The following is a 205,043-nucleotide window of genomic DNA, read 5'->3' on the forward strand; positions in this document are numbered from 1 at the left end:
CCATATTCCCGCACCATAACTTATTTAACCATTTCTCAATGGATGGGCATGCCCTCAAGTTACCAATTCTTTGCCATCACTAAAAAAAGCTGCTATAAATATTTCATGAATATGACTTTTAAAAGAGCTCAGGGGAACTTTTGACTGAAGTATCACATCCAATCCCCTCCTTTTGCAGATGGGGAAACTGAGGAAGTAACTGATCCAAGGTCACACAGCTAGAAAGTGACAGTGCATGGCCCAGAAACACTAGTAAAAAGGTAAGACTTAGTTGGAGGGACTGATCATGGCAGAGCAGAATAGTTTAGAGGAACTGATCCATTGCAGTCAACACTTGTACTTCCTCTCTTTCCCCACCCCTCCCCTCCTCTCCACCCCCACCTCCCTTCTTCCCCTTGCCTCTCAGCAGGGTTACTAAAAGATGAGGACACTTCCTGACATGCTTACAACACAGAGAAGTCAGCTTGGAGAAGACTAGATCTTCTTCTGAGACCCACTTGAAAGGAAAAAATAAGACACTTGGTCCTACCCAGTCAAGAATAAGGGAGCCGAAGAGAGACCGTAGGGAACAGGCCCTGGTGGGAAAGACTTCCTCTCCATTGAGTGCTTTCTCTTCTGCCCCTGTTCTGCCTAATCCAAGTTGCTCTTTGGGCACAGTCTGGGTCTTTGCCTCCCAATTCTCATCTGGCCATGTCCTTAGCTGAGGTGATACGCCTTTGGAATGAAGGGGTGCTGGCAGCAGACAAGAAGGACTGGCATGGAGCCTTAAAGGCCTTCACTGGAGTTCAGGACCCCCATTCCCGGATTTCCTTCAACATAGGCTGTATCTATATGATTCTGGAAAACCTGCAGGAGGCAGAAAAGGTAAGTGAAAGACTCTTACTTCTGCTTTGTGCTTTCGTGGTATCTTCATGCACAATCATGTCTCCTGATGTGGGATGGTCTCTTCTCTTGCCCACCTCCAAATTGGATCCATCCATTGAAATCTGTCCTCTCTAGGAAGCCTTCTTTGACTATTCCCCCTTCTCTGAACTCTTCTTGTGCCACTTGGAGCAGACAACTTAGCATATGTTTTTAAACTATCTCATGTTAATCTCTAATTCATTTGACAATTAAATGGCTATCATATACCAAACACTCTACCAGGATGAGAGACCCACACAGTTTAATCTTTCATGCCAATCAGTACCATCTTCCCAACTAGATAATAAGTTGCCTGAGAAGATGGATGTGAATCAAATTGTGAAAGATTTTAATGTTATATGTAAATTATACTACCTCCTCCACAAAGTCTTTCCTTGTAGTTATCTATGTATGTGTCATATTCCTCTACTAGAGTAAACTGAATACAGGCAGGTCTATGTTATCATGGAGTGGATGAAAGAGTTTAGTCATGAAAGATCTGGTATTTACAGATAGTAAATGGACATATTGGTATGGATGAATATATTTGACTTCTCTCAGTTGTTGGCCCAAAACCTTAACTAGGATAGGGCCCCTTAGGCATTTGCCCCAGTGTGCCATCTTCCAGGAAAATATACTTTTGGGGGACAGGGGTGCGCACATATTTTCTCCATACTGCAACCTGGAGACAAGCATCCCTATGTCTAATGGAGACCTGTGTTCTGAAACTTTGAAGTCTTTGTTGGCTTCAGGATAAGGTGGAACCCGACTCCCTCACCCAGTACCACCTTCAGGAACATGAGGCCGGTGATCTTCTTGAGTCTCATAGCAACTCATAGAATTCATATGAGCTCCACAACGGAGGGAGAGGAAAATTGATTACCAGCTTGGGGTGAGGGGATAGAGAGTTAGGATCAGCAACGGTTTCAGGGAGGAGCTATCTCAGTGATGTCAAGCATTAAATTTATGCACAGATAAGTAGGTCAGGTAGTCAAACAAGTGACCCCAGAGGCAATCCACAAATAGATTCTAGTTCTGATATCTATATGTGCTGGTTGGAGATAAGAATATAAACAGATATGCTTCAAGGATAAAGAGTGGATTTCTTAGTAAACGGCAGTTGGTCCAAAGGACAGATAGGATGCACAAGAGATAGTGAGCCCTCCTGGAAAAAAAGTGTGTAGACAAGGAAAAAGTAGAAAGTTAGGGAGAGAATACAAGGACATCTATACTTACTGGTGATAGTTTTAGAGTTTACCCCTATGAGGTGCTTTTTGTCAAAAGCTTAGCAACAATGGAGAAGGTTGGAATGGAACGTTTGTGTGTGTGTGTATACATATATGTGTGTATACACATGCATATATACATATACACATGTGTATATATGCATGTGTGTACATATATGTGGATACACATGCATACATATATGTTTGTATGTGTATATATCCCTATTTTCCTTCTACTCCTAGTTTTAAAAAATCTTGAACTTTATTTCTCCTCTTCCTCCTCTTCTTCCTCCACCTATTGTCCTTCTAACTCCTTGTCTTTCTTGATATTCCCTTCTGACTTTGTGCCTTTGTCATCCCCAGAGGTAGCCATAAAATCTGGCTCCCTTTGCCCAGCCTCCAGATAGCTCTCTTCCAGACACCAGCCATCCTCAGCTCTCAGCCTAAGGTGACTGCCTTAACTCTTATCACCAGCTTTTTACTCTTACAAACCTATACACAAAAACACTTTCTCTTTCTTACAGGCTTTTACTGGGAGCATAAACCGAGACAAACATTTAGCAGTGGCTTATTTCCAACGAGGGATGGTCTTTTATAGGATGGAGAAGTAAGTCTTTGATATCACACAATGTTGGGAATGACATGAGGGTACCAGGAGGGATGTGGGTTTTGCTCTGTGTTCACTAAAAGTTTTTCCTAGTTTTATATCAAGAAGTTTGACTCTAGACTGAATGAAATATGAGTAATTAAGCAGAGTTCACATGTCTATAGTTTTGCAAAGTCCTTTCTTCATAGTAACCCTCCGGGAGGATAGGTGGTTCAAGAGTTATTATTTCTATTTTACAAAAGAAGAAACTGAGACTCAGAGAAGTTAGATGACTTTCCAAGATCATATAGGCAGTAAGCATCAGAGCTGGGGCTCAACATTGGGGCCTGCTAAATTCAGATTTAGTATCCTTCCCACTACAGCCTGCTGCCTCTCTTGTCATTATGCAGTAAACTCAGACACGGTCAAACCTCGACAGAGCATATTGTGATAGATACTGCTGCTTCAGACACGGGAAGACCGGACTCCAAGTCTCTCCACAGATATATGCTGTCTGAATGACCCCGAGGCAGCTCACCTACCCTCTCAGTAGTAACCTAATTCAGTTCTCTAACATTGTAAATTAGAGGAAGTTGCTTATCTGGATTATTAGAGGGAGCTTTCTTACTGGGAGTTTCCTATGCCAAGGAAATTATAGGACCAATAAAATAAACAAATAACTATTGAAAATATTTCTATAGGGCTAATATCAATGCTATGGTAATAGGTATTATTACCACTTCCGATTGGTAAGGTTGGGCAGTGAATCGAGTGCTGGATACGGAGTCAGGAAGACCTGATCTCAAATATTTATGTAATCCTGGACAATTCACTTCACCTCTGTTTGCCTCAGTTTTCTCATCTATTAAATGATGATAATACTGGAATCTTCTCCCCTCCACCCAGGGTTGTTGTGAGGATCAAATGAGATATTATTTGGAAAGTGCTTTGAAAACCCTAAAGTATTATATTATGCATATACATACACACACACATATAAATATATATCTGTTATTATTGTTTGTGGGAATGTTTTGGGGAATGTTATAACCACATCTGTAGTAGACCTATGTTTTAATGAGGTCTGGCATAAAAACTCTTGAAAACTATGTCTCACTTCAGTCAACATCTGCTTTTAAGAATCCCACTTAAAGTTCAAAAAAAACGGTTTTTAATTGTTTGCTTCAGAGGGTTTGCTTCAGAAGCAGTCTGTAAAAGGCAGCTGTTGCTAGGGGCAACATCATCTACAAATTTCTACAAAGAGGCAAAGATCTTGAAGGGTCTTTTTTTTTATGAGAAAAGGAGACAGAGAAGACAGTTCATGTGGAAAGAAACATTTGAGTGGAAATACAGGTGCTAGGCATGAGGGCTTCTGCCCTTTCAGAATGATACTCCACATGCTTGGTGTTCTCTCTGTTCTTTGATTACTCCAGAGGGAATCCATAGAGAGAGCCAAAGGGAGCACAGGACACGTCTTCCAGCTGACTCCAACTAGGAAGATAAAGTAAAGCCATTCCTCTCATCAGCTCTAGTCATTTTATCAGGGGGAACAGACCGTTTGTGAAAGTGATGGAGTGAAACCACAGGCCCTTCAGAGGGACTTCTGACAGTGAATCATCCTGAAGACCCCAAGCATCAGAGAAATTGGGTTCAGTCAGGACAAGTTGGAACAGAATATTCTCATCAAAGTCTGGGGAAAAGAGAGGGGGAAGGAAATCAATATTTGTTAAGTGCCTACTATGTGCCAGATGTGTTACAAAACTTATCTCATTTGATCTTCATAACAACCCTGTAAGGTGAGTGCTATTATCATTCCTATTTTACAGTTGAGGAAACTGAGGTAGACAGAGGTTAAGTGACTTACCCAGAATCACACAGCTAGTAAAAATCTGAGGTCAAATTTGAATTCAGATCTTCCAGACTCAGGGCCAGTGCCCTATCTTCTACACCATCTGGCTACCAGGTCTCAATTAAGATGTGATGAATAACAATGAAACAGCAGTTAGTGGATAGAGCACTGGGGACAAGAGGACCTGAATTCAAATCCAATCACTTACTATCTGTGTGACCCTGGGCAAGTCAATTAACCCTAACTGCCTTCACACACAGACACACACACACACACACACACACACACACACACACACACACACACACATTTAGTTTCCAGTTTGGGGTTACCATGAAAAGAGGTAATATCTACTGTATGGTGGTACCATTTTTACTTCTTGCCTCAGCCTGGACTAGCTTGGGTTGAACCTATATAGGCTATTCAGCAATTCATTGTTCACCCATGTGACTTGGATTCTAAATTTCACCTTTGAAATGGGTTCCATTAAATAAAAGGTGGTTTCAGATAGGGCCCTTTTGAAGTCAATCACCCCCTGGATTAGCACTGTAACATCTCATCTTAATCTCCTTGTCCTGTCAATGGGACCTCAAGCTCCCCATATCCCTCTATCCCATGACTGTCCTCTTCTGACTGGTGAAAGCTTACTACAGCTAGACTATCTCTGCCCTCTGATCAAGCTTCACCACCTTTTGCTGCCCTGTACCTTGCCCATACTATTCTATTTCTTGCTCTGCATAGTAATTAAGTAATAAGTAATTAAGTCACCTACCCCCGATCCTGAAAGGGGCATATTATTCAATTATTCTGTGACTTCATTTACCATCCCTGGGACTTTCTAGACCAAAACACCCTTTCCCAATCACCCCTTCCCTCTATGTGTCAATTCCCTTGACTAGAATGTAAACTCCTTGACTGCACCTCTTCTGTATTTGTATCCCCAGGACCTAATATCTAATAATAATAACACCAACAACAACAAGAAAAATATAGCATGTTAAGGTTTGTGAAGCACTTTATATGTGTTATTGCATTTGATCCTCACAGCAACCCTGGAAGGTAGATGTTATGATTATCTCTCTTTTATACTTGAGGAAACTGAGGCTAAGAGATTAAGTGACTAATCTAAGTCATAAGTATCTGCAGCAGGAATTGAACAAAAGTCTTCCTGACTCCCAGACTGGGGTCTCCATTCACTATATTACCTATGGCTGCTTCATTCACTCAGAGTTTAAGGACATTTTGCTTAGTTCAGGTTGAAATTTTCTTCATATATTTTATGAAGAAAGGGTTTGCTAAAGTAAGATTTATGGTGGGCTACTTTAGGACATTTTAGGAATTTTAGCACATCCATGATTTGAAGAGATATAGCATGGCAGAGTAGATAGAGAACCTCCTTTGTGTGCGAGGACTTACCCAGGATCACTTGACTAAGAAGTGTCTTAGGCAGGATTCAGACTCAAGTCTGTTTGAACTCCAAATCCAGCTATCTTTCCAGCACCTGACTTCGATGCCTCCCTCATTAAGATGGGGATACTGAGGCTGAGAGAGACTTGCCTGGGGTCACAAAGTTAGTAAGTGTCTGAGGCAGTACTTGGACTCAGGTCTTCCTGGTTCTAAATACAACCCTATCCACTATGACTTCTAGTGACCACCAACCACTTGAATTCAGATTACTTTTGTTCTAGATGCCCCTACTGAGGCCAGTGTTGGCAGTACCACAGGACCAGTTGATTGACTAAAGCAATCCTAACCCCACGCTCCATGGGTAAAGGATCTTTCAGCCACTGCCAAGGGGGCAATACTTGGTTTCATGGGGATGTAGGTATAAAAGAAAAAGAACTAGCTTGCTAATGTAGCAGGAGCCCAGCTTAGAGTTGTCAGCTACCCCAGTGGCTTTCCAAGGGGGCTGTGTTTTCCAAATGGCAACCAGGACAGCAAAGAATTATTGGGAAGGGGGTGGAGAGTTGGGGGGGGGAGAGGAATGGAGTGGAACATTCTTCTTGTCTCCCTTTTTGATACATATATCCCTTTTTGAGATATATACGGTAGCAATACCACCCAGGCTGCTGGGACACATCTCGCCCACACACGTACCATTTGAGTTCTATTTAGGCACCACTTTTATCATGCTCCTTCTGATAGAGAACATCAGGAAACACAGATGTGTGTCAAGGCTGATTCTCCTGACTGAGGCCAAAGGGAGGAGAAAGAGCACAGGACTGGGGGAGAGAAGGGGGGATGTTGTTTTGGGATGAGATAGAGGATGAAGGGGTTGGAGAGGGGCAAGGGAAGAGGGCAGGAGTCCTTTGAAAAAAAAGGCTATTTTGCAACCTGATAAGGACATACATACAAGCAAGGAGTGACGGGGATGAATGGAATGGATGGGATGGATTGGGTTTGACCAGAGTGAATTCCAGGAAATTCCTGCACTGTCTACTGGGATAAGGAGTGGGTAATGCCAAGAAGGCAGGTGTAGTGATGGATCTCTGAGAACTTGGCAGAGACTTTGGGGTTGCTAGTACTTTCTGTCTGAGATTACCATGCAAGTGTTCTGTGTATATGTCTGTATTATATATATATATATATATATATGTATAGTGTATGTATATATTATATACAATACAGCATATGCACATATCTATATGTAGCATATATATGAAGTATGGTCAAGATACATATGTACAAATATCTTGTATGTACTATATACACAAATGTGTTCATAGATACATACATATGTATTATATATACATATTATGTATTGTCTTGTGCATATTTAATTGTTTATATTTTGTGTTCCTCCATTAGAATGTGAGCTCCCTGAGGCAGGGACTTTATTTTTTTCCTTTTTCCACATCCCCATCTCTCAGCATCCTCTCTGGCAAATAGTAAGGGTTTAATAACTGTTCACTGACTGAGTAGATACTTTGGGGCTGTCTCCATAAAGGTAAATTGAGCAAATACTTGGCAAGGTGAGCTGGAGTGTGGGTGGCATCTGAGTAAGGATCATAGGATTCTGTGTTTAAAGTTGGAAGGGACCTTGGAGATCATCTCATTCAAAGCCTTCATTTTATAGAAGGGCTTAGGAAGGGGAGGTAATGTGCCCTGAGGTCACACAGTAGGAAAGAGCAGAGTAAAAGTTTAAAGCCAAGTTAGACAGCATGGACTTCAGCACTGTTGTGATGTGCCGCGTTGCCCAGTTTTTGCTGCTGCTATGGGTGTTCCGTTGTTTGCAGTTGCATCTGGCTCTTCATGACCCTATTTGGAGTTTTTTTGGCAAAGATACCAAAATGGTTTGCCATTTCCTTCTCCAGCTCATTTTACAGATGAGGAAACTGAGGCAAACAGTTATGCAGCTAGTAAGTGCCTGAGGCCAGATTTGAACTCAGGAAGGGGAGCCTGGCAATCTATCCACTGTGCCACCTAGCTGCCCACTGCTGCATTTGCCTAAACATATATCTTGCATGCACTATACATCCATATATACATGTGTGTTTATATCTGTATATATAGCAATAAATAGCAAAGGATTTCAAGTTTTTTGGGTCATCCTGGTGGGGGAATAGAGAGATAGGGAGGACTAGATACCAGTACATCAAAGTGGATTGGAAAGCAGCTAAATGTCTGGATCCAAAGACTAATCACTATCAATTTAATACCAAGTGAAGTAGAAGGCTCTAGTAGATGGTGTCTCCTCCAGGGTCTGGGCTGGGACTGGTGCTGTAGGACATTTTTATCAATGACTTACTTGGATAAAAACATAGATGGCACACTCATCTGACTTGGGGATGACACAAAGCTTGGAGGACAACAAAACTCCAAAGGATGCTAGAGATAGGATGGATCAAGGGACAAGTCATCCCCTCAATTTAATATACACTTAGTAATTATGAGCTCCCTGAGGGCAGGGACTGTCTTCGACCACTTTTGTATTACCTATCCTTAGCATAGTGCCTGACACATAGTAGTTACTTAATAAATGTTTATTGATGGACTGATTCATTAAGCACCCACTATATACAATGAACGATTGGATGTAGCTCTGATAATATAAAGCACGAATGATATAAAGATGAAACAGCTGAGTTTCTACCATTGCAATGTAGTAGGAAGGATGAAGAAAATGTATGACCAACCATGATACAAGTTCATCATATAAGTGGAGTTCAAAGCAGAGATCTGAGATGGGAGAGAAAACTTTCCATGTATCAGAGATCTGGGATTGCAGAGAATGCTTTTCATGTATCAGACATCTGGGATGGGAGAGGAGCACTTTACATGGGACCAACAAAGGCTTCATGGAGGAGTGTCATGAGCTGAGAACTGAAAGAAGAGAAAGATTTCAACAGATAGAGGCAAATAACAGGAGGCAAATGTATGGGAAAGATAAAGGGGCTACAATGGGCAAGCCAAGGTCAAGGAATTGCTAAGTCTGGTTTGGCTGGAAAGTAGACTATATTCAGAGAGTAGTATTGATAAGGCTGGACAGATAGATTGTGGGGGGCCTAGAACTTCCTGGATCCTTGATTTGTTTTGCATTTGGTAGCTGGTAGGGGATTGCTGAAGGCTTTGGAGCAAAAGAATGATCGGGCAAAATCTTTGTATGAGATTAGGAAGAATGTACGGGAGAAGAGAGTGGAGTCTGGGAGGCCAGTCAGAAGGCTACTGTAATTATCCAGAGGAGGGGTGATGAGATCCTGACCTATGTAATCAGAACTCACTAGCCTCCTTTTGCTGATAGTGAGAGGAGAGAGGAAGGGATGCATAACCAGCAGCCTAGCAAGTGGATAGAACCCTGGACGTGTAGTCAGGAAGAGCCGGGTTCAGATCTTGCCTCAGATACATTTCCTACTTGCACAACCCAGTTACATCACTTAACTGATGTAAAACTCTGTTCCTTCATTTATAAAATGATGATGACAGTAGCACCTACTTCACAGGATTATTGTGGGGATCCTTAAATTCAAGTGGTGATGAGGATAGTTGGGAGAAATACTGGCAAAGGAGAACAGACAGTATATGATAACAGATTGCAATTGACTGTGAAGAGGGGATGTTGAATAGAGTTTTTGGTTTTTTTAGTTGTGTCCAATTCTCTGTGACTCCATTTGGGGTTTCCTTGGCAGAGATACTGGAGTGGTTTGCCATTTCTTTCTCCAGCTCATTTTACAGATGAGGAAACTGAGGCAAAGAGGGTAGAGTGGCTTGTCCAGGGTCACCCAGTTAGTAAGTGTCCGAGGCCAGATTTGAACCCAGGAAGATGAGTTTTCCTGACTCCAGGCCCAGCGCTCTGTGCTCTATGGCACCACCTAGTTGTCCATGAAATATATTAGAGAAGAACAAAACAAAGTGCTGTGAGAAATCTAAGGGGAAAGCTCTTTACTAAAGAGTGTAGTGGGTGGGGGAATTCAGAAAAGCTTGTTGCTTTGAAGAGGAAGCCTGATTAAAGAAGGAAGTCAAGAGCAGATGCAAATCTCTGGTCGAGCATTGGGCGTGGATTAGTGGGAAGGGCAAAGTTAAGGCCAGGCTGAGGTCTGAAGCAGAGGAGCTAACAGTAACTAGCAATTATTAGATAATATTTCATTTAATTTAATTTTAAAAACACTAAGCACAGTCTCTGACACATAGTAGGCACTGTATAAATTCTTATTCTTTTCCCTCTCCCTCTTTATATAATGTTTCAAAGTTTGCAAAAGGATTTACCAATAATATCTCATTGTATCCTCAAAGCAATCCTGTGAGATGGGTGCTATTATCATCCCATTTTACAGCTGAGGAAAATGAGGCAGACAGAACTTAAGTGGTTTGCCAGGGTCTCCTAGCTAGTAAAGGTCAGAGATGAATTTGAACTCAAGTCTTCCTGAGTCCTGTATTTGCTGTACCACCTAGTTGCCCAAACCAGGGATCACTCCCAAGAGGCTGATATGCTGCCTTTGAGTGAGTAGCTTAAGATTTTCCCCAGGTTTACCCTGAAAGGGGTGCATGTTTGTCCCAGTTTTCAAAGCTGAGACATGAACTGGCTCCCTAAGGGCACTCAGAAATGCTTCATGTTGGGTGCAGTAGACAGTGCTGCATCCTTAGAGCAGATGAGGCATTCCACTGAAGCCAGGCTGTGTGTGACCTTCTCCCCAAGGTCGTGAAGTTATCATCTCTCACACAATTTCCCAGGGTTGGGGACTGGGAGGAGAATAATGGGATTTGGCCCAGGGCCATGATGGGAGTATTTTTATCAAGAATTTTTTCCATTTTTAAAAAAAAATATGAAGCAGACTTCTTGCTTCAATCGTTCATTAATCCAGTCTTTCCTTCTCTCACTTGGCACAGATCTTGGGATGTCCTGATGTGCTGGGGAATTGGATATAAGGATAGCTTACTGGGCCAATTCAGTATTTCCATAAAGATAGGGACCCTGACACAGCAGGGTTTGACTTGCAACTGAAATTAATTTGTCCACTAGGGAGAGAAAAATCTTATTTGTAGGTTAATGAAGGGAGTTTTCCCTCAGAGGACCCTCAACTGTCTTATAAACAGTGAGTGAAAAATAATAGAGATTGCACAGGACAAAGAATCAGGACACTTGGCTTCGAATCCAGGTGGCTGTTGTCTGTTCCCCTCTTGCCCACCTCTCAGTGACTCTGCCCCACTGTCTTGGCTGGGTGATCCTGAACAGCCTACCCAACTTTTCTGAACTTGGAAAATGGTGACAATGACAACTCCCCTCTTCCTACCTCAAGGGATTATTACGAGAGTAAATTCTCTCACGTACTATGTACACACACAAAACAGCACCTGATTTCACTAGTATAAGGAAATGTCCCCTACCAATGCTCTATAATTAATAGTCTTAGAACAGAGGAGGGGAACCTATGCCCTCAAGGCCACATGTGGCTCTCCAGGTCCTCAAGTGAGGCTCTTTGATTGAATCCAAACTTCACAGAAGAGATCTCAATAGGATTTCAGTTGTGTTCAACTTTTTGTGACCCTATATGGGGCTTTCTTGACAAGAATACTGGAGTGAGAACAAATCCCAACAGGATTCAAAGTTTGGATTCAAAGAGCCACACTTGAAGATCTGGAAGGCCACATGTGGCCTCAAGACTGCAGGTTCCACACCCCTGGTCTTGGGGAGTTTCCTGGGCACTGAATAAGTCAAGTGATTTGCTCCCTGTTTTCCATAGCCAGTATGTGTCAGAGGTAAGACTTGATACCCAGGTCTGTACTGACTCTAAGCATTCTACCACACTGCTTTATGTTAAAGCCTAGGGACTAGACTTGTGATTTCATTGGTAGAAGGAATTCCCAGATGAAGAAGTTGTTCAATCAGTGCATTTAGCTCCTACGCAACCTTTAATCTTAGAAAGTTGACTGAAATCATACATGGTTAAATGATTTGTGCAAGGTCCCATGGCCACTGTGTGTCAGAAGTGGGACCTGAATCCAGATCTTCCTGGCTGCTAGCCCGGCTCTCTCTCCATTAAACTATGCCCACTCTCCTCTGTTTTGTAATAATAGCTAGCAATTACATAGCGCTTTAAAGTTTGCCAAGTGCCTTACAAATATGATCACATTTTATCTTCACTACAACCCTGGGAGGTAAGGTGCTTTTATTATCACCATCTTACAAATGAGTAAGCTGAGGCAGACACACTGTATACACATGTTCAGGGAAAGTACAAAGATATGTTAGGCACAATCTTATTCAAATTGCTTAATGAAAACAAGAGCAATCTTCATAACATTAGTCATAAGACAGGACCTATCTACATTTAGCATCACAAAATCTCAGAATTGGAAGGGAACAACTTTATTTGTTGGTCCAGCCATTGAACTGGTTTCAAATCCACCTAACCACATGATTATCTGGGCTATATCTCTCCATCTTGTGCATAAGAATAGCATGTTATTAAATGTTTTACGAAACTCTAGCTAATTCCCCTGATCTACCAATCTAGTCAGTCCATCAAAAAAGGGAAATAAAGTTAGGATTACATGGCCTGTTCTTGAGAAAGTCACACTGGCCCTTTGTTATCACCACTTCCTTTTCCAGCTTTCCACTAACTATCCTTTAATATATTCTAAAATTTTGCTAGGAATCAAAGTCACGCTCAATGTATGACAGTTAGCAGACTCCATTTTCTTCCCCTTTTTGAAAATTGAGGCCATGCTTGACTTTCTCTAGGCTGGCAGCATGTCTCCTGTTCTATATGATATTTCAAAGATGAGAAACAGTATGCTAGCAATGGCTTCTCAGTCCTTTCAGGACCCTGGACCTGACCCCCTGAAATCCCCAAGGGCACTTGTTGCCTTGCTTTTGCTGGGTATCCACTTCCCATTAGCCATTCTTGTCCTGCCCTTTCCAGGCCCAAGATCATTTTCCTTGGCAGAGAAAATAGAAGTAAGAGAAGAATGAGGCATCTCTGGCTTATTTTGTACAGTTTGTAGCTATCCTGTCCTTCCTGAGCAATGATTCTTTCCCTTCCTGGATCCTCTTTTTGCCAATAAAGCTAAAAACCCAACAGTCATCTTTTTGAAGATGTTTTTGAAATGTTGTTTGTTGCTGTTACTACTTCAAAGAATCTATGATTTTTACTAGTTTGGGAGCTCTTTCCACTGAATTAGATTAAAGCCCCACCATACCACAGTGGAATGTCCTCATAAGATGATATGATCAAAAATATTCATCACCCCATGGACAACCTAATCCTTCAATGATTTGCCTGTCAGAAGTTAGCTGGGTTGATTCTTGTGAATAAACACACTAACAGATCATTACAGGTCCCATACTAGAAGCATTTCCAATTTGGGAGAATCTTCCAGAGTTTGCATTCTCTCATTCTGGTCTTTGAAGATCAAAGGCCATTTTTGTGCCCTATAGAGGCATGGATAAGAAGTTTTTGGAGATCAAAATGTTCATGACAATTAATTACAATAATATTGATTTTAATAATATAGTCACAAAAAGCAGAAAGAAAATAATTCCATTTCCTACTTCTAAAAGTCAGATCCTTCCCACATTTAACTTTAGAACAAACTGACATGTATGCTACCTGATGAGTTACCTCTTATAAGCAAATCAAAATACTTCATGAACCACCAGGGAACTGCCTTCCTAATGGAGTGGTTAATCAGGTAGAAGTACACAGAAAATCAGCTTCCTTGAGACTGGGATCCTGGCTCCTACTTCTTTTATATCCTTGACAAGGAAGAAATTATTGTTGGTATTATTCAGTCATTTTAGTAGTGTCTGACCCTTTGTGAGCCCATGTGGGGTTTTCTTGGCAAAGACATTGGAGTGGTTTGCTATGTCCTTGTCCAGCTCATTTTACAGATGAGGAAACTGAGGCAAACAGGATGAAGTGAATTGCCTAGGACCACACAGCTTGTAAGTGTCTGAGGTTGAGGTCTTCCTGATACCAGGCCTAGCATTCTTTCCAAGTAGCCTTGTAAATGCAGCAGGCACTAGTTGGAAGAATTATAATAGCCAAAGTACAGAATATTAAAGCTGAAAAGGCATCTAAGAAATCCACTAGTTCAACATCCTCATTATACCCAGGAAGAAACTGAGGCCCAGAAGAATAAAGGGACTTTTCCAAGGTCACACGACTTGTTAGTTTCAGTAGGGAAAAGGGTACGAGAATAATCATTTACATAACTCCTACTATGAGCTAAGCACTTTTTACAATATTCTGTCCTTTGATCCTCACAACAACCCTTCAAGGTAGGTACAGGAGAAGACCAGACTACAACCTAGGTTCCATGTAGTTCAAGTATATATACATACATATCTATATCTACATTGTATGTATATATACACACACATACATAGTACATATATACATGTATACATATGTGTACATATGTATTATGCATTTGGGGAATGGGGAATCAGGGTTAAGTTACTTGTCCAGGGTCACACAGCTAGTAAGTATCTGAGCCTGGATTTGAACTCAGATACTCCTGACTCCAAGGTTGGTGCTTTATCCACTTTACCACCTAGAAGAGATTAAATTTAAAACAGTTAGAATGTTGTCCTTGGATGGTTGCCACAATGACTTCTCATACCATGTTTGACTACTTAAGATTCTACATTTACATGTTGTCATATTCCCACTGAAGATTGTACCTTGATGGGGGTAGAGTTGGGGTTAGAACTTAGAGTCTCCTGATTCCTGAGGCTCTTTTGACTGGAAGCCACACTCCTAAGCTAGTCAAGAAGTAGCTGCCAAGTCATTCTCAAAAAGACCTCTTGGCAGGGCACATTGGGCACAAAGACATAATTACCATGAGGCCAAAAACATGGGCAAGGCCACAGAGCAGTTCAGCCAGACGCCTACCATATTAGGCCATCAGGCAGAGCTTCAGGGAGAACTCTGGTAGCAAACAACACCTCTTGACAAAGAAAAGGACAGGTCACCTATATCCCACTGTCCCATGTTACAATCCACCCTGTGCCCTGTGCAGGGGCTAGAAAGGGCCATTCTTAAACCTCTTGGGCAAGAAACAGGGAAATTACAGAGTAGTCCTTGTGGCATCATAAGATCATAGAATTTTAGACTTGGAAGGGGATGTAAAGTTACGTCATCTAATCTAACCCACATGTTTTATAGATAGAAGAATGGAGTCCGGATTGTAAGGTTGTAGATTAAGAAGTAGAAGGGACCTAGTCCACCCATTATATAGGTGAGGAACTGAAGCCCAGAGAAATTAATTCACCTGCCCAAGTTCACACAGGATATAAGAATTAGAGACGGGATTACAAACTGGCTTCTCACTCCAGACCCAGCTTTCCATTCTATGTGCTATGCTGCCTCTTGGGAAAAGGTAGGGAAAGGAACTGCTTTGTCCATGGTCATCCACTAAGCAGAAGAGACAAGACCCAGCTGAGCTGACAAACCTCAGCTCTCTGCTGTGATTCCAAACACATTAGCCTAATAAATGGTGTTCAATTCAGGATGTCAAGGAACAAAGACAGAGCCATAACATCTACAAGTTTACCATAGGGGTTACTGAATAATACACATACCACAGAGACATGCTCACATCTAAGGGTGACAAGAAGACATAGGCGCATCCCCTTTTGCTGCCAACCCTTGGGCCCCCATTTTTGACAGTCGCATGGAAATGAAACTGCAGGCTCTCTGGAGGTTGGACCTACCTAGATACCTAGGGAATTGGATGTTTTAAAACAAGGATAAGCCATTCCTAACTGCCTTTGGATACTGCAGTGATGAGCAATAGGATGGTCAAATAAGGCTAGACCCAGGGGTTGGTGGGATTCCTTTGGAGTCAGGGGCTGCTGCTTTCTGCATCAGTCACCCTGGCTGTCTCTAGCTGCATGGCCCTCCTCCTCACTCCAGAGGAGACAACCTCATCTAGTCAGCCTGCATCCCTGACAATTAATCCAATAATTAATTCGATCAATAATAATGATAATAATAAGTCCCCCAGGTCATGGAGAGTCATGCCCTAACACAGAAGCAAAGATTCTTTCTCCTTATAGAGAATATATACAAAAGAAAAAGTGTAAAGCAATAGTCAAGTAGATGCAGAATCCTCATTAAAAGAGCAGCCATGGTTGGGTGGTTGGGTGGTTTTTGTAGAGGAAGCATAAGAAAGCCCAAAAAGCAGAGAAGTGAGTGGGATCCAGACGAGGCAAAAGGCCCTGGGCAGGAGGGGCTGTCTTTGCAGCTTGGGTGTGCTGTCAGAGGGAATGCGTGTGGGTGCCACAGCCTTGGAGCTAAATCAGGCGGTGACATTTCTTGCTTGGCAAGGAGGCTCGCTCTGACTCAGCTCTTTGACTCAGAGGACTATGAAGGAGGATGCAGACTGTGGGGTGGGGAGCATACCGGTCGCCCCTTGACTTAGGGTGAGAGGCGCCACCAGGCTGCTTCTGTGCACGGGAGCCAAAGTCAGGGCTGTTAGAAAGGCGGAAGTGTTTGTGCTGACGGGGAAAGAAAGACTGACCTTGGGGTAACTTGAGACAAAAGAGCAGTTTGAGGGGAAAGGAAGGAGAGAGCTGTGTGGGGGTGAGGGGTGTTATATAGCACTGCCACTCAGCTTTGGTGAATAGGCCAGCCCCAAGAAACGGGGTGGCTTCTGACAGCTGGAGATCAATGGGGATGACACTGAGGGGGACCTTTCCCTGGAGTCCGTGTTTGCTGGAACCTACTCAAACGTTCATTATTGGAGGGGTAGCTATGGCAAAGTGAAGATAAGGAAGGGTAAGGGAATGGGTACCTATTAAGTGCCCATCGTGTGCCAGGCAATGGACTGAATGTTTTTATAAATATTGATCTCATTTGATCCTCACAACAACCCTGGGAGGAAGGTGCTATTATTATCCCCATATTACAGATGAGGAAACTGAGGTAAATAGAGGTTTGCCTAGGTCAGACAGCTAGTAAGTGTCTGAGGTCACATTTGAGCTCAGGTCTTACTGAGTCAGGAAAACATGCGTTCCATTCCAGCCTTTGGTACATTATAGCTGAATAACCCTAGACAAGTGACTTAACCTGTGGGTGCCGCAGGTAACTCTCCAAGACCATAAATGTGAGGCTGGGGCCAATCTAGCTTGATAGAGGGGATTTTCACACAAGGAATTCACTTGCTGTTCGGTTGTTTCACTCTTTGTGACCTCATGTGGGGTTTTCCTGGCAAAGATGCTGGAGTGCTTTGCCATTTCCTTCTCTGACTCATTTTATAGATGAGGAAACTGAGGCAAACAGGGTAAAGTGACTTACCCAGGCTCACACAGCTAGTAAACGTCTAAGACAAGATTAGAACTCAGATCTTCCTCACACCAGACCCTGCATTCTATCCACTGCACCCACCTAGCTGCTTCTAGGGATTCATTACACCAATGAAATAATAGGTTTGATTTCTCACTCCCACCCCCAGTCCAAAATGAATAGATGCAAGGCAAGGGGAGACAAAGGTAAAAAGATTGAAAAAAAAAAAAGACAGTCTCTGACCTTGAATTTAGAATCTGCTGGGGATGGAGGGTGGAATTCCAGGTAACACAAATGAATGGATCTTCAGGTAGAATGTAATAGAGGTCAAGGAAACATCCAAAGTCGTTAAGGAAAATTAGAGGAGAAGGGGGGGTGTGTCTGTGTGTGTGTCAGTGTCTGTGTCTTTATGTGTCTGTATGTGTCAGTATGTGTCAGTGTCTGTGTGTCTGCATGTGTGTGCACCTGTGTTTGTGAAAAAGTGGGGACAGCATTCAGCAAAGTACAGTGCCTTGAATGTGCTGACTAACCATCTCTGCCCTGCAGATATGACTCAGCTCTTCAAGACTTGAAAGAGGCACTGACTCTGCTCCGAGGGAACCAGCTGATAGATTACAAGATCCTGGGGCTGCAGTTCAAGCTGTTTGCCTGTGAGGTAAGATGGAAACCGAGCCGCCAGCTACCATCTGGACCCAGCTGGGGCTCTCCCTGGTTCCCTCAGGCAACCCCTCCTGCAGTTTTACCATAAAGAATAAAACTGGTTATACACCACCGAGGTGCCCAAGCCCCTAGAAAAGAAAGACAAAAATAAAAACAAGAAACAAGGCAGGTAGGAGGCACAGTGAATAGAGCACTGAGTCCACAGTCAAGAAGACCTGAGTTCAAATCCAGCCCCAGACATGACATAGCTAATCATTGCTGGAATCAGAATTTGAACTTAGGTTGACATACTCTAAGGCAGATAGGTGGTGCAGTGGAGTAAGGCCTGGAGTCAGGAAGACCTGAGTTCAAAACTGACCTCAGAAATTTACTGGCTGTGTGACCCTGGGTAAGTCACTTAACCCTGTTGGCCTCAGTTTTCTCATCTATAAAATGAGCTGGAGAAGGAAATGGCAAAACACTCCAGCATCTTTGCCAAGAAAGCCCCCAACAGGGTCACAAAGAGTCAGAGATGATGGGAAAACGACTGAAAAAAAACAATAAACTCTATACATCAAATGCATGTATCAAACTCATGAGGCTGGGTGACTACTACCCATGTGACCCTGTGGCAAGTTACTGAACCTGTCTGCCTCGGTTTTCTCAACTGTAAAATAGGTTTAACAATAGCACCCACCTCCCAGGAGTTTTGTGAGAATCTAATATGTGTAAAGTGCTTAGAGCAATAACTGGCACATAGTAGGTATTACATAAATGCTAGCTGTTAAAAAGAAAAATTCTTTGGCTTGGAATTTAAAGGCATTCCCCATCTGGCTCCAGTCTGTTTTTCTGCTCATGGTTCCCCTTCACCCTACAATCCAGCCAGACTGGGAAAAGGGAAGAGGAAAAAGAACAAGCTTTTATTCGGTGCCTACCATGTGTTAAGGCACTGTGCTAAGAGCTTTGCAAATATTAAAAAATTCATATTTGCTTTTCCCTGATTTGGGTCCTTCATCTCCAGCCTCCATGCCCTTGCACAGGCTGTTTCTGTCCTCCCCCTCAAGCCCTTCCTCCCATGCTTTGAACACTCTTCCTTCTCACATCTGCCTCTTGGACATCCCCAGCATCCTTTAAGGTTCAGTTCAAGTGCTACCACCTTCAAGTCATTTCTCTTAATTCTCCTAGTGATTAGTGCCCTGCCCCTCTACCCCCAACAAAATCACTTTGCATTTATTTTCTAAATATTTTGTATTTTCCTGATCCCAAACATATACTATTTCTCCTTCCTCCCCTCACCTCCCCCACAAAAAGAATGTAAGGACCTTAAGGTCAAAGGTTGTCTTGTATTTGCATTCCCAACTCCTGGCACATAGTAGGTGTATGATAAATACTTTATCGATGAATCCAAAGTATCTCTCTCCTCAAACAGGAAAAGGAAGGATATATGTGTTATTGGTTGTAATTGGCTAGTTGATTCAGGGGATCCGAGCTCTGTTCTGAGAAGAACTCACATCTGTACAGATGTTTCTTCACAACAGCTCTGTAAGGAAGGTAATATGAATTGTATTGTTCACATTTTACAAATGAGGAAATTGAACCTCCAAGAGATCATGGTGACTTGTCCACCAGGGTGGCACAGGTAATAACTGTTGGAGTCATGATTTGAATTCAGGTTTCCATACTCTAAGTCTAGTTCTATTAAGATTCCTTCCCCATCTGGGTCAGGTGTTGTTCTAAAGTCATAGCCCATAACCTCAATCCTGGATTTTGCATGTGTATCTAAATATATTCCCTTGGTCAGAAGGATCCCTGTGAATCACTTGGCATGAACCCTTTGCCCACTGCTCAAAGGACTGGAAGCACATGCCTTAATGGTCCTCATTCATGATGAACATGTCATCATGATCATTGGGAGGAGCTAGATGGTTTTGCTTCCCTGTGATCATGTGCTTCCTTCAACCCACTCATCATGACACATCAATAGTTTTTATAAAGACAATAGGTCTCTGAGAGACAGTATAATGCAATGAAAAGAACCCTGGAGTCAGAGGATCTGTGTTCAAAGTCTGGCTCTACTACTTAGTACCTGAGTGATCTTGGGCAACTTAATTAACCTCTCTGGTCCTCAGTTTTCTTTTCTGTAAAATGAGAGGGGTCAGATCAACTCATCTCTTAAGTTCTTTCCAGTTCTTTCTTTATTTAGAAGAAAAGTTTTTTTCCTTTTTTTCTCAGGCATGAGAAACTGAGATTTCCCATGTCAGATTCTAACTAGGAGTAAAAATAGATCCTTCAGGATCCTCCAGGAACAGCCTGAGCCCCCAGGGATGTATGTTTTGGACTCAAGCTCTGCTGCTGAAGCTGGGAAGTTCCCTTCACCACTCCATGGCCAAGGAGACTCAACTTCTTAGCTGGAATCAGCAGTTTTGGGAAAGGTTAGGCTAAGATGGCAACAAAATGGAACTCCATGGAAACACTATTCCACTGGGTTGGAGAGGACAACCAAATGGTATCTATTTCTTAAACCCTAAGTTCTCTTTCTTCCATAGACATAGAGTAAAGGCTGGTCCCAGCAATTCCACTGGAGTATGTGTCGTCAGGAGAAGGAGGGCAGCTGTTCCCTGGAGATGGCAGAAATGAACCTTGAGAGAGAGCTCAGAACTCCAACATCATGGTTCTTCCTACCCCTACTCCTCCATCCCCAACTCAGAACTTTGCCCAGAGCTCTACCATAGCAACTATACTGTTCCATAGACATTTGCACAAGGCAGGCAGAACCACCCAGGAGTGGAAACTCACTAAGTCCTGAGATGTGCCATTGATAGACGACGCTGATCTTCTGGGAAGTCCTTTACTGACTTACTTTCTTGTGCTCTCTCACCAGTCCTGTGAAGTCAACAGGGGCAAATATCCTGACTCTTATTTATTCAGACAACTGAGAGGCTAAGAAAGTATTTGGGTCAGGATAAATACCATGTCTTTGGTTTCTAAAGTCAGTGCATTGACTTTCATGAAGGTGGGGTGGGAGTGAAGAGTGATGAAGGGCTGTCTTGTAAAAGAGGGATTCAACTCATTTCGATTCTTTGATTCCAAAGAATGGAAGAACCAGGAGCAATGGGTTAATGCTGACCTTCCAGGTCAGGAGTGGGGAACTTCAGTGATTCTGTGGATTCAGTCAAAGGGCTGCACTTTGAGGATCTAGAAGACCACATGTGGCCTTGAGGTCACAGGTTCCCCACCCCTGTTCTAGGCCAATTTAGACTTGATCTCAGGAAAAATGTCCTAACAATCCGAGATGTACCAAAGTGGAATGGGTTACCTAGATAAATGGGGGGGGGGGGGGGGGGGTTCTCTCTCCATGGAGATCTTCAAGCAGAGGCTGGACAGTCAGTTGTTGGTACATCAACTAAGAGGTTGGTGCAGGTAGATGGTACAGTGGATAGAATGTCAGGCCTGGAGTTAGGAAGACCTGAGTTCAAATCTGACCTCAAATACTTACTAACTGTGTGACCCTAAACAAGTCGCTTACTCTGTTTGCCTCAGTTTCCTCATCTGTAAAATGGGCTGGAGAAGGAAATGGTAAAATGGGGGATAATAACAACACCTACCTCCCAAGGTTGTTGTGAGGATAAAATGAGATAATAACACGGTGCTTGGCACATAGTAAGTGCCTTATAAATGTTATTTATTAGTATTGTTATATCACCACAGGAATTCATTTTGGTGGAAAAAGTACGGAAAAGTAGTCTGGAACTGGATTGTGAAAGGCTTTAAATGCTGAGTGGTATTGAATTCTAGGATTCCAGACATGGAAGGCAACACCAACTCCTTATCTTTTGCATGAAACCCCTCAAAAGCATCCCAAGCTATCCAACCTGCGCTTGATGAGGGAAGTAGAAATGAAAGGGAGTTGAGATCTGGTGTGGTGGGGGCAAGACAGCAAGGATGAGAGAATGGAAAGAGTGAAGTGGACTAAGGCATCTGGCCATGGGGATGATCTTAGGACCAGGTCAACACGTCTGAGGCAGCTGCTACTCCTTTCTGCTAGATTCATTTAGTTGGGCAGAACCAGAACTTTTGAAAATTCCTGGGCTGGGACTGGGTCTAGATTTGGACTTGGGCAGTTTCCTTTCACTTTTCACTTGCCATACCCATGAACAGCCCAACTCAGTAGTGATGACAATAGAAGTAGCGAAGACAGTGGGCCAAAAGACAATGCAGTCAAACATGTAATCAATAGAAAGAAAAGGCATGAGTGAGATCCCAAATCTTGTAATTTATCCCATCTATTGCACTGGTAGGTTTCCCAGACATTGTAAATGCAGACCTAGAGCCCACTGGATAGGAAAAGTCTGGAGCAAACTTGGTCACTAAAACAGTGTCTTTTAAATAAGATTTATCATTAAGATGATTCTTTTGCCTTCCTGCATATCAGATTTTCCTGTCCTGAATCTTTAGATTAACATATCCACTGATGATAGATAGTATCTCTACACTCTCCTGTCCTCCCTTTGTAATTATGACCCTGATCTTCGGGCTGATTCTGCTCATTTCTGGATAGTGACGTTGTCCCTCCCAAGATCTGGAACAGGTGACTTCCATGATCTTGAGTTCTGTACTGAGGGGGACAGGTGATGCAGTAACTCAGTCTTTCACCCAGTGGAGGTCAAAGTTCCATAGTGCAATGCATGGGATGTGCTCATCCTTTTTAACAACATGGTCTACTTTCTGTTTCTAGATCTAGGCAAAATGCCCACTTCTTCACTTCCTATGTCTAAAGTACTCTCAGTCCTAATGAAGACACTTAATGGTTTTCTAGGTGTTATATAACATTGCTTTCATTCATGCCAAGAAAGAGGAATGGAAGAAAGCTGAGGAGCACTTGGCCCTGGCCATGAGCATGAAGACAGAAGCTAGACACTCCAAAATTGACAAAGCTATGGAAGCTGTCTGGGTAAGGTTCTTTCTGGACAAGGGTGGTAATGGGGTTTTCAATGAACCTTCTTTGCTACTTTGGGGGAGGTGAGGGTCAAGAAACTTTAAAGGTGGCAACTTAAGCTCTTGGGTCTAGCAATTTGTCAAACCAGTTTGATTTTACAAAATGTATTCAGTTTTAAAATTAAAATAAATTCTCCATTTAAGAGGTAGGAACAGTCCTGTGATTTTACTGGCATAGGAAGCTTTCTAAAGAGGAAACTCTATCTACTGATGCAGATTGGTACATGTTCTACAACTTATGGACTTAGGGAATCACCTAGGGGCACTAAGACATTACATGATTTCCCTAGGTCACATAGCTAGTATATGTTAGAGATAAGACTTAAACCTTGGTCTTCTTGACTCTGAGACTAGCTATCTCACAAGTCATGAAAGGGGGAGTTGGGGGCGGGGGAAATCCATAGTGCTTCACTGTTCTCTTCAGATTTAGAAAGAAAATCTTGGGTTTTTGGAAAAGCAAATTCAATTTTGATCTTTGGGGCAAGGTCACTCTGAACTTCTCCACAACAGCTAAATAAAATTGTGGTTGAGCATGGGGAGATTTTCAGATCTTGGAGAGGGAAGGCTTTGGAACTTGAAGTAAGGTCATTTGGGTGTTGGGAGGGTGGTGGTGGTAGAAATCACCAAGATTTGACTTGATCAGGTATAAGGATAAAATAAAAATTTAAATTGCATTTATAAGGAATTACCCTTAAACAACTGTGCTTGGGGCATAATTAAGAATTATTAAGGAGTGAAAGCAATGTAAGTGCTGGGTGTAGATCTGAATGTCTCTAAGACTTGGGGATAGAGTTTAGTTTTGAATTATGTATGCCCAGGCTCTGCCTCTGCATGAATGTGAGGAGAATTTGTGGCCTTTCTTCATCACTGAGTCACGCCGCAAAGAGAAGTTCTGCCACCTGATCATGTAGGCATCCTATATGATTTCTGTACCCTAGAAACAGAAATTGTATGAGCCAGTGGTGATTCCTGTGGGGAAACTGTTCAGACCTAATGAGAAGCAAGTGGCTCAGCTGGACAAGAAGGATTACTTGGGGAAGGCTACGGTAAGTGGGAACAAAGACCCTCTCTGGGGTTTTCTGTAGCCTGAGTCACACAGACTCGGGAAGTAGGCACTTTCCCTGTGGTCATCCTTTTGGGGTGGGGACAAAGGGATGGGGTGGGGATAGGTGTGTTTACAGCCAAGGACCTTCATCTGCAAAAAGTGAGGGCTTATAGGATCATAGAATCAGAATTTCAGAGCTAGAATGGACTCCAGGACCTAATCCCCAGGTTCCTTTTAGTTCTACCTCCCAGTGTGAGCCTGGGAGAAAATCACACAAAGGACATTGATCAGCTGGAGGAGGTCCAGAGGAAGGGAACCAGAATGGGGACAGATTTAAGTCCATGCCACATGAGGACCAGCTGAAGGAACTGGGGCTCTTCAACCTGGAGAAGATTCAAGACTTGTCTATACCATGTGGAAGAAGGGGACAGACTTGCTCTATTCAATCCCAGAGGGCAAAAGTAAAAGTAGTGAGTACAGGCTGTAAAGAAGCATATTTAGAGGGAAGAAAATGAGGAAGGCTTTCAGCACATTGGGTGAACTCCCTGTGATGAACTTTTGGGAGAACACAGACAAGAGTTGCAAAGCATGGACAGGCATGGGTGGGTTGCTGGCTGTACCATTAAATGGAGCACCCAATTATTGAGATCATAGATTCATTTGAGTAACTGAGTCAGGAAAAATAAAAACTTCCTAGTAATAATTAGAATTATCCAAAAGTGGAATGGGTTACCTCATTAGGCAGTGAGCTCCCTGTCATTCTGCATGCCTTCAAGCACAAGCTGGATGATTACTTGTTGGGTATATTGTAGTGGGGATTATTTTGGTGTGTTGGTTGGACTAGAAGGGACTGGAACCCTCTAAGCCTGTGATTCTTTAAAATTTTATTAAAAACTAGCTACCTTCTGTTAGATCCCCTGGCTATTTAACCAGCTAAGAAGAGGAAGGACAGCCAGAGCTGTGGCTGAGTAATGGCTGTGAATGCTTTTCTGAAGCCCCTTTAACAAATATTCTGATGGTTTTGAGAGAATTCTCATTTCCCTACCCTTAGGGTTCCAATACTCACTTACTTGGTAGTTATCAAATCCGAACACTAGAGTCCTTCTAAAACCAGCCCTTTCAGCTTTTCAAATCCCTTAAAATTTAGCCAGAGTGAGCTTTTGGCCAGAAAATTTGCACTGAATAACTGAGCAGACCCAAGAATTTTTGACCTTGGCAGATTTGACTGAATATTGTTTGTTCTGATTTAGCTCTGAGCCCCCAATTCCTGCCTGTGCAACTTTTCTAGATACCACGAGAAAAAGTAATGCTAAGACTCAAAAGGAACTATTTCTTCATCTCCTGAAATATGTATCTATGAGGCTGGTGATCCAAATCCTTGCTGTGAGAACAAATACCCAGGGAAGCCATAAATGAGGATTAATTCAGGGCAAGGAGAAAGAAGGAAAATCAACAGGAAGGCAGAGATAGTGGAATCTTCATATACTCTCCTCCTTGTTTCAGGTTGTAGCATCTGTGGTGGATCAAGACAGTTTCTCAGGATTTGCCCCTCTGCAACCCCAGGTGAGGTAGCCTTTACCTCTTTTCATTTATTAACATGTGTGGATTGTTGTTCAAAATGGGGGAGATTTTTTGGTTCAAAATTCTCATAATATAACCTTCTGCTGTTTCTGGGCACTCTCTAACTTTCATTATCTTTAAATGTCACTTGACCTCCAAAGGAAGGCAGGATCTAAATTCTTTTTTTTGTTTTGTTTTCTGAATTTATTTATTTTTAGTTTTCAACATTCATTTCCACAAGATTTTGAGTTTCAAATTTTCTACCCATCTCTCCCCTCCCCCATCCCAAGACACTGTACATTCTTATTACCCCTTCCCCCATCTGCCCACCCTTCTATCACTCCCCTTACCCATCTCTTCTATTTTCTTGTAGGGCAAGATAGATTTCTATACCCCATTACCTGTATTTCTTATTCCCCAATTGCATGTAAAAACAATGTTTAACATTCCTTTTTAAAACTTTGAGTTTCAAGTTCTCTCCCTTCCTCCCTCCCCACCCACCTCCACTGAAAAGGCAAGCAATTCAATTTAGGTTATATATATGTAATAATGCAAAAGACTTCCATAAAAGTCATGTTGTGAAAAACTATCTTTCCCTCAATCCTATCCTGCTCCCCATTTATTTTATTCTCTCTTTTGACCTTGTCCCTCCCCAAAAATGTTCACTTCTAATTATTCCCTCCTCCCATTTGCCCTCCCTTCTGTCATGTCCCCATACCCTACTTATCCCTTTCTCCCCTACTTTCCTGTAGTGTAAGATAGATTTTCATACCAACTTGAGTGTGCATGTTATTCCCTCCTTAGGCCAAATGTGATGAGAGTAAGCTTCATTTTTTCCCTCTCACTTTCCCCCTTTTCCCCTCCACTGAAAAGGCTATTCTTGCCTGTTTTCCCCCCAAAAAATTATTTATTTATTTTTAGTTTTCAAGATTCACTTCCACAAGATTTTGAGTTCCAAAATTTCCCCCCATCTCTCCCCTCCTTCAATCTCAAGACACTGTGCATTCCAATTACCCCCTCCCCCATTCTGCCTTCCCTTCTATCGCACCCCTCCCTTCACTTATCCCCATCTCCTCTTTTTTTTGTAGGGCAAGATAGATTTCTATACCTCATTACCTGTACTTCTTATTTCCCAGTTGCATGTAAAAACAATTTTTAACATTTGTCTTTAAATTTCTTGCCTCTTTTATGAGATAATTTACCCCATTCCATTTCTCCCTTTCTCCTCCCTATATTCCTCTCTCATCCCCTAATTTTATTTTATTTAATTTTAATTTTATTTTATTATTTTTTAACGTTTAACAATCACTTTCATAAAATTAAGATTTTATCCCCCCCATACCTACCCCTCACTACCCCACTCCCTCCCCACTACCACATACAATTCTGTATAGCTTCTACATATACTTTCCTATTGAGTACATTTTCACTATAGTCATGCTATGTAGTTGAACTATACATTCTGCGAATGGCTTCCATATTTCTTTCTCTGACTGTGGAAGGCATTTTGCCTTAGAAAACCACCATTGGGATTTTTTTTTTTAATAAGTTCTTGTGTTATTACAAAATTCCAAGTCTACCAGAAAAAACTCTCCCACGCTGTGGTCGTTGCTGTGCACAAAGTTCTCCTGGTTCTGCTCCTTTCACTCAGCATCAGATCATATAAGTCCTTCCAGGCCTCTCTAAAGTCTTCTTGTTCTAATTTTATTTCTTTAGATAACATCCCTTCCTATTCAACTCACCCTGTGCCCTCTGTTTATATGTATATAATCCCTCCAACTACCCAAATATTGAGAAAAGTCTCAAGAGTTACAAATATTATCTTTCCATGTAGGAATGTAAACAGTTCAACTTTAGTAAGTCCCTTATGATTTCTCTTTCCTGTTTACCTTTTCATGCTTCTCTTGATTCTTGTGTTTGAAAGTCAAATTTTCTATTCAGCTCTGGTCTTTTCATTAAGGATTCTTGAAAGTCCTCTATTTCATTGACTGACCATTTTTTCCTCTGAAGTATTATACTCAGTTTTGCTGGGTAAGTGATTCTTGGTTTTAATCCTAGTTTGTTTGACTTCTGGAATGTCATATTCCAAGCCCTTCCATCCTTCATTGTAGAAGCTGCTAGATCTTGCATTATCCTGATTATATTTCCACAATACTTGAATTGTTTCTTTCTGGCCGCTTGCAATATTTTCTCCTTTATCTGGGAGTTCTGGAATTTGACTACAATATTCCTAGGAGTTTTCCTTTGGGGATCTCTTTCAGGAGGTAATCGGTGGATTCTTTCAATATTTATTTTACCCTTTGGCTCTAGAAATCAGGTCAATTTTCCTTGATAATTTCTTGAATGATGATATCTAGGCTCTTTTTTGATCATGGCTTTCAGGTAGTCCCATAATTTTTAAATTGTCTCTCCTGGATCTATTTTCCAGGTCAGTTGTTTTTCCAATGAGATGTTTCACATTGTCTGCTATTTTTTCATTTCTTTGGTTTTGTTTTGTAATTTCTTAATTTTTCATAGAGTCATTAGCTTTCCTCTGCTCCATTCTAATCTTTAAGGAATTGTTTTCTTCAGTGAGCTTTTGGATCTCCTTTTTCATCTGGCTAATTCTGCTTTTTAGGGCATTCTTCTCCTCATAGGCTTTTTGGACCTCTTTTGCCATTTGTGTTAGTCTATTTTTAAAGTGTTATTTTCTTCAGTATTTTTGGGGTCCCCTTTAACAAGCAGTTGACTCATTTTTCATGATTTTCTTGCATTACTCTCATTTCTCTTCCCAATTTTTGCTCTACTTCTCTTACTTGATTTTCAAAATTATTTTTGAGCTCTTCCATGGCCTAAGACCAATTCATAGTTTTCTTGATGGCTTTGGATGGAGGAGCTTTGATGTTGTTTTCTTCTGTTTGCATGTTTTGGTCTTCCTTGTCACCAAAGTAAGATTCTATGGTCTGATTCTTTTTCTGGTTTTTGCTCATTTCCCCAGCCATTTATCTGACTTCTGAGCTCTTTATGAAGGTCTGCTTCCAGTGAGGGTGGAGGGTGTACTGTCAGCTGTTTGATTCCCTCACAATCTGTGAGCTTAGAGCTCCAGAAACAGTGGCTGTAGTTGTCCCTGCTGCAGCTATGGCTGCAGTGAGTTCCTCTGGCCCCCTCCTGCTCTGTCACCCTGTGACTGGGGCAGACCACTCCACTCTCCTGTACTGCTCCCACAGGCTTTTCCCACTGACCTTCCAATTCATCCTCAGTGTTTTGGGGTCATGAAGTCTGGAAACCACCCCAGGTATGAAAGATTCAATCTCCCCCAAGGCCTGCTCAGGTCCTGTCTGTGCAGGCATGGCCCACACTGCACTGTACTCTGCTCCCAGCAGCATGATAGGCACCTGCCAGTGACCTTCCAGGCTGATTTTGGTTGGAGATTTGCTTCACTCCATCATTCTGTGGGTTCTGCAGCTCCAGAATTTGTTTAGAGTCATTTTTTTACAGGTATTTGGCTGGGTTGGCAGGAGTGCTCTAGGAAGTCTGTGCTGTTACTCCACCATCTTGGCTCTGCCCCCTCAGCATCTAAATTCTTAATCTAGAATCTTTCTGAAACTGGAATTTACCTGCCAAAAGAATCTTGGCTTTGCTTTTCTGTGTCATCTATTTCTTGCCTCCCCTAAAAGCCATTTAATATTATCTGTTCTCTCTAGAAAATTAGCTGTTGAACAAAAAAGACTTTTCCTTGGAGTCTCTTTTTCCCAATCCCTTCTTCCCTGTCAGGGAGTGATTAAGGGAATCTGCTGGACACTTGGGATGGAGAAAGTTCTGGGACTTCTTGGCCTCACTCACTTACAAAGCACAGAAGATATTGTGCAGTTCTTTTTTAATTAAATTTTTTTCTCTTAACCAAAATTTGCCTTCTTTCCCTCCTACTCTCCCACTCCCCCCACCACACCATAGAAAATGAAAGAAAAATAAAACCCTTGTAATAAAAGTAAGCAAGAAAAACAAATTCCTGCTTTGATCATATTTTTTAAAGTCTCAGTCTCTATCCCAAGTCTATCACCTCTCTGCCAGAAGGTAGATAATAGTATGCTCCATCCATGGGTTCTCTGGAGTCATGGCTGGTCATTGTATTGATCAGAGTAATGAAGTCTTTCAATATTTTTCTTTACAACGTTGTTTTTATTGTATAAATTGTTCTCCTGGTTCTTGTGTGGTTGATTCAACAAGAACACTCCCAGGAAGAATAATTTCTACTCCCACTCACAGGTAAAATAGAAGGGTTGATTGTGACCTAAATGGCCCAAGAGTTTGGAATGCACACCACTATTGTGTAGGAAAGAGACTTTAAATGGGAAACAAGAGTAATGAAGTGAATATTAGGAGTAGGAAGACCCTCAGCAGAGGGATAGTATCTTAATATATGATGACCTGGGGACATATAAACACATTCTGATCAAGCATGTCTGTTTCTAGGACTCACTCCACCATGGCAGCACTCCCACTCCACCAGAGGTCAGAGTATTACTAACCTGGGGTGGTTAAGAGAAGGGAACAGGGAGGCAATGAGAAGCTTTTTAATGCTTCTCTTTATAACCTGTAAACAAACTAGAAGATGGGAAATGCCCCAACTGGGAATCACGAAGACATTTCAAATCCTGAGACCTGATAATTGTATGACCTTGGGCACATCCCTCAATTTCTCTGGCTTCAGGTTCCTCCTATGTAAAACAAGGATAATAAGAGCTGTGATACCTACTTCTCTAGTTTGCTGTAAGGATCAAAGACAACTTTGCACAATAATGTTGCACAATTAACACTTGTGCTACATAAGGCAATATGCAAACTTTAGTTAGAACAAGTCAGCAAGTGTTTAAATAAACACCTACTACAGACTCTAAAGAGCTGCAACTCTTATTTTATAAGGCCAAATAAGAATAGTGGAGAAACTCTTAAGAGGAATGATCAGCCCCAGAGAAACAAAGCAGCTCAGACAAAGAGGCCATCATGCAGTAACAAAAATGTGCCTGGATCAGGATATCAGGTGATATATAATGGGAAGATTGATCCTGCTTGGATCAGTTCCGGAACTGAGCATATTTAACCTGGAGAAGAAAAAACATGGCGGTGAGGGTGGGGATGGAGAGTCCTGACAGCTCTCTTCAGATATTTGGAGGACTATCATGTTTAGGAGGAACTAGGCTTTTCCAGTTTGGTCCCAGAAGGTAGAACCTGCAAAGATGGGTTGAAATTGCAAAGGAGACAATTTAGGCTCCTTCCTGATCATGAGACCTACCCCAAAATAGAATGCGCCTAGAGGGGTGGTGAGCTCTCCCTTCTTACATGTACTCAAGCAGGGCCTGGATAATCACTTGCTGGGTATGTTCTAGTAGGGATTTGTTTCATGTATTAATGGACTAGATGGGAGCCAGGCCCCTTCCAATTCTCAAATTTTGTAATTCTGTGCCAGTTCTTTCCAAGAATTATCTTGAAGACTCAGAAATAGCATAAGCTGATGTCTTTAGAACAAAACTCCTGGGACTTGCCCGAAAAGGGGACAGAGGGTCACCAGCAAAATAACATTTCTAGGGAATTGTGCACGTCTCTGACAGTTGACTTATCTGGAAGTTGAATTTGGCTTTAACTTGGTTCTAACCTTGGTTAAGCCTTTACTAAGAAAAGTTCACAGGAGGTAATGCTTTCCAGTATATATTCAGAGTGCTATTCTCTCCCACAGGGAACTTCCTGATCAAGTCAGAAATGCATTCTGTGGATTCCTGTGACTGGAAAATTATTGCATTATCATTAGTAGTTCACTCTCTCTTTCTCTCTCCCTCTCTTCCTTCTATTTCTATCTAACTTGCAAAGTTGTTATGAGAGAAGCACTCTGTAAATTTGTATTAATGAATTTTTATAAATTTAAATCATTTTGTTCATTTATCATTATTTTTTGTTTCCTTTATTTATTATTATTCCTTTCTCTTCAACTCTCAACAGATGGCTGAACCTCCCCCAAGACCCAAAACACCAGAAATCTTCAAGTAAGTACTAGTGCTAATACTTAAACCAAGAGAATACACCAGTTCAAAGTCCAAAACCCAAAGTGGAACTTACACTGTCTTGTTGGAGGGTAAAGATGATAAAGCTGAGAGCAATAATAAAATCAAATGGAATTCTATTAGAGTTCAGATAGAGTTCATACCAGAAACTTTTATACCTTGAATGAAGAGAGGAGACCTCAATTGGGGTGCAGCTACTGACGCCAGGACAGGGAAGGAGGACCCTCTAAATTTCAGCACCCTAGAGGCAAAGCTCAGCTGCTCTGCCCTAGGTATGATTCTGATCTTAGATCCAACTTTTTTCAAAATAGTTGTGGGAAAATTGAATGCTGTTTTGGAGAAGGGAGATCTGTTGTCTTTGGTAGGATGTCTAGCACCAGCATCCAGTGGCTAGCACATTGGATGATGACATTGTCAAAATTCATAGCACAAAACATCTAGTGCTATCCACCACCAATCACCCTAGCAGCTGAAGCATTCTTCTCAGTACCTATGAGATGAGGTCAGCAAAGGGCCAAGCCTAGATCTGGAGAATGGGATGGAGAGTCTCTCCAACAACAGACAAAGAGTGGGAAGAAAGAATGCAACCCAACTTCTTCCCTTTCCTGTGTGGGTTTTAGATTTGGAATTGGTACGATCCTATCTGAAGAAAGAAATAACAGGAAGGACTTGAAAAAAGAAAGTCATTCTTTCACAGGATAAGGGACAAAGTATGGCATAACCCACCCCTTAAGAATTCCCACTCAAAATGAACAAACCACCCCAGCGCTAATGAGGCAAGAGGACACGGAAAGAGAGGGAGGATGGAGTTACTAGGATTTAAATAAGTAAAATACCTACAAGCAAAAAGGGCTGAGGAGAACTTAAAGCAGAGGAAAGAGTCCTGAGCGGAAAATTCTGGTGCTTTGGTTAGGAAAGACAAGGAAAAATGGAAATGCAGTGAGGAGATAGGAGTGGATCTGGAGGATTGACCAGCTTCTATGTCTAACCCAGGCCTTTATCAAAATATAAAGGGTGTTGACAGACTTGTTCTCTATCAGCAGGCAGAAGGAACTTAGCTTAGTACCCAGTTAGCAAGAATAATGAGCTAAAATAGGGAACTACCAGATGGTACTTCCCCTCCCCCCACACAAGGTGGATGTGCCCCAAGTTTATCCCATCTTCCTCTGTTTTGGCCCCTTCCATCCCTCCCCCACCCCAGGAGAAGTTTCTCCAGCAAGGACAGGATGTATGTCTGCCCACAACAGTCTAGTGTCCCCAATTCTCTCCCTTCCTACAGGGCCTTATATCCTGGAGTCCAAGGTCCCTCCCCTCCCTTCCCTCAATAGCTTGTCCCAGGGACCAGAGTTTCTAGTTCTGTTTCTGATCTAATCCTTTTCAGGGCCCTGGAAGGAGAGGCACATCGGGTGCTATTTGAGTTCACACCTGAGACATCGGAGGAACTCCAAGTCTTGCCAGGAAACATTGTCTTTGTCCTGAAGAAAGGAAATGACAACTGGGCCACAGTCATGTTCAATGGGAAGGTACACCGTGTGATGGGGGTGTTGTTTACGTGGAACCTCGTCTCCAATCCCAGAGCTTTCTGAAAAGTTCTATACGTTCCCCCACTCTCCATTCCTCCTTCATCCCAGACAAACCAAAGGGCAATTTTCCCCTGGATTTCCTTCTGTTTTGTGGTATGGATGTGTAAGCCCTACTCTCTTCTTTCTTTTATGTTTGTATTATTATGCTGCAGAAAGGAATTGTCCCCTGTAATTACCTGGAACCCGTTGAACTCCGGATCAATTCTCAATCTCAAAACCAGGTAAAACCACACTTGAGCCCAGAAGACTTCACTCTTGTCACTCTTCCTTCCAAAAAGAGCTACACGGCAAGGAGGGAGGAGATAAATGTACACATTACATCTAACAGACACTCAATAAATACAGAAAAGAAATTGAGGGCTTTGGTGGAATGGGCTACAAACCTTTGTCTCTATCATCTCATTGATTCACACATGTGCTATACAGAGAAATGGTGCTTTGGTGCCCACATGAATGCTCACCAGGATTTGGCTTTGGATTAATTGTCTCACAGATTTATAGCATGGTTATCCCTTCCCAGATTTCCCTGTGATTGTGATGGGCTTTTTTTGCCAGGACTTCAAGGATCTGTGATTTTCAGAGCAGACAGAATTAGTAGATGTTCTTTGTGAATTATTGGGCTAAAGAATTCATTATCTGATAGATGACTTGTAGATCTGCCTTCGAATCTGCCTCATCTGGTCATAGTCTTGCCACCAGATCCATACTGGAATCATTCTAGTTTGGTTGGACCTACCAGAGATTGCATTGTATTGGCATGATCCCAAGTCATCTACATACCATGAGGAATCATCAGAGTAGAATTTTGGTGAAGGGATTTTAGTGATTCTTGCTTGGAAAAAAATGAGCAGCCTACTTCCTTCCTCATCTGTTCCCTCTCCATTTAAGTCTTCCAAAGAGTTGCCAAATTGATATTCCTAAAGAACAGGTTTGACTACATTGCTTCCCTGCTAAGAAGCTCCAGCAGCTCCCTTAGGCCTCTAGGAATTAGGAACTTGTTTGGCATTTTAAACTCTTCACAGTCAGGTTTCTGCCTACCTTTCCATGGTTACTGTGCATGGATCACCTTCATACATTCCATGTTTCAGCCAAACTGACTCCCTGCCTTTGCACAGGTTGTCCTCCATTCCTGGGAAGTCCCCTTTCTTTACCTCCAACTCTGAGAACTTCCAGTTTCCTTCAAGGCTTAGTACAGATGCCAGCTCCTATATAAGCTCCTTTCTTATCCCCTGTCCCTTCAGTTACAAATGCACTATCCCCCTTTAAAAAAATAACTTTAATTACTTTAGTCCGCTTCAAAAAAGGACAGACAAAAACCAATTTTCTACAGATATCCATATCTGCATTGTTTCCTCTCAATAGAATGTAAGATCTTTGAGGGAAGGCTGTTTCTCCAGCACCAGGGACAGCACTTGTCACATACTACTAGGTGGTTAATACATGTTTGTTGCATGAAAGATACTAGAATAATACATTAAAGACACAAACAGACAGAGACAGAAGAGAGAGAGAGAGAGAGAGAGAGAGAGAGAGAGAGAGAGAGAGAGAGAGAGAGAGAGAGAGACTGTATCTCATGATATTGTATTGGGAGCCCCTGTGAAAAAGAGCACTATTTTCCCCATCCTCTGAGGTAGACCTGCTCTCCTGTTGTTCCCTGACTTCTTCTCTGGCTTGACTAGGTCTCTCAATGGTTCTGCAAATCAGTTGTACATAGGGTGGATTCAGATTTTTTTAGATTATACAACAAATCTGTCTTTAGTCAATTCAACTCAACAAGCGTTCATCAAGCATTTACAATAATTGAGGGCATTTGTCAGGTGCTGGGGAGAGAAAGACAAAACGGAAGCCTACTCGGACCCTCAAAGCACTGACATTGCTCTAGGAACCAGCTTGTCTCTGGAAACTAGATTGTGAAAATATTCTGACAAGTTGGGCACTCTCTGAGAATGTGTGGCAGTGTTTCCTTTTGCAGAGGGCTGCACCTCTGCTCCTGAGAATTGTGGGTATGACCCCCCCATGGTATAGGATAGGGGGATGTTGCACACCAGACATCTCTGGCTGCAGCTGAATTAGCCCCCTGCCCCTGACCAGGGAGCAATGGGGGTGGAGGGTGCATTTGGTGGAGCTTCTGGTCCTTGTCTCTGCCCCACTTGCAGTTTCCTGCAGTTGAAGTCTGCCCATCTCCCAAATTTTTGTCCTCTTGCCCATGCTCCCAAGTATTCCTTGAAATCATTTCTACTTGCTCTCATTAGCCAGGAGAATCTCCAATTTCTATCACTTAGAACTCTATCTACAAAACTGATTGTCACTCACTTTCATGTTCAGGAGGAAACATCTCCAACTACTGATCTGCCAGCACCACCCAATTCCAAACCTCCTGGAAAGCCCCACTTGCTCCCAGGTTAGTGACCTTCTTGGAAAAATTCTCTTCTTTCCAAGTACTGAAGGCACCAATGGCTAACAATTACACTAACTTCCTGCCTGACTTTAAACCAGCTCATTCAGTCAATGCCCCCTCTTACAAGGGTTGGGGAGACAATCCCAGGTAATGCTGACAATATTCCATGAATATACAGAACCAGCATCTTCTCTTCTGGACAAAGTAATCCACCATCCCACCCCCTACTCAAAATCTCTCTATGGCAGTTGTCCTTCCTAGCTCCCTGCCAGTCCTGACAAAGAATTCTAGGTTCCACAAGTTCAGTGGAACACAATGCCTGGCACATAGTAGGCATGTAAAAATACTTGTTTGCTTGATTTTCAGATGCTGAGTGTCAGGGAGGTACAACCTGGCAAAATAGAGAGAAAAATGGGTTTAGAGTTGGGGGAATCCTGGGATCAAAACTTGACTCTGTAATCTACTACCTGTGTGATCTTGGGCAAGTCACCTCTCTGAGCTTTTATAAAACAAGGGAGCTGGACTAGTCATTTCGTCAAGTCATTCTCAGATAGCAATCTATGATTCTATGAAATTCCATGAGTTCCAAAGCCATCCTGATGTTAAATATCTGTTACCTGTAAGTTCTTTGAGAGCAGAGGCTTGGCTTGCTTATATATTTACCATAAAATCCTGACATTTTAGAGATAAAAAGGGTCTTAATGCTTCCAGTAGGAAATTTGAGGAGCAAGCAGAATTTTTGAACTCTGAAGAGCTGGAACATTCCATTAATACTCATCAATATGACATTGTGTTCCTGGACAGGAGAATAAATTTATCTATCCTCATTGCACCACTTTGAGGAACTTTTCTCATAAAACAAGGCATGGAGGCAGAACCTTAAAAGTTATTTGAGGTAACAAGGATCCAGGATTTAAAGGGCATCCTTAGAAATAATGGAAGCCCATTTTACAGGTGAGGATATGGCCAAATAGGGAGTAAGGGGCAGAGCAAGTATTTGAACCCAGACCCTCTGATTTCAGATCCAAAACTCTTTACAATACACTGTAGTTGGCTAGCTAAATCCTCAAATTCTTTGGACCAAGTCAGGAGGATATTGGAGGGAGGGCAGCTGCCAGCTGACAAAGAAGAAAACATCTAATCCAACTCTCATTTCTATAAATGAGGAAACAGAGACCCTAAGGGAGGGTAAGTGACTTACTTAGAGTCACATGGGTAGTTAGTGGAAGAGCAAGAGTGCAGCCTACTTTCTTGAACTCTGTCCGGGATTTACACTGAAGCATGGTATCATGGTGGCTTACATTTCAAAAGCGATTGTCTTCTACATCTACCATGGAAGGTAAAATAAAATAAAATATTTATTGGAAATAAAGACTGCTTGTCTCCCTGAACAAATAGCTAGTGCTCACTGAAGTTCTCGCTATGTATGAGATAGATGCTAGCCAGGTACAGTTCATTCACCTGTGTTTTCTTACTTCTTTCCCTGCTCCATTTAGGCATGAAGCAACCAGAAGAGCAGACAGTAAGGTTTTTTCTTCTATGGTTCCATCTGAAAGGACAGGCCGGTTTGCTATGGGGACCAGTGCTGGTTTTCTAGGACAGCAGTTGAGTGGGAAGAATTAAAAAGCCAATCCTAGCCTCCTAGGATATTAGAATTGAAAGGGAACTTGGAAAGCATTTTAGTCTGCCACCATCAGTTGTCAGGCGAGGGAAGCAGAGCCAGGAGAGAAATGTCTTTCTCAAGGTCAAATAATGACTTTGTATCAAACATAGAATTAGAACTCAGGCTTTTTGGTTCCCACCCAGTATTCCTGGCATTTCACTAACCAAATCAAGTCTGTGGATTTCAGGTTTCCCTTTGCAAACACATTTCCCCAAGGAGTAGGCTTTCGCTTCTTGGATGATCAATCAATAAATATTTACTAAGTACGGACTACATACCTGGTTCTATCATAGAGGAAATTCCCATGAGATAGCAGATTGGAGAGAAGAGTTCTAAGATTCCAGAGCCACAATTCCAAGACATCTGTTATTTCAACCTGAACAACCCCCTAGAGAGGTCACCTCTAGTGCACAAGGGGCATTGTCCAGAGATTTACCTCTGGCATTCACGTGTTGTTTTGACCTCCTCATAGGACCTAAAGCTCAGCATCCCCACACCATACACCCTCAAAGTACACTATAAGTACACAGTGGCCATGGAGATTCGTCCTGGGCTTTCCTACGGTGAGATCTTGGACATGGTGTGCAAAAAACTGGAGCTGCCCCCTAAGCATACCAAACTGAGGTATGTCCCTGTGGATGGATGGGCATCTAGCTGAACTGGAGAGTAAGGAAGGGTAGGCAAGTAACGAAACTGAGGACCAATAGTGACCAGGGTAGAGATGTGATCATTTCTGGTGCCACTATGTCCTTTCACTTTATCTCTGACCCCTTAATAGCTATCGGCCTGGGGATGACCAGGGCCTCATCACCCTTTCAGAGAAAAACATGAAGAATGCATGGGACCACGTGAAGAACTATTGTCTAACTCTCTGGTGTGAATACACAGTGGTAAGTAGATCTAGCATTGTATTTCCATCATCTTTCGTACATTCATCATTTTTGGTCTTTATTTCTTTCCATTGGAAATAACCTACAAGAGCAAGCTGTCTACTAACTCTTTTTAGACAGCTAGGTGACTAGAATGCTGGGTCTGGATTCAGGAAGATCTGAGTACAAACTTGGGCTTCTACACTTACTAGCTATGTGACTTAACTTCTGTTTGCTTCAGTTTCCTCAAATGTAAAATGGAGATAGCAGGGTGAGATAATATTTGTAAAGCACCTAACCCAGTGCCTGGCCCACAGCACGTGCTATATAAATGCTTATTCCCTCCCCTTCCCCACTTTTGAGACTGGGTCTCCCTGTCTCACCCAGGCTTGAAATGCACTGGATACTCATAAGTGGATCCCTCTACTGATCTACATGGGAGTTTTCACTTGATTTATCTAGAATGGCTTTTGTTTCTCCTTAGGCAACATGGTGTGGGGCATCTGGTGATGCAGTGGATAGAGTGTTGGGACTAGAGGTAGAAAGACTCATCTTCCTGAGTTCAAATCTGGCCTCAGACACCTACTAGTTATGTGACCCTGGGGAAGTTACTTAACCCCATTTGCCTCAGTTTTCTCCTCTGTAAAATGAGTTGGAGGAGGAAATGGCAAACCACTCCAGCGTCTTTGCCAAGAAAACCCTAAATGGGGTCATGAAGAGTTGGAAAAATGACTGAAAGTCAACATGGTGGCCATCTATTCTAAGGATCTTACCACATTAATGGTGAACCGAACAAACTGATAGATCAGCTTAATCCTTTGCTACTCAGTGATCTCAAGCACTTGACCAGACCACTCCTCACTTCTATTGAAATCTTAAAGTCTACTGAAAACTCAGTCCCCTTATGTCAGTTGCCAATCTGACTTTTTATGTTTTACAATCACTACTATATTTCATGGCCACAAATAATAACTTGAAGATGAGTTTAATGACAATAACTTTTTACCCTTTTATATAGGATCCTAGGCTTTAAGATAAAAACTAAAGAGTCCAAATACAATCTATCTTACAGATGAGGAAACTGCAGCCCAGACAAATCTAGTGCTTTCCCCAAAGTCATACAAGTAGTAAGTAGTAGGACTGGGATTGGATCCCAGGTCTTGATTCCAAATTACACCGATGTTTCCTTTTTCCCACTGTGCCACCACCAGGTGGCCCAGGTGACTATGACTAGTCCCTGGCAAGTCCAGACATGAGGACAAAAATCTTTGAAGGAGGAAGAAAATATTGAACTCTTCACAAGACAAGGCTGCCACTGACCTCAGAGGACAGGGAAAGTTGGTCTATGACCTTTATGGTAAATTGACATCACAAAGTCAAGAAGCAGAGTCAAGGACCGAAGTTTGGAAGTTTCCATTTTTGTCTTTTGACCATGTGTCCAAGAAAGGGTTAATGAGTCTAAGTAGTAGGGAAATTGAGACAGAGAGATGAGCTCATTTGCCCAAAGTGAAATGGCCAATAAAAGGCCAATTCTTCCTTCCTTTCTTCCTTCCTCCTTCTTTCCTTCCTTTCTTCCTTCTTTCCTTTTCTCCTTCCTTCTTCTTTCCTTTCCTTCCTTCCTCCTTCCTTTCTTCTTTCCTTCTTCCCTTCCTTCCTCTCTTCCTTCCTCCCTTCCCTCCCTCTGTCCCTCATATTTTGAAGGATCTGTGCTTTCAATACAGGAAGCACTTACCTCAATGGGGCAGATCACAATTCTTTTATCCATATATTCTCCTTTTCTGTGATTCTTATCTGTATTCTCCCTTGAATCTCCAGGGGTTAGAAACTGGAATCCCTTACGGGGACTAACATTTTAACCCCACTGGTGTTTCCAATATTGATGTGAACCTGTGACATGTGTGTTTGGAAACCCTCTCTACCCTCATAATCTGATCCTAGCTTACATTCTTTGTGGAAGGTAACAAGAACCAAATCCCTGAAAGTACCTTTTATTTTTTTAAGACTATACAACCTTTAAGCCATTTTCTTTCCATTGAGGCTAACTTGCTATTTGACTAGGGGAACCAAGCACAGCCATTTTCAGGTTCTTCCATGGGCTGGTTTCCTTTTTCAGGATGTGCTTGTGATATCTAACAGAGCTAACATCTCCAGTTCATGTTTAGTTGTGAGAAAGCCACCCAGAACTGTAGCTCCTGATATGGAGTTTTATTGGCCCCCACACCCAACTCCTCCTCAGTCTAGGAGATTGAAGTTGCTGTTGAGAAACCTAAGCAAACTCTTCCCACTACCTTTTTTTTTTTGCTGCATTTCTAGCCTATGGAATTTACATTTATTCTTGCCTAGATAAACTGCAATGTGTGAACAAGTGCTCTGAAGAGCTATGACTTGAAAATATAGCTGGGACTAAAAAGAAATGTAGAAGACCAGGCAGGGGAGAATACTAATATATTCTACCAGCTCCACGCCAGCTGAAGAGTTGGAGACAGGTTTCAACAGTGTTGAAGGAAATATTTCCTTTCTCAGGTCCCTTCTCTCTTTTCCTTCCTCTGTCCCTCACCCTTTGCCCCAACAAGATTTCAGAAGAGCTGATTTGGAGACACTTAAAGGGTAGAATTCTTTCATAAAGGATATAGAGTGGGAGGAAATAGATTAAACGCTGGGATGATGGAGGAAGCTCCACGACAGTAAAGGGAACAAGTGATACTCCAATAATAGAATGAATCTGCGAAATTATGGATATTGACTGTTCTTTCCCATGATGCAAATAGTAACCTATCCATGGCTGCCAATTCCATGCGATTCTTGTGTGTGTCTTTCTATAAGTTTGCCATGGGGGTGGGAGGGCAGCACTCCATGTGGCCTCATACACTTTCTCTTGACATAGGAAAGATATCAGAGTAATACACAAGCCATTCATCGGCTCTCCATGAGCTTGGAAAGTTGACTTAATAAAATAAATATTATTCTTTGGATCCAGTTTCCTTCTACGGTTGAATGTAAATGGCACAAGCTGAGGCCGCAGGAGTAAGCAAATCCATCTCCTAAAAATGAGACTTTTACCCAAGCCTTTTCATTACCTGTCTTTTGATCACAACCTCTCAGAGTTATAATGGAAGGATAGAGTTTCTCTGATGCTCAGTTTCCTCATCTGTAAAATGAGGATAACAGTGGCACCACTTTACAGGGTTGCTGTGAGGATCAGATGAGACCGTGTGTGTAAAGTACTTTTGTCAACCTTAAAGTGTTTCTTAAGTGGGAATTAGTGTTATTTGTAGTTTCATTGGTCATTACTCCCTCCATAGGTACAGATTGCAACCTAACCACACCTTCTCATTCTGGGTGGCACATGCTCACATCTGCCTACAAATCCTTCAGAACTAGAAATTAGAATTTCTGAAAAAGTTCAACATTTTTAACCCTACTGGTGTTTCCAATATTGGTTTAAAACTATGTCTTAGGAAACTATCTGCTCTTTTAGCCACATACAACATACAGACTCCCCTACTTTATGGAATGGTAAAAGGAATGAAATACTTTCAATGACTTTTATGTTTTTTAAGCTTCCTGCCCTCATCATCACCAACCTGCCATTTTGACGTGGTGTTCCCAGTACTACCACTGAAGTTCTACAGTCAGTTTTCTTCCTAGTGAGGTGTATACAATGCAGACAAGTTCAAAAGCTGGGGTAAATGGAACCTTTGATATTGCAGGGTGACCAAGGTTTTCCAGAATCACCAGAGGAAAAAGAAACATTAAATGACGATGTCCATGTGACCGAACCTCAACATAAAGAAAGAAACCGAGTGTTGGCACTATTCAATTACGAAGCTTCACAACCAGAGGACCTGGAATTTCTAGCCGGAGATGTGATCCTGGTGTTATCAAAAGGCAAGTTGGCTTTGTGTCCCCAGTGCCTTGATTGAAAGTCCTTCCTCCATGATTATATAGTGAATACTCAGCTACTCATAGTTGACAAACGCCTAGACAGTACTGAACAAATAATATTCAAGCAAACTTCTAGTTACATGGACTCATAGAGCTGGGAGAGATGCTGGAAAGAATCGAATCCAGTCTTCTTATTTGATAGTGGAGGAATCTAAGGTCCAGAGCTCTGAAGGGACTTGATAAGAGGCAGGACTCAGACCAAGGTCCCTTGCTTCATGGTCTGGACCTCTTCATTAGCTCCAAATTCTTTCCCAGATGAAAATGTTCTCAACAACTCAGACACTCATTCATCTGTGATAAAGTTTTTATCATGAAGCAGAGAAATGGTGGGTTTGAACAGCCTTTTCTGGCTGTCCTCTGACTATGCAAAGAGCCAGTGAAAAGGCAGGAATCAATTGATGAAAAAAAGGATTAGGTAGCCTACTTGTAAGAACTACCTGACTAATGAGAAGTTGACTCTATCTTGTAGGCATAAGAGAGGGGAAAGGAGTCAGAAGTTCTTCCTCTGACAGCTAGATGAACATAGGCTTGGGGTCACAAATTTGGAGCTGGAAGGGACTTTGGAGGCCTACCTCCAAAGATCTGGTTGCAGACTGTGAAGCCAGAGGCCCAGATCAGTCCACAAAAGCTTAGGACGTTTTAGGATAAATAAGTTGAAAAAGCAGCAGGAGCAGTGATATAGAACAAACGGAGCCAAGGCTGAAGTTACTCAGTCTCAGTTTCCCCATCTGTAAAACGGAGACTATAATGCCTATAGTGCCTACCTCAGAGTTGTTGTAAGGCTGAAAGGTATGCATCACCACTTCAGAGGGTCTTTTTATCTAAAACTAAATACTCTTTTGAGAGAAGGCTGACAGACAAAAAGATCTGGCAGAATTTTTGTCCTTTGTAGCAGGTGATTGCCGTCCAAAGACCAAGTTAGTTAAATTAGAGGCTCATCACGAGGTTAGCTTCTGGTGACTCAAAAGGTCACGGTTCAAATTCTGACTGCCATTTACCGGCTACATGAATATGAGCAAAAAACAACATCTCTGTACTTTTTTTCTTTTCTGTAAAATAGGAATGCTACTCAGATTACCTGAATTGAAAGGCTATTACTACTCTTACTACTGCTGTTACTTCTACTGCTGGTGCTGCTGCTAGTACTAGTACCACTGCTGTTGCTACTGCTTCATTAGCCTTAAATTATCATATAAATGTAGTGGTGAGAAGTGGGTCTTCAAGAGTCCCTGGGGCAGCTAAAGATTCTTAACCTTCTGCGTGTCTTGTACCACTTTGGCAGTGCTGCTGAATCCTATGCACCCTTTCTCTGAATGTCTTTGAATGCATAAAATACAATATATGTGTTCGTCCTTCATTGCTGAAGAAGACCATGCCATCAGAGAAATGATGACACGACTTGTACTTGACTTTATTTTGAGTGAGGGAGGGCTGTGCAGGTCACCAGCCTCACTTCTCCTCCAGAGCCATCTGATATTCATCAGGATGACTGGAGATGACCCAGGATGAGGCAATTGGGGTTAAGTGACTTGCCCAAGGTCACACAGCTAGTGAGTGTCAAGTGTCTGAGGTGAGATTTGAACTCAGGTCCTCCAGACTCCTGCACTGGTGCTCTATCTACTGCACCACCTAGCTGCCCCCCCCCCCAATACAATAAACATATTTATAAAGGAAATCATTTATATTGTCTTCAAAAAATTAAAAGAAACAAGTTCCCGAATCTCATTTATGCCTCACCAACCTTTTCCTGTTAATCCAGTACTTTCACTGAGTAGTTACTCAAAATTAGTTTTCTATAGATAGTGTGGGTGATTTGAGATCCCAGACCACGTTACAAGTCTATTGTGATCCATTTCACAGAGCTAAACTTGTCATTAAATGTATCAGTCAGGAAATATATTCTCAGAAAAGGAAGTGTGCTTGATCCGTATCAAGGGCAGAGGATAAGAGGCAGACATCTCGAGTGCTATGCCAGCATGCTGAGAATATTAAGACCTCCAGCCCTTAGGGTGGTTTCTTTCTGAAGGATTCATGGAAGGGCATGGACAAGAACTAAACAAGAGAAGTGGGGGTGGACTTGGCACTCTGGGGAGTAATACGACACTGAAAGATTATAATTTGTAGAAATTGAAGTTGCTAAAATTCTTTTTATATACAATAAAAAGCCATGTAAAATTGTACTATTGTAATGTTAGTGTAATACTAGTAACAGTAGTGTAGTACTATCGTAATACTAATGTAACGTAAAAACTATTTCTTAGAGCAACTTGTACAATTTGTTGGGTTTGGGGATCTGCACCTGCATTTTACTTTCATTAGTTTAGGAAACAAGAGTAGGGAATCTCCCTCTACTAACATGCAGATTAGTGATTTATGGGAAGAGGGCGGAGCAGGACACTGAGAGGTTATTATTAATAGATGACATTTACATCATACTTTAAGACTTGCAAAGCACATGTATTATCTCATTTAATCTTCATACCAAACTTTTGCAATAGATGCTATTAGTTATTATCAAGTTACAGATGAGGAAACTGGGGCAGAAGGAATGTAGGTTAGTGAGCTGCCCAAGGTCACAGAGATAACGTCTGAGGCAGGATTTGAACTTGGGTCTTCATGACATCAAATCTTACACTCTGCCCCCACTATGCCAGCTTGCCGCTTGGGACTGAGGCTGGCTCTCTATCCAAAATACCACAATGTCTTTAGTTTGTACAGAGAAGGCTGTTGAATGTGCATAATAACTAAAACAGAGGGTCAACAATTTTGAATAAAACTTATCTTGAACATTGGTCCTGAGGAAAAGTGGATTTAAATGGGTACTTTTGTGGAGATGCTGAAAGAGCTAAAGGCTTCAATTTCTCAAATTTTTCTTTTTTCGGGGAGGGGGAATGTATATCGAGCATCACTATTGGTTTTTTATGATCTGCAACACATGATGCTCTTTATTGGAATGCTCATGGTGCATTAACACATATCCACAATGACTTTTCTTTTTTTGTCTTAACAAATGTAACCAAGAAGGAGAGATGGAAATGGACAGAGGTTTTCCTGAGGAAACTGAATATGTTTAACCTAGGGAAGACTTAGAAGACAGGTATTTGAATACCAAAGGATTTAGGTGTGTTCTGTTGAACTTGAGGGTAGAAATGGGAATGATAGGGAGAAGTTGCGAAGAGGTCAACTTAGGCTTCTCAGGAAAAAATCTCTAGAGCCAGAGCTGTCCAGAGCTGTCCAAAGATGGGATGGTTCGTGGAGTCCCCCTGGTCAGAGGTCTTCAAGTAGCAGTCATTTGTTGGGCATATTATAAATGGAGATTTCTTTGGTGTGTGGATTGGACTAGGTGGCTTCGGAAATCCCTTGTTACTTTAAAATACTGGACTTCTGGGATGTGACAAATGGATGAAGGTAGCACTCAACACAGCCCCAGAGAGACAAGGCGAGGAAGGCATCTGAGGGCGCTTCTTCAGTGCCATGTTAGTTTAATGATGTGGTTCAACCAGACCTAGACTGCTTAGGTGCTGCCTTGTCTATTTTCAGTTGCTGTGGCAGGAGGCAGAACTTAGAGCAACCATAGTAGGGGTAATAGAGAAATCAGAACAACCAGATGTTCAGGTATTTAGACAGAAATAGCAGGTGTTTCTAAGACAGGAAGTACCTGTATCTTATACTGGAACTTTAGTAGAACACATTGCTAAGGAGAATTCAACAGAAAGTGACAAGTCCATCAGTTTGGAACATGGCATATATTTTCAGACTTTTTCTATGTGTATTCATCAGTTTTACTGATACTATTTTTTAACTCTTCCTCCAAAAATATTTTTATATGGGATGGCTCCTGGAAGGAGAAATACTGGAGAAATTCTGATAATATAAAAAACAAAAGATTAAATTAAAAAAAAAAATTAACATGAGACAGATCTATCTAAGAGACTACATTGGTTTAATGAGAATCAAAAGAACACTTATTTGGGGATCCTACAACCTAGATCCCAAAGGTAATAAAGGGTAACTGTTAGTATTGACTAGAAAGGGGGCATCTCATCTGGCTAAACCAAAAGCATTCTTTTTGGCATGTGTCAGCAAAAAAATAACAGTTTTTCTGATATAAACACGACTAGTGATCTGAATTATTCTTCAGTGTTAGTTAAGAACCCATGATTTTATTTGACAAGCAATTTCTTACAGCCATAAATTTAAATCTTAGTAAAGCCAGAAAGAAAAATTTTACTAGTCAAACACCCAATCACATAGGTTTTTAACATTCAAAAAACAAAGACTTCTTACTCAGTTCATAGCCTCATAAATATGAACCTAGAAAAGGACTTCAGGGATTATCTAGTCTAACAGCTATATTTGTAATTGAGGAAACTGAGGCCAATGGAGTCAGGCAACTTGCCTACGGTTACCCACAAAGTAGTTGAACCCATTTCCCATCCTAGTTGCATTACTTTCTAGCATACTGTTCATTTCAGCCCACATTAATACTTTGTTGCCTCTTGAAGGCTGTGTATTGGCTATTTTCTGCATGTTTTCTCACATCTAGGACATCTCTAAATCAGACCATAATAGACTATAAGGTGAGACATTCCTCAGACCAAAATGCATGAAAAGAACTTGAATATGGCAATTCCCCCACCCCGTTTCTAGACAGTGACATGTATCTTTCTGCCTTTCCACCTTAGTGAATGATGAGTGGCTGGAAGGAGAATGCAATGGGAAAGTGGGCATTTTCCCAAAGGCTTTTGTTGAAGAATGTGCAGCTACAGGCCCAGGAGACCAGGCTGTGAAAGCCTAGGCAAAGAAGATGGAAAAGGAATAGAAATCCTGAGCATTTCCAAGATGCACGACAGTTGATGCCCCGAGAAACAACACCAGTTGGAGAATGTTAATGTTTTCCTTGTAGAGTTTTATCTGATGTTTTTCTCCTTCATTAAAAATCCTGTTACTTAAGTAGTTGGGACCTGGATGACAAGTGGTGTTTCCAGGGAACAAGGCATTTGATCAGATTAAGAAACATCGGAATCCTTGTTCTACAATGTCAATCACTAGTATCTATCTCTTCATTCCCTCATAGTCCATGAGGGTGTTAAGTATCAAAAACCCAGTTACTGAAGGTTCAAATACATGGATGGGCACTATTAGGCCACTAGTCATAGAAAGCTATTCTCAGGAAGCCAGACTACTCTAGGTTAAAATCTTTATATTAAAATTTTAAAAGCACCTTCATCAGAACCCCTTGGAGAGGTAGATTGTTCAACTATAAGATGGCTATGAGGAACTGAACCCTATTGTGATTTCAGCATGATGGGGTATCCTAGGATCCCTATACCAATGCAAGATGGCACCTCCTCTGCAACCGAGAATCTTAGGGATCGTAGGCCTTACCAGAGCATGGAGAGATTAAATAACTAGCAAGGTTATCTCACAAAATCAGGATGTTTTGTCTAATAATGCAAGACTTGGACGAATCCAGGTCTTCCAACTATCTAGCATGTCAATGGCCCATGAAAGTTTGCAATGCAAAATGATTTCCTTAAAACAAACAAAAAACCAGTTTAAGGGATGTTGTACAAGCTGGAGAACGTCCTGGGAGGACAACAAACTTGGCCCTGGTCTCACAGGTAGTAACAGTAGTGGGGGTGGGGGACAGATTTCAGCCCACGCCTCCTGACTCACATTTCACTCTTGCCACATGACCATGGTGCTTCTCTGTTATTCTCATTTTAGTGATGAGCAAAGGAAGTCTCCAGCGTCTAAGTGACTGGCTTGTCTTGCTCTTAGACACATCTTTTGATGGAATCCAGTGTTCCTTTCACTACCCAAACTCTTCCTGGCCCACCCTCCTTGCTCTTTTTCGTTTCCTTGATTTTGTTGTGAAACTCAACTATTTAAGTGTCATTTTTTTTCTTCCTGATGGGCTAATTCAGACCTGTTAAGTTCATCCCAAAGTTTTTCATGTTCCTATAACAATGAACTGAAGCTGTAAAACGTTTCCTACTGTAGTTTTCAAAATAAACCAATCAAAATGGCTATAAATTGGAGCAGAAGACTCACACCCATTTATCTCTTTTCACTTATTTCTTTTGGTTGAGATCTGAAGCATTCATCAATGAGTTTTCTGAGTTAGTAAGGTGTTTGTGCAAAGTGGCATCACAGAAGCAAATTCAAAATTAAATTAACAATGCCAAAAAGGGCGGCATTTTGCCTTTCGCTGGCATGTTATTGCAATTCAACCATTAAGTTAGGAAAAAAGGCAATTATGGTTCAAACTACAGGTAGAATCTGCTTGAAAAGTGAGATCCTAACAGACTGCTCCTGTAAACAGTACTGTAAAGCAATCCAAGGTTTCCACATTCATTGTGCTCTTAGATCTAATTCAGGAAAATATCTAGATATATTTCTCCAAAAAATAACCTTGCAAGATGACAGTATTTAAAACGGGGAAAGACTTTGGAGATAACCTAGGTCCAATCCCTTTTAAAAAACAATCACGTTAAAAAGTGAGGCCCATTCAGCCATTGAAATCTCCCATTTAAAAGCAAGGACATGGGTTAAACTAGTGGAATCCTGACTTTTGTCATCCCTTTCTTATTAAACAGAAGTAGTCTGACAACCAATCTCTTTTTATCCATCCACTATGATCTTTGGCTTCAGTTAAAGCTGACCCAACATTTGTGTACATATTCAGGCTGTGATTACCTTTATTTCCCCCTAGGACAACAACCTTATAATATTTAATTTTGCTCTTTTCAAGTCCATGTTTATGGTGTATGCGATTCTTAGAAATGTTGGCTTTAAATAAACCTAATTTCTATGGCAGGAAAAAATGCAATCTACACACAGGTCTGGTTGGAGAGAACATGGTTTAATTAAAGGCAAAGCTGATTTCAGCAGCTGCATGTCTTGCACAGACAGACAAAAACACAAAAGAAAGCTTACTACACAAACCAGTTTCTGCTGGGGGTCCCCCCCTCATTACTCCACAGTGAGTATGACAGGATGAGGAGCCCCACCCCAAGAACCAGAAAACATTCCGAACACCAGATTCTCATGCAGAAATGGGACTGTGGCTAGGACTTAGGGTACTGCAGGGAGTGAGATGGTGAACCTGGTTAGCTTGTCTAGGGTGCAAGAGTCAGTGACGTTTCAAACACTGGAATGTTGCAGCTGCCTGGATGCACAGCTCAAACACACAAACTGGGGTAAGGTTGGCAGGGAGGAGGGAAAAGGAGGAAGAGGCAGAAGAGAGGGAAGGGCTGGAGAGAAGCACGGAGGGTTTCATACTGCCATCGGGGTAGGGGCTTTACCCTTTTTGAGATCTTTCAAAAATGAAAACAAAACACCATGTCAAACTCAGAGAGTGCTAATGCTGCAAGTGCCAGAGGAATCCAACCACTCCCAGGCATGAGCGATGCGCACTCGCCCCTCTGCCCAGACTCCAGTGATGCCCAGGCTTCTGGCTGTGCTCTGGTCTGCCGTTATGCCCCAGCTCTGAGGTCCTGAACTACCTCACACCTACATGAGTGTGAGTGTGCAAGCACGTGTGCACGCTCACACACTGAAAAAGGAAAAAACAAAACCCAGAAAAAAATATCTTATCACCAGCACAGCAATTGGACATTGAGATTGTTTCCATAATTTTCCCATAAAATATTACTTTTCCAGGAAATGACTAACAGAAATGTTGTCCTTTTTTGTTTGCACAAGAAAATTTCCAGTCTTCTTTCCCCCTAATAAATATCCAATAAAAAGTTTATTTCACTTTCTTTGCACCTATTCCGAAATGGACTGCATTTTCTTCCGTGCACACGAGATGCACATGTCCATGGTGCCTTGAATTTCACTCTGGAGCTGGAGGGTAAGGGACTGGCGCTGTGCAGGGGCCTGGTCCCCCTAGCAGGCTGGGCATATGCTGCTGCTTCCTGCCTATCTGGACTGTCTTCTGGGGTGGGCCCCCAACTGCTGGACCCCATGCTGCTTCTTGGTGAGATGTTGCACATTAGGAATAAAATCTACTAGCATCCAGCATAGGGTAAAGGGAGGAATCTGGGGGATGGGAGGAAGGGTAGGTGAATAGGATGGGGGAACAAAAACAAAACGGGAAAAAAAACCACACTGAAAGCTTCTACTACCTATTAAAATGGGTCAGGCCATGAATGGACAGACTAGCCTGGCTTCTGTGAGATTGCTTGCTATGCTACTGTAAAATGTACAGGAATCAGAAACGTTAATTTGAAACGCTACAGCAGTCACCTGCTTGTCCAGCACAGCCCCAGAACGCACACTGTGTCCCTGATCAGAGTACCAACAGAGTGAAGGGCATTTCCTGCTGGATCCTCGAGGCCACGAAAGGGCCAGCCAGAGCATTCTGAGTGAAAGGTGAGGTCATGTACTCTCCTTCTGGAAACACTTCCCCCCATCCTGTCACCACCTACCTCAGACATGAGCAGTGAACGAGGCCTTCATTGCTACACACTGACTACGAGCACATTTGTGTATGGAAGAATTCAGTGTGATCTTTTTACTACTGAGAGTAATAATAAAGATGTTTAGGAATAATTTCAACTACATTCTCAGTCAGCAAAGCAATCATTAATGGATTCCTATTTTATTCCCCAAAGAGGAGAAAAGGATTGAGAAGTTCCCATTGGCTTCTCCCATCTGCCTTTCATTCTCAGCTTTCCCTTCCCATGTGGCTGGGGACATGCACGATGGAGAAGGTGAGAGGCGGTGATATCAGGTAACTGAGTGAGACAAACAGCAGTTCCTCTCTCCCTCCCGGCGGGCCCCAGGGGGACAGGAGAGTTCCTGATGTTTTTTGTTGTTGCACTGCGAACATTTCGTGCACACTCAGTGGGCTGGTGGAACGCTTACACCCTCTCAACAGCGAGAAACAGAAAAGAGGGCTGCCACCCGCAGGTTCCTGTGTGGGCCAGTCCTGCAAACCCAACATGCCATGGTTCATGGAGCCTTGGTTCACCAGGGTTGCCACCTTGGCCTCAGTGCGGTGGGTTCATGGTGCCTTGTCCACGCTGCTGCTTTTGCTTCTGCTGCATCAACAGCTGCTCCAGAGCTGAAGGTCCAGGATGCATCATGGAACTGGACCAGATAGACTGAAAAACACACATCTCATTAGGAGAGGCCAACTTCTTGAAGGACAGTGTTTCACATGTGGTTAAACATATGTGCACATAACCAGGAAGTACCAAGAAAACTGAACTTAGAAAAAAACTTTCATTAGGCCCATGATGATTTAGATCAACTAGTAAAAGTCAAAATACCATCTGATAGACTCTTGGTTGAAATTCAGTCTCGTTAAGGAGCACAGGGAGTGACTTATATGAGTTTCAGTCCAACACAGAAATTGCACTCATGACTTTGGGCACTGACCTTTGTTAGTGTCAGAATGATTTTAGACAAAATGTTTCCCCTTCAAGCCTGGGAAGAAATGAAGACCTTTACTGTTTCTCTCCTCACCCCACTTAGCCACTAGTGAGTTTTTCCAACGGGAAACTTTCCCATTCAAGAGACTTATGAAGCACATCCATGATTCCCCAAACATTTCCATGTGTACTTTATATCAACCACTCAAAGTATCTGCCTGTAAAAATTCAATGATTAATCTTGAAGAGGGAAGAAAATTGTGTTGCAAGAGTGAAATACTCTTATTTCTGTGTCCCTAGAGTTTACTCACCTTTAAGCTTTCCATAAGGACAGCAGAGGAATCCTCCATGGAAGGACCATGGCCTGTCCAGGTGCCACTTGGAGTGCTGGCCTGGTGCCAGCTGGTCTCAGAGGATGAGGATGTTGCTGGGAGATAATCAAAGCCAAATCCACCCATAGCTAACATAAGAAAGAAAGAATTCAGTTCAAGAGTTTTATTATTTGTCAAGTGAAAGTGAGGAAGATTACAACAGCGGTTCTTTAATTATGCCATTAGAAATGAAAATCATTTCTTACCTGGTTTATCTGTTTTCCAACGATCTGCAATCCTCCTATCCCTATTATCTGGAGTCCCAATGGGTCCAAAATTGGAGAATGGAACAGAATTATGGTTGTGTGTTGGAGGAGAACTTGGCAGACTACTTGGGTTAGAAGAGTGAGGAGACTGGCTGGCTGGTGTTGAATGATCTATTAAATAATGATAATTATTATTTAATAACGATGATGACAAAAGCAACTACAGAACTTAAGTATTTCACAAACATATCATGACCTAGTCTTCCATACAGCGGAGCACTTAAATCATAGTATAAATAAATAACCACAGGTCTTGAGGGTTAAGAGTAAGGAAGGGAGCAGGTAAAACTCTATTACTTCATTTCAAAGGAAAGGAGTTGATCAGATGTATTAGGTTCCTCTCTCAAACAGGTTGTAGAGCTTTTACACTCTGGCTTTTCCATTCTTTGAGTAAAACTACTTCAGCTTAAAAGCCTGCAGAACAAGTCCTACCTAAGAACTGGACTGAATCTGATCATTTGACCAGGATGGTGTAGGCTTGCCTTACCAGAATCTATTCATGGACTAAAACATTCTATTAAACAGAATATAAAAAAATATAAATACACACACACGTGAAATGTCAATATAACAGAAATATTAGACCAGAATAGATGTGATTCCTTTAGTTTGAAGGGCAATCCTTTATTTTGTTGTTCGTGCTGTGTTCTCAAAGAGGACCACGACATCAGGAAGATGATGCCATGACTTGCAAATGCATTGGATTAAAGTGAGAGAGGGCTGTGCAACGTCACCAGCTTCACATTCTCCTCCAGAGCCATCTGGGTCCAGTGACAAGCTACAGATCAGGACGACTGGAGATGGCCTCTGCCTTGCCAAAACGAAACTGCTAACGCGCCCTGCCCTGCCCCCAAGCTCCCTGGGCCGGCTCATTTTTACAGATGAAGAAACTAAAGCCAACAGGGTTAATGACTTGCCCAGAATCATACAGCTATTAAGTGCGTGAGGCCAGGTTGGAACTCAGATCTTCCTGACTGCAGGCCCAGCATTCTATCCATCCCCCAAGCTACTAGAGCCTCCCTCAAAAACCACCTTCTATTTATTTTGTAAATGCTTATAAGAGGAGATTCTGTCTCCTTCAATTAAATATTGGTTCTCTTGAGAGCAAGTATAGTATTTTGCCTCCCCTACATTCCTTTTGGCCTGAGTATCCCCAATACCTACTACAGTGTCTGGATCATAGCAGGTGCTTAAAAAAATGTATGCTGATCCTCACTAGCTTTTGAGAGAACTATCAGGTACCTTTCAGTCTCAGGAACCATTCTTTTAAAATGATCTCATCTCCCTTTAGTTTTGTAGCTATTTTGTACAGCAACTAAAAACAGTTTAATTGTGTAATAAATATAGTGCTTAATGAAATAGCTCAATGTGTACATGCAATGAATAACAAGAGCTCTGTAATAAAATCCTATTTCTTACCTGAACTGGCAGGAAGGGATGGAGACCATGGAGTCCCTTCAAAGAGTGAGTACAATGATGTTTCTTGGTGGGTCATTGAGGGATTAACCTCTGCTTTTACGCTGGTACTTAGGTTTTTGCCATATACTTCATTGAACATACTGTTATTTGGGTATCTTTCCTGAGTAATTAAAAACAGAGACTAAGCTATTAACACACAGTAAGAATTTTAAGATATAATATTCATTTCCTTGAGTAAAGCAAACTTTCTAAAGTAAACTTTCTCGAGTGAATGTATTTGTATGTACACACAAAAACTCTGACTTATTTGTTCCCACAAATTTAACTACTTTTCTAGACAATTCCATTTTTCCTTTCTTTTTCCATACCCCTTGCTTCTACCACGTATGAAGAATCATCCAGCCATGAAAGTTAAGTGATTTCTTTGATTATAGAACAAAGCCGTAATTATGAGTCTGGCATTAATGAGAACTGCCAAAGTGTTCTTGGAGGTTCAACAAGAACCTCTAACTTGGTCCAAACAGGGAAGGTATAGGGAAGATTGAGAAGCAAAAACAAATTGCTAAAAGATGCTCAAATAAGGAAGGAACGTGAAAATTGAAAGACAATATTCAGTAAACAAAGGTTAGGATTCTAAATTGTACTAAAATGGTTTGAGATCTATCCTCTTATGTTACAGGTTGTATCTATAGCATGCAAAACAGATTTTTAATTGTTAGCTTACCTGATTGAGAGAGAAGCCAGTGAGGGATAGGAAAGAAGAAGAATGAGACATGAGTTCTGAGGGTTTCTCCAACAGGGACTTCTTCAGAGACCCAAAAAGGAAAGATTTCATCAAGTTAGTTCTTGTATTTTTTCCCCTTGTTAGTCTTAAAATGTTATTGAGCATCATTACAACTCATCCCATCTATCTTACCACAGGCCTAATGTCCACAAAGAAAAATTGTGAACAACTAGAGGAATTTGCCATAAACTAAGAACTTTAAATCAATGATCTGACACCAACATATGGACTAATATCATAACTGAATACTGTAACACAAAGACAGCATGTAATTTCTCCCACCACTTGAAAACAAAATATAACTTTCACACATCAGAAAATTCAATCTAGCACCAAGTTCTTGGCAAATATCAAACTCATATTTCAAATGTGGGTACTTCATCAGGTACCTAAAAAGAGTACATTATAGAATATTTTCAAGAAAAATAACCACCCTATTTTAATTAATACCTTAGTTAACAATGAATTACTACTCCAGCATTTTTTGGTTCACTGAGTGCTTGGCAAATAGCATTATTATTAATGACTGAAAATAGGATCACTTTCATTCTATTTGCCAGCTTCCCTTTATAGGTCAACTAAATTAGCTAAAAATTAGGCCAGACCTAACAAACTATTTGTCAAAACTTTAGTAAAAATCGGAAATAAGCCACTCTTGCTGGATACATACCAAGCTGATATTCATCAAGCACCCACATACAAGGCACTTTCAGAGAGAAAGCATGATCAAATAACAAAGTGCAGAATAAAGTGGTGAACACTTATGGGATCGAAAGTATTTTTGTTTTAAATGCTATGGGAAGGCTGCATTAAAAGGTGACAATGTAGGGATTCAACAAATAAAATTAGACACACACTCATCTCCACCCTTGCTGGGTTACTTGGTTAAAAGGATGATAGCCACTAGGAAACAAGTGAACAGAAAGCTCTGGTATTTAGAGAAAGAACAGGAAAACAAAACAGAAGAAAAAGAACAGAGAGCCTTGTGGCAGGACATCTCCTACCCTTGCTCTCTAGACTCGAGTGGTAGCATACATGCTTGCTTCATGGCTAACTGCTTCTTATTACTAGCCTAAAAACTGCTGCTGTGAACTAATGAAACACAAAGAGGGGACTGAAACTGCTTTACGCACTGCTAGTCAGAAAAATTCTGGAGTGGTTTTCAGAGGGCTGGGGTGGGGGTGGGGAGCAGGACCACTGGTGTGATAGATATCAAGCATCACACCTTCCTGGGACTGAAATAATTTGTTTAAATGCCCCTAAGTTTTGTTGCTCCTGGCATACAGGAGAGGTAAACAGGTAGGGCTCAATCTTTTATTTAAAAGTCATCCACAATTTTTATATAGACTAATATATAAGCAGGAGATTCTTGCTTTACACTTCCAACTCTCCAAAATGAAAATAAACTTGTCAAAGAGTGCTTAGAGCCATACATCGTCCTTGAATATACATCAACTTGACAGGTAACTCTATAACTCCTTTTCCTAGAAACTGGAAAGTGTAGAGGTATCAGTAAATTTTTTGAAAATAAGATATTGTGAACTGATTTTAATCTACAGCTGCTTACAAACTTTGTACTTGCCATTTACTCTACTACACTTGATATTTACAAATAGGAATATTTTCCGTCCTGCCACCCCTCCCTCCCCAATTCTGTTTAGGAATCCACCTGACTTGAGATTTGGGCTATCTCCTTCTTTCCTCCCAAACTAATCAACTGGACAGAAAAGAATCCTCACATGTCCAATTACCTTCAACTTCTCTATTTCAAACATTTTAGTTCATAGCCTTTTAATCAAGAACAAATCACAAATTTCCTGTGATATACGAGTACACTTCAAGAATTTTGCTGTTCCTCAATAAGAGTGAAAATAAGCTTCAAGTTTCTGGGGATCCAAAATATAACTGCCACCTAAATAGTGAGAGCTTTGCGATGCCACTTCTTCATGTGAAGGACAATATTTCTTTTAGATATCATAACCACTTCAGAATCTATTTTTTTATTCAAGCTATAGTGAGTGAAATATTTAGGGGGGATTTTGAGTTAGAATTATGTTTCCATGCTCTCTCGCCTTCCTAGATCTAAGGATAATAAAGAAGTACTGTTTGGAAACCCAAGGAAGAAGAAATCTCAATCTTTATGGATTTCAAATAAAGTCTCAGAAAAGGAGTCAGCGTTAGAGCAAGCAGCAGCAGAATTATGTCAAATACATACAAAGAGGCTTCGTCCAGGAAGAGAGGCGAGAGGCCCCAGCAGAGCTGGGTAAAGATCAGGAGGGTTAGAAAAAATCAGCTCTTCCTCTTCCTCCAAGGCAGCCAGACTCTTTAACAGGTCCGGAGGAAGCAGAGGGGAGCTCTTGGGGTCCTAGTGACAGAAAGGAGCACAGTGAGATGCAGTAAGGGAGGAGGGGAGAATAGCAGAGAAGAGGAGCAGTGTGAGCAAGAATGCTGGTTGAAATGGAGACAGAAAATGTTAAGGGTAAAGAAGAAACTGAAAACAAATTAAGCAGAGGTGATTAAGCAAGGGAGAAGAAAGAGGGCTCTAGTGGGTGGGAAAACAGTGATACAGAGCTGATGAGCAGAGAACAAGACAATAGACCAAACAGGAAGAAAAGACAACGAGCACTGAGCAGAAACCCAGGCCATTGCCTTGATGGTAGGAGGAAGGGGCCTGCAGCTGTCAAGTTAAAAACATGCCATGGATCCAGGGGCCTGGCAGCAGGTGAAGTTAGGAGGGGCAGGAGCAGCTCCCCTTCAAACACGTAGAAAAACCTAATAACAGTCTGTGTAGGAGATGGGGCAAAGAAAAGCAGTCATAAATAACCAGCTAACTCTATCCCTATCAAGAAGTAATTTTTGGTTTAAAAAATGAAGTGACCCTGTAATCCTATTTTTACACAATAGTCAAGTCAGCCCTACTGAGCTAGTCCCATGTCACTTATTTACTTTTTCTAAAATGCCATAAGCTACAAACAGATTTTCTGCTAGACCATTTTCACTATGGCAATCAAATATAGGTGAGGAATCATCACAACACCCCAACATGTATCAGTTCTTTTGCATCAAACAAAAGATCTGAATCAAAGTTCATTTTTCTAGGTCAACGAGAAGGAAACATGTATTTCATTCTGCAGCTCTCCACACAGCAGTGCCCAAAGACCTCTCCACAAACAAGGGCCTCTGACTGTGGATATGAAAACATGCTCACCTCGAAGGGCATCCTGGGGACAGCATCCTGCTCAGAGGGAAAGACACCCGGCGGCCTTTTGCCCCTACGGTCCACACTCGTTTGCTGGGTCATCACTGCTCGATTATCAGCCATGCTGTAAGTCGGCTCCCAGTAGAATTCTGGGACCTTGACTTCTGAGGGATTCTGGTTATATGGCTCCATGGTGAAAGGCTTCATTTTTTTTTCCAGAGGCTGCTGCTGCATGCCAGGAGGCTGCAGGGACGGCTCAAACAGTTTCAGGGAGTCCTGGGTCTGAAGGTAGTAGGGCTGCTTTACAGGCATGACCTTCCCTAATGTGCCTTGGACCTGAGGTGGATTCCACAGCTGTTTGGAAGCATCCGCCTGATACTAAAAATGAAATGGATTTTACCCCAGATCAAAATACGATGTTAACATTGTTTCATGACAAATAGGAAACTATAGAGAATGCATGATATTTCAGACTACAGCAGATTTTTCTCTATTGATTATCTGTTTTTTCAGTATGCTGAGCTTCCTAGAAAAGGAGCGGGGAGGGAGAATACTAGAGCTAGAATAGATGAGAGATAGCATCTAGTCCAACAACAAATTATATAGATGAGCAAGCCGAAGACCACATGGCCTGGTCAAGGAGACACGCCCCACCAATGGCAGAGCCTAGACTTTCTGAGCCTTCTCTCTTACCATTATTTCACGCTTACATGTCTTTAGACTCCCAGGGGTGGGAAACCTGTGGCCTTTTAAATCCTTGGGTGTGACCTTTTAACTGAGTCCAAGTTTTACAGAACGAATTCAGGGCATTTGTTCTGCAAAGTTTGGATTCGGTCAGAGGGCTGCACGTGAGGACCTAGAGGGCACATGTTTTAGAGAATGAAGCTCATACACTGAAGATCTTCCTTATAACCTAACCATCTCGGAGGCCAAATAATTTTCTTGCCTCTAGTACAGATGGCAATGACAAAGTTTACAGCTGTCAACATCACTTGTTCAGTACCCTGAGATCAGGAAAGATAACGGTGCCATTTCTCAGGAACCGTGAAAACATGCAAATTTTAGAGAAAATTCCACAAAAGGCTTTAAAAGTTGTATTCATCATTTGTTTTTGAAGAGGACCATGACATCAGAGGAATGATGACATGACTTGCACTTGACTTTGTTTTGAGTGAGGGTGGGCTGTGCAGGTCTCCAGCCTCATAGGCTTTAAAAGTAAAAAGACAGGAGAAAAGAGATAGTAGCAGCAATAAAGAATGGTAGTCAAGGCTTAAGAATTGTTCCATCATAAAGACAAGCACAATTGGGCAGAAACTTTCTTAGATGAAATATTCTCCCTCTGCTGGCTCTCTCCAGTTTATCCTGAACACAGGCTTGTTTATACAAATGTGCTTGCTTGCTGTCTCTCCCATTAGCCCATGAGCTCCTCTGAAGCAAGGACTGTCTCCTGCCTTTCTCTGTATCTCCAGTGTTTAGACCAGGCCTGGTACATAAGTAGGTGCTTACTGAATATTTACTGACCAATGGTCGATGCCATTTCGATGACAGGAAACTAAAAATGACTATTTTAATTAACCTGTCAGAATAGAATCCCAGCAGCCATTTTTTCTCTTCCCAACAGGTGTTCTGATGGAACCACAGTGCTTCCCATTTCAGTTTTACCTGTTGGAATCCAGAGTGATGAGGAGGGCTTTTCCCCAAAGCCTGCACAGTTTTTGTAGGAGACTGCTGTTGCTGAGCCAGTGCCTGGACCTGCAATTGGCTTGTAGACTGTGCTGTTGGCTGAGCTGGTAAAGATGAAAGGGATTGTTGAGAAGGTGGCTGTGACTGTTGAGGTCCCTGGTTCATTGGCCCTGGTCCTGAGGGCCGTTGCTGGCTGTAAGGAATGTGGGACTGTTTCCCAGCTTGCACCTGGTTTCCTGCTGGAGAGTGAGCTGTAGGCTGAAGATAGGTTCCTGGGACAGAAACACCAGCTGGGAAGGTGTAACCTGAGCCCATAGAGAATGCCACAGGAGGGGGAATAACATATGCTGGGGGTGGGAACCCTTTAAAATAGAAAAAAGAAAGATAGCTTAGCTAAAGGGAATGAGCTCTTCATAACGCCATGTACAACAATGTAAGAAAGGGCATCTTGCCACTTTTCATCCCTAATATCCAACGGATGAAATGTCTTGTTGAGATAAAGGCACAACACTGTCAAGTCTTCATCTTATTCTCATTCACTACTTATGGTATTTTCAGGAAGCCTACTTTTCAAGAGTTTTGTTACTGTTCAATTTTGACAATGATAAACAGGAAATGCTCCAGTGTTTTCTAAGTACAATCCTGCTGTCTGTTGGTAGCAAAACTCAAATGATACATGCAGAGATATTAGTAGACAGAGAGGAATGTTACAAAACAAACTCCAAAGTATTTAGAGAATACTTTCCAACTCTGACATTCTGATATACAGAAGTGAACCTGAATTTGCCTTCAAGAATATACTTTCAAACAAGCAGAATTAGGTAAAAGATGAGTCACCGTTACATGACAAACATTTATTAAGTACCTAATATATCTAAGGGATGGTACTAAATAACCTGTGGATAAATTCAAGGATGAAAGAATAACACTCTTTGCCCTCAAAAAGAAAAGATTCCAGAGAATAAATGGTTTTACCTGGTCGACTGGGAAGGGGAGGGAAGGCTCCTGGGTGATGTATAGGGATGAACTGGGAATTGCTTGCCTGACTTGGGGTCTGAGTTACAGGTGTTTTTCTAGCTTCAGACACTGGAGTCTTCCTTAATTCAGTCTGAGATTTTACCTACAACAAAAAGAAGCAACAGGAAAAATTTTCTAAAACACTGTTAAAAACAAAACAAAACAAAGCACCAACTATCATTTTAACTATAAGGAACCAGAAAGCTAGGGTAAGAAAGAAGGACCTACTTTTGAAGAAAGGTATTTAAAACCCAGCCACTGTTCTAACATTTAAAATCATCAAACATTAAATGTTCACCCCAGGCAATGCATTATGTTGGAGAATACGTTTTTAAAAAATTTAATACACAGGCATTTAGAATAAGAAAACAGAAAATTAATGGTCAGAAAAAATACTATTACAGCCATTAGGACATAGCTTTATCCAACAAAAATCATCTACTTTCATTTAGAGGATGTAAAAATAACTATTTGATGCTGCTAGCCTCAGGTCAGGAAGCCTCAACCCTTCAGACTGATTTGGGAGAACACAAGTTTGGTGACAGAAGGCAATGCAGAAATAACCTAGTCTAACTTGCTCATTTTGCAGATGAGGAAACTGCTGCTCAGAGAGGTGGCCTGAGGGCTGGCAGCTCAGACCTACACCTGCTGGTTTTACATCCATCACTGCCTCTCATGGGGCTCAGGCAGATTTTGTGCTATCCAGTTCTGACTTCCACTCACTGTCCCTCCCCTTCCCACCCTGACAACCACTTACTCTGCACTCAAGCAGACCTGGAGGGTACTTCCTCAAGCCTTCCCTGCAACCCCCCCCCCACATCCAAAGTGGCCCTTTAGCTTCTTGGCAGATCAGTTTATCAGCGACAGGTGTGGTGAAGTTGGACAAACATTAGCCACAGGCTGCGCAGACAAGTTTGGGTGGGCTAGGAAATAAAAAGAAGATGCCTTCGAGCCTGGACCCACAGCCCGACAATCAGACTCATGTCTCCTAATTCTTGGCTCTCTATTCCTTTGCTTGGCTGGTTCTTCTCCTCATTCCCACCTTCCACTAAACTACATAAGATTCCTGTTCTTGCTTTGCTTTAATCTTGCCAAAAAATGAACAAACCAGCATCATTCGAAAGAGCTAATTCAATGAATGGGAAGACTTTAACATGATGCAAAGTGAAGCAAAAGCAGAAATGGAAAATAATATATACACAGTAGGTTCAACAACGACAATGGAAAGAATAATATAAAAATAACGGAATGATGTGTAATTGTAGTGATACAGGGCACAGGTTAGCCCTAAAGAAAAAATGCAAAAATGTACCTCCCCTCACAATTTTTTTTCTGGCAGAGGTGGGGGCCTATGGGTATGGAGCACGGCATATTCCATGTTTTGGGTGGGGGTTAAATGCTCCGCTATAAGGGATGGCTCTCTGGGAGGGAAAAGTGAGGAATATATATGTATATGTATATATATATGTGTGTATATATATGTGTATGTATATATGTATATGTGTGAACATGTATCACCTTCACATGTGCACATGTAAAAATGCAAGCAATTAAAAAATGGAAGATATTAATAAAAACTATAACAGAAACAAATTTAGCTCTAGGAGCTAGTAGTAGAGGGTGTTTCAAAAGTCTCAGTTCAGTTTTTAAGAGACTAAAGTTTAAAACTACATCTGTATAAGAAAAGTCAAGATTAACCTAGCAGTGATATTATACTCCCACACAAGACACTATGTCCTTCCAGGTGTATTAAATGAGGGTGGATGTGTCAAGAATTCTCATGTCCCTCAACAAAATCTTTAAACAGTTAAATGTAAAGACACCATCAGAACTTTAATTTTATTTTATAGGGATCTGGTGTGTCTATCTAGGATGGGGGGGGTGGGGGGGGATGCTTTCCATAACAGCATTTACAAATAGGATTCATACTTTCCAAGGAGACTACTCTATGGCAGCTGGCAGGGTGGAAGGTTGAGGCTATAGGAAGTTGAAATTGTTGGCTGACACATTCAATCCAAGGAATGGGGCCAGAATTCCGGGCCCCTGCTCCCCCTGTCAGTCTTACTCCCATTCGAAGCTTCCCACAGCTCTCCCCCTGGCTCCAAGGTACCTGAGCCCTGAGTGGAAGACTGCAGATCGTCCTTGGGCCGCCAGGCAGGCTGGAGGCAGAACTAAAGCTCTGCTTCCTGACAAGTCCTTCGTCTACATTTCACCCAGACGCGTCTTACCTGCACCGCCACACTCTGCTTTCCCGCCTCCTGCAACTTCTCTAAGGTGCATTTCTTGGTCTCATTTTTCCTCTTGTTGGTGTCCTTCTTTCCATCACTCTTAGTAACTGCTATGCCTTTGCTATAGTCCCTTCTCACCTCTTTGGGTGGGTAGCTTCTTCCTTGCTCTCTGTTCACCTCTCGAGGCTTAATGTTCTCCTTGAAGGTGACCATGGGCTTCTCCGTGGTATCGCAGTTGGTGCTCACACTTCTGCCTGTAGACAGCACAGATTTTAGCCCTGGGCTCCCTTCCACAGGCAGGGACTCCACAAGCGATGCTTCTTGAAGGACAAGGTTCTCTTTGGCTTCACTGGGGTCTTCTAGTAATAACTCTGGGATCTCTGTGATAAACAACAATTTCCCTACCTCATTTTCACACTGAATCAGCCTAAAAGAAAAGTAAAAATAAAACCATACATGAAAAACACAAATCTATTTAGTCATAACTGAACTGTGTATAGTGTAACCCAGCGGTATTCACTACTGCCAACAGCTAAATACAAGAGTGTCTGGAAGACTTAACAAATAAGCTACAGTCACCCTGTGGTTCCAAGCATTTCTCTTCATCCTTCAGAGCTTTATGCAACTGTCACCACATACATTTTGTTCCCTCCGCTCTACACATGCATCACTGTTTCACTGTAGCATGCACTATAGACAAATTTATGCCCAGAGCTATGTTGCAGAATGAATCTGTTATAACAATGACGTCTGGGAATAAGCACATGGACATACATAAATCACCATGTGGGGAATATAAACTGGTCCTTGGCTAAATTTGATATTACCATCAAATCAGTTTCAACTTCAGGCTTTTAATTACTACCTTAACAAGGCTAAAGACAACTTCACTAAATAAACAGGTAAAGGATACCAGAAACCCTGGGGATGGATACCTTGGCTGATTATCAGCAATCCATTTGCCTATAGAGATCAAACGCTGTTGGCGAATTCGCCACTGTTGTCCCTCTTTGTCTCCTGTAATCCCTTGGTGGCCTTTGGAGAAATCTAAGTTCCTAGAAATGATATAAGCCAACAGAAAATAAAATTAGCCTCAAACATCTCTTGTATGATGTGCACTTACTAACTTAAATGACTTCAGATTTTTTGATTATAGAGTAATTACTAGTAGGGGATTCTTTACTCTGCCACAAACCAGCTGTATAACATTGGATAATGTGCCTTATTCCTGTCATTAAACTCCTTTCCTGTAAAACGAGGAGGTAGAACTAGATGATATCTAAGGTCTCTATTATTTTTCAAACTCTATACTCTGCCCACAGAAATGAAATATCAGAACCAGGAAAGTACTGACATCAGAACCATGGAAGTATTGAAATGAATCAGCTACACAGTGTAAAAATGATTAATTAGTGCAGAAAGGATAGGGCTATGATAACTCCTCATATTAAAGTAGTAGTTTTACTTCTCTCTTGCCTTCTTGGGCTGCCAGATTTCATTTCCATACCTTTTGATTCTATGAATTAAGGCTTTCTCCTGCATGTTATATAGGACAGTAAACAGATTTTGTACAGCTCAGTAATTTGCCTAGATTATAATTGTTACTGTGGAACTTGGTTTTTCAAGATCTTGTTTTTAATGAATATTGCTGACACTTCCCAAGTATGAACACAGAAAAGTGTGCAGAAATAAATGGAGCACTTCATGGAAGATCATGCATTTTAAAAAAGAAAACTTTAATGGGAATGTATCACATAGCAAGATCTACGTTAAGTACACAGCCAAATATTTTTCTGGACTTTGTCAACTCTAATATTATGTTGTTTTTATTGTTCAGTCATGTCCAATTCTTCATGACCCCATTTGAGGTTTTCTTGGCAAAGATACTAGAGTGATTTGGCCATTTCCTTCTCAAGCTAATTTTAAAGATGAAGAAACCTGAGATATGCAGGGTTAAGTGACTTGCTCAGGGTCACAGAGATAGTAAGTGTCGTAAGCCAGTAAGTGGCCAGATTTGAGTTCAGGAAAATGAGTCTCCTTGACTCTAGGCCGAGCACTCTATTGACTGTCTCCTAGCTATTCAATTTTAACATATATAAGTCACCAAAAGCTAATAATCAGGAAGAAGAATATTACCTTTAACATATAACTTACAAAGGCAGTTTTTCCCTCTTAGATGTTTTTAGTGAATGAGAATCAGAAAGTTGGCCTAACTACTGCTAACTGAGAAGTATGGTCCACAAATTCAGACTTATTTAAAATAAAGTTATTTAAGTATGTGTAGTACTAACAATTGGAAGGGGGGGGAAGAAGAGGGAGGAGGGAGAGGAGAGTTAGTTCTCCCTTAGCCAAATTGCTTTCATGAATAGATGAATAAATGAATGAAAAAACATTTATTAAGAGCTAGTGATGTGCCCAACACTAAGCACTAGAAAGAGCTCAGAAAGAAATGCTAAAAATTGGGATAAAACAACAAATAAAAGATGAGAATGATTCTTAATTTGCACATCAACTGTTTGTATAGCATGCCCCACAGAATTTGAAAACTTACTCTTTCAATATTTCTCAACAACTTTTACTGACTTCCTGCAGGTTCCAGCTAAAATCTCATTTTCTACAAGAAGCTTTTCACTATTCCTCTTAGTTTTAGGGCCTTCCCTCCGATTATTTCCATTTTATCTCGTTTGTTTGCACGTCATCTCCCCTATTAGACTGTGAGCTCCTCAAAGAAAACAGAAGGTATTTTCTCTGTTTTTTTGAGGAGAGTGAGAAGAGGGAAGGAGGTATCCCTAGGGGTTAGGTTAGCCCACTATGGTGGGTGCTTAATAATTATTTATTATCTGACTAGTAGGATGTCTGGTAAACTCCTCTTATAGAACAGTAAATTAATGCTTAATCCCTGGCCTTATCACAAGTGCAACTTAGTGGAATCAGAATTAGTGAAGTTTTATTACAGGCAACATGGAACCCAATATCATGCATCCAAAAAAATAAAAAGGTGGGGGAAATGATGGAAAATATTAAGAACACCTCAAAACATCTAGAGGCTATCAAAATGTATAGTATGTTTGTTACATAAATGAAGTATATTTTCCCATCTAAACCTCTCTTTTAATGCAAATTTCTCACATTGCTAATGTCCTTGCACTTTGCATACTTTTTTTCTAGTCATGTTTGCTAAGTATCTTTAATACTTGACCTTCAACAGCTTCTTATCTGATAGTCAAGTTAATGCAGAGACAAAAGAAAAAACCTGCTCTCAGAGGGTTAAAGATAGGCTAAATAAAATCCACAATAATTTCATGCTGTGCTTGTAGTGTGCTTTATCATTATTACTGGAATTAGAAGATGAACAACAATAGCAAATACATAATGCCAAAAGTTTTTAATATTTACATTTTCTCTCAGTTCTTCTAAAAGCAGAAGAGTGAACTGCTTATGATAAAGCCAACTTCTCTTCCCTTTCACACCACACCATAACACTCAGCCTTCTCTACTCTGTTCTTGCTTCAGCAGCCATGAGCCCTCACAGCTCACGCTAGAAGGAAGACAGGGGCACATCCTCTCCCCCTCCACCAGAAATGCTTCTTTACCCTTCATCTGAATAGTCACCATTAATGTGACCATCAACAGTGCCACATACCTGAAAGAAGGTCTTAGAGCTAAGAATCCCTGTAACTCGAACTCTTCTGGAAGTGGAGTAGCTAACAAGTAAATAAATAAATGAAAACAAAAAGGGACACAGAAAATTTATGTTAATTCATATTGTTATTAAAGGAATACAAATATTTAGAACATAGTACAGCTCAAGAAATGAACAAACGATGAAGCTCTTCTAAGGTTATATGTGGCCCATAGTGCTTTGTTTTAAAAAAAAGTATTCTTACTACAAATAGAACAATCCTCAAACACTTCAAAATGATTATTTAAGAACATTAGATATGAAAAATTGTATCTCCTTTGTTTTTGTTATGCCTGATATACCTGGATCTGAGAACATGATGGATGGGAAGCTAGAATTCTGGCTAACTAAAATGAGTTTCCCAAACCAACCCTTTCTACACTACAGATGGTGATTAGGCGGAAAGAACAAAGGATGCATATGAATAATTAGGGAAGACACAGTGAATAACACTGTAGAGCAATTTCTACCTACTCAAATCAAAGGACATGTCTTTCCCCATCTAAAGCTATGTGAGGTGAAAAGAAAAGAAATATGCATCTGATAATTATTTATCAAGTCCTTGTAATTTACATGGTGTCTATGCAAGGCCTTATGCTCAAGGGCATGCAAAGATGAAAATGAAAAACCTATGCCTTCAAGGAGGTTACAATCAAGCATATGAACCATATACTTGAACAAATAAAAGACTATTAGAACGTGATTCCTACAGCTAAACTAGGGTAATCCCTAAACTCATTTAATCTGGCCATAAGACTATTATTATATATTGGGAAACAGAAAAAAGTAGGAAAATTCTCACCATTAGTGCTAGAAAGATCTTCCTCATGGGGCTGGAAGCTGTTTAGAAGAGAGATCAGCCAGGGCCAAATGCTGGAAATCAAAGATAACCATCCATTTTTATAACGATATACAAAATAAAATGGAACTATATCCTCACTGACCATAGCATTATTTCCTCAAGAGAGCTTATAATTCTTAAAGCATGTTTACAAGATCATCCTGAAACAAGATTAATTTGAATGGTACAATTTCCATGGTGGAAACCTAGGGGATCACTTCCAAGGCTCTTTACTGTAATCAAATGATGAAATAAATCTATCTAGCCCAAATATTGAAAGCTGGATTTCACATGAACAATTCTGCTTTATTTACAAAAGAATGACCACTGAGCACTAAGTGATGACATCTCACACTTATTTAAGACTCTGAAGGCACTTTCACACATTATATCTGATCAAGTCCCAATATGTCATCATGGTGACAGCCAACGTTGCAGGGCATAGGTTTACTGCTTGTGTAAATAAGGATGTAATTCTTTTTCAAAGAATAGTTTCATAAGAAAACCAGAGCTGGAAAGAACTCCAGATGCCACACAATCCACTCCTCTTGTTCTACAGATGAAGGAAAACTTCAGACCCAGGAAAGGCTATAACTTGCTAAAAGTCATAAAAGATACTAACTGTTAGAGAGTAGACTGAATCCCTGGCTCTTCATATAGTTTTCTCTTACACTATTAAAATTATTTACACTGTTTGAACACACACAAATTAATATTTGAGAGTAGTGGAGAAAGAAATGAAAATCTAACCTGAAGCACTTCCCCAGCAAAGTGACTCATTTACTGATTATAAGAAATGCCTATATTGAAAGGTGGGTATGAGACATAGATTTAAAGATTTGAAGAACATAAGCTTTGCTACTATGGTTAGTCTACAAAACATCTTTCCAATGTGCATTTCTACTAAAGATATTTGGGGTGCAACATACCATAATAACAACAAAGAGCTGCAAAAGAAATGATGATGGCTTTAAAAAGAATTTCTAGACTGCAATGAGGGGCATGATGTTTTTAAGCAAGAAAACTGAGTTCTCAGGAGAAAAAAATTGTAGAAGACAGCATGGTTAGTTTACTTGTGGATAAACTGCCTGGGAGAATTAATGCTAATTTGCTTCCCACAAAGAAAAAGAATTCCATATACATTAGTACTTCAGACTGAATTAATTCTCTAAAAAAGGTGAAAAAAAAAATCTATAAATTGAAAATGTAAGGCCCAGATATAAGAAGCTGAAGATACTTTGAGTACGCCCATGATTTTAGTTCTCAAAACACAATATTCCAGTCATTTTCTCATCATTCCAAATTGAAGTATTCAAAGGAACAGAGCTCTTCTATTTAGTCTACTACCCTTCTAAGAAAGGCACCAGCCACTTTAGAAGAACAAAATAAGTCATTTAGAAAAGATTCTGAATTCTAGCTCACAAATAGGGAACAATCTTTTGGCAAATCACAGAATTACAAACATTATTAGTACAGTTCTCAAGGTTTACTGAACCAAAGCAAAAAGAACAGGCTTCAAAGTAATTAAGCTGGGGGGAGAGGAGGAACTTTATAAATCAAGAGACAGTAGGTGAAAAGGAATATGGAGAAAAAACTCAGAAAATCTGAATGCTAATGAAGACAATATTATCAGATTCACAGTATTATACTGCTAAGTTCTACCTGTGAATTTGTCCAAAATGATCAAGACTAGAATTGCAGTATTACTTCTGAGATATAACAGATACAACACATACAGAGAGAAAGACAATAGGATCCTAATCTTGACTAGGTCAGTAAAGTGCTTTAAATTCTAGACTCCCAAACAAAAATTTTATTCCCTATACTTCCAAGAAGGAAAAATTCATTTTTTATAAAAGAAATTTTTTTGAAGGAGCCCCTTCACTTTGTAGGGATGGGAAAAATGATCTTGGACAATTCATCTTGTTTTGATTTATCACAATAAATTCAACAAAACTTAATCTAGAAATGATCTGTAACAAAAGATCAACTATTGTCTCCAGATTCAAATATCTTAAATTTTCCTCCAAAGTGGTTATAAATCTTAACATAATAGTAATAGCAACAGCTTATGTGAACAATAAAAAAAGGAAAAAACATATCTTCCCTACTTCTTATAACTTGCAAACAGACATGTTCAGGTGGGTTGTAAATGTCTAAGAAATAAATCTGAAAAATGGGAGCCTGTTTTCCTTCACGCTGGGAACAGGATGATTCATCCCTGATAAAGGGATAGTAAGTAAGTAAGATAGTAGGGATAGAGGGGGTAAGAGTAGGTCACATATCCTCAGGACTTGCTTTTTAAAGAAGGAATTCAAATAAACAAATACAATCACAAAGAAGTCTTTAGTCCTATTTTCCAATAATATCCAGAACAAACAACACCATGTACGTTTAAATGCCATGTTTCCATATCTATGAAAATCACATGAATCAGAGCATCCCTCACAGCACACACAGTCACACCAAGTTTTAAAACACTTACTACTGTCTCTCATCAACCACGGCCTCCTGAAAGACACTGGGTCTAAGTTTCAGCCAGTCCATTGAGACCTTGACAGCAGGAAGGGGATATGCACTGCATGATTCCTCCTGATACTCATTCTGAAGAGGGCACTTGCACAGGATGCCAAGAAAAGAGACTTGGGGGAGAAAAAGAAAGAGATAACACAGAACAGAAGGAGATGTGAAACCATATACCAATCCAAATAAAAGAAAGCAATTGTTAGTCTTCTGCTATATCCTGTTAAAACTTTCTTTCCCTCCCAAGAGTTTTCTCTGTCACAGAGAATACTCAGTGAGAGGTTTGTGGAACCAGTCAAATAAAAAGTAACATATGAATGTTGAACAAAAGAACTTAAAAAAAATATACTCACTGCCTCTTTATAATGAAAAAGACTGGCAACATTCCATTTCTAATGTGTGCAACCTAAGAGCTAGAACAGGGGCACAGACCAAATTTAGATATTTTAATACTCACTAAAGAGGGCCAGTAGCTGCGTCCAACACAGCTGCTCATCCTGGCTATAACTGTGCTGTTCAGTTTCATTGCTAAAGTCGCGAAGGTGATGAAGTTGAAACAGGTTAATGACAGTGACGTGAACTAGCTGCTGAGAGTTGAACGCTTTTTGGAATAGCAGTCTCTGAAAAACAGACAGGAATATTTTCCATATGTAGTCAAGTATGAGAGCTATCTTTAACACAGACAATTAAAATGGTCAAAATGCATTCATGGCCAAATAAGTATAGCTAGAGGTGAATAAGTGACTTCATTTTAAATCCTACTGCTGTAACTCTTAAAATTCGCTATCTTGATTTTTGACCAAAAGGGCTCATGTTGATTCTTTGCCTAGAAATAAATTGTTAAAGAAATTATTAAATTATATGTGACGAGTTGATAATTCAACTGTCCTATAATATTTGCATATGAATCTGAGAAGACATAAGTGACAAGAATGGTTTTTTTAGTCCACAGGATTTAAAAGAAAAATAATTACACATGAGACAATACAACAAGAAGCACTTCCCACTGCCCCCACCTCTACTCCCAGGGCCTCCCAGGAAATAGAATCAAATCCCACATCACCATCAATCTGTACAGGACTATGACACAGTTGTGTATTTAGCATGATATTTTGTTATATTTAAATTCATTATCTTTCATTTTAGCAAGCATAATATAGTAAGCTGGGTTCCTTAAAACCTGCAATCTTAAAAAACTGAAATAACTTTGAAAATGTTTTGAAAAATTCTCAACAATTCAACTTAAATGTTTTATAATTTTATTGTCTTATTAACTATTTGCATATGTTATTTTAGGAAAAGTGAGGGAGGATTTAAAAAATAAAAATAGGGGTGAGGAGAAAAGTATATAGCTTCTTCAGAAGTTTGGGAACCACTGTGCCAAACAATCATTTCATCATCTATAAATCAGATTTTGAAGGCAAGGTCTGACAAGGCAATATGCACAAATCCAAGCAAAAAAAAAAAAAACAAAAAACAAAACCATCTAAGCAACAGAAACATCTTATTGGTAAGACTATCTCTAAGTGAAATGCTTTTAATGTGTCAATAACTAACCCTTCTTCCCTGTACTCCTCCCAACCCTTACAGTTCAAGACAGTCCTGCCTTATGCAATGATTCACATGAAAAGTAATGTTTTTCATAGGTTCAAGGCTGGTTGGGACCTTAATCATCCATGACAAGTGAATTCATCAAAAATTTTTACAAAAGAATCCATATAACCTGTCATTGCAACCTAATTTAGTGATGGACAAAGGATAATTGAGACAACTGACTACATCCTGGTCTCAGTGGAGAATCATATGCATTCTTTTCATAATGATTCTTTTATATACAAGAAGACTTAACTAAGAAAGTGCTAAAGCATGATCACTACTCTCCAAGCTGAACACTTCAAGTTATTTAATCTTTTAACAATAATAATACTTTTCAGGTATCACACAATGTTAAAGTTTCTGTTTGGGCTTGGGTCAGCCCACTAAAAATGAGCAGAAAAAGCAGGGGATGCTAAAAGCTTCTGTGCTAATTTAACATCACTATCAGCTTAGTGTGGCACTGGGTACAATGTCTGTTGAAGGAACATCACATAAAGTTTGGGATGAACTGTCTTTGAGCCTAAGATACCTGACAGCCCTTCAGAGCCTGATTTCAAGACCTTTGGACTAAAAGATAATAATTAAATATTTTTGTAGATACAGCAAAAGAAATAATTATACAATATTTTTCCAGACTTATTAAAAACATTCAGAATAAACATACATATAATAAAGAGGAGAAACAGTAACATATGGAAAATGTGACTAATTACCAAGTTACTGTTTACCTACTGACATCGGGAAATAAGTCAAGCACACTAGGACAGCCAAAAGTAGTACTTCAGGATCCTGGATCAGGCAGGTCCATTCATGGGATGGAGAAAGTAAAAGCTGTCCTTTGCACATATCTGCTATTTGATAGTCTCCCAGCAAAAGCAATGCTGCTTTCTTCCATGTTTTTTCCAAGTGATCTTCTGCATTTCAGTATAAGTTTGAAGAATAAGGAGCAGGAGACTGTAATACTTTGAATGCATCCTTCATGGTCATGGGCAGCTATTGATAGTTGCCATATTAAAATCAGAAGACCTTTCAGCCTAACCCAACCTCATATTTTGGATTTAGAAATAATAAACAATTATGTTTCCTTGTGCTCTGACCTTAAACTGTTCCTCCAATTTCTCTCGAAGAGGGCTCAGCTTCTCTAAACTCTTGCTCAGGTACACGTGACCATGGAATTTAATAAAGGCTTTGATGAAGTCAGAAACACCCCATCTAGTTTTCACCTCATCCCGGCTGTAACATGAAAAAAAAACACAAAAACTTTTTTTCAGTCTTAAATAGAAAAAAATGACTAATCTCTTAAAGATTTTCAACACAAATTACACCTTTATAAGCAAATAAAACAGTAGGGTTCTTTGTGGAACTGAGTATACTTCCCACTAAAGCACAGTATAAAATATGGCTGAACTTACCAATATATACCCCAATAAAAGTAACTGATATTTTTCTAATATTTTTTCTCATCTATTTTACTGAACACATACACAAATTTCTAAGTCTATTACATTGACTCCATGCTTCAAAAAAAAAAAAAAAAAGGCATAACAGATGGAGCTGTCTTATTTGTAAGCCTGAAAGTGCCATCTGAATGAGAGATGCACAAATGTAGCAACTCTTATCTGACATACAAAGTCTATAGCTAGGCCTACCACAGGGGAACACAAGTGTCCCAAGAGAAGCTGGGCAAACCTTTCCAGTGCTTTAGAAAGTGCTTTTTGAAGATTAGTAGAGGCAGCTGGGAAAGGGAACTTCACAGCGATGCTTCTGCAGTAGTAGAAAATTGTGGTCAGATGGTCTCCTTTGGAAGAAGCTAAAATAGCCAACTGATTGTAAGGCTGACCTAGAGGAAAAAACACACCCTTATTTATGGAACTGTCAAGTATCTACCACGATGATACAAGAAAGCAATCTCAGAATTCACAACGAAAACCTAGACATTCCAGACCTATGCTTATTTTGCACGTAAATCAAGAATTTCCTGAGTTAACCATGACCTCAAATGATCTTGAAGGGGAAGGGGATGTCTTTGGAGAAGGTGTTGTCCAGGGAAAGGAAGCAGGATTTGAATGAATGTGGCAGTGTGGCTCTCAAATCAAGCTCTGCCACTTACTGTCTTACTGTGACCTTTAGCCCAGTCCTTCATTGCTGGAGCCCTCAATGATTTTTATCTGTAACAAGGTGATTATTAATGAAGATTAAAAAAAAAAACTGGACATGGCCTATGTGGAAATTAGTTTTGATTGACTATACATGTTTGTAATGGGTTTTACTTCTCTTGTGTTGTTAAATGCAGATTCCTGGATGATTAAAACGAAATTTTTTAACTAGGGAAAAAAAGAGGTTGAACTAGACAGTATCTAAGATTTCTTCTAGCCCTAAATTTAGGCTCCCAAAAAGCAGATCATACTTTATTACCTGATATGTACCCACACTTCAGTTTCTAAGCCATTTAACTGAAGCAGAGTGAATTATAAGGGCCCAAGTCTCAAAAGACATCTTTTTGGAGGACCTAATGTAGTTAGATACAGCTGAACAAGAATTGCTTAATTTCTGTTAATATTTCCTTAATTCAAAAATCCTTAATTAATAGAAAACTCATGATAAACAAAAGCAATTTTACAGGCTTATAGTAACAAAGTACTAATATTTCCAGGGAAAAGGAGGAAGTAAAGCTAAGAGAAATAGTTCTTTCAGGGAGACCAAGAAGTTACAAGTTTTTTCTAAACAGTCTGAAAACTCATTGGAGAATGTCTATTTTATAATCTACTTGATCAAAAACAAAATTCACCTTATGTCAATAGTATGTACGCTGGCACACATTTAGAAGGAAAAGCCTAAAATGAGACCATAGGTTTAGAGCTGAAAAAGACTTTAAGTATTAATTAGTCCAACTCACACAGTTTACAGATGAGGAAATCGAATCCCAGACAGATGTGGGAATTTGTCCAAGGTCACAAAGGAAAATGGAGGAGAAAGGATTTGAAACTAGGTCCAATGCCTCATGTGCAGTGTTTCTTTTCACTGTGCCACACAGATGTTGGGAATAGTGAACTGACATGACTTCAACTGAAGAGGAAACTCCCTCTACCAATACAGGCTGGCACCATCTCTGCAAATTGCAGTCCTAGAGAGTTGGAGGGCTCAGAGGTTCAATGATTTGCCTAGGTCTTCCTGGTTTCAAAGATGGCTCTCTATTCTCTAAGACAAGGTGCCTCTCACATGTCACTGCTATAAAACTGAAAATAAGCCTTTAAAAATATTGAGGAATAATTTCCTCATATTTTGAAAGAATGAAACAGGCACCCAACTGCTCTTTAATCTTTACAGGACTCACTCACCATTGGAGGGGACAAGCTGAGCAGCATGCCTATAGTAGGACTCTGCCTGGCTGGTCTGGTTCCTATAGCGAGCTGAAAGCCGGAGAAAAATAAAGTGAACAAATAAAACACTAAATCTTCCTTTCCTTTCCGAATTACCCCAATTTTCCTGCCTGTTTGTTTAAAAATCTACAAACTATGAATATAATACAATTTACTTACGACTCATTACAGAGAGAACATATAAATAGTTTAAAATAAATTAACTGTAGGATTATGTGTGCAGTGTCCGTCTTCTTCTATGATTTGGGACATTCAGCATGTAACCAATTGTAAAGCTTACCTAGCCCCCATTTTCAGGTCCTCCAGTGTCATGCATCACCAGCTCCCATTATGGACTATGCTGGTGACCTGGAGCCGGCCCACAAGAAGGGGTGATTTTATATGGCACTTAAAAACAAAACAAAACAAAAAACACTATACAATATGATCTGGCAAATAGTTTATTTCTTTAAAATCTCAATGTGATTTTTAAAATGCCTCCAAACCCCTTTTGGGATATAAAGGATGTGTGTGCAAAAAATACAATTAAAGCAAGAACAACTCAAACACACCGCTTCTTTAGCCTCTCCTACAGATAGCAGAATCTTGTGCTAATTTTGACATCACTCCACATGGAGCCAATGCCTATGGACATCAAAAGACCTAAAAAAAATGCTAACTTAAAATCAACCTTTCCCTCACCTGCTATTTTAGGACAGCTAATACATAATCCTATAGTTAATTTATTTTATAACCATTTTAGGTCACCTTTAAAGGAATAGACACGTTGCAGAAACAAACAAGAGGAGTACAAGGCACTCAGCTAAAATAAATGCACAAGAAACATGAATCCTTTTCTAGAGAATATTCTGAAAGGAAATAAAGTTGTTTAAAAATTGCTAACTCCTAGTGTGTATCAATAAAAAGAAATAAACTAGTCAATTAGCTTCTAAAAGGAATAACATAATGAAGAAAAAACATTATACCCTTACTTAGAATACCTTATAACACTTTAAAAAGCCTAACGTAAACTAAATTTTGGCTGTTTACCATATACTTATAGAGCAACACTGTCCCTTTGCTTAGTCTGTGTAAGATTTGTACTGATGTGGAAGTTGCTTTTTTCAAAGGCTTCCTGCTTAAGTTATTCCAAAGTACTTAGAGATTCTACATTCCTTATAGCACATTTCACATCACCCTCATAAAATCTCAATTCAGAATGCTTGGGTAAGTTGCTGGTCAGTTGAAAGTAAACAGGTTTTGTCCTATGACTATACTCCAAGGAAAAAAGGGGCATCTCAATGATCTTTTCACTTCAAAGGCTCACCAATGTCTCCAAGGTGGACGAGGCAGTGCTGGCAGATATATGAGCAGGAGCTAGACTGTGGCTTCACTATGGCGCTGGTATGCGTCTGTTTATTGCTGATAATCCCCAGCTGGGAAGACTTTACACGGCAAGGTAAATCTACATTAAACACTGTGCACAGCTCCTGTAACAACTAAAAGAGAGACAAATGACAGATTTAAAAGGTGACTTGGAGCATTTTTTCTGTGAGGGTTTCTACAAGTAAGTAGTTTGAATACCGCATATAGTAGAACACTGATTAAAAAACTACAGCTAAATTTTATAGCAAAATCAGTAATGTAAATAGAATCCTATAAGAAGAACTTGAATTTACTCATCAAAAACCAACTCTTCATTAATTTTTCAGAAATGCAGGAAAAGATCCAAAGGCAAAAGAGTTAGTGAAAAAAATTGTTTTCTGGAATTGTTAACATTCTAAACATCTATCTGCACATTGCAGTGAGTATGAGCCCTTTCATATACTTAAAACTATACAACCTCAGTAGACCACTTAGACATTTAAATAAATATGATATAATAAAAGTAAATAATCTAACTATAAGCCTTTCTGGAAAAAGCAAAAATTTTGGGCAAGTATTTAGGTATATATCTAGCTCACTGGAAACTACATTATTTATCATGTAATATAAGAGCTCTCAAGGTGTATTCAGGAGTTCATCTGTACCTACAAATACAGCACTTGCATTTAATATGCACTAAACACCCATAAACGAATTAAAAAAAACTACTGAGGAAGTAGTGAGTTACATTTAAAAAGTTCTAGTTTCAAATTCTTACTAACACCAACAGAAATCCAGAGATGTTGAGAAATTGCTAGAAAAGTCTTCACTTCAGGAAGGTGATTATGGTGCCATGAGAAACAGGTGATAAAGCTTAAAAAAAAAACCCATAGGATCAAAGATTTAGAGCTGGAAGAGACCTCAGTCATCTAGCCTGTCTCTCAGTTTTATACACAAGCCATCTGAAAGGTCTGAACAGGTCATGGGACTTGTCCAAAGCCATCACCCAGTTTCGTTTTGCACCTGCCTGACATACTTTGGACTTCTCTGGCTCCTCCTTCTGACATGCCCTAGGAACCTTGTAGTTCGAAAATCTCTTGATCCTGCCCTACATGATAGAATCAATCTTGGTACTCACACTTCAACACATTTTCCTATTTTCCTATGATTGGAGATCAGAGGCCCGAACTCCAAGACAAATAGCTCCCTTCCTCCCTGGCTGCACCAGGATGGCATATCTCTCCTATCTCCACCTTCCTCCTGTCTTTTCAGCTTCCTTTTGTGTATTGTCTTCACACATTAGATTGTAAGCTCACTGAGTGCAGGTACTGTTTCCCCCATGATTTGTACTCCCAGCACTTAGGGTATTCCTTGGCACATAGGCGCTTAATAAAATAAGGTTCTCTGACTGCAAATTCAGCATGCTTTCGCCATTTTATCTTCTTGAGATGTAAGGTTTAAAATCTCTCTTTGGCACCTAGCAATCATGCATGCCATTAAGTTTGTAGCTGTTTCTCTGAATTATTCTAGAAAAATCTACGTGGAGATATTTGGAATTTTGTCTAGAGGCTCAAGTCTTAATAATGGAGAATACTGATTTTTGCCAAGACACACACATCACTTTCATGACATTTCTAGATTCAATTATACTTATTAAATGAGCAAACTACACCAATAATAGAGAATGTCTACAGTTGTTTTCTGTGATAACATTTGGAATTGTAACTATTTATGGTAAAGAAATGCGGCATCCCCTTTAAGAAACCCACAATTTAGTTACATTCAATTCAATAAACATTGTGTCTACCTCCTGGGACTCACTTATTAGAAAACAATCAGGGAGGTTCTAAAAGGCCAGTCAATACATAAAACTAGATGGAAGCAAGCAAGAACGGCAGCAATCACGTAGATAAACCATAAGTAACAAACACAATACACACCATGCCAGGGAAACAGAACTCTCAGTTCTTCATGAAGCTTTAAGTGTAAAGCAGAGGGGCTAAAATTGGGAAATCTTTAACAAATAAAAATACAATACAACACACAATACTAATTTGTGGTTTTCTAAGTCACTTCTGCTGTAGGAAGAAGTTTTTTTGAGTTTATTTGAGTTTGACATCACTGGTCTAGAGTGAGAATGTGATCTGGGAGAAAGGTTCATTCCTGATTTAAGTAGGGCAGGATCAAAAACAAAGGAAAGGACAGCATGTGTTGTAGTATTCAGAAAACGCTGGATAGAAGATGTAGTATTTGACTTGGTTTGGGGGTTTGTTTGGCTTGACAATATTTATTACAAGGGTTTTTTATTTCCCCAGTAAGGTAGAAAAGAAAAAAAAACCCAATGCTTGTTAACTGCAAAAAAGTAAATTTAAAAGACAACTGAATTTTAAAAGTAAAGTGACATGATCAGATGTGTAAAGCCTAGTACTCTGGTAGCTATATACAGGAAGTGATAAGAGTGGAAAGGGAAGGAAATCTCCTAAAGACTTGTCAATAGTATATATATGTAAAAATAATAAGATGGGAGTAGAAAGAATAGAGAAGGACTGTATGCAAAAAAATGTGATGACAATGATTGAAATAGAAGAGGGAAGAATAAACGATAATCTTAAGGTTACAAACATGAGAGAAAAGGTGAATGGGACTACCACAAAAACAAAGAATGTTATCAAGAGAAGCAGGCTTTTAGGGGTAGGGGTGGAACAGGGAAAGCATTTATGGCTATGCTGAGCTTGAGATGACAGTAAAACATCCAGATAAATGAGGGCCAGGGTTCAAGATGAATTTCAGGCCAGGAAAAAGATTTCTAATATTTCTAAGTCATCTGAATATTGGTAGAAATAGTTACCTCTTCCACACTGTGACTTTCCCCATTGTAGTTCCAATATATCACAGGCTGGCATAAGGAATTAAATGGGAATTTGGGGGGAGTTTTGTGGATGCCACAGAGGACACGCAGAGGCCAGCAGATGACACAGAGCCTATGACCAAATACTTATCCCAAATTTTACAATAAGGTACTGTAAACACTTCATAAAGGAAAAATTCAAACTTCTCCTCTGGTGCAATAGGAGGGCCAAAAAATTTTACATAATTTAGATCGCAGGATGCCATGCCCCTATATGATGGAAGAGATCACTGTCCAAACTTTGAAAATGAAAGTAGTTGGTAAAGGAGAGAGGACAGAGAAAAGCAAAACCTAATAGGTGGCTGGGAAAAGTTAAGAGGGTTAGGCCAATGACAAGTCAAAGAAGGAATAGTTCTCAGATCGGAAAAATATGGTGGCTCTGAAACCAAAGGAAGAAAGTATCTAGTAGCTGAAGTCAACAGGGTCAAAAGCTGTAAGAGAGGACAAAGAGGACATGAGTGGAAAAAGCCATTGTCTATAACCACTAGCTGGCCGATAGTGAGCTCTGAACGGGCAGTTTCAGGAGAATGACACAGGCAGAAGATTATCAAAAACTAAAGACAGAGTGAGTAGTAAAGTGCAATTAGGTACAAACAACTTTATCTAGAAGTTACGGAGGAGAAACGAAAAGAACAGGGTAGCAGGATGTGCTAGAAAATAATAATGCACAGCTTTTTAGCACTGGAGTAACCCAAGGAAGTCTATAAAAATTTAATTATATTTAACTTGCACCTAATAAAAGCACTATACAATATATAGTGGAATATAGGAAGAAGCCATTAGAATAAAGGGAGTAACTGCTAAAGCAAAATCCTAGAAATAAGAGGAAGAAACAGGAGCAAAAAGGTAGAATCAGTAGAATTTTTAACAAGTATGATCAACTTGATTCCATGACTATTTACCAGCTCTACAGTAGGACTGGAAAAATCCAATGACACAGTTTACATCAAGGACCAGAGAGTCATAAGCTGGAAACAATGAAAAGTCAGGGGAAACAAGGAATCTTAGGACCATAGTTTGTGATTCAGTACTCGGTGAAGAGAACAAAAGACCTTCTTCCTCTTGTGTAAGACGAAAGTAACAGGTGATGATGGTGACACTTCAGGAAAGGAATAAGGGAGCCAAGTAACTCACCGTGGATGTTCTCAATTTTCTTTGTGAAGTGGAAAGTTATGTCGTCATCTACTGCCAAGTTTGAGTGATGGTGAGATGAGGATTTTTTAAAAAAGAAAAAGTGTTTTGGAACAATCATGCAAAGTATGAGACAGAGAATGAATATAGGTAGAAATGTTGAATTTTTAACAGGTTCCATGATCAACTTGATTCCATGGCTATTTACCAGCTCTACAGTAGGACTGGAAAAATCCAATGATACAGTTTATGAAAAGTCAGGGGAAACAAGGAATTTTAGGGCCACAGTTTGTGAAATACTAAAGGGGCAGGTCACAGGGATCAATACAAGATAAAGAGACAAGTAAAGCCAGAGTGGAATAATAGTAATCACTATCAGGGGTCTATAAATAGATTTAGTGTGCAGCAGTAGGAGAGTTGAAAGCATAAGAAGTTGTAGAAGAGTGGAATTTTAAACATTCCCAATCTTGGAGGTAATGCAATTTTGTGAGATGGTGACTTCTGAGGTGTAATTACATGTGTAAATGGTTCAAATGGATTATACGGAAGTTTCCAGAGTGAGAGAAGTTAAAAGAATTGTGTTCAGTTTTTTTAGAATACTGAAGTTTCTGAGAATGAGAGCAAGGGATAGGTAGAGGTTTGAATAGGCTGAGAAAGCTGGAAAAATGGTATGGGAATCGGTAACAGCAATAAAATATAATGCAATGGTGGGTAAATAGAATTTCAGAGTTAGAAGGAACTGTATAGGTCAGATAGTTCTGAGGCCCTCATTTTACAGTAAAAAGACCAGTGATTTGCCTCTGAAGCCACATGATTAATTATTAGCAAAAGTGAAACTGGAATCCAGATCTCTTTAATCCTTTTCAGTGCTATCCACTACAACACAATGCCATCTGTCTATGAAATAACACTCCCTATTTCTGAGAACACAGTTGAGAACCAAGAAAAGAAAAAAAGCTCTAAGTTAAGTAAAAGAGTTGTCATAAAGCTTTGCTCTGAATGATCAGACAGTCAGAATCTCTTTCATGAAACCTATTTTTCTCTCATTTTAAAAAGAATTCCAACAAACTTTGTTATCTGATCTCCCAGTCTAGAAAAGATTAAAAACCTTAAATTAGGAAAAGAGAAAGTAGGAAAGAGAGGGTTTTAAAAAGGAAGAAGAGACTCTACAGGCAGATATACTGACTAATTTAAGTAGAGTGATGGTTAACAGTAATCAGAGAAACACAAAAACCGTAACATAACAAGAACTTCATTCTCACTCACCTCCCAGCATTTTAGGGCCATTAAAAAATATAGGTTTAAAAGTTTCACACATCATATTCTCAGAAGACACTAACACCTAACAAAACTGTACATTAAATAATATTCTCAATGATAACCCCAAATCATCAAGAAATATTAAATTATGCATATTGTCTTCTGTTTAAGAAAGCACTAAACTGTCATAAGAAATGACAGGGAATACTATAATTATTATTTACCTAGCAAAGCATGTGACACTATTCCTGTGGAAATAATGAAGTGTGGACTAGAAACTGTATGTAGAAAAGAATACAATTAGATAATCTAGAACTGGCTGAATAGCTTCTGACTCAAAACATAGCATTTAAATGGCTTAATGTTCATTTGGCAAGTGGTCTCCAGTGGACTGGCTGTCTTCGGGGATCTGGGCTTCAACAAATATTGTTCAATATTCTGACCACTGATTAGGATCAAGATAGAAATGTCATGCTTATCAAATATGGAAATGACACAAAGCATAGAGGGAGAAAAAACACATTAGATGACAGTCAAGATGTTCATAGAGCACTTGACTATTATCTAATATGATGAAATTCAACAGATATAAATGTAAAATCTTATACATGGGTTCAAAAACTCCATTTCATAAGGTAAGGATGGGGAACTCATATTTAGATGCCTATTTGTCTGAGGGTTCTACTCAACTCTAAGTTCAATGAGTCTGCAGCACAATATAACATCCACAAAAGGGAGGACCCATCTTGGGTTGCACTGAAAAAAATGTAACCTCCAAGAATATGAAAATGATCATCCCTTGTATGCAGTTGTATAGTCAGGCCACCTCTGGATGACCATGTTCAGTTTTGGGCATCACCACGTAAAGACATCTATCAGCTGGAGATTGTCCAGAGGAGAGCTATCAGAATGGAAATGAACCTTGAGTCTGTTCATAAGGATCAGCTGAAACAACTGAGGCTGTTTAGCATGCAGTAATGAGAAGGGCAGTCACCTGGAATCCAGATGGAAGAACTAGAATATTAGGTAGAAGATGTAACGAAACTTTCCTAAACAATTTTTTTACAAATGAAATGGGCTGCCTCACCTACATCAATGGAAGTCTTCAAAGCAGGGGCTGAATAACCACTTGCCAGATATCTTATAGTAAGGATTAATTTCAGATATGAATTGGACTAGAGGGCCATTGGGGTCCTTTCTAATTCTCAAATTCTGTGCTTCTGAGAAGAATGCAGAGAAATATGAGAAATCTTTCATGAATGGATACAGGGTAAAAAGGAAGTAGAGCCAAAAAAAAAATTTGAATGGAAAATAATGAAGTACAACTGAACACTATATAAATACTAATGGTCAAGCTTGGTCAAGAAGAATTAGAAAAAACAAACTGCACTCTCGCTTTATTGCAGACCTGGAAACCATGGAAACAGAATATCCCATATATTATCAGACTTGATTTATGTGTTAGTTGATTTTGTTGAACTTTGTTACAATAAGAGAGAGGAAGGATATATTCATAAATGTGATAGAAAAAAACAAAAGACATCAATAAAACTAATCAAAAGGTAGAATTATACACAAAATATATTTTTTTTCAATTCCATCAAAACTGATTTCAATTTTGGTACCTAAGGTAAGTTCCAGCTACACGGAAAATTCACTTCAACAGAACATTTGGTTTCTGATAGAGGAAGTCTTAATTAAGTCAGTTTGGTAAACTACGTGGAAATAGCTGTCCCTGATGTAACTGTATCTACACCACCATACCGACAACATAACAATTACTGAAGAAATGAAGACTTCCAGAGAATATGTTTCCATAAGTAATCAAAAAATAAGTATTTATTGCATCCCTACTTACTAAGTGTAAGCACTGGGGCTACAAACAAAAAGAATGAAATGATCCCTAGTCACGAGGAGCTTACGTGTAAGGAAATAAGTACTTAGGTAAATATGTGCAACATAAATACAAAGAGAATATAAGTAGTTAAATACAAGGCAATTGGAGAGGGAAGGCAAGAGCAGCTGGAAAGATTAGGAAAGATTTTCTATGGAAAATGGTGCTTAAATTATATCTTTAAAAAAGACACTACGATACAGAGGATTAAGAAGAATATATATTCAGGTATGTGGAATGGAGAGAGAAAAGGCAAGGACATGAAATATGACGTATCCCCATGGGCAATTGTTAATGGGAGACTAAAGCTGAGGGGATAGTCGAGGGCTGGAAAAAGCAAGAGTGAGATCTGTAACTCATCGGCACAACAGTGTTTGGTAACATTTGGATGCTAACGTAATGTTAATATAAAAAGGTTTTATTAAATCTAAGGGGCACATAGTGCCTACACAGAAACTAACCATGTATTTGAGCATAAAAACCTCACAATTCAATGCAGAAAAGCAGAAATATTAAATGCATCCTTTTCAGATCAAGATTCAATAAAAATTACATTCAACAAAGGGCTACGGAAACAGATGAAAAATTAATGGGAAATTATATAATCTAATCCTAAAAAATGAGTGGGTCAAAGAAATCATAGAACCAATAATTTCACTAAAGAGAATGACTAAAATTAGAGAACATATCAAAATTTATAGGATGGAGTCAAAGCAGTACTTAGGGGAAAATGTGTACCTCCAAAAGTTTACATCAATGAAAGAGAGAAAGTACCAGATCAACGAATTGGGCATGTAACCGAAAGAACTACAAAAAGAAAAATTAAAAATCCCAAATGAAATGCCAAATTGGAAATTCCCCAAAATCAAAGACATTAATAAAACTGAATGAAAACCACTGAAATAATAAATAAAACTCGGAGTAGGTTTTATGAAAAAAAAACAAAATAGATAAACCACTGATTAATTTGACTTAAAAAAAGGAAGAGGAAAATCAAATTAACAGCATCAAAAATGAAAAGAATGAATTCACCAATAGAGGAGATTATTTTGCCTAATTATATGCCAACAAATCTAAACATCTAAATGAAATTAATATTTACAAAAACATAAATTGCTCAAGTTAATAGAAGAGGAAATATAATACTTAAATAACCTATCTTAGAAAAAGAAACTGAATAAGCCATCAACGAGAAAAAATCCCCAGGACCTGATAGATCCAAGTGAATTCTACCAAACATTTGAAAAGCAATTAATTTAATACTATGTAAACTATTTGGAAAATTAGGCAAAGGGGTCCTACCAAATTCCTCTTAAGACAAAATTATGGTGCTGATACCTAAAGGAAGAGTAAACACAGAGAAAGAAAACTTATAGGCCAATTTCCCTGATACTGATGCAAAAATCTTAAATAAAACACTAGCAATGAGATTAAAGCACTATATCACAAAGACTATAGACTATGATCAGGTGGGATTCATAACAGGAATACAGGGCTGGTTCAATATTAGGAAAATATCAAAATAACTGACCAAATCAATAACAAAAACAACAAAAATCATACGGCTATCTCAACAGATGCAGAAAAAGCATCTGATAAAATACAACACACATTCCTATTAAAACCAGTAGAAAACATAGGAATAAATGAAGCTTTCTTTAAAATGATAAGCAGCATCTATCTAAAACCATCAGCAAATATATTATCTGCAAGAGCTAGAAGCTTTCCCAGTAAGATCAGGGATGAAGCAAAGATGCCCATTATCATCAATATTATACCAGAAATGCTAGCTATGGCTATAAGACAAGAAAAAGAAATGGAAGGAATTAGAATAAGTAATGAGGAAACAAAACTATCACTTTGTGCAGATGATACGATGATGTACTTAAAGAATCAATTAAAAAACTAGTTGAAATAGTTAACAATTGAATTTTGTTCAGAGCGAAGAATAGCATGGAATAAGAAAGAGAAAGGGCTTCAAAGTTAGGAAGCCCTTCTGAGTTTAAGTTTTTTCTCTGACACACACTGGCCAAAGAACTCTGGGCAAGCTATTTAGCTTCTCACTTCTCTGGACAAGTCTCTATGACTTCAGTTGCAGAGAAGATGCTGACCTACATTCGTAGAGTGAATATCCTAACCCACACGTTCCTTTTGCCAATGACAAATTATAGGTCCAGGCCTCATATCCCTATATTCATAGAAGATACAAACATTTAATAAAACATAAGGGATTCTAACAGGTGATATGACACAAATGAATGCAAAGTATATGAGGTTTGAGGAAGAAAAGATCATTCCAGAAATAAAAAAGAAAGGGAAAAATCAGCCACAGTTTCATGAAGAAAGCCACAAAGGCACAGAGAACTGTGAGTGGCAAGTATCCCAGTTTGGACAGACTGTAGAACAGGCGGAATGCCACAGTATGAAATGAACCTAGGGATTTTCAAAAGCCTTGAACGGTGGGCTAGGTAGCTGTGATTTTATTCACTGGGTAGTGTTTTAAAGAGAAAAGTGACACCATCAGATCTATACACAGGAAGATTAATTTGTCAGCAACATTTAAGATGGACTAGACAGAAGAGGATTTGGAAGAAAAATAGGTTAGAAAGCAAGTGAACTACTTCAGGAAGGGCGTAATATGGTTTTATATGCTATAATGGTGGCGCTGGCAAAAGAAAGGAGAGTATGTGATAGAAGTGTTACTGGGGACAAAGAAGAAACAATAGGGCAACTAATTACTACTGATGAGGGAAGAAAAAGAGTCAAAGATAGTAACTCAGGTTTCAAACCTGGATGAGGGATGAATGGTGCTACCATTAAAACTAATACTGAAATCACAAAGGAACAGGTTGGGAAGGAAAAAGACATTCAATTTTGGACATGGTGAGTTTGAGGCACCAATGAAAGCAACTATATCATAGATCTATGTCCTGTTTGTACATGAATTTTAGTTTTACACTTTAGCAAAAATGTCAAACATTGTGGAAAGCAATTGGGAATTATGTTAAACTAGTCATTAATGTCCATATCCTTTGCTCCAGAGTTCTCATTGTTAAGCCTATAGCCCAAGAAGGTTAAAGTCAGAAATAAAGGCCCTATATATAACCAAAATATTCATGTTTGTGGTATGAATCTAAACAAAAGTATATTTTCTTCGGTTGCGGAACGGTTAAGACAAACTGTGATGCATGATGGAATAACGCTGTCCAAGAAGAAAACCAAGAAGGAAAGAGTTATGTGAACTGATGATGCAAAGTCAAGTAAGCAGAAGGAAGAAGATCAATATATACATTATTAATGTAAACAATGCAATAGGAAATAAAACAGTAACAATAAATTGGCTCCTGTGTAATTAAAATGAGCAAGCTTGGCCCCAAAGAAGAAATGAGAAAATGGATAAGACAGGTGACTATGAAGTACGGCACACACTGTCAGACCTGGCTAATATGCTGGTTGGTTTTGCCAAATTGCTTTTTCTGCTCCTTCTTTTTTATTGTTTACCACAAGAGATGGATGGCTCTGGGGAGGGCAGGGGTTAAAGATTTACCTTAGAAATGAGAACGATGGGGGAAAAAATCCAAAATATATCAATTCTTTATATGCCTGGGTAAATGTGAAGCTGTATAAAATTCACTGTAAAAAAATAATATTGGGTAGGACTTAAAATTGAAGAAAAAGTCCACAAGGTTTCAGAACTAGATAATGATATGTCAGTACCTCTCTTCAGAAGTATTAATATAGGCAAAGTTTGAAAATAAATGTTATGTTATAACTGATTATCCTATCTACCTGGTGTTAGCAACAATGCTAACAAAAACTGTCCATTTATTATTAAATGGAAAGATTTAATAAATTGATACCAAGCTAGTTTCCAGGATTTGATACTAATTCCCCTCCCTAACAATCTCCAATTTAAAACAACTCCCAGAATCAGAGGATACAGCAGTAAAATAGGAGCACAGAGAGGCATCACCAAAGAGCTCTTCCAGGGCAAGAACTGATTATCCTTTATTTTTGTTTGTGCTCAGAGTTACATGCTAATATATGCAAAAAAAAGGTATTAAATTATAGAAGAAATTATACATGAGACAAGTATTCTAAAGGATTCTGATAATCTTAAAATTCCATAGTCAAAAGTAAAAGGTAATTTTAAAGTACAAAGATAAAATTTGTTCTCCCAGAGATACTGGCTTACTAGAGGATTACTAAGACTAAGAAAAAGTTAAAGGGTAAAGACAGATTATATGCAACTTGTAATAATAAAATATATATAATTATGAATATAAATAAAATGCAGAATAGTAAAAACTCTTCCAAATTCAGGATAGAATGGAAGGAGAACTACAATGGACTCATTACGTGACTTTAGGCAAGTTAGTTGACCTTCCTGGGAGTCTCTTTCTGTATCAAATGAGAGGCAGGACAAGTCCTAATGTATCTTCCAGTTCTAGGAACCTATACAGCCTAAAACACTTCAAAGTTGTGAAACGAATTTCACTGAAGAAATTCTATACGAATTCATATCATACTCCCAAGTTTCACTATTTATCTTCTACCATCATGTTTCCACCCACTTTCAGAACACACAGAAATCATATCCAAAATTTCACATTTACCATAATATTGTCTAAAAAAAGGGAAAAAAACAGATAAAGCTAAATGATTTTCCTTAATCAATGCTCATGAGTTCTTTTCTAATGAAATAGCTATCTTACTATCCTTTCAGTATAGTATCACCTTTTAAAAAGAATGGATTTATGCAAATATCTGCAAACATGCACAAAGACACACATTAAAAGGTCTATGCTTATGTTTATGATCTATCCTTTGGCATTTCATGTGACAAACTCCAGGATATCTTCATATATTGGGTGCTCGATGTTCTGTTCAAAGGTTATCTTTCATAACTCCTGCTAACTACGCTGGGGAAGGGCACAGAAAGCATAGTAGTATGAAAAAGTTTAAAATATTTTTTCAGTAACTTCATAATCAAATCTGAAGGTTGCAAAGTAAAACTCACCTGAGTATAGAAGCCACTAGCTGCCTCTAAAAACAGAGAAAGGTTTGCTTGAACTTCACTCCGATTAGGGTTTGCTCGATTCTTTGCCTGGCCCTGTAGTGTTGTGATCTGATTCTTAAAGGCATGATTCCAGCTGAAAACAAAACGTAATTCTATTTGCTATAGCAGTGACTCACTGGGCAGACACTGGTCCCCCTGAGAACAAGAAAGAACTATTTGTTATAATTATAACATTCTGAACATTGAAATTATATTATAATTGCTCATTTGTTAAATGACTACCTATTCTTCTCTGATGTAGTACTGATATTACTTTGGAATCTGAACAAAACTAGTTAACACAAAATATTTGAACAGATTGTGGTATCAATTACCCATTTTTTTTTGAGTTTGAAAGACATCTTTATTTCTCTTATTTTGTCGTACTGATATTTTAGTAAATACAAAGTTCTCACATTGCATCTCTGTATTTTTTTTTAACAATTGTCAAGGAAGAAATTTTAGGGTTGGTGCTTTCTCTCTAAAAGTGGAGTTTCTGAGCTTAGTCAATTACCCATTTTCTATGGCCACTATAGCCAGTAACTATTAGGGCATCTGTTCAATGATATTCTTATAAAAGCTTGTTCCCAAGGCTATATGGTCTCATTAGTGTTTTCCCCACAACATTCAAATTTAAGTCAAAGACTTAAATTTCTGATCACTGAAATTAATGATATGAGCTATTTAAATCATGAAGTGATTCTCGTATTAATTCAGTTACACCAAGAGTCAGATTGTATCTCCAGTATGCACAGTAATGTACAATATATCACCTTCATTGTAACATGGAAAGTCTATTAAAAAATGTTTTAAAAAAATTAAAAAACATAGAAAAAACTGGAAAAAGAGAGTGGCTCAGATAAAGACCCAACAGAGTCACGTGGTTTAAGCCAAGATCTCTAAAACAAGCCATGTCCTCCCGTTCTAAGTTTTTCAAAGCAGAAGATTCACTACTCTGAAGAATCACTATGCTGAAGAATCACTATGCACTCCCTGACAATGTATAAAAGAGGTCTTTAACCTTGATCAATGATATCAATGATACTATGGAGTTTTACTTAAGAGAATTACACTTACTAAACATAGATTCTGCTAAATTGTTTGGAGAGCATCTTCCATTCACTCTCTTATCCCCCTCCATCTAATCAATCTTAATTTGTATGTCATGCTAAGCAAATACATAGTTATTTATAGCCTAATTACTCCACCTCCTCTTCTTAATGATAAAAGTATGTGTCTTAATAAAATTTGTTCTATATGCTCAACAGGACTGCCCTAAAGAGCCTGGTAATGAGGTTTTTGTGGTTCATTTCCTAAAACTCCTCATTCCATCCTTGAATTCTATTTTTACATTATTAAAATGGTCAAAGATTTTTATTTGAAGAATAAAACAATCAGCTTTCTAATGCAGGTTTATTTTGATAGCAGTTAAGAAAAAGGTTTTCTTAAAGTACTGAAAAGATCATTCTTCTATATAACTATACCCCAAATTTGAATACTTACAGATCCTGTTCCACTTTCTTGTCTAAAGCATACTCCAGATCAGTAACTAGCATTTTCTGGTACAGGTCTTGCAGAGCCTGCCTAGATGTCCAGACCTCAGCTGGACCCAGCTTGGAATCTGAGTAACAAAATAAATAAGTAAATAAATAAATCAATAAATCGAACTGTTTAACTTAGTGCACCATTTCAATCATTTCATTCTCTTTCCCTTGGCAAGGAAAACTACCATACAAAATACACTATCAAAATAGAAGCAAGAGTTTTAACCCTGAAATTTGTGAACTAGTTTTTTAAAAATTCTGATAAATGTTTACAATATAAATTTGGAGGTGGGGGGAGGGCAGTAATTCCATGTACTTTATGTGTTTAAAAACATTATTCTAAGGAGTCCAGAAGCTTTTCCAGAAAGCCCAAGGGATCCATGATACAAAAAAAAAAAAAAAAAAAGGTTAGGAATCTATGCAAAAAATGTTCTTGTACTACTAAATTTCTAAACTCTCCAGATGTAGCCTTTATCTAAACAATAAGGATAGGAAACGGCTAATGGATCAGGTTGACTTTAAAAGTTCTTTAGTTCTTTGATTTGTAGATACAAATACTGTAACTTAAACTCATGATCAAAAGAGTTTACAAAGAAAGGCAAGGGAAGTGATGTATACCAAAAGTGAAGCTGAGTGCTACTTTAACGTATGCTTCAATGCATGTTGGGGCTATTGTGACTAACAAGATGAAGAATTGGTCACTTTCTCTCATTATCACAAAGTCTCAAACCGATCCAAAACATCAATCAGCTGCCTTAATTTGCTATAGTTCTGGAACTGCTAGCAATAGCAATAAGACAAGAAAAAGAGGTAAAAGACAGTTAAGGATAGGTAAAGAGGAGATGAAACTATATCTATTTGTTAGGGGCATGATGGTTTACTTAGAAAATCTTTCCAAATCAGCAAGGATACTAATTAAGACTAATTGCTAATTAATTCAGCAAAACTACAAATTATAAATAAACCTTCAAAAATCAACAAATATTATGTATAATAACAAAGTTTAAGAGGAAGTTACAGAAGGGGAAATCTCAATCCAAAAGACTACAAAATGTGTAAAATATTTGGAGATCAATTTACCTAATTACACAAAACATTTGTACTGATTCAATTATAAAATGCTCCTTAAAAGACAAACAACAATAATAAAAAAGCCACTAAAAGAATAAATATTAGAGAGCTAGAGGAATATCTAGTGCTTGTGGTTAGGTCATGCCAATGTAACAAAAATGGTAGTTCTACCAAAATTAATTTACAGTTTAATGCTATACCAATCAAATCAGCAAAGGAATCCTTTATAGAACTTGATAAAATAGTAACATTTCAATTGGGAGAAACAAAAAATTTCTGATATAAAGGGGAATAATGAAATGGGGTAGGATCAAAGAGTGATAGAACTTCAGATTTCTCAAGTAGTCATTAAAACTATTTAGTGTTGGTATGGTTTAAAAAGGGAGGCAGGTCCATAAAAACCACCAGAAATTGCATACTACAACAAGATCAGAACAGCTTTGGTACTCATAACTCATCAGTAGCCCTTGGATCTCTCTAGCTGGAAGACACAGTGAGGCCTCCTCCCCAAATCTCCATTTAAAGGAGCCCAGACCAGGTCCAGAAACACTCTTTTGGAATTCTGTACAGGATAACTTCCTTTCCACCCCACCAGAAGCTTCTTTTTATGTGCTGAATTCCTCCTTTTCATTAAATGGTAGGCTCCCTCTTGGCACAGATGCATTTTTTGTATTTGTATGACCAGCACTTACAATAGTGTCAAGTATATGGTAGGTTTGTAATAAATGTTTCTTGGATGACAATGGAACTTAATAACCCAGTGCTGCATAAACTAGAAAATACGCTACTTAGGAAAAAATTCTCTATTGACAAAAATTAGTGGGAAAACAGGAAAGCAGTATGACAGAAATGAGGTTTAGAGAAACACTTTGTACTATATTCCACCATACATTTTAAATGGATGTAACCTAAATATTAAAGATCATAACACTATAAATAAGAATAGAAGCAGATATCATACCTCTCACAGCCACAGGTAAGACATGTTCTTAACCAATGAATAGGAGCAATTACGAATGAAAGAGGTAACTTTGATTCCATGACACTAAAAAACTTCTGTATAAATAGGATTAATTTACCTGGGACAAAGCCAAATAAGGTGAAAAATCTCTTTATCAAATTTCTCTGATAAGGCTGGTATCCAAGATGCATAAAATATTAACATATATGTGCAGAGATATGTGTTCTCTCTTTTCTCTCTTCCCCCACTAAAAATCATTCCCCACGAGATAAATGGTCAAAGGGTATGAACAATTCTCAAAAGAACTGCAAACTACTAACACCTATAAGAAAGAGTGCTGCAAATCACTAATGATAAGAAAAATACACATCAAAATAATCCTGAGGGTTTTACCTCACACCCTGGTAAGGATGATACAAGATGTGAATAGTAAATATTAAGAAGATTGTGGGAAGATGGGCACACTGGTACACTACTGATGGAGCTGTGAATCAATACAACTATTCTGAAAAGCAATTTGGAATTATACATATAAAGTGAGTAAATAATTATACCTCTGACCTAAGGTTCCACTCAAGGCTTATACTCAAGGGAGATCTTTCATAAAAAAAGTTCTCGTGCATACTAAAATATTTATAGCATTATTTTTTTATGATAGGAAAGAATTAGAAATAAAGTAGATACCCATCAACTGGAGAATGGTTAAAAAACCATGGAACCTGAATTTAATAAAATATTTACTATATTCTAAGAAATAACAAATACGACGATTCAGAGAAATATGGAAAGATACACATCAACTGATGGAAAGATAAGTGAGCAGAGTCAAGAAAACACACACTGAGTAAAATGGTGTAATTGGAAACAGCGTGCGCACACGTGCGCACGAAATGGATTTGTGAAATGGCTTCATATAAGAGATAAGGACACCCTCCATCTCACCCTGCACCTCTGCAGAAGTGGGAGGTCCATGAGTGCAGTACATACTGATCAGTTTTGCTCATCTTTTTTCCTTTTTCTTTTTTTCATTTAAATCTTATTACTACATGGGATGGCTTTCCAGGGAAGGGTGGGTGGGTGGGTGGGTAAGATACTGGGAGAAATTTTGGTGATGTAAAAAAATAAAAGCCATCAATAAAAACTAGATTTAGCACTGCAAAAGTGTTTCAAGTATATACGGAAATTGTAAAAGATTCTCTGAAAGACGTAACAGAGCCAAGTCCAATCAAGTGTGATATAGGGGAGACATTTGCTCGCCAAAGCGGATGCCACTGTATGGAGGATATCTTGCCACAGAGTTCAAATTGAAGAGGGATTTCCTATAGATAGTAAAGTCCTTTAGATGCCCTGCTTGTGACTGACTGCCAACAAGTCTCAGAACACTGCAAAGCTTGTTAAATGAAATCGATAAATACCCCAAACAGGTTAGCCTAATCGTCCAACAGAAAAAAGTAAGTGGCAGAAGAATGCTTTTTGTGCAGCTAGACTGACAGCTTAGGCAGCAGCAGTCCTTCAGCATCTGCATCTTGGAGAAACACTGCAGATGGACAAATAACTGGGCCCAGAATTAAAGAGGTACAGGCCAGGCTGGGTTGACTTGGGAGAAGTGCAGAGTTCTTTTAATGACCTCAAACTTGTGCCTGAAGGAAAGGTTTATCTTTTTTATCATCACTATTCTTCCAGCAAAGCTATACATATAACTCAATGTCACTTAGTATTAGTCTCTGAAGAACTGAAGTTGTGAGTCACTCAAAAGGCAATGCAAGGATATAAAGGATATTCTCAGAGGGATATCTAACCAAAAAAAGAAGATAAGCTGGCCACATGGCTAACAAATTGATACTCTGGAAACACAGCAAATGAATGGACTTCCTATTGCCTTAGGAACAAAACACGAAAAACAACAACAAAATTCCCAACTTGGCATCTGAGGGTCTATCTCTGCCCCCATCTAGCTTTTGCTCTCATTCTTGCTTTATTTTCCATCACTCCTCTTTGTTCAAGTCAAAATGGCCTGCTAGCTCTCCCATGTATACCACCTTCTAATTGGCATCTGTGTCTCTGCATGGTCACTGGTGTGTTTCTGTGCCTTTGCAAGCTGGCACTCCACAATCTGGAACACACTGGCTCCTTATCCCCACCTCTTGGAATTTCCAGTTTTCTTAAAGATACATCTGAAGTGTCACCTCTGAAAGAAGGCTTTTTAGGATGCGCTCTCTCTGTCTCTCTCTCTCCTATTTTTATATATTTTCTATTTATTTCTTTATATGAATAGTGTGCTCTCCTGGTTAAAGGTTGAGTTCCAAAAGACGTTTGGATTTTTGTACTTGCAGCACAAAGCCCTGCACAGAGTGAGCAATTAATAACTGCTTGTTGAACTGAATGTAGCTAGTGCGCAGCAGTACATGGACAGACTAGGTATCCTAGAAGAAAAGCCCCAGCGTGCTGGATGAATCTTGTTGGACGAAATGGAAAACACTGTAATGCCACAATTATCACAGCTAACTTTTAACTTTCTGCATGAAGGACGTTAAGCCCTTCAAAAATTGAGGACAAGACATCTTAGCAGCCTATTTTCCTTTATGATGGAAAATCTGCAATGACCTGCATGTGCAAATGAGAGGTTTTATGCTCTTCCACGGATGTGATGTTACATGGACTTCTACAAGTTGGTAGCAAGATTTATTTTCCTATTTTTTTCAGGTACTTTATATTTCACATAGCACTGCTGTCATGTTTTCCCTGATAGTAATGAAATGCAGGCCCCACAAGTCCAATAACTCTATTTCCTAGACTTATTATTATTTAAGGAAGTTTGAAAGAAATGATGGAGAGAAGGGCACTTCTTATTGCTCATTAAGATTTTCTTTCTTTAAGGTGGGTAACTAGCAAAATAACCACTTTCTGAGTAAGTGTTTAACAGAGTATGTTTTTTTAAATGCACAGAGAATCACCTTGACATGAATAGGCTTTACGTAAGTCTTAAGTTGACATTTCAATAAGGATCCAAATTAAAATGAAATTAAACATTTAAAGAACAGTAAGCTATATTTTTTACTTTAATAGAAGACAAACACTTCTTAATATCAATAATCAAAGAAAGGGAATACTAGAGTTAAATTATAACATAAAAACAAGCCAATTACCTGTCATGTCAGCCTTCAGGACTTCTGCCTGCCTGTAAGAGAAGAAAAAACATTAAGTTAAAAAGAAGCCAAAATTAACCAGCACAAATTAAAGAAAATTAAATTAAGCTAAATTACAGAAAGAAAAGTTTTCCAAGCTGTAGAATATAAAACCTTTTCAGGAAGAATATGAAACAATGATAAAATTACTGTCTAATTTTGAGTATAAATTCCTACAAAAGCATCTCCAAGTTTCCTCTTCACCCCTCCAATTTTGTTTTGAAAACAAAATTCAAATCAACAAAATAAAGATCATTAACAAGGCAAGGGAGCATGCAACCTGTGAAGACAGGGCTAGCTGACTGCCTCTGCCAGTGCTTCAGACCCTGCCTCCACAGGAGCCACAAATACTGAAGGACCCTGAAAACAAAGTTCTCACCACTGAAGTCCTTTGCACAAATAGTTTAACATCAGAAGCAAGGTTTTATCAATCAAAATATTGGTTAAATCTCTCATTAATTATATTAACCAAACTGAACTACTTGACACTTGGGTTCCAGGCTTCACCACTGGCTCTGGTGTAGCAGCTGAACCTATCTCTATGTGTTTGCCTCCTACATTAAATTTTGAGCTCCTTGAGAAAGGATGTACTAACTTTTCTATTTGTATTCCAAACATTTAGCAAAGTGCTTTGTACCCAGTAAGCTAAGTACCTAAGTACCTTTGTACCTAAGTAATGCTTTTCCATTCATTTACTTAAGGGGAATGTGCTAAATGACACAGTGTATAGTGGATAGGGGATTTGGAGTCAAGTCAGTAAGATTAAGTTCAAATCTAGGCTCAGACACTTCTTAGGCAAGTCATGTCACCTCTGCCTCAGTTTTCTCGACTGTAAAATGAGGACATCCTCCTAAGGTAAGTGCTATTATTGTTATGAGGATTAAATGAGATAATATTTGTAACATCCTTAGCATAGTATCTGTTATACAGAAGAAGGCAACATAAATGCTACTTATTATTTTCCATCTTACAGGAAATGCAGCACCATGATGATTTCCTATGATATATGCAAAGTCAAATGTGAGATAGTATGTGTCAAATTTCAACATGGGCAGAGCCTCCCTCTGTCACCATTGGTTTATCTAGGTTTACAAAATAGGGGAGTTATCTTGTTTTGCTTGATGGACTTCAAACGATGCTTCAGAGAGAGCAATTTTGATGGGCTGGCCATGTTGTTTGAATGCAAAACATATGCTTGCCAAAAAGACTATTTTATGGAGAACTCACACAGGGCAGGTGATCACATGGTGGTCAGAAGAAGTGATACAAGGACACTCTCAAGGACTCTGGAATTGATTGTGTGACATGGGAGACACTGCCACAGGACCACTCAGCATGGCGTGCCCATATCAGAGAAGGTACTGTGCTCTATGAGCAAAGCAGAATTGAAAACAACTCAAAGGAAACGCAGGATGCACAAATTTAGAGTATCCAACCCAAATTCTCACATGGACTATTTGTGCCCAATCTGTGGTAGAGCATTCCAAGCTCGTATTGGTATGATCAGCCAGTTGGACACAACTGAAACTTGACTTTATCACAATGGTGTCATTTCAGTCCTCTTTGAGAAAGGAAGGACAACCACCAACTAATTATTAATTCAAAGTGAAAAAACTTAGGTTCCTAACATGTTCCAGAATCTATGCTAGAAGTTGAGGATACAGGTACAAAGAATGAAACAGGGAAGAATGTTCAAAAGAACCTTATACTCAAATGGGGATTCCAACAATTACATACACACAGACTGAATACTACAAATACATGCAAAATCGTTAAATAAAAGTGAATTTGATCGAGCAACAGTGCACTAGCAGACTGCCTGGGGTGGGGGTGGGGTAGGGGGAATCACCAAAGTCTTCATGCAGAAAATAGTGCTTGAACTCCATCTTAAAGGAAGAGATGAGCTCTGTGAAGCAGAGGTAAGGAGATAGTAAGTACATTTCAGACTCAGAGAAAGACTTTACAAAGGGCCAGAGACAGAAGATGGAATATCATGAATCACCATAAATATTCATTGAGGCTGGCATGATACGTTGTGTGTAGGATTCTAAAAGCTAAGCAGAGTTTGTATTTCATACTTGAGGCAACAGGAAGCTCCTGGATTTGACTGACATGATCACATCTTTGTTTAAGAAAGATGCCTTAGAGAAGGAAGGGAAGGGAAACCAATAAGGAAGAGATTTTTGCAGTATCTAGGTTGGAGGTAATAAGAACCTGAACTTTAGTAGCAGTAGTAGTGGAGGTAGTAGAACTGTGGAAATAGAAGTAAGTGTCCAAATGTTTGTGAAGGTAGAAACAGCAAGATCTAGCAACTGAAACAATGAAAGGATCTGGGAAAAAAGGAGGGGTTTTCAGGAAAGATGAGCTCGGCCTCACACACTTACTAACTGTATGACCCTAGACAAGTAACTAACCTTGTTTGCCTGATTCCTCATCTATGAAACCACTCCAGTTATCTTTATCAAAAAAAGCCAAAACGAGGTCACAAAGAGGAGGACATGACTAAAACAACTGAACAGCAATAGCGATATCAATGACATCATATTCTTAGAACAAGCCCAGCATAACAATGACATTACTATAGTTACTAATTCTAAAAGTTACGAACGTAAAAATCAAAAAGGCTTTTATCAACAAGTATCAGTACATGCATTATTTTATTATTTAGATGATATAAAATTATAATTCCATTTGAAAAACAAAAAAATAAGAGAAAAAAAACATTATTTGCCTAGATGTTTCATCATGTTTCTTGGGGGAGGTGCTTGAAAAGGCTTTAAGTCACTAAGAGGAAAAGGACATATGTTGGAGCAACTGTGGGAAAATATATTCTTCGTGCAAGTTGGTGGAGCTATGAATTTGTCTAGCCATTCCTGAAAGCAATTCAGAACTATGCTCAAAAATGTTACTAAATCATGCAAACTCTGAACCAAATATCTGGCCTACAGCCTAAAGATATGGGGGCGGGGTGGTGGTAGAGAGAAATGTTCACAGAAGGTTTTCGGAAGACATCCAAAACTAGAAATTAAGGGTGAGATCATCAGTTGGGGAATGGCTAAACAAACTATGATATAATGAATGTAAAGGACTACAATTTGCCATAAGAAATGATGTAAGTCAGTTCCCGAACTCATTTCCCACCAGCCTCCCTCCTTGAACTTGACTGCCCCATCTTGTTCTCTGAAAACCTCATCACCAGGAAACGCATCGTCCTGTAGGTCTGCATCAGCAACTTTGGCAGCCCCACATACTTTTTAATGTCTTCAGTACCTTTTGCCCCGCTGACTGGAGCCAGGCTGGAGGGTGGAACAAAGCACTCTTGCCAAAGTTTCCATTTAAAGGGGCTCCCAGGCGAGCAACTCTTCCTTTCCCACAAGGCACCTTCTTCTCAGCTTCCCCTTCCTCTCCCAGCTTTTCAGTTTCCTTTTGTGTATTCATTTCCCCCACTACAGTGAGCTCCTGGAAGGAAGGGACCCTCTTGTTCTTATCTCTACCTCTGTCTCTTCCCATAGCACCTGGCCCAAAGGAAGTACTTAAATGTTTATGGACTGAGAGTTTTGTCTTTCTTTTTTTTTAATTGTTCATTTGGGTTAAGGAATGGGGAGAAGTAATAAAAGCTTGTAAAAAAATTCTTTTAAATTGGGGGATGGGTCACTATATCAAGTTTGGAAAGCTCCTGACAAAAGAATACAGTAGCATCAAGCAATTATGCCTTTACTCCATGAAATACTGGCCTAAGTTTAGGAATTAAGGCAGAAACCCATACAATTAAAGCTAAAGTCAAGGTATTTCATGACAAGACAGTTTCTAGAGGTAAAAACTGATCAAGGAGAACACAGAATACATTACTTTGTTTTTGATCATTTTTTAAAATGAAGTCTTCCCTAATCTTATTAGTTGGAAACAATCTTTCCCTCTGTACCAAGGGTCTTTCACTTCTGCGCGTGCTTTATCATTGGTCATTAATTAATATAGGGGACGAAGTTGTGAATGGCATTATCATTCTAGAAAGTAACTGGAATGATGCAGAGAGAGTGATTAAAACATCCATACCCTTTGATACAGATTCTACTGCTAAATATATACCCTCCCAAGCCATGCAATGATGAAAAGAAAGCTTCCATACAAATTATTTATAGCAGTACTTTCTGTGTTAGCAAAGAAACAGAAGTAAAACAGATGTCCATCAATTACATAATGGCTAAGCAAATTAAGTTACGTGAATGTAATGAAATATTCCTTTGTTGTAAGAATCAATAAATATGATCAATTCTGAGGGTGGAAAAACACATGTGAATTGATGCAAAGTGAAATAAGAAGAGCCAAGAAAGCAATGACTACTACAATGTATATGTAAAAAAAAAAAAAAACCAATAAAAATAAAACCACTGAAAATAAATGTTGCTTCTCTATATTACTAACAAAGCCCAACAGCAAGAGATAGAAAGAGAAATCCCATTTAAAGCCAGAGTAGACACTATAAAATATTTGAGAGTCTACTTGCCAAAACAAATCCAGGGACTATATGAACACAATTATATGACACTTTTCGCACAAATAAAGTCAGATCTAAGTAAGTGGAAAAACATAAGTTGCCTGTGAGTAGGCCGAGCCAATATAATAAAAATGACAATTCTACCTAAATTAATTTACTTATTTAGCGCCATAACCAATCAAACTATCTGAAAATTATTTTCTAGAGCTGGAAAAAATGATATCAAAATTCATCTGGAAGAACAAAAGGTCCAGAATATCAAGGGAACTAATGAAAAGAAATGCTAGGGAAGGTAGCTAGCTCTACCAGATCTCAAATTGTATTATAAAGCAGCAATTATCAAAACCACTTGGTACTGGCTATGAAACAGAAGGGTAGACAAGTGGAATAGGCTAGGTACTCAAGACACAGTAGTCAATGAATATAGCAGTCTACTGTTTGATAAACCCAAGGACCCCAGCTTCTAGGATAAGAACTCAGTGTCTGACCAAAAAACTGCTGGGGAAACTGGATAACAGTGTAGTAGAAACTAGGCATAGACCAAGGCCTGACACCATACACAAGAATAAAGTCCAAATGGATACATGATCTAGGTATAAAGATTGATACTATAAACAAATTAGTGGCGCAACGATTAGTGTATTTATCAGATTTATGGAGAAGGGAAGAATTTTTGACTAAAGAAGAGATAGAAAGTATTATGAAGTGCAAAATGGATAATTTTGATTACATTAAACTGAAAAGTTTTTGCACAACCAAATCCAATGCAACCAAGATTAGGAAGGAAGCAGAAAACTGAGAAAGAATTTTTGCAACTAGTGCCTGTGATAAAGGTCTCATTTCTAAAAGATATAGAGAACTGAGTCAAATGTACAAGAATACAAGTCATTCCCCAATTGATAAACGATCAAAGGATATGAACAGGTAGTCTTCAGAGGAAGAAATTAAAGATATCTATAATCATATGAAAAAATGCTCTAAATCACTATTGATTAGAGAGATACACATCAAAACAACTCTGAGATATCACATCACACTTATCAGACTAGCTAACATGACAAAACAAGATGAAGATAAATGTTGGAGAAGATGTGGGAGAGTTGGAACACTAATTCATTGTTGGTGGAATTGTGAGCTGATCCAACCACTCTGGAGAGCAACAGAAATGTGCATACCCTTTGACCCAGCAATATTGCTTCTAGGACTGTATCCCCAAGAGATCATAAAAATGGGAAAGGGTCCCACATGTACAAAATTACTTTTGCCAATTTGTGGCTGTGAGGTAGAACTTTAGAGTTTTTTTTTTTAATTTGCATTTCTCTATTTAGGAAAAGGAATGAACATTTATTAAATTTCCACTATGTATCAGCCACAAATTGGCAAAACTATCTCAAAAAAGGAAATTAACAATGCTGGAAGGGCTATGAGAGAATAGGTTGCACTGTTGGTAGACCTGTGAAATGGCTCACCAACGTAGAAAGTATTTTGGGGCTATCTCCAAAATGTTCTTAAACTGAGCATATCTTTTAACCCAGAGAAACCACTAGTAGGTATATCCCAAAGAGGCAGAAGAAAAAGAACCCATGAGTACAAAAATATTTATACCAGTTCTTTTGTTGTGGCCAAGAATTAGAAACAGGGGGTGTCCATCAAGTGGGGAATGCTATATGAATGTGATAGAATATCACTGTGCTATAAATGATAAAGGGAGAAACCCTGGGAAATGGTGCAAACTGAAGAGAGCAGAACCAAGAGAACATTTTGTTCATAACAATACTGTAAAAACAAGACTTAGGAACCATGGTCAACACAATGACCAACAAAAGACGTACTTCAAGATACACATATGGAGAAATACAGGTGATGTAAAAAGATATATTTAAAATCTATTAAAAATAAAATGGAGGAACTGAAATTAAATACGACCTCTAAAGTTTCATTCTGTGAAAGAGTTGTGCTTTTTGTCTACATTTGTAGTACAGGCTCTGAGGGTGGTAATGCCCAGTATCTATGACCTGCCTTCACTGTCTTGCAGCCATGGTGACAGAAGTATGCCACAGTCATTATCTTTTCCTTCTACTTGTCTTCTGAGTGGATGCCTTATGTCAAACTGACTTTTTAGAAAGTTACTTTACTTATTCCAAATCAAATGAGAAACGAAGGAGTTCAATTTTGTATTTTCTAAGCTAAGTATTATATACAATCATTAATGAAAATAGCTAGTCTCAGGAAAATACTAAAAGTTCTATTTATAGTTCAGTAGTAAGAAATGTACAAAAACACAAGTTGTGAATTCCAAGCCTTATTAAATGTTCTCTATAAAATACAAGAAAATCTGTTAGGTAGGTAAGAGGAACTCAACACTACCTGAGGTTTATTGCTTACGTCTAAAATTGAAAGAAATGCTAAGTTTCTGTTAAAGGTTAGTAAAAATAAACAAGTATTTTTCCCCCCATCCAATTTCACAGATGTCTGAAATCTATCCATAGTCACTTTGGGGATCTATAGATGCCTAGTTTAAGAACCCCTGATATAAGAGGGAATTTCTGCTGGTAGCACTTATTTATGGTGTGTATGATAAAACTAATCATCTCATCAAAGAAGACTAGTGTTGTTTCTCTATGCAATAAATATCGTATGTGCATGCCAAGACACATCTCTCTCCACCAAGTCCTAGCCAGATGCCTTACTGTGCTGTGCAGCTGACACTGAGTTCTCAAAGAACGTATGTCAGTAGGACATAAACTTTGATGGGTTCTGCTACGCAGGAAAGGCTTTGAGTATAGTCCCAGAAACAGACTAAATCAGTTTTTTGAGAATGAGCCCAGCCATGTGTAGAAAGACTCATCATCAGTAGACTGACTTGGTGAATTTTTATTTTTGGCCATGTAAACCCAGGAAGCAAAGTAAAGTGCAAAATAACCTTTGGTTATGTGCAGGATTTTCACCGCTTAACTAAACTGCATAGTATTTAGATAGTTTATGAACATTAAATTTCACTATTTGTAATCTAAATGTGAGACCCTTGTTCATTGAGGAGATATATTGTGGAGGAGTTGAATTCTATCAGTACTGGTATTCTTTCCATAAACAAACCTAGAAAACAAAAAAAGAAAAAAGAAAAAGAGCTGCACCTAAAAGGAAGGAGTCACTTATATTTCATCATACACTCTGGTGATTTCAATAAAAAGGATGAAAAATGTAAGGACAGAAAGAGCTACATGGAAAATGGTTTGAGAAAAGGGGATGAGAGAGGTCAAAGCTTGCAAAATGGAGAATTCTCACACCCTGATGTCATGAACACTTTCTTTGAGAAAAGAATTGTTAAGTCTTGGACAACATAATGAGTATCAAATAAAATCACAAAAAATATAATAAATCCTAATTAATGGACAGAAAAAGATTTGTAAATGATATGGGACTTATCCCTGAATACTCAAATGTACCAAAAGATGAATTTTTGAGGCAAAGATCATAATTAGTAAAAAAGCAAGGACAATAATGAGAAAAGATATATTACTAAAACAACTTATTCCCTGAATTAAATACTCAAAATAGCACTGAGAAATGAGAAATGAACAAGAGACAACACTCATACCAATAACAATGATTTTGTATATCAGTTTAACATCTGTAAATCTGTTACAAGAGCAAAAGAGCCCAGGAACTGCTTTAGTCAGCAAAATCTGATTTCCAAGTGAAGAAAGGTGGCAACCAAGGGTAACAATGTTCAAAACACAAACTTGCTTGAAAATTTTTACAAAGAAGAATGATGGACTAATATAAACAATATCATCTCATAAAGTCAAAAGAAGTGGAGGAAGATAAAACCAGTTTACAAAAAGTTTGGCAAGATATTCAACTAAGCAAAGTAATCCCAAGTAAGGATGAAAATGGAAGAACAACAAATAGAAAAACATCAGACTTTATCTTTAAAAAAATAATTCTAAGAAATCAACAACCCTATAAACACGGTTTTCCATTTACACAAGTTCTTTGAGAGTTACCTATATATGAATTGGGAGCACCCTCAATGCCAGTATGTAAGAAACAAGCAGACTTTCACAAGTGATACTCAACAATGGGTCATATCTTGGTCACCTCTTTATTTACCTGATGATACAAAGAAAGTAATCCATTTTGCTTACTGCTGATTATGAAAAACGATTTGATTCAGTAATACAAATGACTGCCTTATAGGCTCTTTCCCAACAAGCATCTCCACAAATCAAAATGATTCAAGACCCTTGAATGACATAACAGGAAAACAAAACAAAACAAAACAAAAAACCTACCCCTATTCAACAGTCCTCTGATCATAAATATCAGGTGAGGCATAAAACAGGAAGATGTATGCTCACCAAAGTTGTTCACCACCATAGTGGAGGATTTGCAACATAGAGTCCAAGTTGAATAGGGTTTCTCTGGGGATGATGAAGTCCTCCAGATGCTCTTATATGCAGATGACATTGTGCTGATTGCATCAAAGTCCAGAACACTGCAGAACTTCCTGAAAAAGATCTGTAAACCACTCAAGAGTTTAGCCTAACTATCACACATGAATGACTAAATAAATGATAAATGTCAAGGTCATTGCATTTTTCCAAGATGAACTGTACAGTTTATGGCATATATTTAAGATGAACAGCTTAAGTGCTTGTCTAGTAATATGTATGTACAGGACAGAAAGTACAGATGAACAAGAAGTGGACAAAGAATTGAAGGAAGGAAGTGTGATGTAGAATATCTAAAAGGCATTTAATTAAAAATGAATACTACAGAGGGCAATGAATGGTGGAGTGGGCACATGATGGGTATGAACAGGCAGCAATATATAACCATTAAGGAACTTCAAATAAAAAGAAGAATAAATGATATCATTAAAGAATTTTACATTAGCACTTTCACAATAAGAGTACAATGAGAAGGAGGCTTCCAACAGGCCAGGTGTGATTCTTGTGGTAAACCTAGGGCACGGCAAGTAGTCACACAGGATGGTCAAGCATGGATGGGTTGTGCATAACCTGCATTGCTGGAGGACACCCCCAAAGCAATGTGATCACAGACTTATTTGAGCACGTATACAGGTTCATGTATACACATGACCTCTGAATATCAACACAACCTAACACCTCAGTTATACTTAATGTCAAGATATGTCCATTTTTTCATGCTATTAGTTTGTGCTAAACAATATCATATATGACAAAGTTCAAATAAGCCATTTTCAGCATTTCAAAGGAACTTACTTATTGCTCATCCTTTATTTTGGCCAGCATCAAATGCTTCAAGAAGTCTACAAAACACTCATTAAACTGTATTCAGACTTTTCTCATAACACCCCAGAAGATATAAACTCACCCATTAATGTCAAAATCAGATGAAGTCTTACAATTTTAATCTTACTTGATGATCACAGGGGCTCTTTTAATTTTAAATTTCTCTCCTGTGGTTTAAATCCCCTTCTACCTAGCCAACATCAGGAAATTTAAATAGAAGGTGACAGGGGAAAATGAGTGTTGAGTCACATTTAGGTAGTTCTGTGATATCAGTGTGAATACTTGCTCCCGCCAGTGAAGGTCATAATAATACCACATCTTCACAGCCTGTATAATTTTATCAACTTTCTAAATTAATCCTCCATCAAGGACCTAACTCAAAAAACACGGCTATCTTCCTCTAACAGTTAGGGTACCTCTGATCCTTGGTTCCATTTACTTTCAGTAAACCCTACTACACCAACCACACCACCCACCTACCTTTCTGGTCAACTGATGTCATTGATGCACCTTATTTTCACCAGCTTACAGGTAGACACAAGTCATTTTCAGTAACAGGCTACGCAACAGATTTACATCTAACCAGGCATCTTTCTACTGGCTTTTAGCTCACCTTTAATTCAGATTCTTTCATGATTTAAGGTCATTCAGTATCATTAGAAAAAAAAATTCATACAAAAGATACGCACTTTTTGCAGTAAGTTAGGAATTTTATACCTCAAATGTGATTAAGTCTAAATTAAATTCTTTCCCTTACTTTTCTGATTTTCCATCTAATGTAGCACTTATCCAAGACAATCAAGAGACAGATATACACACACTTCAATTGGCTTAAATTTGTTCTCTCTCTCTCTCTCTGTCTGTCTCTCCAATTGGCTTAAATTGCTGGTTCTTCAGATGTTGTCATATGAACAATGGTTCTTGTTCATCCACTTTGTTTTTTTTCTCCCATTATAATTGTACCACTCACTTTCAAATTAAAAAAAATCTTAGGAAATTGTTTTAGAAGTGTTTTGAAGAACATTTTTAAATTTTGATGAGAAAAAAGTGAGGGAATGGGATAAAAACCAAAACTAGTCTCCTTTCTGTTTTTTTCTCTTCTTCCTGTTCCTTATGATTATAGTTTTTTAGTTTCACCGTTCTAAGAGATACTAAGTCTAACAGGACGACAGCCTGATGTCATTTTAATTCTCCCTCGGTGTTCTTGGTACCTGAACATTTTCAACATTACACACAAGTATATGTTACACCACAGAATCCTTGCAGCAGCAGTAGCATCCTGTAAGGACACATTGCCCATTCTTGATGATCCAGGTGCTTTATTCAGATTCAACTGACTTTTAAAAAATATCAAATAAGAGTATTAAAAACAAAATTACAGCTGGAATGAAGAAAGAAGGTGCATAAATTCCTAGAACAATAGGAAATGGTTTTATTGCACACAAACTAACTTCCAACAAAAGAGTTTAAAATAAAAAGATGATCTGTTAAGGTCCCTTTTGGTTCCTGGAATTCTATGACTTTGAGTCCAAATTAATCCAATTTATTTCAGGAAACATTTAATTAAGATTGTAAAAGTTAAATAAATGTTTTTTTAACCTCAAAGCACTATATAAACGTGAGCTATTATTATTAACCTACTATGTGAAAGGCTAGGCATATACAAAAATAAAAACACAATCACTGTCCTCAAGGAACTGATAATCCTGTAAGGGTTCATTCAACACACATTTATTAAGGGCCCACCACAAGTAAAGTACTGAACTAGGTGCTCTACCTCTGTCACAAAGCAGTGGAAAACACAACATTATACAAATAATCAAATTACAGGTGCCTTATAACAGTGCAAAATGTTACAGAAGTTCATAACTACAGATCTGAATTAATTCAAGCTGGAGATGCTCATAATCAACAAGAAAATATACTTAAACCAACTATAATTAAATGCTAGGATGTGACAAAATGAGACTTGGAAATTCTTGTATAAATTTACCATCAAAATTCTGGTAACAACTTTGAATACAAATGGCCTATCAGTGACATAAAAAGAGAATTAATATCCAAATAAATAGCTGAATGTCTTACAAATCAGGTTATTTTGTTTTCCAAGTAGATGAATTACAAAACAAATCAAATTAAGCAAAAATGTCATCCAAGTATTGCAAAAATAATGCCCATGTTGGACAAAATTACTGCTTCAAAGGGTAAGTAACTATCTAGGTAAAACCATAACTGTCATTCCAATTAGTATTTCCTTTCCTCTTCCAAGCCTAACATTCTATATTATACCATGTACATAATAAGATGCAAGAGTAAGGAGAATATAAAATAAATAATAGACACAATTCAAAATCAGCTGTACATATTGGACTTAGAGTCAAAAGACTCTGGCTTTGCTTCTTACCTAAGGGTTATTTATACCATCTTGCATATCAGTTTCCTCATCTTTAAATGAAGGGGTTAGAAATTCTATTAAGGGCTAAATCCCAAGATCCTGTCACTTAGCACTATCTTCTAAAATAGTGTACACCAACTAATAATAACCCGAATTACATAAAAGCCTTACACAATGCTTATCAAGTTTTCAGGAAGCCAAACAAGCTTTGGGATACAAAATCTGAAATTTATATTTCAATTTTTTCTGATTACAATTTCTCAAGAAACTAAGTTTCAAAAACACACAAATCTGGAAACATGATCAAAACTGCTTTTTAGTACAAATTACCTAATCAAACAAAAAAAAAAATGTGGATCAATCTCTTGTACAAAGTAGGTACAATATTCCAACAATGAAATTTTAACTGGAAACTCTGACACTGATGAATTTATTCCAAGTTGTATCCTGTTGAAATTCTGGGGCTATTAATTAATTAATTAAGTGGGCTAAGCCCACTCAGAAAGCATTATGCCAAAGTCATTTTTGCTGTCAAAAATACACCCACCTCCCCAAGTAGCAAGTATGACCACTGGCAGAGAATCAAGTCAAACTAAAGTATACCGTGGCACAATGCCAAAGGAAAAATGTTGGAATCAACGGATCACATGCTGTCACTGAAACAAGAAAGTACACAATTTTATTTCAAAAAACATCATGTACATAAAATTCATACAATTTTCCCCACATATATTATAGCCAAGAATATGCTTTTTACCAACAGTTCAGTCAAGAAGCCAATAACAAAACTGAAACTTCAGGATCCACCTTACCAGTTATTTTTGTAATCCTCCAACTTCATTAAAATGAATCTGCTGATAACAGATTTGCAAGTCTCCCCCAATGGTGCATATGTCACAACCTGTTCAAGTCATCTGATGATCCTGTAAAACTGTCGTCCTTGTCCTTAGAAAGGTTCTCCACAAAGAATTCACTCAACATATTGGGAAGCCATCCCTGCTTCCTCCTCACACTGTTAACGAAGATCTGCAGCGCTGTGGCTCTGCCTTTGCCATCTCTTGCTCTAACCAATTATGTTCTCTTCCTATCACACAATTCCTTGTTCACATCTTTTGACTTCTGTTGTTCCTTCAAAGCTCCCTCATTGGCAATATATTGTAGCTGCGTCATACCCACCAGGTTACCTCCACTGCTTTCTGTGTGGCACTTTAAATTCTTTGGAGACCTCTCTATGTCAAATCCCACTGACTTATAACAATACCAGTAATTGTTATTAAAAAGAAAGGCCTCATATAGTTCTGGAAATGTATTAGCAATGAGAAAGGAACTGACTACAAAATAAATCCTCAAAATTCAATAGCACTTCTATAGAATAATAACAAAACACAACAAACAATAATAGGAAGGGAAATCCCATTCCAAATTAACTACAAAATGCATAAAATATCAGGTGATCAACCTCTGAAAACACACAAAAGACTTGTATAGTTTAAATTATAAAGCATTCTTTAAATAATTCAGTGCTCATGGCTAGGCCAGACCAATAATAAAAATGACCAAGACAACCAAAATTGATTTACATTTTTAATTCTATACCAATCAAATTACTAAGGGAATACTTTATAGAGCTTCATAAATAACAATATTCATTTGGAAAAATAAAAGATTGAGAATATCAAGGAAAATGATGAAAAGAAGGATAAAGCGGGAACCAGACCTCAAACTATATTATACAGCAGAAGTCATCCAAACCACCTGTTACATGTTAAAGAACAGAGTTCAATCAATGAAATAGACTACATAAAGGAGATTCAGAAACAATATCTTTAAAGCTTAAAAACCCAGTGTTTGGCAAAATGGAAAACAGAAGTTACCTAGGGAAAAACTCCGTATTTGATAAAAACTGCTGGGAAAACTGGAAAGCAGTCTGGCAGAAATTAGGCTTAGATCAACACTTTATTACAACACACAACATAATACATTCTAAATGTTTATGTGACTTTAATATTAAAGTTGCTACTATAAAAAAGTTGCAAGAGAAATGGATCATATATAGGTAAGAAATGTATTCTTAACCAAAAAAGGGAGAGAGGCAATCACAAAAGATAAAATAGATAACTTGGATTACTTGAAACTGAAAAGCTTCTGCACAGAAAACATTAATGCATCTAGGATAAGAAGGGAAGTGGTCAAGTGGGTGAAAAAATCTTTCCATCAAATTTGTCTAATACAGGGATGGGAAACCTGTGGCCCGGAAGTCCTCAAGTGTGGCCCTTCTACTGAATCCAAACTTCACAGAATAAATCCTCTCCCACCCCTGATCTAATACAACTAATAACTATTCCCCATAGATAAATGGTCAAAGAATATGAACAGTTTTGGAAAGAAAAACTGCGAAGTATTAACAGCCACATGAAAGAATGCTCCAAATCACCAACAAGAGAAATGAGAATGAGAACAACCCTGGTATTTCACCCCACACCTCCAACTGGCAAAAATGAGAAAAAAAATAGCAAGAGTCAATGTTGGAGGGGTTATAGGAAGACAGGCACATTAACAAATTTTTGCAGGAGCTATGAAATAGTACAACTGTTTTGAAAATGATTTGGAATTATGCAAATAAAATAACTAAAAATGTCCAAACTATTTGAACTCAACTCCATCACTGTGCTTACATATCCTTATATATAATGATGCCATCAATAAGAAAGCCCCGATACAAAACAAAATACTTCTAAATTTGTGAAAGCAAAGAACTGGAAACAAAGTAGATATTCATCAACTGGAACATGGCTAAACAAATTCTGATACATGAATGTAATGGAATATTACCGCACTATGAGAAATTATGTACGTGATGAATACCGAGAAACATGGATCTATAGACCCATATGAATTAATGCAGGATTAAGTAAGCAGAGTCAAGCAAACAATATATACAGTTAGCTACAACAATGTAAAAGGAAAGAACACTTAACTAAATAGATAAAAGTAGCAATTATAAAGATTAAATGGGACTCAAATGAAGAGATATGAGAAGACACCTCCAACCCACCTCTTGGTAGTTTTTGGACTTTTTCAATGTATGGACCAAATGTGCTGTTTTACCATAAAAATACTATTTGTCATATGGAATGGCTCTCAGGAAGGAGAAGGGAGACAGATGCAAGGAATACTATGGTGATGAAAGAAACAGAAAATAGCAATAAAAATGTGATAATTACACAAAGGACTCATGATGAAAACTGCTATCCACCTCCAGAGAGATAACTGATGAATTCTGAGAGCAGACTGAAGCATATTTTTTCACTTTCTTTATTTTTCTTGCATTTTGTTTTAATTTGGGGAGGGGGAGGGGCAGGCAACATGGCTAATATAGAAATGTTTTGCATAACTTCACATGTACGATGGGCATATTGCCTGCTTTTTTCAATGGTTGGTGAGAGGGAGAAAATTTGGAACTGAACTTAAGCTTCTTTTAAAGGAAAAAGAAAAGATAAGGTCTTTATTTTCATAGGAAGCTTGAGGTCAGTAAATGAGATTTGTAATTTTCCTTAATACTCAGGACCCAATTCATTCATCTGTCTTTTCTGTCCCAGATATATACATAAACTATAATGGACAAATTCTATATGTCATTCATTCAAATGCAAATCAAAATCTAGGCAATAAACATTTATTTAATCTTTCCTGTGGTTGTGGGGGCAACCTAATTTCAGTAACTGCAGAATCTTGTACGTGTGTCATTTTGCTGAAATAAGCAAAATGTGAACCACTGTTAAATTTCGTTTTTTAAAAAAAGTTTTTATAAACGTCTTTTGTTTCTTTCTCTTTTAATATATAATTTATTTTTCAGTTTTCAACATTTACTTCCACAAGAATTTTAATTAATACTTTTCTCCTCATCTTTCCCCCCCACCCCAGGACAGCATGCACCCCCATCCACCCCTTCCTCCAGTCTGTACTCTCTTCAATTACTCCCCTTCTTCCATCCTCCTCCCCTCTATTTTCCTGTAGGGCAAAACAGATTTGTATACCCCATTGCCTGTACATCTTACTCCCAACCGCATGCAAAAAACATTTTTTTAACACTCAGTATTAAAGTTTTTTGAGTTCCACGTTTCTCTCCCTTCCTCCCTCCCCACCACCCACCCTCATTGAGAAAGCAAGCAATTCAACACAGGTCATACATATGCAGCCATGTGAAACACTTCCACATTAGTTATGTTGAGAAAAACTAACCACATTTTCCCTGCCCTCCATTGATTCCATTCTCTCCCTTGACCTGTCCTCCCACAACAGTGTTTGCTTCCGATTATCCCTTTCCCCAATTTTCTGTCCCTTCTATTATCTTCTCTCTCCTGTCCCCTTCCCCCCACCTTCCTGCAGGGTAAAATAGATTTCCATATCCAACTGACTGTGTGTTATTCCCTCCTTAAGCCAAATCCCATGAGAGGAAGGCTCACTTATTTCCTTTCATCTCCCTCCCACTTCCCCTCTATTGTAAAAGTTTTTTCTTGCCTCTTTTATGTGAGATGACTTGCTACATTCTACCTCTCCCTTTCTCTTACTCCTAGTACATTCCACTCAACAGTAAATTTTATTTTTTTAGGTATTCTCCCTTCATATTCAGCTCACCTTGTGCCCTCTGTGTGTATGTATACACATACATCTATATACATGTAAAAATCTACACATACATAACAGACATACTCATACACCTCAATACACACACAAGCACACGTGCACACACACATATATTCCCTCTAACTAGCCTATTACTGAATAAAGTCTCATGAGTTACAAATATCATCTTTCCATGTAGGAATGTAGGAAGTACAATAAAGTTTTTAATTTAATTTAATACAATAATTTTTAAATTACCTCTCCTGGATCCATTTTTCAAGTCAATTGTTTTTCCAATGAGATATTTCACACTGTCTTCTTTCCATGAAGGAAACAGTTCAACTCTAATAAGTACCTTATGGCTTCTCTTTTCTGTTTACCTTTTCATGTTTCTCTTGATTCTTATATTTGAAAGTCAAATTTCCTATTGAGCTCTGGTCTTTTCAATAAGAATGTTTCGAAGTCCTCTATTTCACTGAAATTCCATTCTCCCCCCCCAAAATATTATACTCAAGTTTTTCTGGGCAGGTGATTCTTGGTTTTAATCCTTCCCCTTTGACCTCTGGAATATCATATTCCAAGCCCTCTAATCCCTTAGTATAGAAGCTACTAAATCCTGTAGTATGCTGATCGTGTTTCCACAATATTTGAATTGCTTCTTTCTGGCTGATTGTAAGATTTTCTCCTTGACCTGGGAACTCTGGAATTCAGCTACAATACTCCTAGGAGTTTTCCTTTGGGAATGTCTTTCAGGAGGTGATCAGTGGATTCTTTCCATTTCTATTTTACCCTCTGGTTGCAGAATACCAGGGCAGTTTTCCTTGATGACTTTTTGAAAGATGATGTCTCAGATCTTTTTATGATCATGGCTTTCAGGTAGTACAATAATTTTAAAATTATCTTTCCTGGATCCATTTTCCAGGTCAGTTGTTTCTCCAATAAGACACTTCACATTGTCTTCTATTTTTTTCATTCTTTTGGTTTTGTTTTATAACTTCTTGATTTCTCATAAAGTCATTAGCTTCCATCTGCTCCATTCTAATTTTTAAGGAATTATTTTCTTCAATGAGCTTTTGGACCTTTTCCATTGGCTTTTTGGACCTCTTTTGCTGTTAGTCTATTTTTAAAGGAGTTATTTTCTTCAGCATTTTTTGGAGTCTCCTTTAGCAAACTGTTGGCTCATTTTTTCATGATTTTCTTACACTGCTCTCATTTCTCTAACCAATTTTTCCTCCACCTCTCTTACTTGATTTTCAAAATCATTCTTGAGCTCTTCCATGGCCTAACACCATTGCATATTTCTTTTGGAGGCTTTGGATAGAGGAGGCTTGCCTTTGCTGTCTTCCTCTAGCTGCATGCTTTGATCTTCCTCAGCTGAAAGGATGGAAGAAAATACCTTTTCACCAAGAAAATAACCTTCTATAGTCTTATTTTTTTCCCCCTTTGTGGGCATTTTCCCAGCCAATTACTTGACTTTGTCAAGTGAAGTGTATACTACCCTAGGTTTCAGAGGTTTTGTGCAGCTGTTCTCTGAGATATCTCTAGGGATCTGTAAGTTCTCAGTTCCTTTAAAGTGGCATAGTCAAGGGACAGGTGTTTATTCCTCTCCTGGCCTGCACTGTGGTCTGTGAGCAACAAAAAGCACTCTTTTCTGCTCTGGAATTGCAAGTAGGATTCCCTCTCCACAGTCGCCAACAGCTCTGCCATGCCAGAGCTCCTCCTTGCCCCAGGACTGCCACTCATGACTGAAACCCAGATCAGCCTCTTGATTCCCCCAGGTTCTGTAGACCAAGAGCTCCAGAAGGGGCCGTTGTTGCGCCAGTGGCTGCAGCCAGTCTGGGATGGGGCCTGACCACGCTCCCCTCTCATCCAGGTGAAAGAGCTTTCTCACTGATCTCTGAAGCTGTCTTTGGAATTTGTGGGTTGAGAAATCTGGAAAGCAGCAACAGCTGCCCATGATTCAATTCAGTCCCATATGTGCCAGCATGGCCCACATTGGACTGCACTCTTCTCCAAGCCCAACGCAATAGAGAGCTTTCCTGTTGGCCCTCTAAGCTGTTCTGCACTGGAAATCTGTTTGTCATTTTGTGACTTCTGCTGCTCTAGAATTTGTTTAGTTATTTTAAGTGCTTTGGGGGGGAGAGCTTGAGCAGGTCTGTCTGTCTACTCCACCATCTTGGCTACATCCCACATCTTCTGTTTCTTAAGCCATCACAACTATCCTAAATATCTTTCCCCCTCAACATTTTTTATAAAAGGGAAAAAAAATTCTGCACAAAAGATCAATACATTAAAAAAGTATAAACAGTATACACAAATGAGCATATGGAAGACTTACATAACCATTCACAGAGAAATCTTCAACACAGTAGTAAAAACTCTGGTGAACATACATCTCTCTCTTTGATGTTTTATCCAACGTTTATCATCAGAGTGGCTGAACAGACCTATTTCTGTTATGTCAATCAAGGAACCTTAAACAATTTTGATGTGTGGATGGCACATGCCTCACTGCAGGAGAACCTGGAAGGCAGCGCATGTTGTACTACTGAATCATGTCTTCTTAAAAATTTTTTTTGTAATCAATAATCACAGTGGGATCTTATATTCTCTATACTTTTCGGTTAATCATGAAATGGTGAAAATGTGGCCCATTGTTAAATTTCTTTTTTTAAAAAAGTTTTTATTAACCTTCTTTATTTCTTAAGTCATCATAGTTATCTTAAACATCTTCCCTCTCAGCATTTTTTATAAAGGGGAAAAAAAATCCTGCACAAAAGATCAGTACATTAAAAAAGTATAAAAACACGTGTAATGTGTATGTAACACCTGTGCACCTCCCATCTACATGAAGGGTGGGTTGGAGTCCTCTCATATCTCTTCATTTCAAGTCCTGCTTGTTATATTCACTTTTGGTTTTTTAGGAGTTGTTCTCTCCCCTTACATTGTGTACGTTGTTTTCTTGTCTCTGCTTACTTTACTCTCTTATCAGCTCATACATCTTTCATGCTTCTCCGTACTCATCACACACATTTCTTACAGTGCGGTAATATTCCATTACATTCAAGTACTACAATTTGTTTAGCCATTCCCCAGTTGATGGGCATCTAACTTTGTTTCCAATTCCTTGTTATCACAAAAAGTGTTCCTATAATTATTTTGGTGTATATGGCAGCGGGGAGGACTTTCTTTTTGATGGCTTCTTTGGGGTATAAGTGCAGTAATGCAATCTCTGCTTCAAAGGGCATGGATATTTTAGTAATTTTCTTTGCAGAATTTCAAACTGCTTTGCAAAATGGCTTTACTATTTCATAATTCCATCAACAATGTATTAGTATGTTTATCATTCCACAACCCTTACAACATTGACTCTTGCCATTTTTTTGCCATTTTTGCCAATTTGCAGGTTAAAAGAAACCTTAGAGATGTTTTGATTTACAAATCAAATTTGCAAATGGTTATAAGTTGTGAATTGCAAATCTTTGGAGAACTGTTTGTTCATATGCACTGACCAGTTAACTGTTGAGTTTATCATTGTGTACAGATGACTCCTATACACCTTCTGCACAGATAGAAGGGGAGTCATATAAGTTGGTTGTTAATGATGCTGCCTTGTGCAACTCTTTTTTTGGTATTATTAAGGTTCCAAATGTTTTCCACGTCTTCATTATCTTTTCCACTTTCAGATACCTTTTTTATCTGTTCCTCCTTGTCCTAACAATTGTGCTGCTTGCAGCAGAAATCACTTTGATCCAGTGTTCTTCCTATCTTTGTTCTCTTTAGTGTCATTTATACTTCAATCTCTGGAATTCAGATTTAAAGTTCTGTTTCAGTACTATCTACAGAAACACCAAACTGAAATCCATGAACAACGAATGGAAAACCTTTAACTAGGCTGAGATTTGGTAACTAAGGCAAGTATTTCTCTTCTCAAATCAGTCCTCAGCAGATGAACACAACATAAGTCTATCAACTAAAACTAACCCCTCTCTTCTCTGAGCATTATGACCACCTTGCAAGCTTTTCAGATAAGACTGAGGTCATCTGAAGTAAGCTTCCACAATTTCTCATTTCCGACTCTTTTAAATCTCTTTATAACCCAAGGGTTCTTAATTAAGGTCTGTGAACTAAGAAATACACACATACACACACACATTTTATTTCACTAGTCTTTGGTATTCTTTGCAATTTTATGTATTTTATGAATTTTAAAAGGCTGCTCTGGGGAATCCTTGGGCCTCACAACACTGAAAAAGGAATCTATGACACGCAAAAAAGGTTAAGAACTCCTGTATATAGCTTCATTCATCTCTCCATCCATGCCTTCAGAATAATTCCCATTCTCATCCTACAGAACCTTGCTGTGTTAAAAAAAACAACTACACTTTATCTTGGCTTCAACTTTTCCTCTTTTCCCAGCACCCTAAATTTTAAAATTTAAATTTTAAAAAGCAATGTGTCCAAAAGGGTAACAGGGATAACAATAACTCAAAACCCTGTCATGGAAGGATCCTCTCTGTAGGGCCAAAGAAAACTCATAGAATGTAGAGCTAGAAAGAACTTAGCAATCATATGCCGCAAATCTTTTTTTTATGAGGAAACTGAGGACCAAAGAGAGGAAAGGATCTGACCAAGATTAGCTATACAGGTTACTATACATAGTATAATCGGGGTTCAAGGAGGTCTAGAAGTCTGTCCCCTTCCTACCTCATAAGGTTGTTGTAGGGACCAAGATCAATCATACAATACTCACTCAATGCCTAGACGCTGGGAGAGATACAAAGATAATAAGGCATGGTCTTTGCATTCAGATTAATTATAGTATAGTAGGACCTTAAAAAAAAAAAATCACACAATATTGCACAAGTGCATTAGAAAGGTGCCAAAAGTACTCAACTATGTGAGGACTGCACAGTGTAGAAAGTGATCACTGCTACAGGAGCTTCATGAAAGATTTAGAAAAGAGTAACTCAATAGGCAGAGGCAGGGAAAGAAGTCATTCTAAGAACAAGGAAAAGAATGAGCAAAGGTAAAGGCAGAAAAGAATGGGGCATTTGAGATATGGTTCAGCTTCAGAGGAAGGCAGAATGAATCTTAGGCACTGTATTTGGATCCTTCCCTTCTAAGCATTAGCACAATGCACTGCACTTAATGCCTGCTAAAGAAATTAATACATGTGGAAAGTATAATTATGAGGTGATATTACTGATATTATTACTTTTCTGTCAAGGTCTTTTTAAAAATCATTCTCTCCAGGGAAAAATCCTGACTGAAAATAAACTTTTTTGTAGTGACCAATTCCATAGTTCATCAATGAAATGACAGATGGAGAGAGGGGGAAGAAAAACAGACACAAAGAACAATCAGTTCTTGTATAATAAAGAGACCTAAAATAACAAGGGAAGAAAAAACATAGCTGATCACCTCGATGTTGAAATTATCTACTGAAAAACTTAAATCTTCAAAAATCTGAACAAATTTAGGTGTAATAGTAGTAGGTATGATACACTAAAGATACTTATCTACTTAAAAGACTAAAGTTAGGGTATATTTCTCCCACAAAATTATTCTACTACTCTACCTTTCCAGCATTATCTCATGGTTCTCCTTTAATGGCTATGCTCCAGTCAAACAAAACTATCCCGAAATCTCTTCCCATTACATTCCGTATTTTTCCATCTCTATGCCTTTGGTCATTCTATTTCCTGAAACTGGAATATCTGTTGCTCATTTCACAGGCTGAATGCATTCCTATTCTCTAAAATCCAACTCAGATACCATCTCTTCCAGGAAGTCTCCAGTGTTATCTCCCACTGCCCTATCTCCTAACACACCAGTGTTGATGGTTTTTCTTCAGGGATCTCACCTAGCACACGGCTTTCATCTAATGTGATAACTGTATTACTTTGTTATTATGCTTGATAATGCATTGGATGAATCCTAAATTCTAAAAAAATGATCTACATCCTCACCTCTGCCTCTCAGCTTATCTGACTTCCTTCAAGACAGCTCAAATCACTTCTGGTGCAAGAAGCCTTTTCCAGCCTGGTCCAAGCCAGTTCTACATACATAGCAGCCTCCTAACTACCTCCCTGCTTGTGCTTTCTCTCCAAGATTACCTTCCATATAGTCTGTATATATCTCACATTTACATAGTTCTTTGCATGTCTCCCATACAAGGATGTGAGCTCCTTGAGGCCAATGACACTCTTTTTGCTTTTGTCTCTCCAGAGATCAGCACACAGTGCCTGGCACATAGTGAGAACTCAATACTTACTGAATGACTGCTCAAGGACATCAGTAGAATAAGAGAACACTCATGCACTTGCACTGTTCCTTATAGCAAAGTTAGTTGTACTTGTCTCCTTGTTCCCTTTGGGTGGTTAGCTGGCACTGTGAATAATAGCGCTATGGGCTCAGAACCAAGAAGATTCATCCTTGAGAATTCAAATCTGGGCAAGTCACTTAACCCTATTTACCTCAGTTTCCTCATAAATAAATAATATGATCTGGAGAAGATGATGGTAATCCATTCCAGTGTCTTTGCCAAGAAAACTCCAAATGGCGTGGTCACAGAGTCAGACAAGATTGAACACTGTACAACAACAACACTGTTCCTTATTAAATTTTAAGCTTCTTGAAAGCAGGTGTTATTTCTTATTTATTTGTACTTAGATCTTTAAATACGTACTTAAATCTTTGCTGAATATTATAGAGTCCAGGATGACACCTAGATTTCATGCCTCACTGACAAAGATAACAGTTGTACCCTTTTGCCAATAACAGAGAAGTGAGAAGAGAAGATGGTTTGGGAATGAGCTGTTTTGGACATGTTGAATTTAAGATGTCTATGGGACATCCACGTCAAGATAGCTAATAGGCAGCTGGAGACCTGAGACTGGAGGTTAAGAAAGAGGTTAGGGATAGACAAATAGATCTAAGAGTCATCTGCAAAGATAAGAACAAACAATGAGAGCTGATGAGATCACCCGGGGAAATAGAACAATAAAGAGAACCCAGAACTGAGCCTTGGGATACACCCACCATTAACAGGCATGAATGACAACAAAGGAAACCGTGAACAGTCACATATTGAAATGGAGAATTAGGACAGAGTAGTGTCTTGAAAACCTAGAGAGAGATAAGAGAGTTCAAGAGGATGATGGACAAGTGTCAAAGGTTGCAAAAAGGTCAAAAAGAATGGGCTTTAAGTGATAAGAGTTGTGACCTAGTATGTCAGGTAAAAAGGTCAGAAACTTGTGCGCAGACTTGACAAGCTGTTTGAAGGGAAGCCTATCAGAGGGGAGAACATGAAGCTACATGGCCAACAGATGGTGTGGCGGGAAGTCCAAAACTGAACAAACTATAGTATTTCTGTGGCCTTTCTTGGGAGCTACCTGTTCATTCAGGGGAAATGAATGTAGAAATTAATAAAAACTTTCCTGATTTAAAAAAAAAAGAATGGGGATCATTAGATCATTAAATCAAATGATCATTAGATTTGAAAGTTAAGAAATCATTAGTAACAACTGAGAGAACGGATTTGGTTGAATAAAGTCAGAAGCCAGAAGGTAAAGAGATAAAGGAAGTAGAGGTACTGATTGTAGAAGGCCTTTTCAAGGAGTTTAGCCATAAAAGGGATGAGACATAGAACACTGGCTAAAATGGATGGTATGAGTCAAGTGAGGAATTTTTGAAGATGGAAAATCCATGGGTATGTTTGCAAGTAGTAGAGAAGCGGCTAGTAAAAAAGCGAGAGATTGAAGATAAGCTTAAGAGTGGTTAGGATAGAGGGAGAAATCTGGTGAAGTTGGGATAGAATGGGATCACTTGTACATGTAAAGGCGTTTGTCTTGACAAAGAGGAACCCTGATAGATACTGGTCCCTAGAACAACTACCATCTTCCCCATCACCCATATTTACCCCCATGTGATCCCTGAGGGCAGGAATTATTTCAATTTTATCTTTGTATCCCCAGAGACCAAGCAATACAAAAGATGCATAACAAATGACCCTTGATTTTAATTCTTCTAGAAAATTATCTTGAATCATTTCCTGACTCTAGTTCTTCACAATTTGAGTAGGTTAAATAACTCTTAAATTCTCTCTCCAAGCTCTATCCTCTAATTCCAGCATTCTTACTTTTAAGATATCGAGTTCTTTTTGGTTGAATTGATTTTTCCCAATTGTTTTTGCAATGATTCATCTGGCCATTTTATCTTCAGGACAATTCTATTTATCACTGACTCCATTTTTATTTAAATTATCCAATGATCATTCAAAATTGCTGAGTTTTATCTTTTCTTATTCACCTTATAGTGATGTTAACTTTTTTCACCTTATTTATGTTAGATCTAATATAATTTTCTTTCCTATATATAAATATCCATAATGCTAAACCTCACAAAAACTATTCCAGCTTAAATGGGTGAGGAGGATGGATAGAAGGAAGGGCATGTGTTGGTGCTAAATCATTGTCATCTCAAGTTTCTTTAATCTATAATATTTATTTTGCTATAGGCACAGTGTATAGAGTGCTTGACCTGTAATCAGAAAGACTTGAATAATCAAATCTAGCCTCCAATACTTATTAGTTGTGTGACCTTGGGCAAAGTCACTTAACCTTTCTCTGCTTCAGTTTCCTCAACTATAAAATGGGATAATAGCTCCTGCCTGCTAGAGTTGCTTATATTAAATGATACAAATTACAAAAGGTGTTTTACAAGCCCTAAAGTGTTATATAAATGTTACATATCATCATTTCCAAACCTGCTCATCTGACTGCTCCTTTTCCACAGAGTAATTTTCATTTTCACTTTCTTATTCCTCCATTTTCTTTGACAAAGTTCATTTTTTTTTAGGAGTCTAGTGTTTAGGGCAGGAATTTTTAAACCTGGAGTCCATGGACCCCAAAAGATTTTAACAAGCCCCTGAATACGGATGAAAAACCATTACAACTTTATTTTCACTAACCTTTGGTTTCTTTTGTGCTCCTTTTTTATTTTACTGATTTAGAAACATTATTTCAAGAATGAATTTGTGGACTTCACCGGACTGCCAAAGTTGTCCATATTCCAAAAAGAAGGTTAAGAATCCCTGGTCTGAGGGCTCTCCTAATGTTTTATCCCCAAGGGATAAGCTTTGGGGTTTTTTTTGGTAACCAGAACATACAAAAATTACAAAAACACAGAAAGAGCAACAACTAAACTGAAATGAAATGTTGAGAAATAGGCAGAATAAGGCACCTCCCTCATTTACTGTTGAGGCGGTAGACTATGAGTATGAAATACTCAATATTTAGCATTTCCAACATATTGGTTAGGTTATTGCTTATTTTCTTAAATAGAGGACAGCTCTTTGAGAGAAAGGGAATACTTGCAAGATGTGAGTGATGTAAAAAAAGGTACTAACAAAAATTTTACTTTCAAAAATCCCACTACTATAACAAGCTCAAGATTTTCCTCTGTGAGAGTAAGAGATTTGCTTACAAGTGTTTTGCTTTCTTTCCTCAGTAGACAAAATTTTTTGAGCCATTGGAAATTCTACAAGGCAGTCTTCTAAACTAGATCTGTTCACAGAGTAAAAAATACTATTATGTATCCAAATAAAAATCAATCTTTCCACTAATTGCCTGGATTATATTCTCTAGATGGAAAAAAGATATGGCTGACAATGAAATTCTTTAGTTTTTATAAGAAAAAAAATCTTCATTTTGGAGAGGGAAGGAGGTCTTGATTACCTGCCCATATAAGAATCTAATCCAGATTAGGCTAGGAAGATAACTGCCAAAACTTGACCAAGTAAACCATAAGAACCACCTTAAAGTGAAAAAACTGTATATGATGTGTGTCAATTACAAACTGTATTCATGTGAGTCATGTTCGCTCTTACTGTGAAAGCCCTTACAATCTATATAATAACTTCATGTCCCAATGATTTTAAGCCTATTCAAAAAATGATCCTCATCACCAATGGCTGCTCAGAAAAAGGCAGATTTCATTTTAGACTTAAGTAAATTTCCATTGTCAACAGTGGAGAGGACTAGCAGCCACAGAATCATCTTGGGAAAGAGGTTAATTTTATTATTTACACTTGAAAAAGATCCTAAAATCTGTTCCCAACAGAGGCTTTATACATGAGCAATCGATAACCTGGGCATAGGAAATGTATTTACAATGTAAGAAAACAACTTGTGGACAACTGAATTACTACACATTGCTTGGAGGAAGAAGAATGTTCTAGCCTGAATTTCAATTAAAATTTTTTTTCTTTAGAGAAATTTTATGGCAAATGGAAGTTCTGGCCTATATTTTAGTTACATTATGGGTTAAAATAGCCCATAGGAGCTAGCCTAACTCCCATATAAAAGATAGCAATTTTAGAGCTACAGGGAATAGTTCAACCCCTAAAGCTTGGAGAATTAAATTACTTGCCCAAGGTCATACAGGTGGCAAAACCATAACTTACCCTAGGATTTATCCCAGTAATCTTCTATGAGAAAATATTTCAAACAACAAATTTACAAATAAAATTCAGATGTAATTCATTTCTAAATGAGGGATTACATCTATATATCTACATAGGGATGCATATAAGTGATCTTAGCAAGGAAATCTATTTACAGCAGTCAATAAGAATTTATTAAGTACCTACTAGATACCAGACACTGCTTAGCACTAGAGAAACAAAGAAAGGTGATCTCAAGGAGCTCACACTCTGATAAGGAAAACAACACGCAAACTATGTGCAAGACATACACACACATACCCAAACATACATTTTGAGGTTTGGCAGACATAAGGATCTTATATATAATGAGTATTGCTCTCTTATTATCTATACTGCCTCAGAATAAACAGGTCCTTCTAGGATAGTCAAACTAAAACTCTTCAAGACTCTTCCCTTTTGGATTTGACCAGCATTACAACTCAGAGAAGCAATTACTGTGTCCATGATGACTATTATCCATATCCTCCTCCCCATTCCCCTCTATTTTGCAATAATTGGGTTTTGTTCATGGTCAAGTACAACTGCCATTCTGAAAATTTCTTGATAGGAAGATGATTTTTAAAATCATTTTTCTTGATTTTGTGAATACCACCACAACGATAAATAACCACAGACTAGTTTCCTGAAATTAACCATCTCTAGAACATACCCCCCCATCCCTTTTTTTAAAGAGCATACCTCTTATAACTAGTACAGGGGTGGGAAACCTACAGCCTTGAGGTCACATGTGGCCATCTAGGTCCTTAGGTACAGCCTTTTGACTGAGTCCAAGTTTTACAGAACAAATCCTTTTATTAAGGGAATTTGTTCTGTGAAGTTTGGATTCAACAGGTTGCCTTGAGGACCTAGAGGGCCACATGTGGCCTTCAGGCTTTAGGTTCCCCATACCTGCTCTATTGTGAGGCTGTACATGTATACTGGGAATCAGAAAAATGAACTTGGCAGACCAGTGGTAGTACTATGGGGTCTGTGGCAAAAAAAGCTGGTAATAATACTGAGTACAGGAAGATAATAAAGAGTGGTATACATGGTCTATCTCCATTCAATTCTATTCAACATTTATTAAGTGTTTCTGAGTAAATTATAGCGCTAAGTCCTCGGAAGGGAATCAGGAGGACGGAACAAATGGGAAAGTTTGGAAGGGAGGAAGCACAGAAGGTGACAATAAGGATTCTAAGAGGTCCAAGTGAAAAAAAGAATATATTCTAGGCATAGGGCTACTTAAATTAAGAAACATAAAATGAAATGCTACTATCAGGGAAAAAGTTACTAACAGAGTCTCTATGCACTGCAAACATTAGAAAAATATCTCAATATGAACACATCAGTGAGCATTTTGCTAAACATCTACTATGTGTAAAACACTGCTAAACTAGGCAGGCAGATATGATTACAATAAACAAAATAATCCCTTTGAATGGGTAGACCTCAGGTGGCTACTTCCTTTTCTCCTCTGTTACCATGTAATCATACCTCATCAGCAGTATAATCACATGTTCAATGTCAGAATATTTGCTTTCTTACATACACCTGGCATTACAAGATATCTTGAAACCATTATGAAAGATCACCAATGTTCTGCAAAAACAAACTTTATGTGGCCTCACTGAAGTATGAAGGCTATTTTATGCTTAGACTTATCCTCTGCTTATGTTACAATTTTTTTTTAATCAGTAGATTTTCAAATGAACCGGTTGGCAATGTCTTCCAGTAGAGTTTCTGTGAGAATTTAGTCAATGTGCCAGTAGTAGAAGAGAAGAAAGTCATGTTTTAAGAGATTACTTCCTTAGAAAAGTTAGTTTATATGTATAAACACTGTTTAAAAACATGGTAATATGAACAACTGAACTTTAGCTACATTTATTATTTAATAGTCAGTAATAGAACATTTAGCTAGCATAGGAGCAAATATTTTATATCATATCTAGCTATTCACTATTTTTTATACTTGTTCTTTTATTTATTTCTATCTTTCAAAGTTCAATTATGCTGTTACAGGAATGAATGGGAGTATCCTGGTGCCTGTCTATAAAAATAAGTCATTTGGAGGAATACAGATTTGCATTATTTAAGAGTATTTTATTATAAAAATGAAATTTTTATAGAAATATTTTTACTTATTTTTAAAAATTACAGCAGCCTCAATGTGTTAATAAGGAATCTCAAAATATTCATTCAGATTGTACTGTAATCAGAAAATTAGTAAAAGTCATTCATTAGATTACAATCCTCAAATAATACACAAAGTTGTTTGATGGTGGGCAAAGAAATAAGGAAATATGATGAAAGCTACATTAAATCCACAACTACAGTACCTAATTTGTGAAGGTCCTGAGAGTAGCAGCTCAAAACATTTTCTTTTGCCTCAACATTTGCGTCAAAATATGAAAGCTGTGTTGATTAGCCTGTTGATTTTTTTTAAAGTAGAAATAAGATTTTTAAATGTTGGTTCATTTATTTCTATTAATCATCAAGAAAGTAGAAAAGTAACTGAAACTTCATATTTAATAAGTTATCAAACTGCAAAAAATGGGGAAGCTCATACTATTGCAGAAAACTTAATTTTGCCATGTGCCAAAGCAATTGTCAAGTGTGTGGAGATGATTACATTAAGTTAGAGATTATACCCATTTCTAACAACAGTAAGTCTTGTTGAAAACATGATATATATATATGTATGATGACTTTAAATTAGCTGCTGCAGAAAGAATTTAAAAAATGACATTTATGCTTTGCAGTTAGATAAAACAATATTTATAACCTAGTAATTTTATTTGTAAAATATATATATAATGATAAAGTAGAAGAGAATATGCTTTCTGCACTGTGTTCCTCAAATAATCAGCCTTTACTTCATGTCTGATGAGGAAAAAAGTTTCCTCAGATTTTATCAGGAAAGGTTTAAGATGAAAACACACGATCATAGAGTTATAATCATGTCAAAAAAGAATGGGAAAACTGTCTCCAAAAATAATTATTTCTCATCATTGGCAATTAGTAGGCCTCAATTACAAGGTTATAAAATAAAAAGAATATCAGTATCTACAACATCTTTCAAGCAATTACAATCTGGGAAACAACTGAGTAGCAACTGAAAGTTTTATTACCACTGTGCCTCAAGAAGCAGGACATGCTCTGCCCTTGGCAGAACAAGTTGGGATGATTTCTACAAATCATGAGCAAAACAGACAACAGAAGTGGTAGCAACCTACAAAACTACTGTTTGAAGTTCCACAAATATTTTTCTCATGTTATAAAATAAATCTTAGCAATCATAAAAGCCAGGTTAAAATACATACACATACATGTAGGAAAAATGGTCATACCAAAACCTCTCACTCCACTAGAGATAATCTCTTATGAGTGGACACTACATTACACCTTAAAAAAAAGAGAGAATTATTCATGTTGTTGTAAGCAGACCTACTTACATTCCTAATCTAACACCAGCTAACCTTAAAGGAATAAGACAGGACAGAAATGGAAAGGATTCCAAATAGTATCTTCTTGGATATCCCACTGGGCAATTTCAAATCCACTTTACAGCTGACTGGATGTACATAACTAATATCAGCAATGAGTCTGAACTGCTTTCTTATTAATATCTTACCTAATTTGGAGACAGAAGATCTGAAATGATTACCTTAAAAAGAGAAAAGACTATTCATGTTTTTGGTTGACTTCAAAATGAAAAAAAGTGAATATATTTACATTAAAGATGACTACCTACAAGGATCTTTTGAAAACACAAGAAAACTGAGTACAGACCAATATCTCATACCATATACCAAGATAAGCTCAAAACAAGCAAATGATTTAGACATAAAGTATGGTATCAATTGCAATTTAGTAAAGCCTGAAAAATTACCTGTCAGAACTATGGGTAGGGAAAGAATTCATAATCAAACAAGGGATAGGTTCACAAGAGGCAAAATAGATAATTTTGATTACATAAGAAGTTTCTGCACAAACAAAATCAATGAAGCTAAAATTAGAAACACAAGAAAACAAACCTTTGCAGCAAATTTCTCTGAATAAAGTCTTGTTTCTCAAATGTATACAGAACAAAGTCAAATTTATAAGAGTAAGAACCATTCCCCAATGAACGAATGATCAACGAATGGTCCCCGATGCAAGGGTCAAGGAAAATGAAGAATTTTCTGAGGAAGAAATCAAAATTATCAAGAGTCCTATGAAGAAATGTTCTAAATCACAAAGAGGAGAAATGCACGTTAAAACTCTGAGATACCATAACACATTAAGCAGATTGGCTAAGGTGACAGAAAAGAAAAATGACAAAGGATAGAAGGGTCTGTGGGAAAACAGGTATAGTGAAGCATCGCTGGGGGAGCTGTGAACTGATCTAACCAACCATTCCGGAGAACAATTTGGAGCTTTGTCCAAAAAGCTATTAAACTGTGACCCAGCAATACCACTACTAGGTCTATGGCCAAAAGAGATCAAAGAAAAAGGGAAAGGATCCTTCTGTACAAAAATATTTACAGTAGTTCTTTTGTGGTAACAAAGAATTGAGGGGATGACCATCAACTGTGGAATGAATGGCTAAACAAGTTTATGAAACTTACAGAATACTTCTGAGTTGTAAGAAATGATGGAGAGAATGGTTTTTAAAAAAAACTGGAAGACTTATATGAACCAATGCAAAGGGAAAGGAGCAGAACCAGGAGAACCATTTAAACAGTAATAGCAATATTGTAAACATAATCGACTGTGAAAGACTTAGTAACTAATCAATACAATTACCTACCACAGTACCAAGGGACTAATGATGAAAAATGTCCAAATAGAAAACTGATAAACTCAATACACGCAGAGTGCAGAAGTGTATTTTTTCTCTTAATTTTTTTTATTTTTCTTTTTAGAACATGGATAATGCAGAAATATGTTTTGTGTGACTTCGTATTTATAATGGGTTTTGTACTTTTGCCTTTTCAGTAGCGGGGAAGATAATCTGGTACAGAAAATAAAATAAATTGAAAGAAAAAAAGAACACAGCTAGAAAATATTTAAAAGATGTCTGAAAAGTTTACATCCAGGAAAAACTACTGAACATTTTGAAATTCAGTTTATGAATAGAAGGCGTTGTCTCAAGCAAATCTGTCTAAATTTTGATAATACAACTTAATTTCCCTTCCAAAGAAAATAAATGACAGTATGCATAGTTCTATACTCCCTGACCCCTTTTGGATGCTGCCTTGGACTGGTTTAGAACATCTACAATGTGCTTCTTAAACGAAATTTCTTTCAGTATTAAAACTATATGTATGTGAAGTATGAGAAAATGAAATGAAAAAGACTTATACATCTGACCCTCCCAGATCTTGGAATGAGATTCAAACAAGAGAAAACTGAAAATGTACAAAACTCAGGTCAGTTATTCTAGAAGCCAGAATGTCCATAACTGCTTACCATATCCATGATCAATGACATCTCTGTAAGGGAATCAATCTATAATATATGAATATAAGTTCATTTTGGTTATTTTGGGGGTAATTTATCTACTTCCATAGATCTGGGCCCTCAAAGATACAGTTACTCCAATCTCATTGCACCTGTGCAAAGAGGTAGCTAGGTAGTGTAGGGAATAGAGAGCTAGACCTGAGTCAAGAAAACCTATACACCTTAGACACATACCACCTATGTGACCCTGAAACAAATCGCTTGAGCTCTGACAGCTTCAGTTTCCTCATCTGTAAAATAGGGATAGTAATAACATCTACCTCCCAGGGTTGTGAGGATAAAATGAAACACTTGTAAAAGCACTTCGTATTAAATCATCATACAAACACTACCTATTACTATTATTAGCAATCTATTATTTCTTATCCTATACGATGACTTGTTCATATCCTCTTGTAATTCTTTAACAAGTAGTCCATCCAACATACCAAGAGTTTTCCCGTATATCTCTTGATGAGATGCGTATCAATGGAGCACACTGGTTACCCATTAGTTAACCCTTGTTCTTCACACATGACCAACCCATATCCTTTTCTGGTTATGTGTTTTTGTAATGACCTTTCACACTGCTTCTCCTGCAATATTTTCTTCATTGGTAATAATTAAAATTAAAAATGTGCCTTACTCTGTAACTATTGTTCATCACCTCTCCACCAAAAGATGGGAGGCATGCTTCATCATTCTTCTGAATCATGGTCAACCACTGAGTGTTATTCTTAAGTCTTTCAAGGTGTCAGCATGATCAAACAAAACAAATTTGTTTTGTTTAACTATACAATCAGTTCTGCTATAATGCTTCAAAAATGGAATTTTTTTCAAACCCAATTTATTAGAGAACATTTTGAGTGTAACATTAATTTCAAATTTGCCACTGCATGATTTTTTCCTTTAAAAAACCATGAACATGCAGAAAAGTGCACTACTTCACAGGAATTCTAAGCTGAAACAGTTTTAGCATCTACTTCCACAAATAAACTTCAGATTTTTGTCAAAGTCACACTGGTCTGGAGATGGGCTAATCCTCCCCCATATCTACCATCTAGAGGTCCAGAGTTGGGGCCTTCTCAATTTGTTTTGTGCAGACCAGTCCAAGGCCAATAACCTGCCACTATTTATTGTAATACTTTTGTATTTTTAAACCATTTAGTATATGCAAAACTGACTTTTTTAAAGTTTGTATCTTTTTCAAAGTGTCACTGAAAATGTTTTTGAGGGTAGCATCCCTAATCCCATTTTCCCCTTAAGACTGGTGGTTTTTATTGCTCTATTCAGCATAGTATCATGATCTGGGAGGGCATTTATAGGGGGGAGGGTTTTAGGGTTTTTTGGAGGAAGAAGGGCAGAGTAATAGCTAATAATTGCAATTTATACAGCACTTTAAAGTTTGCAAACATCTTACAAACCTCCTTTGTTCCTCACATAAAACAGGTGCTATTATCTCCATTTTTGAGATGAGGAAACTGAGAGAGGAGTTAAATAACCCACCTGGGATCATATAGCTAGTCAGTTCTTGAGACTTCTATCCTTTACACCGTCTAGCTAGTCATAGTGATACAGAAAAAGGAGGAAAAAAATGTCACTGTAACATACTGTAATCCAACTAAAGCAAACAATTATTATACACTAGTGTGTAAAGTATCATATTTAGGTTCTGAGATAACAGAGATTCTTTAAATAAAACAGAAATCCCAGTCCTCATGGTACTTATAGTCTAGAGGGGGAGTGGTTGGGGAAATGACACAGAGAAATGACTAAAAAACAAAATAATACCTTAGCTCATGAGAGGTGTACAGCAAAAAAAGTTATGAGAGGATCAGAGAAGACAATGGAAAAATGGAACTTGCCATAGGTTTTTTTAAAAGGATAAACATTCACCAAACAGAAGAGGAACACAGAGGTTTTCCAAGAATACAAGCTAGCATGAAGAAAAGGCAGTCTAATTTAGATGATATGTCAAGTGTCTAATAGGAAGTCGCACGACAAAGTTGGAAATATAAACTGTGAAAGGTCCTCAACCCTAGAGAGACTATAAACAGGGAACCAGAGAATTTTGAGCGGAAAATGATGTGGATGAGACCAGAAAAAGAATGGAGGCAGGAAGGTCATGGAGCCTACTGTAGTGATGAGAGCTTCTACCTTCTACCAGTGGTGACAAATGTGAGAGATATCGTAGAGGTATCAAATATATGAACAACAGGCTAGTCTGGACAGACAAAGACTGTCTGGACACAGAAAAAGAAAAGTAACTGGAAGTACCAATGAAAATATTGTTTAATAAATCTCAGTAAAAAAGAGAAGATAAGAGAATTATCAGAAATTGCCTTATATAATTTTAAGCCAATTCAGAAGAAATGACTATAAAAATTTTAAGTATTTTTTAAAAGATATTGCTTTGCTTTCTTTTTTTGCTTTGTTTCTTCTTTCTTGTGGTTCATTCCATTGGTTATAATTCTTCGCAATGACTAATGCGAAAATATGTTCAATGTGAATGTATATAGACAGCCTATATGGACAGCCTGCATGCTTTCTGGGGAGTGGGGGAGAGAGGAGAAATTTTCAAACTCAAAAGCTTGTGAAACTGAATGCTGTAGACTAAAAATAAATTAATTAAAATTTTTTAAAAAAAGATATTGTCCTTCCTCCTCAGGATGGGACAGGAGATGACCGTGCCAGCCCAGGGGGGATGGGGAGCATCTCACACTCCTCGTCTTCCCCTTTCTGTTTTAAAGTTATGATCTGCTCTGAGAGAGGAAGCAATGTTTATCTTTGTAAACATGAAACATTTTTTGCTTTCTCCAATTTTCTGTTCATGGCAAAAGAATGAAATGGAACAAAGTTTTATTGATTCTGAGACAAAAGATACTGCATAGAATATTTTTTAATATGAGAAAAAGTACTCAACACTAAAAAGCTCCCATTACATGCAATTAGGAAATATTTGAAGTTTTCTCAGTAAATACAAGAGTAAAGTAAGGATGCCTGCCTTCCCTTTTATTTGACAAAGTTTTAGAAACGCTAACAATGGGAAAGTCATAAAAGATAGGCAAAGAATAAAACTATGCTTAAATATAGATAACTCAGTCATAACTCAGGAAAACCAGGGGAAGGTGAGCAAAGACATTAAGTGAAAAAAATAGCTTCAATCAAAAAGGTTGCCCCTAGGACCTAGAAGACCACATGTGGCTTCGACACACAAGTTCCCCAGCAGAGATCTAACGTATCGAATAAAATGAGAAATGAAGAAATGAAGACTTCATCTAAGATAGTAATTAAACTATTTAGTATGGATAAAATTATAGAAAACTATACAGAATAGGAAGAATCAGAAATAACTGAATTCAACAACCCAGTGTTCAATAAACACAGTACTGTCTGTAAAGTTTATTGGAAAACACAAAATTGTTTCCTAATATGATGGGGAAAGATATGAGGTATAATGCTAATTCTGTGTTTGCTTATATACCCAATATCATCTTCTAGAACCAAAAAAGAAACACAGAAAACTACCACTTCATAGAAATGCACAGACCAATCTGTAAAGTTGTTTAACATTTTGATAACTATTTTTCATCCTAAATGGTTTTCTTTGTAATCCTATTTATTTTAATATTTTAAAAGCATTATTCTGAGAGAGATCCATAAACTTAACTAGATCGCCAAAGGGTTCCACAACTCAAAAAAGATTAAGAATTTCTGGTACAGAAGAAGGTACAGGTCAAAAACCTGGAGAATACCAATAGTAAGAGGGTTTTTTAAGATTAAGATTGATATGAAAGAATGCAGAGCAAAACAGCACAAAGCAAAGGTCACTAAAAGGAAGATGAATATAGAATAAGGGAAGGAAAACAATAATGGCCTGAAGTCAGGGGATAATGAAACATACCTCTCTCTCCTTCACCACAGAGATGAGAGATTAGTGAAAGAGAATAGTGTAAATACTGTCAGACAAGGTTCCTGTATGGGATAATTGTTTTTTATTACAAAGTACATTCACAGTGGAATAGGGTAGAAAATGATTGTAAAGATCAAAAGCATTAATTAAACATTTTTTAAGAAGAAAATCAAGACAACTGGTGAAAACCCAAACTTTTAGGATTCAATTTCCAAGTACCACCTGAAAAATGGCAGAGGAAAGAGTGGGGGGAGGCAGAAGAAAGACTGCATGTATGTAGATCCATGTATTGGATGATCTTTAGGTTTCTAGAGTTCCTTCTACTTCTAATTAAATTCAAACACATATTAAGTAACTGTACAGAATCTTGTGTTGGCCATGAAAAAAATTTTAAATAAGTCACTGTCCTTGGCCTCATGGAGTTTACTGTCTTGGAGAGCTTCCAGCTCCAGAAGGAGATATGTTAAGGCTTTTTTAAAAAAGGTATGCATGATCCCTCTTTCAGCAGAGATTATAAGCCATTTGTGCTTTCTTGTCCTGTGAAACTCATGTCTTTCTGTGAATACTCTCAATAATCCACGTCAAGTGGAAAAAACAATAGACTGGCAATGAGAACTGGGTTCAAATCTTAGCTGCCAGTAAACTGGGTGACCCTGACCTAGCCATCTGCCTCCTTGGGTCTCAGTTTTCTTATCTGGTGGGTAGGTAGGATGGGACAATAATTTCACTCTGTGCCTTCCAAGATTGTCCTGAGGAAAGTGCTTTGCAAACCCTAAGGCATTCTATATGTGGCAGCTAGTCAAAAAGAATTTGTTAAGAGCCTACTACATGATAGTATGCTAAAGCACTGGGAATACACAGAATGGCAAAAACACTGTCCCTGTCCTCAAGGAGTTCACATTCTAGTGGAGGAGACAACATGTACATATAGAATATATGTTCAGAGGAGATAGAAAGTAATCTCAAAAGGAGGGCATTAGCTGGGGAATGGGGGTGGGGGGAGGGCACACTGGAAAGGTCTGTACAAGGTGGGATTTGAGCTGAGTCTTAAAGAGGGGGAGATAAGAGCATTATGGTAGGATTTAGCATTTACCCAATGTGCTAGAAGACTTCCCAAATAAGCCGAGTCAATATAAATACACTAAGTACATCAGAGAAGTACAAGACAGTTGCTTTATGAGGTTCCCCAAAGAATAATCATTAACAACTGGTAGTATTTAAGGCAGTGGAGATATAGTCAAGGCCTCCAGGAAAAGATTGTCTCAGTGTATTCTAGGTACAGGAAACAGAATGAGCAAAGGCACAGAGGTGGGGAAACATGAGGTATGCTAGGGGGAAGGTACAAAGTTATCCAGTTTGAATGGATCATGAAGTACATTAAGAGAGAATTATGAAATAATGCTGGAGGAAGAGAAAGGAAGGGAATAAGTCTATAGCACCTGCTATGTGTCAGGCACTATTAAGTGGTTTTTTATTATATTACTTATATTACATCTGTTATATATGAAATGAAATGTTATTTCATTTGATCTTCATAACAATCCTGCAAGCCACTGAAGTAAATAAACTGCAATTGTTTATCCTTTGTTCTCAAAGAAAGCTCATTTACATACAAGGAAACTGAGACAGAAGTTAAGAGACTTGTTCAGTCTCACACACCACTGAACTAAACCCTTCTTGACTTAAGACTCAGTACTTTATTCACTGTGCCATCAGTATGGCAGCATCAGTGGAGCACACTGAATGCCTGGCAAATAAACCTGGATTTTATTTAGAAGCCAATAGGCACTGAATAGCTACTGAAGAGTTTTGAACAGGGAAATGGCATGTCCAAATCTATTTGGGAAAATACCTAGTTTTAGTCTCCTCATTCTAAGAAGAAAGCAAACAAGTCTTCAGAGGGAACTAAATGATTTCAAAGCAAGAGAATACCATCTGTTCTGAAGGCAATGAAAAGAGTTAATATAATTTAGTTCTTTCAACAAGTATCTACTCAGCACACTCTCTACTTGCTAGTTACAAATGAGAAAAGGAATATTGTGCCCTGGTCTGCCTGAGGTTGAGAATACTATCCAGAGTTTAGGGCCCTACATGTCTACAATGTGGTCTCCTCAACTTTGCCTTGAAGAATCCCTACCTTCCTTCAACCCCTACCCTGAATGTCCCCTCCTCTATATAGCCTTTCTTGATCCACCCTGTTGGTGCTCTCTCCCTCTTCAAATTATTTTACTTTGCATTTCCTTTTTTTTGATGTACAGGTTATATAGCCCATGTAGTCTATGAGCTCCTCGAGGCCATGAGGATTCTTTCAGTTTTCTTTGTAGTACGCCCAGATCTTAGCATGGTGTCTTAAAAGGATTTAAATAAAATGTTTACTGAATTTGAATTAAGAAAGGAAACCGAAAGGCCCAAAGGATGGTAATCAGGATGGTGAGGGGGCTGGGAACCATTCCATACTATAGAAGGGTGGTTGTTTAGCTTGGAGACTAAGGGAGAACATGAGAGCTGTTTTCAAGTATCTGAAGGGCTAGCTCATAAATGATGCATCAGCTTTGTTAATGCTTGATCTCTGAGGGCAGCTGTTTGAAACTGTAGAGAAAAGGCTTCAGGTAATGTGCAAAATTCAACAAAGGAAAGGGTTGTCTCAGAATGTATGTGTTTTTCTTCATAAAAGGTCTTCAGTGATAGCTCCTTGCCAAGGGATACAGTAGATGAGATTCTTGGTCATATGTATGGTAAATGACCTCTAGCATCCTCTCCAACTCTGAGATTCTACTAAATGATTTGGCAAAGCTAAGCAATAAAATAATTATTTTATTTTAAATAAAGTTAAAGAGATAAAAAGTCAACTGGAACAAATGATTAGCAGTCATTTAGGGCCTTGCTTCAATTTAGGGTTTGGATTTGTATCATATACACATGAAAAAGCTAATTCCAAACTTTGCAATAATAAATGCAGTAAGAAAATAGTAACAGGTAACATTTATACTGCTCTTACTAACTGCCAGATACTATGCTAAATGCATTACAAATTATCTCATTTGATCTTCACAACAACTTGGGAGGGAAGTACTATTATTATCCCCATTTGACAGATGAGGAAACTTAGGTATACAGAAGTTAAGTGATTTGCCCCAGTGTCCAGACTAAGTGTCTGGCGCAGAATTTGAACTCAGGATGAATTTCCTGACTTCAGCCCCAGGGCTCTATCCACTGTGCCAACTAGATACCTCAATGTGAACAAACCTAACTTGTTCTGCTTTCAAAGTTTCTCAGAAAAATTCAAGTTAGTAATTCTGTCTTAGATTCTCTATCAACTTAGTAGAATATATTTCCATAAAACAAGCATTATATTATGTTACTTTGTCAGGTATGTTAGATCAGCACAAATATTTTGGATTTGTAATTGTTTTCTCAGAACAAATACAAATACGTTGTTATTGTCATCTGCTGACATATCAATTTAAGGCTTGTTGCAAAGTACATATATTACTATCTCATTTGATTCTATCAGCCTTAAATTCTAAAACAAAAGGAAATTTTAAAATATTAAGTGCTTAAAATTTTCACAAAATAATTTAAACTACAAGCCTGAAAATGTTTTGGTCCTGGCTCTACCACTTACTGGGCAAAATATCAACTTTGGATGCCATTTGACTACCCACCTCCCAGGCAACTCCTCACTATGATGCTTTGTTTCTAATACCTGGAAACTCCTCACTATGATGCTTTGTTTCTAATACCTGGATCACTGTCCTGGGAATGGTGAGTCAGCCAGTCAGCACAAATGCACACGGGTCCACTATATCCAACCAATCCTACACAATGCTTCACACTGCCTCCAAGGATCTCGGCCATCTCCTTGTTATCCTTGCCACACACTTGTTGCTCTGACACCCCCTCCACCTCTTGCTCTAAGAATTAACTCATTATTATCTTTGTTTCTAGGGGGGAAGGGTCAAATGATTCTCCTATAAACTCTACTCAACATCACTCTGAGTTCTCAAATCATTGCTTTTGCAATCTGTATCCCTAGTGCTCACCTGGTAACAAGTCACCTAACTTCCCTGTGCATCAGTTTTCTCATGTGCTAAATCAAGGTTAGACTAGATGGTCTTTAGTATCTCCTGTCTGTAATCTTATCCATATAAACTCTGCTGACAGATCAAAACTTCTCCATTATAGAGATCTATAACCTCTATAACAGGGTCTTCAGTTCAAAAGTTATTAAGCACAGCATAGTGGCAAGCCGTTTAGCCAGGCAGTATGACATCTTGAGGCCTGTCTAGAACAGCACAATGGGTCAAAGCTTGTGATTTGCTCATGTACCTGTGAATCTTGGGTCACTCTTCCAAAGTTCTAACAAGAATCAGAATAATCCTGTGAAACTCTTCATTCCATTTTTATTTTATGCCCCATAATTTCCACTCTGCTTGGAGAACCACACTTCTCCTTTATACTCAAGATTTTACTTCCCTGGACATGGAGTCAGTAGATCTGGGTTGTAGTCTTGGATTTGCTACTTATGAAGTATGTAACACTATATGACATTTAACCACTTTCCTAATGTGTAAAATGTGGATAATCCTTGCACTACTCACCTCACAGGATTGTTATGCATAATCAATACAAGTACAGTGTGAACAAAGTGGTTTGTAACTACCTTTATAGCTTGATGTGACTGAAGTAAATAGGTGGCAAACATTATCACTTAGGGAAACAGAGGAATAGAAAGATGAAAGGAATTGCCTCCAGATCACAATAAGCTGCTGAAAATAAATAAATTCTGATTCATCTAAATCAGAGTTGCAACATTTGATAGATTTGATATCATATACAGCTACAAAATGGAAAACCTAAGTTCCCAGACCAAAAGATGTGCAACGAAATGAAGAGTCAGGTAAACAGGGTTCTAGCTTTGGCTTTGCCACCAACTAGCTGTGTCTCTGAACAAGTCAGTTTAAGTTTATTTCATCTATAAATTATCCTAACTCATTTGTTGTAAGGATTTAATGAGATACTTGAAAGCATAAATGCAAAAAATTATACCGTGATATGAGATTGAAAAAACTTTTCACAGGAAAAACTTTTCACTGCCCTGACTACTGTCATTTAAGCTGTCCCCATCAGGCCAATTATTATACTATACCATCTGATGATTAAATACAGGTAGTCAAAAATACTGAAAATGAGATTATTTTTATTCTCAAGCATCACATTCTCTAAAGCAAGTTCTTAACCTTTTCTGTGAGTCCCATACACCTCTGGCAGTCTGATGACATCTTCTTAGACTTTTTGAAATGCATAAAATTACAAAGAAAACTTATTATACTGAAATAGCCCAAAACAAAGAAACAAAAAATAAGCATAAAGTATGTTAAGAACACCAGCCTTAAACTAATTATAAGGTTCTCAAGCAGGAAAGCAAATCATGGTAAATGATTTCTCCATTTTACCTTTACCTTAATGTATGTCCTCCAGAATCAGGAAGATTAATTTATTTTTGAAGGATATGGGAATATCCATGACTACTATGATCTTATAAAAAACACATCTCTAAATCCATATTGAATGCAAAAAAAGATTTTTTTTTTTAAAAAAATAAGCCTTCCAAAAAATATCCTAAAATGTTACCTGGCATCTTCTGTCATTCTCCTATGCATCTAGTTATTAGTAACCACCTCTTAATACAATCGGAAGAAATGGAGTGATGATAACAGATAGCTAAATGAGATATTTTTTAACATTATGAAACAGTCTGGTACAATACATTTTGTTAACACCTTTCTTTCCTGTTTCATTACCTGTCAGAACATGAAAGTACTTGGGTTGTGCTTTTTTAAAAGAACCTACACTTTCCCATTGAAAGGAAAATTGTATTTAAGATATCGATTATTCAAAATAATTTTTATAATCTTCTGGGTATTTTTTTAATTTGAGTGGCAACAATTTAATTATTAAAGTAAACAAGGCTCACTGAAGAAGTGCAAACCTATAGAGCAAATTACAAAGTCAGACTTTTAATGGGACATCATATAAAATCTAAGATAACAGTTACTGCAAAAACAACCACACAATATTTCTAAGCGGTCTATTTACTTCATTTCAACAACATTACCAACTATTATTGCTCCCACAATGCAGTACATAGTAACTCTCTAACTCTCCCCCCCAAAAAAATTATTCAAAATTACTTCTTCACGAAAAACTAGAAGTTATATATGGAGTAAAAGAGAGGACAGCTGTGACAGATATTTCCAAAAGAATCAGAACTCAAATTGTACAATGAAAAACAATGCTTTTACAGAAGAGTACAGAAAGAAGACTAGAAAGAAATAGTTTAAAAAACTGTTTTAAAAGTTATAAGTACCATATCATTTTAAAAGAAAAGCAATCTGCACCCAACAGAAACCTGCAGCTTCAACAGAATTACTTTTTCTGTTCTATATGTATATGGAAATGCCCATTTTGTTTAGTGTTTGTTAAGTTCAGGATAAAAAAAAAATTTAAGCTGCTTTTTTTTTTTTAACTCTCTTCTCTGATTAAAAAACTCTTGCAAAAATTGGAAAGCACTCTGGAATAAATTAGGTTTAGATCAGCACCTTATACCCCATGTTAAAATAGGCTCAAACTGGAGATGTGACCTAAATTAAATGGGCAGTCAGGTGGCACAATGGATACAGTGCTGGGCCTGGAGTCAAGAAGATCTGAGTTAAAATTCTGCCTCAGACACTTACTAGCTGTGTGATCCTGGGCAAGTCACCTAACCCTGTTTGCTTCACTTTCCTCATCTGTAAAATGAGCTGGAGAAGGAAATGGCAAACTACTCTAATATCTCTGCAAAGAAAACTCCAAAATGGGGTCAAAAGTCAGATATGACTGAAATGATAAACAACAACAACCTAAATTAATGGTCACACATAAAAATATTAGAACCATATCATCTAAGCTTTCATAGCTAGAGCTAGATGAAGATTTCTTAATCAAACATGGAATAGAAATCACTGAAAAAACAGGTCATGCAGATTACATGTGGTTGAAATGGTTTTTGAATGAATAAAATCAATGCACCTAGAATAAGAAGGTTAAAAAGGAGATAGCAGTTGGGAAAAGTTTTTTAATGTCACTTATCTCTAATAAGGATCTGAGTTTCAAGATATGCATGGAACTAGTACAAATATATACATATATAAATATGCACACATATATACATGCACACGTATACACATGTACACATACATATGATCAAAAGCCATTCTCCAATGAATAAGCTGGTGAAAGAATAGAAAAAAATCTCAAAAGAATTGCAACCCATTAACAATCACATTCTCCATCACTAATGAGAAATACAAAATCCTGAGTTTTCATCTCTTGCCCAGCAAATTGGGAAAGGTGGCAAAAATTTGGAAATCGCCAATGCTGGGATGGTTGTGGAAAGACCTGCTCGAAGCAGTAACACACATTCACATAGTGCTTTCCAGGGTTAAAGAGCACTTTCCTCCAAATGGCTCTAGGAGGAAGGCAGTCTAATTATTATCTCTATTGTACCTAAGAGGAAAGTGAGATCCAGAGAAGTGACATGACTTGCCCCTAGGCACACAGTTAAGTGTTGGGAAATAGGATTCAAACTTGGGTCTCTATACTTTAAATCCAAATCTTTCTATTATACTAGGATGCTCTGACAAAGTGTTTTCCTCACAACCATCTCTAGAGGTTGTAGCTGATACAAGTACACTTTTGCCCATTATTCAGATGAGCTAAGAAGGTACATCCTTTGTCTTTAGAGTCAAGAATCTAAAAGAGCTTCGGTCCATAAAGAGCTCCACTTCATAAAAGGAAGAACCAAAGTAGAGTCACTAAATTAATTTGATCATTCAAAAAATAAATATTAAACAAGACCAGCACATTAATAGTGTTGTTTAAGCTATGATTTGGTCAAATCATTCTGAAAAACAGTTTGAAATTATACTATGAAAGTCTCTAAAACTTATATAGCCTTTGACACACTGCTAGGTATATATACACCAAATAACAGCAAATAGATATCAATATATACATCGAAAAAACAGGAAGATTCCACATATGCCAAAATTCTTACAGCAACACCATGCTACAGCAGCACCTCTTGTAGTAGCAAAGAACTGGAAATAGTAGATGTCCACCAATCAGGAAATGGATAAACAAATTGTGATACATATATGTGATGGAATATCACTGTACCATATTCAATGGACATGAAGAATACAGGAAAAACATGGGAACTTTTATGAACTGATACAAAGTCAAGAAAACAAAACCTTTGGTGTATATATATAAAATGACAGTCATGGAAGTGGAAATGACAACAAGCAAAATAATGCTGCGTAATTATAATCCTCAAACTTGATCTCAGAAGAGGATAAAATGTTCCTGTCTCACTCCCTCCCTGGTAGAGTTGAGGAGTATAGATGCAGAATATTGTCTATACTGTCAGTTTCATTGTTTCCTGACCCCCTTTCCTATATTTTATTCTTTTTTTAAGAGATGGCTCTCTGGGAAGGGGAGGGGGAGAAACAGAGTTGAAAATAAGAGTGATATAAAAACAAAAGGTTAAACATGTTTAAAAAATGAAATATGAGAGAGGAAGAAAGGATAGGAAGAAGCATTTATATAGTACCTACTATGTGCCAGGTTTTTACAAATACTAAGGGCTTTACAAATATTATCTCATTTGATCCTCAAACACACACAAAAACTGGGAGTTGGTGATACTATTATCCCCACTTTACAGTTGAGGACACCAAAGCAAATAGAGGTTAAGTGACTTGCCCAGGGTGACATAACTAGGGTCTTCTTGACTCCAGGCCCAGTGCTCTATCTGCTGTGCCACCTAGCTGCCTTATTTTTTTTTATATAAATTTATTTTCAGTTATCAACAATATTGACTTCCACAAAATTTTGTATTTCAAATTTTCTCCCCATGTTCCCCCTACCCCAGGACAGCGATGTATTCTGACTGCCCTTTCCTCCAATCTACCCTCCCTTCTATCACCGCCCCCATCCTCTTCCCTTCTATTTTCCTATTTCTATACCTGCACTGCTTATATATCTTTTTTCCTAGTTGCATGTAAAAACAACTTCTAACATTCATTTTTAAAGCTTTGAGTTCCACATTCTCTCCCTTCTCCCCTCCCCACCCACCCTCATTGAGAAGGCAAGCAATTCAATAAAGATTATACACGTGTGGTCATGCAAAACACCTCTATAACAGTAATGCTGTGAAAGACTAACTATACTTCCCTCTATCCTGTCCTGCCCTCCATTTATTCAATTCTTTCCTTTGACACTGTCCGTCGACCAAAGGATTTGCTTCCAATAACCCCTTCCCCCAATCTGCTGTCTCTTCTATTATCCTCCCTTTCTTATTCCCTTCTCCTCAGCTTTCCTATAGGATAAGATAAACTTTCATATCCACTTGAGTGTGTATGTTATTCCCTCCTGAAGCCAAATCAGATGAAAGACTCACTTATTCCCTCTTACCTTCTCCTTCTTCTCCCCCATTGTAAAAGCTTTTGCTTGCCTCTGTTATGTGAGATGATTTACTACATTCTACCTCTCCCTTTCTCTTTTCTCCTAGTACATTCCTCAACCCTTAATTTTCTTTTTTTTGATACTATCCTTTCATATTAAGCTCACCTTGTAGTCTGTGTCTGTCTGTTTCTGTCTCTCTCTCTCTCTCTCTCTATATATATACATACATATATACACACACATATACATACACATATACATATATATATTCCCTCCAAAGAGAAAGGTCTCATGAGTTACAAATATTATCTTTCCACGTAGGAATGTAAACAGTAAAACTGTAATAAGTCCCTTATGGTTTCTTTTTCCTGTTTACCTTTTCATGTTTCTCTTGATTCTTGTATTTGAAAGTCAAACTTCCTATTCAGTTCTGGTCTTTTCAACAAGAATGTTTGGAAATCCTCTATTTCACCAAAGTTCCATTTTTTCCCCTGAAGCATTATGCTCAGTTTTTCTGGGTAGGTGATTCTTGGTTTTAATCCTTCCTCTTTGACCTCTGGAATATCATATTCCAAACCCTCTAATCCCTTAGTATAGAAGCTACTAAGTCCTGTGTTATCCTGACTGTGTTTCCACAATACCTGAACTGTTTCTTTCTGGCTGCTTGTAAGATTTTCTCCTTGACCTGGGAACTCTGGAATTCATCTACAATATTCCTAGGAGTTTTCCTTTGGGGATCTCTTTCAGGAGGTGATCAGTGGATTCTTTCCATTTCTGTTTCACTCTCTGGTTGTAGAATACCAGAGCAGTTTTCCTTGATGACCTTTTGAAAGATGATGTCTAGGCTCTTTTTTTGATCATGGCTTTCAGGTAGTACAATAATTTTAAAATTATCTCTCCTGGATCTATTCCAGGTCAGTTGTATTTCCACTGAGACACTTCACATTGTCTTCTATTTTTTCATACTTTTAGTTGTTTCATAATTTTTTGGTTTCTCATAAAGTCATTAGCTTTCATTTGCTCTATTCTAATTTTTAAAGAATTATTTTCTTAAGTGAGCTTTTGAACCTTTTTTTCAATTTTGCTCACTCTGCTTTTAAGGCATTCTTTTGGACCTTTTTCTGCCATTTGGGTTAGTCTAATTTTAAAGATGTTATGTTCTTCAGCATTTTGAGGGGATTTCCTTTAGCAAGCTGTTAACTTGATTTTCATGATTGTTTGTATCACTCTCATTTCTCTTCCCATTTTTACTTTTACTTCTCTTACTTGATTTTCAAAATCCTTTCGGAGCTCTCCCATGGCCTGAGACCAATTCATATTTTTCTTAGAGGCTTTGGATGCAGGAACTTTGGTTTTGTTGTCTTCTGGCTGTATGTTTTGATCTTCCTCATCATCAATTATGTAAGAAAATACCTCTTCAGTGAGAAAGTAACAATCTAGTCTCTTTCTTTTTCCCCTTTTGCTCATTTTCCCAGTCAATCACTTGACTTTTGAGCTCTGTTAAGTAGAAGGCTCCAGAAGCAGCCTCTGGCTGCAATTGCCCTGGGGCTGGGCAGCTGATCACACTCCCCTCTCAGTCATATGAAAGCTGCCTTTTGTGTTTGTGGTTGAGAAGTCTGGTATCCACAGCGGCTGCCACAGATTCAGTCCCCAAGGCCTGCTCCCACTTCATCTACCCCAGCATGACCCATGCTGAGCCATGTTCCGCTCCCAGCCTGGTACAATAGCCTCTTCCCATCCAGACTGTCTTTTGCTGGAAATCTGCTTCTCTTCGTCATTACATGGCTTCTGCTGCTCTAGGATTTGTTTAAGAGTCATTTTTACAGGTTTTTTAAGGGGTTTGGGGGGAGCGCTGTAGCAGGTCCCTGCTTCTACTCTGCCATCTTGGCTACAGCCTCACCTTATTCTCATCTTATTATTATATTAAAAATCTAGATTAAACTTTCAAAAACGAAGATGAAATTTCTGCTAAAAGATTTTAGTCCATAAGTCATATACTCCCATCAGACTACTCTAGTTGCTAAAAACATTATCTCTTCACTTTATGGGGGCAGCATGGTGGTACAGTGCACAGAGTACTGGAAGTACAGGAAGACCTGAGTTCAAAATTGGCCTCAGACACCTATCTGTGTGACCCTGAGTAAGTCGCTTAACCTCAGTTTGCCTCATTGTAAAATGGGGATAATAACAGTACCTACCTCCCAAGGTTGCTGTGAGGATAAAATAAAATAATTGTAAAGCGCTTAGCACATCACTTGGCACAGAGCGGGAACCATATAAATATCAGCTCTTCTCTATTAATTATTTCCTATTTAACCTGTGTGTGTATACACACACACACACACACACACACACACACACACACACATACACACACACACACATATATATATATATAGCTTGCTTGATATATATTTATTTGCATGTCAGCTCCCCTATATATATAACTTGCTTGATATATATTTATTTGCATGTCAGCTCCCTTATGGTGCTGGAAGCTCCTTCAAGAAGGGCACTGTCTTTTGCCTCTTCTTTTTTAATCCCCAGAACTGGCACATAACAGACACTTAATAAATGTTTACTGAGATATTATTACTGATAGATTTCTTCATGACATCACTTTAGAGGAAAGACTGTAGGAGGAAAAACACTATTCTCACAGTAAGAAATATAAATAATCCAGCTCTTCTTACATAAGACAAATCCAAAGGAGGATCCCACAAAAAGTAATAGTTAAATGAAATGATCATTTCTTCAAATTGCATCTAAACAGAGGGAAAAAATTCTGTCCCAATATTAGCATCCCAGGCAACTTCTACACATGCTCTCTCTCCACATACATGCATAAAAAATTGTGAGTTATTTCACCCTATTCCTATTCCCAAGTCTCTACCCCCTGCCTGCACTTTCTCTTTTATTACCTCATACTAAATTATAGTATACACTATACTATACTATACTACAGCTACACAGAGGTTCTAGTGAGTTGATTCTGTCCAGTTGTCCCTAGAATTTTACATGCAGTGACATTCATCACTTCCTATTTTAAATGATTCTCTAATGTCCCTAGCAGTTTTGTTTTCATTTCTTTTTAAAGACAGCATTTTTACCTCAGTAGCTGGTTTTCAAAAGTTGGTAAAAGTATCTTTATATTATTACTATCTCTCAAAAAAGGGGCTTGCAAGACTTTATACTTGGTTAAAAGGTGTGATGAAAGGCATTACAAAAATTTCTTACCACATTCTCCAAAAAGGAAATGCCTGCTATCAACCAAATATAAAAAAAAAACCAACTAATCCTAAAAGATTAACAGCCAAGTATACTAAAACAGAATCTGTGACTCCCAAAATACACAAAATAAGAAATGGACTAATCAAAATAAATTTGATTCATCAGACATACCTTTGGCACCATTTTCATCTGAGCAAGATGTTTACTTGAATTGAGACTTCTGGAAACAATACTGTCTAAAACATCTGATACAACTAGGGTTTCTAGTCATATATACTTCCCATTTAAGCTACAAAATTTTATTCAATTCTCTAGACAGTAATTGTACCAATTCAATTAAAACATATCAAATACCTCTACTATGCATCAGAAACTGTGCTAAGCACTGGGATACAAGGAATGAAGAATACTTCGGTTGTTATTTACTAACATGTATATACCACTTGGGGCAGCTAGGTGGCAGAGTAGACAGTGCTGGATCTGGAGTATGGAAGATGTCTTCAGAGTTAAATCTGGCTGGAGACACTTTCTAGCTGTGTGACCTTGGACAAGTCACTTAACCCTGTGCACCTCACTTTCCTCATCTGTGAAATGAGCTGGTGAAGAAAATGGAAAGTCACTCCAGTATCTCTGCCAAGAAAACCCCAACTGGCATCACAAAGAATTGGACATGAGTGAAATGACTGACAACAATAAATAGACTATCTGATCAACCCATCATTAAAGTGAAAGAGGTACTAGTTCCACAAAAGGAATTTTATTATACTAAAATTAGATAACATTAAAATGAAATTTGTCTAATAGATCATCATTCTCAAATTCTTTCCATCACCATTAAAAAGAGTCTTGACACCTAACTAAATTCAGAACACTCTGTCAGATCCAAGGGACCAATAAGCACAATATTAAGCATGAAAGTAAGTGAAAACACTAAAAAGCATCTGAACTCAGACACCTGACCTCAGATCAGAGGATATACTTCCCTTCGTTGCTGTCAGGTTAACAAGCACTTAAGCCAGGCACTGGACTACTATCACTTGCAGGGGCTGCATTATTGGCTTTGCTTTGTCTTTTTCCTTTTACAATATGGGGAAACAGATTGGAAATCAACCAACAAGTATTTGTTCAGTGTCCAATGCTACAGGTCGATGTACTCGGCACTATACAAGTATGCGAGTGAGATCCTAGTCCCTAACTCAAGTATACATTCTACTGCAAAGTAGTGTATCAAGCAAAAAGCATGAAACCATTTTATCAAGCTGTAACTAAAAACTGCTAGGTGCCAGAGATGTGGCTCCTGTCCTCAAGTAGCTTACTACATAGTTAGGAAGACAAATCAGATATTTTTTTAAAAATGTAACACACAGGATAACAGTCACTAAACGTCTCAGTGAAAGAGAAGACATTTGAGGGAGGAAAAGGGCATAGGCAAAGGGTACAGAAGCAAGAAAGCTTAACTTGTTTGAGAGATAATATGTACAACAATTTCACTAAACTGGATGCTTTGCAGAAGGGAATTATTGACTCGACAGGGCTATAAAGATCATATTGTAGAGTGCCTAGAATGTGAAGCTAAGGAATTTAGACTTTATTCTATGGTCAACAGAATGACACTGAAGGCTACCACGTATGAGGCAGTACTTTAAGGTTAATCTGGCATTGGTGGATAGGATTGATGGGGGAGTGGAGTGAAATGGTAAAGGCAAAAAAAAATGTTAGTTAGAAAATTCAGCAGTCCAAATGTGAGGCAAGGAAGATTGGACTATAATGCACTAGAAGAGGGAAAACATTAAAAAAATTAAGAAAAATCTAAAGGACTTGGTGGATAAGAAAAAAGAAAATAATCCCTCTTTTGTTGTGGGTAGAAACCATGTTTTATTATGTTACAGAAAATGACCTTCTCCTGTGGGAAGGAACGAAAAGCCATCAGAAAATGGTTTCTCACCATGAAACCATAGTGAAGAGAGCAAAACTGCAGCTGAGCTTTGACAGGTAGGAAAGGTTACATAGATTCAAACAGTATTTATTAAATGCATTAAAGAGTTAGGATTAAGGTCCATGGGAAGCCCTCTGATCTTGGAATGTCATGGAAGAGCATATCAATTCTGAGTTCTGATGAGAGCCCATGCAGAAAGCTGGCTATGTGGCTTTAATACAGAACCATTTAAAGCCATTAAATGTAACCTAAAAAGAAAGTCCAAAAATGCCATTTGCATCCAGAGAAAGAACTATGGAGTCTGAATGCAAACTGAGACAGTATTTTCACCTTTTTTGGTGGCTTTCCTCTTTTGTTCTGTTTCTTCTTTCACAACAATGAATAATGTGGAAATATGTTAACATGACTACATGTGTATATCCTATATCAAACTGGTTGCCCTCTTGGGGAGGGGTGACAGAGGGGAAGGGAGAAAACATTTGAAACTCAAAATCTTAAAAAAAAAATGTTGAAAACTATCTTTATATATAATTGGAAAAAATAAAATACTATTTAACAAAATAAAATAAAACAAAAAAACAAAGTCCAAGTAAAGACAATGTGGGAATTTGTTTTGTTTAATTATACAAGGTTTTGTTTTTCTTGCTTTTCAATTGGTAGTCGTGGGTGGGATAGGAAGAGGTGAGGAGAGGGGGATGATCTTCTTTTGGAGGAAAAAAAATTCAAATAAAAAAAGAGAAAAGTCCAGAAATGAATTCATAGAAGTATGCTTTCACTTTAGGGATGGTAAGAGGAAGCATAAGGTAGAAAGTGCAAAGTAGGGGCCAGCAAGTTAGGAGAACTATGACTTTATATTCAATTATTATTCCACGTTTTTTTTAAATGAAGAAATATAGGCTCAGAGAAGCTACAGAGATCTGGTCTTCGGGCTCCAAATTCAGAATTCTTGTCAAAGGCTTATAAAATAGTAAAAGAGTGGAGTCTGAATGCAGGCAGCTAAGGAGAAAAGGGACAGGGGAAAAAACTGAACCAATCAGTATAGACCACTCTTATGTCCAGTGCTTGGCATACAGTAAGCACAAATTTTTTTTTTTTAAATTTTTGAATCGAATCAAATTTAAGAATCTGACCTAGAAAAGAAGGCAAATGGAATAGCACTAGCTTGACAGAAACAAAGGAAGACATGTTTATAGTCAGAAGGAAAGTAGCTAGAAGAGAGGAAGAAAAAGGATTACTTGATGAATAAATCCTTGCAAACATAATAAAGGAACAGACAAAAGCACAGGTAGAACAGAGTAGAATTTCACTGGAGTATCACCCATCTAAACTACTTTTCCTTTTAAATGTTTATCATCATTTATGATGAAATCGTCATCGAGATGGCCTAGAAATCCAAGGTTCTATGTACGTAAATCCTAGCTTATTTTGGGGGGTGGGAGGGGAGGGAAGCTACACAATAATTTAGAAATGTATGACCAGAGTACCAAGGTCTTTAGACCTATAAATACAAATTGGGGGGCATGGGGGTTGCAGACACTGAAGAAAATGCTTATTCAGTTCAATGAAATCAACTGAAAGGTTTGCTTACCTACCCACAATTTACCACCTCACAACAGTCAAAATGGAATTTAAAGGTGCATATTTGTCCATGTGGCTCCCATGATGTTCTATTTATTAGCATCCACTACCCATACAGGAGCTGACTAGAGTGCTGGATTTGGAAACAAGACCAGGCTGCAGATTCCATCTTAGATATTTAGAAGCTATTAGGCAATTCACTTATCTCTAAACTTCAGTTTCCTCATGTATAACATGGGAATAGTTGTAGTATCTACTCGAAGGATTGTCATGGGACTGAAGTACTTTGAAAAAAAAAAAAAGGAGAGGATATCTATTATAGCATTATTACAGAACTGCACTCATTCCTTGACCATTTTCTGATAAGTCATTCCTCTACCTCCACCCTATGCTAGTGGCTCCCTATTGGCTTAGTGGAAAGTTTAGTCCTGGATTTGAAAACTTAAGAACTTGTCTAGCAAAGTGGCAGAGGTGAGACAAAGAGGTTAAACAACCTATAACCTTGCACCAATAAGATGGCCTGGCTAAGTGTCTCAGTTTCATCCATAAAATGAAGAAGCTAGACTAGACAATTTCTGAGACCCCTCTTCAGAGCACAGTGACTCTGTGGTCAGTGTTAACCTCTATTGTCAAAATTTAACACGAACAACTAAATCTGCTTATGTGTGCCTAAAAATACAACCTTTAATTGCAAAATGCAGAACTATCAAAAGTCATATATCTACTGACTCATCAAAAAGACATACTTTAAGAGTTTTCCACCCCACCTGAAAGACTATAATGAGGAACTTAAAGTTGGTTCCAAGGAGTGAGGAATCTTGAGGTTTGGGTTTGCTGATATAATTTGTGAAGCAGTTTTTGCTTTATGTAAACCTAAGAACTGAATGAAATGCTCAAACTTGGCTTCATTAATATCAGACTGAGCTAACTGGTTTAGACCTGTCAACACAGACATCAGTAAACACAATCCAATTCTTCATCCTCTCTAAAGGTAGCAAGTAACAGCTGTTAAAAAAAATAAAGACAATGCAGCAATTTAGGACAAAAAGTACACAATTCTGAAGACAACTCAAATCGAAAGGTAAGTACTGCCAAATAGTCATTTAAATCATACAGTGGACTCCACATCAAGAAATTTTCCCCATGAAGATCTCTGAGATCTCCAAGATGTCAATTCTAACATTTTTTTCTAACAATATCACTGACTCAGCTCACTCATACACCTCTTCCCCTCCTGGGACTTAGTTATCCTCTATTTTCTTTATACTTTCCCATGCTCATCAGATTCTCCTTGCATCCTTTAGCAGTCTCCCACTAAACATCTCTAGTAATAGTACACTCCCTTCCAAGATCCCTATTAGGAATCAACCTCTCTCCCTCCAAAATAAAATCTCCACACCACTTCATTCTCAAGTACATAACGTTTTCTCCCATTGATAAAGGTAAAATTCTATTACAACAAAAGGACTATAAGGCAACCAAATCCAAGTGTAGCCTATTCAAACAAAAACCACTGGACCTTGATTAAAGCATGCTCTAGGGAGAAGGAAGTAGGGGGCAATGCTGGGGTAAACAAAAACAAAACCCCAAGAACCACCTGCAAATCAAGTGCCATATATGTCAATAGCAAAGTTTAACACCAATTATGTAGTTGCAGAAGGAAATTTCCAAATTGCTAGAGGCATCATATATTTGTATCCCATTAAAACACTTAATAAATGCTATTAATAAATGTTAAATGAATAAACAAAGAAATCACCCTCTCCTTACTGGGTCTGGAGCCCACCCTACCCCAACAGAGATCCCCACTCCCTCCTTTCCTTAACACTGGCTAGATATTCTCCCATTCTTCCCTCAAATTAGATCCCTTTTTCGCCCTCCTCTTTCTGTCATAAAATTCCCAGATGTATACCTTATGTTTTCTAGTACATTTCATGTTTTTTCAAGTTGACTAGGATTTATTAAGCACTTACTAGGTGCCACACTAAGTGCAGAGAATATATACACAAGCAAAAAGACAGTCCCTTATCCACAAGGATTTTACAGACATAAAAGAAAGGTGAAAAGCTGAGGTGAGGGAGAATGGGGGAAGGCAATGTCCTCCAAGGCACATGCCTGGGAAAATCTAGAGACTTTCAAGAGTGTAGCCCCAACAGAATGCAAAAACTACAGGTGTCTCAGGTACCAGAGATTACTTTCTCTTTTCATAGTAAGCTTTAACATACAATCTTTCTATCTACTTTCTATCTACTCATGTCTCAATTCAATTTTAATAAATTCCTATGTGGTAAAAGGCGTGCAATGCAGAATTCTCCCCCTTTCCTAGTTATTGAAGTGAATTCTTCATATGAACCTCTATTCTTCTATTGGGGTAACCCTTTTAAATTAGTGGAGAGTAGTGTCATCCCCTTTCCCACCCAAATTACTAATAACCCATCTCAATTCACTCTACCTTTTCTCTATGACCTATTGTGACAATGACCTTTGAAATGCCTCTTTCAGATGTGCCATGAGTCAAAGGAGAAAATTCACTCATATTTTAAAATGTTACTTCAATCCAACTAAGGTATCATTCCCTACATTCTTCTTTTTTATTAAGAGAGTAATTCTGATAACCTATTTCATAGGATCTGCCTCTTGCCCTCCCCCCCACCCAAGTTTACAGGCACTACCTCTTCTGGGTCACATAATAATCTTTTTAAAGTATTTGAGATCTGCTCCTCCCCTTTATCTTTTTACTCAGTACAGCTAAATGCATATGTATTGTCCCCTACTGATATTTAAATCCCTCCCACCCTTTACCCCTAAAGGCCTCCCACATCTTATCTTCACTCAGGAGACTTCCAAAACATGCAGTTTCACTCTCAAGTCTCAACATCCCACCAATGCCAAGAGATCCTAGTTTTTGTAAACTGAAATTCAATTGTGGTGAAGTCTACACAAAGATCAGTAGCTGCGCAATTTTAAAACTGCCCAGTCACTGTTCCTCTACCATGGATAAAGGTAGGCAACAGAACTTCTGCTCCTGTAATCAAGGTCATGGGGAATGACCTCCACACCTTCAAACACATTCAGCAGTATCTCGCATCACCTTTGAGAACCTATAAGAGAAGTCTTAAGAAAATACTTGCCTAAATATTTTCCCTACCCACCTTTGGAGGAAAAAGCTCAAGAGTACAAACCTGGTGACCTTTCTTCAATCATCTTGTGCATCAGTCTCTCAAATCCAATACCAACCTGCTTTATTTGGTTAGGAAAGAGGCATGAGATTGAGGAATCATCTTTCAAAGGCCATGTCAGACTCAGCCCATCTACCTGGTAAGATGTTACACATAATTCACAGAGCCTGAAAGGGTATTAAGAAGGTCATTTAGTTCAATACCCTCATTTACTGGTTAAACTAATACCCAGGGAGGCTCTGGACCACAGTACAGATCTCTAGACTCCTAAATCCAATGCCCTTTCCACCAAACTCATCTTTCATTAAAACCCAGTTCCTGTCATGCTCTATTTTCTACATTTATTTAACCAATTCACAGGATTACAGATGTAGAGATAGCAAGGATCTTCCTCATCGTATTCATCTTTACACCAGGAAAGAGAGAAATAAGTTACTTAAACAGATCCAAGTAAAGCAGGATTTGAGCCAGGTCTTTCTGACCCTACCCACTATTATTACCCTGTCGCCCACAGGAATTCCATTCTGCTTCTCACTTCTTCAAAGAACTAAACCAACCCCAAATTCAACTATTATTGAACCCACCATACAAGAATTGTTCCCTACTTCAAAATGTTAGAAAATAAAAAAATGTAAAAAAGTTTTTTAAACCACCAGTATTCCTGTAAAACTATTTTATATTCCAGTAATAATAGCTTAAGGTGCCCAGGGTTTGGGGAGGTCCCCAGCATTCTTCTGTAAATTCCCTAGTGTCCAATGCACCAAGACATTACATGGCACCTTAAAGATTCAGTCCTCCCAGAAAGCACTGGTGGCTTCTAATCGTGGTGGAATACCAGAACAAAAGAAAAAAGGGTTGTCTCTGTAGACACGTAAATCAGCTATTTAATTATGTAACTTGCACGGTACATGTACCCAAGTGCTACCACTTCTGTACAATCTCTATGTTTTTCCTCTTGCATTACTGAATAGTCATTCTCCCAGCACAATGTAGTAGTATAAGATTTCAAGTCACAAGGCCTGCGTTTGGTCTGTGTGACCTTGGGCAAGTCACTCTGCACCTCAGTTTCCTCATCTGTAAAATGAAGGAGGGAGTTAGACGGTGTCTAAGGTCCTATCCAGCTCTAAGGAATTGTTTCTGACAAGCCCTTCGGGCTGAACCAAAGCACCGAGACGCCAGGCATGCGGCACAACTTCCCTTCCAAGTTAAGTCTGAGCCCAGGCATCAGCCTCCGCTGCGCTCCGCTCCAGCAAGCCCAGGACCCGGCCGGCCTGGCGCTCCCAGGACCCCAGGACCCCGCCGGCCCTGGAGCTTCCAGCCCTGGCCGGCCTGGCGCTCCCGGGACCCCGCCGGCCAGGCGCTCCCAGGACCCCGGGACCCCGCCGGCCTGGCGCTCCCAGGACACCCCAGCCCCACGCCGGCCGGGCGCTCCCAGGACCCCAGCCCCACGCCGGCCGGGCGCTCCCAGGACCCCAGGACCCCGCCGGCCTGGCGCTCCCAGGACCCCGGGACCCCGCCGGCCCTGGAGCTTCCAGCCCTGGCCGGCCTGGCGCTCCCGGGACCCCGCCGGCCTGGCGCTCCCAGGACCCCAGGACCCCGCCGGCCCTGGAGCTTCCAGCCCTGGCCGGCCTGGCGCTCCCGGGACCCCGCCGGCCGGGCGCTCCCAGGACCCCAGCCCCACGCCGGCCGGGCGCTCCCAGGACCCCAGGACCCCGCCGGCCGGGCGCTCCCAGGACCCCAGCCCCACGCCGGCCGGGCGCTCCCAGGACCCCAGCCCCACGCCGGCCGGGCGCTCTCAGGACCCCAGCCCCACGCCGGCCGGGCGCTCCCAGCCCCGGCCCGGCCCACGTCCCACTTCTCCAGCCCGGCTCGCAGCCCTCGCTTCACTTCCTCCCCCGTTCCGGCTCCCCATCGCCCTCCCTCCGCACCCAGCCCGGCACCCACCCACCCACTCAATTCAACCAACGTGAATCACCCAAGTGCAAAGTACTTCGTGGAGAGCTGCGGAAGGCACCAAGTTTACAAGCCGGGGTCGGACCCGGCTCCAGCCCGGGGCCCCCCACCTTTCCCCCGGTACCTTCCCCTCCCCAACAGGAGCGTGCCGGAGCGCACCCCCTTTGATGCCCCCCATACGTCACTCTACCTAGGCAGCCCAAGTTCCTCATACTCCATCCAGCAGCCGCACACCGACTCCTCCAGACCTGGCCATCTCTGTGTGATTCCAGTGACCCTGAGGTTTGCCCCGGACCTCCCCGAAGCCGCCTCGCTTGGGGGATCATCCTCCCCACCCCGGATCCGTTCCTCCGAGAAGCCCCCTTCCCCAGGTGTGCGGATTCTCATCCTCGGGCGGGTCCCCCGACCTCACCGGCTCTCCGCACCCCCCACGCCCCAGGTCGGGCCCCCGAGCCGCCGCAGCCGCCACCTTCCCCAGGGGCCCCCACCCCTGGGGGGGCCGGCCGGGGCTCCCCCAGCCCCGCACAGGAACTCCCCATCCCCCCCAGCAGCTCCCTCCGGGCCAGTGCCCGGCCCCGGCTCTCACCGGAGATACTGCGCGCTCTGCAGGCTCATCCTCCGCCGCCGCGTCTCCCCGCGAAGCGTCCGTGGGTCTCTCAGGCTCCTCGGAGCGGCCCCGCGGTACCGCTGGTGCTGGCGGCGGCCGCCATCTTCCTCTCCTCCGGCTCCTCCTCGCCCGGCGGGAGGGGGGTGGTGAGTAAGGCGGTGAGGGGGGGGTGGGGGAGGGAGCGGGTGAAGCTGCTCTCGCTGCCGCTCCGGCCCGTGGGGCGCAGGGACACTACGACCCAGGAGGGGGAGGGGGGAGGGTCCTCGGAAGGGGGCGGGAGGACTGGGGAAGAGGAAGGAAATCGGAGGGAGCCGCTCTCGCGAGACTTCGGCCGCCCCGGTCCCACCGCCTGATTTCCGCCCTTCTGGAGAGACTTCGGGAGCGTCCGGGCGTGTACTGCAGTTGCGGCTTCTCAGTGGCCTGCTAGTGGTGCTTGATCACTTTGGGTTTTGTCTTCCTCCCGCTTCCAGCGGGAAGGGGCAACCCCAGCCGCTCCGGGAACATCGAACCCGAAACAAACTGGAGTTACACTCAAAACCTTCCCCCGTCTTTCTCTTCACCGCAGCCCAAACTGGCTTCCTACTTCCACTCCCACACTCTTCCCCACCGGAAACGCCTCCTCTTCTTCCTACAGTTCCGTCGGCCGGTCCCCCGACGCTATTCTTCCCCTCGCGCGCTAGGGAGTGACGCGAGGGACCCCTCCGCCTCCTCTCCCCGGCCCCTCCCCCTGCACGCGGAGGGACTGTTAGAGGGGGTGGGGAGCCCGGCAGGAAAGGAAACGAAACCAATGGGATTGGAGGAGCGGCTGCCATGGCGACGCGCAGCTGCGGTGGTATTGCCATGGTAACCAGTGTGTGAGGCGAGGGGAGAGGGGGACCCTTCCCGAGGCGAACAGGTTCCGGGGAAGACGCCCGCGGCCGCCCTCTGCTTTCCCCGAGTTCTTCCGCCTTGTCTGCAGGGTCGGTCCCTCGGGAATCCCCGTGCCTGATCTCCCCAAGTCCTTTCCGCGGCCGGGGCGACCCCCTAGTCCTCTAAGCGCCCGCAGGCAGGGGCGGGGCGAGGCGGCGGCAGCTCCGGGGAAGACCGAGGGCTTTCCCGGAGCCGGCCTGCGAGAGGCGGGATCCCTGCATGGCTGCGGCTTGCGAGGCGTTGGGGGTGGGGAGGAGGGAGCCCCCCCCCTGGCACGTGGAGCTGCCCCCGGCCCCTCGGGTCCGGGAAATCTTAGTGACAGTAGATCTTTATAAAAAGCGGGGCCTTTAAGAGTGGCGGAGGGTCGGTCGTGGGCCGCCCCGCGCGGGGGCAGCGATCAAGGTCAAAGTCATCGCTGGGGGCGCCCGCGTGTCCTCCGGCTCTCGAGGGTCGGCCCGGATTGGAGGAGAAGTCACAATGTATCGAAGCGCGGCGCCAAAAAAGTATCCAGTCGGCCTTGGGATCGAGGCCCCGGAGCAGAAGGTCTGGGGAAGGGATGTCGGGGTTTTTGTTTTAAGTCATCTCGCCCTCGGTACTGGGTCCTGAAAAGCCGCCGAAAGAAGGACCCAAGTCGGTGGTACTATGCTGGAGGGGAAAAGTAGCAAGAGGAGCAAGGAATCGCTGGATTATTGATTTTCCATCTTGCCTAGACTCTGCATGTGCTTTTAGGGGACTCATACTTACTTGCCCTTCTCGGGAGGAAACTACCGGGACACTAATCATCTTTGTTGTTCTGTCATTGTCCTACTAGCTGAAGGAACGTTTCCAAGATCCTTCACTTCCTGGTCCACTAAAAGAAAATGTCCCATCTGTTTAAAGTCCAAACATGCAAGTAATTTGGACTAGCAAAAAAAATCCAAGTACAATTTTGAAAGAAGAATTCGCGACGCAATTTATGAAATCAATTTAACTAGGTCCTAGTACTGATAGAAATGTATTGTCGGGGCATTTCCTGGGACTACCACGCCCGCGATGACCTAAGTTTTGCTTGTCATCTGAGACGATTTTCAGCAGTACAGTGCCCCCTGCCACCACACTTGGGCACTGACTCACGCTGACTCAACAGGGAAGAGAGCCATCTAGTGAGGCAGCTTTCGCCTGGTGCATGCACTGTGAGAGAATCAATACGTTTCTATAAAGTAACTTTATTTCATCCCTGTATTTTACTATTAATAATTGTATTGTAAAAAATATTTTGTAAATCATGAAGTACAAAATGAATTCTGTGAGTACTAAAGAGTTACCCTGGCAAATTGCTTTTAAATATTTTGTTTTTGTTTTTACTATAACAAAGAATAAAGAAAAGGCAGGGAAAAATTCAGTGAAACTAACCTAACACATCAAGTCTAACATTAGATACAGTTTCTCATACCAACAGGCTGCTCCTTCTGCAAAAGAAGAGAGGGGAAATGTCCTCTCAGATCTCTTTGGGGTCAACTTGTCATTGTAATTTCATAACATAAAGTTGCATTTATTTTTCATTTACATTAGTGTTCTGTTCACTTTAAATCAGTTCTTGTCTTTCATACTCATTGTTTCTGACAGTGCAGGAGGGAAGCTAGCAAGGTGGTATGGAGCCTGGCAGGAAAGGAAGCAAACTGAATTTAGGATGGGAGTTCAACTACTACTTCAGACACTAGCTCTGTGATTCAGGGTAAGTTTACTCTCAACTCAGCCTCCGTTTCCTCCTTTGTTACATAAGAGAGTTGAACTCACTAATATCCAAGGTAACTTCTGTCTCTAAATCAATGATTCTAATAATCCATTACATTTATACACCACAGTTAGTTTTAGCCATTTCCCAATTGACAGACATATACTTTGTTTCCAGTTCTTTGCTAATAAAAAAATCTACAATGCACAAATTATCTCTTGTCTTCATCCTTATTTTTTAATCCTGTTTCCTACTGTGTATTCCATCAGTAAATATGTTGAACTTATATAAGCACCTTTCATCAAGAGAGATGTTTTGTTTTTCCCTTCAATCACAAATTCCCACCAGCCTTCATTATATGCAACTGGTTCTAGACACTAAACTGGAGCCACCAGATAACAAAAAGAAGAGGCCCTTCAATTTCCTTTAGGCCTTCCATGATTTTGTTGAGTCCTTGAATATGTGCATATTTTCCGGAGGAGAGCATTGAGAATGTATTTTAGGTTTCTTAATGCAAAAATTGTTCACTTTTTAATGCTTTGTATCAAGTTATACATAATAGTTGGGCTCTCTACCACTTAAAATTTCAGAATCACGAAGCATTTGGAACTCCACCACTTTGCATTTCCCCTCAAAAGAAAAAAAAAAGTGCTGTGCATGGATTATTTCCACAATCCTCCCAAGAAACCTCCTCACAAACCCTAATCACCATTCCCATTAGAGTCAGAAGGTAGGCTTCTGTGCCCACAGTTGTGACTACGTAAACCATTATAATGTTAGGACATTAGAAATAAGATTTTAAAGGTCTTGTACATTTTGGAATCCTTCACTATTGTGACTATTATTAAAATCCACAAATCTTCGCCAAGCCAAGTAAATAGTGTACACACTTTTTAGCCACCCACCAAACTTCCTGAAGTTCTTGCTTTTATCTCTCTCATCAAACTGACCTGTATGAAATTTTACGAAGTAATAATTCATTACAATATTTGATCTACATAGATTTAATGTTTACAAAGCTCAAGTGCATTTCAGTGCTTAATTATTTTTAATCTGGATGATGACAATGATTATGGAATTATGCATGCCTGTCGCTGAAACCACAGAGTCACAGAATCCATCCTTTCAACTCAGCTGGCGAGTGTGGCCTGTTTCAAGTAGGTGTTTATGCATTCTTTTCCTGGGAAGTAACTTAGACTATCTTTGGGAGCCTGGATGGTGGTGGGCTGGTACTACAGGCCTGTTTGTTAAGAAATTAAGATTTTAAGTCATCAAAGAACCCCAGAGGGAAAGGATGAAACAAGCTGTACATTCTCAGATTTTCAAAGATGTCTGTGAGCTAGCATCATTTCTATGCAAATATCAACCCCATTTAATGCTTGCTCGGTGTGACTCTTGTCCATAACCTCCTGTAAATTTACCAGGAGGTCCACCTAGTAGGAGGCTTTCATCAATTTCTCTTGACATTTTAAAGGTGCCAGTGGAGCACTCTGGATGTTTTACATGTCATTCCTCATCACTATGTGATCTTCTCTTCCTACTACACAGTTCTTTGATGAAGTCTTTTACTCCTTCTTTGAAATTCCTACTTAGTTATGTTCTGAAGCTTGTACTACATGCCTTTCCATCAACGTCTGTACAGTAGTCATTTTTATTCTTCAGAAACAGTTGTGTTCCATGCTTTGCTGCTGTATATCGATACCAGTAGTGGTATTCAGAACAAGGGCCTTTGCTTTCATGGGAAGCTTGGGATCAGTAAAGGAGCTTTGTGGTTTCTTGGAGGCAATACAGCCAGCCGCCATCCTCCTACTCAATTTTGTGCCTGACTCAAAGTCATCTGTACAATCCATCTGTACTGTCTGTCCCAAATATTCATACTGGTGGACAGACTCTATTGGTTGTCCATCCAAATTCATGTTGAAATCTGGACAATAGACATTCTTCATTTTCTTGGTCTTTCCTGTGCAGACCAAACAAACTTTGGGTGATTACAGCCCCATTGCAGAAGGCTCTACAATGTTTGGGGACTTGATACAGTCAGCACAATGACAATCACAGAAAAGGTCATCTGGTAGACTTTTACACCCAAGGAGAATCAGTATTATCTTTCCTGTCCTATGTGTGAAACTCAGAAGAGATTAAATGATTCAGCTGGGTGAATAAATGATTCATTCTGGTTCAAATAGCAACCCAATGACAAAACAATTTTGAACTGGGAGGATCTTGCTCTCCAGGTTACTGAACTAGGTTAGAGTCAACAATTGTTCTGAGGTGCTCTGCTAAATGTTTGTTCACTGATTCCTAAGAAACATTTGTCTGTCTCAAACACCCACTCCCACTACCCATCCCCAGAATATGCAATTCTAATTGGGGGAGAGGAAAGGCATTTTAGGTCCAAATCTGCTTTACCAGACTATGATCCTGCCAGGAGTGGGGAACTTGCAGCCTCAAGGCCACATGTGGCCTTCTAGATCCTCAAGTGCAGCCATTTAACTGAATCCAAACTTCACAGAACAAATCTCCTTAATAAAACAATTTGTTCTGTAAAACTTGGACTCAGTCAAAAGTCTGCACCTGAGGACTTAGAAGGTTCCCCACCCCTGATCTAGCCCATGTCCATTTTATCCAGAAGCACATTTTATAAGGAGATTTCCTCAAATGTTTGCTGGAATCTGCACATACAATCTCCACAGTTTCACTCCCCCAAAAAGGATGTCAAAGCAAGCTTTACCAGTCTTACTACAATCCCTTTTTAATATTTTGATATAACTAAGATCAAACTTTGGGTGCTAATCAGTTAACTTTGTTAACAACTAATTGCTTAGCGATATTGGGACACAGCCAAGCTCCTAGAAAGAAGTAAAGGTTATTGATTGAGCAGGTAGAAGACCACTAGGGCAAACTTTGTTTAATTTACAGGTTTGCCTAGGGTAAGCTCTGGTGTCCACACCTTTATCTGCCAACTCAGCCAAGGGGATTTAGATCCGTAAACCAGAGACCTAGATGGAAAAATGGCAAAATCATATTCATTTTAGAGTCGGTAAAAGTACCAGCCATCATCCAGTCCAACCAGTAATAAAAAGGAATTCCCGCCATAATCTACCTGATGAGTGAGCTAGATCTTCAATGAGGGGCAACCATCCTAATGTAGCCAATTGGATTACATCTTTAGATAGGTCTTGTTAGAAACTTTTTTCCTTCTGAAATCTACCTTTCTCCAATTTTCTCCCACTGTTCCTGATTCTGCCCTTGAGAGCCAAATAGAAGAATCAGCCAATCCTTCTTCCTCATGGCAGTTCTTTGAATACTTGAAGACATCTATAATGTTTCTACTAGTCTTCTTTTCTCCAGGCTCAACATCCTCTCCATTCCTTCAATTCTCATATGACATGAACCCAAGGACTTTCATGTTTTTGGATAAACTCTCCAGTTTATCAGTGTCCGACAATCTGTAGGACCATAACTGAGCAAATGCCCCAGATGTAGTGTGACCAGGAGCAAAGAGTAGGATACCATCATATCTTTTCCCTGGGAGCTAGGCCTCTCTTAATGAAACCCAAGACCCTATTAGCATTTTCTTTGACTACCCCAATTACATTGCTGAATTATATTGAATTTTCAGTTCATCACAACTCCCAGATCTTTTTCAGACAGAAAAGTCCCATCCTATTAATCAAAAAGCATTTAGTAATTGCTTTCTATGTGCTAGGTGGTATTCTAAGTATTAGGCCTACAAAGAAAGTAAAAATGCAGTCCCTACCCTCACATGAAAATAACTGTGTATATAACATGATCTAGCTAGCTAGCTATCTACAACATAAATTAAAGGTAATCTCATAAGGAAGGTTCTAGTGGGGGGAGAGGAGTGGGTTAAAGGTATATTTTTTAAGCTGATTCTTTACAACCCAAGTATAAGATTTTACATTTATCCTTACTGAATATCTTCCTTATAGATTCAGCCTAATGAATACTCTAGCCTGTCAGTGTATTTTCAAATTCTGTCAATTACTAGTCACTCTGCATTTATAACAAATTGCTATACTGAATTACCCATAACACATAAATTACTTTGGCCTAGAATGCAACCAAGCTAAAAGTATTTTTCTCTCCCCTACTTTCTGATTTTTGGAAGGAAGGTGAACTATTATTATATGACCCCTGGGAATGTGCTTAGCATTTGGGATAATATGAATGGTTAAAATCTTGCCATTGTATCTCTAAGAGATCCTGTTTAATGTTCCTCTCTCAGCCTTGCTTCAGGTTGAATCAGCTTTCATTACTACCACTGCTGAAGAATTATGATTACTTCTACTTTTCTTCTGAATAGCTTCTGTAGTGTCTGCCTGTCTCAGTCAGAAACAGAAGTGATGAAATTATGCCTATTTTGTAGAAGTAGGGGAAAAAGGGAAGGAAGGAAGGAAGGAAGGAAGGAAGGAAGGAAGGAAGGAAGGAAGGAAGGAAGGAAGGAACAAAGGAACGAAAGAACGAAGGAAGAAGAAAATAAAGAAAGAAAGAATGAATGAAAAAGGAAGAAAGAAAGAAAGAAGAAAGGGGAAGGAGGAAACAGCTTAGAGGTGATGGATGAAATGACTTGCCTTAGGCCATACAATGTATCTGTTTTTCTATGTTCTGTCCAAACTTGGTGTTGCCCAATATTTATCAGTCCAAGAAAACATGGAAACCTGTCAGAACACTGGATCTTTCCTGTTCAGTAAAGCCCTGACAAGGCATGTATGTGCACACCTCAGGCAAGTTTTGACATTTGGCTCCTTGAAGAATTCATGACGAAACAAGAGAAAGGTTTGTAGGAAGTAAAATGGGTGATTTTGAGTATGTAAAATTTAAAAGTTTGTGTACAAACATTCAGTTCAACTAAAATTAAAGAAGTAGAGAATTGGGGGAAAATTCTTTGCAGCAACTCTCTCTGATAAAGGTCTCATTTCTAAGATATATGGGGAACTGATTCAAATTTATTTTAAAAAAAGCTATTTACCAACTGATAAATGAACAAACGATATGAATAGGCAGTTTTCAGAAGAAGAAATCTGATATACTATAGATATATGAAAAATCACTAATAGAGAAATGCTAATTACAACTTTGAAATACTACCTTATACCCATCAGCTGTGGGAAAGCTGTGGGAGCTGTGGGAAAATAAGTACCTTAATGCACTGATGGTGGAGCTGTGAAATAGTCTGGCTGTTCTGGAAAGCAATTTGAAATTACAGAATATGGTATTATGCTCAAACCAATCGAACTGCACATGCCTTTTGGGCCAGCAGTACCACTAGTAGATCTATACCCAAAAGAGATCAAAGAAAAATAAAAAAATACCATATGTATAAAAATATAGCTGCATTTTTTTTTTGTGGTAGCAAAGAATTGGAAACTGAGGAGATGCCCATCAACTGGGGAATGGTTGAACAAATTGGTTATGGTCTATAAATGTGGTAGAATACTATCCTGTAAGGAATGATGAAGGGGATGGTTTCAGAGAAACCTGGAAAGACTCATATGAACAGATGCAAAGTGAAGTGAGAAGAACCAGGAGAACAGTTTATGCAGTAACAATATTTTAAAGGGAGGAAGCTTTGGAAGACTTATTAACTCTGATCCATACAATGACAAATCACAGAGGAAATTCCAGAGGAAAAAGATGAAACCCACTTCCACTTACAGATGTGATAGACTCGAGTATAAATTAAGGCACGTTTTTCTGGACACGGGCTATGGAGGAATTTGTTTTGCTTGTCTATACATGTTCATAATGAGTTTTGTTTTTCTTGTTCTCTCATTGGGGGAAGAGAGAAGGGAGTTCAGAGGAAGAGAAGGAGGCCCTGAAAATAAAGTTGAACTAAATTTCTTTTGATGTGTGCATACTACATTACTAACTAGGTAATGCAGGCAAAGTACTTTGTAAACAATAAATAAATGGGAACTGTTTTTGTGTCATTCTTCTCATCTCTTTTCAATGGCATTCAGATAGAAGCATTCTGGAACAAGTCACTATCCTGGTATTATTCCTTATATTTAATGTTCTGTGCACTTGAGATCAAATAACTGCTTTTTAAAATTAGTTTGTTATTTACTAGATTCTTTACCATATCTCAAGCAACTTAGTATAAAAAGTATGATATGTCATGGAGAGAAACTTTTAGACATGAAAACCTATTCCTTATTGCTTCTCCTGGTATGTGGCATCGTAGGCCCCTAGACCTGGCATTCAGTCCTTAACCTGTCTTCTCCAACCACAATTCCATCCCCACCAGACTCCCTTTACCTCCCACAGCTGGCCTTTTGAAGAGGCCAGTCTCTCACTTTGTATGATTAGAGGAGTGCCAGTGAGAGCATCCTGACCAAAAAATTCTCCCCCAACTAGGTGGCACACTTAGAAAATTCCACTATTAAAGATTCATTCCTCACTGTCCTCTTCTGGCATCCACTAATAAAACCTAATACCCCTGGGAAGGTTAACATATTAAATTAAGCTCTTATCAGATGCTAATACCTTAGTGTGAATTATTTTTATTATTCTCTGGACCCTTGACCCAATGATGGAAAGGGATCCAGGGAGCAGAGGGAGAACTACTCATTTTGTCATTTTCCTTAGAGTCATGTCTGTTCATTGATACTCCTTTCAGCCATGGTTACTGCCACCTCCACTCTCCAAAACCCAAAGGCAAAGGGGAGGGAAGGGAAGGCATGAGCACTAAGTGCCTACTTTATGCCAAGCACTATGCTAATAACTTTAGATATATCTCATTGAGGAAACCAAAGCTTCACTATATACCGTGGATGAGAAGAAATTAGTCAGTATAGATTTCTTTGGGGGATTGGAGAAGTCTGAATAGGGCAGCTACAGTCTCCATAGTGACATTATTTGTCGTGCTTAGATATATTTTCTTAATTATCTCATTAGTCTAAACTAAAAAGAGGCAAACCAAAAATATATCTGTGATATTTTCCATATATTTTTTAAAGGCTTTTAGTTTATATCCATTATAGATTATGCTGGCTCTTGCTCTTAGATAGATACTACCTTTTAAGAAAGATATGTTTATTTCTGTGCTTTCTGGTGAATTTTTTTATAACAGGAATGGATATTGTATCTTGTCAAAAACTTTTTCTACATCTATTGACTTAATAAATACTGATGCAAAAATTTTAAATAAAATATTAGCAAGGAGTTGTGCTATACAAGTGCTAACTATAGCTATTATTATTATTGCACTGGACACCCAACCTGCCAGTGCACTTTGGGATTGGGTGAGTCACTTCAGTATATATACTAGCCTTTAAACACCCAACATGAACATTTCTTCCACCTCAGAATCCTTAAGAATCCTGACCACTCTCAGCCCCTCTTTGTCTGCAAAAAAAACTCTAAATCCAGGAATTTCAAAGAAAAAAAGTTCTGGTGCTCATATTCAAGCCTGGTGCTCACTCTCAAGGAGTGAGAAGTGTTAGCCACTTACAGGATCTCATGAGTGGCAGCTGGTGTTCCAATTGGCTCCCAATGCTACTACTTCATTGCACCTCAGATCTGGGGTCTGCCATGTTCTTGCCACATCTCCCACTTTTAGCTGATATCTACATTAACCTCTTGTGAGAACCTGCTGATGTATAAAAGATGAAACTTTGTCATTTATATCTTATAGGAAAGCAGTGTGAAATTTAGAATCACATTTACTTCAAGAAGCTTTCAGTCTGTTGAATAAACCTAGTACAATGTAGAAGTAAATATTCAATAATGAAGATAATACCTAGAATTGATACACCACCTTTCCAGGGGAAAGTACAAAAATCATTGTATTTTGTGTCCTCTGGCCCTCACCTGGTCTTACTGTCCTATTTATATTTGTTATTCAATTATTCTCTGAATAGCTCACAGAGTTAATATTTACTCTCTTTCCTATTTCTCCTTAGCACTGATGTGCTTTCTCATATATAACAAACACTGTCGAAGATTACTCCCCAAATACACCTTCTAAGAGAAGGCATAAATAACTTGGTTAGCATTTCACACTTTTATCCTTGCACATTGATATTTGAGTCTTTTCTGTGTGGATGATTATAATTGATTGGGCCCTACCAGTTTTTCAAGCATACCCTCTAGTGATATTTTATTTAAAACAAATGATCAATAAATGTAATAATGATATTTCAATTTGTTGACATAGAAATAGCAAATTTCTTATTCCCCAGGTGAATTGGTTGACAGTTCAGTAGACTTCATTTCTTATTGCTTTTTTGAATATTTATTAACATTAAATACTTAAGAATAAACAGAATCCTTGCTCCCTTCTTTCCAAGTATCTAATGCTCTTAAGCAATTACAGGTCAAAGGCATTGTCTACTATGTACAAATTGTTTCATAGCGCCTCCTCAACACAATCTGACCAAGTGTGTACTGCCAGGGGAGAAAATAGCTTGCATCTGAAGGGAGGATATCTTGTTTCTTCAGCTGCTCTGTGTTTGAGTGAGATTAGAATCCAGAGCTGTCTCATAGCTGAAGAGTATTAGAAGGCTAATTTGGAGCAAAAACAACTGCTCTTGCTCCTACCACTTGCTCTCTCCCACCCCTTTAGAAAGACATTGAAAAGAAAGACAGATAATCTAATCCCTTTAATGCCAAGGTAATCTGATATGTGTCGCAATTTAAAAAAGCCACAGTTGCTAAATCTCTAGTTTAAAGTCTGTGATACTTTAATCTTCTGCCCCTAGGAGTACTTCCTGATTTTCACTTAGGACTCTTTAATTTTATAATTCCTATGATGATGAAGTGTCTGCTGTAACTGCCAAGTCTAGAGGCATCTGTCTTTGTTTTTACTACATTTAAGGTACCAGAATAACATCAAGGTTGTTAACCTCCTGTGTCTCAATAAAAATAATAATAACCCACATTTCTATAAAGTTTTAAGGTTTACAAAGTCCTTTCCTCACAGGAAGTATTAGAAATTTTGCAGATGAGGAAACTGAAGCTTTCATAGCTATCAAGTACCTCAGGCAGGATCTGCACCCAAGTCACCAGATTCTAAAGACCACACATCTCACTGGGATCTCCCTCCATGACCCGTCCACCATCTTTCCCAGTCATAGATGTCTTCGATGATGTCTTTTAGACCACTTTTCATGAGCAAGTCATCCTTGCTGCTGTACTGAAGCTTACATGTAGCTACCATGCATCTTTCCACTGCCCTTTGGTTACATGTGATTTTGATTCTTCTAAGACCATAGTGTCTCATGATCTGCAACCATGTAATATCAATGGGAGAATATTGATTTTTGCAGCAACAAGCAGTATGGAATCAATGAAAGTAATATGCCATTTCCCAAACAGGATCCAGTGTGTTATCTGCTACTAAACTCATTTCTGGGCATGTCATTATCCATTTGCAATGTCTGTTTTCTCTTTCTCTTTCTATCCCTCTCTCCCTCTTTCCCTCCCTCTCTCTCTCCCTCCCTTCCTCCCTTTCTCTCTCTTTCTCTCTCTCTCTCTCTCTCTCTCTCTCTCTCTCTCTCTCTCTCTCTCTCTCTCTCCTCTTCTTCTTTCTCCCCCTTCCCTTTCCCCTTTCCGCCTCTTTCCCTCCTTCCCCCCCAAAAAACCCAGTGATTTTATTGTCATAGGGAACTACAGGTGAAGAAATTTCCCTTACCAATGTAGAACTATACCTGTTCTACAACTTATAGTCTTAGACAGTTGCCTAAGGGTATTGAAAGGCTAAGTGACTTGCCTGGGTTGTGCTGGCAATGCTTGCAACCCTAATAATTAAAACAGAATTCATATATCCTCTGCTATTACAGGACTCTTGAGGGTGGAAGAGCAAACCAAAAGGAACCTTCTACCTCATTTTTCTCAGTGCTATCCTATAAAATTTCCAGCTGCCTAAATGAATAACAACCCCCTTTTTCTGTTCTTTCATCCTCACCTACCTCCACCCCATCCTTCCCATATCTCATTCCAGTTCTGTTCACCTCTTCTATTGTGTCCTTCAGAATCCTCGTTCTATTGTTAACAAACTTCCTTTCATTTTAGATCTCTTCCTTTTATGCTACTTCCATATTCTGGCACACAGGGAGAACAAATTTCTCCCAGAAGATATTGTGTTCCTGGCCATCTGGTTGTACCTTGTATAACGCATGACACCCTAGTCCTGGAGTAATTGCATATTTCCTGTTCCCCGTTGCCATTTCTAGACACCCTGTCTGTACCCTCATTCAGCAACCTCTCCCCTTGGAAGTTCATTCTATCCAAGTATATCACCCAGTCCAGATCCTGCTAGCAGTTCTTTATCAACCCGTATCTATCTTTCCTCAAGGAGTTCAGTACTTGGCTCACAGTCTTCCTCTCCAACCAGTCCCTGGCCATCACTCTTCTTAAGGCTTTGATTTCCTCCCTTCCCAATCTTGACCCTATATTTAATCAATTCGATATTACACTATCCTCCTCTCAACTTACTAAATCCCAGCCCTAATGCTGAGGTCCTATGTATGTGCTTATGCATGATGGTCATACAGCTATTCAGATAGAGTCCATTATAAACTATATTGGACCTGAGGCAAAACTGAAACAGTTCTTGATCTTAAGAAACTTACATTCTACTTGGAGGGGAGGATGGGAGGGTGAGACTGGAATGGCAGGTGCACAGATAAGTCAATACAAAATAGAAACAAAGGAAACACAGAATATTTTCTGAGGGAGGGGATGCAGGGGATTAGGAAGGGCCTCCTGAGGGATATAGAGAGTAATGAGAGAATACATTCTGGACACTGGGAATCACTGTGAAAAGACAGGTCATGGAATATTGAGGGAACTGCAAGTCAAATCAACAATTATCTGACATCAACTGGGCTCTCACCATAGCAAAACAATCCTTTTATTTTTCCATATTTAATTATTTCATTCCCTACATCAGCTTTTCCAAATATTTTTTTCTTCAAATCTCCCTCCTTCCCCACACTCTCTAACCAAATCTGTCTTTTAAGAATACTGGAGGCATGGGGACCAATTAGCAGGCTTTTGTGATAATTAAGAAGAGAAGTGATGAGGAGCCAGAGCTAGGGTAGACATCTAACCTAAGATGATGCTGCCTTAAGGTTAAGTCCAGTCAACTTTCTTTTGGAATGGAGTTTTTGCAGGGCTTACTTGATAAAGATGTTAGCTTCCCAGTTTTGTCACTTGCTACTTCTTAAAGTGGGAAAATAGGCACAGTTCTTTCCCAGCCAAGAAAGTAATAGGAAATCACAGCTAAAAGGATTCCAGAATAAAGACGCCCACATGATCATGTACCATCCAACTTGGAAGTAAGATGGCAAGGTGAAATGGTTGATCACCGAAGAGGCCAGTTAAATAAAAAGTACAATTTGTATTCTTCTGTGCTTATGAATTGAGCTTTTATGAAAACTAGGGAAAGGATCCTCCCTCAAGCTGGTTAACCAAGGTTACTACGAATATCTTGAACCTAGATGTAATGTAAGGGTAAACTTGATCTTAGTACTTTATGTGCAAACAAGAATGTGGCATATCTAAACAACAAGATATTCCTCCCAGGATATCACCATTTAGTAAGGAAATGTCAGAAGAATCTGTCCAGTTCTGAAGAACACAGCTTGAAGAAAGTGGAAGGCCTGGGAAAGGATCCAGGAGATACTACTGCAAAGGGATGAAAAATCAGGCTTAGGAATAAGGGAAGGTTAAAGGAATTAGAATTATTTAGCACTTCACCTCTCTGACCATTCCAATTTCCCTTTCTTTTCCTGTTCTCTTCTCTTTTTCTAGACACTAGAACATTCAATCATCCCTCTCCAGTTTTGTATTCATCTCTAGTGTAGTCTCACACCTTTGGAATGTAACCAGACAGGAACCATGAAACTTTTATTTATTTATTTTTTGGGAATGATCATAGAAGGGTGGGGAAGAAAATAGATAAGTAGATTGAGGAAATAAGAGGTAAGAGGAGAGTAAAAAAAGGAGAGACAGAAAAGAGGAGAGAGAAGAAAGACAGGAAAGAGCAAAGAGAGGATCAAGGCAAGAAGGAAAAGAGGGGAGGAAGTAGATAAAGCAATAGAAAGGAAGGCAGGAAGTCTTTCTCAGCCTCCGTATTAATAGTATCTTTTTTATTTCATCAGCATATGATTCATCAGCTACATGGATTACAATCTCTCATAAAATCTATGACTCCCTCATTAACAAATCCCATGACTTTTTGTCAGTCTTCCTCAATATATTTGACCCTTGGAATCACTCCTCTTTTCTTGAAACTCTCTTCTCCCACCTAGCATGCATCAAACTTTTCTTAAAGTAAACAACTATATTGGACCTGAGGCAAAACCAAAACAGTTCTTAATCTTAAGGAATTTACATTCTACTTGGAGGGGAGGATGAGAGGGTGGGACTGGAATGGCAGGTGCACAGATAAGTCAATACAAAATAGAAACAAAGGAAACACAGAATATTTTCTGAGGGAGGGGATGCAGGGGATTAGGAAGGGCCTCCTGAGGGATCTAGGAAGTAATGAGGGAATGCATTGTGGACTCTGGGAATCATTGTGAAAAGGCAGGTCATGGAATGTTGAGGGAACTGCAAGTCAAATCAACAAGCATTAGCATGTGCAAGACTCTTTATGCACTGAGCCACCTAGCAGCTTCAAGGTGATGAGGTATGCACTAGGGTATGGTATTCAAGAGTCAGGGGTGGGGCATCTAGGAGAGATTTGCAAAGACTGAATTGACCTGGGTCTCACTTACCTTAGTAGGGGGTTGGTGACTGTAAGAAAGTGGAGTTGAAAATGACACCTAAGTTGTGAGCTTAGGTGACTTGGGAGTATAGGGGTGCCCTGGATAGTAATATGGGAGGGAGTAAGGAAAGGAGAGAGTGGGGTCGGGGGGCGGGGGAAGATAATGAATTCAGTTCTGGGCATGTTGAGCTTCACTAGAGGTCAGAAGAGAGTTTAGGGCTGACTAAACATATGGGGGAATCATCTACACAGAGGTGATAATTGAATCCATGGATGCTGATAAAATCACCCCTCAAGGAGATACTATAGAGGATAAAAAGAAGAAGGCTTAGGACAAAGGTTGGGGGATAGCTACAATTAGCCAGTATAATCTGGATGAAAATTTCAGCAAAGGAGGCTGAGAAAGAGCACTCAGGTAGGAAAAGAATCAGGAGAGAGCAACCATCACAAAAATTTACAAGAGATTATCCAGGTAAAGAGGGCAATCAATTGTGTCAATATTTGCAGAGAGGGTAAAGAAGAAGCTATCAGATCTAGAAAAGAAGAGAGAGCAGTTTCAGTTGAATATTAGATCAGAAACCAGACTGCAGAGAATTTAGAAGAGGCTGACAGGAGAGGAACCAGAGGCACTAATGGTAGATGGCTTTCCTAAAAAGATTAGTCATAAAAAAGAGGAAATACATAGGACAATAGACAAATCAAGTGAGGGTTGTGGTTGTTTTTATAATAGGAATGGAGGCAAATGGAGCAATGGCTGAAGTGTAGAATACACGAGAAAAAGTCACTTCATAATAGTTTATCCAGGGATGAGGAACCTGGGGCCTCAAGACCATATGTGGCCCTCCAGGTCCTCAAGTGCAGCCCTTTGACTGAATCCAAACTTCACAATACAATCCCCTTAATAAAAGGATTTGTTCTGTGAAACTTGGACTTAGTTAAAAGGTTGCACCCAAGGACATAGAAGGCCACATGTGGCCTCCAGGCCATAGGTTCTCCACCCCAGTGTAGAAACACAAACTGAAGTCAGAATTTTAAATGCTAAACAGATGGACAGAAGATAGATATAGATAGCTAAGGTAAGATAAGATAAGAAAACAGAGTGAGAGGGATGAGGGGAGAGAGAGAGAGAGAGAGAGAGAGAGAGAGAGAGGAGAGATGCATTTACTAAGTGCTTACTAGGCAGTGGAATTTCCTGAATGAGGAAGTGATATAGTTGTACTTATACTCTAGAATGATCAATTTGGCAGCTTCATGGATGATAAATTTAAGAAAGGAGAAACTGGAGATAGGGAAACCAATTAGGAGACTATTTTAATTGTCTAGAAAAGAAATGGTTTCACCAATAGCCTCAACTAGGGTGGTGGCTGTGTGAGTGGAGAGGAAAGCATGAATAGGAGAGCTTTCTCTTGGTTCTTCTAGCTTTTTAAAAGCTTTTTTGATCACAGATCTTATTACAGAACTATTCACATAGCAAAGGTTCAATTAAAGGTAATGTAAATATAAATTGTCTATAGCTATACCACCCTAAATGTCCAGATCTACTCTGATTTTGGAAGCTAACTGTGCTTGGGCCTAGTTAGTAGTTGGATAGGAGCCTGCCTAGGAATACCAGGTGCTGTAAGTACAAAAAACAGGATGGCTAGGTGGCTCAGTAGATAGAGTGCTAGGCATAGAGTCAGAATAGACCTCAGTTTAAATCTGATCTCCTGGGCAAGTCACTTAACTGTTGTTTTCTTTAATTCACCGGAGAAGGAAATAGCAAACTACTCCAGAATCTTTGCTAAGAAAACCTCATGGACATTATTGGTGTGCGATGGTCCATGGGGTCATGAAGAGTGGGACATGACCAAGCAAAATATAAATTGAATGAATAAATGTGTTATCAAATTTTCAAATAACTACTCTTCTTTTACTTTGATTTATGCTGTCAGTAATAAAAACAATCCCTATATTTTATTACTACCAGTAATGCTGATGTTTATGAAAACATATGGAAGAGCCAGTGGCTTTTTGGGTTTTGTTTTTGTTTGGGTTTTTGGCTTTGTTTGCTGTTTCTCTACCATCTCAGCAACTATTGACACTATCGATCACTCTCTTTACCTGGATAATTTCTTTGAAGTTTTTGTGACATCGCTCTCTCCTGATTCTTTTCCTACATATTTCAGTGCTCCTTCTCAGCCTCCTCTGCTGGAATTTTCAGCCAGATCATGCTTGCTAACTGTGGCTGTACCCCAGCCTCTGAGGAGAGGGACTGTTTTTAATTTTTTTCCCTTTCTTTATATTTTCTGTGCTTAAGAAATAGAAAATGAAAAGAAGTCTCCACTCCCTCCTTATCTAGTGTAGGAAGGAATTTTAGAGGCTATTGAGTTCAACATCCTTATTTTATAGATGAGGAAATGGAATTTAAGACTAGGCAAGGTTAAGTGATTTATTCAGTCACTTGGCTAGGAAGTGTCGGAGGGAGGATTTGAACAAAGGTCTTCCTGACTCCACACTTTTAATTGCTCAGATTTTATCCAGTTGTAAGGCACTCCCACTCCTGAAGCAAATCCACAATTTACATATAAATTAGAACCTTAGGATATAGCATGGGGCACTAAGAAATTAAGAGATTTGACTGAGATGAAACTTGAACCCAGGTCTCCCAAACTGCCAGACTGGCCTTCTATTCAGGTTTCCTTGTTGTTTCTAGTGCATGAAAATAATTAGATAATTCATAGAGTCAGAAAGCTATAATAAGATCATCCTAATACAATCATAAATTTGGACCTAGAGCATCCGGACCTCAGAGGTCAGTGCTGAATAGATGCTTGTTGACTGATTTAGTCTTTTTCCCCAAACATGGAAAACCATGTGTTTGGGGGATCTCCAGGGATGGAAGTTCCTTAATCTTTCATTATAGCCTTTTAAAAGTCTTAAATAATTTTGAAACTCAAGAAATTCTTTCCTCTATCTAACTAATTTCACAGTATAATGCAAATTCCTCATTAGGTTAGAGACAGAAAAGAAAAAGATTGAAAAAAGAGAGCGGGCACCAAAGACAGATTGTACCCACTGCCCACTTCTGGCCTCACTAGACACTGAACGGTACAAGATACTAAATTCTAGAATTATAGCCAAGACATTGAGCATGTGGGTTACAACAGACTCGTGCCCCCTGGTGGTGCTCAACTGCACACTACACTTTCCCTGCATTGACCCAAGTCCATCTGGACACATCCTTCTATTATGATGTTCAGAGTCTTGAAATCAATGACAACAAAAACTTTGATGAGTTTATGCAGAGTCTCATTACTATCCTCCTACTCTGTACACATCAAGGCACTATTTCCAAGTCCAGACTGTGTTCCTAGGACACTGAAAACAGAGAAAAATCTTGGAGTCTCTTCTACTGCACCTCATTGTCAATGAGTCCCACCCATTGGATCACGTTATTTTCTCTTCTACTCCTCTCTAGAGCCTTTAAATTCTTGAGTTAGAATTGGAAGACTTCACCTTAGTTACCTCTAGTCGGTGTGCCCCTTTCCATAGCTTTTCAAGTCTGATTCAACTCAATTATTGAACCTTCTAGAGCTAAAAATTGGGTGTCAGGTCCGAGTCTGTTCCCAAAGTTCTTAGGGTCAAGCAAGGGTGTGTTGGCAAATATTTAACAATCAGCTGTCTGTGGGGGACAAAAAGTAAGCAGGACACACTTTAAGGTTTAATTTTCATTATTAGCATTTTCTCTATACATTTCTTGAGTCTAGACCAGGTGACAGCCAGATTTGGCCTTCAGGTAGTTGCTTGTTAACTACCTGAATAGATAATCAGCAGTACAAAAATGAATCCCTGATGTGTGATGCTTGTCAGTTTTCCAGGTGTGAATACTCACACTGAAAATTTAACGATTGACTCTCAAAACAGCTCTGAGCTGGCTCTAGCCATCCCTTGGGCCCAAGTACAGCTATGACGCCATCCTTAAATCTAGCAACAGACTTAGGAAATTTTGGAGTAACCCATCTCAAGCCTAAATAACCTACATATACATAAACATCATTAGCTTCCCAAAAAGAAACTATGCTTCCAGTATGCACATGTGAGAGGCATCATAGTATAATGTATGGAATGCTGGCAGGAGTCAGGAAGACCCAAGTTCTAATCTCTCCTCTGCCAGTGGCAATGTGTCCTTGAGCAAATAATGTAACCTCCATCTGTTTCAGTTTTCTCATCTGTAAAATGGGGACAATCATAAGCACCTACTTCCTAGGGTTATTATGAGACTCAAATAAGATAATATTTGTAAAGCACTTTGCAAACCCCAACATACTATATAAAAGCTATTATAACTTATCCTAGCATTCAACCATTTAGTGCCCTAGGCATCCTTGTGAAATTTTAAGTGGAAGCATTGCTATGGTTCTTCTTCCAGGCTGTGAAGTTACCTGCACTGATAAAATCACAGATCTAGTACACACAAAGACATATAAACACACACACATACACACATATGTCAGTAGAAGTACACAGGTACTCACATGCATATAAACAACATCTACAGATGTGTGTGTGTGCATGTATTATACAGCCTCATTCTAAAGCTGTTCTCCAGGTCTGAGTAGTGAGGCAGTTTACTCAAAGGAATTGCTTTATTAATAAGCTCCTTTTGATGTTTCAATAACCAAACCCCTTCCAGTGGGATCTAAACCATATATATGATGCCAAATTCTGTTCTCTAGCAAACAGTGCTATAGCAAGGTGCCTTTCTATACAAGTAGTGTGTGTTCAATGAAAAACAAAATGGACAGATCATTTTTATGTATAAATATGCATATTCTCCAAATCTGAAGTCTCTATCATAGCCATCATCTCTGAGGAGCTAAACAGAATATGAACCCTTGCCTAAGTAAAAACTAGCTCAACTTCCTTTCTCAACTTTTAAAAGTTCATCAGCGTCAAGTACCCAGGCATCTTCCAATGAACTCTGTGCTTGTACTTACTATATTATCTATCCAGGGCCAGAAGTAACTTTGCAAGTTTACATCTGTATTGCTAATAGCTCTTTTTTTCAAAACTGGTCTGCAATTCATGGGATTTTTGAATGCATCCAATTTTTCCCTTGTGTGTGAATTCACCTATTTAATCATTTTCAAGGCAGATGTTTCACATACTGCTCTTGTAACATATGCAAACCACATACTCATACTGTATAATAAGAATTCTGAATTAAAGGTTTCAAGTCTGAATAAAGGGACATCTTCACAAAGAGTCCCAAAATTGAAAAGGAATGGGAAATAAAAGAAATGTCAGGTTGTACTCACTCCCTGATCTTCCTGCAGCTTGGTCCTAGTTGCAGCGGAATTAGGATTCAGGGATGGAGACCACATCCAGTTGCCATGGAAATGGTTGTGTGTCACCAATTTAGTACCATGACTTCATGGTGAAGGGGAACAGATTGTCTGTAAGGAAAGCAAGGTCGTTGATTAGAACAAATTATTTAGGGGAAAAGCAAGTATTTTTCATTAAAGCTTTACCAGAGCCTCTGAACAGTAATTGGCTTTGCCTGGGTGAAGCTACAAAGCTTTATTTATTTATTTGTAATAGCAAAGTACTAAGAATAAGAAGGTGCATAGTTGTTCCTAAGCCTGTGGTAGAATTGTACTCCTTAGATCTCACTCCTGCACAAACAACCTTGATGGTCACTTAGGCCAACAGCAGCAATCCCTGAGGCCATAATGATCTCAGAGTGGCCCAACTTTCTGTGCCTTACCATTTTAAGATACTTCTGAAGCATAATCGAATTTAATTGAGTTTTGGCCTTTAATATTGATTTCAATCATCTGCCTTTCTACTTAGGGGCAGTAAATTTCCATGGAACCTCAAGAAGATAACTTCAGATAAATTGAGCTAAAAGGTTTGAGTTCTTCACAATGAGTGTGTCATTGGCTAACCCCAACAGTTAACACGCTGACTGCCAGTCTCAGCTGACAAGTCCAAGATTTCAAAGTATTGTCTCTAGCAAATGAAAATCTTTTTTATAGTATTTTTTCCCAATTATATGTAAAGAGAATTTTTGGCATTCATTTTTACAAAATTTTGAATTCCAAATTTTTCTCCCTCCCTCCTCTCCCCTCTTCCTAAAACAGTAAGCAATTTGATATAGGTTATGTATGTTCAATCATGTAAAATATATTTCCATATTAGTCAGGTTGTGAAGGAAGAAACAGAACAGCAGGAAAAATACACACACACAAAATAAAGAAATTGAAAATAGTATGCTTTGATCTACATTTAGAGTCTGTGGATAGCATTTTCCATCATGAGTCCTTTGGAATTGTCTTAGATCCTTGTATTGCTGAGAGGAGTTAAGTCCTTCATAGTTGATCATCACATAATATTGCTGTTACTATGAGCAACGTTCTCCTGATTCTGCTCATTTCCCTTTGCATCAGTTCATGTAAGTCTTTCCAGATTTTTGTGCAATTTACCTGCTCATCGTTTCTCATAGAACAATAGCATTCCATTACACAACTTGTTCAGCCTTTTCTCAATTTTGGGGCATCCCCTCAATTTCCTATTTTTTGCCACCAAAAAAAAGAGCTAGCAAATGAAAATCAAATGGCAGATGGTTCTTAGGACTCTGCTCTCCAGAGCTACCAAACTGGTATCTATTCACTCTAACTGAGAGAACAAAAAAATTTTCAGTTACATCATTTATTCATCATCAGGACAATATATTCTGCTTGGTGCGCAGGTAGCAAGGGAAAAGAGCAGGGAGGTAGTTCAGTAGATAAGAATGCTTGGCCTGGAGTCAGTAAAACCTGAGTTCAAATCTGACCTTAAACACTTACTAGCTGTGTAACTCCAGGCAACTCACTTAATCCTGTTTACCTCAGTTTCCTCATCTGTAAAATAGACTTTCTAGCTATGGTAAACCATTCCAGTATCTTGCCAAAAAAACCCAAAATGCTCCCATTGAGGTCACAAAAAGCTGGATATGACTAAAACAACTGGCCAACAAAAATTTCTTCCTCTCCTTCCAAGAAAGATATTGCATTTCCATTGCTTTTCAAATGGTACATGACACTAAACAAATATGCCTATTTCCTTAATTGACTCTTCTAAAACATCTTCCTTATTGTTGTCTCCCAGTACACGCCCTAACTTCTTTCTTTCCCTGTCTCCCTCTCCCTCTTACTTTGCCTTACTTTATTAAAAAAAATTAAGCCACTTGTCACAAACTTCATTTTCCCTCCTCCACACCTCAAAACTTCTCTATGTCTTCATTCAGAGACCTTCCTCCTTACTAAGGCTAAACCTTCCACTTGTACCTTTGGGTCTACTCTCTTTTCTGTCTCCTAGGACTTTTCTCTATCATTTCTTTCATCTTCTATCTCTTTATCTCTACTGGTTATTTTCCCTCCACCTACAAATATTCTCAGCCTTCCTTATTCTAAAAAAATCACAAGCTTTTAACATGACCTGCTACACTCTTAAGCTACTATTCTTTTTCATTGCTCCCCATTTTCTGTTAAAATTGTGGAAAAAATCATCTATTACTTACTACTTTTACTTCTTTACTACAGGACCATACATCCAGAGCTGGAAAGGACCTCAGAAATCAAATTGTTCAACTTTCTTATTTTATAGATCCAACTTGATTTTCCCAAAATCACACAGGTAATGATCATCACAGACATGATTTGAAGCTGTGTCATCTGGCTTCAGAGTCAGCGTTCTTTCTACTGTATCATGCCACCTACTAATATTTACCATTCTCCACAATTCCTCGTAATCTGGTTTGTGTCCTCACATTAATGAAACTTCTCTCCCCAAGTTCACTAATAGCCCCTTAGTTGCCAAATCTCACGACCTTTTTCTCAGTCTTCTTCTTTTGTAACCTTCCTACGGTATTTGACAATATGGTTCACACAGCTCCAGTGATAATATTCTTTCCCTGTTCTCTTACTTGCCTGACAATGTCTTTCTACCCAATTCTTGTGTTAAGACTTGCAAGGTTCTGTCCTTGGCCCTCCATTCTCTTCCTTTTCAATATCACACATTCCTATGACTTCAATTACCATCCTGAATTTATGTATCAACCCGAAGTGATAGTAAGGCCCAAAGAGACTTTACTTCCCAATGTATTATAAATATATTTGGTGGTATAGTCATGTATCTACTATTAGGTACATAGAGCCATATATTTTGGTCTCCTATTAAATTTTTTTTAATGATGGTGATAATTTCTGTCTTTTTAAAAATTTATTTTTAAAAATGTTTCAAGTAGCAAGCTTTTTTAAAATTAATCTGTCCCTCCTGTTGCCCTTCTATGAAGCAAATTAAAGAATAAAAATAAATCCTTCAATAGATATCTTTATAATCTGACAAAACAAATTAAGACATTAGCCATGTCTGAAAATGTTTGTCTCCATCTTTTTAAACTCATCATCTCTCTATGAGAAAGTGAGTAGTATCTTCATTCTTTTGGATTTGTGATTTATCCTTGTGTTCATCAGCGTTCTAAAGTATTTCAAAGTTGTTTTTCTAGATTATTTTGTTTTGTTATATTAATTGTTCCTTTAAATCTGCCCTCTTCTGTTTGCATCAATTCAAAAAGATCTTCCCAGGTTCCTCTGAAATTGTCCATTTCATCATTTTTTATGGCACAATAACATTCTATTTTATTCATATAAAATATTTATATAACACCTTTCCTATAAACCTCTGGAATAAAATGATCTCTGCTATCAATTACATGTTCTTAGGTTCTTACCTTAAATTTTCCAAATAATGAGTCACATGATGTTTCTCCTTTTTTCTACTTTCCTGAGGAAATATACCTGTAACACGCTTCTATGTTTGAAAGCATACTATATAAAAGTGACGAAAGACTAATATTAGGCACAGAAAAGAAAAAAATCTCCCTTGTCTGGCTTACAGATTTATGTGTAATGGACAGTATATATTTCTCACCAAAGGAATTCTCTGAAGAGAAATTTTTTCTTCTTCCTTTGTTTGGAATCAGCAGATATCTGTCCTTCAGCCTCCTGGGAACTAAGAATCCTGCTTTAAGGCCATATATCTCCAAAATTTTAGGTTCCAGGGAGCAATGGGCCTTTAATTTAATTTTGTTATGCTGCTAAGCCTTTGGCAGCAGGGAGCAATGCTTCTAGGGTGCTCTACAGGTGAAGGTTCCATTCCTTTGCCAAGCTTATCAAAGGAAGACCTCCTACTTTCCCCAAACCTCAAAGGCAGAGGCTGAATAAAAATCACTTTATAGACTCTTGTTCCTTTCTGACTCTGGAACTGTCTTCTTAAAAGAGTAACAACTCTGAAATTGCCGTAAGTGTGGTTTAAAAAAAAAGCCACCCCCCATTCAGATAAACTTATGGGGAAAGCCAGACTACCTTAAGGAAAAATCTGGATCTCAGACCAGTTGGAAGGCATTAAATGCAAGATTGTTATCTTCAAGCATATAAAAACAATACAAACTCATGCTGGGCTAACCAAATATTGTCAAGTAACGTTGGGGGGGAGGAGGGAGAGGGGAACAAGTTTTAATAAACAAAATATATGCATCTAAAATTTCTGAATTTCTGCATTTAAATAAAGGGGTTTTCCTCCTTTAAATAAGTTTAAAATTCTCCTCTACCCCAAGTTGTTTAACAAACCCTTTCTTCAAAAGTAAGAAGAGGGAGTTTAACTTAAATCACACTTATCTTCAAATCTGTACAAATTAATTCTGAATGGGAACAAAGTGGGTAGAATTATTGATGTTTTATTTCTTATTTTCAATCTCTTAACAAGAAAGAACTATGTACATACCTACCCTTTCCTTTCTGTGGTCTCCTGCTGGCATTATCTGGAGCAACTCTCCTAACTCCTACTGGTACTGGCAGTTTGGATCCTCACAACATGATTGATAAGGCTTCCCCCTGGATTCTAAGGGATCCTCAGGATTTGGGGGATGGTTTTCTAATGTGAGAATTCATAAGCTCCCACTTGTGACCATACCCATGATTAAAAATGAATATAAATTAGTCAGATTTAATTAGCTTTCAGAAGTGGGATGGTTGGTATAAAACAGAACTAAGAAAATAACATATGAAATGAGAATAATGTAAACAGGAAGAAAAATAAAATTGAATATTGTATAATTATAATACCCAAGTTTGACCTTGGAGATGAGTTGAGGAAATATGTCTCACTCCCATCACTGCAGGAGTGGGGGACTCTAGGTAAATGTGGGACAATGGCTATACCATGGATGTGTTGGTTGGTTTTGCACAGCCATTTTTCTCTATACTTTTTAATCTTTACTACCAGGAATGACTGTAATAGGGAGAGAGATATTTTGAATTTAATATGAAATAACAAGCAAAAATATTAATAAAGATGACATTTTAAAAGATTAAATTACACATTACTTCAAATTCAGGAGGAGCTATTATCTTGGCACTTTCTGAATAACATGGTGTGGGGGTTTTGCCACCTCTGCCAATCTGGGGGTTTTCCAATTGTTACAACTTCCATATCAGAGGAAGAATGGTACTGTGTGTGTGAGCTGGCCTGGTTTCTATATATTTGAGAGATGAGGTATTTCTTGGCCAAAGAGAAGGAAAAAGGATGGGTGGATGGATGGATGGATGGATGGATGGATGGATGGATGGATGGATGTTTATTTCATCAAGTAAAACCAAAATGGGATGAAGGGGAGGTGAAGAATTTCTCATTGAATCTCTTTCAAGTCAAGTCAAAAAGCATTTATTAATGACCTTTTATATATGAGGAACTGTGTGAAGCACTGGGAATTCAAAGAAAAGCAAAAGATATTCTCTGCCTTCAAGGAGCTTACAATCCAATAAAAGAGATAACATGAAAACAAATAAGTAATGCAGGATAAATTAGAGATTTAAATTTGGAGATAAATTTTAGCTGAGACTTGAAAGAAGCCAGGAAAACCAGGAGGATAAGAGGAGGGCCAGAATTCCAGAAATAGGGGATAGTCAGAGAACATACATGAAGTTGGGAGATCAAATGTCTTTCAGAGGAACAGCAAAGAGGCCAGTGTCACTGGATCCTAAGAACACATGGTGGGGAGTAAAGTGTAAGAAGACTGGAAAGTTAAGAAAGGTTCAGATTATGAAGAGCTTTAAAAGGCAGATAAAAGATTTTATATTTACCCTTGAAGGTAAGAAGAAACCACTTTGTTTTATTTTTAAAAATATTTTGTTCCCTCTACATGTAAAATTTTTTTAACATTCTTTTTTTTAAAAGTTTTGAGTTCCAAATTCTATCCCTCCATTCCTCCCATCCCCCATCCCTGAGATGGTAAGCAATCTGATATACTTGTTAATATATATGTGTTATACATGTACAATAATGTAAAACATTTCCATATTAGTTGTTTTGTGCAAGGAGACTCAAAAAGGAAGAAAGAAAGGAAAGAAGGAAAGAAAGAAAGAAGCTAAAAAATAGTAGGCTTCAATAGGTATTTAGACAATATTAGTTCTTTTTCTGGAGGCAGATAGCATTTTTCATCATGAGTCCTTTGGGATTGTCTTGGATCATTGTATTGCTGAGAATAGCCAAGTCATTCACAGTTCTTCATCAAACAATATTGCTATTACTATGTACAATGTTCTGTTCTGCTCACTTCATTTTGTGTCAGCTTGTGTATGTTTTTCCAGGTTTTTCTAAAATCATCCTTCTTGTCATTTCTCCCTCCCCCCACTTAATGTAGTTTATTTTTTTTCCAATTACATGTGAAAATCATTTTTAACATTCACTTTTATAAGATTTTGAGTTCCAAATTTTTTTTTCTCCCTGCCTCCTTCCCCTTCCCCCTCCCCAAGTAGACAGGCAATCTGATATAGGCTATACATGTACAATCACATTAAACATATTTCCACATTAGTAATGTTGTGAAAGAAGAATCAGAACAAAAGGGAAAAATCATGAGAAAGAAAAAAAAAAGAGAGAAAATAATATGTTTCAATCTGCATTTCGACTCCATAGTTCTTTTTCTGGATGTGAATAGCATTTTCCATCATGAGTCTTTTGGAATTGTCTTAGGTTCCTGTATTTTGGAGAAGAGCTAATTTTATCAAAGTTGGTCATCACACAATGTGGCTGTTACTGTGCACAGTGTTCTCCTGGTTCTGCTCATTTCACTCAGCATCAGTTCATGTAAGTCTTTACAGGTTTTTCTGAAATGTGCCTGCTCATCATTTCTTATAGCACAATAGTATTCCATTACATTCATATACCACAATTTGTTCAGCCATTTCCCAGTTGATGTATATCCTCTCAATTTGTAATTCTTTGCTGTTGGGGTGTAAGCTCAGTTCTCACATGAATGGTTTCAGGCAGGTAAAAATGAGGGCTTCTTGATTGCAAGCTCTCATGAGGCCCCCCAGGGAACAGCTGGGAACTGAGGAGGGAGACTCAAGCTTTCTTGTTTCTCCACCTCTTCTCAGTGGAAACTTGTTGGGGAGAGCATCCCACCCTTGAGATTGGTCCATGGTCTGAGCACACCTTTTTGTTGATTAGCTAAGGGGCTGAGAGCATGCACGGTATCCATGTGCGAACGATGCAGCTGGGAAAGCTTAAGTGGGGACAGGAAAGCCTGTGGGGGGTCCCCTCTGGGGGTCCCTCCCCTCTTCCACCTCCATCCTCTTGCTGTGAGATCCTTGCTCCTTGAGGAGGAGGGGGGTTCCTTTCTCCTGGGGAAGAACTCGCCCTGCATATGGACACGTAACTAAGATCCTGAATAAAGCCTAACCCTTGTTTTACTCTGGAAAGTCTCTTCTCTCGATAAGTTTATCTGGCTGGCCACCAAAGACCTGGACTAAGGTAAGAAGACTCGGGCAGCCCATGGCAATTAGGCTGGGACAGTTGGTGCCTCCAAAAGGGAAAAGTGCAGAGATCCTGGGTGGTGGGAAACCCAGAAGGGGCTGTGAAAAAGAGTGAGTACCCAAACCTTGAGTTCAGAAGGAGAGAAAGAGAAGCTTCCCGTACCCATGGGAAAAGGGCAGGGATGGGGAATCAGTTGCCAGTAATAAAGCCAGAGGAACAGGAGGTCTAGGATAAGATACTTTACAAGGAATGCAGGGATGGGGGGGTCACTATACATCTGAATGACCTCGGAAAGTTTTGTAAACAGCAATGCCCCGGGGAGTTGGAGGACTTCTATTTTATTCACAAGGAAAGTTGGTTTTGACATTTCATAAGGATTATGCTGCTAGCTGCTGATCAGCCAGTCAGTTCAACTAGCGTACATTTTTATGGGACCTCCAAACTAACTTTTACACAGTGATGGTAAGGTAATTTTGTGTTTCTGAAATACTTAAAGCAGTCAATTAAATTATGTTCAGAACAAAGTAAAAAGGGGAGAGAATCCTGGCGAGCAAGATAAGTGGTCAGTTCATCTTGACCCCTAATGATTGGAAGAGCTTCAAAATTTTCTCAAAAGGTGAAGGATACCACCAGTGGGCTGGGGGCTCAGGCCCCCCAGGCTTATCAGCAATTAACAGGAACAAGGCAGTATGAGGCCACAGGAGATCAATTATCATAGCCTGTAAGAAAGAGAGAGAGCTTCCCATGACCAAGGTTATGCAGGGAAGCACTGAGCCATTTACTAACTTTGTGGCCAGACTGCAGGAGGCAGTGGGTCAAGACATGGGAGAAGAGAGCCAGGGGACAGAGGCAGTGTTAAAGACATTGTTACGGCAGAATTGTAATCATGACTGTAAAAAGGCAATGCTGGGACTGCCGAAAAATGCATCCATTGAAGAAATGATACAGAGATGTGAAAGGTTAGGGAGCCAGGTGTACATGGCACAGGTCCAAGGGGAGTATCTGGCCGCAGCCTTAAATAGCATCTCCCTGGAGAGGAAATGTTTTCACTGCAGAAAACCAGGACACCTCAAGAAGGACTGTAGGAAAGGGGAAGGAACAGGGAGGGGCCAGGGCCCCTGCTTTTCATGTGGAAAGCCAGGTCACCTAGCAAAACAATGTAGGAAGTCGAGAAATGGGGTGAGGGGCCCCTTGAGGGCCCCAGAAATGTGCCCTTTGGCAGAGACTCGGGAAGGCCCCTTGGAGAGAGAATACAAGAGATTATGGGGCCAGAGGAAGGAACACAACACCTTTACAGCTTAGATAAATGCCAGCTTGCAGCTCATCAGAGACCCTGTACAGGAGGAATCCCTGATATTGCAGAACCCCTCCCATGCACCTGTAGTTATGTATACAGGAGTTTATCCCGCTGACACCACTGTGCTTCCATGCTCCAATGTGGTAGCCGAGCCAACTCATATAGACAATCAGCTTCCCATAGCTATTGCCCTTCCCTTAAAGCACTCAGTTCAAATCCAGTTACTAAAAGAAATAGGACGGAATAGACCTGAGTGTACAATCTGGCTCAATGGAATTCCCATGACTGGCCTCCTTGATACCGGAGCTGATAGGACCTGCCTTAGCGGTTGCTCAGTACCCCAGCACTGGAAACTCAGAGAAAGCCAAAATACCTTAGAGAAAATGCACCCAGTGAAGTAGGAGGCAGAGAATCGCCAAGGAACCGTATGGCCATTGGTGATTCCAGGACTTAGTTTTAACATTTGGGGCAGAGACATCATGAGCCACCTGGGGTTGAGGCTATCAAAGTTTTAGTAAGGGCCATTGCAGTTGCCCTGGAGTCCCCACCCTTGAATTGGAAGTCAGACACCCCGATATGGGTGGAGCAATGGCCCCTGACTCCAGAAAAGCTCCAGGCACTACAAATATTGGTTAAGGAGCAATTAGAAAAGGGGCATATAGAACCATCACAGTCACCCTGCAATGCTCCTGTGTTTGTTATAAAGAAAAAAAATCTGGAAAATTCAGGTTGCTCACAGACCTAAGGAAGGTAAATCAGTCTCTTATGCCCATGGGAGCCCTGCAGCCAGGTCTCCCTTCTCCTAATGCCATCCCAGATGGCTGGTCACTTGTAATCATTGACATTCAGGATTGCTTTTTTTCCCTCCCTTTAAATGAAGTAGATTGTCCCCGATTTGCTTTTACAGTAGCTCACCCTAATAATGAAGGACCTGCAAAGAGGTATCAGTGGAAGGTACTGCCCCAAGGCATGAGTTGCAGCCCCACCATCTGTCAATGGTATGTTAATCAAGCATTAGAGAGCCCCAGGCAGCAATACCAATGCAAAATCATCCATTATATGGATGACATCCTTATAGCTGCACCCCAGCTTAAGGAACTGGAGAAGTATTTCCAAACAGTAGAAAGGAACCTTCTAGGACTAGGATTAGTCATTGTACCTGAAAAAATACAGAGAGGACCCAGTTACAAATATCTGGGATATCAAATACAGGGCACTATCATTTGGCTGGAACCCCCAAAATGGGATATAAAGATCCAAACACTAAATGATGCTCAGAAACTGGTAGGTGCTATCCAATGGATAAGATCAAAGGTGCCCATACCCCTACCTCTCATGCAACCTCTTTATTCACTACTGACAGGAGACTCTGCTTAAATTCCCCTTGACCATTGACTCCAGAAGCAGCCAAGGCCTTAGAGGCAATAAAGAAACAATTTTTAGAGTCCATCACATTCCGGTGGGACCCAGAAAAGGATGTGGAGGTATCTAATATCTCCACTATGCCTCCCTGTGCCATCATACATCAAAAGGAGAAGCCCCTAGAGTGGGTGTATCTAAGTAAAACAGGAAGCAGTTTACTAAACAAACGGGAATTTCTAGGATGGCTAACACTAGAGGCTGTGAAAAGAGCTACCCACGTATACCAAAACCAGCCAATTCTCTATTCTACACTCACCACTAAGGATGTAGAAGAGTTAGCTCAGAACCACATTTCCTGGGCCACTATACTCCAGTGGGCCCAGGTGAAACTAAATTCGACTTTCCTATTCAAAGAGTTGTTGCAGTGGGCCCCAGAACCAGTGAAAAGGTACTCACCAAACCCAGTAGAGGGGCCTAACTTTTTACAGATGCCACAAAACATCACAAGGCATCCATTTATAATTCAGCTACTCAAGAGATACATATAGTTAACACACCCTACATCTCTACACAACAGAACGAGTTGGAAGCCATAGTCCAAGCTCTCCAAATATATAATCATATACCCATCAATATCATTACTGACAGTCAGTATGCATCCTCATTAATTTCACGGATCGAGGACTTTATCATAGATTATCTGTCCAATATCTTTTCACAGTGTAAGTGGCTTTTGACCACAATTAATAACAGAATACACCCCTTCTATGTTTTACATGTGTGCTTACATACTAATAGCACAGGACCAATTTGTGAAGGAAATCATGTAGCAGACAATTCACTATACCTAGTAGGGTACACTACGGAACTGCAGGAAAGGGCCCAAAAGGCTCATGATAGGTTCCATTTAGCCACAGAAGCCCTTTGCAAATTATATGGGATAACCCAAGAACAAGCCAGAAGAATTGTTAAGAGTTGTCTGCAATGCATCCCATTCCACCCATCTCCAGACCAGGGTGTCAATCCTCGTGGTTTGACACCCAATGAAATTTGGCAAATCAATGTCACCCATCTTAAGGGCCAGTGCATACATGTGACAGTTGACACATGGTCCAGATTCCTTATGGCAACCTTGCAGCCAGGTGAATCAAGTGCTAAAGTAATTCAACATCTTTGGCATTGTTTTTCTGTTTCAGGTTTACCCTTAGAAATAAAGACAGATAACCGTCCCGCCTACACTTCTCTAACCTTTGCACACTTCCTCCATGATCTAGGGATTCGACATGTTACAGGAATCCCCTACAATCCACAAGGCCAGGCCATAGTGGAAAGGGCCAACTTCACCATAAAGGCAATCCTCGCTAAACAAAAAAGGGGAAGAGGTCGCCTAACATGATCAGAGCTCGACACAGCTGTGTATACACACAATTTTTTGCATCTCTCAAAAAATTCGCACACTACTCCTGCTATGAGATATTTTGTGACTATTCCACGACAACCCAGGAAGGAAAGTGATACCCAGACTGGAAATAAAGACACATGGGCCATGGTAAAGGATATGGCCTCAGGGAAATGGCAAGGTCCGTATAAGATACTAATATGGGGTCCAGGGTATGTTTGTATCTCCACAGAAAAAGGGGATGCATGGATCCCTATCAGAAGGATCCGCAGGTGGAAACCAGTGTCAGAGACGATGGAGACACTGGAAGCAACAAGCCCAGAGACCCCGGAAAAGGACCATGCACCACCTGAGTCTACTGCTGACAGCTTTGACCTTGTTGCCCAGAGGAGAAGCAGCACCGATCCCAACCACTGCCATGCTGACATAGTACTGGGCGCTCCTGCCAAATCCATCATGGCCAGTCCTTGTTGAGCGGACTGATACGTTGCCACTCACTATCCATCAAGGCAACTCCTCCCAGTGGCTGAAGGAGGACTTTGACATCACGGATCCAGGATGCATGGGGGTGACAAACTTTCGCCTAAACTCCGCAGGCTCAGCCGTGTGGTCCATTTTGCATGACTGGGGTGGGGGGGGGGCTGGGGGGGTGGAGTGATAAGCCCCAGCACTGTGCCACTTCTCGTAGAATATGCTTTGGAATTAGTGATTGCACTTCCTCTTGTTGTAATCCTTTAAATTCAGCCATTTAGTTCCATCTTTGCTTTGTTGGAAACAAACCTGATTCCCTGTGATGTGGAGATGCCTCTCTTTGTCAGTTGTTGTGCTAGCTGCAGGTTCCTCTGTAAATAAAGTTCTTGTTGTGGGGTATCCACATGTTAAAGGCCTCCCTAACCCACTTAGCCTCTAGCCGCTATTCGCTCTAGGGTCATGTGCATGCCACGCAAAATGAAAAAGGGGAGATGTTGGGGTGTAAGCTCAGTTCTCACATGAATGGTTTTGGGCAGGTAAAAATGAGGGCTTCTTGATTGCAAGCTTTCATGAGGCCCCCCAGGAACAGCTAGGAGTTGAGGAGGGAGACGCAAGCTTTCTTGTTTCTCCACCTCTTCTCAGTGGAAACTTGCTGAGGAGAGCATCCCACTCTTGAGATTGGTCCGTGGTCTGAGCACACCTTTTTGTTGATTAGTTAGGGGCTAAGAGCATGCACGGTATCCACGTGCAGACTATGCATCTGGGAGAGCTTAAGTGGGGACAGGAAAGCCTGTGAGGGGTCCCCTCTGGGGGTCCCTCCCCTCTTCCACCTCCATCCTCTTGCTGTGAGATCCTTGCTCCTTGAGGAGGAGGGGGGTTCCTTTCTCCTGGGGAAGAACTCGCCCTGCACGGATATGTAACTAAGATCCTGAATAAAGCCTAACCCTTGTTTTACTCTGGAAAGTCTCTTCTCTCGATAAGTTTATCTGGCTGGCCACCGAAGACCTGGACTAAGGTAAGAAGACTCGGGCAGCCCACGGCAATTAGGCCGGGACACTTTGCCACTACAAAAAGAAGTGCTATAAATATTCTTTTGTTGTTGTTTTTTTTATTATTATTGTATATGTTTTCAGTGTTCTACAATCACTTCCATATATCTTAGATTTTCTCCCCTCCCTTGCCTTCCTTCCCCCCTCCCTCCCCACTCCCTCCCTGAGACGGCATACAATTTTATATAGGTTCTACACATACATTCCTATTAAATATGTTTTCACCTTAGTCATGTTGCATAGAAGAATTAAAATTAATGGGAGAAATCATAAAACAAACCAAAACATAATACAAAAGAAAATGATCTGCTTCATTCTGTGATCGAATTCCATAGTTCTTTCTCTGGATGTAGAAGGCATTTTACCTTAAGAGAATTGGGAATTTTTTAAGTCCTTGAATTGCAATGAAGTACTAAGTGTACCAGAAAAAGTCCTCACACACTGTGGTTGTTGCTGTGTACAAAGTTCTCCTGGTTCTACTCCTTTCACTCAGCATCAGTTCATATAAGTCTTTCCAGGCCTCTCTGAAGTCTTCCTGTTCATCATTTCTTATAGCATAATAGTATTCCATTACATTCATATACCACAATTTATTCAACCATTCTCCAATTGATGGGCATACCCTTGATTTCCAGTTTTTGGCCACCACAGAGAGAGCTGCTATAAACAATTTTGTACATGTGGGACCCTTTCCCATTTTTATGATCTCTTGGGGATACAGTCCTAGAAGCTGGATTGCTGAGTCAAAGGGTATGCACTTTTTGTAGCTCTTAGGGCATAGTTCCAAATTGCTCTCCAGAATGACTGAATCAGCTCACAGCTCCACCAACAATGAATTAGTGTTCCAACTCTGCCACATCTTCTCAACATTTATCATCTTCCTGTTTTGTCACATTAGCCAATCTTATAAGTGTGATGTGTTATCTCAGAGTTGTTTTGATTTGCATCTCTCTAATCAATGGTGATTTAGTGTATTTCCTCTGAAAACTGCCTGCTCATATCCTTTGACCATTTATCAATTGGGGAATGACTTGTATTCTTGTAAATTTGACTCAGTTCTCTATATATTTTAGAAATGAGGCCTTTATCACAAACACTAGTTGCAAAAATTCTTTCTCAGTTTTCTGCTTTGCTCCTAGTCTTAGTTGCGTTGGATTTGTTTGTGCAAAAACTTTTCAGTTTAATGTAATCAAAATTATCCATTTTGCACTTCATAATGTTTTCTATCTCTTATTTAGTCAAAAATTCTTCCCTTTGCCCAGATTAACAGAAGAGGAAGTTGAATACTTAAACAACCCCATCTCAGAAAAAGAAATTGAACAAACTATCAATGAACTCCCTAGGAAAAAATCTCCGGGGCCAGATGGATTCACAAGTGAATTCTATCAAACATTTAAAGAACAGTTAATTCCAATACTATATATATTATTTTTGAAAATTGGGGAAGAAGGAGTGCTCCCAAATTTTTTCTATGATACAAATATGGTTTTGATACCTAAACCAGGAAGAGACAAAACAGAGAAAGAAAATTATAGACCAATTTCCCTAATGAATATAGATGCAAAAATTTTAAATAAGATTTTAGCAAAACCAACACAGCATCTCATCACGAGAATAATACATTATGATCAGGTAGGATTCATACCAGGAATGCACGGCTGGTTCAATATTAGTAAAACTATTAGCATGATCAATCATATCAACAACAAAACTAACAAAAACCACATGATTATCTCAATAGATGCAGAAAAAGCTTTTGACAAAATACAACACCCATTCCTATTAAAAACAATGGAGAACGTAGGAATAAAGGGAACTTTCCATAAAATAATAAGCAGTATTTACCCAAAACCTTCAGTAAGCATTATATGCAATGGGGATAAGCTAGATGCATTTCCAATAAGATCAGGGGTGAAACAAGGATGTCCATTATCACCACTATTATTCAATATGGTACTAGAAATGTTAGCTGTAGCAATTAGACAAGATAAAGAAATTGAAGGAATAAGAATAGGCAAAGAAGAAACTAAGTTATCACTCTTTGCAGATAATATGATGATATACTTAGAGTATCCCAGAGACTCAAGTAAAAAACTACTTGAAATAATAAACAACTTTGGCAAAGTTGCGGGTTACAAAATAAACCCACACAAATCTCCTTTCCTATATATTAGCAACAAAGTCCAACAACAAGAGATAGAAAGAGAAATCCCATTTAAAGCTAGGGTAGATACTATAAAATACTTGGGAGTTTACCTGCCAAAACAAACCCAAGGACTATATGAGGACAATTACATGACACTTTTCGCACAAATAAAGTCAGATCTAAGTAAGTGGAAAAACATCAGTTGCTCATGGGTAGAGCATGATATAATATAAAGCTAATATAATAAAAATGACAATTCTGCCTAAATTAATTTACTTACTTAGTGCCATACCAATTAAACTATCAGATCATTATTTTCTAGAGCTGGATAAAATAATATCAAAATTCATCTGGAAGAACAAAAGGTCCAGAATATCAAAGGGACTAATAAAAAGAAATGCTAGGGAAGGTGGCCTAGCTCTACCAGACCTCAAATTGTCCTATAAAGCAGCAATTATCAAAACCATTTGGTATTGGCTAAGAAACAGAAGGGTAGACAAGTGGAATATATTTGGCACTCAAGACACAGTAGGCAAGTAATATAGCAACCTCCTCTTTGATAAACCCAAAGACCCCAGCTTCTGGGATAAGAACTCACTGTTTAACAAAAATTGCTGGGAAAACTGGATAACAGTGTGGCGGAAACTAGGCATAGAGCCATGCCTGACACCGTACACAAAAATAAAGTCCAAATGGATATATGATCTAGGTATAAAGATTGATACCATGGACAAACTGGAGGAGCAAGGAATCATGTATTTATCAGATTTATGGAGAAGGAAAGAATTTTTTTTACTAAAGAAGAGACAGAAAGCATTATGAAATTCAAGATCGATAATTTTTATTACATTAAACTGAAAAGTTTTTGCACAACCAAACCCAATGCAACCAAAATTTGGAGGGATGTAGTAAATTGGGAAAGAATTTTTACAGCTAATCTCAGGGATAAAGGCCTCATTTCTAGAATATATAGAGAACTGACTCAAATGTATAACTCTACAAGTCATTCCCCAGTTGATAAATGGTCAAAGGATATGAACAGGCAATTTTCAGAGGAAGAAATTAAAGATATCTATAACCATATGAAAAAATGCTCTAAATCACTTTTGATTAGAGAGATGCAAATCAAAACAACTCTGAGGTAACACATCACACCTATAAGACTGGTTAATATGACAGAACAAGAAAATGATAAATGTTGGAAAGGATGTGGGAGAGTTGGAACACTAATTCATTGTAGGTGGAGCTGTGAGCTCATCCAATCATTCTGGAGAGCAATTTGGAACTATGCCCAAAGGGCTACAAAAATGTGCATACACTTTGACCCAGCAATATTGCTATTAGAACTGTATCCCCAAGGGATCATAAAAATGGGAAAGGGTCCCACATGTACAAAAACATTTATAGCAGCACTCTTTGTAGTTGCCAAAAACTGGAAGTCAAGGGGATGCCCATCAATTGGGGAATGGCTGAATAAGTTGTGGTATATGAATGTAATGGAGTACTATTGTGCCATAAGAAATGATGAACAAGAAGACTTCAGAGAGGCCTGGAAGGACTTATATGATCTGATGCTGAGTGAAAGGAGCAGAACCAGAAGAACTTTGTGCACAGCAACGACCACAGTGTGTGAGAGTTTTTTCTGGTAGACTTGGAACTTCGTAATAACACAAGAACTTAAAAAAAAAATCCCAATGCTTTTCTAAGGCAAAATGCCTTCCACACTCAGAGAAAAAACTATGGAATTCATTTGCAGAATGTAGCAGATCATTTTGTGTGTGTGTGTGTGTATGTGTATTATGTTTTGATTTGTTGTATGATTTCTTCCATTTATTTTAGTTTGTCTACATAGCATGACTATAGTGAAAATGTATTCAACAGGAAAGTACATGTAGATCCTATATAGAATTGTATGCTGTCTTGGGGAGGGAGGGGATAGTGGGGGGTAGGTGTGAGAGGGTTAAATTCTAAATTTTATGGTATTGATTGTAGAACATTAAAAAAAATAAATTAAATTAAATTTTAAAAAATTCTTCCTTTCTCCATAAATCTGATAAATGCACTACTCCTTGCTCCACTAATTTGTTTATAGTATCAATCTTTATGCCTAGGTCATGTACCCATTTGGACTTTATTCTTGTGTATGGTGTCAGGCATTGGTCTATGCCTAGTTTCCGCCACACTGTTATCCAGTTTTCCCAGCAAATTTTTGTCAAACAGTGAGTTCCGAGTAAGAAGCAAAGTAGGAAAGAAAAGACCATGTGACTATAGATACCTTTCATTTCTTTGTCTGAAGACCTGCCTGTTCATGTCCTTTGACCATTTATCAATTGTGAAGTGACTTGTATTCTTATAAATCAGATTCAGTTTTCTATATATTTGAGAGATGAAGCCTTGATTAGAGATATTTGCTGTGTAATTCCTCTCCCCCCACCTCCCCACCTCCAGTTTTCTGCTTTCTTTCTAATTTTGGTTGCATTGGTTTTTGTGCAAAACTTTCAAATTTTATATAATCAAAATGATTCATTTTATATTTTGTATATTTATATTTATTAATTATCAATACAATTATATTATAATTACATATTATTAATATATTAATTATTTATTATATTAATATTTATTTATATTTTGTATATTTTGCTCTCTATATGTTGTTTGGTCCTAAATTCTTTCCTTAGCCATAGATTTGACAGGTAAACTATTCCATCCTCTTCTACTTTGCTTATGGTATCACTTCATTTTATTGAATGAAACTGATACATGTTCATTGTTTCTTTCTAGCTGCTTGCAATATTTTCTCCTTGACCTGGGAACTCTGGAATTTGGCCACAATGTTCCTAGGAGTTTCTCTTTTTGGATCTCTTTCAGGCGGTGTTCTGTGGATTCCTTGAATATTTACTTTGCCCTCTGGTTCTAGAATCTCAGGGCAGTTTTCCTTGATAATTTCATGAAAGATGATGTCTAGGCTCTTCTTTTGATCATGGCTTTCAGGTAGTCCCATAATTTTTAAATTGTCTCTCCTGGATCTATTTTCCAGGTCAGTTGTTTTTCCAATGAGATATTTCACATTATCTTCCATTTTTCCATTCTTCTTGCTTTGTTCTGTGATTTCTTGCTTTTTCATAAAGTCCTTAGCCTCCATGTGTTCCATTCTAATTTTTAAAGAACTATTTTCTTCAGTGAGCTTTTGAATCTCCTTTTCCATTTGGCTAATTCTGCTTTTGAAAGCATTCTTCTCCTCATTGGCTTTTTGAACCTCTTTTGCCAATTGAGTTAGGCTAGTTTTCAAGGTGTTATTTTCTTCAACATTTTTTTGGGTCTCCTTTAGCAGGGAGCTGATCTGCTGTTCATGCTTTGACTTCATGACTCTCATTTCTCTTCCCAGCTTTTCCTCTACCTCTCTAACTTGATTTTCAAAATTCTTTTTGAGCTCTTCCATGGCCTGAGCCCATTGGGTGGGCTGGGACACAGAAGCTTGATTTCTATGTCTTTGCCTGATGGTAAGCATTGTTCTTCCTCATCAGAAAGGAAGGGAGGAAATGCCTGTTCACTAAGAAAGTAACCTTCTATAGTCTCATTTCTTTTCCCTTTTCTGGGCATTTCCCAGCCAGTGACTTGACCTCTGAATATTTTCCTCACACCCACCTCGCCTCCTGATCCTCCCAGCCAGCGTTTGGGGTCTGAGATTCAAATGCTGCTTCCAGCCTCAGGGCTTTGGGTGGCGGCAGGGCTGCTATTCAGTGTGAGATTAAGTTCAGATGTTCAGGTTGGGGCAGGGCTGCCTCTCAGGCTCAGTTCCCTCAGGGAGTTTATGCACAGACCTTCAACAATGGATCCAGGCTCCTGCCTGGTTGGGGAGCCCTGGTCTGCAGCCGCCTCTCAGCTTCTACCTCCCGGGGGGGCCTGAGTTATGGGGGCACCCCACTCCCCTCTCGACCCGCCAAAGAGACTCTCTCACCGACACCCGTCACCTGTGGGTGGAGGGACTTGTGCGGCCGCTGGAGATCCCATCCCTGAAGCCTGCTCGGATCTGTTTCTCTCGGTGCCGCGGCCACGGGCCTCGGCAGGTCTGGGCTAGGCTCTGCGTCTGCAGCTCGATGGACCTTTTGCGAGAGGTTTGCAGGTCCCTCTGTGGGTGGAGGGACCCGCGTGGCCGCTGGAGATCCTGTCCCTGAAGCCCGCTCGGATCTTTTCCTCTCGGTGCCGTGGCCACGGCCAGGCTGCACTCAGCTCCCAGTCCCAGCGCCCAGTCCGCAGCACGAAGGACCCCCTGCAAGATGTTTGCAGGTCTCTCCAGAACAGAAATCTCCCTCACTCCAATGTTCCATGGCCTCTGGGTGCAGAATTCGCCGTGAGTTATTTCCCTGTAGCCGTTCTATGGGTTGTGGGTTTGGAGCTATGTGTATGTGCATCTTTCTACTCTGCCATCTTGGCTCCGCCCCCCTCCCCCCCCAGATACATGTTCAGACTTACAATTTACAATCTCTTAGATAACTAAGTGGAGGATGAACTGGGATAGGGAAAGACTTGTTGCAGAGAGACTAACCAGAAGGGTTTGGCAATAATCCAGGAACAAGGTGATTAGGGCCTACACTAAAATGGTGTGTGTGTGTGTGTGTGTGTGTGTGTGTGTGTGTGTGTGTGTGTGTGTATGTGTGCATGTGTGTGTATGCAGAATGTGGAAAAATTCATCCTGAGGAAGGGAAGAGCACAGTATATTCCTAGTCTTTTGATTTACCTTTGTGTTTCTGGGACATTTTTCTTTCAAGGAAGACAATGAGATTTCCTTGTAGGAACTAAGCATAGCCCATTTCTGATTAAAATCCTCCTTCAGACTTTAAAAAGCATGAAGGAACTGAGATTTTCAAAGATAATTCAACCAACTCTTGATAAAATGGAGTGAAAGGTATTAATGCATAGTAGAGTTTCAATTATCCCACTTAGATGGGACTGAGATTGCTTTTAAGTAATCAAACTTGTATAATAGAAAAATAAGTATATTGCCTTCTCAGCTTCTTTAGAAAAGTCTGAGGGTATTCCATGGATTGGAATTAAGGATGTTACTCTAAAAAATGGCCATTTCAAGAGTTATAAGAACACCAGATTTAAAAGTGTCATGAGATTTAGAGCTAGTGGATTAGTCAGGCAATAAACATTTATTAAACACCTATTTTGTGCTAGGCACTGTGGTAAGTGCTGAAGATACAAATATGAAGGAGAAAGATAAAACCCACACTTAAGGAGCTTACAATCCAAAGAGGTCATAAAAACTGAAAAAGGAAGCTGAAAAGGGGACCAAGGCTGATTTGATCTTTTAGGATGATGAGGTTCCTGGGGACATGATGGAGAAGTTCCAAACAGCCCAACTGGGTGGGACATACAGAGGACTTTAGAGATCATCGGTAGATCCAGCCCCCTCATTTTATAGATGATAAAACTGAGACCTGCCCAGAGTCTCACAAGTAGGGTCTCTGTACCAGAGTCTTTCTGACTTCAACTCCGGGGCTCAATATACCACATTATTTAATAATTGCATATTGGAAATCTTCATGTATAGACTGTCTCTTTTTTCTTTTGCCTTAAATATATATCCACATGAGATTATTCAAAAGACTGGATAACAGAGTTTTAAAAATGCAAAGTATGGGAAAGAAGGCACTCTCCGTATATAAATAGCTCAAACTAGATTTAGCACCAATATTCCATCATCTAAATGACCTTAGTAGGTGAGACAATGGATAGAGTACTCATCTGAGGTTGAATCCTGACTCAGTAAGTACTGACTGTGTAAGCCTGGGCAAGTCATTTAACCTCAGTCCTCAATTTCCTTACTTGTAAAATGGGAATTATAATATTTGTAGCATTTGCTTCCCAGAGTTCTTGTGAGCCTCAAATGAGACACAGGATGTAAAATATTTTGCCAACTTTAAAAGGATATGTAACTGTCAATTATTTTTGATGAGAGAAGAGTTAAAGGGGGATTTTCGTTGTTGGACTGTGACTTTGGAACCACCATCAGGCCCTCCTTCTCATTGAGCCTCAGAATAACCCAGGATCAGGCAGGTATTTAGAGTACATTCTAAAAGAAATGATTATTGCTCTTTTACATTAATAACCAATTAATATGGAGGTGGGGCAGGGAATTCAGGGTTTTTTTTCCTTTTCTGTTTTCTCATTCAAACTCCAGTCTCTCAAGGACATTTCTGACCTTGCCCCAAAATTTACTCCACCTAGACAATCTTATCTGATGGAATTCTTACCCCACCATCATCCATTGTTCATTGACTGGGTGGAGGTAGGATCCATTAGACTAGATTGCCCAGGTCAGGGGTGGTCTGGGTTTGGTCCAAGAGTGATAAAATCAAAGCCACTTTCCCAGCCCCTCATTAGGATAAGCTTACCTCTCATTATAATATTCTTTCATTAATTATTAACTAATTAGAGTTGATTTCTGCCTGTTGGGAACGCCCATTCTTCCAAGGGTATATAAGCATTGAGAGGCCTCCATGATTTGTCTTTGGTTTACAAAAAAACCAAATGCTCATCCTTTTGTTAATTATTTGCTAGGCATTATTAATAAAATGATTGTTAACTACCCAGAAATTATGTCGTTTGGATTTTTCATATACCACATTTCCTTAAGTGTGAAGAATTTCAAAATAGTAACTGATACGGCAAATACAGTGTGCTTGGAGTCCAGAACACAGAAACTTGATTTCTCTTCCTAGCTCTAAGGACAACTAGACTTTATATTTCCGCCCTTTGATATAGGCAGGGACTTGTGAGGCTGAGCTCCAGGAGCAAATGCTGAATTTGAGTTGAAACTCCTCTCCTCAAAGCTTTCAGATGGCTCAAACTGGTTGTTTGCTTCTATCCTCCATATCTGGCATCTCTTGTAATAGATTTTTCCGCCTGTTTCCCCCCGCTCCCCCCCTCCAGCTTTCCCAAATCAAGACTCTCAGGTTCCTATCCCAACTTGTCTGGTTTGTGCCAAATCTCTTCTTTCTCCTGTTCCAAACCTCCTTCCCATCCCACCCAATACCACACACACACACACACACACACACACACACACACACACACACACACACACACACATACACACACAATTCTAGGTTTCCCTTCCTTTTTTTTTGTATCAGATGTCTCTTTCACTCTCTACCACTCCCTCTCTCCATTCAAAGAACACACAGCTGGCTCTTCAAGCCTTTCATCTATTATCTTGTTTCCTGTCAATCAGCCTATTTTCCATTAAAAATTTACATTTGAAAAACAATCATTTGCATAAAGCAGCTCTTGTCTACAGGCAAACCAGTACGACTAGATATTAAAATGTACAATGAGGATAATAATACTTACATCACCTATCTCACAAGCTTGTTGTGTGAAAAGCATTTTGTCACCGTTAAAGAGCTAAAAGAATATGTTGTTGCTGTTACTATAAATGGTGAGGTGCCAGTGCTATTTTGAATCACAGAGGATATAACCAGTATAGGTGTAGATATGCCCATGTTAAACCATGTTAATGCTGAGTTAGTGCTGAGGCAGAGGGAAGGAGAGAGAGCACTAACCTTTATGTCGAAGGCTCTTCAAATTCCTTTAAGGATTTCTTCTAGACTGAATTTTAAACCTCAGCCCCTGGATTTGGACCTTAGATACTTAAGATAAAATACGGGGCCAGTCTTAGGCAGAATGGTGAAATTTCCCCATCTAATCATCTTTCCTTCTCCATCTTTATTTTATATTTCAGCATGTACATTCAGTTCAGATCACAACCTCTTTTTTAATAAAGGAAAATTTCTGTGTAAGAAAGAGGGATGAAGAAAGAAAGGGAGAAAGGAAAGAAGAATGAAGGAAGAGAGAGAGAAGGAGCAAGTAAGGAGGAGGGGAAGAAGGAAGGAAGGAGGGAAGGAGAAAGAAAGGAAGGAAAGGAGAAAGAAAGGAGAGAGGGAGGAAGGGGAGAAAAGAAGAAAAGATGGAGGGAAGAAAGGATGGAGAAAAGGAGGGAGGGGAGGGAGGAAAGAAGGGATTTAAGAAGAAAGGAAAGGAGGAAGAGAGGAAGGAGAAGGGAGGCAAAAAGAAAAGAAATAGAGAAAGCATACTGAACATCAAAAAATTAATAATACAGAAAACCTTTATGAATATAATAATTATGAGATATCTTTTGCTGCAGCATATAAGTATTTGTCAACTTAGAATGGACCTCTAATTTGTGGATGATTGGAGCCAAACAAAGCAGGCTACACACAGGAGAGTCAGGGATCAAACAGAAGTTTAATTTCAAAGTGAGGAAAACAGCTTGCAAACAAAGACACATGTGCTGGGCCCTGCCCTTAGTGGGGGACCTGAGGCAGTGTGGGGAGATCTCAGTACTTATACTAATGGCTATGCAGTGAGCTGTAACCCTGACAATGAGGGGTAACAGCAATAATGAGATAAATTTGATTCATAGCAGGGCTTCATGACCAGAAGGTGGGTACTTGTTCAAGCTTGTCCAGTGCTTGTCTGAGCTCAGAGAACACCTGGTGCTAGTCAAAGCAATACAATAATGTGATTTTGCCAGCGGGTGAGATATCCTCCAGAGGGTGAGTGCAAAGGATTGTTGTTACACCAAGCTCAGGACACAGCTTGCCTGCTGGACCTTAGCTCTAGAAAACAGGGTGTCTCCTAATATCTTGACATTTTCACCTTCTAGTCAAAGGGAGGGGGTTTCAATGAACCTCACCTTCTGACTAATAAAGGAGAGGCAGGTATAAGCCAGGACAAGCATTTTTATCCTAGGAGGTCAGTTCCTTGAAGGGATCTTTTGGGGAAGCAGGTATCAATGCTAGCCACTGTTTGTTTGCAAGCAGAAAAGAGAGGCGGGTCAAGAATATAGAGGGAGAAAATGGCAACACATACTTGATTCAGGGACTTAGTAGTTGAGCACATAAACCAAAAAAAAGAGAGAAAAAATTAGGACAGTATACTCAGCCCTCATCTGGAATGTTGGGGGAGCTGTCTCATCTGGATGTTGGCTGCTTCTAGGTCCATAAAAGATGAACTTTGAGGATCTTGGAGGATTCTGCCATTTACTCAGGAGCAGAAGTTTTCTTCAGATGATCCAGGAGTCCACACAAGTTTGGCAGCTGGGGGAGTAGTCAGAAAGACCTGGTAGGGAATCTTAGAAATCATGATTGATTGCCAGTTTTCAGATAAGACATATGGGTTGCTTGAGATGTACACTTGTGAGAAAACTTCTTGCATCCATCTTTGGATCTGAGTTTCTGTTTAGCATAACATGCTCCCTGGTTAAAAGTCTCTAAATAGCACATGGAGATGGTCTAGTTTCTCAGCTATGCAGAACTAAGTTCAAACAATGCAATAAAGTTTTTCTTACAATTCCCCTAATTGAATAATTACATTGTCAAGTATGGATCAAACTACTTAGAGGGATCACAGTGGACTAGTTTTGAGAAGGGAGATTTTCATATCACCAAAGTAACCAAGAAAACTTAAACATGGCTAAAATCAAGTCTGCTTATGTTCTAATATGACCCATTCTCATGTCCATTTAACCAGCACATTTTGAGTTCCAGAAATCTCATGGAGTTATCTAGTCCCTAGACATCTTTTCTCGGACAATATGCTTATTGTCAGACAGCTCTAGAAAGGGTTCTGCTTCCCTGGTTCCAAATCTAGAGATTCCTGAATAATTCTTACTTAATATAACTTAGTATAATCACTTAAATTTCGTTCTCCAATTTTGACACTTGAGAGAATTTCAGTTTATATATCATATGCTGGTTCTATCCTTACCTAAATCTTATACCTGATATAAGAATCTTTTCAAAATTTATGAGGATCCAACTGCAAAATGAATTCTTCTGCCTTTTAAAATGATCAGATAAACACTTTAGTAATGGAAAAACAATTTCACTTTCTTTACCATTATCCATACGATTTATGTGTGAAATCCAATTTTGAGAGCTTATTACCAAAACATGCTAAAGGCTTGGATTTCCATGAGAGATAAATTTTGGAAGCCAATCATATACATCTGTATGTAGTTCTTGGGGGAAAAAAGTCCAATCCTGTTGCTTTTCTCAAAATTTACTATTTTATTTAATTAAAAAACTTTCACATTCCATCTTAGTCTTGTTACTTTATTTGATCATTTCCCCCTTAGGAGAATATCATCCCTATAGTATATTTTGACCACAAATATAGATTAAAATTATAAGATGTTCACACTTGCATCCCATTATAGTAATTCAAAGATGTTCCAGTATCAATCTATTATTTAATAGATTTAGTATTGTACTTGCAAAACTTCTTGATTGTAGGTATTTGCTACAAAAGGAAAAAGACATAGTTAATGTCATATATCATAATAGAGGGAAAAACTTCCTTAGCTCTGTTTGATTCAAGGCATGAGTCATATCTGATAGTCAATCATATAACCATAGGATTAACCATGTGGGGAAATTCCTTTTCAGAAAGGAAATAGCACAATGGGGAAATAGAGTCAAGAGAATCTTACCAAAGCCACACCAGTCATCCCCAAAACTTTTCCCAGGCACAGACATCCATCTCTTTAGCAGTTCCCAGTTTGCAGCATGCTCCATTTTCTCCTATTGGCCTCATGACAATTCATACAACTGTCCTGGTAATCAAAGCTCAAAATGACAGTAAATTTCAGTCCCAGGAATTTTCACCTTAAATAGAAAGATTTCACTAACCACACCTTAGGGTTTAAATATCTTTCCTGATGTTTTCCCTAATAATTAGGATTTAATTAGTCCCTTACTTATAAATTAAAACTACCCAGATTCTGGGACTTCATATATACAACAAATACCTTATACTTGATTCATCATTAATATATTGAAGTTACATCTTTAAACCACCATATACTCTTTCATAATAGCCAAGAATTTCACATGAAAATTCACTACTATAGTAAATTTATTGTTATCTGCTTTATAACAAAATATACCTCACTAAATATTTAACAGTTTTCAAATATCTATTTTATCAGATCCTTTTAAAAGTCCAATTTATGTGTAACAGCATCAAGATTAAAAAGTTGTTTTGTCTAACAGAATTTCTGTTACAATAGTCTCTCAGATTTCACAATGTGAGAGAATTTGAAAATACAATAATAACACAAACAATATTATGTATTTAAAACATGAAACAAAACTTCAGATGACATTAATTGCATTTCCAAATTATCACATATAAAGATCATTAATCTTATTACCTTTGGCATTTGCAACTACTTTAGAATTATCAGGTATGGGACAATTATATTCAATTAAAGAAAAAATAATGATGTAGTACTTAGCATTTGGCAGTCCCTATGTTAAGCACTTTACAATCATTATATTATTTTGATCTTCACAAAAGTCCTGGGAGATGGGTACCATTATTATTTTTCTCTTTACAGATCAGGAAACTGGGGCAAACAAAGATAACTTCTCTAAGATTACACAGCTAATAAATTTCTGGAACTGGAATGTAATTTGTTTCCCTATATTTTCCCAGAATTTTTTAAAACACCAATATTTGACAGTTTGGTCTGAGATAAGTGGGTTTAAAAGGGAGGTGGAGAGGGTCTTTGTTCTTGGGGAGTTACAAGAGATCTTACATTTAAACAATCTTTTCTCTTTTCATGGTTAGAAATGTCAAAGAAGGGTTAACAAGAGATGTTATAAGGTGCAAACAATTTCCCTATTTTTTCTTTTTTCAAAACTAGCTGCCTTCTTTCAATGCCTTAGAACAATGAAGCTATTAATTTTGCCATTTATTTTTAAAACTTTTAATAAAATCTGATCCTTGTTTTTTCTTAAAACAAATTCTACAGAATGGTACTCCAAAACCTATTAAGATATTTTAGAAGGGAGTGAGTCACAAGGTCCCAGGAGTTCTCCCCTGCAATCTACAAATGATAAATCTTCAAAGTCCTTAATTTGCTAAGATGTTTTTAGTAGTCCCACAAACCTTGATTATCTGACTTTATTTCTGTGATTCCAAAATAGCCAAAGCTGAAATGTCTTGCAGATTTTTTCCTTTTTTTTCTTATAACCTAATCTCCCTCAGAAAGCCTAAAGTGGGAGTTAGTCTTGCTTAGTGGGACAATTGTTTCAACTATTAAAGTTCATTAATCTTTCCTAGTGTTCTAAACTCTCTAGCTACAGCCCTTAGAAGTTATTCTGATTGGCTGCATTTTAATTTAAATCTTTCAAGGTAAAAGAATCTAGCTCACAATACAAACATAACACAGACATTTTACATATTACAAAGACACATAGACAAAATGACAAGAGAGATACAAACAGACAGATAGTTTTAACAAAGTACACAGCTATGGTCTATACAGAGGCACATGGTTACAAAGGCATGACATTTTAATTTTACAGAGGCATTCATTTTTTTTCTTCATGACTAGTTTTTAAAATTTTTTATAATTATTTATTTTTAGTTTTCAACATTCACTTCCATAAGATTTTGAGTTTTAAATTTTCTCTCCCTCTCTCTCCTCCCCCTTCCCCAAGACAGCATACAACCTGATATAAACTCTACTTATACATTCATATTGAACACATTCACATTGGTCATGATGTAAAGAAGAATTAGAACTAATGAGAGGACCCACAAGAAAGAAAAACATAAAACAGCAAAAGAAAAGGAAAGTAAATAGTATGCTACCATCTACATTGAGACTCCAAAGTTCTTTCTCTGGATGTGGAGGCATGCAGTTCAAAAAACAACAGAGACAGAAAAGGACAAGAGGCACAAAGTTACAATTTTGTGGAGATGTGCAGTTAAAACAAAAAGCCATGCACAGGCCAATTAAAAGAGGTGTGCAGTTTAAGAAGGGACATCCTTACCAAAATGATCTGAAATGAATTGGGTCACCAGAGGGGCCCTAGAGATTTCCTCACAAAGAATGGCAAATTTGACCAAAGTGGGAACTTGGAGCATGGGAGCAGGGACAAGGGCAGAGGACTGACCGGATGAGGCAGGGTGGGGTTGAACTCCAGAGAAACAAATCTTGGGTGGCCCCTAGTCAGTTCCCACTGTTACAATAGTCCAATAGTCAAGTTCTAGTCCAATCACACTTATGACACCAACTAAAATTTAAATACCTACCAACAGAACCAACCTCTAACCTGAGTGTAGCCCTCTCTCACAGGGTCATTGTAAGGACATAATGAAATAATAACTATTAGGTATGTTCATCCTTCATTGCCAAAGAAGACCATGCCATCAGAGAAATAATGACATGACTTGCACTTGACTTTGTTTTGAGTGAGGGAGGGCTGTGCAGGTCACCAGCCTCACTTCTCCTCCAGAGCCATCTGAATCCAGTGACCAGATATTCATCAGGATGACTGGAGATGACCCAAGATGAGGCAATTGGGGTTAAGTGACTTGCCCAAGGTCACACAGCTAGTGAGTGTCAAGTGTCTGAGGTGAAATTTGAACTCAGGTCCTCCTGACTCCTGCACTGGTGCTCTATCCACTGAACCACCTACCTGCCCCAATAATTATTAACTGCTTAGCACAATGCCTGGCAGATAATACGTACTTAATAAATACTTATTCCCTTCCTTCCCCTCAACTTGAGAATTAATAGTAAAGAGAAACCTTAAGAATACAAGAAATGTGGAATAGGAAGGCTGTCTCGAAAGCTGAGCATTGACTCAATGTCAGATAATTTATAATGCAGAGAACCTTTATGAGTGTAGTGACTGAGGTTTTCCTTTGGAGTACTTTCTTCAACTTCAGTTTATCCAGGGAAAACCTTACAATTGTAATGGGGAAAAGCAGTGGGGTACAGTGGAAAGAGTGTTAGATTTGGAGCTGGAGAAGCTGAGATAGTAACAAATGTCTACAGGCAGGGGCAGCTAGGTTATACAGTGGATGGAGCACTGGCCCTGGAGTCAGGAGGACCTGAGTTCAAATTCAACCTCAGACCTGCTGTGTGAACTCTGAGCAAGTCACTTAATTTAAAGCTTCCACAAAACAAACAAACAAATTCTATGGGCTTCATAGAAGAGATTGTTCTGGAGCTGGTCCTCAAAAGAGGTTAAGAATTTTAAGAGGCAGCAGCAAGGAGGGTGTACATTCTAGGTATCAGTTACTGCTTGGGGATGGGCATGGAAAGAGGAGAAGGAATGTTGAAATTGTTTCGTACAGGTAGTGGACTGCTTTGGCTGACAAACAGAATGCACAGAGAGGAGTAATGTGAAATCAGCCTGAAAAGGTATGTTGGAGCCACATTGTGTGGGCTTTAGATGCCAGGCTGAGTGAGGCACTTATACCTTATCATAGAAGCAATAGGAAGCCCCTGAGGATCTTTGAGCAGGGGAGTGAATCTAAATGATCAGGAAGAACTAAAGAAAAGTCCAACACTCTTTCTTTTTTTGAGATATCCTGTCCTCCTTCAGAAGCACTTAGTAAAGCTGGCTCTTGGGCATCAAACAAAAGGCTAATTTTTCTAATGAGTATTAAGATCAGGACAATTCTATTTCCAGTAATTTCCTGGAAACTTCAGGCTGAAATTTTGGGTTCATCTACAGCTATTCTTAAGATGCAAGTCCCTCCCTCCTTCCCATCTGCTGCTGTAGACTAAACTGTTATCTCTACTAAGGCAGATTGCTCTCACTGCACTCCAGAAAGGACACAGGATTTATATCTGAAAAAGGCATTATCTTAGATGCAACCTGGGCTTTAAACTCCTTTTCCCACCCCTTTCCCCCCTTTTATTTTTTTAACAGCTTCTTATAAAATCCTCACTAGAGCTACTCATCTGAAGCAGCCTTCGTTCCTGCAAAGTACTGAGTGTTTTTCTGTAGAGAATGAAGCCAGCAGGTCCTTTGATGGAAGCATTTTTCATACCGCTTCTCTCTGGTTTGAATCCAATTTAATTGTTGCTAGTAAGGGCAGAGAAAAGAAGCAGGGAGGCTTTTATATTCTGTGACTATAAATCCAAAAAATTACCAGGATAAAACTTACTTGAAATGTAAGGTATTAAAAGTTTGCATAGGTTTTGTAAAGCACAAAAAAGTTTGTATTACAATTCTAATGGCTTATATTAAAAACTCTCTCCCTCCTAAAAAAATTAATTTATAGCAAATTGTTGTCTGTCCTATATTAGTAGTGAGAGTAGAGAAGTAGAGACTGGAGAGAGATTAAGATGGGAGTTAATTTAGAAAATGAAATCCATGGATAATCTCCAAATCTCATTTCAGCTAATAATTTCAACCTCCTCCTTCCACTTTCCTTTTTTAAAAAAAAATAATAATAATAACACTCTATTGTGTTCTTTACATTATAGGCCTTTAATAAATGTTGAATCAAATTTTTCCCTTTACCTTGTTCATTTTATTAGAAGTGTTAATGAAGTCCTCAGTTTTAAAATAGCAATGCTTGCTACCCTTAACTTCTGAAGGAAACCATTTAGATGAATTAGGGAATGTCTGTTAAGTAGTTGGAATTTTTTGGAAAAATTGTTTTCTAAACGTGGGGAAACTAACTTCTTGCTTAAAACATCAGTGGCGTGCATTATATCTTTCATCTTGATATCCAAAAGTATTGGGATCATTCCCAATGAGAGCTAGTATTTTAAAGAGAAAAAAAATCCTCTTTACAATTTGAATGAAAAAATTATAAATCCGAGTTAGATTATAAGAGTTGGT

At 39.0% G+C, this 205,043-nt stretch overlaps 2 protein-coding genes across 6 annotated transcripts; one reads left to right on the forward strand and one right to left on the reverse strand.

The window, feature by feature from the left end:
• The first annotated feature begins 424 nt into the window (after positions 1–424).
• Positions 425–46,980, forward strand: NCF2 (neutrophil cytosolic factor 2). Its single transcript, XM_072648431.1, has 15 exons — positions 425–864; positions 2,654–2,736; positions 17,839–17,947; positions 22,748–22,882; positions 23,865–23,972; positions 25,475–25,534; positions 31,505–31,548; positions 32,948–33,089; positions 33,302–33,370; positions 35,475–35,550; positions 37,044–37,069; positions 37,683–37,834; positions 37,989–38,100; positions 41,790–41,967; positions 46,710–46,980. Exons 1-15 carry the CDS (start codon positions 691–693, stop codon positions 46,820–46,822), a joined length of 1,581 nt encoding a protein of 526 aa, XP_072504532.1. The 5' UTR covers positions 425–690; the 3' UTR covers positions 46,823–46,980.
• A 1,893-nt stretch (positions 46,981–48,873) lies between these two features.
• Positions 48,874–156,259, reverse strand: SMG7 (SMG7 nonsense mediated mRNA decay factor). 5 transcript variants are annotated; one of them, XM_072648430.1, is made up of 24 exons: positions 153,408–156,259; positions 103,613–103,772; positions 94,718–94,749; positions 89,499–89,616; positions 87,957–88,089; positions 75,706–75,877; positions 74,358–74,429; positions 72,709–72,859; positions 72,117–72,252; positions 69,881–70,043; positions 69,386–69,542; positions 66,862–66,932; positions 66,021–66,081; positions 63,313–63,432; positions 62,378–62,804; positions 60,108–60,252; positions 59,112–59,494; positions 57,459–57,827; positions 56,466–56,615; positions 54,191–54,271; positions 53,467–53,626; positions 51,988–52,158; positions 51,722–51,870; positions 48,874–51,140 (listed from the first exon to the last, which is right to left on the reverse strand). In XM_072648430.1, the coding sequence occupies exons 2-24, from the start codon at positions 103,648–103,650 to the stop codon at positions 51,027–51,029; spliced, it is 3,573 nt and encodes a 1,190-aa protein (XP_072504531.1). In that variant the 5' UTR covers positions 103,651–103,772; positions 153,408–156,259; the 3' UTR covers positions 48,874–51,026. The 5 variants fall into 5 exon arrangements, with proteins under 5 accessions (XP_072504531.1, XP_072504529.1, XP_072504530.1 ...); XM_072648428.1 differs by lacking the exon at positions 56,466–56,615 and having other exon boundaries at positions 62,516–62,804; XM_072648429.1 differs by lacking the exon at positions 56,466–56,615 and having other exon boundaries at positions 59,112–59,236.
• Positions 156,260–205,043: the final 48,784 nt, after the last annotated feature.

The sequence above is a fragment of the Notamacropus eugenii genome, chromosome 2 (assembly GCF_028372415.1).
Source record: "Notamacropus eugenii isolate mMacEug1 chromosome 2, mMacEug1.pri_v2, whole genome shotgun sequence".
Lineage (NCBI taxonomy): Eukaryota > Metazoa > Chordata > Mammalia > Diprotodontia > Macropodidae > Notamacropus > Notamacropus eugenii.

Excerpts from the sequence above, each read along its gene's own strand:
- NCF2 (XM_072648431.1), top strand. The coding sequence starts at position 691 with ATGTCCTTAGCTGAGGTGATACGCCTTTGGAATGAAGGGGTGCTGGCA. Across the intron at positions 17,948-22,747 it reads TCAAGCTGTTTGCCTGTGAG|GTGTTATATAACATTGCTTT; the intron begins GTAAGATGGAAA and ends ATGGTTTTCTAG. Across the intron at positions 22,883-23,864 it reads AAGCTATGGAAGCTGTCTGG|AAACAGAAATTGTATGAGCC; the intron begins GTAAGGTTCTTT and ends TCTGTACCCTAG.
- SMG7 (XM_072648430.1), bottom strand. The coding sequence starts at position 103,650 with ATGTTGCAAATCCTCCACTATGGTGGTGAACAACTTTG. Across the intron at positions 75,878-87,956 it reads CTAGTGGCTTCTATACTCAG|TTGTTACAGGAGCTGTGCAC; the intron begins GTGAGTTTTACT and ends TCTCTCTTTTAG. Across the intron at positions 62,805-63,312 it reads ATTGCTGATAATCAGCCAAG|GCTGATTCAGTGTGAAAATG; the intron begins GTATCCATCCCC and ends CTTTTCTTTTAG.